The sequence below is a fragment of the Equus asinus genome, chromosome 26 (assembly GCF_041296235.1).
Source record: "Equus asinus isolate D_3611 breed Donkey chromosome 26, EquAss-T2T_v2, whole genome shotgun sequence".
Taxonomy (NCBI): Eukaryota; Metazoa; Chordata; class Mammalia; order Perissodactyla; family Equidae; genus Equus; species Equus asinus.
Window position 1 is genome coordinate 28,749,733 of NC_091815.1, and position 280,819 is coordinate 29,030,551.

General features: G+C 48.5%; 11 protein-coding genes and 3 long non-coding RNA genes across 33 annotated transcripts; 4 read left to right on the forward strand and 10 right to left on the reverse strand.

The window, feature by feature from the left end:
• Positions 1-22,873: 22,873 nt before the first annotated feature.
• Positions 22,874-87,468, reverse strand: LOC123281064 (uncharacterized). Of its 2 annotated transcripts, XR_011498688.1 has the most exons (9): positions 87,074-87,468; positions 83,226-83,309; positions 44,525-44,569; positions 42,777-42,926; positions 33,084-33,158; positions 26,554-26,598; positions 25,383-25,514; positions 25,034-25,183; positions 22,874-24,484 (listed from the first exon to the last, which is right to left on the reverse strand). It is a non-coding gene; the product is annotated as an uncharacterized lncRNA (long non-coding RNA). The 2 variants fall into 2 exon arrangements; XR_011498689.1 differs by lacking the exons at positions 42,777-42,926; positions 44,525-44,569 and having other exon boundaries at positions 87,074-87,224.
• An 11,021-nt stretch (positions 87,469-98,489) lies between these two features.
• On the reverse strand, positions 98,490-101,086 carry LOC123281067 (uncharacterized). Of its 2 annotated transcripts, none has more exons than XR_011498687.1 (3): positions 101,029-101,086; positions 99,460-99,583; positions 98,490-98,835 (listed from the first exon to the last, which is right to left on the reverse strand). It is a non-coding gene; the product is annotated as an uncharacterized lncRNA (long non-coding RNA). The 2 variants fall into 2 exon arrangements; XR_006520293.2 differs by lacking the exon at positions 101,029-101,086 and adding an exon at positions 100,599-100,997.
• Positions 101,087-114,400: 13,314 nt separating this feature from the next.
• LYPD3 (LY6/PLAUR domain containing 3) lies at positions 114,401-118,654 on the reverse strand. Its single transcript, XM_014868329.3, has 5 exons — positions 118,435-118,654; positions 117,692-117,823; positions 116,785-116,955; positions 116,317-116,478; positions 114,401-115,436 (listed from the first exon to the last, which is right to left on the reverse strand). The coding sequence occupies exons 1-5, from the start codon at positions 118,514-118,516 to the stop codon at positions 114,931-114,933; spliced, it is 1,053 nt and encodes a 350-aa protein (XP_014723815.3). The 5' UTR covers positions 118,517-118,654; the 3' UTR covers positions 114,401-114,930.
• A 4,507-nt stretch (positions 118,655-123,161) lies between these two features.
• Positions 123,162-144,582, reverse strand: PHLDB3 (pleckstrin homology like domain family B member 3). 2 transcript variants are annotated; one of them, XM_044758947.2, is made up of 16 exons: positions 144,252-144,582; positions 143,384-143,738; positions 142,363-142,545; positions 142,069-142,206; positions 139,402-139,530; positions 139,064-139,225; positions 137,975-138,085; positions 137,732-137,815; positions 137,038-137,148; positions 130,021-130,120; positions 129,778-129,868; positions 129,606-129,693; positions 128,800-128,856; positions 125,277-125,496; positions 124,555-124,640; positions 123,162-123,539 (listed from the first exon to the last, which is right to left on the reverse strand). In XM_044758947.2, the coding sequence occupies exons 1-16, from the start codon at positions 144,494-144,496 to the stop codon at positions 123,405-123,407; spliced, it is 2,295 nt and encodes a 764-aa protein (XP_044614882.2). In that variant the 5' UTR covers positions 144,497-144,582; the 3' UTR covers positions 123,162-123,404. The 2 variants fall into 2 exon arrangements, with proteins under 2 accessions (XP_044614882.2, XP_070355492.1); XM_070499391.1 differs by having other exon boundaries at positions 144,079-144,267.
• Positions 144,583-145,508: 926 nt separating this feature from the next.
• On the reverse strand, positions 145,509-160,487 carry ETHE1 (ETHE1 persulfide dioxygenase). 2 transcript variants are annotated; one of them, XM_044758984.2, is made up of 7 exons: positions 160,328-160,487; positions 159,765-159,909; positions 159,503-159,651; positions 149,048-149,177; positions 146,749-146,838; positions 146,234-146,350; positions 145,509-145,710 (listed from the first exon to the last, which is right to left on the reverse strand). In XM_044758984.2, exons 1-7 carry the CDS (start codon positions 160,406-160,408, stop codon positions 145,658-145,660), a joined length of 765 nt encoding a protein of 254 aa, XP_044614919.1. In that variant the 5' UTR covers positions 160,409-160,487; the 3' UTR covers positions 145,509-145,657. The 2 variants fall into 2 exon arrangements, with proteins under 2 accessions (XP_044614919.1, XP_070355493.1); XM_070499392.1 differs by lacking the exon at positions 159,503-159,651 and having other exon boundaries at positions 160,328-160,431.
• Positions 160,488-173,069: 12,582 nt separating this feature from the next.
• On the forward strand, positions 173,070-177,941 carry ZNF575 (zinc finger protein 575). Of its 4 annotated transcripts, none has more exons than XM_044758989.2 (4): positions 173,070-173,393; positions 174,083-174,192; positions 174,697-174,808; positions 175,292-177,941. In XM_044758989.2, exons 3-4 carry the CDS (start codon positions 174,727-174,729, stop codon positions 175,948-175,950), a joined length of 741 nt encoding a protein of 246 aa, XP_044614924.1. In that variant the 5' UTR covers positions 173,070-173,393; positions 174,083-174,192; positions 174,697-174,726; the 3' UTR covers positions 175,951-177,941. The 4 variants fall into 4 exon arrangements, with proteins under 4 accessions (XP_044614924.1, XP_044614923.1, XP_044614925.1 ...); XM_044758988.2 differs by lacking the exon at positions 173,070-173,393 and adding an exon at positions 173,647-173,838; XM_044758990.2 differs by lacking the exon at positions 173,070-173,393 and adding an exon at positions 173,702-173,838 and having other exon boundaries at positions 174,632-174,808.
• A 2,460-nt stretch (positions 177,942-180,401) lies between these two features.
• Positions 180,402-207,357, reverse strand: XRCC1 (X-ray repair cross complementing 1). Of its 3 annotated transcripts, none has more exons than XM_044758966.2 (17): positions 207,130-207,357; positions 206,605-206,697; positions 198,281-198,391; positions 189,509-189,667; positions 188,488-188,562; positions 188,287-188,392; positions 187,760-187,869; positions 187,574-187,685; positions 186,630-186,888; positions 186,223-186,339; positions 183,762-183,855; positions 183,464-183,596; positions 182,614-182,665; positions 182,380-182,519; positions 181,179-181,269; positions 180,731-180,806; positions 180,402-180,626 (listed from the first exon to the last, which is right to left on the reverse strand). In XM_044758966.2, exons 1-17 carry the CDS (start codon positions 207,178-207,180, stop codon positions 180,513-180,515), a joined length of 1,893 nt encoding a protein of 630 aa, XP_044614901.2. In that variant the 5' UTR covers positions 207,181-207,357; the 3' UTR covers positions 180,402-180,512. The 3 variants fall into 3 exon arrangements, with proteins under 3 accessions (XP_044614901.2, XP_044614902.2, XP_070354343.1); XM_044758967.2 differs by having other exon boundaries at positions 187,574-187,679; positions 207,130-207,321; XM_070498242.1 differs by lacking the exons at positions 198,281-198,391; positions 206,605-206,697; positions 207,130-207,357 and adding an exon at positions 190,012-190,142.
• Positions 188,270-191,009, forward strand: LOC123281068 (uncharacterized). Its single transcript, XR_006520294.2, has 3 exons — positions 188,270-188,407; positions 188,940-189,013; positions 189,919-191,009. It is a non-coding gene; the product is annotated as an uncharacterized lncRNA (long non-coding RNA).
• Positions 207,358-207,905: 548 nt separating the features above from the next.
• Positions 207,906-215,712, forward strand: PINLYP (phospholipase A2 inhibitor and LY6/PLAUR domain containing). 4 transcript variants are annotated; one of them, XM_070499493.1, is made up of 6 exons: positions 207,906-208,044; positions 208,387-208,520; positions 209,542-209,658; positions 211,373-211,525; positions 211,770-211,913; positions 212,098-215,712. In XM_070499493.1, exons 2-6 carry the CDS (start codon positions 208,463-208,465, stop codon positions 212,250-212,252), a joined length of 627 nt encoding a protein of 208 aa, XP_070355594.1. In that variant the 5' UTR covers positions 207,906-208,044; positions 208,387-208,462; the 3' UTR covers positions 212,253-215,712. The 4 variants fall into 4 exon arrangements, with proteins under 4 accessions (XP_070355594.1, XP_014723816.1, XP_044614928.1 ...); XM_014868330.3 differs by having other exon boundaries at positions 207,931-208,044; positions 211,770-211,979; positions 212,098-213,304; XM_044758993.2 differs by lacking the exon at positions 207,906-208,044 and adding an exon at positions 208,073-208,194.
• IRGQ (immunity related GTPase Q) lies at positions 214,335-221,695 on the reverse strand. The gene is made up of 3 exons (XM_044758968.2): positions 221,562-221,695; positions 220,731-221,262; positions 214,335-219,570 (listed from the first exon to the last, which is right to left on the reverse strand). Exons 2-3 carry the CDS (start codon positions 221,258-221,260, stop codon positions 218,235-218,237), a joined length of 1,866 nt encoding a protein of 621 aa, XP_044614903.2. The 5' UTR covers positions 221,261-221,262; positions 221,562-221,695; the 3' UTR covers positions 214,335-218,234.
• A 73-nt stretch (positions 221,696-221,768) lies between these two features.
• Positions 221,769-225,172, forward strand: ZNF576 (zinc finger protein 576). Of its 5 annotated transcripts, none has more exons than XM_014868285.3 (3): positions 221,769-221,903; positions 222,715-222,815; positions 224,444-225,172. In XM_014868285.3, exons 1-3 carry the CDS (start codon positions 221,842-221,844, stop codon positions 224,869-224,871), a joined length of 591 nt encoding a protein of 196 aa, XP_014723771.1. In that variant the 5' UTR covers positions 221,769-221,841; the 3' UTR covers positions 224,872-225,172. The 5 variants fall into 5 exon arrangements, 4 of the variants coding, with proteins under 4 accessions (XP_014723771.1, XP_070355595.1, XP_070355596.1 ...); XM_070499494.1 differs by having other exon boundaries at positions 221,774-222,224; XM_070499495.1 differs by lacking the exon at positions 221,769-221,903 and adding an exon at positions 222,416-222,555.
• Positions 225,173-231,797: 6,625 nt separating this feature from the next.
• On the reverse strand, positions 231,798-240,973 carry ZNF428 (zinc finger protein 428). 2 transcript variants are annotated; one of them, XM_044758995.2, is made up of 3 exons: positions 240,604-240,973; positions 237,696-237,889; positions 231,798-232,484 (listed from the first exon to the last, which is right to left on the reverse strand). In XM_044758995.2, the coding sequence occupies exons 2-3, from the start codon at positions 237,769-237,771 to the stop codon at positions 231,982-231,984; spliced, it is 579 nt and encodes a 192-aa protein (XP_044614930.1). In that variant the 5' UTR covers positions 237,772-237,889; positions 240,604-240,973; the 3' UTR covers positions 231,798-231,981. The 2 variants fall into 2 exon arrangements, with proteins under 2 accessions (XP_044614930.1, XP_070355598.1); XM_070499497.1 differs by lacking the exon at positions 240,604-240,973 and adding an exon at positions 240,239-240,524 and having other exon boundaries at positions 231,810-232,484.
• Positions 240,974-243,195: 2,222 nt separating this feature from the next.
• Positions 243,196-257,298, reverse strand: CADM4 (cell adhesion molecule 4). 2 transcript variants are annotated; one of them, XM_044758979.2, is made up of 9 exons: positions 257,141-257,298; positions 247,922-248,068; positions 247,410-247,562; positions 247,006-247,140; positions 246,460-246,624; positions 246,244-246,334; positions 245,698-245,870; positions 244,778-244,906; positions 243,196-244,227 (listed from the first exon to the last, which is right to left on the reverse strand). In XM_044758979.2, exons 1-9 carry the CDS (start codon positions 257,202-257,204, stop codon positions 244,118-244,120), a joined length of 1,167 nt encoding a protein of 388 aa, XP_044614914.1. In that variant the 5' UTR covers positions 257,205-257,298; the 3' UTR covers positions 243,196-244,117. The 2 variants fall into 2 exon arrangements, with proteins under 2 accessions (XP_044614914.1, XP_070355592.1); XM_070499491.1 differs by lacking the exon at positions 257,141-257,298 and adding an exon at positions 251,991-253,899.
• A 6,624-nt stretch (positions 257,299-263,922) lies between these two features.
• On the reverse strand, positions 263,923-278,037 carry PLAUR (plasminogen activator, urokinase receptor). Of its 2 annotated transcripts, none has more exons than XM_070498578.1 (7): positions 277,864-278,037; positions 276,162-276,272; positions 274,586-274,729; positions 268,860-269,012; positions 268,155-268,289; positions 266,387-266,533; positions 263,923-264,205 (listed from the first exon to the last, which is right to left on the reverse strand). In XM_070498578.1, the coding sequence occupies exons 1-7, from the start codon at positions 277,931-277,933 to the stop codon at positions 264,144-264,146; spliced, it is 822 nt and encodes a 273-aa protein (XP_070354679.1). In that variant the 5' UTR covers positions 277,934-278,037; the 3' UTR covers positions 263,923-264,143. The 2 variants fall into 2 exon arrangements, with proteins under 2 accessions (XP_070354679.1, XP_044614915.1); XM_044758980.2 differs by lacking the exon at positions 263,923-264,205 and adding an exon at positions 264,986-265,562 and having other exon boundaries at positions 277,864-278,032.
• Between the last annotated feature and the right edge of the window lie 2,782 nt (positions 278,038-280,819).

Consider the following 280,819-nt stretch of genomic DNA (forward strand, 5'->3'; position numbering starts at 1 on the left):
TCTTCACATAACACTTGATACCAGGGGAAACAAGGCAGCCCATCTGGTCCTCCAAAAGATTCCAGACCCTGAGGAAAATGGAAAGTGTAATTGCAAGTAGAGAGTGGACGAACTGGACAGACACGATCAGCACTCCTTATATTGGGAGTCAGAGACTATCTCCAAGAAGAAATAACATTTCACTTAACTCAGGAAAGAAAAATTATTTAAGACAGGGACCAGCTCTCCATACCCTCGGGGACCCTCCTCCCACCCTCACCCCAGTGGCCTCCACGCTACACCATCAATATTCAATCAAGCCCACAGAAAAGACAACTCTGATGTGTGTTGATGTTCCATCACCACATAGGGTCTGGAGGAGGAGAGGGCCAGGACATGAAGATCCTGTGTGATCAAGCTGGGCACACTGAGACCCTCTCATTGGAAAGATGGTTCCTTTCATGAAGGGAAAACAAAACAACAGCTGCAGGGAAAGTGATTTATTGATTCAATCCATGCACAGTGGGAACAAAGTGGAGTTTCAGGGAAAGGATTGCACCTGTGTTGCACAGAACATCACCTTCATGCTTGAGATTTCTTGATTTTCTTCACTTGGGTTTCAAAGGCTTGATCACATTCATGGCCATGGGTTAGATACACTGGAGAGCAATTTAACATGGTGTTTCTGTCAATGTTAAGGAGTTCTATTTATTTTTCCAGTCAGTCATATGAGTGCCAAGGTCTGTTTCTCTTTTCCTCTTTCTCCTTTCTATCTGCTCTTTCCCATCTCTACTCCTGCTTTCACATGCTTGCTCATAAGATTATATTGTACTGTCTCTTCCTCTCTCTCATCTTCTCTCCCCCTACCTGCTCTTGCTGGTGGTCTTCCCCAGATACTCGTCATTCCATTTTTAACCCTGAAACCTCTCTTTCTCCTTCCTTTTCTAACATTCCATCTTTTGCCTGTTACTCTCGTTGCAACTACTCTCCCCTTCCTTCTCTCTTTCCTCTCCTAACTTCTGGTCCTCAATCTTCCTCTTCCTTTCTACTTCCTCCTGCATCCTTTCTACCTCTTCCCATACTTCTACCTGTCTCCTCTTTCCTTCTCACTCCTCTCTGTGTCACCTTGCTCCATCTCTTTATCCAGCTCTATCTCATCCCTGATGATTCCCATGTTTTCTCATTCTCCCCAAGACACCTACCTTTTTATCACATGCAATATTTCCAAGCTCCATGAAGGTCATAGTCTGGAGTGACTGAGCACCAAGGAATGAGTAAAACACTCCCATCAGTTGTGCAAGTGTGGTATGTTCGGCCACGGTAGACAAAGGGGAAGAAACATTTGGCGTAGTCTGAAAGTACAAGGAATGGGTGAGAAAGTGCTTTATAGGAAAATGTTTTTGTGTCATCAAGAGACAGGGACATGAATGCAACCTGTTGGGAAAGACAAGTTAAAGCCTGAGACGTCCATCTAGTGAGCAAGTATGGAAGTACCCTCTTCAGCTGAGAAGCGACATGCTCATCACATGAGAAAAAGCTGCATACTCACCCTCGGCAGCACAATATTTCCATTTCCCAGAGTATTTTTCAGTTAAGGAACACCAACGGTAAAAGGAATCAGCCCTAGTGCAGTCGTAATGCGGTCTGCCTTGATAGATGAATGGGAAGACACATTTGTTATCTGCAAAAAGCAAAGACATTGTCTCCATCAGCTCTTCAGGGCATCATTAGCTCTGCAGTAACTCTGGCAATGTTTCTATAACAGCTAGTTCATCATCACCAAGGGCCTGCCATGTAGAAAGCCCTTTACTAAGCATCATGGATGTTAAGGTCAACGTGAAGTGATCTCTCCCCTCAGCGACAAGGAAAGGCTCTTTAACTTCCAGTGACATTTACCCAGAGTCATTTCCCATGGATATTGGAGCTCCAGGCAATGGACGAGCTTGCCAGACAACAGAGTAGCCTGATCTTGCATCATAAATTTTATCGCCTGTTATACTGTTGTGTTGAGATCTGTAGTTTCTGTTTTCCCACATTCAATACCAAAAGTCTAAAGAGATTCTATCTCTGTGAACACAGGCAATTTCTTCTTCTTGTCATTAATATTCTGCCTCACATCATATGGAAGCATGATTTTTGTCTGTGCCACAATCATGGCATATCTAAGATAGTTTCTCCTTCCTTTTCTAACATTCCATCTTTTGCATTTCGTGTGCACTGACTTAGCCATTTTAATGGATCGAAGATGAAAATTCCAGAAAGACAGAGGGCTTTGTGGTTATGTGGACCTGGCCAAGGCATCTTTAGACTTGATGAATTCTGTCAGCCTCATCAGTGGATTTCCTGGTCACAAATGTCAACTCTCCACAACTCACGTGCATATTTCTGTTGAAAACTATCTCCCTAACCAATCCTGCCTTATTCCTCTTGGACAAGCTCCCTTATTTGAGTGCCATCCCTTGGAATGAGACCCTATTTACCTTGGCGCATGGCACTAGCCCTGAAGCCCTGACCTGGGGTCAGATTCCAATCCTGCTCTCTATAGGCTGCTTAGCCTGGATGAGTAAACACCTCCATGGGGAGCCCCTTGTTTCTCAAGGACACCCTGGAGGTGTGTGCATTTGCGTCTCCAATTATTGAGAAGGTGAAGTTACCTCTTAAGTGTAAAATATGTCAGAAGAATCTCAATCACAGTTCCCTCCCCACACGTTAGTTGGATTTATTTGATTGTTATTTTGTTTCATTATTTTTCAAATAGATTACCTGGTTTCCTTGTAGATGAATGGTCAGTCGCAATTGGCTGCTGATCTGGAAAAAATTCACAGAGGAGACGGATGAAGATGAGACGAGAACAAAATTAAGGCACTCTGAATACATGCTATACTAGGCCCTGTTCTGCATATAGAACTTTCTCGTTTTCATACTAAAATTATATAATTATTTTATTGTGATGAGAACACATGAGATTTTCCCACTTAACAAATTTTTCAAAAAATATTGGCACCTCAGCTAACATCTGTTGCCAATTTTCTTCTTCCTTCTTCCTCTTCTTTTCCTCAAAGTCCCCCCATACATAGATGTATATTGTAGCTGTAGGTTCTTCTGGTTGTGCTTTGTGGGATGCCACCTCAGCATGGCCTGATGAGTCATGTCATGTCTGTGCCCAGGATCCAAACTGGCGAAACCCTGGGCCACTGAAGTGGAGCATGTGAACTTAACCACTTGGCCATGGGACTGATCTCCCACTTAACACAATTTTAAGTGTAAGTTCTAGTAATCTACTATACAATGTAGTGATGGCAATGAACAATACTGTATTTTTTTTCACATTTTGACATCCAAGTTTGTTCTAAATAGATACACTCTGGATGTGTGTACTAGAGGGCTAAACAGGACAGATGAGTAAGATTCTTACACTTTCTCACTGTTCTTATACTGCCACATCCGAATTACACCAAATAAACCATAAGATGTTACCTGAGATGACACTTTTCCTGTTATTCCAAACATTGAATTCTATTTACATCAAAAACTCTTCCTTTGAACAAATTAGCCAACCCTGTGTATAGGTTGCCCATGGCTGGGACATTGGATGGGATATTTAGGAATGAGGCAGCTGTCATGAGGGTTGATAACCAATAACATCGTGTGCTTTTGAGTGAGGTTGACTAGGTTTACATTTCAAATACTTGTTTGAAACTTAAATATAATGTAAAGGCCATAATAGTGTCTTGTCCTTGAGATATACTCAAGAATTGGCAGATATATTTCATGCCACCATTATATTATTATTCCATTGCACATCAACCCATCTGATGCAGGTTCTTCCACACCAATTTCAGCCCTTGCTCCCTCCCTCACCTCAATCCACATGGTCCAGTTGGAGAAAGATACAAGCGCCAACCAAAATCAGAAAGATTCCCAAACACGGTGCCATGGCAGCCTGCCTTGCTAGGACTGACAACATCAATAGGCCCTGCCTTTTTATCTACCCCCTTACACCTTACCCCACACCCCCTCCTTCTGATAAAAATCAAACTCACCAGGAGAGTGCTTGTGCATTCCTAAGCCTGAGAGCATGAAGTTCAAGTTTATCTCTCAGGTAGCATACACAGGACATTGGCTAGCCATATAATGTCTCTGAGGCTCAATAGTTTAAAATTCAGCAAAACTGTTTGTAAAATCCTTTTCAATTCTAGTGTTCCATGACCAGGTGAAGCTATGAGGGAGTGATGAAGAAGACCATTTTCTCTCATGGGTGTTCAACAGCATCCATCTCATTTCCTGACCACAGTCTCAGCATCAGGTGCAAAGCTCAACCAGCTTCCTGTAGGAGACTCAAAACAACCTGATGAGGCAGGCACACAAGTTTCCATTTGAAGGAGAAGGAAACTGAGGCTCATAGAACTCCTCAAGGCCACAGGGTGAGTTGGGGCAGAGCCGCTGTTAGACTCACCTTGCCTAGTGGGCATTTTCATAGTGAAAGTTTCCCTACCACACACCAAACTCAACCATATTGATCATCCTCAAACAGCTTCCCCATCCTGGTTCACAACTCAAGACAAATTGGAAACACAACCCATCTTCAGACAAGAGCAGAAAGGCCTGGAACTCTCCTCTACCCATTATGAAATATTTCCTTTGCTCTGAGCCTCAATTTTCTCACTTGCAAAATGCACATAACAATCCCTTCCTTACAGTGGAACGTGAGTCTTGCATACTGAGAACTCTAACCTGAGGTAGGGACTATGTATACAGTAGGTGCTCTTTCAACACCAGCTCATCATTGGTAGGACTCCATGGGTCCTTCTGTCTGTCCTCCATGCCTCCTTCTAACCTTCCAATTTAACCACACACTGTGTAGTGAGGAGAAGAGCATCTCCACTCTCACCTTAAAAAGTGTCACCTTTTTGAAGGTAACTGCCCAGGCCTAACCTTCAGTACCTCTGCTAGATGACTCCAGTTACCAACTCATTTTCCTTGCTACTTCAGCCATCACATAAACACATACCAATGGACATTTGCCAAAACAACAGCAACCTCCACAGGCAAACTCTAAGAGGCATCTATATCCCACAAGGTTGGGGGGCTGTTTGGGCCAAAAACAGAGCAGCAAACTAGCAACATTTTAAAAGAAAGATTTAGGGAACAAGATGGCCCAAATAGGACTTGATAACCAGCCACATATCCTGGGGATCTAGAGGTCTGTGCTAATGTGCAGGGCTGGGTGAGAGCAAAGAATGCCCTAGCTGTCTAATTATTCCAGGATGATTGTAAGTCTTGTGTCCACAAAAGTAAAACCTGGTGTGTAATTGTCCACTGCCTAAAGTTTAAATGTGTGTCCCAGTTCATACAAAGATCCACCAGCACATGGTGGAAGCCAAACTGACTCAAGATATTTCAAGACTACCTCTGACCAATCACTGGCTCACCACTAAGCTACGCTGAAACAGAGATGTATCCTCAGAAGCCAGATTTAAAGAGGAAAACAAGAACTTATAAAAGAACAACTGAGCAGGGACATCAGCAGTCTTGGTGGGGCAAGCAGACTCCACAGAATTAGTCCAGCCAAGGGACTAACCCAACAAATAAAAAGCTACATTAATAACCCTACATTAGGGAGTGAATCAAAATCCAGAGTGGTCACAATCTGCTATCTAAATGCCCTGTTTTTGACAAAAAGTTATTAGAGATGCAAAGAAACAGAAAAAATGTCCTCTACACAGGAAAAAAACCAATCACTAGGAGCTATCTCTGACCAGTGCAGATGGTGAACTTACCAGACAAAGACTCCAAGGCACATAGCATGTGTATGATCACAGAACGAAAAGAAGCCATGTTATGGAATTAAAAGAAAGTAGCCTGACACTGACTCATCAAATACAGAATACCAATAGAGAATTCAAAATTATTTTTTTAAAATGGACCAAATGGAAATTCTGGAGTTTACAAGTATAATAACAAACATTTAAAACTCACTAGAGGGGCTCCACAGCGTATTTGAGATGGCAAAATAATCAGTGAACTTGATGACAGATCAATACAAATTATCCAATCAGAAGAAAAGACAGAAAAGAATGAAGAAGAGAGCCTCAGAGCCTTATGCGACACCATCAGGTATAGCAACATATGCATAATGGGGTCACCAGAAGGAGAAGAGAGGAAAGGGCAGAGACGATAATAAGATCCATTTGAGGAGTACAGCCATCTTAATGTTAAGTCTCCTCATCCATGAACATGGGATGTCTTTCCATTGATTTAGGTCTTCTTGAATTTCTCTCTACAACATTTTGTACACTTCAATCACGTGGATTTTATGGCATGCAAACTTTACTTCAGCGAAGCTCTTTTAAATACGAAAGTAAAGTGAAGTTTCTTGGATGCTTACACTGGGTCCCTCGGCCTGGATCAATATTCAGTCAGCAGGAGAGATGGACACTGGGTTTTTCTCTTCCAGGGATTGAATGTTCTTGATACTCCTCAGAGAGTCCTAGACATCTCCCCATGATATAACCTATACAATTATTAGCCACCTGTGTCAACTTAACGAATTTTCACAATACTACTTTTCCATTGAACTAAGAGAATGAGGGTACACCTCCTCCTCTGATTACCAGAAAGCTGACATCCTACAGCCCCTGCATATTCACTCTGCTCTTGAGTGCCATACCCAGGTGGCCCTGAGGGGTGTCCGATGTCCTCCTCCCCCAGGCTGTGAACATATGAGACTTCTATACTGATGTCAATCTCATCTGTGCAGGTGTTATGTCTTTGGTCATCTTATCACATTTAAGGTGGGGTATCCCTCCCTAACCAATGGAGTGAATAGGAGGTGATCAGAAGAACACAGCCATTTCCCTCGTGATCCTACCAGTACCATCAAAATGTAAGGAGTGGAATCAATGTTTCACTTCTCTGGTAATTTGCAGACCTACATCCTCCTCCTAGTATGGGGAATCTCCCATGACTTTCACTGTTTCTGTTCTCATACCCCACACTGAAAAAGAAAAAAGAGAGGCTGATCTGGTGGTGCAGTGGTTAAGTTTGCATGTTTCACTTCGCTGGCCCAGGTTTCTCTGGGTGCTGATGTCCCCACTGCTTGGCAAGCCATGTTGTGGCAGCTTCCCACATATAAAGTAGAGGAAGATGGGCACGGATGTTAGTTCAGGGCCAGTCTTCCTCAGAAAACAGGAGGATTGGCAGCGGATGTTAGCTCAGGGCTAATCTTCCTCAAAGAAAAAAAAAAGGAAAAAGAAAAAAACTGCTTTCTCTCTCTTTCCTCTCTGTCCTCCCCCGCAACTCCATCTCTCTGTCTCTATTCATCAATTTCTCTCTCTCAGACCTAACACAAATTTCTCAGTGAATTCGTGATTCCAAAAAATACAGGAGATTATTTGTGACACTCAAAGGTGCTAGGAAAAGATTCACCAGGAATCTTGGCTTAACGGATTTTCTACCTATTTGATTTTTTTAGGAGGGAAATATAGTAGGAAATTTTTAGTGGGACATAAAAATATATGGGTTGCATGGGAGTTTCAAAACTGAATTATCAAAGTTCACTCCGTTTATTGTGGACTGTCCACGTTAGTCACTCTTATTATAGGTGGAATAAACTACTCCTAGAGAAAGAGTGATAAAGATAGAAGAGGAAAGAAGACTGCTCTTCCCATTTCCCATTTGCCATTCTCCCTTGTGGCCCTGACACATTCCTGTCTTCAAGGAGGAGCGATGTTTATTACTTATCACCCTGCCCTAACACAAGAAATGAGCTATCCTTATTCCTCATCATGCCTTGATCAATTATGTCACTGATACTTTCAATGGATATGATATCTGTTTCAGCTGATCATGGTCTCTGCTTGCACCACCTTTACTCCATTCTACTCAATGTCAACCACACTTACTTCTCCCAGGAACACACCCCTTGGCTATTTTCCCTAGTCCAGGAAACTAGTGGCTTCATAAAATAAAAGAGATGACCTAGAGGTTAGTGCTGGGGAATGAGAGAAGAGGAGGTGATAAGGAGGATGTTTGGAAGGATGGAGAGGAGAGGATAGGGAAAGGAAAGAGGAGGTGAGAGCAAGGAAGGTTGGGAGATGGAGAACAGTGGGGAGAGGAGGAGAGGGAGGCTAAGGGAAGAGTGGGGGAACAGGGGACAGAAACAGAAGAGCTGTAATATGAACTATGTGCCCAACACTGTGGTAAGAACTGTATCTCATATAGTCAGTCTCACCTCAGTCTTCGAGGAAGGACTGAAAATGTCACCATTTAACATTTAAGATAGAAGAACTTCAGAAAAAGTTAAACAATTTGCCCAGGATGCAACAGCTTAGAAAAGGTGGGGCTGAAAATCAGACCCAGGAGTATCAGACTCCAAATTCTAAATCCATATACACTGTGGAAACTTCACGATGGATTGAAGACATGTAGATGCTGAAAACTTAAGAATTAATGCTGTGTAGTGATAGGAATATTTGCTCCATACTCTATCTTGCCAATGAAATTATCTGTATGAGTCTCAGTTTTCCCTTCTATATATGGTAATGGACAACTTCTCTTACAAGATTTTGGTGGCAATTCTGTAAGTTCATGTTCCAGAAGATAGCACATAATATGATGCTCAATGAATAAACCTTTTCTTCTCCAATGGTGTAGATTTGGGTACACCTGAAGTCAAGCAGGCTTGGGATGGGTGGCAGAGAGCAAGTTATGGATCTGCAAGTCAGACAACAGGGGCCTGAAGTAAGGAAAAGAAGAGACATTTCCAAGACGATTTCCTCTGGTTCCGAGAATTCTAACCAGATCTAAGATAAAGTCATGCTTTTGAAATCAAGAAATATCAGCTAATAAAAGAACAAAGAGGCACAAAGGAGAATATACAGAGAAGGAAGCAATGAGCGTTTCAAGATATCTAATTCTACTAAGTTAGTGAAAAGCCTTTGATGTAGAGAAAGACAATGAACCAACAAGGAAATGCAGAGAAATATCCAGATTCAGATATGAGAGCTGGACAAAGAACACTGCCTTTGTTTCCAGAACACAGAAAAGCCACCCACACAAATTCTCTCACTTTACTTTCTTTTTTGAAAAAGAAATAACACTATTGGATTTTCTGCAAAAAAGTATATCTCATCACCAAAAAGATAATGGCACAACATATTAAAAGATCGATATACCATAACCAAGTTGAATTTTTTGAGGTACAGCAATGCGGGCTCAGAATTAGAAAACCTAACAATTATAGCAACAGATTAAATACAAATATCACACAAAAATCAGTACCACAGGAGAACATGATTCAATTGCCCCTTCCACCAGCCTGGGGAACTTGAAATTTGGAATTGCTGACTCCTGGACTGGGAAGTGATGTGGATAGTAGCTAACATTTATGGAACACTTCCCATGAGGTAAGCCTATGCTAAGAGCTTTGGAGGCATTTTCCACTTAAAACTCACAACCTTTAATTGCCCTGCTGTCCTTGAGCGAGATAATGTTTATTAATTTTTTTATGCAGAAGGAAATGAAGTTTCAGTGAGTTCATGTAACTTGGCCAAGGTCACACAGTGAAGAAGTAGACGAACTAGGAATGAAACCCAAGCTTTCATTTTTGTTTTGGTTTTTTAGCAGTAGAACCTTCATAAAAAACTAGAATCTATGTCAAAACCCTCTATATAAAATAAAGCAGCACTGTGTGTCATGGCGCTTAAGACAGTAAGAAAACACTGATAAATATAATTAAGAAGAATATCTTGACTTCCTTTACTAATTATACGTCTATCAAACAGTTAAGCTGTACCCCAGGGCTCAGAACAACACTTGGCTCTAGAAAGCATCGATAAATATTGCTGAGTGAAGAACTATATATATCATAAAGAATCCTATCAATGGTTTTTGAAATATATTTGATAAATTTTTTCTTCTATCACTGCTTTGTGATAAATTTTAAATAACTCTTCATTATTAAGAAAGACCCTTAAAGCAGAAACAAAATATTTTTTAACTTGCTATGCAACTTTTATCTTTCTTATGTTCTTTTCCAAATCAACAGTCAACATCATAATTAATGGGGAAACAAAAGAGATATTATTGTTAAAGCAAAAATCAACAAAAGGGTAAGTTCCTAAAACAAGGGCACCACCTTTAGGAAATTCGCCAGAACACAAGAAAGAAGCATAACACATAAACATTCAAAAGGAAGGTAAAATATTCAGGATACATTTTGTTAGTTGAGTTTTTAGCTTTTAACATTACGTTAACTTTGACATAATGTTCTTTTCAGAGGGGAGTGATTTCATCATCACTCTACCTCTTTTTCCTTCTAACTTCTATTTTTAATCTATTTTAAGGCTATCCTATCACACTTACCTATATTGTGTTTTCTAGTTGGCGATGAGCTCCTGGGGAGCAAAGGATGCTGGATTACTATCTGAGTATTCAGGGTTCAGTAGCAGGTGTCTGAGCCCTGGTAAAACAGCCAGTTGTTTCACCAGGAGCAAGTTCATTTGGGAAAAGCCAAAAAATTGCAATTTGGGTTGTGCATGTTATGGCAGACCACAGGCAAATCTAACAATCGAAAGAGTGGAATCTTATTATATAGGGAAAGAGGGGGAAAGTTTGAGGGGTTGTTTTGAACAAGAGTCCATTGGAGAAAAGCAAGAGTTCCAGGGTCTGATGGTTTCTCCTTGGCTGAGTTGCCGAGAGAGTGGATTTCTGTTTGGGATGCAAGGTCCATTTCTTCCTGCAATTGTCATTCTTTCCTGCTGATGACTTCTTTTTGTTGGAGTCTGTAACTGACAATCCTCGTGTAATTGACCTCCAGTAGTCCTGCATGGGAGCTCCCCTTTCTGGCCTCCTGACTGAACTTTAAGTGATGTTACCTTTTATTAATTTTCACACCAGGAAATTTATGCCTAATAAACAAAAGGATGAGTGCTATATTTGGGGGTTCTGGGGAGGCAACAAACACCATTCTTAAAGGTAAGAGATATTTTGAAAAACTCTAAAATCACAAACCTTTAAATTCTCAAGGTTTTTCTCAATAGCTAAACAATGTGTGAGGGATAGTTCTCACCTAAACCCCATCCCCGGGCTTGGGAGGCATCAGCCACCATTACATCCAATCATGGGGTGTATGTTTCCCACATAAGTTCATCTCAGAAATGGTGATCACTCCCATCAAAACTCTGCTCAGAGGCCGACCCTTTGGCCAAGTGGTTAATTTCACGCACTCTGATTTGGTGGCCCAGCATTTCACAGGTTCGGATCCCACACATGGACCTGGCACTGCTCATCAGGCCATGTTGAGGAGGCATCCACATAGCACAGTCAGAGGCACTCACAACTGGAAGATAAAACTATGGACTTGGGGTCTTCAGGGAGAAGAAGAAGAAGAAAAAAAAAAAGAAGATTGGCAACAGATGGTAGTTCAGGTGCTGATCTTTAAAAAACAAACTCTGCTTGCTCTCTGAGAATTCATCAAGTCTTCATGGGTTCTAAGTCATTTGCTATTTTCCCCCTAAATTTTTTAAGAGACCTTCTTTTTGAGAGAAGTGTCAGGGTCACAACAAAATTAAGGGGAGAAAAATTTCCCATCTATCCCCTACCCCCAAACACATAACCTCCCCCATTAACAACTTCCTGCACCAGAGTGGAACACATATTACTACTGATGAACCTACATTCACATATCGTTATCACCCGGAGTCCACAGTTTACATTAGGGTTCACTCCTGGTGTTGTATATTTTATGAGTTTGGACAAATGCATAATGACATATATCCATCCACTTAAATTTTAGTGGCCTGTCTCCTTTATATTCCTCTCTTCCAAAATTTGTATTATAAAATTTTCAAGCACACAGAAAAGTTTTGTTACTGTGCAAAGAGCTTGATCTACTCATTGCCTCAAGTCCAAGCCAATTAGTTGAGAGGCAAGATGATGGTAGAGAAAGGACTTTATTAGATGATGAGCTAGCTGATGGAAAGATGGTGGACTAGTGTCCCCAAAAAAACCATCTTAAGAAGGTACAGAATCTTGAAGCAGTTTTATAAGGCCAGCGGGCTATAAAGGAGGAGGTCATGAATGTTAGCCAACTGGCAACGCAGTCTGGGAGTCACGACACCAGACCTTCCACCTATCATTGATGATGTATACCAGTATAGAATATTTGTCCAAAGGTTGTTACATTCCTAAGGAACTCAGAAGGACAAAGTTATCTCCTTTCTGCACCTGGGAGGCATATAGGTAAACTGGGGTCATAAAACCTACAGAGCACGTGTGTTTTCCAGACAGTGGCCATTAATCAGCTGGACTATGTGCAGCCTTAAATGTGCTCTAGGGTGGGTGGGTTGTGAAACCAAGTTTACAGAGAGTTACAAGATGGCTTCCCTCAGGCCGAGTCTGGATTTGCCTATAACAATTCCCGACTGTCAGTTGTCTATTCCATAGTCTTGGGGAATTTGGGCAACATATCACATCTGGCTACTCACTGCTGTATCGGCAGTGAAGAGGCATCATCATGTGGAATAACTTGATGTGTTAGTGAAAAAAGTCTTTTCCTTCCCTTTTATTTAAGTGAGGTTGGCACATCAGCAATTGTGGTTTTTTTGTAGTTTGGGTTATGTGAGAGCAACCTTTGTTGATACAGCAAAGTATTAACTTTAGGAGAAGATACGTCCCTGGAAGAGTAGAAGCCTGGTTAACCCCAGCCTGAATAGACTGCCTAAGAAGGACCAGATGCCTGAAGGTATCCAGAAAAAGAGACCAGAAACCTAATCTGTGTCAAGGCTGAAAAGGGAGCTATCATGTTCTACAGTTTGTTGGAGTCACAGAGCATGTTCCCTGATTTTGTTAATGCTAGTTTCTACTTGTGAGGAGGTATTGATGTAAGAACAACAGGAGGTGTTGGCCACTACACAGACCCTTCCCTGTTCTATTAGTATATAATCTAGGGCAATTCTATTGTCTATAACTACTTTAGCTAAAGAGTTAAGGGACTTCTGTAAATTTGTGAGGCATTTGGCAGTCTCATTGGCTATAGTCATAAGAGTATGGGATAAATTTCACAGCACATGCTCATGGGCCACTACTCCCCACCATAGAAGCAGGGCATAACCAAAGAAATAGGTATCTCCATCAGATATCAGTTCTCGGTTTACCCAGGAAAATAATTTAAGGGAATTTGGCCATTGTTTGTCTTCGTTTGAGTCATGTACAGAGAAAGGAGTGATTAAATATTCTAATAGACGGGTACCTTCTATGTGCCAGCTATCAAGGCAATTATAGGTCCAGGGTTAGTGATTAGATCCGCAGACAAAGACATACCTTAAGAGGACACATAGAATATCAGTCATGTTGCTAAAATGTAGGCCTTCATTTTTAGGAATTTTATCTAGGATCCAGTCAAGCAAGGAGTCAGGGTAAGGCAGTGTCCAGGAGGAAAAATTTAATCTGCAAATTAGCAGAAAGCTGGGTGATCTTTGAAAGTACACTTGGTACTTTTCATTAAAATCTTGACATAATTTGGTGGACCTGTAGTTTGAAGACATTTTCATTCACCTTTCCCTGACCAGAGAGTAAGAGAAAGGAGGTGAGAAGTGAATGCCATTGAGCAAACAGGTAAGTTTAGTTGTCCATCAGCAAATGTCTGGTTCTTATGGTCATATGACCATTTATCTTTACATTTTTCCCTGAAAACCATTATAGGTTCCTTTGTGGGGGGGTTGTATAAAGAAACAGGGGACAGGAGATCCCCTGACAATTAATCTGACCCTATAGGTTATATCTGAAGGTTTTATATCATAGGTCACAGTAAAATTAGGTATACTTGAGAAAGTCGCTACTGGCATTACTATGGGGTCACCAGGATCATACACTGAGTAGGGCCTTGGATGACAGAACCAGCAGTCACTTACCTTGGTAGAAGAAGCTATATCTTGGGAAATGCATATCAAAGAGTTATCTCCCCATCCCATAGTGCCAGGTACAAAGACCAGTATGTATAGATAAAGTAGACTTATGAAATACATGTCTTAGATCCTTTATGGGCTCACATGCCCACGTTGGGGTTTGGTACAGATCTGGCACTTCTATCAGTGGGTCTTCATTTTTTTGGGTATAATGTATCCACAGCTTAAACCCAGTGAGTTTGACAGATGAGTGGGTGGTCAGTAGCACATCAAAAGGATCCATCCACTTGGTTGCCAGTTGATTTTCAGGTCCTTGTTCTCTCCAGGTCTTTAGTAGGACTCTCACTGGGATGGAAAGGGTTCAGGGACACATCAGACAGGTAAGTTGACTTGCTGGAAGCAAACTCATGAATATAGGTTAGCATAGAACTCAAAGATTTATCATAAGTTGTGATCATAATGTCTTTTAGGGTCTCAAGGGATCCTCCTGCAAAAGAAGTCTGAAATGGCCTGCTGTATAGAATTTCAAAGGGGCTTAACTTAAGCCTACTTCGGGGAGCCACTTTAATCCATAGCAGGGCAATGAGTAGTGCCTTATCCTACATTAATTGTACTTCCTTACGTATCTTTGCAGTGCTTCCCTTTAAAGCGTGGTTCAGAGCCAGCCCCAGTGGCCCAGTGGTTAAGTTCAGTGCACTCCATTTTGGCAGCCCAGGTTCAGTTCCCAGGTGCAGAACTATACTACTTGTCTATTAGTGGCCATGCTGTGACAGTGACTCACATACAAAAAGAGGAAGATTGGGGGCCAGCTCAGTGGCGTAGTGGTTAAGTTCATACACTCTGCTTCAGCAGTCTGGGGTTTGTGGGCTCAGATCCCAGGCATGGACCTACACACTGCTCATCAAGCCATGCTGTGGTGGTGTCCCATATACAAAATAAAGGGAGATTGGCACAGATGTTAGCTCAGTGACAATCTTCCTCACCAAAAAAACAAGAAGAGGAACATTGGCAGCAACAAATGTTAGTTCAGGGTGAATCTTCCTCAGCAAAAACAAAAAAAAATAAAAAGTAAAGTGTGGTTCATCTTTTCCATTTTCCAGCTGACTGAGGTCTCCACATTGAATGTAACATCCATTTGATGTTCAGTGCCTTAGATACTGTCATGGGACTTGAGAAATAAAGGCAGGTCCATTGTCACTCTATACAGTGTTAGGCATGCCAAATCTAGGAACAATTTATTTTAATAAAACACAAACTACTTCTGATGCTTTTTCAGTTCACATGGCGATGGCGTCTACCCACCCAGAGAAAGTGTCCACAAACACCAGCAAGTAATGGAAGTTTCCAATTATTCACGGCATTTGAGCAAAGTCCATTTGCCACTCTTCAGTAGGTCAGTCCCCTTTATGGTGGATTCCCATGCAAGGGGGTCCCGGAGCTGCCGTAGGCTTGTTTCTTGCACAAGTGGTGCAATTTTTAGTTACTTGTTGTATGGTCTTCTGTAAATTAAGTCCCATGATGTGCTTCTGGACCCAGTGTAAGGTAGCATCTCTTCCACAATGGGTGCTTTCATGTATGCATTTTAAAATTGGGTACAGAAGAGCCTCAGGAATTAAAACTGTTGCCCGAGCGTTACTTTTCCAGACTGTCAAATGCTTCGAGATGAAACCCCATTCTTTTGCCCAATTTAGGTCTTTTTCTGAGTATGCTGGCTGGTATCCAGGTAAATATACCTGGGGAAGCAAAGAGCCCATCATAGCAAGGGTCTTTGTTTTTGCTGCCCTTTTTGCTGCTTCATGAGCCAATCAATTTCCCTTAGTTATAGGCATTTCACCCTTTTGGTGGCCAGAGCAATGCATTACGGCCACCTGAGAGGGCTCATAGATTGCCTTCAATAATTGTAATATATCTGAAGCATGTTTAATTTCTTTATTGTTGATGGCTAGAAGCTCTCTTTCCCTCCAGACAGCTCTGTGGGTATGGACCACTGAAAATGCATACCAGAAATTTGTATCGATATTCACCCTCTTCCCTCTTGATAAGAGGAAAACTCTGGTCAGGGCAATGATCTCAGCCTTCTGGGATGAAGTCCCTAGGGATAATCCCTTGGCTTCTGTGGGTTAGTTTTTTTGTAAGGTTACAACTGCTTCCCCAGCTTGCCTCTTACCTTGGTCCATGAAGCTACTACCAACTGTGAAAAGCCCCAGTTCAGGTTCTTCTAATGACTGGTCCTTTAGAGCCGGCCAGTTAGAATAAACCATTCCTACCATCTGTAAGCAATCATGTTCTAAAGCTTGTGAGGTCTCACTGAGGAGCAAGGTGGCCAGGCTTACAGTTGAGATGACTTGTAAGCTGACATTTGGATTGTCAAAAACGATGGCTTGATATTTGACAATCCTTCCTGAGGTGAGCCAGTATCCCCCTTTCTGTTCCAGTAATGTGAGGACATGGTGGGGCATGTATACCATGGTAGGCTGACCTAGATTAAATTTTTCAGCCTTTTGAAGAATGTCAGGTGTGGCTGCTACTGCCTGGAGGCAAGGGGGCCATCCTTTCACCATTTGATCCAATTGTTAAAGAAATAGGCCACAGGCCTAAAGGTTGTTCCCAATTATTGAGTTAATACTCCTAGATTTATTCCATGTCTCATGCACATAGAGACTGAAGGGTTTGTCCAGGTTTGCCAATCCTAAGCCTGGAGCTGCGGTCAGCCTGGCCTTAATAGTATCAAATACTGGCTGGCATTCTTTAGTCCAGTCCAAAGGTTCTGACTCTAGACCCTTCAGAACCTCATACAGGGGCTATGAGCCCATAAATAGGAATCCAGATTTGACAGAAAATTGCCATTCCTGAGAAATCTCGCAGCTGTTGTTGAGTTTGGGGAGGACTTAAGCAGGCTATTGCCTTCTTTCGATCAGGCGATAATTCTCTTTGTCCCTTGGATATGCAAACCCCAACCATGTGACCTTTTGTTTACAAATCTGAGCCTTCTTTTGAGAGACCCTGTATCCGCATTCTGCCAAATAATTAAAAGTCTCACTTGTGTTGGTCAGACATTGTTTATCAGTGGGGCTTGCTATTAGCAAGCCATCCACGCATAGTAATAACAGTTCTTCCTGTAGTTTTAGATGACTTAAATCTCTAACCAATGCTTACCCAAATAAAGTGAGACAGTTCCTAAGCCCCTAGAGGACATTCCAACAACACTGTTGTGTCATCTGAGTGTCTGGGTCACACCATTCAAAGGCAAACAACTGTTGGGCCTCCTCAGCCAATAGTATGCAGAAAAATGCATCCTTTAGGTTCAACACTGAGAATCAACCATATTCTCCCGGTATATTTGTTAATATGGTGTAGGGGTTGGGCACCCACAGGGTGCAGTTCTTGAACCAACTCATTTATAAAGGCACGCAGATCTTGAACAAAGTGATATTCATTAGAATTTGGCTTCTTTACCAGGAGAATAGGGGTATTGTATGGAGACTGACAAGGTCTAATTAATCCTGCCTCTAAGAATTTTTTGAAAATAAGCTGCATTTCTCTCTGAGCTTCTTTTTTTTTCCAGCAGATATTGTTTTAGATTAGGCTTTATTTTTTTCCTCTTTTAAGAATGTTTGTGCTAGTTGGGCATTCTTTGCCTTCCCTGGGGTCCCATTTACCCATACATTGGGCCTTACCTCCTCATAGATTTCAGGTGGTAACAGTTCCAGTTCTGACTCTAGGATCCCCAGCAAGGCCATCTGCAAACTTAGGGACTGTTCTGGAGGAACGCATATTTCGGGTTGTCCTGGTGCAAAAGTGACTTGTATATTTAATTTACAGAGAAGGTTTCCACCCAGAAGTGGGATGGGGCATTCTGGCATGTATAGGAAACTGTGTTTCAGGGTCAGGTCCCCCACCTGACACTCTAAGGGCTGTAGAAATGAATAATCTTGGATTTCACCAAGGACTCCCATAACTGGGGTCAATTTTGACCTTTTTTTGTTAACTTAGCGTTTAGGACCAAATAGGTGGCACTGGTATCAACTAAAAAGTCAGTTTGTTCCCCACTGTCAGTTGTACCCAGAGCTCCTGTGGGGAAATCTGGATGGGATGATGTCCTAAGTTCAAAGGAACCTCTGGGCCCTTTCAGTCCTCATCAGAACATTCCCCTCTCTCCACCATCGGGGCAGTTTCCTTCCTCTTTCCGTCTACAATTTCTTTTTCTTTGTTAGGGCATTCCTTTTTCCAATGTCCTCTTTCCTTGCGATAAACACACTGGCTTTTTCCCAAAGGATGCCTACCTCCCATCAGTTGGCCTGGCTTTCCTCTCAGATGGCTCAGGTTCTGCCTGCCCAGAGTAGCAGCCAGGAAAGCAGCATCCCTCTTGATGTCTTCCTACTTCGATCCACACTCCCTGTTGTTTTACACCTTAAAGGCGATATCGACAAGCTGAGAGGGATTCATTCTTTGTGTGTGTGTGTGAGAGAGAGGAAGATTGGCCCTGAGCTAACATCTGTTGCCAATCTTCCTCTTTTTGCTTGAGGAAGACTGTCACTGAGCTAACGTCTGCACCAGTCTTCCTCTATTTTGTGTGGGATGCCTCCACAGCATGGTTTGATGAGTGGTGCTAGGTCTGCGCCCAGGATCCGAACCTGCAAACCCTGGGCCGCCAAAATGGAGCATGCAAACTCAACTACTATACCACCAGGCTAGCCCCTGAGCGGGATTCATTCTTAATGCCCCATCTAGTTTTTGTAATTTCTTCCTAATATCTGGAGCACTTTGTCCTATAAAAGTCATGTTAACCATTCTAAGGTTTTCAGGGACCTCTGGATCCGTATCCATATAGCGTGCATAGGCTTGGTAAATCCTTTCTAGGAATTCAGAGGGGTCTTCATCTGGTTTTTGTTGAATCTCCTGGACCTTGTTTAGGCTCTTTTTCTTAGGGAACCTGGTTCTCAGGCCTGTTAAGATACATCTCTTGTGATGTTCCAGTCTGATTCTCCCTGTGGCATCATTAGGGTCCCAGGCTTCCAGTTATTTGGACTGCTGTGTTAGCCTCAAGTGTACTGGCAGAGTCTGCTAGATGGAGCTGGTGAGATTCCTCTCTGGTTTTGTTTATTATCAATCTTTTTTCATCTCCCATTAGGAGCATATTCATTAAAATATGCATATCTGCCCACGATAAATGATAGGTGGCAAAGATAGAAGAGAACAATTCCGTCGTCCACAGGGGATCCTCCCAGTAGGGCAGATTATTATCTTTCCAGTTAAATAGATCAGAGATGGAGGAAGGGTTATGCATCCAGCAGAATCCAGCAGGCTGTCCTTGCACATTGAACCCTATGGGGTATTGCCATAATGAGAACTGCCCTGTTCCAGGGGAGCACCCTGACCAAATTGGGTTCCCTGTCTAGCATGGGAGGGTGAAACTCAGTCCATTGTTCATGGGTCCATTTCAGCCTTCCTCTCATAAGAGAGCAGAGCACCCACCTTAGTTACCAAGGACACCTTTGGAGGTGGTGACACTGAGTGGGCAGCTGCAAAGGCTGGTGCCTGTGCAACTGGGGGAGAATTAAGTGTCTGTGATACCATTACATCATCATCCTCTTTAACATCCTGTATAACAGATCCATTCTCTTCCTTCTCTTCTCTCTGTACCATGAGAAAATACTTCCCTTCTTTTTTCTCATCTTGGTACAGCAACATAGAAGCTTCTACATATGGGACTTCATCATTCTTTCCAGCTCTTTTACCAAACAATTCTAACTGTAAGATAGTATAATAATTCAGAGAGCCATTGAATGGCCAGTGCTCGGTGGATCCCAAAGAATATTGTGGCCATGCAGTATTACAGTAGAAAACCATCACTGTCTTAAACACAGGCTCATAACTATAATCAGACCATCTATTCTGAATATCTACCTTTTTAAATGTATTAAGACTTCATTTGTGACCTAATATATGGTGTGTCCTGGAAAATGTCCCATGTGCACTTGAAAAGAATGTGTATTCTTTTCTTGTTGTTGAATAGAGCATTCTAGATCTGTTATAAATTTGTTAGACCTGTCTGGTGTTAAGTACTCTGTTTTGTTACTTATCTTCTGGTTTGTTCTATCCATTATCATGAATGGGGTTTTGAAGTCTCCAGCTATTACTGTCTCTCTCTCCCTTCAATTCTGTCAGATTTTGTTTCATACATTTTGATGATCTGCCATTAGGTCCACAAATGTTTATAATTGTTATATCTCGTGGCTGTGTTGAAATTTTTATTAATAAATAATGTCCTTTTTGTCTCTTGCAAATGTTTTCTATTTAAAGTCTATTTTGTCTTATATCAGCCACCCCTGCTCCCTTTTCAGTACTATTTGAATATCTTTTCCCATCCTTTCTTTTCAACCTGTTTATCTTTGGATCTCAGGTGGGTCTCTTGTAGACAGCATATAGTTGAAGCCTGTGCTTTTATCTATGCTACCTTGCTCTGTCTTTCGGTTGGAGAGTTTAAGCCATTTACATCTAAAGTAATTACTGATAAGGAGGGACTTACTTCTGTTATTATGGTATTTGTTTTCTATATGCCTTATATTATTTTGTCCCTCATTTCCTGCATTACTATCCTCTCTTGTGTTTAGTTGATTTTTTGTAGTGAAATGTTTTGATTCCTTTTTCATTTCCTTTTGTATATATTCTATGGCTATTTGCTTTGTGGTTACCATAGGGGTTACATTTAACATCCTATAGGTATAAGACTGTAATTTGAATTTATACCAGGTTAACTTCAATAACATACCAAAATTCTGCTCCTTTACAGGCTCCATCCTCATGCCTTTAGATTGTTGATGTCACAAAATTACATCTTTATACATTGTATGTCCAAAAAAGTAATAATTATTTTAAGTGGACTAGTATCTTAAATTTGGTAGGAAACAAGGTTTGGGTTACAACCCAAAGTTACAGGAATACTAGCTTTTATGCTAAAAAATTGTTTCACTTTTCTTTAAATGTATTAGTCTCTTAAATCATGTAGGAAAGAAAGAGTGCAGTTACGAATCGTTGTTACAATAATACTACCTTTTATAATTGCCTGTATATTTACCTATATGGAAATCTTTATTTCACCATATGGCTTTGAGTTACTGTCTAGTGTCTCTTTGTTTCACATTGAAGGACTCCTGAGCATTTCTAGTATAGGGGTTTACCTTCATTGTTTTGGATGTGGACAGCCAAGTGCTCCAACACCATTTGTTGGCAAGTCTATGCTTTTGCCCATTGAATAGCCTTGGCCCACTTGTCAAAAGTCATTTGGCCATAAATATGAAGGTTTACTTATAGTATTTCAGTTCTGTTCCATGGACTTATGTCTCCCAAAGGTCAGAATCACTTCGTCTTCATTACTCTGGCTTTGAATAAAACTTTGAAGTTGGGAAGTGTGAGTCCTCCAATTTAGTTCTTTCATTTCAAGACTGTTTAGGCTACTCTGGGTCCCTTGAATTTCCATACAAATTTTAGGATCAGCTCATCAATTTCCACATGGAAGACAGCTGGAGTTTTGATAAGTATTGAATTGCATCTGGTGATCAATTTAGGAATACGGCCATCTTGACAATGTTAAGTCTTCCAACCAAGCAACATGGAATCTGTCCATTATTTAGACCTTCCTTAATTTCTTTCAATAACATTTTGTCATTTTTATGAGGAAAACTTTTATGCTTCTTCGGTTAAATTTTTCCTAAGTATTTTAGATATTATTGTAAATGGAATAGTTTTCTTCATATTGTTTTTGGATTCTTCACTGCCAATGTATAGAAACACAGTTGATTTTTAAATTGATTTTCTACCTTGCAACTTTGTATATGAATCACATTTTCTTATATCATTATATGCCACAATTTTTTTCATTGAAACCTGGACTTTTATATAATATATTGTCCCAACCCTAGACACTAATTACTACCTGCCCAGGGCTTACTGTAGTTGTTGTTTCTTTGTTTGTTTAGTGAATCGGCTGGACTATGTCAGTGATGTCTATTTTCTCTGCAGGGCACTTCTGTGGGCATACATAGTCACATTAGAAAACAATTGTTCTAGCCGCGCTGTCTGAGTGTCTTTTTCCCTGATCTCTCTGTTAAGCTGTCTGCCTCTATTGTTATCACATCCAGCTGTTAGGTTCCACTGATTTTTCTGGCTGATTATCCTATTGTTGTGAACAGTGCCCTGGGATGTAAATTGCTTCACAATCAGATCCTATTAAATTCAGGCAGGGGATGCTTCTGAGGCCAGGCTTTGACGTTTCTTCTGACCCCAGGAGGACTCCTCTTAGTTGCCTCTTTCCCTAGTTCTCTCTAGTTAAATCACTAGCCTAGGGTTTAGCTTCTTGATGGCATGGACCTACTAATCTCCTTTTCATTGCTTGCCCCCAAAATCTCCATCACTTATAAGAGTGCCCTTAGTCATGAACTCCCCCTCCCCACTCTGTGCCAAATGAAGTCACATTCTGTGGGAAGAACTTTGAAGCTCTGTGCTTTTTAGTATCTCTGAGCCACAGCTTGGGAGCTGGAGCCAAGGACGGAGGAGGGCTTCTCTCAGAATCTCACTCCTGCCTTACAAACAGGGCATTGGACAGGGGTGGTAGCCTCTGGCCTTTCTGTCTGCTTCTCCCAGCATGGAAAATCTTCATGGCAAGCAAGCTGGAGCAGGGGTGATGGTGATCCCAGTATTCTCAGCCTGCTCTCACTGGGCAGATCCTGGTTTTTATGACTCTCCATCACATGGAACTAAAATTACCCTCTGCAACATGGAGCTGACGGGCATGAGTTAGGCTGGCAGCCTGCTCCAGTGGTGGTGATGCTATAGTCCTTGAGGGGAGATGAAGGAAGAGGGAATCTGTCTTTTTGGCTGCACCTACTCAAAATGTTACTGCACAAAGATGGTGTTCTCCTACCTGGTACGCATAAGAAAGCCAATTATCACAGCATCAGCTTTTGGGGAAAAAAAAAACAGCTTTATTGCAACATCAATCTGCAAGGAGACAGGAGGCATATGCTCTCAGATCTGTCTCCCCAATCCTGGACTTGGGGGAAAATTTATGGGATGATGGGCAGGGTGGTCTGAAGTGTACAGATAGATGATTGGAGGTGAGGAGAAGTGAGGTAATTGACGATCTGTGCCAGCATAGTCAAGTTTCATGGCTCTTCATAGGATGCATGTTCACAAAATAGTGGTGTTAGTATGATCTGTGGGTGGAGTTTTCAGCCCTTTGACATAAAGAGGGTCATATTTCGGTCATTTTCACAGGCCCAATTGATGGGTTAGTAGTCTCAACTGGCCTGAACTGGACAAGGGAGAACTCTCAGATCCTGAAAAACAACTCTTAATTACTCTAATGATAATACGCGGTCAGTCAAACTCGTCCTAGAGGATCTTTGGTTACAAAATGCTACTTCTGTCACACAGAGCTGGGGGTGGGTGGTGGGCTGGGTGGGGATCATAGGGTAGTTCAGATCCCTCAGACTCTTGTTCTGACTGATACTTAGTATATTTTCTTGAATAAATGTGTCTCGATAATCTGTATTCAGAGTGACAAAAGATAGAAATTTGTCTTCCTTCTCTGGGACCATAACAGAAGATTTTCTAGGCCCCTTAAGGGTAGCCTTTATATTGACTTAGTTGTAAGTTCTAGTCTCAATTACTAACTCCAACATCACAGAGGCCATGAATGGTGACCTCCCTGAATGGTGACTAAAAGATCATCCCCATGTCCCACAGACACTATTCTATATCTCTCTGGGCTGCTCATGTACCCGAAGAAAGCTTAGACTCTGGCTTTGAGGCTCTTGTTTATTTCTGGCACCTGCGAATTTTACTCTATCTCATTCAAGCCCAGCTATTGATTGAAATATTAATTTTCTAGAATACCTTTTTTTTAAAAAAAAAAAAGGCAGTAAGCCTTTTGAAAATTGTCTGGGGGTCAAGGAGCTGCCAGGTTCTACATTTACTTGTTGATGCCAGGGCAGACAACACACTCCATCTGGCCCTCACAAAGATTCAAGTCCCCCAGGGAAGACAGATAGTTTAATTCCAAGTAGAGAGTGGATGAACTGGAAGAACATGATCAGGACTCCTAATATTGGGGAGTCTGAGACTATCTCTGGGAAGAAATAACATTTCACCTAAGGCAGGAAAGACAAATTGTTTATGGCGGGGACCAGCCCTCCATACCTTCTGGGACCCTCCTCCAACCTTCACCCCAATGGCCTCACCACCACACGTTCACCATTCAATCAAGTCCACAGAAAAGACAGTTCTGATGTGTGTCGATGTTCCATCAGAGTCTGGAGGAGGAGAGGGCCAGGACATGAAGATCCTGCGTGATCAACTTGGGCACGTTGAGACTCTCCCATTGGAAAGATAGTTCCTTTCATGAAAGGAAAACAAGATCACACCTGCAGAAAGAATGGTTTATTGATTCAATCCATGCACAGTGGGAACTTGGTGTACTGGCAGGCAAAGGATTTCATCTCCACTGTGCAGAGGATCACCTTCAGGCTTGAGATTTCTTGATTTCCTTCACTTAGGTTTCAAAGCCTTGATTGCAGCCATGGCCATGAGTAGACGAACTGTACAGTAATTTAACATGGCATTGATGATAAATCTCAATGAGTTCTGTTTATTTTTCCAAATAATGACATGAGTGAAAAGATCTGTTTCTCTTCTTCCCTCTCTCCTCTCTCTCCCTCTGCTCTTCCTCATTTATCCTGCTCTCACACTTGCTCAAAACACTATATTTTACTCTCTCTTCCCCTCTCTCCCCTTCTCTCCCCCTACCTTCTCTTGCCATTAATCCTCCTCAGATCCTCCTCCTTGCATTTCTTTACCCTGCAGACTCTCTTTCTTCTTTTCCTAACTCTTCTCTCACTATCTTTTGCATTTTGCCTTTTGTCTCTTACTCTCTTTCTGACTTCTCTCCCCTTTTTCCTCTCTCTCCTCTCCAAACCTCTGATCCTCACTCCTCATGCTCCTCCTGCATTCTTGCTACTTTGTCCCATCCCTCCACCTGCCTCCTATTCCCATTTCACTCCTTTCTGTCACCTTGCTCCATCTCTTTATGCAGCTTCATCCTTTCCCTTACCACACTCATCTTTTCTCATCCTCCCCTAGACACTTACCGTTTTCTTACTAGCAATATCTCCAAGCTCCATCACGGTCATAGTCAGCAGTGACTGAACACCAATAATTCCAAAGCAGACTCCCAGCAGTTGTGCATTTGTAAAATTTTTGGCCATTATAGATAAAGGGAAAGACACATTTGGCAAAGTCTGAAAAGTACAAGAAATGGGTGAGAAAGTGCTTCCTATAAAAATTTTTTTCACGTTATCAAGAGAAAGGGACATGAATGGACCATGTTCAGCAAGATGAGGTAATGCCTGAGGCTTCCATCTAGTGAGCAGTTATGCAAGTTTCCCCTTCAACTGGCAAGCCATGTGCTCCTCACATGAAGAAAAGCTGCATACTCACCTGTGTCAGTACAATATCTCCATCTCCCTGAATAAGATGTAGTCAGAGAGCACCAACTGTAAAGGGAACCATCCTTAGTGCAATCAAAATACCGTTTGCCTGAGTAGTCGAATGGGAAAACACACTGATTATCTGCAAAAATCAAAGACATTGTCTTCATCAGCTTTTCAGGGTATCATTATCTCTGCAGTAACTCTTGCAAAGTTTCTGTTCCAGCTAGCTCATCATCACCAAGGGCCTGCCATGTAGAAAGCCCTTTACTAAGCATCAGCGATGTCAAGGTTAGCATGATGTGGTCTCCATTCTCAGGGACTAGGAAAGGCTCTTTAACTACCAGTGACATTTACCCATAGGTATCTCCTATGGATATTGGAGCACCAGGCAACGGACGAGGTTTCCAGACAACACAGCAGCCTGATTTTGCATCATAATTTTTATCACCTGTTATTCTGTTGTGTCGAAAGCTGTACTTTCTGCTTTCCCACCTTCAACACCAAAAGTCTAAAGAGATTTTATCTCTGTGAACACAGGCAATTTCTTGTTCCTGTCATTAATATTCTGCCTCACACTAAGCCTGATTTTTATCTGTGCCACATTCATGGCACATCTAAGATTGTTTCAGTGTGCACTGACTTAGCCATTTTAATGCATTGAATATGAAAATCCCAGGAAGCCGGAGGGCTTTGTGGTTATGTGGACCTTGCCAAGCCATCTTTGGCCTGCTGAATTCCCTCAGCCTCATCAGCAGATTTACTGGCCACAAATATCAACTTTCCAAAACTCATATGCATATTTCTGTTTGAATATTATCTCCCCACCCAGTCCTGCCTTATGCCTCTTGGACACGCTCCCTTATTAGAAAGCCATCCCTTGCAATGAGGCCCTATTTACCTTGGCATATGGCACTAGCCCTGAAGCCCTGACCTGGGTTCAGATTCCAGTCCCACTATCCACAGGCTGCTTGGCCTTGATGAGTAAACACCTCTATGAAGGACTCCTTGTTCCTCACATACAGCCTGGAGATTTGTGCCCCTGCCTCCTCCTATTGCTGAGAGGGTGAAATTAGTTCTTGCATGTAAAATATTGCAGAAGAATCTCAACTACAGCTACCATCCCACACGTTAGTTTTATTTGATTGTCGTTTTGTTTCGTTATTTTCCAAATTGATTACCTGTTTTCATTTCAGCAAAATGGCAGGTCTCAATCAGGTGCCGAACTGGAAGCAATTCAGGAGTAGAGGAGATGGATAGAGAAGGAGAGAGTAAACAATTGAGGCAATCAGAATACATGCTATAGTAGGACCCACTCTGCATTTCTTTCTTTTTTTCCACACTAAAATTTTATAATTTTTTTATGGTGGTAAGAACACTGAACACGAGATCTTCCACTTAACATATTTTTAGGTGTAAGTCATAGTAATTTACTATACAATATACTGATGAAATTTAGCAGTACTGTGGAGCTTTTTCACATTCTAACATCCATGTTTGTTATAAACAGATACACTTTGGATCTGTGTACTAGGGAGCTAAACATAATAGATGAGAAAGAATCTTACACTTTCTCATTGCTATCATACTGACACACCACACTAGTCATAAGATGTTACCTGAGACTATGTCTTTCCTGTTAATCCAAACATTAAATCCTATTTACATCAAAAACTCTTCCTTTGAACAATATAGCCCAACTCCACACACCCCCTCACCTCCATCCACATGGTCCAGTTGTAGAAAGACAAAGGCACCAGCCCAAATCAGAAAGATTCCCAAATGCAGAGCCATGACAGCTTGCCTTGCTAAGACTAACAGCATCAACATCTGCTGCCTTTTTAAGTACCCTCTTATACCCCATGCCCCCTCACCTGATAAGAATCAACCTCACCAGGAGACAGCTTGTGCATTCCTAATCCTGAGAGCATGAAGTTCAAGTTTATCTCTCAGGTAGCATGCATAGGACATTGGCTAGTCGTATAATGTCCCTGAGCCTCAATAGTTTAAACTGCAGCAAAAATGTTTGTAATATCCTTTTCAGTTCCAGTGCCCCATGACCAGGCAAAGGATTGAGGGGCAGATGAAAAAGACCATTTTCTCTCATGGGTGTTCAACAGCATCCATCTCATTTCCTGACCACAGATTCAGCATCAGGCACAAGGCTCAACCAGATTCCTGTTGGAGACTCAAAGCAACCTGATGAGGCAGCCGTGCAAGTCTCTACTTGACGGAAGAGGAAACTGAGGCTCAGAGAACTCCTCAAGGAAACATGGTGAGTTGGGGCAGAACCGCTGTTGGACCCACCTCGCCTAGTGGACATTTTCAGTGTGGATGTTTTCCTGCCACGTGCCACACTTGACCATATTGATGGCCCCCAAACAGCTTCCCCATCCTGGCTCAAAGCTCAAGAAACACTGGAAACACAGCCCATTTTCCAGACAAGAGCAGAAGGGCCTGGAGCTCTCCTTTACTTGTTATGAAATGCTTCCCTGGCTCAGAACCTCAATTTTCTCACTTGCAAAATGCACGTAACAATCCATTCCTTACAGTTAGTTCTGTATACTGAGAACTTTAAGCTGGTGTGGGGACTACGTATACAGTAGGTGCTCTTTGAACACCAGCTCACCACTGGTGGGGATCCATGGGTCCTTCACTCTGTCCTCCATGCCTCCTTCTAACCCTCCAATTTAGCCACACACTGGGTAGTGAAAAGTAGAGTATCTCCACTCTCACCTTGAAAAGTGTCACCTTTTAGAAGGTAACTGCCCAGGCCTAACCTTCAGCACCTCTCCTAGATGACTCCATTTGCCAACTCATCTTCCTTGACGCTTCAGTCATCACAAAAACACATACCCATGGACACTGTCACAAACAAGAAGAACTTCCAGAGGCAAACTTTAAGAGGCGTCTGTATTCCACATGGTTGGGAGGCTCTTTGGGCAAAAAACAGAGCAGCAGACTAGCCACATTTTGAAGGGAGATCTAGGGAACAAGATGGCCCAAATAGGACTTGATAAGCAGCCACAAATCCTTGGGGATCTAGAAGTCTCTGCTCACGTGCAGGGCTAAAAGAGAGAAAAGATCGCCCTAGCTATCAACTTCTTCCTGGATAAATGTAAGGATTTGTGTCCACAAAAGTAAAACCTGGTGTGTAATTGTCCACTGCCTAAACTTTAAATGTGTGTCCCATTCATACAAAGATCCAGCACATGGTGGAAGCCGAACCAACTCAAGATATTTCAACACTATGTCTGACCCATCACTGGCTCACCACTAAGCTATGCTGAAACAGAGATGTCTCCTCAGAAGCCAGGTTTGAGAGGAAAACAAGAATTTACAAGAGAACAATGGAGCAGGGATATCAGCAGTCACAGCAGAGAAAGCAGATTCCACAGAATTAGTCCAGGCAAGGGACTAACCCAACAAATAAAGAGCAACATAAATAACGCTAGGTTAGAGAATGAATCACAATCCAGAGTGGTGACAATCTGTTTTCTAAATGCCCTGTTTTTGACAAAAAGTTATGAGATATGCAAAGAAACAGAAACAACGTCCTCTACACAGGAAAAAAAGCAATCAGTAGGAGCAATCTCTGACCACTGCAGATGGTGAACTTACCAGACAAAGACTCCAAAGCACATATGTGTATGATCAAAGAATGAAAAGAAGCCATGTTATGGAATAAAATAATGTAGGATGATATTGACCCATTGAATAGAGAATGCTCCACAGCACATTTGAGCTAGGAAAAGAATCAGTGAACTCAATGATGGATGAATAGAGATTATCCAATCAGAAGAAAAGACAGAAAAGAGTGAAGAAGAGAGCCTCAGAGCCTTCTGGGACACCATCAGGTCTAGCAACATATGCATAATGGGGGCACCAGAAAGAGAAGAGTGGAAAGGGCAGAGACAATACTAAGATCCGTTTGTGGAGTACTGCCATCTTAATAATGTTAAGTCTCCTCAACTATGAACATGGGATGTCTTTCCATTGATTTAGGTCTTCTTGAATTTCTCTCTACAAAGTTTTATACACTTCAAACACATGGAATTTACGACATGCAAATTTTACTTCAACGAAGCTCTTTTCTTTTTTTTATCGGATGTACACCATAATATATTTCGAATTCTGTGTAGATCACATCATGTTCACCACCCAAAAACTAATTATAGTCCATCCCCTCACATGTGAGCCTAATCACCCCTTTTGCCCTCCCCATCCCCCCTTCCCCCATGGTAACCACCAATCCAATCCCCAATGCTATGTGTTTTTCTGTTGTTGTTTTTATCTTCTATTTATAAGTGAGATCATACAGTATTTGACTTTGTCCCTCTGACTTATTTCACTCAGCAAAATACTTGCACCCCTACATTCATTGCAGCATTATACACAATAGCCAAGACTTGGAAGCAATCTAGGTGCCCATCAAGGGACGAATGGATAAAGAAGATGTGGTATTTATACACGATGGACTAGTACTCAGCCATAAGAAATGATGAAATCTGGCCATTTGTGACAACATGGATGGACCTTGAGGGTATTTTGCTGAGTGAAATGAAGCTCTTTTCAAAAACAGGAGTAAAGGGAAGTTTCTTGGATGCTTACACTGGGTCCCACAGCCTGGATCATTATTCAGTCAGCAGGAGAGATGGACACTGAGTTCTCTTGTCCAGTGATTGAATGTTCTGTATACTCATCAGAAAGTCCTAGACACCTCCCCAGGATATAACCTATACACTTATTAAGCACCTGCGTCATCTTCATAAATTTTCACGATGTGATTTTTCCATTGAACTAGAGAACAAGGGTACACCTCCTCCTCTGATTACCACAAAGCTTGCAACCTACAGACTCTGCTTACACACTCTGCTCTTGAGTGACACACCCAGGTGGCCCTGAGGGGTGTCCGATGTCCTCCTCCCCCAGGCTGTGAACATATGAGACTTCTATACTGATGTCAATCTCATCTGTGCAGGTGTTGTGTGTTTGAACATCTCCGCGCATTTAAGGTGGGGTATCCCTCCCTCATCAGTGGAGTAAACAGGAGGTAATCAGAACAACATGGCTATTTCCCTCATGATCCTACCAGTACCACCAAAGTGTAAGGAGTGGAATCAATGTTTCATTTCTGTGTTAACTTACAGACATCTATCTTCCTCCTAGTATGGGGAATCTGCTATGACTCTCACTGTTTCTGTTCTCATACCCCACACTGAAAAAAGAAAAAAGAAAAGAACTTCCTTCTCTCTCCTTCCTCTATGTCCTCCCCTCGTCTCCATCTCTGTCTTTATTTATCAATTTCTGTCTCTCAGACACGACACAAATTTCTCAGTGAGTGCACGATTCCACAAAACACAGGAGGTTATTTGTAACACTCAAAGACGCTAGGAAAGATTCACCGGACGTCTTGGTTTAATCGAGTTTCTACCTAGTTGGGTTTTTTTAGGAGGGGCATATGGTAGGAATTTTTTAGTGGGACATAAAAATATCATGGGTTGTATCTGAGATTCAAAACTGAATTATCAAAGTTCACTGTTTTTTATTGTGGGCTGTCCACACTAGTTACTCTTATTATAAGTGTGAAAAGCTACTCCTAGAGAGAGAGTGATAAAGATAGAAGATGAAAGAAGACTGCTTCTCCCATTTCCTTTTCACCATTTTCCCTTGTGGCTCTAACACGTTCCTGTCTTCAAAGAAGAGCCATGTTTGTTTGTTAATTCCATGCTAACACAAGAAATGAGCTACCCTTGTTGCTCACTTTGCCTTGAGTCAGTTATGTCACTGATATCTTCGGTGGACGTGGTATCTGTTTCAGCTGATCATGGTCTCTGCTTGCACCACCATTATTCCTTTCTACTCAATGTCAACCGCACTTAATTCTCCCAAGAAGACACCTCTTAGCTATTTCTCCTAGTCAAGGAACCTAGTGGCTTCATAAAGTCAAAGAGGTGACAAAGAGGTTAGTGATTAGGAATTGGAGAAGAGGAGGTGATGAGGAGGGTGTCGGAAAGGAGGGAGAGGAGAGGATAGGGAAGGGAAAGAGGAGGTGAGAGCAAGGTAGGCAGGTAGATAGAGAACAGGGGAAGGGGAGGAGGAGAGGGAAGCTAAGGGAAGAGGAAGGGATCAGGGGAGAGAAACAGAAGAGATGTAATATGAACGATGTGCCCGACACTGCGGTAAGAGCTGTACCTCATAGAATCTCACCTCAGTCCTAGAGGAAGGACTAAAAATATCACCCTTCTATACATAAGATTAAAAAAAACAGAAAATGTTAAATAATTTGCTCAGAATGCAACAGTTTATAAAAGGTGGGGCTGAAAAGAAGACCCAGGACTATCAGACTGTAAATCCTAAATCCATATACACTGTGGAGACTTCAGGATGGATTGAAGAAACAGGTGATAAAATTGAAGAGATAATGTGATGTAGTCATAAGAATATTTGTTCCAAACTCCATCTTGCCAATCAAATTGTCCTTTATGAGTCTCAGTTTCCCCTTCTAGGTAAAGTAACAGTCAACTTCCCTTGCAAGATTTTGGTGGGGATTCTATGAGTTCATACTCAGAAGGCAGGACATTGTCAGATGCTCAGTAAAGAAACCCTTTCTTCTCCAGTGGTGTTGACTTGGGTACACCTGAGGATAAGCAGGCTTGGGATGGGTGGCAGAGAGTGAGTTGTCAAACTTCAAGTCATAGGCCAGTGACCTGAAGTAAGGAAAAGGAAAGAGATATTTCCAAGGAGATTTCTTCTGATTCAGAGAATTCTAACCAGATCAAAGGTAAAGACTCACTTTTCAAATCAAGACATATCAGCTAATGGAAGAACAATGAGGCACAAAGGAGAATATGCAGAGAAGGAAGCAATGAGCATTTCAAGATATCTAATTCTGTTAAGTTAGTGAAAAGCCTTTGATGTAGAGAAAGACAATGAACCAAGAAGTAAAATGCAGAGAAATATCCAGATTCAGATATGAGAGCTGGACAAAGAACACTGCCTTTGTTTCCAGAATGGAGAAAAGCCACTCTCAAATTCTCTCATTTTACTTTCTTTTTTTTTTAAAGTAACCTATTGGATTTTCTGTATTAGTATTAACTCATCATAAATAGAGAATGCCACAATACATTAAAAGATTAATGTACTGTATCCAAGTGGAATTTTTCTAAGCAAAGCAACACAGGTTTAGAATTAGGAGATCTAACAATTACAGCAATAGCTTAAATACAAACATCACAGAAAATCAGTACCACAGGAGAACATGATTCAATTGCCCCTTCCACCAGCCTGGGGAAATTTTAATTTGGAATTGCTGACTCATGGACTGGGAAGCGATGTGGATAACAGCTAACATTTATGGAACGCTTCTCTTGAGGTGAGCATAGGCTAAGAGCTTTGGAGGCATTCTCCACTTAATACTCACAACATTTAATTCCTCTGCTATCCTTGGAGCAAGATATTGTTTATTAACTTTTTTACACAGAATGAAATGAGGGCTGAGAGAGTTCATGTAACTTGCCCAAGGTCACACAGTCAAGAAGTAGGTGAGCTCAGAAATGTTCCTTTTTGTTTTGTTTTTTTTAGCAGTAGAGCCCTTAAAAAAAAAAACTAGAATCTATGTGAAAATGCTCTATATAAAATAAAGCAGCACTGTGTGTGATGACTCTTAAGACAGTGAAAAACCACGGATAATTATGATTAAGAAACATACCTTGAACTCCTCCAATAAAAGTACCCCTGTCCAACAGTTATGCCAGGCCCCAGTGCTCAGAACAACACTTGACACCTAGAAAGCATTTAATAAATATTGCTGAGTGAAAAAAATATATATCACAAATAATCATCTCAATGGTTGTTAAAATATGTTTGATAAGTTTTTTCTTGTATCAATGCTATTTGATAAATTTTAAATAATTCCCTATTAATGAAGACCCTTAAAGCAGAAACAAACTATTTCTCTAACTTACTAAGAAAGTTGTATCTTTCTTAATATCTTTTCCAAACCAACAGCCAACATCAAAATTAATGGTGAAACACAAGAGATTTTATTATTAAAGTAAAAATCAACAAAAGATTGAGCTCCTAAAACAAGGGTAGCCACTTTTAGGAAATTTGGCATAGGTCACTAGGACAGAATGAAGACGCATAATACTTTTACATTCAAAAGGAAGGAAAATATTAAAAATAATTTTGTTAGTTGAGTTTTTAGCTTTTAACATTATGTTAATGTTAACATAATGTTCTGCTCAGAGGGAAGTGATTTCATCATCACTGTATCTCTTTTTCCTTCTATCTTTGATCTATCTTAAGTATATCTTTAATATACTTACCCATCTTGTTTTTACCAGTTGGCTATAAGCTCCTAGGGAGCAAAGAATGCTGGATTGCTCTCAGAACATTCATGGCTTGGTTGCAATTGTCATCCTTAAAAAAAACCCAGCCAGAAAAATAACCAAAACAAAAAGTAACAAATGTTGGAGCGGTTGTGGAGAAAAAGGAACCCTCATACACTGCTGGTGGGAATGGAAACTGGTGCAGCCACTATGGAAAGCAGTATGGAGATTTCTCAAAAAATTAAAAATAGAAATACCGTATGACCTAGCTATCCCACTACTGGGTATCTATCCAAAGAACTTGAATCAGCAATTCCAAAAGTCCTATGCACCCCTATGTTCATTGCAGCATTATTTACGACAGCCAAGATGTGGAAGCAACCTGAGTGCCCATCAAATGATGACTGGATAAAAAAGATATGGTATATATATACAATGGAATACTACTCAGCCATAAAAAAGACAAAATCATCCCATTCACAACAACATGGATGGACCTTGAGGGTATTATGTTAAGTGAAATAAGCCAGACAGAGAAAGACAGTCTCTGTATGACTCCACTCATAGGTTGTAGATAAACATGTAGACAAACAGAGCAGATTAGTGGTTACCAGGGGAAGGGGGGGTGGGCACAAAGGGTGAAGTGGTGCACCTACAACATGACTGACAAACAATAATGTACAACTGAAATTTCACAAGGTTGTAAACTATCATAATCTCAATAAAAAGTTTTTTTAAAAAAACAGCCAGTTATTTTACCAGCAAAACAAGTTTACTTAGGGATAGCCAAAGAATTGCAATTCCGGATGCGCATACTATGGTAGACCATAGGCAAATCCAACAATCAAAGGAGAGGAATGTTATTTTATAGTGAAAAAGGAGAAAATTGAGAGCGTTGTTTTGAAGAAACGTCCACGGGAGAAAAGCAAGAGTTCAGGTGGTGATGGTTTCCCTTTGGCTGAGTTGCTGGATTGTGATTCCTGTTTGGGATTCAATGTACGCTTCTTCCTGTAATTGATGTTCTTTCCTGTTGAGGACTTCTTTCTGTTGGGGTCTGTAACTGACTATTTTCCTGTAATTGACCTCCAGCAGTATTGCATGGGAGCTCCCCTTTCTGGCCTCCTGAGCTCATTTTAAGTGAGGTTACCTCTTATTAATTTTCACACAGGGAAATTTATGCCTAAAAACAAACAGATGACTTCTAAAGTTTTGGGTCCTGGGGAGGCATCGAATACTATTCTCGTAAGTATGAGACATTTTGACAAATTCTAAAAGCACAAACCTTTAAATTCTCAAGGTTTTTCTTTTCTGTAACTTCACAATGTGTGAGGGATGGTTGTCATCCCAAACCCCATCCACAGGCCTGGAGGGCATCAGTCACCGTGACATACAATCAGGGGGCGTATGTTTCTCACATGTGCTCATCTCAGAAACAGTGATTGTTCCCTCTAATCAAAACTCTGCTCTCTCTCTGAGAATTCATCAAGTCTGAAAGACTTCTAAACCATTTGCTATCTTTCCCCCTAAATTTTTTTAATAGGCTTTATTTTTTTAGAAAAGTGTTGGGTTCACAGCAAAACGAGGGGAAGGTACAGATTACCCTGGCCCTCCACAAGCATAGCCTCCCCCATTAACAACAGCCTGCACCACAGTGTAACATTTGTTCAACCGATGAACCTATATTGACACGGCATTATCACCCTGAGTTCGTAGTTTACGTAAGAGTTCACTCCTGGTGTTGTATATTCTATGGATTTGGTCAAATGTATAATGACATGTATCCATCCCCTTAAATTTTAGTGACCCTTCTCCTTTATATTCCCCTTTCTCCAAAATTTGTATTAGAAAATTTTTATACACATAGAAAAGTTTAAGGAATAGAACAAGACATATCCACACACTCTCCACCCAGATCCAACAATTGTTGACTCGGTCGTATTTGCTGCCTCTCTCTTCTTCCTCGCCACTTGTGTTTTTGTTGAACCTTTGAAAGTAAGTTTCAGACATCGTGACTTTTCACATCTAAACATTTCAACATGCATCTTCCAAAAATAAGTACAATCTTCTATGTAACCCCAAACAATTATCAGATATAAGAAAATTGAAATCTCTGGAAATTCAAATATCTGTATACGTGTTTCACTAAAATGAGTGTCTCACTTTCATCACTTTGGAAACAACATGGTTGTTACTTGCAATTAGTTTTCTGTCCCTGGTAACAGAAACCATTTCCAATAAACACTGTAAAAGTAAAACAGTAAGAGAGAGCAAAATTATCGTAATCATCAAACTGAAATAAAAGTTAACAATATTTCCAAAATATCATTGAATATCTATTCTTAAACATCCACAGTTGTTCTAAGAATATTTTTTGAAGCTTTTCTGTTTTTTAACCAATAAGTAATCTAGGTCCATGCACTGTATTTGGTTGTTATCTTTCTTTGGCTTCTTTCACTTAAAATAACACTCACAATTTTCCTCAGCAAGACTTACACAAGAGGGCACATTTTAGAGTGTCCCTACACACACACACACACACACACAGAGATTTAAGAGCACACTGGTGCCTCTATCACTCATGATCTGGCACTCAGCAATGGCACCGTGCAATCCATAATCCTAAACACCCACTCTTCTCTCTAACACCAGTCAGGCCTCAGAGAAATGCTTCTCCACAACCCTTGCCCCATATCCTTGAAACAAGCACTATAAAGCCCTGTGAGTCGCACCATTACCAAAGTCAGACATGAACACTCTGTCAAGCTTTGCAGAATGGGAAGGATTTGAGTGGCAGAAGCAGTTAGTTAAGAGAAAAGAAAAATTGCCTCTCAGAAAAAAGACCACCAAAGGTTATTACATAATGAAATATCACTTCCCAGCAGTGAAAAGTATTCTCTCTCTTTTTTTTTTTAATAGTCCAAATTGTGGTTCTAGGGGGATTCACAAATGAGTCCAATATTCGCAACGGTTGCTCAAGGCAGCTGTAGTGGGTTGAATAGTCTCCCCCTAAAATTCACGTCCACCCAGAACTTCAAAATGTGACGTTATTTGGAAAGAAGGTCTTTGCAGATGTAATCACTTCAGATAAGGTCATACTGGATTATGGTGGGCCCTAAATCCAACAACTACCATCTTTATAAGGAGAGGACACACGGAGACACACACACAGGAGAAAGCCATGTGAAAATGGAGGCAGAGATTGGCGTGATGAAGCTACAAGCCAAGGAATGCCAGGAGCGTTCTTTAATTTCTTCCAACAAAGTTGTGTGGCTTTCATCATACAAACCGTTCACCTCTTTGGTTAATTTAATTCCTAGGTATTTTATTATTTTCAATGCTATTATAAATTGAACTGTTTTTTAAATTTCCTTTTCAGATTGTTCATTGTTCATGTATAAAAAGGCAACCAATTTTTATGTGTTGACTTTGTATCCTGCTACTTTGATGAATTCATTTATTAGTTCTATCAGATTTTTTTGTGGAATCTTGAAAATTTTCCACATATAAGATCATGTCATCTGCAAACAGAGATAATTTTAACTTTTTCTTTCCAATTTGGATGCCTTTTGTTTCTTTTTTTTGCCTGTCTGCTCTGGCTAGAACTTACCTAGTACTGTACTGAACAGAAGCGGTGAAAGCGGACATCCTTGCCTTGTTCCTGAGCTTGAAGGAAACTCAGTCTTTCACCAGTGACTGTGATGTTCACTGTGGGTTTTTCAGATATGGCTTTTATTATGCTGCAGTAGTATCCCTCTATTCCTAGTTTGTCGGGTTTTATCACAAAATTTTTAACAAAATCGTTAAATGTTAAATTTTGTCAAATGCTTTTTCTGCATCAGCTGAGATGATCATACAGTTTTTTTCTTTCATTCTGTCAATGTGGTATATTACATGGATCATTTTTCTTTTTGTTAAACCATCCTTGAATTCCAGAAATTAATCCCAGTTGGTCATGGATCAATAATCCTTTTAGTATGCTGATGAGTTCTGTTTGCTAGCATTTTGTTGAAGATTTTTTTAATCAAAGTTCATAAGGGATATTGATCTGTAGTTTTCTTTTCTCGTAGTGTCTTTGTCTGGCTTTGGTATAAGGGGAATGTGGGCCACATAAAATAAGTTAAAATATACTTCCACTCTTCAAGTTTCTGAAACGTTTGAGAAGGATTGATATTGGTTCTTCTTTAAATATGTGGTAGAATTCACCAGTGAAGCCATCAGGTCCAGGGCTTTTCTTTATCAGGAGATTTTTTATTACTGATTCAAGCTCCTTACTAGTTATAGGTCTATTCAGATTTTCTATTTCTTCATGACTTAGTCTAGGTAGGTTTTGTGTTTCTAGGAACTTGTCCATTTCATCTACATTATCCAATTTATTGGTGTCCAATTGCTCATAGTACTCTCTTATAATCCTTTTTATTTCTGATGAATCGGTAGTCATGTCCCCACTTTCATTTCTGATTTTAGTAATTTGAGACTTCTCTCTTTTTTTCTTAGTCCTCCCAGCTAAAGTCTTGTCAACTTTGCTGATCTTTTCAAAGAAACAACTTTTCTTTCACTGATTTTCTCTATTGTTTTCTATTCTCTATTTCATTTGTCTCTGCTCTAATCTTTATTCTCTCCTTCCTTCCATTACCTTTGAGTTTACTCTGTTATTCTTTCTCTAGTTCCTTAAGTTTCAAAGTTAGATTGTTAATTGGAAATGTTTCCTTTTTTTTTTTTTTTTCCTGGTGAGGAAGATTGGCCCTGAGCTAACATCTGTGCCAATCTTCCCCTGTTTTGTATATGGGATGCTGCCACAGCATAGCTTGATGAGCAGTGTGTAGGTCTGTGCCCAGGATTCAAACCCACGGACTCCAGGCCCCTGAAGGAGAGTATGCAAACTTAACCACTATGCCACGAGGCCAGCCTCTCTTTCTTTTTTTTAATGTAGGCATTTATAACTATAAATTTCCCTTAGCACTTCTTCCTCTGTGTTCCATAAATTTTGGTATGTTGTGTTTTTGTATTCATTCATCTCTAAGTATTTTCTAATTTCCTTTGCAATTTCTTCTTTAATCCATTGCTTGTTTAAAACTGTGGTGTTTAATTTCCATAATTTGGGGATTTTTCAATTGTCCTTTTGTTATCAATTTCCAACTTCATCCTCTTGTGGTCAGAGAAGATACTCTGCATGATATCTATCTTTTTAAATGTATTGAGACTTCATTTGTGACCTGGTATATGGCCTGTCCTGGAAAATGTCCCATGTGCACTTGATAAGAATGTGTATTCTGCTGATGTTGGGTAGAGTGTTCTGGATCTGTTATAAATCTCCTACATATAGGTGGTTTATCGTGTTGTATAAGCCCTCTGTTTCCTTACTTATTTTCCATCTTCTTGTTCTATCCATTATCATGAGTCAGATATTGAAGTCTCCAACTATTACTGTCTCTCTCTCCCTCCAATTCTGTCAAGTTTTGCTTCACACATTTTGATGGTCAGCCATTGGGTCCACAAATGTTTATAATTACTATATCTTGTTGCTGTATTGAAACTTTTATTAATAAATAATATCTTTTGTTGTCTCATAAAGTTTTTTATTTAAAGTCTATTTTGTCTGGTATTAGCCATCCCTGCTTTCTTTTGGGTACTATTTGCATGAATATCTTTTCCCATCCTTTCTTTTCAACCTGTTTGTCTTTGGATCTCAAGTAAGTCTCTTGTAGACTGCATAAAATTGAATCCTGTGTTTTTATCCATTCTACCTTGCTTTGTCTATTTTTTTTTTTTTTTTGAGGAAGACTAGCCCTGAGCTAACATCTGCTGCCAATCCTCCTGTTATTGCTGAGGAAGACTGGCCCTGAGCTAACATCCATGCCCATCTTCCTCTACTTTATATGTGGGATGCCTGCCATAGCATGGCTTGCCAAGCAGTGCCATGTCCGCACCGGGGACCCAAACCAGCGAACCATGGGCCGCCAAAGTGGAACATGAGCACTTTAACTGCTGTGCCATCGGGCCGGCCCCTGCTCTGTCTTTTGATTGGAGGGTTTAAACTATTTACATCTAAAGTAATTACTAATAAGGAAGGACTTACTTCTGACATTGTGGTATTTGTTTTCTATATGCCCTATAGTTTTTTTTTGGCCCTCATTTCCTGCATTACTATCCTCTCTCGTGTTTAGGTGATTTTTTGTAGTGAAATGTTTCAACTCCTTTTTCATTTCCTTTTGTACATATTCTATAGCTATTTGCTTTGCAGTTATCATAGGGATTACATTTAGCGTCGCAAAAGTATAAGACTGTAATTTGAATTTATACCCTCTTAACTTCAATAACACACACAGTTCCAACCCCACACCTTTAGATTGTTGATGTCACAAAATTACATCTTTATACACTGTGTGCCAAAAAAAATGAATAATTATTTTAAATAGATTAATCTCTAAAATTAGGTAGAAAACAAAATTGGGAGTCACAACCCAAAATTACAGGAATACTAGCTTTTACACTAATAATTGTTTTCCTTTTCTTTAAATGTATTAGTCTCTTAAATCATATAGAAAACAAAGAGCGCAGTTATGAGTGATTGTTGCAATAATACTACCTTTTATCATTGCCTGTGTATTTACCTATATTGAGATCTTTATTTCTCCATATGGCTTCGAGTTACTGTCTGGTGTCTTTTTGTCTCGTCTCGCAGGCCTCCCTTGAGGAAATCTAATACAGGACTTCAAGTTCATTATTTTACATATGGATGACCAGTTGTCCCAGTACTACTTGTTGAAAAGTCTATTCTTCCTCCCATTGAATGGTCTTGGCGCCCTTGTCAAATATCATTTGACCATAAATATGAAGGTTTATTTCTAGTCTCTCAGTTCTATTCCATGGTCTTTCTGAAGGTCAGGACCACACTGTCTTGATTACTCTGGCTTTGCACTAAGCTTTAAATTGGAAAGTGTGAGTCTTCCAATTTTGTTCTTTCACTTCAAGACTGTTTAGGCTATTCTGAGTCCCTTGAACTTCCATACAAATTTTAGAATCAGCCTATCAATTTCTGCACAGAAGCCAGCTGGAGGTTTCATAAGGATTGAATGGCATCTGGCAATCAATTTAGGAGTATTGCCATCTTCACAATATTAAGTCTTTCAATTCATGAACAGGGGATCTTTCCATTAAGGCTTTCCTTAATTTCTTTCAATAATACTTTGTAATTATTGTGAGTATAATGATTATATTTCTTTGGTTAAATTATTCCTAAGTATTTTATTATTTTAGATATTATTGTAAACGGAATAATTTTCATCATTTTGTTTTTGGATTATTCATTGCCAATGAATAAAAATATAAATTATTTTTCAATTTATTATGTACCCTGCAACTTTAGGAGTCACACTTTCTTATATCCTCATATGCCTCATTTTTTTAAAGCTTTTTTGTTTTTGTTTTTGCTGAGAAAGATTTAACCTGAGCCAACATCTGTTGCCAATCTTCGTCTCTTTTTTTTCCTCCCAAAGCCCCACTACATAGCTGTATATTCTAGTTGTAGGTCCTTCTAGGTCTTCTGCGTGAGCCACTGACACAGCATGGCTATGGACAGGTGACTGGTATGGTTCCACATCCAGGAACAAAACCTGGGCCACTGAAGCAGAGTGAACCGAACTTTAACCACTAGGCCATCAGGGCAGACTCTGCCTCATTTTTGTTTGAAACCTGGAAATTTTAGATAATATATTCTCCCAACTCTGGACACTAAAGCTTAGGCTTTACCTTCAAGGTCCTTTTTAATTTCTGGCACATAGGAATTTAAATTTGACTCATTCAAGCCCAGCTATTGACTGAAATATTGTTTTTCTAGAATATCTGTTTTTTAAAAAACAGGGTAGTAGGTATTTAGAAAATTGTCTGAGGGCCAAGGAGGTGCCAGGTTCTGCACTTAGTACTTGATGCCAGGGCAAAGGACACAGTTCATCTTGTCATCCCGAAGATTCCAGTCCCCCAGGGAAAATAGGCAGATTAATTGCAAGTAGAGAGTGGATGAACTGGAAGAGCATGATCAGGACTCCTAATACTGGGGAGTCAGAGACTATCTCCAGGAAGAAATAACATTTCACCTAAGGTGAGAAAGGCAAATTGTTCATGGCAGGGACAAGCCCTCCATACCTTCTGAGACTCACCTCCCACCTTCACCCCAGTGGCCTCACCACTACACTGCCATTCAATCAAACTCACAGAAAAGACAGTTCTGATGTGTGTCGATATTCCATCAGGGTCTGGAGGAGGAGAGGGCCAGGACATGAAGATCCTGTGTGATCAACCTGGGCACACTGAGACCCTCCCATTGGAAAGATAGTTCCTTTCATGAAAGGAAAACAAGATCACACCTGCAGAAAGAATGGTTTATTGATTCAATCCATGCACAGTGGGAACTTGGTGTACTGGCAGGCAAGGGATTTCATCTCTGCCGTGCAGAGGATCACCTTCAGGTTTGAGATTTCTTGATTTCCTTCACTTAGGTTTCAAAGGTTTGATTGCATCCATGGCCATGAGTAGACGAACTGTACAGTAATTTAACATGGCATTGATGATAAATCTCAATGAGTTCTGTTTATTTTACCATATAATGACATGAGTGCAAAGGTCTGTTTCTCTTCTCCTCTTTCTCCTCTCTCTCTCTGCTCTTCCCCATTTCTCCTGCTCTCTCACACCTGCTCAAAAGGCTATATTGTACTCTCTCTTTCCCTCTCTCACTTCTCTCCCCCTACCTTCTCTTGCCACTAATCCTCCTCAGATCCTCCTCCTTGCATTTTTTTACCCTGCAAACTATCTTTCTTCTTCCTTTCCTAACTATCCTCTCACTATCTTTTGCATTTTGCCTTTTGTCTCTTACTCTCTTTCTGACTTTCTCCCCTTTCTCCTCTCCAAACCCCTGCTCCTCACTCTCCTCCTGCATCCTTTCTATCTCTTCCCATCCCTCCATCTGTCTCCTCTTTCCTTCTCACTCCTCTCTGTCACCTTGCTCCATCTCTTTATCCAGCTCTGTCTCTTCCCTACTCACGCCCATATTTTCTCATCCTCCCGCAGACACTTACCCTTTTGTTACTAGCAATATTTCCAACCTTTATCATCATCATAGTTAGGAGTGACTGAGCACCAACGTGTCCCAAGCAGACTCCCAGAAGTTGTGCAATTGTCAAATGTTTGACCACAATAGATAAAGGGAAACGTACATTGGGAAATGTCTGAAAAATACAAGGAATGGGTGAGAAAATGCTGAATAGAAAAAGTTTTTTCACATTATCAAGAGAAAGGGACATAAATGCAACATGTTGGGCAAGACAAGGTAAGACTGAGGTTTCCATCTAGGGTGCAATTATGGAAGTTTCCCCTTTAACTGGGAAGCCACGTGCTCTTCACCTGAGGAAAAGCAGCACAATATTTAAATCTCTCCAAATAATGTTTGGTTAGAGAACACCCAGGGCTTGTTGTTGCTGTTGTTTGTTCATTTGTTTAGTGATTTGGCTGGACTATTTCAGTGATATCTATTTTCTCTGCAGGGCACCTCCTTGGGCACACACACTTACCCTAGAAAGACAGTGGGTTTAGCAGGGCTGTCTGTCTGTCTTCCCCCATCTCTCTGGTAAGCTGTCTGCCTCTATAGTTATCTCACCCAGCTGTTAGGTTCCACTAATTTGCTGGCTGATTATTCTATTGTTTTTGACAGTGCCCTGGAACATAAATTGCTTCACAATCAGATCCTATTAAATTCAGACAGGGGTTGCTGTTTTCTTTTTTTTAAGATTGGCCCTGAACTAACATTTGTTGCCAATCTTCCTTTTTTTCTTCCTCTTCTCCTCAGTACATAGTTGCATGTTCTAGTTGTAGGTCCCTCTAGTTCTGTTATGTGGGACGCCACCTCAGCATGGTTTGATGAGTGGTGCTAGGTCCATGCTCAGGATCTGAACCAGTGAAACCCTGGGCTGCTGGAGCATGAACTTAACCACTCAGCCACGGGTCCAGCCCCTGACAGGGGTTGCTTCTGAGGTCCAGCTTTGAGGTTTCTTCTGACCCCAGGAGGACTCCTCTTAGTTGCCTCTTTCCCTAGTTCTCTCTAATTAAATCACTAGCCTAGGGTTTATCTTGTTGATGGCATGGACCTACTAATCTCCTTTTCATTGCTTACCCCGAAAATCTCTATTTTTTACAAGAGTGCCCTTAGTCGTGAACGTCCCCCTCCCCATTCTGTGCCAAATAAAGTCATGGCACATCTGAGATCGTCTCAGTGTGCACTGACTTAGCCATTTTAATGGATTGAAGATGAAAATCCCAGGAAGCCAGCGGGCTTTGTGGTTATGTGGACCTGGCCAAGGCATCTTTGGCCTGCTGAATTCTCTCAGCCTCATCAGCAGATTTACTGGCCACAAATCAACTTTCCAAAACTCACATGCATATTTCTGTTTGAATATTATCTCCACACCCAGTCCTGCCTTATGCCTCTTGGACAGGCTACCTTATTAGAACGTTATCCCTTGCAATGAGGCCCTATCTGCCTTGGCAAATGGCACCAGCCCTGAAACCCTGACCTGGGTTCAGATTCCAGTCCCGCTTTCTACAGTCTGCTTGGCCTTGATAAGTAAACTCTTCTATGGAGGGCCCCTTGTTCCTCACATACAGCCTGGGGATGTGTGCCCCTGCCTCCTCCTGTTGCTGAGAGGGCAAAACTAGCTCTTGCATGTAAAATATGTCAGAAGAATCTCAATCAATCACAGTTACCACCCCACACATGTTAAGTTATTTCATTTGATAGTTGTTTTGTTTCCTTATTTTCCAAATTGATTACCTGGCTTCACTTCAAGAACAGTGCAATTCCCAGATGTCTTCGTATCTGGAAGAAATTCGGAAGTAGATGAGATGGATGGAGGAGGAGCAAGAACAAAATTAAGGCAATCTGAATACATTCTATATTAGGACCTGCATCTCTAACTTTCTTTGCTTTTGGGGTGGTTTTTTTTTTTTTTTTTTTTTTTTGCTGTGGAAGATTGGCCCTGAGCTCACACCTGTTGCCAATCTTCCTCTTTTTGCTTGAGGAAGAGTGGCCCTGAACTAACATCTCTGCCCATCTTCTTCTACTTTTTATGTGGGATGCCTCCACAGCATGTCTTGATGAGTAGTGTTGATCTGTGCCCGGGATCCAAACCCATGAACCCAGGCCACCAAAGCAGAGTGCACTGAACTTAACCACTACACCCCTGGGCAGGCCCCTAACTCTCTTTGTTTTCACATTAAAATGTTATAATTTTTTTATTGTGGTAAGAACACTTAACACGATCTTCCCATTTAATACATTTTCAAGTGCAAGTTCTAGAGATCTACTATCCAATGCAGTGATGAGAATTAGCAATACTGTATATTCTTTCACATTTTGACATCCATGTTTGTTCTAAACAGATACACTCTGGATGTGTACTAGAGGGCTAAACAGCACAGATGAGTAAGAATCTTACACTTTCTCATTGCTATCATACTGGCACACGTGAATTCAAGGACAAAGCTGAGACTCTACACCACAATAATTGTAAGACATTCCCTGAGATTCCACCTCTCCTGCTATTCCAAACAGCAAATCCCATTTTCATAAAAAACTCTTCCTTTGATCAATATAGCTAACCCTGTGTATAGGCTGCCCAGATCTGGGACATTGGAATGGTTATTTAGGAATGCGACAGCTGTCATGAGGGTTGATAGCCAATAACACTGTGGGCTTTTGAGTCAGACTGACTAGCTTTACATTTCAAAGACTCGTTTGAAAATTAAATATAATGTAAAGCCCTTAATAGTGTCTGGTCCTTGGGACCTATGCAAGAATCGACAGATATATTTCTTGCTGCTATTATTATTATTCTATTACACATCAACCCATTTCTGCTGCAGATTCTTCTGCATCAATTCCAGCCAGTCTCCCCCCACCCCTCACCTCCATCCACATGGTCCAGTTGTAGAAAGACAAAGGCACCAGCCCAAATCAGAAAGATTCCCAAATGCAGCGCCATGACGGCTTCCTTGCTGGGACTGACAAATGTCAACAGCCACTGCCTTTTTATCTACCCCTTACACCTTACCCCACACCCCCTTGACCTGATAAGAATCAACCTCACCAGGAAAGTACTTGTGCGTTCCTAAGCCTGAGAGCATGACGTTCAAGTTTATCTCTCAGGTAGCATGCACAGGACATCGGCTAGCCATATAATATCCCTGAGCCTCAATAGTTTAAACTGCAGCAAAAATGTTTGTAAAATATTTTTCAGTTCCAGTGCCCCATGACCAGGAAAAGGAATGAGGGGCAGATGAAAAAGACCATTTTCTCTCACGGGTGTTCGACAGCGTCCATCCCATTTCCTGACCACAGTCTCAGCATCAGGCACAAGGCTCAACCAGATTCCTGTAGGAGCCTCAAGGTAACCTGACGAGGCAGCCGTGAAAGTCTCCACTTGAAGGAAGAAACTGAGGCTCAGAGAAATCCTCAAGGGAACAGGGTGTGTTGGGGCAGTGCCGCTGTTGGGCCTGCCTCACCTAGCGGACATTTTCAGTGTGGAAGTTTTCCTGCCATGTGCCACACTTGACCATATTGATGGTCCCCAAACAGCTTCCCTATCCTGGCTCAAAGCTCAAGAAACACTGTAAACACAGCCCATTTTCCAGACAAGACCAGAAAGGCCTGGAACTCTCCTTTACTCATTATGAAATACTAACCCCCTGATCTGAACTTCAATTTTCTCACTTGCAAAATGCACATAACAATCCCTTCCTTACAACACAATGTGAGTTCTATATATTAGGACCTTTAAGCTGGTGTGGGGACTCCACACACAATAGGTGCTCTGTGAACACCAGCTCACCATGGGTGGGAATCCATAGGTCATCAGCCCTCCAATTTAACCACACACTGCCTAGTGAGGAGTAGAGTATCTTAACTCTCACCTTGAAGAGTGTCACCTTTTTGAAGGTAACTCCCCAGGCCTAACTGCCAGCACACCTCTCCTAGATGACCTCCACTCCCAACTCATCTTCCTCACTGCTTCAGCAATCACAAAAACACACACCCATAGACATTGTCGAAAATAACAGCAACCTCCAGGGGCAAACTTTAAGAGGGATCCGTATCACAGCAAGGTTGTAGAGCTGGTTGGGCAAAACACAGAGCAGCAGACTAGCCATGTTCTACAGGGGATCTAGGGAACACGACGGCCCAAATAAGACTTGATAAGCAGCCACACATCCTTGGGGATCTAGAAGTCTGTGCTCATGTGCAGGGCTGTGTGAGAGCAAAGAGCGCCCTAGTTGTCTACTTGTTCCTGGCTGAGTGTAAGGCCTTGTGTCCACAAAAAGTAAACCCTGGGCATAATTTTCCATTGCTCAAACTTTAAATGTGTTGCCCAAATCATACAAAGATTCGCCAAAACATGGTGGAACTGAACTAACTCAAGATATTTCAACACTATGTCTGACCCATCACTGGCTCACCACTAAGCTATGCTGAAACAGAGATGTCTCCTCAGAAGCCAGGTGTAAAAAAGAAAAACAAGAACTTAGAAAGAACAGCTGCAACTCAAAACGGATTAAAGACTTGAATGTAAGACCTAAAACCATGAAACTTCTGGAAGAAAACATAGGCAGTGCACTCTTTGACATCGGTCTTAGCAGCATATTTTCAAGTACTGTGTCTGACGGGGCAAGAAAAACAAAAGAAAAAATAAACAAATGGGATTACATCAAACTAAAAAGCTTATGCACAGAAAAGGAAACCACTAACAAAATGAAAAGACAACCTGACAATTGGGAGAAGATATTTGCAAACCATATATCTGATAAGGAGTTATTATCCAAAATATACAAAGAACTAATACAGCTCAACAACAAAAACACCAACAACCCAATTTAAAAATGGGCAAAAGATATGAACAGACATTTCTCCAAGGATGATATATGGATGGGCAACAGGCACATGAAAATATGTTCAACATCATTAACTATCAGGGAAATGCAAATCAAAACTATAATGAGATATCACCTCCCTCCAGTCAGAATGGCTAGAATTAACAAGACAGGAAACAATAAGTGTTGGAGAGGATGTGGAGAAAAAGGAACCCTGTACCCTGCTGGTGGGAGTGCAAACTGGTGCAGCCACTATGGAAAACAGTATGGAGCTTCCTCAGAAAATTAAGAATCGATCTACCATATGATACAGCTATTCCACTGCTGGGTATTTATCCAAAGAACCTGAAAACGCAAAGGCAGAAAGATTCATGCACACCTATGTTCATTGCAGCATTATTCACAATAGCCAAGACTTGAAAGCAGCCTAGGTGCCCATCGAGGGATGAATGGATAAAGAAGATGTGGTATGTATACACAGTGGAATACTACTCAGCCATAAGAAACAATGAAATCTGGCCATTTGTGACAACATGGATGGATCTTGAGGGTATTATGCTAAGTGCAATAAGTCAGAGGGAGAAAGTCAAATACCATATGATCTCACTCATAAATAGAAAATAAAAACAACGACAAACAAACACATAGCAACAGAGATTGGATTGGTGGTTACCAGAGGGGAAGGGGGGAGGGTGAAAGGAGGGAATTAGGCATATGTCTGTGGTGATGGATTATAATTAGTCTTTAGGTGGTGAACATGATATAAGCTACAGAGAATTCGAAATATATTACAACGTACATCTGAAAGTTATATAATGTTATAATCCAATGTTACTGCAATAAAAAAATTTTACAAAAAAAAGAAAGAAAGGACAGCTGAATGGAAACATCAGCAGTTATGGCTGGGTATGTAGACTCCATAGAATTAGTCCAGGAAAGTGACTAAAGAAACAAGTGAACAGCTAGATAAATAACCCTGGTTTGGGAGTGAATCAAAATCCAGAGTGGTGACAATCTATTTTCAGAAATGTCCTATTTTTGACAAAAAGTTATGAGATATACAAAGAAAGAAAAATGGTCTCTAAACAGGAAAAAAGCAATCGGTAAGAGCTATCTCTGAGCGGTGCAGATGGTGGACTTACCAGACAAAGACCCCAAAGCATATATTACAAATATGCTGAAAGAACAAAAAGAAGCCATGTTATAGAATTAAAAGAAAGTACCATGTGGATTTCTGGGACGATGGCAGCATAGGAGGACTCTGAACTCACCTCCTCCCACAGACACAACAAATCTACAACTACATGTGGAACAATTTGCTCTGAGAGAGAAGTGGAAACTGGATAAAAAGAACCCCACAACAGGGGACAACCCTGGCAGGGGCAGAAGAAGTAGAAATACCTTTCTGCTGAGGGAAAAAAAATACATTCTAGCCACAGCACCTCACAGCCTAGAGCAATCTTAAGGTACAAAGCTTTTCCTAGAAGAGCAGGGGATCTGAACAGGACAGCTATGCCACCATAAGCAGCCTTAGAATTCAGCACAACCGAGATCAGTTTCATAATACCTGGTTTTACCAGATATTAAAACCAAGGGGGAGTATGACCAGAAAAACTATCAAACATAAGAGATTGAGGGGGCTGGCCCTGTGGCCAAGTGGTTAAGTTCGTGCGCTCCGCTGCAGACGGCCCAGTGTTTCGTTGGTTCTAATCCTGGGCGCGGACATGGCACTGCTTATCAAACCACGCTGAGGCAGCATCCCACATGCCACAACTAGAAGGACCCACAACAAAGAATATACAACTATGTACTGGGGGGCTTTGGGGAGAAAAAGGAGAAAATAAAATCTTTAAAAAAAAAAAACAAAACACAAGAGATTGAAAAGCCTGGTCTTAAAGGGCCCATGACAGATTCAGCCATTCTGGAAAAGAACGTATGATGACATTGACCCATAAAATAGAGAATACCAATAAAGAGTTAGAAATTATTTTTTTCAAAAGGACCAAGTGGAAATTCTTGAGTTTGAAAGTATAAAAACAAAAAACAAAAACCTCATGCGAGCAGATCCACAGTAGATTTTATCTAGCAAAAGAATCAGCAAATTTGATGATAGATCAATAGAGATTATCCAGTCTGAAAGAAAAAGAATGAAGAAAGTGAACACAGCCACATAGCCTTATGGGACACCATCAGGTATAGCAACATATGCATGATGGGATCACCAGAAGGAGAAGAGAGGAAAGGGCAGAGACAATAATAAGATCCATTTGGGGAGTAACGCCATCTTAACCACGTTAAGTCTCGTCATCCAAGAACATGGGATGTCTTTCACTTGATTTAAGTGTTCTTAAATTTCTCTCTACAATGCTTCGTACAGGTCAAAAAGGTGGATTTTAAGATATGCAAATTTTACTTCAGTGAAGCTCTTTTTAAAAACAAGAGTAAAGGGAAGTTTCTTGGATGCTTACACTGGGTCCCACAACCTGGATCATTATTCAGTCGGCAGGAGAGATGGACACTGAGTTTTTCTCTTCCAGGGATTGAATGTTCTTGATACTCATCAGAAAGCCCTAGACACCTCCCCAGGGATTAACCTATACACACATTAACCTCCTGCATCAACTTCATGTATTTCCATGGTTGGATTTTTCCATTGAACTAAGAGAACCAGGGGACACCTCCTCCTCTTATTAGCACAAAACCTGCCTCCTACAGACCCTGCTTATTCACTCTGCTCCTGAGTGCAACTGCTGGGGGACCCTGTGGGGTGTGCCAAGTCCTCCTCCCCCAGGCTGAGAAAATACGTGACTTCTATACTGCTGTCAATCTCATCTGTGCAGGTGTGGTGTGTTTGGTCATCTCCTTCCATTTAAGGTGGGTATCTCTCCCTCACCAATGGAGTGACTAGGAGGTGATCAGAACAACATGGCTATTTCCCTCGTGATCCTACCAGTACTACCGAGAGTAAGCAGTGACATCAACGGTCCGCTTCTCTGGTAACCTGCAGATCTCCACCCTCTTCCTAGTATGGGGAATCTGCTATGACTCTCACTGTTTCTGATCTCATACCCCACACTGGAAAAAGGGAGGGAAAGCCTGCTTTCTCTCTTCTTTCTCTCTCTGCTCCTTGCATCTCCACCTCTGTCTCTCTGTGTATCTACTTCTGTCTGTCTGACCTGACACAAATTTCTCAGTGAGTCCAGGCAACCGCATAATACAGGAGGTTATTTGTAACACTCAAAGATTCTAGGAAAACATTCACTTGGAATCCTGGCTTAATGGAGTTTCTACCTATTCAATTTTTTAAGGAGGGGAATATAGTAGGAATTTTCTGGTGGGATGCAAAATTTTATGGGGTTGTATGTGAGTTTCAGAACTGAATTATTGAAGTTCACTGTGTTTACTGTGGGCTTCCCACATTAGTTACTCTTATTCTAGGAGGAAAAGCTATTCCTACAGAAGAAAGTGATAAAGATGGAAGATGCAGTGCTACAAAGCTATCCAGACTTTTACCCCCATTTCCTTTCTGCCATTTTCCCTTGTGGCCCTAACAAGGATCCTCTCAAGGAAGAGCCATGTTTGTTTATTAATTATCACCAAACCTAACACAAGAAAGGAGCTATCCTTGTTTCTCGCCTTGCCTTGAGTCAATCATGTCATTGATACTTTCAGTAGATATGGCATCTCTTTCAGCTGATCATAGTCTCTCTCATTGTACCACCATTACACCACTCTACTCAAGGTCAACCACACTTAGCCCTCAGGAATGCACCTGGTAGCTACTTCTCCTAGTCAAGGAAGCTGGTGGCTTCATAAAATAAAAGAAGTGACAAGGGGGTTAGTGATGAAGAATGAGAAAAGAAAAGGAGGTGATGAGGAGCGTGAGAGGGAAGGGAAAGAGGAGGTGAAAGCAAGGAAGGCAGGGAGGTAGAGAACAGTTGGAAGAGGAAGAAGGGAGGGAAGCTGGAGGAACAGCAAAGGAAGAGTGGAGAGAAAGAAGAGCTTTAATATGAACTATGTGCCCGACACTGTGGTAAGAACTGTGCCTCATAGAGTCTCACCTGAGTCCTAGAGGAAAGACTAAAAATATCACCATTTTATATATAAGATAGCAAAAGCTCAGAAAAAGTTAAATAATTGGCCCAGGATGAAAAGCTTATGAAAGGTACGGCTGAAAATCAGACCCAGGAGTATCAGACTCCAAATCCTAAATATGTATATACTGTGCAGCCTTTAGGATGGATTAAAGACACGTAGATGCCAGACATTGAAGAGATAATGTGATGTCGTCAGAAGAATATCTGTTCCACTCTATCTTGCCAATGAAATTATCCTTTATGAATCTCAGTTTCCCCTTCTATACATGATAATGGTCAACTTCTCTTCCAAGATTTTGGTAGGGTATCTATGAGTTCATGTCCCAGAGGTAGTACATAGTCAAGTGCTCAGTAAAGAATCCTGTCTTCTCCAGTGGCGTTGATTTGGGTACAGCTGAGGTCAAGCAGGCTTGGGATGGGTGGCAGAGAGCAAGTTGTGGATCTCCAACTCAGACAACAGGGGCCTGAAGTAAGGAAAAGAAAAGAGACATTTCCAAGGAGATTTCTTCTGGTTCAGAGAACTCTAATCAGATCAAAAATAAAGACATGCTTTTGAAATAAGAAATAGCAGCTAATGAAAAAGCAAAGAGGCACAAAGGAGAATATGCAGAGAAGGAAGCAATGAGCATTTCAAGATATCTAATTCTGTTAAGTTACTGAGAAGCCTTTGACGTAAAGAAAGACAGTGAACCAAGAAGGAAAATGCAGAGAAATATCTAGATTCAGATATGAAGCTGGACAAAGAACACTTCCTTTGGTTCTAGAACAGAGAAAATTGACCCTCACAAATTCTGTTGTTTTACTTTCTTTCTTTAAAAAAAAAACCACCCTCTTGGATTTTCTGCATAAATATATATCTCATCACAAAAAAGAGAATGCCACAATATATTAAAAGATCAATATTCCCCATTCAAGTTATATTTTTCTAGGCAAAGCAATGGAAGCTCAGAGTTAGAAAACCTAACAATTAGAGCACCAGATTAAATACAAATATCACACAAAATCAGTAGCACAGAAGAACATGATTCAATTGCCCCTTCCACCAGCCTGGGGAACTTTTAATTTGGAATTGCTGGCTCATGGATCGAGAGGTGATGTGGTTAACAGCTAACATTAATGAAACACTTACCGTGAGGTGAGCATAAGCCAAGAGCTTTGGAGGCATTCTCCACTTAATACTCACAACATTTAATTCCCATGCTAGCCTTTGAGCCAGATACTGTTTATTAATTTTTCACATAGAAGGAAGTGAAGCCTCAGAGAGTTCACGTAACTTGCCCAAGGTCACACAGTGAAGCAGTAGATGAACTAGGAATGAAACCCAAGTTTTGATTTTTGTTTGGTTTTTTAGCGACGGAAGCTTTAAAAAAAACACAATCTATGTCACAACCCTTTACAACAAAGCAGCTCTGTGTGTGATGGCCCTTAAGACAGTGAGAAAACACTGATAATTATAATTAAGAAACATATCTTGAATCCTCTACTAAAAGTACCCCTACCAAATAAGTATGCTGTCCCCAGGGCTCAGAACACTTGGCTCTAGAAAGCATTCAATAAATACTGCTGAGTTAAGAAATATGTATATCACACATAATCATCTCAATAGTTTAAAAAATATATTTGATAAATATTTTTCTCATATCAATGCTATTTGATAAATTTTAACAACTCTTCATTGTTAATAAAGACCCTTATTTTTTAACAATACAGACCCTTAAAGAAACAAAATTTTTCTTTAAACTTGCTAAAAAAACTTTTATCTTTCTTAATATCTTTTCCAAATCAACAGCCAACATCATAATTAACAGTAAAACACAAGAGAGATTATTGTTAAAGCAAAAATCAACAAAAGATTAAGCTCCTAAAATAAGGGCACCACTTTTAGGAAATTTGCTATAATTCATTAGGGCAGAATAAAGAAACATAATACATAAACATTCAAAAGGAAGGTAAAATATTAAGGATACTTTTCGTCAGTTGAGTTTTTAGCTTTTGATATTATGTTAACTTTAGCATAATGTTATGCTCAGAGGAGAGTGATTTCATCACCGCTATACCTCTTTTTCCTTCTAACCTCTATTTTTAATCTAAAATATGTCTTTTTTTATTGATGTAACATTGGTTTACAACATTATATAAATTTCAGGTGTACACCATTATTTTTTTTTTTTAAGATTTTTATTTCTTCCTTTTTCTCCCCAAAGCCCCCCAGTACATAGTTGTATATTCTTCGTTGTGGGTCCTTCTAGTTGTGGTATGTGGGATGCTGCCTCAGCGTGGTTTGATAAGCAGTGCCATGTCCGCGGCCAGGATTCGAACCAACGAAACACTGGGCCGCCTGCAGCGGAGCGCGCGAACTTAACCACTCGGCCACGGGGCCAGCCCCCACACACCATTATATTTTGATCTCTGCATAGATCACATCATGTCCACCACCCAAAGACCAATTACAATCCATCACCACACACATGGGCCCGATCACCCACCTCGTCCTTCTCCTCCTCCCTTCCCCTCTGGTAACCATCAATCCAATCTCTGTCTCTATGTGTTTGTTTGCTGTTGTTTTTTTTATCTTCTATTTATGAGTGATATCATATATATTTGACTTTCTCCCTCTGACTTATTTCACTCAGCATAATACCCTCAAGGTCCATCCATGCTGTCACAAATCACCAGATTTCATTGTTTCTTATGGCTGAGTAGTATTCCAGTGTGTTTACTTACCACATATTCTTTATCCATTCATCCCTTGATGGTCACCTAGGTTGCTTCCAAGTCTTGGCTACTGTGAATAATACTGCAATGAACATAGGGGTGCATGTATCTTTATGCATTCGTGTTTTCATGTTATTTGGATAAATACCCAGGAGTAGAATAGTTAGATCTTATGGTAGATCTATTCTTAATTTTTTGAGGAATCTCTATCCTGTTTTCCATAGTGGCTGCACCAGTTTACACTCCCACCAGCAGTGTGTGAGGGTTCCCTTTTCTCCACATCCTCTCCAACACTGGTTGTTTCCTGTCTTGCTAATTATAGCCATTCTGACAGGAGTGAGATGATATCTCATTGTAGTTTTGGTTTGCATTTCCCTGGTAGTTAATGATGTTGAACATTTTTTCCTGTGCCTGTTGGCCATCTGTATCTCTTCTTTGGATAAATGTCTGTTCATTTCTTTTGCCCATTTTTTAATTGGGTTGTTGGTATTTTTGTTGTTGAGATGTATGAATTCTTTATATATTTCAGATATTAACCCCTTATCAGATATATGGTTTGCAAATATCTCCTCGCAATTGGTAGATTGTCTTTTCATTTCGTTGATGGTTTCCTTTGCTGTGCAGAAGCTTTTTAGTTTGATGTAGTCCCATTTGTTTATTTTTTCTATTGTTTCCCTTGCCAGGTCAGTCATGGTAATTGAAAAGGTGCTGCTAAGACCTATATTGAGGAGCATACTGCCTAAGTTTTCTTCTATAGTTTCATGGTTTCAGGTCTTACCATCAAGTCTTTAATCCATTTTAAGTTAATTTTTGTGTATGGTGTAAGATAATGGTCTACTGTCATTCTTTTGCATGTGGCTGTCCAGTTTCCCCAACATCATTTATTGAAGAGACTTTCTTTCTCCATTGTATGTTCTTAGCTCCCTTGTTGAAAATTAGCTGCCCATAGATGTGTGGGTTTATTTCCGGACTCTTGACCTGTTCCATTGTTCTGTGTGTCTGTTTTTGTGCCGGTACCATGCTGTTTTGGTAACTATAGCTTCGTAGCATACTTTGAAATCAGGGAGTGTGATATCTCCAGCTTCGTTCTTTCTTCTCGGGATTCCTTTGGCTATTCACAATCTTTTGTTGTTCCATATAAATTTTAGTATTCTTTGTTCTATTTCTGTGAAAACTGTCATTGGAACTTTGATAGAGATTGCACTGAATGTGTAAATTGCTTTAGGAAGTATGGACATTTTAACTATGTTAAGTCTTCCAATCCAAGAGCACAGAATATCTTTCCATTTCTTTCTGTCTTCAATTTCTTTCAACAATGTTTTATACTTTTCAGTGTATAGATCTTTCACCTCTTTGGTTAAGTTTATTCCTAGGTACTTCATTCTTTTTGTTGCAATTGTAAATGGGATTGTATTCTTTTTTCTTTTTTTTTAAGAAACTATATTCCTTTGTTTAATTTTTTTTTGGTGAGGAAGATTGGCCCTGGGCTAACATCTGTTGCCAATCTTGCTCTTTTTTTTCTCCCCGAAGCCCCAGTCCATAGTTGTATACCCTAGTTGTAGGTCATTCTATTTCTTCTATCTGGGACATCATCACAGCATGGCTTGATGAGTGGTGTGTAGGTCCATGCCCAGGATCCGAAACCACAAACCTCAGGCCGCTGAAGCAGAGTGCATGAACTTAGCCACTCAGCCATAGGGCCAGCTCTGGGATTGTATTCTTAATTTCTCTTTCTGCTACTTCGTTGTTAGTGTATAGAAATGCAACTGATTTTTGTATGTTGATTTTGTATCCTGCAACTTTACCATGTTCATTTAGTATTGCTAAAAGTTTTTCAGTGGATTCTTTAGGGTTTTCTATGTATAAAATCATGTAATCTGCAAATAGTGACAGTTTCACTTCTTCCTTTCCTATTTGGATCCCTTTTATTTCTTTTTCTTGCCTGATTGCTCTGGCTAAGACTTCCAATACTGTGTTAACTAAGAGTGGTGACAGTGGGCATCCTTGTCTGGTTCTTGTTCTTAGAGGGATAGCTTTAAGTTTTTCTCCATTGAGAATGATTTTAGCTGTGGGTTTGTCATATATGGACTTCAGCTGAGGTATTTTCCTTCTATACCCATTTTATTCAGAGTTTTTATCATAAATGGAGGCTATATCTTCTCAAATACTTTCTTTGCATCTGTTGACATGATCATGTGATTTTTATTCTTCATTTTGTTAATGTGGTGCATCATGTTGATTGATTTGCAGATGTTGAACCATCCCTGCATCCCTGGAATAAATCCCGCTTGATCATAGTGTATGATCTTTTTAATGTATTTTTGTATTTGATTTGCTAGTATTTTGTTGAGGATATTTGCATTGATGTTCACCAGTGATATTTGCCTGTAATTTTCTTTTTCTTGTGTTGTCCTTCTCCAGCTTTGGTATCATGGTAATGTTAGCTTCATAGAATGAGTTAGGAAGTTTCCCTTGCTCTTCAATTTTTTGGAATAGCTTGAGAAGGAGTGCTATTAGGTCTTCTATGAATGTTTGGTAGAATTCACCAGGGAAGCTATCTAGTCCTAAACTTTTGTTTTGGGGGAGGTTTTTGATTAGTTTCGATCTCCTTACAGGTGATTGGTCTATTCAAATTCTCTATTTCTTCTTGATTCAGTCTTGGAAGGTTGTATTAGTCTAAGAATTTATCCATTTCTTCTGGATTATCCGATTTGCGGGCATAAGCTTTTTGTAGTATTCTCTTATAATCTTTTGTATTTCTGAGGCATCTGTTGTAATTTCTCCTCTTTCATTTCTGGTTTTGTTTATTTGAACCTTCTCTCTTTTTTTCTTGGTGAGTCTAGCTAAAGGTTTGTCAATTTTGTTTGTCTTTTCAAAGAACCAACTCTTGGTTTCATTGATTTTTTTCTATTCTTTTTTTTCTTAGTCTCTATTTCATTTATTTCTGCTCTGATTTTTATTATTTCCTTCCTTCTACTGATTTTGGGCTTGTTTTTTCTTCTTTTTCTAGTTCCTTTAGGTGCACTGTTAGATTGTTTATTTGAGGTTTTTCTTATTTGTTGAGGTAGGCCTGAATTGCTATAAACTTCCCTCTTAGAATCACTTTTGCTCTATCCTATAAATTTTGGCATGTTGTATTTTCATTTTCATTTGTCTCCAGGTATTTTTTTATCTCTCCTTTGATTTCTTGTTGACTTTCTCTTGTGGCTTTTAGGATTCTCTCTTTATCTTTAATCCTTGACATTTTAATTATAATGTGTCTTGGTGTGGCCCTCTTTGGATTTATCATGTTTGGTGCTCTCTGTGCTTCCTGTACTTGAATGTCTGTTTCCTTCTTTAGGTTAGGAAAGTTTTCAGCTATTATTTCTTCAAATAGATTCTATGCCCCTTTGTCTCTCTCTTCTCCTTCTGGGACATCTATAATACAAAAATTAGTGCACTCGATGTTGTCCCAGAAGTCCCTTAGACTGTTCTCATTCTTTTTAATTCTTTTTTCTTTTATCTGTTCAGCTTGGGTGATGTCCTCTAGACTTTCATCTTGTTCACTGATCCAGTCTTCTGAATCATCTACTCAGCTGTTGAGTCCCTCTAGTGAATTTTTCATTTCCACTATTCTTCATTTCTGATTTTTTTATATTTCCCAATTCTTTGTTGAAGTCTTCACTTAGTTCATCCATTCTTCTCCCAAGATCAGTGATCGTCCTTATGACTTTTTGTTTGAACTCTTTGTTAGGTTGATTGTTTATCTCTGTTTCACTTAGTTCTTTTTCTGGGGTTTTGTCCTGTTCCCTTACTTGGAACATATTCTTTTGCTTCCACATTTTGCCTCTTTCTCTGTGCTTATATCTAGCTATTAGGTAGGTCAGCTATGGCTCCTGATCTTGGAGAGATAGCCTCATTTAAGAGATGCTTTATGAGGCCCAACAGGGTACTTCTCTCTCATCACCAGTTCCAAATGTTCCAGGGTGTTCCCTGTGTGGGCTGCATGTGTCTTTCTGTTGTGGCAGGGTTGCTCTTGCTGCAGGTACCCAGGGAGGTGAGGCTGTGCCCCTGGCCAGCTGGTTGTAATGCTCAGCTGTATGTGGCTGCTATGGACCCTTCAGTCACTTTGTTGGGCTTGGGGAGCCCCAGCACAGGTGGCCTCAAGGTCTATTACCACATTCCTGTTGCAGTTTTTCTGTTAAGTGAGTAGGCCCCCAGCGTGGCTGGTTGCTAGGCTCAGGGGCTTACAATGGCTGTAGGCCTCCAGCCTGCAAGGCTGTTGTCAGCTCTCTCAGGATTTCAGCTGGGTAGGGCTGGCCCCAGGCATGGGAGCTCCCAATTGTTTCAGGCTTTGGAAGGCTAGGCCAATCCCTTATATGGCTATTTGAGTAGCACAAGTTTTCTGCAGCTAGCAAGCCCCACCACCCACAGGGCCACACACACCATCAACACAGTCCTACCCCATGCCCATGCCCCAACCCCTGAAGCAGACCCAGTCACTGCAGTGCAGAGGTCCCACACACTCCACCAACTCTTTGTGCATGCCCTGCCCCTCAGAAGCTGACCCACTCATGGGTCTGCAGAGGATCCAGGCACCCAGCCTAGGCAGGCCCACAAGCTTCCCAAGGGCTTGCTGTTGGGTGTGGCCAGTACCTATGGGGGGCTGCCTGCTCTGGCTGATCTCTATTAAATAGGTGGTCTAGTGGGTGGGGCAGACCCTGGGCTAACAGGCCAGGGGAAGAACTCCAATGGCATCTGCCAGCATCTGTGTCAGCATGCCTGCATGAGGTCACAATAATGGCTGCTGCCAATGGTTCAGTCCCTAAAGAGGTCTCACCTCTGACAAAGATGCACCCAGAGCCTATCAGGTGAATCTCTTTTCACCAAAGGATTGTGCACCTTCTTCCTGGTGATTTTAGGTTGTTTTCTGAATTGAGTGAATTTGTGCAGGGCCTCCTTAAAAGCTGGCTTTTTTGCCCTTATGTCCAATCGCTTTTCTAGGGGTATTCCCCGTAGTTCTTAGTAGCCAGCAGAGCCAGATATTATGACACTTGTCTGAGTTGTTCTGAGTCCAAAAGATGCTTATAATGGTAAGGCTCCCCGACTCAGGTCCCCCACTCACCCAGGGAAGGCTGTTTACCTTAGGATTGGTCCCAGTGAGCCGTGAAGTGCCACAGATTGTGAAGGTGGCTTTTTTTCTCTCTAGAAAGGAATTACTGCCTCTTCCATTCAGTCAGGACTGTCCCTTGTGACAGGGGTTCTTTATATGAAGATTTCAGTTTCCTCTCAGGGGTAATTGTTCCAAGGGTAGTTGTAAATTTGTTGGGTCTGTGGGAGGAAGTGAGTTCAGAGTCTGCCTATGCTGCCATCTTGACACCAACTAAAGTATATCTTTAATAAACATACCTATCTTGTTTTTTGCTAGTTGGCTATAAGCTCTAGGGAGCAAAGAATCCTGGATTGCTACCTGGGTATCCAGGGGTCAATAGCTGGTGTCAACCTTAAACATAAAATAGCCAGTTATTCTACCAGCAAAACAAGTTTATTTGGGAAAAGCCAAAGAATTATAATTCCAGATGTGCCTGCTGTGGTAGACCATGGGCAAATCCAACAATCAAAGGAGAGGAATGTCACTTTATAGGGAAAAGGGAGAAAATTGGGAGGGTTGTTTTGAACAAAAGTTCATTGGAGAAAAGCAACAGTTCAGGGTGGAGGTGGTTTCTCAATGTCTGAGATGCTAGGTTAATGGATTTCTGTTTGGGATGCAAGGTCCATTTCTTCCTGTAATTGTCATTCTTTCCTGTTGAGGACTTCTTTCTGTTGGGGTCTGTGATTGACTACCTTCCTGTAATTGACCTCCAGTGGTACTGCATGGGAGCTCCACTTACTGGCCTCCTGACTCCATCTTAAATGAGGTTACTTTTATTATTTAATTTTCACACAGGGAACTTTACACCTAACAGACAAATTATGAGTGCTATATTTTAAGGTACAGGGGAGGCAACACACACCATTCTCATAGTGATGAGACATCTTGACAAATTCTAAAAACACAAACATTTAAATTCTCAAGATTTTTATTTTCTATAACTAAACCATGTATGAGGGATGGTTCTCACTCCAACCCCCATCCCCAGGCATGGGGGTGCATCTGTTACCAATAGACACAATCAGGGAATGTATGGTTCCCACACATGCTCATCTCAGAAATGGTGACTGTTCACTCCAGTCTAAACCCTGCTCACTCTGGGATCCATAAATACTCAAGAGTCCTAAACCATTGGCTATTTTTCCCTCTAAATTTTTTTAATAGACTTTATTTCTTAGAGAAGTGTTAGGTTCACAGCAAAATTAAGAGAAGACAAATGAAAATGAAAATACACATATCAACTCTTAAGGGATGCAGCAAAAAAGTTATAAGAGGGAAATTCATAGCAATACAGGCCCACCTCAACAAACAAGAAAAATCTTTAAAAAGTAATCTTAAACTACATCTAACAGAACTATAAAAAGAACTAACAAAGCCCAAAGTCAGCAGAATGAGGGAAATAATAAAAATTACAGCAGAAAAAAAATGAAATGGAAACAAAAAGAAATGGTAGAAAGGATCAATGAAACAAAGAGCTGGTTCTTTGAGAAGATAAACAAAATTGGGGCCAGCCCTGTGGTGGAGTGGTTAGGTTCACATGCTCTGCTTCAGCGGCCCAGGGTTCCACTGGTTCAGATCCTAGGTGCAGTCATGGCACTGCTCACTAGGCCATGCTGAGGTGGTGTCCCACATGCCACAACTAGAAGGACCCACAACTAAAATATAAAACTATGTACTGGGGAGATTTGGGGAGAAAAAGCAGGGGAAAAAAGATAAACAAAGTTGACAAACCCTTCGCCAGACTCACGAAGAAAAAAAGAGAGAAGACTCAAATAAATAAAATTTAAAATTAAAGAGGAGAAATTGCAATGGATACCCCAGAAATAGAAAGGATTATAGAATACTATGAAAAATTATATGCAAGCTAGTTGGCAAATAGGATAACCTAGAAGAAATGAATAAATTCTTAGAATCATACAACCTCCCAAAACTGAATCAAGAAGAAATAGAAAATCTGAACAAACCAAGCACAAGTTAAGAGGTCAAAACAGTAATCAAAAATCTCCCAAAACACAAAAGTCCAGGACCAGATGGCTTTTCTGGAGAATTCTACCAAACATTCAAAGATTTAATACCTATCCTTCTCAAATTATTCCAAAAAATTAAAGAAGATAGAATGCTTCCTAACTCACTCTATGAGGCCAATATTACCCTGATACCAAAATCAGGCAAAGACGGCATGAAGAAAGAAAATTGCAAGTCAATATCACTGATGAACACAGATACAAAATTCCTCAAGAAAATATTGGAAAAGCGAGTACAGCAATACATTAAAAGTCTCATACACCATGATCAAGTAGGATTTATACCAGGGATGCAGAGATGGTTCAATATCTGCAAGTCAATCAGTGTGACACACTACATTAACAAAATGAGAAATTAAAAATCACATGATCATTTCATAGATGCAGGAAAAACATTTGACAAGATCCAACATCCATTTATGATAAAAATGCTCACTAAAGTGGGTATAGAAAGAAAGTACCTAACATAATAAAGACCACATATGAAAAACCCACAGCCAACATCATACCCAATGGTGAAAAACTGAAAGTCATCCCTCTGAGAACAGGAACAAGACAAGGGTGCCCACTCTTGCCACTCCTATTCAACATAGTACTGGAGGTTTTGGCTAGAGCAATTAGGCAAGAAAAAGAAATAAAATTATCCAAATTGGAAAGTAAGAAGTGAAACCCTCACTGTTTGCAGATGACATGATCCTATACATAGACAACCCTAAAGAATCCACCAGAAAACTATTAGGAAAAATCAACAACTACAGCAAACTTGCAGCCTACAAAATCAACATACAAAAATCAGTTGCATTTTTATACACTAATAACAAACTAGGAGAAAGAGAATTCAAGAATACAATCCCATTTACAATCACAACACAAAGAATAAATTATCTAGTAATAAATTTAACCAAGGAGGTGAAAGACCTATACACTGAAAACTATAAGATATTATTGAAAGAAATTGAAGATAATGTAAAGAAATGGAAAGGTATTCCATGCTCATGGATTGAAAGAATAAACATAGTTAAAATGTCCATATTACCTAAAGCAATCTACAGATTCATTGCAATGCCAATCAGAACCCCAATGACATTCTTCACAGAAATAGAATAAAGAATCAGAAAATTTATATGGAAGAACAAAAAGACCTCAAAAAGCTAAAGCAATCCTGAGAAAAAACAACAAAGTTAGAGGCATCACAATCGCTGACTTCAAAATATACTACAAAGCTGCAGTATTCAAAACAGCATGGTACTGGCACAAAAACTGACACACAGAACAAAGGAACAAGATCAAAAGCCGAGAAATAAAACCACACACCTATGGACAGCTAATTTTCAACAAGAGGACCAAAAACATACAACAGAGAAAGGGAAGTTTCTTCAATAAATGGTGTTGGGAAAACTGGACAGCCACATGCAAAAGAATGAAAGTAGACCATTATCTTACGCCATACACAAAATTAACTCAGAATGGATTAAAGACTTGAAGGTAAGACATGAAACCATAAAACTCCTAGAAGAAAATATAGGCAGTACCCTCTTTGGCATCAGTCTTAGCAGCATATTTTCTAATACCATGTCTACTCGGGCATGGAAAACAAAAGAAATAATACACAAATGGGACTACATCAGACTAAACAGCTTCTGCAAGGCCAAGGAAACTAGGAACAAAACAAAAAGACAGGCCACAAACAGGGAGAAAATATTTGCAAACCACATATCTGACAAGAGGTTAATTTCCAAAATATATAAAGAACACAACCAACTCAATAACAGCAACAACAAAAAACCCAATCAAAACGTGGGCAGAGGATACGAACAGACATTTTTCCAAAGAAGATATACAGATGGCCAACAGGCACATGAAAAGATGTTCCACATCACTAATTACTAGGGAAATGCAAACCAAAACTACAATGAGATATCACCTTACACCTGTCAGAATGCCTATAATTAGCAAGATAAAAAATAACAGATGCTGGAGAGGATGTGGAGAAAAGGGAACCCTCATGCACTGCTGATGGGAATGCAAACTGGTGCAGCCACTATGGAAAACAGTACTGAGAGTTCTCAAAAAGTTAAAAATAGAAATACCATATAATCCAGCTATCCCTTTATTGGGTATTTTATCCAAAGAATTTGAAATCAACAATTCAAAGAGATTTATGCACCCCTATGTTCATTGCAGCACTATTCACAACAGCCAAGACATGGAACCACCCAAGTGCCCATTGACTGATGAATGGATAAAGAAGATGTGACATATGTATATATACAGTGGAATATTACTCAGCCATAAAAAGACAAAATCATCCCATTTGCAACAACATGGATGGACCTTCAGGGTATTATGTTAAATGAAATAAGCCAGACAGAGAAAGACAAACACCACATAATTTCACTCATATGTGGAAGATAAACAAATACATGGATAAAAGAACAGATTAGTGGTTACCAGAGGGGCAGGAGGTTGAGGGGTGAGCGAATGGGGTAAAGGGACACATATATATCGTGACGAATAAAAATTAAACTATTGGTGGTGAGCATGATGCAGTCTATATGAAAGCTGATAAATAATAATGTGAAGCTGATAAATAATAATGTTCACCTGAAATTACACAATGTTATAAACCACTAGGACTTCAATAAAATAATTTTTTAATTAGCCAGAAAAAATAAAAATAAAAACTCTCTAGAAGGTCCCCACAGCAGATTTGAGCTAGCAAAAGAATCAGTGAACTTAATGGTGGATCAACAGAAATTATCTTATCTGAGGAAAAGAGCCAGAAAATTATCTAATGAGAAGAACAGAAAGAAAAAGAATGAAGAAAAGAAAGAAAAAGAATGAAGAAAAGTGAACAGAGCCCCAGAGCCTTAGGGGACGCCATCAGGTACAGCAACATATGCATAATGGGAGCACCAGAAGGAGAAGAGACGAAAGGGCAGAGACAATAATAAGATCCATTTGGCGAGTACCGCCATCTTGACCATGTTAAGTCTCCTCATCCATGAACATGGGATGTCTTTCCATTGATTTAGGTCTTCTTAAATTTCTCTCTACAATGTTTTGTACATTTTGAACACGTGGATTTTATGGCATGCAAATATTACTTCAGTGAAGCTCTTTTTAAAAACAAGAGTAAAGGGAAGTTTCTTGGATGCTTACACTGGGTCCCACAGCCAGGATCATTATTCAATCAGCAGGAGAGATGGACACTGAGTTTTTCTCTTCCAGGGACTGATTGATTTTGATACTCATCAGAAAGTCCTAGACATCTTCCTAGGGATTAATCTATACACATATTAATCCCCTGTATCAACCTCATGAATTTTCATAGTTGGAATTTTCCCATCAAACTAAGAGAACCAGGGGACACCACCTTCTCTAATTACCACAAAGCCTGCCTCCTGCAACCTTTGGGGGTTTTTTGTTTTTGTTCTTATTTTGAGGAAGATTGGCCCTGAGCTAACATCTGTGCCAATCTTCCTCTATTTTATGTGGGACGCTGCCACAGTGTGCCTTGAAAAGTGGTGCTAGGTCTGCACCTGGGATCCAAATCTGTGAACTTCTGGCTGCTGAAGTGGAGCACACAAATTTAACCACTACGCCACTGGGCTGGCCCCTCAACCCTTGGTTTATGCAGTCATCCCCTGCAATCCCCAGGTGGCCCTGGGGGGTGTCCAATGTCCTCCTCCCCCATGCTGTGAATATATGAGACTTCTATACTGATGTCAATCTCATCTGTGCAGGTGCTGTATGTTCGGTCATCTCATTCCATTTAAGGTGGGGTATCCCTCCCTCACCAATGGAGTGAATATGAGGTGATCAGAACAACATGGCTATTTGCCTCATGATCCTACCAGTACTATCAAAGTGTAAGGAGTGGAATCAGTGCTCCGCTTCCCTGGTAATTTGCAGACTTCCACCCTTCTCTTAGTATGGGGAATCTGCTACAACCCTCTCTTTTTCTGTTCTCGTACCCACACTGAAAAAAGAATAAAGAAAAAAAAGCCTGCCTTCTCTTTCCTTTCTCTCTCTCGTACCCTCATCTCCATCTCTGTCTCTCTATGTATCTATTTCTGTCTCTCAGACATGGCAGAAATTTCTCAGTGAGTCCCGGCTTTCTCAAAATACCAGAGGTTATTTGTAATGCTCAAAGATTTTAGGAAAAGATTCACTGGATCTCTTGGCTTAATGGAGTTTCTACCTTTTTGATTTTTTAAGGAGGGGAATGTAGTAGGAATTTTTTAGTGGGATGTACAAATATTATGGGTTGTATGTGAGTTTCAAAACTAAATTATCAAAGTTCAATGTGATTATTGTGGGCTTTCTAGATTAGTTACTCTTATTACAGGAGTAAAAAGCTACTCCTAGAGAAGAAAGCAATAAAGTTAGGAGATGAAAGCTGCAAAGCTAATTCCAGAGTGTTAACCCTGCTTCCCCTCTGCCATTTTCCCTTGTGGCCCTGACACATTCTTGTCTTCAATTTTGTTTGTATGTTAATTATGACCCATGCTAACACAAGAAAGGAGCTACCCCTGTTGTTCACCTTTCTTTGAGTCAATTATGTCACTGATACTTTCAGTGGATGTGACATCTGTTCAACTGATCCTGGTCTCTCCCTTGCACCACCATTACTCCACTCTACTCAAGGTCAACCAGACTTAGTCCTCTCAAGAATGCACCTGGTAGCTACTTCTCCTAGTCAAGGAAGCTAGTGGCTTCATAAAATAAAAGTGACAAGGGGGTTAGTGACAAGGAATGAAAGAAGAAGAGTGGGTGTTTGGAAGGAGTGAGAGGAAAGGAGAAAAAAGGAGGTGAGAGCAAGGAAGGTGGGGAGATGGAGAACAGGAGGAAGAGGAAGAGAAGAGGGAAGCTGGAGGAACAGGAAGGGAACAGTGGAGAGAAAGAGAAGAGCTGTAATATGAACTATGTGCCCGACACTGTGGTAAGAACTGTGCCTCATAGAGTCTCACCTCAGTCCTAGTGGAAGGACTAAAAAATCAGCATTTTATACATAATATAGGGGGAAAACTCTGAAAAAGTTAAATAATTTGCCGAGGATGCAATAACTAATAAAAGGTGGGGCTGAAAATCAGACCTAGGAGTATCAGACTCCAAATCCTAAATCCATTTACCCTGTGCAGCCTACAGGATGGAGTGAAGACGTGAAGATGCTGAACACTGAAGAGATAATGCAGTGTAGTCATAAGAACGTTTGTTCAAAATTCAATCTTGCCAATAAAATTATCCTTTATGAGTCTCAGTTTTCCCTTCTATATTTGGTAATGGTCAACTTCTCTTGCAAGATTTTGGTGGAGATTCTGTAAGTTCATGTTCCAGAAGGTAGTACATAATATCATGCTCAATAAATAAACCTTTTCTTCTCCAGTGGTGTTGATTTGGCTACACCTGAGGTCAAGCAGGCTTGGGGTGGGTGACAGAGAGTGAGTTGTGAACCTTCAAGTCATGGGACAGCAACCCTAAGTAAGGAAAAGGAAAGGGACATTTCCAAGAAGATTTCTTCTGGTTCAGAGAACTCTAACCAGATCAAAGGTAAAGACATGCTTTTCAAATCAAGAAATGTCAGCTAATAAAAGAACAAAGAGGCACAAAGGAGAATATGCAGAGAAGGAAGCAACGAGCATTTCAAGATATCTAATTCTGTTAAGTTAGTGAAAAGCCTTTGATGTAGAGAAAGACAATGAACCAACAAGGAAAATGCAGAGAAATATCCAGATTCAGATATGAGAGCTGGACAAAGAACACTGCCTTTGTTTTTGTTTCCAGAAGAGAGAAAAGCCACCCTCACAAATTCTCTCATCTACTTTCATTTAAAAAAAAATGTCTATTGGATTTTCTGCATAAATAATTATATCATCACAAAAAAGAGAATGCCACAACATATTAAAAGATCAACACACCATAGCCAAATTGAATTTTTGGAGGCAAAGCAATGGGAGCTCAGAATTAGAAAACCTAACAATTATAGCAACAGATTAAATACAAACATCACACAAAATCAGTAGCACAGGAGAACATGATTCAATTGCCCCTCGCACCAGCCTGGGGAACTTTTAATTTGGAATTGCTGACTCATGGACTGAGAAGTGATGTGGATAGCAGCTAACATTTATGGAACACTTCCCATGAGGTGAGCATACGCTAAGAGCTTTGGAGGCATTCTCCACTTAATACTCATAACCTTTAATTCCCCTGCTATTCCTTGAGTGAGATATTGTTTATTAATTTTTTTTTACATAGGAGGAAGTGAAGCATCAGAGAGTTCATGTAACTTGCCCAAGGTCACACAGCGAAGAAGTAGGTGAGCTCGAAAGGAAACCCAAACTTTCATTTTTGCTTGGCTTTTTAGCAGTAGAACCCTTTTAAAAACCTAGAATGTATGTCAAAACTATCTATGAAAAATAAAGCAGCTCTGTGTGTGAGGTGCTTAAGACAGTGAGACAACACTCATAATTATAATTAAGAAAATATCTTGAATTCCTCTAATAAAAGTACATTATCAAACAGTTATGCCCAGCCCCAGTGCTCAGAATGACACCTGACACCTAGAAAAAATTCAATAAATATTACTAGGGAAAAGAATATATATCACAAATAATCATCTCTACAATTGTTAAAATATATTTGATAATTTTTTTCTTGTATCAATGCTATTTGATAAATTTTAAATAAGTCCTTATTAATAAGGACCCTTAAAGAAGAAAGAAAATATCAGGGGCCAGCCCTGTGGCTGAGTGCTTAAATTCACGTGCTCTGCTTTGGTGGTTCACCGGTCCAGATCCTGGGCGCAGACCTACATACCACTCACCAAGCCACGCTGTCATGTCATCCCACATAGAAGAACTAGAATAACTTACAACCAGGATGTACACAACCATGTACCGGGGCTTTGGGGACAAAAAAAAGAGGAAGATTGGCAACAAATGTTGGCTCAGGGCCAATCTTCCTCACCAAAAATAAAAAAGAAAGAAAATATTTCTTTAACTTGCTAAGAAAAATATACCTTTCCAAATATAGGTTTTCCAAATCAACATCCAACATCACAATTAATGGTGAAACATAGCAGATATTATTATTAAAGGAAAAATCAACAAACGCTTAAGCTCCTAAAACAAGGGCACCACCTTTAGGAAGTTTGGCATAAATCACTAGGACAGAATGGACCATTTTTTACAATTGATGAACCAACATTGACACATCACTACCACCCACAGTCCATAGTTTGCATTAGGGTTCAGCCCTGGTGTTGTATATTCTATGGGTTTGGAAAAATGTATAATGACATGTATCTATCCACTTAAATTTTAATGGTCTTTCTCCATTATATACTTCTTTCTCCGAAATTTGTATTAGACAATTTTCATACACAAAGAAAAGTTTAATGAAGAGAACAACACATACTCTCCACCCAGGTCCAACAATTGTTAACTCTTTGCCGTATTTACTTCCTCTCTCTTCCTCCACACCACTTGTGTTGCTGTGTAACTTTTTGAAAGTACATTTCAGACACCATGGCTTTTCACATCTAAACATTTCAACATGCATCTTCCAAGAATAAGGACAATCTTCTATGCAACCCCAAACAATTATCACATATAAGAAAATTAAAAGTCTCTGGAAATTCAAGTATCTATATACATGTTTAATTCATCTATATTCGTGTTTCATGCGTTTCACTTTCATCACTTTAGAAACAATATGGTTGTTACTTGCAATTAGCTTTCTACCCTCGGTAACAGAAACCATTTCCAATAAACACTGTAAAAATAAAAAGGCAAAAGAGGGCAAAATTATCATAATCATCAAATTTAAATGACACAGAGTTAACAATATTTCCATAATATCATTCAATATCTGTTCTTATTAAAATGTCCCCAGTTGCTCTCAGACTGTCTTTCGAAGTCTTTTGTTTTTTAACTGAAAAGTAATCTGGGTCCATGCACTGCATTTGGTTGTTATATCTCTTTGGCTTCATTCACTTAGAATAACAATCATAATTTTCTTGGGCAAGACTTAGACAAGAGGCCACACTTTAGAGTGTTCTACACATCACAAACATACACACCCACAATGATTTAAGAACACATTGGTGCCTCCATTACTCATGAGCTGGCACTCATCCATGGCACTGTGCAATCCACAGCCCTCGACACCCACTCTTGTGTCTAGCACCAGCCAGGCCTCAGAAAAACTTTTCTCCACAACCCTTGCCCTATGACCACAAAATATACAACAGAAAGCCCTGTGAGTCGCACCATTACCAAAGTCAGACATGAACACTCTGTCAAGCTTTGGAGAATGGGAAGATTTGAGTAGCAGAGCACTCCTGTAAGAAAAAAGAAATGTTTTACTCTCAGACAAAAGACCACCAAAGTAACTGCATAATGAAATATTAATTCCCAGCAGTGAAAAGCATTCTCTCTCTTTCTTCTTAGTAGTTCAAATTGTGAGGGATTCATAAACGAGTCCAATATTTGCAACAGTTGCTCAAGGTAGCTGTGGTGGGTTGAATAATGTCCCCCCAAAATTCACGTCCACTCAGAACTTCAAACTGTGACCTTACTTGAAATAGGATCTTTGTAGATCTAATCAGTTAAGATAAGGTCATACTGAATTAGGGTGGGCCCTAAATCCAATGTTTAGTGTCTTTATAAGGAGAGGACACACAGAGACACACACACAGAAGAAAGCCATGTGAAGATGGAGGCAGAGATTGGAGTGATGAAGCTACAAGCCAAGGAATGCCAGGAGCGTTCTTTAATTTCTTTCAACGTTTTGTAGTTTTCAGTGTACAAATCTTTCATCTCCATGGTTAGGTTAACTGCTAAGTATTATACTCTTTTGGAAGCTATTGTAAATAGAATTGTTTTTGTCATTTCTTTTTCAGATTGTTCATGATATGTAACCTGAAGCGAGTTCACTCACCCATTGCACAGCAAGCCAATCTCTGACACCAGGTGTAGTGGAAGTAGGATTTTATTATTGCACAGCGCTGAGCAAGGAGAAAGGGCAGCTAATGCTGAAATCCCAAACTCACTGAAAAACTAAAAGGAAGGGTTTTTATTTGGGGTTTTAGGTAGGGGAGGGGGAGCATATGTCCTTTCCCACCAGCCTGTCTTTGGCCTTGAGACTACTTGCAGAGAGGAGGGAGCTGGTGACCTTGCTGGTCAGCAGCTTTCCCACCAGCCTGTATCTCTTTGCAGGGAGGAGATAGTGAATCCAGGCGCTTGTCCTTGGCTGTGTCTGTCTCCATGGATGATAGTGGATTCTGGAGCCAGGAAGCCAGAGAGTAAGCAGGGAAAGAGTGTTTTGGTTTTAATTCCATATATGCTGGGTTTAATGTGGGGGAACCAATATCAGGGTTGGTATCATTCTTGTATACAAATATAATTGATTTTTGTGTGTTGACTTTGTATCCTGCTACTGTGATGAATTCATTTATTAGTTCTAAGAGCTTTTTTGTGTAATCTTGAGGGTTTTCTACAGATGAGATCATATCACCCGCAAACAGAGAGAATTTTACTTCTTCCTTTCTAATTTGGATGCCTTTTATTTCTTTTTCCTGCCTAATTGCTCTGGCTAGACCTTCCTTAGTACTATATTGAACAGAAGCAAAGAAAGCAGACATCCTGGCCTTGTTCCTGATCTGAGAGGAAAAGCTTTCAGTCTTTCACCATTGAGTATGATGATTACTGTGGGATTTTCAAATATGGCTTTTATTATCTTGAGGTAGTTTCTTTCTATTCCTAGTTTGTTGAGAGTTGTTTATCATGAAATTTTGAATGAAATCATGAAATGTTGAATTTTGTCAAATGCTTTTTCTGCATCATTTCAGATGATCATGTGTGTTTTTTTCTTTCATTCTGTGATGTGATAGATTACATCGATCAATTTTCGTATGTTGAACCATTCTTGCATTCCAGGAATAAATCCCTCTTGGTTGTGGTGTATAATCCTTTTAATATACTGATGACTTCTGTTTGCTAGCATTGTGTTGAAGATTTTTGCATCAACGTTCACAAGGAGTATCAGCCTGTGGCCTTCTTTTCTTGTAGTGTCTTGTCTGGTTTTGGTATCAAGGGAATGGTGGTTTCATAGAATGAGTTAGAAAGTATTTCCACCTCTTCAATATTTTGGAAAAGTCTGATAAGGTTTGGTATTAGATCTTCTCTAAAAATGTGGTAGAATTCACCAGTGAAGCCATCAGGTTCAGGGCTGTTCTTCCTTGGGAAGTTTTTGATTATTGATTCAATGTCCTTACTAGCTTTAGGTCTATCCAGATTTTTCTATTTCTTCATGATTTAATATTGGTAGGTCTTGTGTTTCTATATACTTGCCCATTTCACCTAGGTTGTCCAATTTGTTAGTGTCCAATTGTTCATCGTACTCTCTTATAATCCTTTGTATTTCTGGAGAATCAGTACTAATGTCCCCACTTTCACTTCCAATTTTAGTAATTTGTGTCTTCTCTCTTTTTTCTTAGCTCATTTAGCTAAAGGTTTGTCAATTTTGTTGATCTTTTCAAAGAAGCAACTTCTGATTCCATTGACTTTCTCTATTCTTTTTCTATTCTCTATTTCATTTATCCCTATCTAATCTTTATTCTTTCCTACTTTCTGTTAGCTTTGAGTTTACTCTGTTATTCTTTCTCTAGCTCCTTAAGTTTCAAAGTTAGATTGCTGATTGAAGATCTTTCTTGTTTTTAATGTAAGCATTTATAGCCATCAATTTCTCCCTTAACACTGCTTCTGCTGTGTTCCATAAATTTTGGTGTGTTGTCTTTTTGCTTTCATTCATCTCTAAGTATTTTCTACTTTCTCTTGCAATTTCTTCTTTGATCCATTGCTTGTTTAAAAGTGTGTTGTTCAGGGGCTGGCCCCGTGGCCGAGTGGTTAAGTTCGCGCGCTCCGCTGCAGGCGGCCCAGTGTTTCATTGGTTCGAATCCTGGGTGCGGACATGGCACTGCTCATCAGACCACGCTGAGGCAGCGTCCCACATGCCACAACCAGAAGGACCCACAATGAAGAATATACAACTATGTACTGGGGGGCTTTGGGGAGAAAAAGGAAAAAATAAAATCTTTAAAAAAAAAAAAAGTGTGTTGTTCAATTTCCATAATTCTGTGAATTTTCCAATTTCCCTTTTGTTCCTGATTTCTAACTTCATCCTGTTGTGGTTAGATAAGACACTTTGTATGATATCTATCTTTTTAAATGTATTGAGACTTCATTTGTGACCTAACATATGGTCTGTCCTGGAAAATGTCCCGTGTACACTTGAAAAGAATGTCCCACGTATATTCTGTTGTTGAGTAGAGAGTTCTGTATATATCTGTTAGATCTCATTGGTTTATTGAGTTTTTTAAGTCCTCTGTTTACTTACTTATCTTCTGTTTTGCTGTTCTATCCATTATCATGAGTGGGGTATTGAAGTCTCCGAATATTGCTATCATCTCTCCCTTCAGTTCTGCCTGATTTTGCTTCATACATTTTGATCGTCTGTCATTAGGTCCACAAATGTTTATAACTGTTATATCTTATTGCTGTATTGAAACTTCTATTAATAAATAATGTCCTTTTTTGTCTCATAATCTTTTTCAATTTAAGGTTTATTTTGTCTGATGTTAAGGCATCCCTGCTCTCTTTTGGGTACTGTTTGCATGAATATCTTTTTCCATCCTTTCCCCTTCAACCTGTTTGTGTCTTTGGATTTCAAGTGTGTCTCTTGTAGACAGTATATGGTTGAATCATTTGTTTTTATCCATTCTACCAATCTCTGTCTTTTGATTGGAGAGTTTAATCCATTTACATTTAAAGTAATTACTGATAAGGAGGGACACACTTCTGTCATTGTGATATTTGTGTTCTATAAGCTTTAAAGCTTTTTTGGCCCTCATTTCCTGCATTGTGGTCTTCTCTTGTGTTTTGTTGATTTTCTTTTTGTAGTGAAATTTTTAAATTCCCCTCTCATTTCCTTTTGTATAAATCTATGTCTCTTTTCTTTGTGGTTACCATGAGGATTACATTTAACATCCTAAAGTTACAAGGTTCTAATTTGAATATATACCAGCTTAACTTCTATACCATATAAACATTCTCCTCCTTTACAGCTCCATCCCCACCTCTTTATATTGCTGATGTCATAAATTACATTTTTATACATTGCATCCCAAAAAAACCTAACAATTATTTTAAATGAATTAGCCTCTTAAATTAGGTGGAAAACAAGATTTGGAGTTACAAACCAAAGTTACAGGAATACTAGCTTTTACACTAATAGTTGTTCTTCTCTTTAAATGTATTGATCCCTTAAATCATGTAGAAAACAAGGAGTGCAGTTACAAGTCATGGCTACAATGATACTACCTTTTATAACTGCCCATATGTTTATCTATATTGAGATCTTCATTTCTCCACACGGCTTCCAGTTAGCGTCTAGTGTCCCTTCATTTCACTGTGCAGGACTCCCTTGAGAATTTCTTACAGGGCAGACCTAGTGGTCATGAATTCCCTCAGTTTTTGTTTATCTGGGAATGTCTTAATTTTCTCTCACTTTTGAAAGCCAGTTTTGTTGGCTATAGGGTTGACAGTTTTTTTCTTTTAGCACTTTAATATATTAACAGGCACACTGTCTTCTGGACTCCAAGTTTCTGATGAGAAATCTGTTGAAGATATTATTGCGGACCCCCTGGATGTGACGATTGGCTTCTCTCTTGCTGCTGTGGAGATTCTCTGTCTCTGGCTTTTGAAAGTTTGATTGTACGTCTTGGTGTGGGTCTCAGAGTTCATCATACTCAGAGTTTATTGAGCATCTTGGATGTTTGCATTCATGTCTTTCATCAAATTTTGGAAGTTTTCAGTCATTATTTCTTCAAATATTATCACTGCTCCTTTCCCTCTTGTCTTTCTGGGACTTCCTTGGTGCACATGTTGGTTTGCTTGATGGTGTCCCACCAAACCCTTAGGCTCTGTTTATTTTTCTTCAATACTTTTTTTCTGTCTCAGACTCAATAATTTCTACTGTCATATATTCAAGTTGGTTGATCTCTTCTTCTGCCTGTTCATATCTGCCTTTGAATCCCTCTAATGAAATTTTCATTTCAGCAATTGTACTTTTCAGCTCCAGAATTTCTTTTCAGTTTCCTTCTAGGTTTTCCACCTTTTTATTGATATTTCCACTTTATTTACACATCGTTTTCTTTCCTTTCTCCACATCTTACTTTAGTTCTCTGAGTATCTTTTAGACAGTTGTTTTAAGGATTTTGTCCAGCATATCTGCCATTATGTCTTTTTCAGGGACACCTTCTGTTGATTTATTTATTTATTTTCAGTGGCCATACTTTCCTATTTCTTTGCATGCCTTGTGGTTTTTAGTGGAAAACTGGACATTTGAATCTAATAATATGGCAACTCTGGATATCAGATTCTCCCCTTTCCCCAGGGTTTGCTGGTTTTATTTGTATTTATTGTTTTGTTGTTGTTATTGTTGCTGTAGGCTGTCTGTGTGCTGAGGACCAGCCTGAGGTATAAACTTAAGGTCTTCTCAAGTCCTTTCTCAGACTTTCCCCGGACAGGCACAGTCACTTTTTAATTTTCCCCACATATATAGTTGTTTTTTTAACGTTTTGGTCTTTAACGTCTGGCTCCCAAAAGGGAAAAAAGTGAAAAGAAGGGGTGAAAAAAAGGCGCTAACCCTTCAAATTCCCTGGAAGCCACTTCAGCTGGAGGGAGAGGGACTTGCGACAAAGAGGGGAGGCACAGCAGCAATGGCTGCCCACCTCTTTCTCTGCACCTCTGTGACCAGAGGCAGCGATTAGTGATCAGAGCACAGATCCCCAATATTTTGGGGTACAGGGTCCTTATCACCCATGTTGGCTCCCACAAGATGCATGTAAGCTTCTCCAGGAACATACACACAGCTGTCTGCCACGTGGTAGCTACTTCTTAGCTGTGCTAAGAGCTGGAATTAACCACAATTTACTGTCCAAGCTTTCCCCTGGAAGTTTCAAGACTTCAACAGACTCCAGGGTTCCAAAATACTTATTTCAGACAGATTCTGCCAGTGCAATTGTTGTCAAGGTGGGGAGACAGATTCCTGGTGCTTCCTATTCTGCCATCTTCCTGTTGTTTGCCATATTTTTTAAGCTAAGTAGCTTGGATTGATAGTTCTAACTACTAAGTTAAAGGAAATTCATGGGACAAAGGAGCAAGTTAAATGACACCATGGGGATACAGTCAGCAAAATCCAGATGCGTCTTTACCAAAATTATTTTTAGAAAAAAAAGAGGGGAAGCCATAGTTTAAAAGAGACTTAAACACACAAAGTCAAGTGCAATGTGTGGCCCTCACTTGGATCCTGACTTGAAAAACCGGGGAAAATATTTTTATGAGACAAGCAAGGTTGTCTATTTAATTGGTTGGCTATTTAATCATATTAGGTATTTTAAATTCTATTAGATATGAGAACTGAGACTATGCATTTCAACATGACTTAACTGTCCCACGAAATTCTTGCCTAGGAGAATGTCTGTAAAACAGTAAAGAATGCATTTGCTCCAGGAAATTACTGCAAACCAATTTATCTAGGCAAAGAGCTTATTCACCTGGGCAAATAGCTCACCTATCAGACAATAGTTTTCTTACCAAGACTTACTTCAAGACCCCCATGTTATTGTGTTCACCAATGCCAAACTATTGTGTCATAATCCTTGCCCAATCCTAGCCAGTTACCTTCTTTGAAGAACCCACCTCAAATAGCCTTACTTAATTTTCCCCTTTGTGGCATTACTGAGACTCTGGTGGTCTTTGTAAGAAAGTCAATTGTTAACAGGTATAATAATAGTTTTGTGGCATGTTTATTTTAAAGGAAGGGGGGCCCAGCCCCGTGGCCACGTGGTTAAGTTCGCCCACTCTACTTCAGTGGCCCAGGGTTTCACTGATTCAGATCCTGGGCCCGGACATGGCACCATTCATCAGGCCATGCCACATAGCGCAACCAGAGGCGCTCACAACTAGGATATACAACTATGCACTGGGGGGCTTTGGGGAGAAGAAGAGAAAAAACAGAAAAAGAAGATTGGCAACAGATGTCCGCTCAGGTGCCAATCTTTAATAAATAAATAAATAAATAAATAAATAAAAAGAGGGAGCTTATCTTTTTGAAGAAATATACTAAAGGATTTACAAATTAAATGAACTAAAGTCTGAGATTTGCTTGAATATAAAGTTGATGCAAATAATCCATAATCAATCTGAAATCAAAACCGGGGTGAGTTTATTTTGAGCCAGGTCTGAGGACTATAGCCCGGGGCCAAGGGCATCAAAGAAGTGGGGTGTACAGGGTGGTTGTAAACCATCTTGGAACAAAGAGCATACATCACATATGATGGGACCTTCCCTTTTACTACTGTCATGAGGTGCTTAGCTCACACAGCAGGTAGGTGGTCAGCAGGTCAGTGGTCACGAGGTGAGCACAGCAGGTCGGTAATTAATCCTTAGTTTCCAGCAAGAGATGCTTATCCTTAAAGAAAGGCTGATGTGGCCAGCCCTGTGGCTGAGTGGTTAAGTTCATACACTCCACTTCTGCAGTCCAGGGTTTGCGGGTTTGCATCCTGGGCACAGACCTTCCTGAATGCAGACCTACACACTGCTCATCAAGCCATGCTGTGGGGTCATCCTACCTAGAAGAACTAGAATAACCCACAACTGGGATATACAACTATGTACTGAGACTTTGGGGAGGAAAAAAAAAGAAAGAAATGCCAATATTGGGGAGAAGCTACATCCCTATCTTTAAGGGCATCATTCTTGTCTTTGGGACATTGTAAATGTTTAAAGCAGATGTACAATGCATGCTCAACAGGCCACGTCAGGTCCTTTTGGAAAAACAAGGTCAGGCCCAATTAGTTTTACACCAAATGGCTTCCTCATATACTCCAATATATCCTATTGCTTTTCATTTATTTATCAATAATATGGGATGGAGAGTGGGTGGGGGCTTAGAAGAAATGAAATCGACCACAGGGTGATAATTCTTGAAGTTCGTTGGGAGCTACATCAGGTTTCTTATACTATTTTTGTCTATTTATGTATGCATTTGAAATAGTCTGTAATCAAAGAGGTTTTTTAAGTGTGTTACTCAGACTACAATAGTGACGTTATGCTTGATCTTCCTCTCTTCCTTTCCTACCCTAAATCCAATCTATTAGCATATCCCACCTTCAAAATTCTTCCAGAATCTGACCATTTCTCATTGCCTCCACTGCTACTTCCCCAGTCCAAGCCACCGCCCTTTCCCACCTTGATTATTGCAGAAGCCAACGGTCTCTATGCATCAACCTTTGCCCTCCCCCAGCATCACTCTATTCTCAAAACAGCAGCCAGAGTGATCCTTTTTAAAAATAAGTCTAAACCCTCTTCTCGAAATCCTGCAATGCCTCTCCATCTCAGTGAGAGTCAAAGTCACAGTTCTTATGATGGCCTCCAAGGTCCTACACTCTCTGTACCAACCCTTGATCTCTCTGACCTCATCTCCTAAGACACATCCCTTGGGTCACTCTACTCCAGCCCCACTGGCCTCCTTCCTATTCCACCAATGCACCAGGGACTCTCCCACCTCAGAACTTTTGCACCTGCTATTTCTTCTGTTCTGGGGAGCACTCTCACCTCCTTCAGTGTCCCCTTATCAATGAGACCTTCTCTGACCACCGTATTTATTTATTTTTTTACTTTTTGTTTTTATAGCAGTAACATTGGATTATAATATTATATAACTTTCAGATGTACGTCATAATATATTTCAAATTCTGTGTATATTACATCATGTTCACCATTCAAAGACTAACTATAATCCATCACCACACATGTGTTCCTAATCACCCCTTTCGTCCTCCTCCCTCGCCTGTTCCCCTCTGGTGACCACCAATCCAGTCTGTGTTGCTATGTGTTTGTTTGTCGTTGTTTTTATCTTCTACTTATGAGTGAGATCATATGGTATTTGACTTTCTCCCTCTGACTTAACTCACTTGGCATAATCCCATCAAGGTTCATCCAAGTTGTCACAAATGGCTGACTTTCATCATTTCTTATGGCTGAGTAGTATTCCAATGTGTATATATACCACATCTTCTTTATCCACTCGTCTCTTGATGGGTACCTAAGTTGCTTCCAAGTCTTGGCTATTGTGAATAAGGCTACGATGAACTTAGGGGTGCATGTATCTTTATGTATTTGTGTTTTCAGGTTCTTTGGATAAATACCCAGCAATGGAATAGCTGTATCATATGGTAGATCTATTCTTAATGTTCTGAGGAAACTCCATACTGTTTTCCATAGTGGCTGCACCAGTTTACATTCCCACCAGCAGTGTACGAGGGTTCCCTTCTCCCCACATCCTCTCCAACAATGGTTGTTTCCTCTCTTGTTAATTATAGCCATTCTGAGTGGAGTGAGGTGATATCTCATTGTAGTTTTGATTTGCATTTCCCTGATAGTTAAAGATGCTGAACATGTTTTCATGTACCTGTTGCCCATCCATATATCTTCTTTGGAGAAATATCTGTTCAGATCTTTTGCCCATCTTTTAATTGGGTTGTTGGTTTTTTTGTTGTTGAAACGTATGAGTTCTTTGTATATTTTGGATATTAACCCCTTATCCAATATATGGTTTGCAAATATCTCCTCACAATTGTTAGGTTGTCTTTTTGTTTTGTTAATGGTTTCCTTTGCTGTGCAGAAGCTTTTTAGTTTGAGGTAGTCCCATTTGTTTATTTTTTCTTTTGTTTCCCTTGCCTGGTCAGACGTGGTACTTGAAAATATACTGCTAAGACCGATGTCAAGGAGCGTGCTGCCTATGTTTTCTTCTAGAAGTTCCATGGTATCAGGTCTTACCATCAAGTCTTTAATCCATTTTGAGTTGATATTTGTGTATGGTGTAAGATAATGGTCTACTGTCATTCCTTTGCATGTGGCTGTCCAGTTTTCCCAACACCATTTATTGAAGAGACTTTCCTCTCTCCAGCGTATGATCTCAGCTCCCTTGTCAAAAATTAGCTGTCCATATATGTGTGGGCTTATTTCTGGGCTCTCAATTCTGTTCCATTGATCTGTGTGTCTATTTTTGTGCCAGTACCACGCTGTTTCAGTTACTATGGCTTCATAGCATATTTTGAAATCAGGGAGTGTGATACCTCCAGCTTTGTTCTTTTTCTTCAGGATTCCTTTGGCAATTCAGAGTCTTTTGTTGTTCCATATAAATTTTAGGATTCTTTGTTCTATTTCTGTGAAAAATGTTGTTGGAACTTTGATCAGGATTGCATTGAATCTATAGATTGCTTTAGGAAGTATGGACATTTTAACGATGTTAATTCTTCCAATCCAAGAGCACAGAATATCTTTCCATTTCTTTGTGTCTTCTTCAATTTGTTTCAACATTTTATAGTTTTCAGTATGCAGATCTTTCACCTCTTTGGTTAACTTTATTCCTATGTATTTTATTCTTTTTGTTGCAATTTTAAATGGGATTGTATTGTTAATTTCTCTTTCTGCTACTTCACTTTTAGTGTATAGAAATGCAACTGATTTTTGTATGTTGATTTTGTATCCTGCAACTTGACTGTATTCATTTATTGTTTCTAAAAGTTTTTTAGTGGATTGTTTAGGTTTTCTATGTATAAAATCATGTCGTCTGCAAATAGTGACAGTTTCACTTCTTCTTTTCCAGTTTGGATCTCTTATTCTTTTTCTTGCTTGATTGCTCTGGCTGGGACTTCCAATACTATGTTAAATAAGAGTGGTGAAAATGGGCCTCCTTGTCTGGTTCCTGTTCTTAGAGGGATAGCTTTCAGTTTTTCTCTATTGAGAATGATATTAGCTGTGGGTTTGTCATATATGGTCTTTATTATGTTGAGGTATTTTCCTTCTATACTCATTTTATTTAGAGTTTTTATCATAAATGGATGCTGAATCTTGTCAAACGCTTTCTCTGCATCTGTTGAGATGATCATGTGATTTTTATTCCTCATTTTGTTAATGTGGTGTATCACATTGATTGATTTGTGGGTGTTGAACCATCCCTGCACCCCTGGAATAAAACCCACTTGATCATGATGTATGATCTGTTTAATGTATTGTTGTATTTGATTTGCTGGTATTTTGTTGAGGATTTTTGCATCGATGTTCATCAGTGATATTGGCTGTAATTTTCTTTTTCGTGTGTTGTCCTTGTCTGGTTTTGGTATGAGGATAATATTGGCTTCGTAGAATGAGTTAGGAAGCCTCCCCTCCTCTTCAATTTTTTGGAACAGTTTGAGGATGATCACCCCGTTTAAAACTGCAACCATCTTCCCCAGCCCAAGCTCTTCCTCTCCCCCACCTTTTTTCTCCCCTTTGTACTTATTGCCATCACATACCATACTTGTTTTTAGTATTTATTGTCTCCCCACTTAGAAAACAAGCTCCACTGGAGCAGGGATTTCTGTCTGTCCTGTTCCCTGCCGTAGCCCCAGTGATTAGAACAGTGCCTGGAACAGAAAAGATGCTCAGTAAGTATTTATTCAATGACTGGTCACTAGTGTCTTCCACACGCTCTCCTCTGCCACTGCGCTATTCCTCCAGGGTTCATATTCAGGTATTAGGTCCAGATGGGATAATTAGGAAAGAAAGTCTTGATTTTTTTTTTAATTCTCCTAAGGGAAAAGAGGTAGGACCCTAGCACAGCAGTCTACAAGTGGTCTGTGGAAATGGTGCCCTCTGGACCAGAATTCTGTGACGCGTGCCTCTGGGGTGGTGCCCTTCTCCCCCCAGTGGACCCAGGCCTTTAGACAATGGCATCACCCATAAATGATCTAATGTGCTGGGAGGCTGGAAAAGATGTTTGATTTCCCTCCCTAGGAAGCCATGAAATGCAAACTAAAACAACAATAATTTATCTTGGCAGTTTTACAAACAAAGGAGAGAAATAGAAATGAGCAAACTGTTCAAGGTAGACTTTTTTTTTATTGAGTTATTGATAGGTTACAATCTTGTGAAATTTCAGTTGTACATTAATGTTTGTCAGTCATGTTGTAGCTGCACCACTTCACCCTTTGTGCCCACCCCCCACCCCACCTTTCCCCTGGTATCCACTAAACTGTTCTTAGTCCATAATTTTAAATTCCTCATATGAGTGGAGTCATACACAGATTATCCTTCTCTCGCTGGCTTATTTCACTTAACATAATTCTCTCAAGGTCCATCCATGTTATTGCAAATGGAATGATTTTGTTCTGTTTTGCAGCTGAGTAGTATTCCATTGTATATATGTACCACATCTTCTTTATCCATTCGTCTGTTGCTGGACACTTAGGTTGCTTCCACGTCTTGGCTATTGTAAACAGTGCTGCAACAAACATTGGGGTGCATAGGACTTTTGGGATTGCTGACTTCAAGCTCTTTGGATAAATACCCAGTAGTGGGATGGCTGGATCGTATGGTAGTTCTATTTTTAATTTTTTTGAGGAATCTTGTTCAAGGTAGACTTTTAATGCAGTGCTTGCTTTGCTGGGCACATCTCAAGACAAATGACTCAGATTTCTGACTTCTGAAATACCAGAAGAATTACATCACAGAATCAAAACTACCAGTATGCACTTTGGAAAAAATGTTTGGCAGTACCTACTATAAGACTACCAATATGGACGCCCCATGACCCAGCAATTCCACATGGGGGTGTACATCCAAGAAAAATGATGGCATCTACCCATAGACAAGAATGCTCACGGGAGCTCCATTCGTAACAACTCAAAACTGGAAACAGCCCAAATGTCCGTCAACAACAGACTTGGGTAAATAAATGTGGGATATTCATAAAAAAAAATGCTTCACAGCCATTTAAAAAAAAATAACAATACTGCTACATGCCACAACATGGTTGAATCTCATGACATAACATTCAATGAAAGAAGCCAGAGACAAAAGAATACATAATTGTACCATTCCTTTCACATAAATATTAGAAACAGGCAACTGTAACTCATGGTGAGAGAAATCAGAAAGCTGTTGCCTCTGGGTAGTACTGACTGGAAGGGGCACGAGGGAACCTTCTGGAAATACTAGAATGTTCTATATCTTGACCTAGGTGGTGGTGACATATATGTATATTCATTGAGCTGTACACTTCAGTTTTGTGCTCTAAGTTATACCCCAATAAAAAGTTAAATTCTTAAAAATTTTAAATAAATTCAGATTAAATGACTAGTATGGCAGTACTTTCAAGACATAAAATACCCGAATGCAGGACTACCCCAGGGGAGTGTACACCTGGAGAACGGGGCCAGGTGCTCAGATTCCTTCTCTCACCACAAGGTGGCTCTCTCCCCTCTTTCAAGTCTTTCCCAGTCCTCTGGGAAAACTCAGGCAAGACACTGGAGGAGGAGAGTCCTGTGCTCCTGAAAGGAAGAGCTTGGGTCTGGGGTGAGAATGCTGTGTAAATGACACCGCCCTCATTACAGAAGAGCATAGCCCTTGCAAGGCAAAGACTTGAATCCCGGCCCCGCCATTTCCCAGCTGTGTGACTTTGGGAAGGTTCCTTAACTTCTCTGTGCCTCAGTATCATTTGTACAGTGGAAATAATAATAGTACATACCTTGAGGGGTGGTTGGTGGGGGTGGTACTGTTGTTGCTGTTAGTGTGAAATGAGTTAATCCTCATGAAACTCTTAAAACATCACCTGGCACAGAAGAACTCAATGTCATTACCTGAATTAATATCAAGAGATGAAATCTCAGTAACCAATAGGGGGAGACGCGGCCTCCCACTTCTTCAAGGGCCAACTGGGTATTGGGAGGCTGGCTGAGCTAAAGATAAGAGATCCCTTTCTGGCTTCCATGTTCTTTGCCAGAACTTGATGGCCTGCTCACAGTGGCCACAGCCAGTGCTGGTCCACATCTGTGGACCAGTCTTTCTGTAGCTTTCAAAGTGTGTATCTCAATGCAGGAGATAGAATAATGACACTCCCCCTCCCCCCCCCCCCCCCCCCCCCGCCAGAGATTTCCACATCCTAATCCCCAGGACCTGTGAATATGTTCCCTTCCGTGGCAAAAAGGACCTTAGAGGTGTCATTAAGGATCTTGAGATGCGGCGATTATCCTAGATTATCAGGAAAGGTCCAATGTAATCACCTGGGTCCTTATAAGAGAGAGGCGGGAGGAAAGGAGTCAGAGAAGGAGAAGTGACAACAGAAGCAGAAGTCAGAGTGATGTGACTAGGAGCTGAGGAAAGCGGGCAGCCTCTGGAAGCTGGAAAAGGCAAGGAGCGGATACTCTCCTAGAACCTTCAATAAGAAACAGAGCCTTTGATTTTAGCCCTGTAAGACCTAGTTAAGATTTCTGACCTCCAGAACTATGAGATAACAAACTGTGCTGTTTTAAGCCACTAAATTTGTGGTGCCTGTTACAGGCGCAATTGGAAACTAATACACTCGATTTCAGGCAACGTCTGGGCAACTTGGCGATGTTCACAGTTGTACATCTTACTTTTCTTTCTTTATTTAAACAGGAAATGCAATCTCATGGTTCAAAATTCAGTAAGTATGTACAACCACATTGAAAACCTGTCTGTCAGAATTTAGCTGAACACGCACACGCCCTCGGACCCTGCACTTGCATTCCTGCCTCGATACTCAACAGAAACGCACAGGAATGTCTGCAAAGGACCTCTAAGGATTGCTCCTAGCGGCGCTATTTGTAATTGCCAAAAATTGGAAGCGATGCAAATGCCTGTCAACAGTAGAGAGGATAAATAAATGTGCTCATCATTTCACGCACAGCCACCTTGGGCCCGGAATCCTTCCATTTCTCAGTGCTCACAGCAGGAAGAGCGAGCATCAACAGACCTGGAAGAGTCACACACACACACACACACACACACACACACACACACACACACAAATAGTGACGGGATTTTCACACACTGAGGTATACAGGGCAACTATTCGAGTTCAAAACTGATTTGGCTTGAACTGGAAAGCCTGACTTATGGCCTATCAAACATACATTGTACATCTGCTTATCCATTAAAGAATACACTGCCTTAAGATAAGAATGCAGACTTCCCCTCCTACACCCTATCAGCAACGCCTCCACATTCGTCCCTGTCCCGACATCAGGGTCATGTTGACCTGCTAATTTGCAACTGAATATCTCTTTGAAATTTTGATGGAAATTTATCCTGGGTGTGTTTAACGTATGTTCTTTGTTCTAAAAAGATATGACTGTACTGAAACCCACACTTCTCCAGAAAGCCTACTAAGGCCTTCCCAGGTTATAATCCTCGCTCTGGCTCATAATAAACTCACCCCAATTTTGATTTATAGGTTGGTTATGGATTATTTGTGTGGACAATAGTTATAATTTCAATGTCAGTATCTATAGAGTGCTGACCAGCGCAGCAGGATTGAAGGACTCTCCACGTGTCAATTCATTTCATCCTCACAACAACACAAGGAGGTCAGTGCTTTTATTACCCCCATTTTACAGACGGGGACACTGAGGCACAGAAAGTCTAAATAAGAAGCAAAAGCGTGCTTGCTCGTGCAGAAGGAAGATTTGAACCCCAGCAGTCTGGTTCTACTGTGAGAGCGGGAGGTGCAGAAAGCCGGGAGTGGGATGCAGCCTGGGAGTGGCTGGGAAATGTGCAACCCTCAGGACCAGCTGCAAGAGGCCAGCTGCCTCAGTGCCCTGTCTGGAAGCACTATCTCTTTTTTTTTTTCTTTTTGCTAAGGAAGATTAGCCCTGAGCTAATATCCGTGCCCATCCACCTCTATTTTATATTTGGGACACCACCTCAGCATGGCTTGATAAGTGGTGTGTAGGTTCACGCCTGGATCCGAACCAGCAAACCCCAGTGCCAGCGAAGCTGAGCACATGAACTGGAAGCACTTTCTAATCCTCAGGCTGTCCCTACACATGGGCAGCCTTTCCAGGAGCTTGGTGGGCACAGGTTGGGGGTGTGAGGGTGTGGGGCTGATAACGCCCCTTCCAGCTCCAAGGTGGGTGATAGGACATTGATTCCTGGTGTGCGGACCTGAAATTGGCCACCCCAAGATATGTCTCTTTGGCATCAGGATTATTTGAGGCTGATTGCTTTTGATAAACTGGGACAGGGAAGGAGGCTCTGAGGAATGGAATTTGCCCTTTGTTAGGACACATTTACATTTATAAGGTAAATCTCTATCTGTAAAGGTGCCTCCCTCTCTGTACCAGGAAGAAGAAAGGACATGACCTTCTCTCTAGAAACTCTTAATCAATACCAAAGGCAAGGACTTAAATTTGCATTTTATTGTGCTAGTCTGGTAACCTCCTGTAACTGACTTCCCTCCCCCTCCCAACGTTGGCATTTCTTTAAGGATTAAGCATCTTTCCTTAGGGAAGGAACTGATTGCTGCGCTCACCTGTGGCCGCCCAGCTCCAAACAATCGACTTGCCTCCGGCTACGCCCTCTGAAACAGCAGACCCACTACTTGCTGTGTCCATCAAGTGCTGTGCCGACAGGGCAATCTTGTGACTATTGTGGGAGGGACATTTCAATCACATGTGAAACACCCTGTTTGGGGGTATATAAGCACTCTGTGCACCCCACTTCTTTGGTGCCCTTTCTTCCTTCAGGAAGAAAGGCCCCGGGCCATGGTTCCTCATAAAGCTTTGTTTAATTTTCTCTTGCTATTCTGTCTCATGTGAATTTAATTTGTTCTCCAGCCAGACAAACCCACATTTGGGAAGAGGAAACGTCTTCCTCCCGTACACTGGTCTGATAGTCAGTGCCAGCAAAGCCTGCAGGGCCGCAGTGATGGGCGTGGGGGGAGCCAGGAGTAACCTCAATATTGCAAAAGCCCACCACTGGATCCAGGTTCTTTATTCTCAACCAGAATCTCTCTGAATGGCCAGGAGATACTGGTTGTCTCTGACAGTGCAAAATAACCAATAACCATTCTAGAGATTAGAGAAATAAGCTGAGTTTTACTTGCGCCAGAGTGAGACTGATAACCCAGGAAGGCCTTAGAAAGCGCCCCAGGGGCTGGCCCCATGGCCGAGTGGTTAAGTTCGTGTGCTCTGCTGCAGCAGCCCAGGGTTTTGCTGGTTCGAGTCCTGGGCGTGGACATGCCACCGCTCATCAGGCCATGCTGAGGCGGCATCCCACACGCCACAACTAGAAGGACCCACAACTAAAAAAAAACACACACACACACACAACTATGTACCGGGGGGCTTTGGGGAGAAAAAGGAAAAATAAAATCTTTTAAAAAAAAAAAAAGGAAAGGAAAGAAAGCATCCCAGGGAAGCATGGTTTTCAGTCCAGCCTTATGTTTTTCTAGAACAAAGAGCATACATTCAACACACCCAGGGCGCCGGCCTGGTGGTGCAGGGTTAAGTTCGCACCTCCCATTTTGGCAACCCAGGGTTCACCAGTTCGGATCCTGGGCTCGGGCCTACTCACCGCTTGTCAAGCCATGCTGTGGTAGGCATCCCACACATAAAGTAGAGGAAGATGGGCACGGATGTTAGCTCAGGGCCAGTCTTCCTGAGCAAAAAGAGGAGGATTGGTGGCAGATGTTAGCTCAGGGTTAATCCTCCTCCTCAAAAAAAAAAACCAAAAAAATAAAAAAACCTAGGATACATTTTCAAAGTTTTAAAGAGGTATTTAGTTGCAAATTAGCAAGTCAACATGACCCTGAGGTCGGGAAAGGGACTGATGTGGAGGCGTTGCCAAAAGGGTGTTACCAATAGGGCGTAGGAGGGGAAGTCTGCATTCTTATCTTAAGAGAGTGCATTCTATAATGGATAAGCAGATGTACAATGTATGTTTGACAGGCCATAAGTCAGGCTTCTTTAGTTCAAGCCAAATACGTTTTGAACCCGAATAGTTACCCCATCTCTCTCCATATGTGGAACTCTCTTGGCATCTCCCTCTGCTTGGAGGCCAAGGACAAAAATAACTGAGTTCTGATGGGTAAAACACAGGGAAATTAACTAACACTCCAAATGCACGACACAGGGCAATAAATCTTCCAAATGTGGAAGATTGGGTTTGGGTTTGCCAGATTAACTGTAAAAACATGACTGCTGTGACAGAAGTGAGCCTCTCAAAGCCTGTGAGCCCTGAGGATAGGGAGGTTCCAGGAGACCAGAAACCAGGAAAACCCCACACCCACAGTTACTGTAAGAATGACAGCTACAGACAGACCAGTCCCTCCATCCTACATCCTGTGGCGCTGGAGAGATGGGAGCATGCCTGGATCCCTGCCTCAGGCCCCTGCACCAGGACAGCTGTCTCGAATCTGCTGGTGACAGCCCAGCCTCACTTCACCCAGGGAAATCCTAGAATCATCTGGGTCTGATTATTTTTACAAGCAGCAAAAGGCCTGGGAAACTGGCTTGTTCAAACCCCTCAATTTCCCTCATTTGTAAAATGGAAAGCCTCATTGTTCTGGTTTTAGAGAGCTGTTGTGATGATTAAGTGACTTCCATGTGTCACGTGCAGGGAACCAGCCTGGATTGCAGGTTTGTGAGGCCCGAAGCTTAGGCAAGAACTACAAGGAAAGATCTGTGTGTGTGTGTGTGTGTGTGTGTGTCTGAGGAAGATGGGCCCTGAGCTAACATCTGTTGCCAATCTTCCTCTTTTTGCTTGAGGAAGATTGTTGCTGAGCTAACATCTGTGCCAATCTTCCTCTATGTTACGAGGAATGCCACGACAGCATGGCTTGATGAGCAGCGCTAGGTTCACACCTGGGATCTGAACCTGTGAAGCCTGGGCCCCCGAAGCGGAGCCTGTGAACTTAACCACTACGCCACCAGGCAGGTCCCATAAAGTTTTTCTTTTTTTTTTTTTTGTGAGGAAGATCAGCCCTGAGCTAACATCTGCTGCTAATCCTCCTCTTTTTGCTAAGGAAGACTGGTCCTGAGCTAACATCCGTGCCCATCTTCCTCTACTTTCTAGGTGGGACGCCTGCCACAGCATGGCTTGCCAAGCAGTGCCATGACCGCACCCAGGATCGGAACCGGGGAATCCCAGGGTGCCGAGGTGGAAAGTGTGCACTTAACTGCTGTGCCACCAGGCCAGCCCCCTCAGTAAAGATTTTGAAGGGAACTCAAAATGATGCGGGGTCGGTGAGCCAAGAAGTCGAAAGAAAGAGTTCTTAGACTCTCAAGATCTGACAGTAGTGCTCTTTTATTTAGAGGATAGTGTGGAATAGCATGGGGACAGGACCCATGGGCAGTCAGAGCTTCTGCTGCCGCCGCTTCTGCTGCCCCCACTGGCATGGGGACAGGACCCATGGGCAGGCGGAGCTGGTGCGTGGGGACAGGACCCACGGGCAGTCAGAGCTCCTGCTGCTCCTGCATGGGGACAGGATCCATGGGCAGTCAGAGCTCCTGCTGCTGCCACTTCTGCTGCCCCCGCTGGCATGGGGACAGGACCCATGGGCAGGCAGAGCTGGTGCGTGGGGACAGGACCCACGGGCGGTCAGAGCTCCTGCTGCTGCCCCGAGTTGAGGGTTAGGACTAATTTTATAAGGCATGGGTACGTGACTTATTTTTACTGGAGAAAAGAAAAGATGATGTAAAAAGTCATTAAATGATTTCAGTGCAGATGGGGTCTGGTTATTGTGCGGTCATATAACTTTAGATACAAATCTAGCCATATAGATCGGCATGCAGGTGAGGATGCCCCGGGCTTCTCTCCCTGGGGCAGTCCTAATTCATACCATAAAAAAAGTCCACTGGGTCATATAGTTTGTCATGTAAGCCAGGTCACCTTGGGCTTCTCTAGCTGGGGCAGCCTTAATCCACATCAAAAAGATCTTGGGAGGCACAGAATCCTCATCTGCACCTTTATTGACAAAGCAATGCTCAATTGACTTAAAGGCAAAAATTAAGAAAAACATAGATCGATCGACGTATCATTGAAAGACAGGTCGATAGATCTAAATTAATCTATCTAGATTAAAAACCCCAAAAGAGCTAATGCAGTGGCTATGATCAAATACTGTCAGCATTCACTCATCAACCGGCAAATGGCGATGCTTCCCAAGCTCCCTGCCAGCCTCCTCTAGACAGCCACACCCAAAGAAGAAATGCAGACACAGTGGCTTCTTTGCTGAGCTGCCGTCTACCACTTTGTTCCCTTCCCAGCACAAACGCCGTCCACCCTGAGCCTAAGAGCTTCCTTCCAGGAAGTGACACATGGGAGCTCCCTGGGGTCCTCTCCCAAATGACCTCTCCTGTCAGCCAGCAGAGCCCAAGAACTTTGAGCTGGTGGGGACCATGGTAGACTGTACATCTGGCCCCGATTCTTCGTCCCTCCGTGTATCCGTCCGTGATCTTTCCCATGTAACTTCATAGTTACACGACTCTGGTTTGGCCGTGTGACTTGCTTTCACCAACAGAATGAGGTGGAAGTGACAGAGTGCCAGTTTCAAGCTGTCGACGGAAATAAAGAGTCTGGGTAAAGGTTAATTAAATGAGTCTATTTGATAATCAAGGGGAGGAATTCGAATCCTGGGAAACAGACCATCAGAGCAGGCTGATGGAACCGCTCCAGGGTGCGTGAGTGCAGGCGCAGCTCATCTCTCTTTCACAAAGCAGTGCACGTGCAGGGAAGAGCGAAAAAACTTACAACTAGATTTCACATATGTCCAAAAAGGGAGAGAGTACATCTGGGCTTTTCTCTAGATTATACTTGACGGTAACATAAACAAGAATTCCTTGGTGATACATCAAACAAGTTCAGAGCTGCTGACGTCATCTATGTGTGGAGGGAGGTGAGGACCAGGGTTGTTACTTATTCCCTTAATCTCCAAGAAATGCAGCTGTGGGTGTAGGAGCTCGGGACCCCTTTATCTCTTCCTGTTGCTGATTTCTCTAGTTGGTGGCTTCGGTCACAAGGTGTAGAGTTGCAGCATCATTTTGACACAGGCTGAAGATGGGCAGCAAGGCTGCTTCACAGCACATCGCAGATGTTATTGTATTGACTCAAAGCCGACGCAATTTGCTTGCTAGACTTGCCTATCAGACCAGGGAGAGGGGTCCCAAAATCTGTCCACAAAGCCTACGTTTTAATTGAGAGGCCTTGCAACATTTCCACCTGTACGTTCCACCTCGGTGAGAACAAGCCCGGGCTAGCCTATTGGAATATGATGGACACGTGGAGCAAACCAAGCCTCCCGGCCATCCCAGCCAAGAGCAGGCTAGATCGGCCGACCGCGGATCCCCAGACATCTGAGTAAGCACAGCGGGGCCCAGGAGAGCCAGCCCAGCCCAGCCCAGCCCAAACGGCCCACCACCAGCTCATGAGATAAATCAATGCTGTGAGTGTTGGCTTGTCACACAGAATTACAGGAGCAAAAGCTAAGTGATACCAGAAACCTACGGATCCCTGGTCAGATCTTTAAGCTGGAATGCTCGGTGTTGAATCCCATCTCTGTCATTTGCCAGCTGAGTGACTTAACCTTCCTGTGGCTTAACTTCCCCATCTGTAAAATGGGATGAGAGTAGTTCTAACCCCAAAAGGACTGTTTCATCATTCAGGAGGCTAATGTTTCTGGAGCTCTCCTGCTGCATGTAAAGAGTTGCTCTCAGGGAGCAGACAGTCAAGTGGGAGCAGATGCATAAAAAACAAATAGGTCTACAGCAGAACGTCAGGTGGACAGAACGGCTATGAAGAGAAGTAAAGCGGAGTAAATGGATGGAGGACCAGGGATGCAGGAGAGAAATGCTGCTTCTGATAAGGCAGCCAGGGAAGCCCACTCAGAAGAGATGAACTTCAACAGACCTGGGAATGAAGAGGGAGAGAAGTCATCCAAAGACGGAGAGGAAGAGCTCTCCCAGCAGAGGGGACAGCCAGTGCAAAGGCCCAGAGGCAGACATGAGGTTGGTGTGTACGAAGAGTGGAAAGAAAGCGGACTGAAGAAGACAGGGAGGAGAGTGGCAAGAGGTGATGGCTGAGAGGTGGCCAGTGATGGGATCAAAAGGAGCAAGGAGGTTGCATTTTTTCGTTGTGACAATTAAATGAGTCAATACGTGGAAAGAGCCCTGGACAGTGCCTGAATCAGAGTGAGTGTTCAGTAAGTGTCAGCTTCCACTTCACTGTCACAAAAGCAGTGTCTCCCTGTTCCAGGGTCCTAAGAGGAAATGCCTCATGGGATGGTTGCCCCTCCTGGAACTAAGCAGAAATAGATTCACTGGGGGAATCTTGACAGGGGGAACTTGCACTTTCAACTTGACCTGAGTCAGTATCATTTTAATTTCTACAGCAAGATTGAGTCCATGTGTTATTTGCACAATAAAGAAATAATAACATGAAACAACCCAAGTGCCCATCACTGGATGAATGGATAAACAAAATGTGGTATATCTATACAGTGGAATATTATGCAGCCATAAAAAGGAATACAGTGCCAATCCATGCCACAACACAGGTGAACTTTGAAAACATTATCCTACATGAAAGAAGCAAGTCACACAAGGTCACATAGTGTATGATTCCCTTTATATGAAATATCCAGAATAGACAAATCCATCAGGACGGAACGCAGATTGGTGGTTGTCAGGGGCTAGGGGAGGGAGGAAAGGAGAGTGCCTATTTAACAGATACGGAGTTTCCTTTCTAAGTGATGAAAATGTTCTGGAACTAGATAGAGGTGGTGATTGCAAAACATTGTGAAGGTACTAAATGCTACTGAGCTGTACACTTTACAACGGTTAATTTTATTTTATGTGAATTTCATTTCAATTTTTTAAAAAACACAAAAATAATTGGAAATAAAGTCTTCTGGGAAGAATCACTCCCATCCTTTGTAAACTGGCAGGAAGTGTAAAATCTTACCAGGTCCCTAAAACAGTCACTTCGAGATTCATGTTAATTCCTCCCAGAGACCATTTACAGGCAGAGAAAAAGCCAGGTGGACCTCAACCCACCTCTCAGGGGCTGGGTGCTCCCAGGTCCCCATGCGGTGCAGGAGGGAAAACGCCCTCCCTGCTCCACGGTCCCCTCAATGAGGGCAATGGCACATAGGTGGTTCAAATCCGTGTCTGCTCCGGAGCCAGATGGCCTAAGTGTGTACTGAAGCTCTGCTCCAAGCTGTGCCTCCTCAGGAAAGTGACTTCCCCTCTCAGAACCTCCGTTTTCCCATCTTAGAATGACCTCACGATAAGACCCTCTACTTCATAGAACGGATGTGAGGATTAAATGAGATGATTCATGGAAGGAAGAACGCCGTAAATTCGTTCCACAAATATTCCCAGAGCGCCTACTGTGTGCCAGGCATGTTCTAGGCTCAGGGGATACAACAGACGCAAACCTCCACCCTCAAGGATCTTACATTTAGTCGGGTGGGAGGGGGGCAGGTAATAGACAAAGTGAAGCAAATAGATAATGTGTTAGCTGTAGAAATGCGTTAAAAACAAATTAAGGGGGCCGGCCCCGTGGCCGAGTGGTTAAGTTCGCGCGCTCCGCTGCAGGCGGCCCAGGGTTTCGTCTGTTCGAATCCTGGGCGCCGACATGGCACCGCTCATCAAACCACGCTGAGGTGGCGTCCCACATGCTACAGCTAGAAGGACCCACAACTAAGAATATACAACTATGTACTGGGGGGCTTTGGGGAGAAAAAGGAAAAAAATAAAATCTTTAAAAAAAATTTTAAAAAAAAACAAATTAAGGAGGGAAAGATAAGAGCGTCAAGGGATATGTTGTGCGGGGGATAAGGGGGGTCTAAACAGGACCCGGGAAGACCTCACGGAGACTGTATCCTCTGACCCATGGCCTCAAGGAAGTGAGGATGCCATGAATGGAGCTAACGTTTCTAAATTGCTTAGAACTGTTCTTGGCACAAAGTAAGCCGTACAGACGTGCTGGTGACGCTGTTGTGGATAACGGTGTGGGCGGGCCTTCCAGGCAGAGGGAACAGCCAGTGCAAAGGCTCTGAGGAAGGAACCGGCCTTTGTGGTTGAGGATCACGAGGAGGCGCGCAGGGCTGGAGGGGAGCAGGCAAGCGGGCCAGGAGGGGAGGCCACGCATGCAGCAGGGGCCGGACCTGGAGGGCCTTGGGGACCCCGTAAGAGTGAGGGCCTTTCCCATAAGGGAGAAGGAAAGCCACTGGCGTGTTTCAAGAGTCGGCTGTTATTATTAGTAATAGTCTGGGTGCGCTGGTGCCCCTCTCTCCTTTCCTTCCAGGGCCAGAGTCCTCCTGTCCCCCAGGGCTGTGTCCTGCCCACTCCACTTCCTCCTCGCCACATCGTGCCATATTTCTTAACCTTTGATCAGATATTTCAGTATAATGCACATGCATTTCCAAAAATGGTAGTTTTCAGATATGGGGAATTGCATGCCTGAGAATTGACTTTCTTCTGAATTTTGATACCTGTTAGATTAAAACATGAGACTTCCATACAAATATGCTCTCAAACAAGTTATCCCAGTACATAGGAATGCCTGAAAGTCCATGATAACGCCACTGGGGGAAAAAAAGAAAAGAAAAAGCACTGGCTGAGAAGAAAGATGAAATTCTTAGAAAAAGGTAATTTAAACAGGAAATTTAAACAGGAGGGAAATGGGGAAGGGCTGGAGCCAGTCTGCCCAGAATTCAAATCCTGACTTTGCAACTCCCCATCTGAGGGGCCATGAGTGAGCTCCTCCATCCCTGGAAGGAGGCCGCCAAGGGGATCTGAGAAGGACAGAAGGCCTGTGTCCCAATACAGACAGAGACATTTGCATAATGTTTTTTCCAGAATTGGGTATTTCTGTCGTACCATCCCCACCTCAAATCCCCAGAATATAGGAAATAGCCATATTTAACGATGACTTATTTTTTAAACTAATAATAATATAAAGATGGAAGACTCCCAACTTTATTCCCTTCTATCTCCAAACCCATCTCCAAACCCACATTCCTCCTCGACCTCATTCCCAGAAGCTATTCCTGCACTGACCTCGCCCTGGCAATCATCTCGAATTTCATTCATTCCTTCTATTAGGGGCTTTCCAGGACTCTGGACGCTGAGGGCACAACGGCAGACAAAACAGAGTCAGACCCTGCCCCAGAACATCCCCTAATACGTACACAGGAGGCGCTCAATAAGATCTTTTAGAATGAATACAAATGGTCTCTTTTTGTGTTAAGTCCGTACTGGCAGAATAAAAAATGGGCAACCCTGTGTGTGACCCTCCAATTTCGCCTTTGGAATTGGCTGGTTCACAAGCTGTAAACTGGGTTACTGAGCACCCACCCAGGGCCAAGGTTCTTTCCTAAATGGGCCCGACCCATTTCCGCAGCCTCCCCGCCCGACTGCCTCCCACACAAAGCTGCACCCTCTTCCCAGAACAAGGCGGGGTCTCTCAGGCCTTTGCACGTGCTGCTTGTTCTTTAAGGCCGGGCTCCAGCGTCACCTCCTCCGAGAAGACATCCTGGAACCCAGGCAGAGTCCACTTGTCCTGGTCCCGGCGGCAGGATTTCTGTGAACGTTGCACCTGCAGAGCCGGGACGGGGGCCGATGCTAACTCAGCGGACAGTGCTCCTCCCGGCCGCCAGGGGGCGCCTCCAAAAACGCCCACCTGACCGCTTACAACCCTCTCAGGGGAGGGGCTCCCGGTTGCTCTAAGGTTAACAGTGAAGGCGCCTCTGGGTTCAAATCCTGGGTGGGCCACTTACTCATCCTGAAACTCTGAGCTAGTGACATCACCTCTCCAGGCCTGTGTTTCTGGGTAGGGTCGTCAGGTGGATTAAACAATTTCTATAAAGCGCTTGGAACAGTGTCAGATACTTAGGACATTCAGTACGCAGGGTCTCAGCAGGAAACAGCAAATTCAAACTGAGTGATGGGAGAGAGTATAATAAAGAGACTGTTTACAAGGGTGGAGGCAGAAGGTAGGGAGACCACAAAGGGTGGTGGTTCTCTCCAGGGCTAGAAAGATGGGAGTGAATTCACTCCCCCAGGACTGAAAGGCAGCCACAGAACCCAGATGTGTGTGAAGAGGACCTCCTCTCTCTTTTTTTTTTTAATTACTGTATTATTATTTATTTATTTATTTTTTTTTTTTTGGTGAGTAAGATTGGCCCTGAGCTAACATCTGTGCCAGTCTTCCTCTATCTTGTATGTGGGATTCATGGCTTGAGGAGTGATGTGTAGATTCACAACCAGGATCCGAACCCTCGAACCCCTGCCACTGAAGCACAGCCCGGGAACTTAACCACTACGCCACCAGGCCGGCCCCTGAAGAGGGCCTCCTGAAAAGAGCTGTGGCCTTGGGTGGAAAGACACAGGCAGCCCAGGCAACCCCCACATCAAGAAGGGAGCTGGAGAAATAAATTCCCTTCCCTCCAATCTCTTGCCAAGTGTCCCCATTGGCCAAAGGGAACAGGAAGCCAGAGGTCAAGAAAGCCCATAGTAGTCCATACTGATCAGCCTCCCAAGGGCTGATCATATTCCCAAGAGTATGGCTGGAAAGGTCTCCACCTTTCCAGATCAGAAGACATAAGAAAAAATATCCAGCATAGTATTGTTATTATTATCGATAGTATTATCTTATCATTAAATTCCTCTTCACGGTCTAAGAGGTCCTTCAAGGTCCGGCCCCCGTCTTTCCACTTCATTACTCCTACCAACCCTACTCCTCTCTGAAACCCAGAGATCGACTGGGAAACGGTGCCATGGAACCTTCTGGAGTGATGGTAAGGCTCTGATTTGTTATAGATTTGGCTGGCACAGGGCTCCACATTTATCATAACTCTCTAACAGTGCACTGAAGATGCGTGCATTTTAGCTGAAGATGCGTGCATTTCAGCTGAAGATGTGTGCATTTCGGTGTATGTAAACTTTACCTGAAAAGTAAAGACCAAATAAACAAGAATGAACTGTAAATAAATATTGAACTCTTGTTAATTTTGCACATGCAGGGGCTGGCCCCGTGGCCGAGTGGTTAAGTTCGCGCGCTCCGCTGCAGGCGGCCCAGTGTTTCGTTAGTTCGAATCCTGGGCGCGGACATGGCACTGCTCATCAAACCACGCTGAGGCAGCGTCCCACATGCCACAACTAGAAGGACCCACAACGAAGAATACACAACTATGTACCGGGGGGCTTTGGGGAGAAAAAGGAAAAAATAAAAAATCTTTAAAAAAAAAAAAAAAAATTTTGCACATGCAATAGCGTTAAGAGGGAAGTGTATTGGTGACGGCAACTTCGAAATGCATCAGGAAAACAACAGGCAGCGATGGATGGACAGAGGGATGGAAAGATGGGTGGATGTGTGATAAAGCAAGTAGAATAGAATGTTCGTTGTGGAAGCCAAGGGACGGGCACACGAGTGTTCACTGTCAAATTATTTCAACTTTTCTCTATGTTTGAAACTTTCCATTAAAAATGTTTGGGAAGGGTCGGCCTGGTGGCGCCACGGTTAAGTGCGCACGTTCCGTTTTGGCGGCCCGGGGTTCGCTGGTTCAGATCTCAGGTGTGGACATGGCACCACTTGGCAAGCCATGCTGTGGTAGGCGTCCCACATATAAAGTAGAGGAAGATGGGCACAGATGTTAGCTCAGGGCCAGTCTTCCTCAGCAAAGAGAGGAGGATTGGCAGCAGTTAGCTCAGGGCTAATCTTCCTCAAAAAAAAAAAAATTAATTAAATAAAATAAAAAATAAAAAAATAAAAATGTTTGGGAAAATGTAAAATAAAACTTGGTGAGGGTGTTGAGTCAGCAAAGAAATTTGGACTGAATTGGTCAGAGGAGCCAAGAAAAAAAGAATTTTCCTGGGACTTTCCATAGAAACCACAGCCATTTCCCTCCAGCATTCAGGAATGAATTATGCCAACAACAATCATGTCTCTGCTCTGGAGGAAGCCTATCAGTAGAAAAAATGCAGAGACAGCACCACCACTCCTCAGAATCCTGGGAGGAAGAGATCTGTTTAACATCTGAACTCGTTTATTATGCAGTCAACAAACTTTTTTTTTTTTTTAAGATTGGCCCTGAGCTAACATCTGTTGCCAATCCTTGTTTTTGTCTTCTTCTTCACTCCAAAGCCTCACTACATAGTTGTATATCCTAGTTGCAGGTCCTTCTAGTTCTTCTATGTGGGACACCACCTCAGCATGGCTTGATGAGTGGTGCTAGGTCCATGCCCAGGATCTGAGCTGGCGAAACTCCGGGCCACCAAAGCAGAGGGCATGAACTTAACCACTCAGCCACGGGGCCGGCCCCTCAACAAACATTAATTGAAACCCGTCTCTGTGCCTGGTCCTGAGCTGGGCAGTGCTGAAAACACAGCCGGGCCCTGCCCTCTGAGGCCTCAGGGACCAATGACAGACAAACTTGTTCCCCAGACAGAGATATTCCAGGGTGTCCGAGCAATTCTGGGCGAAGCCCAGGGCTGTGGGAGGCCCAAAGGAGGCACCGGATCCAGACTGGAGATCAGGGAGGGCTTCCTGCTGGAGAGGGTATCAGAGCTGAGCCTGGAAGAAGGAGACGGTGTCAGCCGGTAGAGAGAGAGGGCAGGACGAGGGAAAAGCATTCCAGGCAGAAGGAACAGCATGTGGAAAGGCCAGGAAGAGAGCAGAAGAGTATGATGCTTACAGTAAGCTGAAAGTTCAGCGCAACTGGAATACGAATGTAAACGAAGGGTGAGGAGAGGCTGAATATGAGTGTGAAGCCATCAGCATGATGCCGAAGGGCAGGGGTGGCCTCGTAAGCCACAGTAAAGCGTTTGCACCTCATCCCAACAGTGCTGGGGAGTCATGAAAGGGTTCTGGGCAGCAGCAGGACTTGGCCAGATTTGCAAAGGATTCCAAACACAGAGCAAGTGAAGGGGGTGGGGACGCGTCGGTCAGGATAGGCTAAGCTACGCTGCAGTGACAACCAACTCCAGAATTCAGTGGCTCAGAACAAGGAAGGTTTATTCCTGACTCATGTGACCGTGGTCACGGATCTACAAGGACTCTGTTCCACGTCATTTTCACTCTACGACCTTGGCTGACAAAAGCTCCACCATTTGGAAAGCTGGTGGTCAAGTCAACAAGTGCACAGAGAGTCACACACATCAGCTCAAACGCTTCCACCTGGAAGCGCCACTCACTTCTTAGACCACAGCAAGTCTCGTGGCTGTGTGGTTCTTCAGGGCATGGGAAACGGTGATCCTTCCATAAGCCCCAAGGTAGAAGGAAACTGGCTTTTGGGGTCCAGGAGCAATGGCCACCACAAGACGTGCACGTGGAAGCTGCGAGAACAAGACAGAGCAGGCAAGAGTTGAGCCCGAACTCAGGCATTATACAATTTTTATTTGTCAATTGTCAATTACACCTCAATAAAGCTGGAAATAAGACAATCAAGTGGCTGTTGGAACAAAAATAGGCTCTTGCAGGCGGCTTGTAGTAGCAGCTAAAATTCGTGTGCCCAGAACTTTCCTAAACCAGCACCATTGAATAGAAATATAACGCGAGCCACATATGTTATTTTAACTTTTCTGGTAACCACATTAGAAATCGCAAAAAGAAACAGGTGAGATTAATCATATTTTAACCCAACATAAGCAAAATACTATCATTTTAGGATGCGATCCATATAAAAATGATTAATGAAGTATTTTACATTCTTTTCTTTTTCACACTAAGTCTTCAAAATGCAGTGTGTGTTTTACATTCACGGCACATCTCGCTTCAGACCAGCCACATGTCAAGGGCTCAGTAGTCCCGGGTGGCCAGTGGCTGCCATATCGGACAGAGCAGATATGGACATATTAGCTAATTAATATGTCTTCACAACAACCCTATGAAGTAGGTAGTAGCATTGCTTCCATTTTATCGATGAGGAAACTGAGGCATGGAAAGACGAAGGGACTTACCAAAAGTCGCAGACTGGAGGAGGCGTGGGGCTTTGGACCCAAGCAATGGCGCCCCTGGCAAGTAGGACTGAGATGGGCTCCTCCACTGGCCACATGTTAGGCCACCCCCACTCTCAGCAGACGTCTGTCAGAGAGAGAATGATGATGATTCTTGAGAATCCTGAAGGAGAAACCCTCAGTGGGACCCAAGCAAGAGGGTGTGGGTGGGAATGAAGAGATGAGGGGAAGGATTGCCGAGAAGTTAGGAAAATCCCCTTGTGCCTCTGGCTGCAGATGTGGCTGCAAAAGCTACTGACACTTTTTATGGTCGGGTGAAACAGGAGATTGGAGAGTTCCTGGTGAAGTCCCAGCCCAGGAGGGATGGGGAAGGATGAGCTCTCTGTAAGGGCCTCTCTGGCGTACCAGCTCCAGAATGAGAACTCCAGTCTCTCATTTAATGACGCTCCCTTTCCAGATGGGGAAACTGAGGCTCAGAGAAGACACGTGACTTGCCCAAGATCACACAGGAAGGATGGAAAATTCTCCTCCCATCCCCATCCCATGGCCACCCAATTCCCTTTCCAGAGGCAAGGGTATTTATTGCCTTGTGGGTATTTCCTGAAATATGTTAGGCATATACAAGCATTCACACATAGATTTATTTTTTTCTACACAATGGGGGCACACTGTTCTCCATCTTAATTTTTTTTCACTTAACATTAGCTTCAGGATCTCTGCAGACTAATACAAAGAGATGTGCCTCATTTTTTTTTAAACGTCCAGAGAGCATCAAAGTGTCTGCATGTACCATAATTAATCCAGCCAGTCCTCTCTTAATAAACATTTAATTACTCCTAGTTTTTTGCCATCACAAACACTACTGAAATGAACATAATTTGGGCAGATCTCGCATCGGCCACATGAGTCCGTGCCCGTAGGATCAATCCCCAGGAGGAAAAGCGCCAAGTCGAAAGGGACGTGCATCTGTCATTTTGAAAAACATTGTGCTCCAGACTCCCTGCTCTACCCCTGGTGGACCGCCCACTTCTCCAAAGGGCTTCTTGTTCTCTCTGTGCTGTTGGAATGTTCTCTGGTGGGAAAGTATTCATCTACAACTTACGTAATTAAAATTAAATAAGCCCTTCGTTAAAGACACACACCTGGAAGGAGAGAAACCAGCAAGGCCAGTTCAGGCAGAGCCTCCCTTCCTGGCCCCCGTCACACGTGGTCCCCAACAAGCCCTGCGTGATGTTGAAATCGTTCCTCAAGCACAAACATGGACCTCAAAGACCAAAGGGTGGAAACGGCACAGGCACGAGGCGATGGCGTTTCCTCCTCTGCTGCTTTTCCCGTGACTAGATTTTCCTTCTTTTCACATTCTTCCTCCTTCCCCTCCTCGCTCTTCTTTCTCTAACCTCGGTTCTGGTGAGCACCAAACTGAAAACATTTTTAAGTTGTGTCCAGTTCAATAAAAGAACACAAATTAGGCAGAATCTGGCATTTTTAACAAGAAAGATATGAGGACAGGGAAGCAGCGCTAGGAGCTTAGAAGCAGAAAGTGGGAGAGCAAAACAAGAATCTATAACACACCGAGCTCTTCCTGTCCCTCCCTTCCTGAACACGCGCAGGTAGGTGTCTGGAGGCGGGGTTGGAAAGGGTGGCGCAGGGCCCAGGTGTCAGAGTCCAAGTGGGGTGGGCAGGGCATCCACCCCAGGGGCCAGGGGTGGGTCGTGGCAGCCATCAGAGATCAGTTACTTTCAGGAGGATGGAGTAAATAAGTTAATATATTGAGAACACTGGCAGCCAGATTCTCACCGATGGAGAGATGAACTCCAATGGTGCAAAGGGAGAAAACGAGAATGAATCTTGTAGTGTGGGGTTGGAATTGGGGATATCAGGGTAAACTCATGGCTTTCAATATAGAGAGAGAGAGATGTATAAATGAATACAGATATAAATACGTGTGTATTTATAAATACACATATACTCCCTACCGCTGTCCACTGAGGGAGCCTGGGTGCAGCAGGAGCCCACAGCAATGACCACACGTGGGCGCCGAATCTCGGTTTCTAAATGTCATTTTCCAGTGAAATATACCAGGGCTTCTTGGAGAAAAGGCTAATTGCAGGACTGGGACAAGGAGAGTACAAGGTGAGCCTGGTACACCTATGCCAGGAAGCAAAGAAATGCTCAGGGACCGGCACAGTAGCACGGTGGTTAGGTTCGCACACTGTGTTTTGGCGGCCTAGGGTTCACGGGTTCGAATCCCAGGCATGGACCTTCACACCACTCATCAAGCCATGCTGTGGCAGGTTCCACATACAAAAACAGAGGAAGATTGGCACAGATGTTGGCTCAGGGATAATCTTCCTCACCAAAAAAAAAGAAAAAATGAAAGAAAGAAATGCTCAAAGAATGACAGGGACAGGCCAAAAGGACACAGAAGCCAGCTCGAAGGGGCTCCCACAGGCCAAATTGGGGACAAGTTGAACATCAAAATAAACAATGATTGTATCAGATTGTAATCTGTCGACGCTATGAGTCATTCTGACGTGACGAAATAAATGAGTAAATTGAAAGTTTGATGAGGAATGGGTATTTACATAGCGCCAAAATATCTCCCCAGAAAACAGATTAATTACAATGGGGAAAAGAGTAACTTTACAGCAGAGAAACCTGGAAGACACAACCGCACCGAAGTGATCAGAGTTACATCCTGATGGACGTGAGACGATCCGAACACACTTGCGTGACACTCCCGCCGAAGACGCATAACCCGAATCTGATCACGAGAAGGTATCAGATGAATGAAATTAATGGACACCCTACCCCCCAAAAACCGGCCTGTAATGTTCACGATTGTCATTGAGGTCAAGGGAAGAATGAAGACTCTTCCTAGGCTGAAGGCAGCTGAAGAGACAGGACCACAGAACGCAGTGCAGGAGTCGAGATTGGAACCTTCGCTATCACGGCCGCTATGGGGAGAACGGGCGGAAACTGAATGGAGTCTGAGGATCAGACGGTAGTAAGTCATCAACGCTCATACATTTTATTTTTGAGGTAGTACTTTGGTTATGTAGGAGAAGGTCCTTGTTCGTAAGAAACACACACTAAACATCTGTAGGTGACAGGGTATAATATTGGCAACTCACTGTCTCCTGGTTTAGGAAAAATAATTTCTTGGTACTGTACTTGCAACTTTTCTGTAATTTTGAGGTCTTTCCAAATAAAAAAAATATGAAAGCAGTGCTTTTAAAACTTGTTTGAGTACATGGGGAGTAAGAAATATATTTGACATCAAGGCCAGGATGCAACATATTTTTGAAACTCAAAAGCGTCAAAAAACAAAACATATCCTGGCTTAAAAAGATAATATCAGGGGCTGGCCCCGTGGCTTAGTGGTTAAGTTTGGCAAGTTCCACTTCGGCAGCCCGGTTTCACAGGTTCGGATCCCAGGTGCAGACTTACATCACTTGTCAGCCGCGCTGTGGCAGTGACCCACATATAAAATAAAAGAAGATTGGCACAGATGTTAGCTCAGGGCCAATCTTCCTCAAGCAAAATAAAAGATAATATCAAATATGGTTTTATAAATTATTAATATAACCCAGAGAAATAAATCTCAAGAGCAACAGTGAAGAAACAACCCCCAAAAACACTGGTAGAGACTGACTGAATTGATTCCATGCCCTACAATTTTTGTCTGGTCTTTCACAAGAACATCCTAATAAGAGCAAACGCATATACAGGTTGTATGATGCCTCGGGCTCTGTTCTAAGTACTTTTCAGATATTGCTTAATCTTCACACCAATCTTTTGAGGAAGGTAATTAATTCCCATCTTAAAGTTGATGAAACTGAGGCCAAGAAGTTTAAGTAATTTGCCCAAGGTCACACAGCTAGGAAATGGTGGAGTCAGCTTAGAATTTTAGGCTGACTTCACAACACCCTGGCAAAGAGATTTTATTGTCCCTCATCTGACAGATTGGAGGACCAAGGCTCAGAGAAACCAAATGGCCAGGCCATGGCCATGCTGATTTTGAAAAGCAGAGACTAGCCCCCAAGAATAGTCTTGCATAGTCATGGAGAAATGTCAATGCTTAGCTCCCACATCAGGAACCACTATTTGTTCATGAAACTCAATTATGAGAAGACACCTCTCCGGTTTCACCCACACTGAGATTCTCCATCTAGGGTGTCGCTGTCCAAAAGAGTAGCCACTAGCCACACGTGGCTGTTTAAATTTAAGTCAATTCAAATTAAATAAAATTGAAATTTCAGTGTCTCACCATCTCCACTTCCAACATGTGCTCGTGGCTACCACAGTGCACAGCACAGGCTACAGGACATTTCCATCGTCACAGGAAGTTCTATCGGACAGGGTGGAATTGAGAAATCGCTTTGCAAGGGCTCGACAATTATTCTTTCTAAAGGGCAGCTGGGGTATCTGGATATTCTTTGATTAAATGACAAATGAAAGAGTACATTCTATATATAGCTTTGTTAAAAACCACATTTAACTGTGTTTTCATTCAAGTGGCATTATCAGAATTTTCATATAAACCAACATCAGGAAAAAAAAGCCTATTCACCCACAAACTTTAACTTGGGTTTCAATCCATGGTCTTGATACCTGATGGTACCTGTGAATGCTCACCTTGTAGATTTCTCATCCATTGGCTTGACACAGATCTTACCTCTGAATTTGGGACTCCGTGTCACTCAATGTATGTATCGCCCCGAAGAATTACAAGTGGAGAAAACAGAAAAAAATTTTCTGCAAATAACAGCAACTATCAATTCCTGAATGCTCTACCCAGCTAGGGCTGTTACAGACCTAATCTTCCTCACACTCAGGCTACCCACGAAAGCAGGTGTGACTATGCCCATTTTACAAATGGGACACGGTGGCTCACAGAAGTGAAGTCACCCACCCACATCCACGCAGGTAATAAATATAAAATATGAACTTGGATCTGTCCACCCCAAAGACACATCCGGCTTCTTCCTGTGAATGCATTTACCTAATCTAAAGCAAGCCGAGAGAGACACTGGTTCCAGCATGAAAATAATTCTGACTTGGCCCACTGGAAAGTTCATCACGATGTTTGTCAAAGCAATCAGGATTACAGGAGACTGACAACTGAATGTATGCTAATAATAGACAGGCAGAGATAGGGTGGAGCCCAGGAAAGAGTAACAGGTCTATGAGGGCAGATGAAAGGTTTTCTTAAAAAAATGAAAGATAAGAGTAGTGGGGGAGGAAATATCCAGCTGGCTAAATTCTTCCCCCATCTGTTGCCGGCATATTCTCTAAGCAGGCCCCAGAGCTCTCCATCACCCCCACTGCCATGTGGGTTGAAATCATATCTCTTCTCTGTCTTACCCACTAGTGCTGTGATCATGGAAATTTCTATATCAGCACCATCCATACCGTGGCCCCATGTGGCCATTTAAACAATGGCCATAAGTGGCTATTTCATCACTTGGAAATGTGACTGAGGAACTGAACTTGAAATTTTATTTAATTTTACCGAATTTAAACTGAAACGTGTATAGCCTCATGGGGCTATCGGCCACTATATGGAATAGTGCGGCATGAAACGGTGAGCGGCAGAAGGATCGGGCAGTGCCTTCCCCACGCCCACCTAACATGTAAACTAGTTGTTCTTCGTTTCTAGGGTCAGTTCCCTGGGTCCAATCCCAGCTCTGGGAAACCTTGAGGAAGTGATTCAATCGCGTCTGTACCTCAGTATGTGCATCTCTAAAATGGAGCATCCTAAGTGGGCCTCGCAAAATGTTGGAAGTCATTAACTCTAAGAGGATGTGCATTGTAGGACCTTTCCAGCTCGTCTGTAGGCATGAAATTTTCTTAATAAAAGTTGGAGGGGCCGGCCCCCTGGCCGAGTGGTTAAGTTCTCGCACTCTGCTTCTGTGACCCAGGGTTTCGCCAGTTCGAACCCTGGGCGCGGACATGGCACCGCTCATCAAGCCACACTGAGGTGGCATCCCACATGCCACAACTAGAAGGACCCACAACTAAAAGTACACAACTGTGTACCGAGGGGCTTTGGGAGAAAAAGGAAAAATAAAATCTTTAAAAAAAAAAGTTGGAAAACAAAATGCTAATACTACTTTCCAAGACTGCTCTGAGTTTTCGATGGTGCATGGAAGGAGCTTACCATAGAGCCTGGCACACAGAAACAATGGGTGCTTTAAAATACTGAACAAGCGTTTACCTGGCAAGTATCTACTCTTTACAGGGTATCAGAGGCATAAAAATAAAATAAAGAACAATACCTAGTGAGTACTTCCTACATGCCAGCTACTGTCCTGTTTTATATATATTAACTCATTTTAATCCCCACAACCACTCTAAGAGGTAGGTATGTTATTATTTACTTTTAGTATGGTATTATTATTGTCTCTGTTATTTTTTTCTTTTTTTTTTTTTTTGAGGAAGATTAGCCCTGAGGTAACATGTGCTGTCAATCCTCCTCTTTTTGCTGAGGAAGACTGGCCCTGAGCTAACATCCATGCCCATCTTCCTCTACTTTATATGTGGGATGCCACCACAGCATGGCTTGATAAGCAGTGAGTAGGTCCACACCTGGGATCCGAACTGGTGAACCCCGGGCCTGGCGAAGCAGAACATGCAAACATAACCACTGCACCGCCAAAACGGCCCTGACTGTTATTTTTTCTTTTTTAAATTTTTGACATAATTTCAGACTTATAGAAAAGTTGTGAAAGTGACACCAAGAATTCCTATAAACCCTTTAGTCAGGTTCCCCAGAGTTAATGGTTTACCACATTTATTATATCATTTCTTCTGTCCCCAGATAAATATTTTTTCCTGAACAGTTTGACTGTAAGTGGCAGACATGTGTCCCCTTTACCTCTAAATATACATCAGTGTGTATTTCTTAAAAACAAGGACCTTCTCTTACATAATCATAGTACATTTATATTCTAAATCAACAAATTGACATCAAACATAAATTATCTCATTTGTGGACTTTCTTGAGATTTTGTCAGTTGCTTCAGTAACGTCTTTGTAGCAAAAAAAGATCCTGGCTCACACCCTGCATTCACTTTTCTAGTCTCTTCAATCTCCTTTTACCTGGAACGGGGCCTCCGTCATTTGTCTTTCATGACATGGATATTTTTGAAAAGCAGAAGTCAGCTATTTCATAGAATGTCCCTCAGTTTGGGCTTATCGGATGTTTCCACATTAGATTTAGGTTGTGTGCATTTTATGCAAAACCGCGGAAGTCATGCTGTGTCCTTCCTCCGTGCACCCTAACAGGAGACCCGTGATGCCTGTCTGTCCCATTTCTAGCGATGCGAACTTTGATCACTTGGTTAAAGTGGTGGCTGCCAGGTTTTTCCTATTTATGTCACCATTTCCTCCTGTGTAACTAATAAGCATCTTGTGGGGAGAGAATTTGTGCCCATGTAAATATTCTCCTCCTCCTCAAACCTGAACCCACTAGTTTTAGCATCTACAGTATGTGCGTTTTTTCCGACGCCAACAAGCAGTTAGCTCAGTTCGGACACTATTTGACGCTATCTCCTGGGCAGATCCCACAGGGGAAGGGCTCAGTCCCACAAGACTGCCCCTCCCCACCCCCCACCTCGGTCACATCAGACGCCAATCACAAGTCAAGGTTGTCACCTGTGCTTCTCACCATCTGGCTATAGATTGGAGGTTCCAACAACCCCTTCCCTGGGTTCCGCTCATTTGCTGGAGCGGCTCACAGAACCCACAGAAACAGTTTACTTACTAGATTACTGGTTTACCATAAAAAGACGTAACTCAGGAGCAGCCAGATGGAAGAGAGGCATAGGGCAAAGGATGGGGAGGGGGCTTGGAGTGTCCACGCGCTCTTGAGCCACCACTCTCCCAGCGTCTCCCCGAGCTCACCCACCCCACAGCTCTCTGAACGGATCCTTTTGTGTTTTTATGGCGGCTTCATGGCATAGGCATGCTTGATTAAATCATTGGCCATTGGGCACTGATTCAACATCCAGCCTCTCTCCCCATCCCAGGAGCTCAGAGGGGTGGGGCTGAAGGCTCCAACCCTCTATACATTTGGTTGCTTCCCCTGGCAACCAGCGCCCATCCGTAGGGGCCTTCCAAAAGCCACCTCATTAACATCAATTCAAGTGTGGTTGAAAGGGGTTTGTTAGGAATATCAGGACACCTTTATCACTCTTAGCACTTAGGGAATTCCAGGGGTTTGAAGAGCTTCGGTGCCAGAAACCGGAAGAAAGACCAAATATATATTTCTTACAATAAATCACAATATCACAGCATCTATTATTGATTTTTGCCTGAATCAATTATTATGAGGGCTGCCAGATGATGTTCCGATTCTGTCATTCCTTCTACATTCTTTAGTTGACTTTTGACTATAACAAAGGGCTTTCCCTTCTTTATTTGCTGACTTATTTATTATCAGTATGTAACCACGGATTCTTGTTTATTCCGTGGGTTATACTCCTCTACTATCATCATTTAATTTCAGATGCTCAACTCGTCCCAGATTTGGTCACAGGAGCCTCTTTAAGATGTCTTCCTGTGTCCTTTTGACACATCCCCATCATTCTTTGAATATTTCCTTACTTTCTAGATCATCTCTGTTTTAAAGATGAAGAAAGTGGGGCACAAAGAAGTTGAACAGGGGCCAGCTTCATGGTGGAGTGGTTAAAGTTCCTCATGCTCCATTTCTGTGGCCCGGGGTCCCAGGTTCGGATCCCGGGTGCAGACCTACTCCACTCATCAGCCAAGCTGTGGAGCATCCCACATACAAAGTAAAGGAGGATTGGCACAGATGTTAGCTCAGGACTAATCTTCCTCAAGCAAAAAAAAACAATGAGGAAGATTGGCTAACGCTCAGGGTAAGTCTTCCTCACAAAAAAACAACAAAAAAAAAGAGGGCCAGCCCAGTGGCATAGTGGTTAAGTTTGTGTGCTCCAGCTGGGGTTCACTGGTTCGGATCCCAGACACAGACCTACAACAGTGCTCCTCAAGTCATGCTGTGGTGGCGTCCCACATACAAAATAGAACAAGACTGGCACAGATGTTAGCTCAGGGCCAATCTTCCTCACCAAAAAAAAGGAAAAGAAGAAGTTCAAGAACTTTCCCAAGTTACACTGATGGTAGCTGGCAGGACCAAGATTGGAACGCAGGCAGTGTGATTCAGAATCCAAGCTCTTAACCACACGACCATATCACCTCTTTACAGGGGCAAGAACTACGACTCCTTGTTCATGACCATATCCCCACCACTCAGCATGACGTGTGACCCATGGTGTGTGTTAAATAAAAACATGTTGAGGGGCCGGCCCCAGGGCGGAGTGGTTTCATTCGTGCGCTCTGCTTTGGCGGCCTGGGGTTTCACAGGTTCGAATCCTGGGGGCAGACATGACACCGTTCATCAAGCCATGCTGAGGTGGCGTCCCACATGTCACAACTAGAAGGACCCACAACTAAAAATATACAATTATGTACCAGGGTGTTTGGGGAGAAAAAGGAAAAACAAAATCTTCCAAAAAAAAAAAAACATGTGTTGAATGAGTGAATGAATGAACTGTCACATCCCCCAGGTCCTAATTTTCCTCCTTTCCAACCTTAAATTCCACTCTTCATCATTCTAATGGGTCTTTTGCATACTCTCTCAAGTCCCTGGCTTTGCCCTATTTGCAAGGCCATCTGTAAACATCCAACCTCAGACCCACTCAATGCCTGTACCCACATAAGTGACGGAAGCTGGAAAAAATCACACAGTCCTGATGAAAGGCTTCAATTCATGATTCCCACCCTCCAATGCGCCTTTAACTCCGCCTAGAAATCAGCCTAGACTTTCACGGTCCACTCACGTGCCTACTCACCTATTTCATAGCCTCTTAACTCTCCACAAAGCTCCTCCCGTTATCCCTCTGGATATCACACAAGTGAGACCCCACTCAACACAGCTAGTCTTCAGGGAAATGCTTTCAGACAACGAGCGGATACCACAACCCACCTACCAGAATGGGGAAAATTTAAAAGGCCCACTGACAACACTGTATGTTGATGAGAATGCGGAACAACTGGAATTCTTATTTATATTAAGACTGTAAAACAGTATAACCGATTTTGAAGAGGATGTGCTAGTTTCTTATTAAACTAAGTGTACACCAATCCCTTGACACAGCAATCCTACTCCTAAGTATTTATGCAAGTGAAATGAAAGCATATGTTCATAAAAATCAGTGTACGAGAATATCCATAGCAGCTTTAGTCATAATATCCCGGAAGAGGAAAGAGCACTGGTGTCCCTCAGTGGAAGAACGAGTAAACAAAGTGTGACACACCACATCAGCTGAGTGAAAGAAGCCTTACACAAAAGAATATAGACAGTGAATTTCCATTTATACAAAGTTCTAAAGCTTTAGATATTGAACACGTGAAATGTGGTTAGTGCAAAATGAAATGTAAAATACACATAAGACTCCAAAACCTTAGTATAAAAAAATCCAAAATATCTCATTAATAATGCTCTTGTATTGATTACATATTTAAATAATAATATTTGCATATATGGGGTTAAAATATATTATTAAAATTAATTGCAACTTTTTCATTTTTTAACGCGGATCCTAGGAAATTTTAAATTACATTTGTGTCTTACAATATATTTCTTTGAGCAACGCTGACCTCAAACTTAGAAATAAGACAAAAGCGGAACCACGTGTACTTCCAATATGTCACTGGAGCATTGTCTTAGAGACCCATTCAGGGATGATCTGATTCTTGGCAGGAATGCAGCTTTGTTTGTCTTACTATTTATTATTGAGTAGGGCTCAGATTCTACGATTTAGATATTAACTTGTAGAAGATTGATAAGTTGCAAATGATTTTTGTCTGGTAAAGATGCAAAGGATTTCTGGTGGAAATGATTTCTGTGCAGAAGAAAATACAACCCCAGACATTCAGATTTGATTGTCCTGGAGGACAAGAACTAATTTGTTGTTGTTTTTAATTCAATTTGGGGTTGCTTTTTTTTTTTTGGTGAGGAAGATTGGCCCTGAGCTAATGTCCGTGCCAATCTTCCTCTCTTTGGTATGTGGGGCACTGCCACAGCATGGCCTGAGGATGAGTGGTGTGTAGGTCTGAGCCCAGCATCAAATCAGCGAACCCTGGGCTGTCGAAGTGGAGCGTGTGAACTCAACCAGTATGCCACGGTGTTGGCCCAAAGAACTAGTTTTGAATCTCTCTTTGCAATCTGATTTCAGCACTCTTTCTTTCACTGACTAAATATACTTCCACCTTGCCTAAATGCTTGTGAGTCAACTTTACCATCTTGCTGATTCCCTATATTCTGAGCTCTTCCTATATGCCAGACACTGTACCTGACCCACATTATCAAGTTCAAGACTCATGAGTCCTAAAGGTAGGAACTATTATTATCCCCATTTAAGAGATGAGGAAACTGAGGCTTAGAGAGAATTCCCCAGCTCAACTTCAGCCTGAGTGGAACAGTAGTAGGGGTACCCGGCACAGAGTGGAAACAGAGCTGGGACTGAAATGGTTTATCTGACACAAGTCTGGCCCCTGAACCTCTATTCTACAGTGTTTGTTATGAGAAGAACTGTGTCCCACTAAAAAGATATGTTGACGTCCTAACCCCCAGGACCTGTGAATGTGACCTTATTTGGAAATAGGTTCTTTGCAGTTAAGATGAGGTCATTAGCGTGGCCAGTACCTAATATGACCGGGGTCCTTACAAGGAGGGGAAATTTGGACACAGACAGACAGGGGAAGTGCACTGCAACAGAGGAGACAGAGAGTGGAGTAATGTGTCCACAGGACAAGGAATGCCTGGGCCCACCAGAAGCTGGACAAAGCAAGGCAGGACCCTCCCCAGAGGCTCAAAGGGTGTTTGCCCCTACCAACACCTTTTTTTTTTTTTGAGGAAGATTAGCCCTGAGCTAACTGCTGCCAATCCTCCTCTTTTTGCTGAGGAAGACTGGCCCTGAGCTAACATCCATGCCCATCTTCCTCTACTTTATATGTGGGACGCCTACCACAGTATGGCTTGCCAAGCGGTGCCATGTCTGCACCCGGGATCTGAACTGGTGAACCCTGGGCCGCCGAAGCGGAACATGCACACTTAACCGCTGCACCACCGGGCCGGCCCGCTACCAACACCTTGAAGTCAGTCTTCTAGCCTCCAGAACTGAGACAATAAATGTCTGTTGTCTTACCACCAGTCTGTGGACTTCGTTACAGCAGCCCTAGGAAAATAATACGGTTTCTGAAATGGACAGTGCTGGGTGGTCACATAGTTGTGCAGGTGAGCAAGGTGTCACCCTCAATACAGGACCCACACCTGGAGGGCCTCTTCCCTGTGTCCCTCATCTGTGTGTACAAAATGCCCTACCCCACCTCTCACAGCACGCTGCCAGGACAGACTGTATCTCGGCCTCCCTCACCACACCGGGGGCTTCGAGAGGTGAAAGCCTTTGTCCCGGGCAGAAAGGATTACCCGGTGACCTTCCAGCACACCCTTCTGGGTTGTCTCCACCTTTCATTGTCTTAAAAAACTATGACACTAAACTGATAGGAACGCAGAAGATTCCTGCCTGGTGGAACACGGCTGATCATTTCCCTCTGGATAGTGACCAGTTTCACCTCCACTTATAAATTGATCTTACCCTTCCTGATCGCCTGTATGCATGTGTTCTCCAACTTCTCCTTTGAACTGGTTGTAACGTTTTACTGGTTTCCTTACTCCGGAACAAGCTAAATAAAATCATTGACGTGTTCATTTTATATCTGTGTGAAAGCCATGATTTTACCTTTTAAAAATACTACCCTTGGGCCAGCCCCAGAGGCCTAGTGGTTAAGTTCAGTGCGCTCTGCTTGGGTGGCCCAGGTTTGGTTCCCAGGTGTGGACCTACACTGCTCTGTTAGTGGCCATGCTGTGCTGGTGGCCCACATCCTCAAAAACAGAGGAAGATTGGCACAGATGTTGTTAGCTCAGGGCAAATCTTCCTCAGCAAAAAAAAGAAAAATATATCCATATATATTCCTTCAACATCTGCTTCAGCTCCACAACTGTGGCATCACCACTGACTTCAGGCCTCAGCAGGATGTGAGGTCTGAATCTGATGAACCGAAGTGCAGTTGCGGGTGAGGAGCTGGGGCAAGGGACAGATCGCGGGCCATCTGTGTTTTCATTAGCTTTGCCCAAAAGAGAGGGAAACTTGCTTTATCCTCCTGACAACTTGGAGAAAGGCACCCACGGGAGGCAGGCTCACACCCTCCCAGGGAAACTGGGAGACAGAAGTGCCATCTTTACGTTTCAAAGAGATGGTTCCCAGGTCCTTGAGAAAGACATTTCCCTGCTTGTAAAGGTGACAAGAGGCTTTTAAAGAGATTTACATCTATCTCAAAGGGGCAGAGAAGAAATTCGATGAGGACAAGTTTCCTGAAGTAAATGCTCTAAGAAAAGGGAGGTCTGGGGCCCCTGTGGTTAGGTCATCTGGATTCTGGAAGGGCTGGGGTGAGAGGAATGTCACGGATTTGAGGCAGGAAGAAGCCTGTCTAAAATTTAGTCAAGCTGAGGGGAAAGTTATGACCAGTTTGGTCATGCTCCGTAAAGCCCAGCTAGCTGCCTGGGTACAAAAATGGGCTCCACTGTTTATTAGCTGGGTGACCCGGGGCAAGTTTCTCAACCTCTCTGGGCCTGATTTCTTCATCTTATAAAATGCAGATGATAAATACTTACCTCATAGGATCCAAGTACAGCACTTACCTAGGACATAGTAAATGTATTACTTGCTGTGGCTTAGGTTACCTTATCATTCTGAGCCTCAGTTTCCCCAATCATCCCACCCGAGAATATATATGGAAAATTAAATGACATCATGGATGTAAACACCCTAAGTACCAGCTGGGCATCTGGTAAGACTCTTTGATGACTAACATTCCTGTAACTATAGTTACTACGACTGATGTTTCCCCTTGTACGGTGGCTCATTCTCTTATTAATTCTCTATTTTGTTACTCTAATCATTATTTATTATTGTTTTGTTATTATTACATCATATTACTCCCTATTAATAGTGATGTTGGGGGGCCGGCCCGGTGGTACAGCAGTTGAGTTTGCACATTCTGCTTCGGCGGCCCGGGGTTCACCAGTTCAGATCCCGGGTGCAGACACGGCACCACTTGGCAAGCCATGCTGTGGTAGGCGTCCCACGTATAAAGTAGAGAAAGATGGGCATGGGTGTTAGCTCAGGGCCAGTCTTCCTCAGCAAAAAAGAGGAGGATTGGCAGCAAATGTTAGCTCAGGGCTGATCTTCCTCAAAAAAAAAAAAAAAGTGATATTGGCACTATTACTATTACTATCTTACTGTTCCCCACATGTGGTCCCCTTCCATCAGGCAGTCCTGAAGCCTGCCAGCCTCTCTCATTCCCAAGCCAGGCTTTTCCTCCCTGGGGCCCCCAGGCCTTCGTCTGATTGGAGGAGTTGGAGTTGGGGCTCAGGCCCCAAGTCCCCAACACGAAGCAAAGACTGACAGTAGCACCCTCGAACCCTTCTGGACAAGTGGGATGCAACTGAATGATTCTTAAGAAACCAGGTAGTTGGCAAGGTGGGTGGGGCCCGGGTACCATGTAGAAACCCATTAAACAGAGCTCCCCTCTGCTCCCAAGCATTGCTGGAAGTCTCATTCACCCCTGTGACACTGCTTAATGGTTTCACCCGGTCTCCCCTTCACCAGTGGGCTCACCCACAAGCTGGCTAAAACCCCAGGAGATGACAGGAGTTCCAACACTGACTCTCTCCAGCGCTGTGACTCTGGATTGGAGCTTCTCCATCTGTTAAAGGTCTTCACATTCCTGACCTAGCTCAGCTTCAGGAGGTTGTTATAAGAAATGAGGCAGAAATGACTCCTTTGAAACACTATACAAAGTAATTAAACTTTTATTGAGGCCTTTACGTGCCAGAAACGGGCCACACAGAGGCACAAGGCACGGTCCCTGCCCAGGAGGAGCTCACAGTCTAGTAAGGAAGACAGACAGTCGCTGAAACGATTCCCACAAGGACGGGGGCAGGGGCAGCAGCCATCAGAGGGGGACCCATGATCCCGCCCCGCCTCCCCCTCAGTGCAGGTTGGCCAAGAGAAAGCAAACAGGAAGCTTATCATGTCCCTCCCACCTTCCCTGTGACAGCTCTGACTGCTCTCTGTCCTAGGCACCACGAGGCGAGCAGGGAGAGACAAAGATGAGGGGGAAACACGGGCTGCCCTCAAGAAGCTAGAATACCCTGGCAGGATATATACAACGGTACCTTTATTTCCCAAAGCCGCAAACCAGTGCAGCAGAAGCTGGGGCCACGGTGGGAGATTGGAAGAACAGGGGCTGGGCCAGCCCAGTCCAGTCCAGTGGTGGGAAAGGGAAGGAATGGGAAGAGAGGAGGTTTCCAGGTGGAGAAGCTCAGAGCAGGGTGCCAGCAGCCACAGCCAACAGAAGAGCCGCCAACCCCGCCGAGGGAGTGGCAGAGCCATTATCATGGGCCCCACCTTTTGTGGGGTACTGCTGCTTGTTACTACGGTCCTGGTGGCCAGCAGCACCTCCAGGCAAGCTAGATTCCTCCTCCTCCTCGGAGGTCTCAGGTTCTCCTTCCCGTGGAGGAGTCTGGCTGGCTCGGGCTGACGTGGGTTTGGCGGTAGAGGTGGTGGTGGTGGTGGTGGTGGTGGTTGGGGCTGGGGTGGAAGTGGTGACAGAGGTGGTTGGAGCCCGAGTGGTGGTCTTAGGAGCAGGCAGCAGGACAAGCGGCGGGAACTCAGGGGAGAAGTAGGTCTTATTGCGGAGGTCCGAGTTACAGCGGGAACCCTGGCAGCAGGAGCCGCTGAGCGTGAACCCTGGGCCTGTCACCCCATCCCGGGTACAGAACTCATCCTGGACGCAGCCCCGGACAGGCAAGGATACGGTCACATTAGCTGCAGGAGGGAGACACAGGTAGGTCCACGGTTGGAGGGAGGAGGGTAAGCGTAGGCAGAGTAAAACTTAGGGGCAAGACAAGAGCAAGAACCCCCAAAACAGGGGACAGAAGGGCTCTGTATTCATTAACCCAAAAGTCTCAATTCAGTCTCCACTTTGAGAAACACTGTCCCACTGTCTTTGGGGGTAAATGTGGACCACATTTCCCATAGTACTTTGTAAGGAAGTGTGTGTAGGCTGAACTACAAGTCCCACAATGCCTTGGAAGAAAAGTCTGGACAGGAATCAACACCTCTCCCGTAACCAGAGAGCAGAACAAACCTCTCCTACATCCCTCCTGTCATTTTCCCCCTCCCTCTCGCTCACAACCCACCCCCATTAAAATTAGTCTTAGAGTCAGAACTACATCTCCCAGAATACACCTGGCAGAAGATGGAGGTTGAAGAACTTCATCTCCCATGGTTCCCTGAGGCAGAGGCCAGAAGGATGAACTACAGCTCTCCCAAGCGCTTAGGTGGGGACTCTAACCCCTCGAGTTTTAAGGAGTCAGAACTAGATTGCCTGCAATGCCTGGACAGACGCTTGGAGGCTGAAATACATTTCTCATAGCACATCCTCCCATTCTGCACCTGGCAGGGCTCTATAAAAATGTATTTCCCCAAAAAACTCCAGGACAAAAGCATCCGTATCCCCACGCTATAGTGGGGATAGGACAGCACTTCTCATGATGCTCTAGGCCAAGACAAGAACTGAGGCCTACAGTTCCCAGAAGGCGTTGGAGCTGGGGGACCCCTTTGGGTAAAGGGCTGCCTACCGCTCATGAGGCCTCAGAAAGGCCACCACAACTCCTGCAGGCCCCGTGCTCCCGGGCTCGCTCACCTGCCGTCAAGGTGACGTTGCCGTCGAAACAGCCCTTGTAGACGCGGTCGCTGGCATTGTAGCAGCTCACTACGGGCGGCGCCTTACCCTGGCAGGCCTGGCGGCTCAGCCCCACGCAGCTGTAGCACTCGGCGCCATTGGGCTCGTATGCGCTCTCATTGCCTGCGAGGGGAGCGGGTAGGAGGGAGGCGGTCGAGGGGGTTTGGGAAGCAAAGCTTGCACCGGGTCCCTCCAGTCGGGGTCTCTGCCCCTCGACGGACGCTCAGCCCAGCCCCTAGCCCCGCCCACCAGGTTGCCCCGCCCACCAGCCATAACCCCGCCCCCCGCGTCCAACCACACGGCGCCAACAGCAAAGAAGCCCCGCCCACTGTCTCTTGGCCCCGCCCCCGCCCGGCCGAGTTCTCCCGCCTCCAGCCGCTCGGCCCGATGTGACTCCGCCCCTGAGCCTCGGGCCGCGCCCCCACCGACCTGCTGGGTTGAGCGCCCGCGAGGTGAGGTTGAGCTTGGCGTTGCAGCGGTCCTGGGCGCACTGCTGCAGCTGGATGAAGGCCAGAAGGCCGTGAAGGTCCAGCCCGCGGTCATTCTTGCCGGGGAGTCCCGAACCGCAGCCCCGCACTGCCACCGAGAATTGCCCGTGAACTGCGGAGAGGGGAGGGGGCGGGGTCAGAGGAGGCGCGGCCTCGAATAGACCAGTACCGGAGGATGGACAGGCCAGGGTCGGACAGGGCGGGGCCTCAGAAAGAGCAGATCGGAGGGGAAATGACAGATGGAGGGGCGGGACCTCAAAAAGCTGAGTCCCAGGGGCTTGCAGGCTGACAGAAGCTGGACAGAATCGAGGAGGGCCGTAAAGGGGCGGAACCTGTATCTGCAGAAAGCCACATCGAAAGGAGCTGAGACCGATCCAAAAAAAAGGCACAAGATCAGAGAGGAGTGGGGGCCTCAGATAGGGGCGGGGATCCACAGAGGGCGGGTCAGAAGGGCGGAGCCTCAGCCCGCGGAACCTAGGAGAAGACCTCTAGAGGGATCTCCATTACCAAGGGCCCGCCTGGAATAGGGGAGGCTGGGCTGGGGAGGAAAGGGTTCTAGAAGGGACAGAAGTGGGTAGGGCGGTGTCAGTGTGGAGCGGAAATGGACATGGTGTGCCCAGAGCCGGGCTCTTCCAGCTCACCCCACCCGTTTCACAACTCTCAGCCCCTCGGCCCTCTAATCCCCGATGGCGTGGTGGTGGTGAAGGGACCAGGCCAGGCTGAAAGGGAGTCCAAGCGCTGCATTGAAGGGTGTGGCCGTGGTCAGAGGGAGGAGCGGGACTACAAGGAGGCGGGGCCTGGCTGGAGGAGCTTCGAGGGGTACGCATGGACCAGGGGGCCCCACTCACTGGTCTCCACCGCCCCCACCGCCTCTGTGCAGACGTCCACGCCGGCCGGGCACTTCACCGTCTTCATCTTGTGCGGTGAGCATCCGTCATCTGCTTTCTGCACGCAGCTGTAGCACTCCAGGGCCTGCGCTCCTGGGGGTGCAGGGCCGAGTAGAAATGAGCGATCCCTGCTGAGGCCTCCTCCCCGCAAGGAGACAGAGTCCTTCCCACGACCTCGGTCCTATTGCACACTCCTTTTCCAGGACAGGAGTAAGGAAGACCTTTCCACAAATCGGGGGCCATGGGATACACTGTGTCCCTTTCCTTCAAGCCCCCTATGTCTGCAGTGAGAGCATCCTTCCCGCAGCCCCTTATGCCCGGTGAGGAGTCCCTGCCGTGGAGCCCGGGGGAATTGCTGCCATGACTAGGGGGGATACCTGCCCACAGTTCTCCGATCAGGATGGCAGAACTTTTCCCACAGTCAAGTCGGCTCAGTGAGGGATCTCTTCCCACAGCCCCGCTCTGCTAGGGATGGAAGAATTTCCCCACAGCCCCCCTGGGCAGGAATCCTTTCCACAGTCCCCTCTGCCTAGGATGGGCACTCTTCCTATGGCCCCCTCTGCTCAGGATGGAAGAACTTTTCCCCAGTCCCCTGTGCCCATGATGGAGATCCTTCCCGCAGCCCGCTCTGTAGAGGGAGGGGAGACCCTCCTCCCTAGAGCCCCCACTCTGCCCCCTCTGCCCTCTCCTGGCAGCAGACCAACCTTCTTGAAGTAGCAGCGGCAGTAGCAGCCAGCCCAGAGTCCAGATCACAGCCCGGGCGCCTGCTTTCTTGGCGGGGTCCATGGCTCGGTCCTGCTCCCTCGGCGTCCCCCCTGGTTGTGCCACCTCCCAACCCGGGCCCTCTTACCTGAGCCCAGGATGAGTAACCTGCCCCCAGGCACCCCTGGCCTTGCCCAACCAGGCCAAATCAGCGTCCGCCGTGGGGCGGGGCACCCACCCCTGGGTGCGTCACTCACAGCTGCCAAGGAGGGAAAGGGCGGGAGTCAAGGTTCCCCAGTGGCTCCCAGGAGAAAGTCTGTGTGTTTGGGAGGTAGAGGGGAGAATACTGAGGCTCACAGAGAGGGTCTACTCAACACTCAGCACTCAGTAAATATTTAATGAGCACCTGCCATGTGCTGGGCTGTGGTCTGGGTGATGGAGATTAAGACAGAACCAGAGCCTTACCACACAGAGCTCGTAGTCTGATGGGGGAGACAGATGTTAATCAAATAATCATACAGACTGCTATTTGCAAGGAGGACAGTGAAGAAGTGTGGGGAGCTACAAGGAGGTGTGGGGTCCAGAAGTGGCACTGATCAGTGAAGCTTCCCCAAGGATGTAAAGGGAGTTGTGATCTCAAAGACCTAGAGGTGGGAAGTAGCGTGGACCATTCAAACTCAGAGGGGAGAGCAGTGTGCCTGGAGCTCAGAGGGCAAGGGGAGAAACTGAGGCAGAAGAGCCAGGCAGGGGCTGGACTATTCAGGGTATTACAGGCCCTGAGGGGAGATGTGAATTAATTCTGAAAAAAGTAGAAAACCTTTGAGAGGCTCTAAATCAGCTGGGGGACATGATCAGATTTGCTTTTAAAAACAATCAATCTGGGAAATAAGGCAAATATCCATCAAGAAGTGAAGGGAGAAAGAAGGAGTGGTTCAGGAGTCCTGTGGAATACTACATAGCTATGAAAACGCACCAACTGCTGGTGATGGCAGCAACGTGGAGGAATGCCCCAAACTTTGTGTTGAGCCCAAGAAGCCTTAGACAAATAAAACATACTGCGCGGCTTCCTTTATATGAAGTTCTAGAACAAACTAATCAGTGGTGATAGATAGCAGAACAGGGGTTCCTCTGGGGAGGGCAATGCAATACAATACATCGTATACTACAGTACATTCTAATTGTAGTTACACGTGTGTGCCAATAATGTAAAGAATCGCCGAGCTGTAAACATAATGCACTTCACTCAGTGTACATTATACTTCAAAAAAGAAAGGAAAAATGTCACTCTGTGTAAAAAAGGAAAAGACTCTAGAAGAAGTGAGAGAGAAGGCCAGGAGACACTGAGGGGCTGGACAGTCTTCCAGGTAAGAAAGAAAAAAGCAGCCCCTGACGGCTGACACCACAGCGAGGCCGTGGTGTTCTGTTTCACGGAGACAATGTCACGGAACGCCAGCATCAGATGGGGCCACAGTGTAACTGGGATGGGGCGGGACACAATCAGGACCCTGTATTTCCATGTGTGAACACACAAACAAGAACACTTTACAAACCACAAATGACTGAGCATCCCCACGTCCCGGTTCATATAAGCAACTGCTTACATTACATTACATTACATTATATTATTTGTGTTATGTATTATATTATTATATGTTACAGCTCAGACCTTGCTTTGTTTCTCCTGGCTCATAGATAAGATTTCTCTCTGGCAGGAAAAATAGCGGCTGTGTTCATAAAGACATTATCTGCTCCCAGACCCCGTGGGGCACCCCCATTCGCCACAGTGACTAGCACCTCAGTCACTAGGTGAGGTCACTTGGCATCAGGCTGAGGCTCAGAGAGAGAAAGTGAATGACTCCTTGTGAGGTCATCCAGCAGTAGCCCCTGCCTCCCAGGTTGGAGTCCCAGCCCCACTTAGGGTTTGCTGGGTGACCCTGCGTAAGTGTCTTCACCTCTCTGAGTCTCTGAGGTGTCCGTTTTATAATCAAGGAAGGAGCGTCTTTCATGCTGGAGTGAGGCAGTGGGCAAAGTATCAAGGCTAGAAGCAGACAGACTGAAATTTTCATCCTGCCTCTGCCATCCTCTTGCTGGGTGACTTCAAACAAATTGATCTCCCTCTCTGAACTTCAACCGCCTCCTTTGCCAAATGAGTCTGAAAACCCCTATCTCCTGAGGGACGGAGGGAGGCAGGGTGACAATACTATTATTATTCTGTGCTCGGGAGCAGGAGGCCCCGGGGGCCCCAGCTGCGTGGGAGAGTTTCAGGGAGGAACCCCAACTGGCCAGACCGGAAGAACTAGCATCTCGGGAGGGAGTGGGACCCAGGGTGGGGAGTCTCCTCCTGCTCAGGCCTGCCCGGATTCTGGGCGCTGACCCTCGCCTGGCCCAGGACCAGAGAGCGGAGGGAGGTTTGAATGCGGGCCCTGTACTCAGGCCAGCTCCATGACTCTTCCCAGATCCTCTCTGCAGAGGTCGCTGCAAAGAGATTTAGAATCCGGTTCCGCAGACAGATGAACAGAGGGGTCCGGGCAGAGGCGGTCCCCGGCCCTGGAGGTCATGCCAGGGCCTCAGACAAGCTTGGGGCCATATCCACTGTGGGTTTCCTGTCCCCCGGGGCAGAGCAGGCTCTGAGCCCAGTGATGCTCCCAACCGGTCTCAGACCCACTCCCTCCGGGATGCACTGTCTGGGATGCGTCAGAGAAGGGGTGGGGGCAGGGGCAGGGCTGGCTACATAATTTGCAGGGCTCAGTGCAAAATGAGAATATGGGAACCTGGTTCAAAAGGCAGGAAAGAGTGCCGTGGAAGGTACTAAATGGAAAGAAAACACTCTTTTCCTTTCTCCCGCCATCTCTCTCAGCCCCTCACTGGGTTTAACGTCACATTCCCTTGGGCACAGGGACACTCAAGGTGTGAGCACAGACCCTCACAGGAGTCTAGAGACCCTGCCCACAACTAAAGCAGCCTCGTTGCTGGGTTTCCCTTCCATCAGCTGGGCACAGCCATGCCCCACCTGGAGATGCCATAAGGCACAAGCGCCTGACACCGAACTTCCCGTGGGCACCCAGGCTCTGCCAGGCTGGAGGGTGGCAGTGGTCACAGGGCACGGGCAAAGAGGGGAAGGCAGACAGAAGCTATCCCAGGGAGGTGGGAGGTGGCAGGCGGTGGGACCTTGTGTGAGCCGAGGCCCCAAGGCCCCAGCTCATGTCCCGTCAGACTTCACTTACAAAACACAGACGCAAATACAAAGTAAGAATTTCCAGACAGCAACCCCAGAGCACCAGACCCAAGAGGGCTCTTCTGAGCGGGAAGACCTGTCGACTACACTGGGCACACACCCGTGATGCCCGTGAAGCTGACCCCAGTCAGGGCCTAGTTTGCAAGGGGCTGGGGGCTGAATTGATCCAAGAATCCAGATGTCTCACGCCTGGAGGTGGAGGCCAAGGGACACTTGGGGCCCCTGAGGGCCTGGGGATTGGGGTGTTTGCAAGGCCAGGACTCAGGAGCACCACATCTGGATCCTCAAGGAATCCTGGGACAGGACATCCAGGTCCTGAGGAGACGGGGACCAGAGGGATTGAACGCCGAGTTCCAGAGAGGACTGAAGGGGGAAAGCCCTGTCTCCACAGTGACAGCCGGGAGTGGGCGGGGCTGTTGTGTGGAGTCCCAGAATAGGCACCTGACGCAGATTAGGGATCAAGGAGAGCTTCTTGAAGGAGGGGACACCTTGGGTGAGACCTTGAGGATGCAGAGTTCTGTCTGCCTCGTTCACCACTCTCCCCACTCCTCTGCTTCTTTTTCTCATCAATTTACTCAACCATCGGATGCACCCTCAATACCCACTTTGCACTAGGCCCTCTGCTGTGTGCCAGGGATCAGACAGTGATGGAAACAGCCCCGATCCCTGCCTCCTGGGGCTCCCATCCAGCAGGGAGATACACTCATCAGCAGTGATGGCCCAGAGTAGTCAAGGCCATGATGGGGGCAGCACAGGCAGAGTGATCAGGGCAGGGATGGGAAGCCCTGAGCAAGCATCTGACTCCGCCAGGAGAATCAGGGAGGGCTTCCTGGAGAAGGAAACATCTGAGCTATGACCTAAATGATGAGTAGGAGTTGGGTGGAGTGGGGAAAGGAAGAGTATGTACGAAGACTGAGGGGTGAAAGGGAAGCTTTTTTTCCGTGGAATGAAATGTGCCCTACGGTGCTGAGGACACGGCAGTGACCAGGACAGGCCTGGCTCCTCCCTCATGGAGCTCCCAGTCCATAAGGACACAGATCCATCACCAGTGATGACCCAGGGTGTTCAGGGCTAGGACAGGGGAGCTCTAAGGGGGTGGAGGTGCCTGACCCAGCAAGGAGAGTCAGGAAGGGCTTCCTGAAGGAGGCGACATCGCAACTAAGACCTGAAGAAGCAGGAGCCAGCTGGTTAGGGTAAGGCCACAGGGAATACATGTGCCAAGACCTGGAAGGCAGGAGCCTAGGAGTTCCCAGAAATTGCCAATAGCCAGGTCAAGTCAAAACGGGTGGAAACCCACAAACTAAAAAAACAAAATTGCCCAAGACTAAGGGCGCATGCGTCCCCATCTCCCTCCCCCAGCCTTGACCTTAGAGTCAAAGGCCTCCATTCCTAAGAGGGGAGAACTGGCTGTGGGACGCTTGGCTCTGAGGTCCCCATAACTCAGATTCCTGCCTGGCCCCAGACGCCTGGGCTGGAAACCACAGCAGCAACCACTGTTTTTCCTCCATGTTTAATTCGGTATCACAGGAGCACCAATAAATAGTTCCTTCCCGCCCCGTCAATCCTCCTCCCGGCCCAGGGCACGGCCCCAGGTGCTGGCTTCCCGTCACGGGAAGGCGCCTGCAGCCCAGAACCCCGCGGCTCAGGCCAGCCCGGCCGCAGCGCCCGCACAATTCCCGCGAGAGTTCCAAAGGGGCGGGGCCTCGCCGGGACGTCCCCCCAAGGGGGCGGGGCCTTTCAGGGGGCGTGGTTCTCGTCGGCTGCGGTCACGATGACGTCCATCCAGATGCGCATGGCCTCGGGGCTCGGCGCCACCATGTAGAAAAGGCGTTCGTAGGTTTTGACGCAGAACGTCAGGCGAGGGTTGGGGCTCTGGAACAAGTAGCGGAGTGGAGGTGGTTAAGACAACACGTGGGTTCGAATCCCAGCCTTGCTAATTACAGGCTGTGTGGCGTTGGATAAGTTACTTAGACTCTCTGAATCTGTTTCCTCATCTGTCTTCCTAAATAATGCCACCTATCTCGTTGGGTTATGAGGATTACATGAACTAACACAAGACGGGGCTTAGAATTTTAGGAGCAAGAGGAAGTTAAAAGGAGACGACAGGTCCTCTTGTCCCAGCCTACCTTCTCCTATATTAGAAATATGAGCATTCAAATTTCCCCTCCCCAAAATCTAGGTCCCCCTAGCGGAAAGCTGGTGTCTACAGTCCATTTATTGAGAACCTATTTGCCAATCCCAAATTAAGTAAATCCCTTACATCCATTATCTGTTCTTAACCTTCTCAACTCTGAGGAAATGGGTTGAAGTGGCCCATTCTGCAGGTGAGAAAACTGAGGCCGGCAAAGGGAAGTCATTTTCCTGAGGTCCCACAGCTGGGATTCCAACTTACTCTCTAAAAAGCCATAGTTGGCTGCTCTCCTTCTAAACACTGAGCCAGCTGCCAACATTTAAATTCCTGGCACCCCACTTTTATAAAGGTTCCAATTCCTGAGCTCTCTAGGGAAAAGCGTATGATGTGACACCATGGGGCGCATTCCCACTTGGCAGCTGTGGGCAGAAGCCGAGAAGGGATCGTCTCCTTTAGATGCTCCTGAGCCGCCAGGGTCCTCGCCCTGCTCTCTCCAGGCATTTATCCCCAGCGTGGCATCTGAGTTTGCCAAATTTTTGCTCTAAACATTTTGCTCCAAGAACAGTAACCGTGGCTGAGAGCCAGAGACTGAGCTCTTCATTTTTGGTCACTGCAGTGAAATGACCTGTTGGTCCCCCGTGCTGGATGGAGAACCCTGAGACTGGGGGCTGTGGGTGGCCTTTCCCGGGGACAAACCGCAGCTTGATGGCAGGGGCTCGGACCAGGAGGGCAGGGCGGCCCCCAGCGGGGCTTCACCTTGAAGGCGCAGCGTAAGTGGTCATAATAGACCTCCTCGATGGCTTGGAAGTAGATGACGCCTTTCAGCTTGGTCTCTTCCTTGTCTGACAGAGGGAGAGAGAAGGAAACAGAGTCAGTGAGAGGGGTCTGTCTGTGTGTCAGGGCAGGGGTCACTGGGCCCAGGCCCCAAGACTGGTGTTGGGGTGAGGAACATGGTGACGGAGTCTGAAGGCCCCAAAAGTACTGCGGTTGGGGGGTGAGTGAATGTTGATGGCACATGGGAGACGGGTGTGGAGACTGGACAAGACTGGGGAAGGAGGTCCGGGGACCTGGGATCCTCGGTCCTGGAGTTCCTTGGTCCCAGAGAAGGCAAGGGACTCAAGGAGAGGGTCAGAATAGGAGGAGGGGCCTGGACTTCTGGGTGTTGGGAGGGAGGATGGGGCTGGCGATGCAGCTTCAGACCCTCCTGAGGGCACCCAGGTACCCTCCTGGGTATCTTAGGAAGATGGGGTCTGCGAGCCAGAATTGTACAACACATCTGTTACCCAGGACGGCTGGGTTGCTCAAGGAGGAAGGGGCTGGGCATCTGGACTCTTGGGTCCTGGGAGAAGAGGGGGCTGGGGATCCAGACCCGTGGGCCTAAGGGGGAGGAGGGGCGGGACCCCTAGGTGTCCGGGGGGAAGGCCTCCGAGTGGACTCCTCCCGGGTCCTGGGGGCCCACGGCGGCCGGCCGGGCTCACCTGCGTAGTAGGCCAGGCGGCGGGCCTGGCGGTCAAAGCAGAACCAGCGCTTCCTCCAGGTCTTGATGCGGCCGCCCATCTTGACAAGGGGTCCGCGGCAGCAGCCCCCCGACACCCCCACGTGCGGGCAGTTTTCCGGGTTGTGGCCCCATCGTTCCAAGTGCTGCCGGAGATCCAAGACCCTGGGGCCTGGAGGGTGGGGTGGGGTCGTGGGTGGGGCCTGGGGGGTGGGGGGAGAGAAAGGGGCAGCTGACCACCTAGGGTCAGGAGGGGGTCCTGCCTCCTGGAGTCCCGGGGGGAGCCAGCAGGGCTCCTGTGCAAGGTCTGCCACAGCCTTTAAGCAGTAATATTAACAAGGGCGGTCACGATAATGACTCTGGCAGCTACATTTATAGGTTATGACACACTGCCCAGGGCCTTCCCAGCATCAACTCCGTGACTCCCCACGGCCACCCTTAGCACAGGGCTATTAGGAGCTTCATAAATAACCCACCTGAGGTCACAGAGAGCTTCTAGGTGGCAGAGCTGGGATGCGAACCCAGGTCTTCCTGACCCTAGAGCTCACCCTGAAACGCCAGAAGCATGTCAGAAAAGTGAGGGACCCATGGGCCACAGTCCCCAAAGTGGGACCCTCATATACGGCCTCTGTAAAACAGGGACTATATTTGGTCAAGCGACCAAAACATGAGAGCACTGTTTCCATTATTATTATTGTTGTTGATGTTATTGTTCTTGTGATGAAATTAGTGATTATTCTCTGTGCTGAGCACTTTATAGGTATAATCCCTCTGCCCCCTCAAACTCTCTTGGGGGGGTAAGTACACTATTAGCCCCATTTTACAGATGTGGAAACCAAGACTCAGAGAGGTTAAGTCACTAGGCCCAAGTCACACAGCCAGAGCTGACGGAGCCAGGACTCAGCGAGCAGAGCCGGTCATCTCAGGTGGCCACAAAGGGGAGAAGAATTAACACAGTGAAAGGTCTACTGTTCCGACGCCCAGCCTCATCATCCCTGTGCTTCCCACAGGACCCCTGCAAAGAGGGGTGTGATGGCCGTGGTCACACTGAGGCTCAGGGCGCAACACCTCAGGCTTCAGCACACAGACAGACCCCCCTGGGGATTGTGGGAAAATGCAGACTGGGATTCAGTCACTCGGCGGTGGGGGTGAGGCTCTGCACGCCTATCGCGCTCCCAGGGACGCGGATGCTGCGGGTCCACGGACCACACTCTGGGTTCAACTGAGAAAACCGAAGCAAGGCCAGAGCAAGCAGGGAGGAGAAAGAGATGAGGCTCCTTGGATGGAGGCGGGGAGAGCGAGGAGGAGGGGAATCAGGAAAAGCCGGGGGGATGCACAGGAGGGGAAGGGATGCTTAAAAAGGCCCCCAGTGGGGCCTGGAATCTTCTATAGGTCACCTCGCCAAATCCATATGGTAACACTATCACCACGTGTATGGAGGCTGCCACCATGTGTCCGGCATGGTGCCAAGCGATCACTTCGTTTCCTCTCCAAAACCCACGACTGTCCCCAGTTGACAGAGGGGGGAAACTGAGGCTTCTAGAAGGAAGTGACTCCCCAAGGTCACCCAGGGAGGATGTGGCAGAGCGGGGCTCCGATCTAGGAGAGCACAGATGAGCTTGGGACCCTCAGCTCTACCACTGCCCACCTGTGTCACATCCACAGAAGCCCTGCCCCTCTCGGGGCCTCAGTTTCCCTGTGCTGAAACCTGGGCTTCTCACAGCGCCCTCCTCACGGGGCGGTTTTAGGGCTGGGCTCACTGCTGCCCGGCTCGCCACCCCAGGATTCCCAGAGAAACGCCTGCTCCCCTGCACGAGAAGGCAGCTCGGGGTGTGAGCGGGGGTGGGGGGACAATGCAGACAGCAGGGGGGCTGTTTAATAAATGATGATGCCAGCAAGCAGGAGAGCTTCATTTTTAATGAGGCAGAGCTTATGCCTGACAACGGGAAGGCTCCACCACCCTTCCTGCTGTATTGCACAGCCCGGCTCTTATCAGCACCTGGCCTGCTAGGTGTTTCACTTATTGATGCTGCTTTTTGTCTCTCTGCTCTGGAAACATCAGCTTCCCTGAGCGCAGGGACTGTCACTTGGGTCCCTGCTGCCCCCCCAGGACCTCCCCCACAGCAGGCCCTCCATAAATACTGGTTGAGATGAATAAGGAAAGGACACACGGTGGAGAAACAAAAAACAGGTTGAGAACAATGTGCCCGTTAACGGGGAAATGAATTCACAAAGCATGGTTTGATCAGGGTATGTGGAAAAGCATAAAAAAGATTCAAAGGCCCCTCAACAGAAAACACCAGTGCCTCCAGAGGTGTGGTGGGGACACCTTTTTTTCTCTACGCTGTCATGTTCTTACGACAAACATATTCGTGCTATTCGCCTGGGTAAAAATAAAACTTTAATAAGGAACCGGCAGCTAAATCTAGAATGTGAGAAACTCGACATGATAAATGACTCGATTTTTTTCCACAAATAAGTGGCATTATTTTAAACAAGTGGAGGGGGAAGACTCTTAAAGATTAGAGATTTAAGAGACATTTTAATCAAATGCATTATGGGCGACTTGTTTGGATCCAGATTCAAATAACCAGCTATAAAAAGACATTTCGGAGGGGCCAGGCCTGTGGCATAGTGGTTAAGTTGGGTGCACTCTGCTTCAGTGGCCCAGGTTCACAGGTCTAGATCCCAGGCATGGATCTACACCACTCATCAGCCGTGCTGTGGCTGCGACCCACATATAAAGTGGAGGAAGACTGGCACAGATGTTAACTCAGGGCTAATCTTCTTCAAGCAAAAAAAGAGGAAGATTGGCAAGAGATGTTAGCTGGGGCTAATCTTCCTCAGCAAAAAAAAAAAAGAGAGAGAGAAAGACATTTGGAGATAATTAGGGAAATGTGAATATGGACCATGTGTTAGGATAATACAGAATTATTAATAATCTCATAAACTTATCTATTGGATGAAATGATAGAACATCTGGAGTTTGCTGTAGAATATTCTACTGTAGAGTGGCAAGTAGGCGAGGAATCAGTAAGTCAAAGTTGGCAAGTAAAACAAGAGTCAATCCTGACCATCACTGAAGCTGCTCGGGGTCCATGGGGGTTGATTAATCCGTTCTCTCTACCTTTGCCTACGCTTGAACATCTCTATAATAAAAAGGGTTTTATAGAAGAAACCAAAATAAATAAATACAACACAATTTTAAGTGACTTTTTTTAAAAGTCCCCAGCCTGTAGTTGCCTTCACTCTACTGTAACTGCTGACATCGTCACCCACTTACAGAAGAGGAAACTGAGGCAGAGAGAAGTAGAGCCTGTTACCCGAGGACAGACATGACCATAATGGGAACAGAAACTAGGTCTTTTGAGTTCCCCTTCCCTTGCCAAGCCCAGGACACTTTCCTGTGTCATTGGAGGAGAGAAAAGGGAGAGATGAGAAAGGACAGTGGCCAGGGGGCGAAACAGTGCAGAGACAGGTAGGGGTGAGGGCAGGGGGGCACTGACCATGATGGCAGGTATAGCAGGGCCTGAGGAACCTTCTGTGCTCTTTCTCATCCCCTCCTGTGGGTCAGGATGAAGGAGTCAATGAGGATGCTAACCAGTAAGAAGTGGGGAAAAATGTACTGGGTTCCTGAGTCTGAGGGAGGAGGGGCTGGGGGCCTGGACCCCTGGGTCTGAGGGAGGAGGGGCTGGGGGCCTGGACCCCTGGGTCTGAGGGAGGAGGGGCTGGGGGCCTGGACTCCTGGGTCTGAGGGAGGAGGGGCTGGGGGCCCGGACTCCCAAGTCTGAGGGAGGAGGGGCTGGGGCCTGGACTCCTGGGTCTGAGGGAGGAGGGGCTGGGGCCTGGACTCCCAGGTCTGAAGGAGAAGGGCTGGGGGCCTGGACCCCTGGGTCAGAGGGAGGAGGGGCTGTGGGCCTGGACCCCTGGGTCTGAGGTAGGGGCTGGGGGCCTGGACCCCTGGGTCTGAGGGAGGAGGGGCTGGGGGCCTGGACTCCTGGGTCTGAGGGAGGAGGGGCTGGGGCCTGGACTCCCAGGTCTGAAGGAGAAGGGCTGGGGGCCTGGACCCCTGGGTCAGAGGGAGGAGGGGCTGTGGGCCTGGACCCCTGGGTCTGAGGTAGGGGCTGGGGGCCTGGACCCCTGGGTCTGAGGGAGGAGGGGCTGGGGGCCTGGACCCCTGGGTCTGAGGGAGGAGGGGCTGGGGGCCTGGATTCCCGGGTCTGAGGGAGGAGGGGCTGGGGGCCTGGACTCCTGGGTCTGAGGGAGGAAGGGGCTGGATCTCCAGACCCTAAGGAGGAGGGTGGGGTCTCACCCTGGCCTTGAGCAGCCGCTCCCTCTCCGCCATGGCCTGCTGCAGGAGCCGCTCCATGCGGGCGATGTCTGGGTGGACGGCCCCACAGCTGGAAGAGGGAACAGAGACCACGGCAGTCACAGCCGGCCCGGCCTCTTCCCCCCATCCCCCCACTTTCCCTCTGACGTCTCACCTATTCCCGGGGCCACAGTTCAGCAGCTGATAGAGGGGGTGTCTCCGGGAGTCTGCGGCTGCTGGCGGGAGGGCCGAGGCCTCCAGGGGTCCTGGAGGAGAAAGGATGGGCCCAGGAGGCTGGGATTCTCCCTAGTCCAAACCCCTCCACCTCTCCCCACAACAGGCGTCTAGGTTCCTCCATCCTGCGCTGCAGGAAGGGTGGTGACGGGGGAGGAGGGTGGGCAGTGGGAGGGGTCCTCACCAGTACAATGGAAGGACAGAGGTCGGGGGGATCCCCTCTGGCTTGCCCTGTCTCCCCTCTTCCGGGGCAGGCTTCCAGTCCTCTGGAGGCCGATGGAGCCCTGAAAACACACAAGGCCCGTGCACACAGGATAGGATGCTCAGTGTCAACCGTGAGTCGGAGGTCTGCCAAGTAACACCATCGTCTAACTGGCGCCGATCAAAAAGCTACTGTAAACGTGATGCTGAGTGAAAGGAGCCATCACAAAGGACCACACAGTGTCCCGTCAGAACGGGCAAGTCCACAGAGCAGGAACTTAAGTGCTCGCCAGGGGCTGGGGCCAGAGAGGGATGAGGGGTGACAGCTAAAGGGTGCAGGGTTTCTTCTGGGGGTGATGAGTATGCTCCAAAATTGACGGAGATGGGCTGCACAACTCTGTGCATACACTAAAACCCACCGAACTGTGCACTTTCAATGGGCGAATTGTGTGGTATGTGAATTACATCTTGATAGTGAACTGAAGGTATGTGAATTACATCTCGATAAAACTGTGAAAAAACCAACCAACCAACCCGCGTTGGTAGGGATGTGGGAAACCCAGATGCTTTCCCACACACTGCGGGGTCGGCAGGGGGGTTCAATGGGAACAACCTAAATGGAGGCCAACTTGGCTTTTTTTTTTCCATGACAAATACATCAACTTTTGAGCCCTGATTCCACTTCTAGGACTGGATCCTATGGATACACTCATACATGTGCAAAATAGCCTGAGTTCAAGGTCATCTCCCGCAAAGCCGCGAGACCACCTAAGTGCTCATCAGCATGGGGCGGTAAATAAACCAGGGATTGTCCGCACCCAGAGAACTCCGCAGCATATAAAAAGGAGAAGGACGCTCTTTTCTTTATATCCAGATAGAAACTAATCTCAAGATGAAAGCAAGCACAGAACAGTGTAAAGAATATACATAATGCACAAAAAGAGGGGGAAGGATACACAGGACCGACTGTGTCACCGCAGAAGATCCCCAGGAAGACATGCAAAATGGGGAACCCTGGCCACCCCGGGAAACAGCGGCGGGAGAGTCGTTTCTCTGAATGTACCCCGGCGCACTTTGAACCTTGAATGAGGGGAATGTTAGCTTTTAAAAAAAAAATAAATCTGACGCCTAAACTCAACCTGTGTTCCTGCACCAGAAAAATTTTTTTTGTTTCTCTAGAAAAAACATTAGTGGGACAACTGACAAAACATAATAAGATCTGTGGATGTTAACAGTATGGTCTCGATGTTAGTTTCCTGAATTTGATCACCGGACTGTGGTTATGTAAGAGAACAGCCTTGACCTTGGGTAATAAATGTAGAAGTATTTAGGGGTAAAGGGGAGTCATGCTCCAGAAAAGAATCATAAATTGAGTGTGTGTGTGTGCGCGCGCACAGAGAGAGAAAGAATAATAAAGCAAATGTCACATGTGGTAAAATGCTAATTACAGAATCTGGGTGACAGGTACACAGGAATTCTTTCTACTATTTCTGTGATTTTTCATGTCTTAAATTATTTCAAAATTAAAAAATTACCAAAAACTGAAAATAAACTTATTTGAGAGTAATAAATAAAGATATAAAAACTGAAATCATTTTTTTAAAGAAAAAACAGCAACAGCTCTGCATGGATAATAAAGAATAATGAAAATAATAAGTTGCAGGATTTGAGTACCAAGAAGGATACTCATGGCTATAGATCATAACTCATCAAACATATTTAATCCGTGAGTTCATAATAGTAAAGGAAAAATCAAGTTGGCTACCTTGAGAGGATGCAAGAGAACCAACTCTTAAAATTTTTAAAAATTTTTTTTTGCTGGGGCTGGCCCCGTGGCCGAGTGGTTGAGTTCGCGCGCTCCGCTGCAGGCGGCCCAGTGTTTCGTCGGTTCGAATCCTGGGCACGGACATGGCACTGCTCGTCAGACCACGCTGAGGCAGCGTCCCACATGCCACAACTAGAGGAACCCACAACGAAGAATGCGCAACTATGTACCGGGGGGCTTTGGGGAGAAAAAGGAAAAAATAAAATCTTTAAAAAAAAAAAAAAAAAAAATTTTTTTTGCTGAGGAAGACTGGCCCTGAGCTAACATCCATGCCCATCTTCCTCTACTTTATATGTGGGACTCCTGCCACAGCATGGCTTGCCAAGTGGTGCATAGGTCCACAGCCAGGATCCGAACCGGCAAATCCCAGGCCGCCAAAGCGGATCGTGCAAACTTAAACACTGTGCCACCAGGCCAGCACCCAACCAACTCTTAATTTTGAAGACGGGTGAATAAAGTGAAACCATCCAGCATTCTTCCTGCCTTTCCTACAAAAACCATACCCCTGGGTAACCAAATATTAAAGGAAGACAAGTCTGTCTCTCTTTTTTCTTTTTTTTTGAGGAAGATTAGCCCTGAGCTAACAGCTGCTGCCAATTCTCCTCTTTTTGCTGAGGAAGACTGGCCCTGAGCTAACATCCGTGCCCATCTTCCTCTACTTTATATGTGGGACGCCTACCACAGCATGGCTTGCCAAGTGGTGCCATATCCGCACACAGGATCTGGGCTGGCGAACGGTGGGCCGCCGAAGCGGAACATGAGCAGTAAAGAGAGCAAGGGGACAGTTCCCCCCACGGTCGCAGTCAGCAAACCATGCCTGGGAAACTCTACAGAACAGCCATTTGGTTTCTTCACCAAATAAATCGCAAGGGGACAAAAAAAGAAATGGAGGGGGGATCTATGGATTAAAGGAAACTTAAAAGAGAGATCCACCAAAAAGTATGACAAAACTATAGTGTTTAGCGATAGACACCTAATGGACAGAACTTTAAAGAAATGTAAGACAGATACTACCAGAAATGTGGTTATTGTAAGGAGGCAGCTGAGGGTTGTCATTGAGGGGGCAAGCAGTGGCCTTCTGGAGTGGCTGCCACTTGTATCCCCTGACACAGGTGGCAGTTACTGAGTGTTCTTATATAATAATTAAGCTGTGTGTGTGTTTGATGGGATTTTCTATATGTGTGTTATTTTTCATAATAAGGTTTGGTATTTTTTTGGTGAGGAAGATTGGTCCTGAGCTAACATCTGTGCCAATCTTCCTCTATTTTGTATGTGGGACCCTGCCACAGTATAGCCTGATGAGTGGTGTGTAGGTCCGCACCCGGGATCTGAACCCTCGAACTCCAGGCCGCCAAAGTGGAGCATGTGAACTTAACCACTATGCCACCGGGCGACACCCTATAATAAAGTTTTTAAAAACAGTAACAGCTGGGGCTGGCCCGGTGGTACCGCGGTTAAGTGAGCACATTCTGCTTTGGCGGCCCGGGGTTTGCCGGTTCAGATCCTGGGTTTGGACGTGGCACCGCTTGTCAAGCCATTCTGTGGCAGGCGTCCCATATAAAGTAGAGGAAGATGGGCACGGATGTTAGCTCAGGGCCAGTCTTCCTCAGAAAAAAAGAGGAGGATTGGCAGATGTTAGCTCAGGGCTGATCTTCCTCGGAAAAAAACAAAAAACAAACAAAATAAAAACAGTAACAGCCAACATGTATCAAGTGCTCCTTATGTGCCCAACAGCGTACCTGGAACTCTGCAGAGCCACCTAAGCTTCTAAAAGCCCTGGGAGTCAGGATGGTTCGCGCCCCTTGACAGAGAGGAAGGCCAGTCCTGAGTTCCTCTGCACTCTCTCCTTCCTTCAACCCATATTCCCAGCACTTTCTGGCTGAGAGAACTCAGAATCTTGGCACTGAGGAAACAGGTGAGTAAGATGGACCCAGGCCTTGTCTGCATGCCATTGACGCTGTAGGAACTGAACAAGCCATCACACAGAGTGTGTCATCAGAAATGCTGTGAGTGAAAAGAATAGGGTGTTATAAAAGAGGACCTTCCAGACGCTGACCCTAAGGCCCAAAGGATAAGAGTTGACCAGAGAAGACTGAGAGGAAGTGTTCTAGGTGGGAGGATCAGCAAGTGCAAAGGTCCTGAGGCAGGAACAAGGAAGGGATATTGGCAGGTCAGCACTCCTGCAGCTGCACAGAGTGAGTATGGGGAGAGTGGTGAGAGGTGGGCAGGGGCCAGATCATGTAGAGACTTGTGGGCCACGGTGAGGAGGCTCGGGGGCCCGCTGAAGGCTTCTGGTGGGGAGGACTGAGGACGAGGGATGAAGACGGAGACATCAGGGAGGAGGTGGGTATAAGATCACAAGAACCAGAGTTGAGGGTTGGAGTGGGTGGAAGAAGGATAATACATATAATAATACTAGTCATTGTAATTATAATCAGAGTAACAGCAGCCCACCGACTGTGTGTCAGGCACCCACTAAGCACTTTAAAGCATTTAAATGCATGCTGTTATTATTCCCATTTTGCAGCTAAGTAAAGTGAGGCACAGAGACGTGTCTAGGTTCAGCCAGCTAGGCTGTGGCAGAACAGGTATTTGATCCCAAGCAGTCAGTACTCTTCGCCATCCCGTGATGCGGGAAGTCAGGGGTGAAATTGAGAAGGGGTGAATAGGCCTCAGAGGAGAGAGAGGAGGGGCAAGGAGGAGTAACGGGTTCATTCACGCACTCATGCATCCACTTGTTCATGCTGCTCTGGCTGAGTCAATAATACTCCCTGGTTCTCACATGCTCTGAGGTCCCCAGTGCTCCCTCTGGAGGAGTGCTAAGCAGGGTGCCCACTCGGATTCTGACGGGTTCCTGGGGACCCTCATCTCCCAAAAGGCACAGGCTGGGGAGGCAGGCAGACTTGGCTCCTGCCTAGCTCTGCCCCTTACTGCGTGTGACTTTGCGATCATTGCCCTTCTCAGGCTGGATTCCCCTCAGTGAAGGGAGGACCGTCCCGCCGCCCTGCACACCTGGTGCCAGGGGGAGAGGAGATCCACGTCGGTGGGGACAGGGGCCCCCGGGCCTTAGAAGACCCGTGTCCACAGGAGCCAATAACTCAGGCAATGACTCCACAGGAATGGACACGGCTGCCCCACCAAGGATTTACAGATCTGTGATTGACTTATAAGGGTCACCTTCACTGTAGGTCATGTTGCCTGGCAACACAGCTGGCGCCCCACCTTATCAGGCTTCCGCGGAACCAGCTAGAAAGTTACAGATCTGCTAACCGTTTACTCAGACAATAACAGGACCCACTTCTGCAGGTTCTTCTGAGTGAAAAATGGAATGATAGATTATTTATACACACACATACATATTATACATATAATCTCAGGAACATATATATATTAGGTTGAACCATCTCAAAATGTCAATATTTGACTGTTTCTCACCTTCAAAGAATAGCAATTCCATATGGTTCGAAATGACAAAATGGGCTTCGAGCAGACCCTAGTCTACTTTAAGCTCTCAAAAATGATTATTTTATTATTATATATTATTATAATAATATATAATAATATAATAGTATATATTATAATAATAAATAATATATTATATTAATATATTAAATAAATATATATTTATATATTTTATATATAAATATATTTTTATATTTATATTTATATATTATACTTACATAATATATAAATATATATTATAAATAAATATATAAATAAAATAATATAATTATAATATAATATAATAATATATTAAATAATAAATAATATATTGCATATGATACAATATAATCGACGACTATATGTTATAACAGACAATATAATTAATTAGACAATAATTAATGTTACTGTTCTTGAGTGTACAAAGACACACATGCACACACAGGGGTATTCGTGACAGCATTGCTTAAACTGTAAAAGCCTCAAGTCACAATCACCACGTGCAGAGGAGGGCGGGCTCAATGCCCTACGTAGAACCATGTGCCACGTGGACGCCCAGAGTGGGGAGACCATAGGCTCTGAACACAGAGTCCCGGGTTCAAATCCCGGTTCTGCCACATAAATAATTAGTAAATGTATTAATTAAGTAACGTCACCTCTGCCTCAGTTTCTTTCCCTATAAAATGGAGATAAGAACCTAGCTGGGAGAGTTGCTGCAGAGACGGAATGAGTGAATCCGTGTGAAGCATTTAAGCAGCGCCGGGCACACTACCAGGACTCAGCGGATATTAGCTGTCACTATTACTGTTATTGTTTATATTGTTATTATTACAGAGTCATTAAAAATGATGAAGCAGGGCTGACCCTGTGGTCAAGTGCTTAAGTTCTCGCGCTCTGCTTCGGCAGCCCAGGGTTTCAAGGGTTCGGATCCTGGGTGTGGACTTAGTGCCGCTCATCAGGCCACGCTGAGGCGGCATCCCACGTGCCACAACTAGAAGGACCTACAACTAGAATATACAACTATGTACCGGGTGGCTTTGAGGAGAAAAAAAAAAAAAGAAGATTGACAACAGATGTGAGCTCAGGGCCAATCTTTAAAAAACAAATGACGAAGCAGCTCTCAATATATCAATAGAAAACAGTCTCCATAAGAGAGTGTTAAGTTAGAAAATAAAAGCAACTAGTTAATATACACACTTTTGAAAAAGACATTTACAGGCTGTCACAAAAGCCACCAATCTAAGCGCTCCCCCCAAACCCACACAACTGAAACAAAATCTTCTTCCTCTGATCGTCCCTCCCACCTCATGCAGGGCCTCTGACACTGTCTACTCTGTTGCATTTTAAGAAGTTAGTAACGACCCATTCATGGAATGTTTTCACCCATTAATAAGGTGGGGCACCCAGTTTCAAGATGATTTGGAAGGCAGGACCCTGGGGAGGGGCTGCGGGGGAGCTGGGGGTGGGGGGTAGAATTTCTTATCAATCCGCCCCGTTGGGTCACTTTTAAAATTCCCTCTTGGGAGCATAAGTTCCCACTTTGCCAGGGGAGGAGTGGGGTGTGAGTCAGAAGAAAGAAAAATAACAATAAAGCTGGAGGCTGATAAAAATAAAAATCCCCTTTGATCATCTTTCCCTGTCCCCCATGCCCCATGCAGAGGAAGCCACAGTGGAAGTTCTGCAGACGCAGTGACCAGACGGACAGGTGGGGAAACAGAGGCAGTGGGGGGGCACCTGCAGGGAGCTGTGAACCGAGAGGAGGCAGGAAGAGGCGGCGGTGGCAGTGTGGGTGGTGGGGTCCTGGAGCACCAGCAACCGGCGGTCTGTCTTCTGGGTGAACAGGAGCTGTGCGAGGGGTGGAGGCTAATGGGAGCTGGAAGGATCTCATGGGACCCACCAGTTCCCGGATGCTCGGGCCCATGCCTCTAAGGCCAGCTCATTTCTCAGATGGAAAAATGAAGGCCCAAGGTCACAAGAGCTGGAACATGGTCTTAGTGAGAAGGGCTGTGGGCAGACTGCTGGCTCCCTGAGGAGGAGGGGCTGGGCCAGGATTCCTGGTCCCAAGGGTAAAAGGGATTAGGGGCTGGGAATCTTGGATCTCAGGGGAGGAGGGGCTGGGGGATGGACCCTGGGTCTGAGGGAGGAGAGGCTGGGGGATGGACTCCTGGGTCTGAGGGAGGAGGGGCTGGAGGCCTGGACTCCTGGATCTGAGGGAGGAGGGGCTGGGGCCTGGACCCCTGGGTCTGAGGGAGGAGGGGCTGGGGGCCTGGACCCCTGGGTCTGAGGGAGGAGGGGCTGGGGGATGGACCCTGGGTCTGAGGGAGGAGGGGCTGGGGGCCTGGACTCCTGGTCTGAGGGAGGAGGGGCTGGGGGCCTGGACTCCTGGTCTGAGGGAGGAGGCACTGACAGGCACACGAAATCCCCGTACCTTAGTGAGGGCCTGGTTGGGCTCAGAGAAGTCCCCACCCGGGATTCCCTGAAGGTGATTCAGCTCGAGCAGTCGGCTCCGTTCCTAGGGGAGGGCAAGACATCGCCGGTGACCACACCTCAGAGTCAGGACAGCCATCCCAGCATCTTTCCGTGATGCCAGGAGACACCTGGGGACAGGAAGGGACGGGATGCCGCAGGCGGCAGTGAGGACAGGCGGCCAGGTCTCGCACGGGCAGCTTACCTGCGTCAGGGCCTGAAGGGCCTCCTCCTTCTTCCGGCTCAGCCCCCGGCTCTCAGCGGCCATCTGCTCCCCCAGCGACTTGAGCTGCTCCTCCAAGACCTGGATCCGGCGCTGCAGGGCACCCCCAGAGCCCCGGTTACTCAGGCTCCCGGGGTCCCCAGCTGGCTCCCACAGAACCAGGTCCTCCTTGAGAGCCTGGGGTGTGCTCCACCCCAGAACAGAGACCCTGGGATCTGGGTGCCTGGGAAGGGCTGGGGGACTCAGAGTCAAGCTCCCTGGTAGCTTCTTCCCTCTTGGGACCTAGATGAGACCTGGGGTGGGCTGGAGGGGATGGAAGATCAGACACACAGACAGAGACCGAGGGAGACAGAGACCCAGAGAGAGTCGTCGAGAAGAGAGAGTGAGAGAAAGGGACAGACGGAGAGACAAACCAGAACAGATACAGAAAACAAGGACCAAGACAGACGCCAAGAGACAGAGAAAGGAGACAAGAAAGAAACAGAACAGAGACAGACAGAAGCTGTGTGCGACAGAGGAAGGGGAAAGAGAGAGAGACAGGAAAAGATCCAGAAACACGTAGGGAAAGGAGACCCATATCAGAACGGTCTAATCCAAAACTCTGTGTTAAATACAGTCAGATGTGTCGCCTTTTCCAGCAGGACTTGTCAGACCCTCTAATGTGAAGCTCCCAGAAGGACTGGTGGAAGTGTCCTTTGGGACGAGGGTTGAGAGGCACAGAGTGTAGTGGAGAAGACTGAGCAGGTTCAGATCCCAGCTCTGTCCTTCCCAAACGAGGTGACCTTGGACAAGATCATTTGAGCACCTTGACCTTCAGTTTATTCATTTACAAAAGGGAAAAAATACGACTTGCCTCGTAGGATGGTTGTAAGGATTCAATGAGCAAATACTCATGAAACCTTTAAGACCATGCCTGGCACATAGTCATTGCTCGATAAATGTCAGCGGTGTTGTTACTGCTCTGAAGAACATGACACAGGTAGGAAATGAGGACAGAGACAGGGTCACATACGGAGTGGAGGAGACAGAGGGGAACAGCGAGGGAGGCAGGGCCAGGCCGGCCTGACTCACCCTGTGCTGCGCCACGCTGGCCTGAAGTTCCCGGGCCTCGGGGTCCAGCGCCCGGGCCCCGGGGCTGTCCCGGTCGCCCTCCTCCCGCCGGCTCTCCCGCTCCAGTTGCTGGAACTCCAGGTCCTCGTAGGCACGCTGGGCCACGTCCAGCTGCTCCCTCATCTGTGGGTGGGAACCCCAAAGGGCTGGAGGCCTGGAGTCAGGGGTCCTGAGGGGTAGGGGTCTCGGGGCCTGAACTCTTAGGTGGGGGAGGAGGGGACTGAGGGCCTGGGCGTCTGGGTCCTGGGAGAGGAGTGGCCTGGACAGCAGGTCCCTGAGCGAGTCCGGGGGGCCCCCACCTCCTGCACCCCCTGCATAAGCCGCTCCCGCTGGTCCTCTGGCTGTGACTCGAGCTGTCCCTGGGCCTCCTGGAGTTTCCGGCGCAGACCCTCCACACGAGCCCGCTCCTGGCTCAGCCGCCTCTGCTCCTGAAAGGACAGCCAGCCTCTGAGCACAGAAAGGGAAACAGAGGCCCCAAGGGCCAGGGCAGCCGGCTCACAGACCTCTGCCTGGGGTGTTGGCTCCAGGAGGGCAGGGACCCCGTCTGTCTCAGTCACTCTTGTACAGGCCTGTCCCAGAGTAGGCGCCAAGTAAATGGTTGTTTAAGAAATGAATGAAAGAATGAATGCAAAACGTATCCATGCTGGGTGATTGAGACTGGGGCCCAGAGCAGGGTCGGACCCAGGCCCTACGCTCCAGGTGGGGACACAGCCAGTTACAGCCTGGGACAATCAGGACAGTGAAACACAGAGACTACAGGAACCCTGAAGGGGGAGCAGTTTCTACTGGGGTAATCCAAGGCTTCCTGGATGGGAGGATTTGAAGGTGAGCCTCAAAAATCAGGGAGCATTCAGACCTGGGGACAAAGAGGGAGCTGGAAGGGCATTTTGGACTGAGGGAACAGCATGTCACAAATGCACCATGAAGTTGAAAAGTACAGGAAGTTTAGAGGGCAAACTCAGGTCAGAGAAGAAGATGTGGTGGAGGGAAGACATGGGGAGCTGGTAGGAGACAGCAGTGGAAAGGCGGGTACCACACAGCTCACATCGGGTTTCGTCAACCAGGCGGAGGAGCCCCTATCCTGGGGCAATGGGGAGCCAAGGAAGGATTGAAAGGCTAGAGTAGGATCTGGGTGTGGAACGATTCCTCTGGGAGATGGATTCAAGGGGGTGAGACCAGCTCTTTCATGAGTCCTCCAAACAATGAGGATGAGACCTAAACTGGGTCTGGGCAGCGAGGACGCAAAGGAGACGGACCAGAGAGAGAGGTTCAGGGAGCAGAGACAGGACATGTTGACTGACAGGCTTGGGGTCAGTGAGAGGGAGGTGTGAGGAGAAGGGCCAGGATGGCGGCCTGGTGACCAAAGGGACAGTGAGATAGAGACAATGTGGAAAAGGGAGTTGCTGAGGTCAGTTTTCTATCCAAAATACAATGATAAGGTGAATGATAAGGGGTCAGATGGAAGAGGGGCTGTGAGATGGACTCCTGGGTCTGAGGGAGGAGAGGCTGGGGGCCTGGACTCCTGGGTCTGAGGGAGGAGGGGCTGGGGCCTGGACCCCTGGGTCTGAGGGAGGAGGGGCTGGGGGCCTGGACTCCTGGGTCTGAGGGAGGAGGGGCTGGGGGCCTGGACCCCTGGGTCTGAGGGAGGAGGGGCTGGGGGCCTGGACTCCTGGGTCTGAGGGAGGAGGGGCTGGGGGCCTGGACTCCTGGGTCTGAGGGAGGAGGGGCTGGGGGCCTGGACCCCTGGGTCTGAGGGAGGAGGGACTGGGGGCCTGGACCCCTGGGTCCTTGGGGAGGAAGGAGCATCTAGGACCCAGTATCCTAGGAAGCAGCACACACAGGTCTAGATTTCAGGAGGGAATCAGGGTTGGGAGAAATATAGGTTCTCTGAGCGTCAGTGAAGACCCGGACCCAGCCACAGGAAATTGCCATGTACATGATAAAGGCAAAGAAAAAGACTGATAGAATTACAGCGCCCATTTTCCAACCTATAATGATAACCAATCCAAGCAATGACCACCGAGAGATCTTAAAGCTTTAGGTAAACGATTCTTATGAAGGGATCAGAGCGAGCTCGCTGAGGTCTGGACAGCCAGAGAGGATTTCCCCCGACTCGGCGTGCGGGAAGTACTAACGCGCATCTGAGTCTGATCCAGCCTCGACATGCAACCAACACCTGCTCGCACAAGAGGAACACAGTAAAGGACATCACAGGCACACAGCCAGCCCCTCCTTGACTGAGAAACAGAAGACTTGGTTTCTCCAACAAATCGTATGGGGAGCAAACCATACAGTGAGCAGGAACCATCAAGGTGAAACAAGACATACGAGACATTTCAACCAATTACAACACACTCGCCTTTTGGGGGCCTGATTCAAACAGCCAGTGGCTAACTGGCCTTTTTGAGACAATCTAGGAAACATGAAAACCAACTGGAAATGAGACGACATGAAGAACTTAATTTTTAAGGGGTGATGATGATATCGTGATAATCTTTTTAAAAAGGAGTTCTTATCTATAAGATAAGAACTAAAGGATTTACAGGCAAGATGATGTCTGGGACTGGCTTTTAAAATTAGGGACCTAGGCACAGGGAAGCAAATTGAGGGATATGAAAAAAGAACAGAAGATTAATCACAGCTGAAGCTGGTGAGCACCCCACACCGCAGCCCCCTGACTATTCTATTTTCGTTGGTTTGACGTTTTTCACAACATGACATTTAAAGAGCAAAGAGAGATTGACAAAGGAAGAGGCCCCGGTGAGTCAGGCCCCAGAATCATGGTGGGGAGAGAGGGGGAAAACAAGGAGAGGCATCTACCACACACACCCCTCCCCGCCCCCACCCAAGTATCCATATTTGGGGAATGGGGTCACCCCATGGGCCCAGGTCCCAGGAGCACCACCAGGAAAATCCATCCGACAAGGAAGGAAACTGATGATGAAGACCACGCAGGCCAAACGGACCTGTTCCCGCTGCTCCTGGGCGCCCTGCTCCGTGTCCACCTGCTGCCCGAGCAGGTCCCGGAGCTTGTCCTCCTCCCGCCGAGCGGCCACTCGCTCCCCAGCCAGCTCGCCCCGCAGCAGGGCCACTTCCACCTCCATCTGCGGAGAGAATGCGAGGGCTGGTGCCCAGAGGCCTGGGTCCAAGGACGGAGGGGGCTGGGGGCTGAGACTCCTGGGTCTGAGGGCGTCCTGGGAGCCTGGCCTTGCAGGTGCCCAGGAGTTGGGGCCAGACTTCCCCAAGGTCCGCAGCCTCACCTCGATCCTCAGCTCCTTCCTCTGGCGCTGTAGCTCCTTCACTCTTTGCTCCATCAGGGCCACGCGAGTCAGTGCCTCCAGCTGCTGCGCTCGAAGCCGCCGCGCCGCCCCTCGCACCCCTTCCCAAGACTGGGAGGATGCGGGGGGCGTGGCCGGGAGCTGCACGGGAGGCGGAGCCTCCGCCTGAGGTTGAAGAGGGCGTGGTCAAGTGGAGAGGCCTCGCCCCCCCGGAGTCACCAAGTAGGTCTGTTCCCCACCACACACGCCCCTCAGGGGCTCTGAGTCGGCCTGACTCAACCACCGCGCTCTTATACTCAGTTGGGGGAGGGTGCAGGTCCGGGGCCACCCGGCCCCAGGAGCAGGCCCAGGGGCTCGCCGTCCAGGGAAGCATAAGAAACCCATTCAAGGAAGGCTTTTTTCTCCATCCAGGTCCCCTTCTCTGGGCATCCCGTCCTCCTAGGCCCTGGACCTCTCGCTCTCTCTCCCGAATCTCTCTGAGTCTTGCCTCCTGTTTCCCTGGACTTGGTCCCTCCAGCCCAGTATCTGTCTTCTGTCTCTGCATCGCTAGGTCTCTCTCCCCCTCGGAGTGTCGCCCTCTCTCAAGGTCTCTCTGTCTCTGTTTCTGTCTCTCTGAGCATCTCTGCCCTTTGTTTCTGCGTTTCTGTCTGCGTCGCTATTCCCATCTCTCTGAGTCCCCGTCTCTCGATCTCTCTCTCTCTCTGGTCTTTCTGTGTCTCTGTCTCTTTTGGGTCTCTTTGGGTCTTTGTCTCTCAGTCTCCCTGTCTCCGGGTCTCTGTCTATCAGGGGGTATAGAGGTCTCTCGATGTCTCTGCTTCTCACTCTGAGTCTCTCTGGCTCCGTCTCTGACTCTCAGGAGTCTCCATATCTCTGAGGCTCTCTTTCTGTCTCCGGGTCTCTGTCTGTCTGGTCTCTCTATACCTGTCTCTCTGTGTCTGTCATCCGCTCGGGTCTGAGTGTGTCTCTGGGTTCCCCCGTGGCCCTCGCCCTCCAGGTCCCTCACCGCGTCGCGGCTGCTCTCCGTGCTGCTGCCTTCTCCCACTTCTTCCTCTTCCTCTGCCTGCTGCTCGGCTCCTCGGCCGCTCGGACGCTCCGCCGGGGCCTCGGGCGCCTCCTGCTCGCGGGGGTCCTCGGGGTGCTCCCGGGACTGGGCAGCCCCTTGGGGCCGGACCTCCGCGTCGCATTCCAGGACCGACGGCGGCTGGGTCCACTTTTCGGGGCTGCTCGGCGTCCCCATGGCCGCTCGGTGCTCCTGCGGAGTGGGCGGGGCCCGAGGCTCCGGGGGCGTGGCCTGGCGGCGAGGGGCGGGGCCCGAGGCCAGAGCGCGCACCCGACGGCTCTGCTCCAGGAGGCGGGGCCTAAGGGTTCAAAGGCTGGAGCTGAGCATCCCGGGGGCGTGACCTGGAGTTCCTAGGGGCGGGGTTCGGGGGGGGCTCCTAGGGCGCCACGCCCCCGGAGGCGGGACCGGAATTTGAGTCCCGGGTCCTAGCCCGCCCCCTACCGGCCTCTTCCTGCTATCCAGGTGTCCAGCCCTGTACGCTCCCGGCAGCCCCGCGCAACCCTTGGACCACCTTGGAGCGACCCCGTCTCCTTCTCCCTCGGGGACTCAGGAGTCCCAGCTCCCGCCCCCTCCTCCCCGGGGCCAGGTAGTCTTGGCTCCGACCCCAATGTAAGGGAGCAGCGCCCATGCCATCTCACCCAGGGGTCCGGGAATCGGGGCTCCTAGTCTCCCCGTCTCTGGACGAACCAGGGGTCTGAGTCCTCTGCTCCTCCCGGGAGCGAGATTCCCGAACTCCCGCCTCCTCCTCTCCCGCAGACCCAGGCGGCCGAATCTCCGGCCCCCGCCGCCCCGGCAGCCCCGGCCCCCTCACCGGCTCCGGCGCGCTCCTCTGCGCTCTGGGCGCCGCAGTGTCTGCCTACGAGACAGGTGGCTGGGGAAGAGGGAGGAGAGACAGGCTGCTCGGTCCCCCTCCCCAGCAGCCCGGAAGTGGAGGGGGGGACAACAGGTCCAACAGCTCCCAAGGGAGGAGGGAGCGACCAGCTTGCCCCACCCGTGGCGGCCGCGGCCGGCCGTGGCAGGCGGCCCCACCAGCACCACCCTCGGGAAACCCAGCATCACGACCCCCCTCTGCCTCCAGCTTCGCAATTCCTGCCCCCTGGAGGGCCAGGCGTTCTGATCACCTATGTATCAGCGCCTCCCTAATGCCCAGACCCTGGGAATCCTGAAAGGAAGAGGGGAACAGAAATAGGGGCCTCTCCCCTCTAATAAGCCCTTTAGAAGGGCCCCGACCGGTTTGGGGAGCTGGGCAAGGGGAGGGGGTGCCCTGAGCTGAGTCAGAGACCCACCCAGAGACAGGGGGAAGTGTGGCCCCCCCACTTTGCTACGGGGTGAAGGGCAGAGGTTAAAGGTCTCAGCCAGACCCTTTCCTCCTCTCTGGGCAAAAACAGGAAAATAACTAGCATGTGAGAAGGGACTATTGGATGTTAGGAGCTGTGCTAAACACTTTATACACGTTAATTTAATTTTGTCCTCACAGCGCACGAGAAAGGGATTTCCATCTCCATTTTATAGTTGGGGAAACTGAAGCTGATGGGGGAAAGTGTGCCCAAAGTCTATACATGTTGTTAACGTTAACTCCAGATTTGTTCTCTGGAAAATCCATGTTCTTAATCATTAGGCATTCCGTCACGCCAAGCCAGGAAGTGCCTGGAAGATCATCCCAAATGACAGTAACAATAATAATTAACACGGATGGGAAGTGCACCCTGCAGGGAGTGTGCCAAACAACTCATACGTATGGACTCTCTGATCGCCCCAACACCCTGTGATTAGTGTTATTACTGGCATTTTACAGATGAGGAAACTGAGGCCTGGAGAAGGGAAGTACCTCATCCTGGGTCTTGCAGGGGCAAGTGGCTCAAAGTCAAGATGGAGTTCTAACCCAAGGAGCTGAGAAGCCCTGCGCCAGATAGCTGTTGGCTTCTGATCTTATGAGTCAGAAAATCTCCTCCTTCCGGGCTCCCTGGACCTTCACCCTGCCCCACTCCCTGGCCTCTGCAGCGACCCAAACTAACCACCTCAGCCCAGAAACCCAACTGGTTCCCCCAGGAAACGGAGAGAAGGCAGATTCAGAGCAAAACAAAAAAAGATTTTTATTTAAGAAGTTCGAGGGGCTGGTGAGGGAGGGGAAGAGGAGAGAGACTGCCGTGATGACACCTCTCCCCACCCCCCTCCTAGTGCATTCTTAACGGATCTGAGCACCTGACAGAGACCTGGTCACGAAGGGGCTGTCTGGATCCCACAGCGCAAGTTCGCTGGGACAGCAAAGTCTGAAAGGGAGAAGCCAAGGGTGAAGCTAAGGGGCCAGGCAGAGCCTCCAGGCTGGGGACCCAGAAATCTTAAGAGCCCTTCTCTTTGGGGAAACTAGAATTCTGACCCTGAGGCCCCTCCTCCCTCAGACTCAGCGGTCCAGGCCCCCAGCCCCTCCTCCCTCAGACCTTGAGTCCAGGCCCCAGCCCCTCCTCCCTCAGACCCAGGAGTCCAGGCCCCAGCCCCTCCTCCCTCAGACCCAGGAGTCCAGGCCCCCAGCCCCTCCTCCCTCAGACCCAGGAGTCCAGGCCCCCAGCCCCTCCTCCCTCAGACCCAGGAGTCCAGGCCCCCAGCCCCTCCTCCCTCAGACCCTGGAGTCCAGGCCCCCAGCCCCTCCTCCCTCAGACCCAGGAGTCCAGGCCCCAGCCCCTCCTCCCTCAGACCTTGACTCCAGGCCCCCAGCCCCTCCTCCCTCAGACCCAGGAGTCCAGGCCCCAGCCCCTCCTCCCTCAGACCCAGGAGTCCAGGTCCCCAACTGCTCACCTATTTGCTGAGGCTTGGGCAAGTTCAGGTTGTCCATGACCTTGACAAACTCTTCACAGCTGAGGGTAAGCCTAGGGTTCAGAGTCCGCTCCTCCTCCACAGTGGACACTGTGAGCCCTAGTGGCCAAGGGAGGGGGAGCAATGTTGACGGGTCCAGTGTCTCAGGCCTCCCAGAACTACATTTCCCAGGAAGCCTCAGGATGCCTCTCCTGACTGGGACTCACAGGCTCTTCCCAATATGTTCCTGAGACCTCTTTCCCTCCTCAACAGGCCCTATGGGAAATGTAGTTTCCCACAGTTCCCTACGCTCTTTAGTGAAGTCCCAGGAAAACTCATGCCCTCTGCAATTCTACGAGTCGTAGTTTCTACAGCCACACTCAGTACACCTAAAAGCACTTGATCTGTTTGGCCAGAGCACTCTGGGAATGGTAGTCTCCACGCCCCATGAGGATTATAGCAGTTGGGTGCTCCTTCTAAAACAGTTAAGCCCCACTCCTCCTCCAGGAAGTCGTCACCGTGGTAATCATGAGCAGGGTAGATCAGACAGTCTCCTGGAAGTGTGAAGATCTTTTCGTGAACCGAGTGGTACAAGGTCTTAGCACAGCCTGGGGACGGAAAGCTCAGAGGTCAGTGTGGATCAAGGGGAGGAGAGAAGCCCCCTAACCCCTTCCCTCAGGAAAAGGGTGGGAGGATACACTCACTGTTGGCTAAAGCCTCTCCCTCATTTCCTGCCAGTACCCCACTGTCTAGGTAGAGAAGGAGAGGGAAGGGCATTCTGGGCAGGTGGAACAGCAAATACAAAGAACTGGGAACAGTGAGAAATTCAGCATGGCTGTAAATAAGGTTGGAAAGAGACCCTGAAGCACCAAGGAGCTGTGCCCTCACTCTGGGCAGGGAAGCAGGACTAGAAGGTGAGAAACTGAAGACACAAGGCCAAGGAGGAGAATGGAGCCGTGGTGCCGACCAGAAGCTCTGAGTCCTGAGCTGGAGCAGGGGTAAACCTCTCTGGAATGTTCTTCAACCTTTCACTTCAGCCTAAATCCTTCCATTTCATGACTGTGTTAGGGAATGGATAAAGGGGAGGTTAGGAGCCGCAGAGAGAAAAAGACAGAGACCAAGATGGAGAGAGAATGAGACACGGAAGAGGAAGCCAGAGGCAGCCTGGGGATCTGGTTACCCACGGCCGGCTCATTGTGGTTCCATCCTTCCTCTCTCATCCAGCCCTCACTCTCCTCCCGCAAGGCAACTACGTCCTTCCCATCTAGTGCCAACCCCACATTCACACACACACACTCAAAGGGCAGCTACGCCCTGAGATTCTGAAACCAAACTTCCTTCCCACAGCGAAACTCTGGAATCTAACCGCCCCCAGCAGCTAAACCCCGAATGTAACACTCCCCACATGCAATTAAACCACTGAATCTAGCAACTTCCTAGCAGCTAAACTCCCCAATCCTCCACATCCTCCCTCTGCCACACCTCCAGCAGCTAACCCCCTTACGGGCTTTTAAAATAGGTCCACGAGGGGCTGGCCCCGTGGCCGAGTGGTTAAGTTCGCACGCTCCGCTGCAGGCGGCCCAGTGTTTCGTTGGTTCGAATCCTGGGTGCGGACATGGCACTGCTCATCAAGCCACGCTGAGGCAGCATCCCACATGCCACCACTAGAAGGACCCACAACGAAGAATATACAACTATGTACTGGGGGGCTTTGGGGAGAGTAAAGGAAAAATAAAATCTTAAATAAATAAATTAATTAAATTAAATTAAATAGGTCCACGAACTCTGTGACACTGTTCTCTTCAAAATGTGACTCTTAATTCCCCTCACTCAGACTTAGTGGTCTGGACTAAGTGACTTGCATCTAATAAACAGGATATTACAGAAATGACGGAGTTTAACTTCTGAGACTAGGTCATTTCAAAAAATGTTAGCGCTCTATCAGTAGGTCTCTCTCTCTCTCTCTGATCATTCCTTCTAGGAGGATCCAGCTGCCACGTTGTGAAGACACTCGAGCAGCCCCATGGAGAGGTCCACGGGACGAGGAACTGAAGCTCCTGACAGCAACCAGCACCAGCTTGCCAGCCATGCGGGGGGGCCGCCTTGGAAGCAGACCCTGCAGCCCCAGTCAAGCATTCAGATGACTGCAGCCCAGGACAGCAGCTTGAGAGAGCCTGAGCAATCTCATGAGAGACCCTGAGCAAGAACCAGCCGGCTAAGCTGCTCCCAGAATCCTGACTCTCAGAAACGGTGTGATATAATAAATGCTAATCATAGTTTTTTTCTTTCTTTTTTTTTTTTTTTTGAGGAAGATTAGCCCTGAGCTAACATCTGCCGCCAATCCTCCTCTTTTTGCTGAGGAAGACTGGCCCTGAGCTAACATCCGTGTCCATCTTCCTCTACTTTATATGTGGGATACCTACCACAGCGTGGCTAAGCAGCACCATGTCTGCATCCGGGCTCTGAACTGGTGAACCCCGGGCCGCCGACGCAGAATGTGCACACTTAACCACTGCACCACCAGCCAGCCCCTAATCATTGTTTTAAGTCACTAAGTTCTGGGGTAATTTGTTTCATAGTAATAGATAATTAACACACCCCTGAACCTAACTGTCCCCTAACCCCTCAATCTACCTGTCCCTCATCAGCTCACCCCTGAATGAACTCTCCTCCAACTCCAGCAGGTAAACTTCTTCAATCTACTCCTGACCGCCTAAAAGTCTAACACGCATTCATTAATTCTTGCAACTGCTACCTAAGACCCTGGCACGCACATAAGTATACTAAGATCTCGGGCTGGGGAAAGGGGCCTGTGACCTTGCTGGAAGTCCGTCCGCCCACACCCCCGGATGAGCAGGGCATCTCCAGTGAAGGCCATGCTGTGGTCATTCAGGACGAAGGTGACACAGCCTGGGGTATGGCCGGGGCTGGCCCGGGTCTCCAAGGCCTGGCAGAGAGAGAGAGACAGACAGTCACCAACAAAACAATGGCTCTGCCCTCATGGGGCAATTGTTCCCAGAAGAGCCCACCCCAGGGTCACATCTAGATTATCTTTTTTTTTTTTTAAACGTTCCTATTTTTGTTTTTTAAGATTTTATTTTTTTCCTTTTTCTCCCCAAAGCACCCGGGTACATAGTTGTATATTCTTGGTTGTGGGTCCTTCTAGTTGTGGCGTGTGGGACACTGCCTCAGCATGGTTTGATGAGCAGTGGCATGTCCGCGCCCAGGATTCGAACCAACGAAACACTGGGCCGCCTGCAGCGGAGCGCTGGAACTTAACCACTCAGCCAGGGGGCCAGCCCCTTCATATTTTTTTTTTTAAGATTTTATTTTTTCCTTAGATTATCTTTTTTTGATTAAAAAAATTAAGTTAGATTCCCAGAATGAAACCTCCCACCAGAGTAAACTCCCAATGAATTAAAAACTTAAAGCAAGAAAATAAAATCGTAAAACTGTGATGACAACAAAAATACAAATGAATATGTGATCTCTGGTTAGAGAAGAATGTTCAAATGCGATCCCAAAAGTCACACACTATTAAGTAAAAGATCAGTGGTTTGACTTTAAATAAATTTGAAGTTTCTGAATGGCAACAACATCATGAACAAAATTGAAAGGGAACCAAAAGGGCCAACCCCCGTGGCCTAGTGGTTAGGTTTGGTGTGCTCTGTTTCAGCAGCCCATGTTTGCAGGTTCACATCCTGGGCGCAGACCTACATCACTTGTCAGCCATGCTGTGGCGGCGACCCACATATAAAATAGAGGAAGATTGGCACAGATGTAAGCTCAGGTCTAATCTTCCTCAGCAAAAAAAAAAAAAAAAAAAAGTATTATAAACTGTGACTAGCCGTAATATATAAACAGCTCCTAAGCATCAATAAGAATCCTCAAAAGAAAAATGGGCAAAAGGAAAAAATAAGCAATTCATGGAAGAGCAAATACACAGTCAAAAAACATGTGAAAAGATGTTTAAGCTCCCTGAAAAAGAAAGAAGAGAGAGATTTAAATTTAAAAACCCTTATTTTTTACCCACCAGATTGGCAACTGTCAGAACTGCTTAGGATGTTTGAAGCAAGCCCCTACATTTCCTGGGATGTGGGTGCAGCTCAGCATTGCCATTTTAGAGCAGCTTAGCAGTGTCTATCAACATCTCAAATGTGCACACTGTCTGGCTCCTCAAAGCCGCTTCTGAGACTCTGCCATTACGAATCCCGGACACACTGTGCAAAGCTGCCCACCCAGGGTCCTTGTTATCTAAATCCCCACACCCAGTTCCGGGAAGCAACTATCAGAAGACATTAACCTAATGATCTAACAACCACCTACAAGATTAGTTCCCACTCACACATGACTCCTCCCTTCTTCATAGAGGCCCCTCCCACTAATCAGCATCCTTGTCCAGGTCAGTCATCTGCTGATTACTGAAGGACACCATGTGCAGACCCTGTTCCCACACCCCATATCCATTCTGCCCTTCCCCGCCCACAGGTCTCCAGTTTGGTTTGGGGCATCAGAGTGCTCAGCCAAGCATTTCCCCAGCCTCCCTGGCACCTTGGGTGGTCTCTGACACAGTTCTCTGGCCAATGAGATGTCAGTCAGTCTCCTGAGGATTTCTGGGAAAACTTTTCCTGATAAAAAGGACTGGCACCTCCTCTTTCCACTTTATGTGGTTCTGAGCACAAGGTGTGATGGCTGCAGCTGTAGCAGCCACTTTGCAACCATGAAGGAAAAGCCAAGAAAATCCCACAAATGAGAGTGCTGCCGAATCAAAAAGAGTAACTGCCATCTTCCAAATTTCTTGTTATAGGGGGAAATTAAACTCCTATTTATTTAAGCTAGTGTATGAGGTTTTCCACTTACTTCCAGCCAAACACCCTCCTAATTCATATACAATAGCATATCTGTGCAATGCAAAACAAGTGCAAAGCAAAATCAGAAATCTTGCAGAATCATGTGGGAAAAATCACACCCCTCAAAAATTAGCATTACCTTTTGGTGGTAGGAGGGGTGATCTTTCACTTTTTATTTTGTATACTCTCTGATTTTTTCTCTCTTTTTTTGAGGAAGATTAGCCCTGAGCTAACATCTGTGCCCATCTTCCTCTATTTTATATGTGGGACGCCTGCCACAGCATAGCTTGATAAGCAGTGTACAGATCTGTGCCCAGGATCTGGACCCGCGAACCCCAGGCCACTGAAGCAGAGCACCCAAACTTAACCGCTAATCCACCAGGCCAGCCCCATGATTTTTTTTTAAACAAAAAGCACCAATGTCTTTTTAACTGAAAATATGGACGGATATTCAGGACTAATGCTGAAAATATTTAACTGCAGTTATAGCGTGGGTAGCAGCCAACCAGCAGGACACCAGCTGTCAACAACAGGTGCAGTTAGACAGAGTACATATGTGGTACCTAGATGCAGGATACAGCTAAGTATACATATACGACATATATGTGTGTATGTCTATAAACTGCACAAAATTTTCATATCAGTTGAACAAAATCCTGCTTGCCACATGGATCGAGATTTCCTAGGCCCTTGGTGACGGAGCCGGTGTCACAAGTGGCTTTGCTGACCATCAGCCTCCCTGTTTATCTGACTTTTCCCTTCTCTGGAATATCTAGAATCCATCCCCCCTCTCTCCAACCCCACAACCCTGCCCATCTCGGGCCTCATCCTCTCGTGCTTGGACCAACCACCGGCCTCCTTCCTGGCCTGCCAGCCTCCAATCCATCCACCCATGACCCCGAGGGGATGTCCTACTGCCCAGATCTAGACCTGCCCTGCTCTGTTCAAAACTCTTCCTTTGCTCCCATTGTCCCCAGGGCAGAGTTCTCGCTCCTCGGCCTGATTTTTGAAACACTCCAGCTCTGGTGCCTGCCCACCTTTCCAGCCCGATGTCCTATAACATCCTCCTTTCCCCAACACGCCCAGTTACTATGAACCCCGGGGTTGTTTCCAGAAAGCACCAGGCTTTTCCACACCTCTTTGCCCATGCAGTTCCCTGTGCCAGGGACGCCATTCCCGCTTCTGCCATCAATCAGGTCTACTCCTTCTCGAAGAGCCCTGAACCTGACTGATCCCTTCTCCTGTGCCAGGCGCTCTTCCAAGTGCTTGACATGACTGACTTCACTCAGCCCACACACATCCTTATGAGGTACGTGCCATTCCTGTCCCCATTCAACACATGAGGAAACTGAGGCACGGAATGAGAAGGAGAATGAACAAACTATAAACCATACATGACAATATAGATGAATCTCACAGCCATAAGGATGAGCAAAAAAAGTGGGCTATGCGCAAGAGTGGAGTGGCGTGGAATGGAACAGAACGGAAAGGAAAGGAATGCAGTGAGATATCTCAGAGCTCCTGAGACACAGTAATGGTGAATGGTATTTCATGAAGCTGAGGTTTCAGTCCTGAATCCAGATGTAAAAGACTGACCTCTTGGCGAGGGCGCATGGACTAGTGGTGCAGAACAGTCTCTGGAGCCAGATGACAGGGATTTAAATTTGGCTCTGCTATTACTCGCTATGTGACCTTAGACAAGTTACTTCACCTCTCTGGGCTTCTCTGCTGATTTGTACAATGAGGATAATAATCGTGCCCACCTCACAGGACTATTATAAAGATTAAACTATTTCATGTATGTAACAGCACTTTAAAAAATGCCCCTGGGGAAATGCAAATCAAAACTACAATAAGATATCACCTTACACCCGTTAGAATGACAAAAATATCTAAAACTAATAGCAACAAATGTTGGAGAGGTTGAGGAGAAAAAGGAACCATCAAACACCGCTGGTGGGAATGCAAACTGGTGCAGCCACTATGGAAAGCAGTATGGAGATTCCTCAAAAAACTAAAAATAGAACTACCATACGATCCAGCCATCCCACTACTGGGTATTTATCCAAAGAGCCTGAAGTCAGCAATCCCAAAAGTCCTATGCACCCCAATGTTTATTGCAGCACTGTTTACAATAGCCAAGACGTGGAAGCAACCTAAGTGCCCATCAACAGATGAGTGGATAAAGAAGATGTGGTACATATATACAATGGAATACTACTCAGCTGCAAAACAGAACAAAATCATTCCATTTGCAATAACGTGGATGGACCTTGAGAGAATTATGTTAAGTGAAATAAGCCAGCGAGAGAAAGATAATCTGTGTATGACTCCACTCACATGAGGAATTTAAAACTATGGACCAAGAACAGTTTAGTGGATACCAGGGGAAAGGTGGGGTGGGGGGTGGGCACAAAGGGTGAAGTGATGCACCTACAACATGACTGACAAACATTAATGTACAATTGAAATTTCACAAGATTGTAACCTATCAATAACTCAATAAAAAAAAAAAAAATGCCCCTGGGGCCAGCCCAGTGGCCTAGTAGTTGAGTTCACATGCTCCACTTGGGTCGCCCAGGTTCACTGGTTCAGATCCTGAGCGTGGACCTACACCACTCATCAGCCATGCTGCGGTGGTGACCCACATACAAAATAGAGGAAGACTGGCACAGATGTTAGCTCAAGGTGAATCTTCCTCAGCAAAAAAAATAAAATAAAATAAAGCCCAGGGCACAATAATTGCTATGTAAGAAAAATAATAGGAATGTTTTAAAATTCAAAAAACACTGATCTAGTGGAACTACAAGGCCTCCTGGGTTCAAATCCTGGTTCAGCCACTTTCTCAGTATAATTTTTGGGCAGGTCACTTTCCCTCTTCTGCACTTCCTTCTCTGTGAAAGGAGAAAAATAATTCTGATCTCACTATGCGGTTATGAAGGTTGAATGAGATCTACCTGTCAGTGAGGACATAGCGGAGGCCGAAGGGTCAGATCAGCCATAGATGGGTTTTGTTTGGACTGCTCCGTAGTTATTATAAATCTGAATTTGTTGACTACCCTTAAAAAGTGGAAGATTTCTCAAATTACATATATTTGCAGCTTCTATTTTAAAAAAAGGAGGAGGAGGAGGAGGCCTGGCAGTAGACAGACTACATTCCTAAACATGAATAATCAACTTGAATTGCACAGTGGGTGTCCGCCATAAATGGGGCACCCACCCTAACATTTACCACAGCCTCCACCACTCCCTGCTGCCTGGCAGCGATATTTGTTTCTGAAAATCCTGTGAGATAAATGCTGAGAAAATGCAATGACAGAGCTTAGCACACTGCCTGGTGAGAAGCAATCACTCTATGTTTGTTAACTATTGTTAAATTATTATTCTCATTAACCAACACAAAAATATCTACAATCTACTTCAGTTGAGAGCAAAGAGAAGTTTTAGATCAAGTTAAATGACAACAGGAGGAAACAGACACATCCAGAATGCAGACGTTCTACAAGACAACAGGCTGGTGGCTTCAAAAGTCAATGTCATGGGGCAGAAAGGGTACAAAGCTGCTCTATTTCAAGAGACTAAACAGACAGAACAGCAAAGGCCATGTGTGAACCTCAACTGCATCCCAGTTCCCAAAAGCAGCCGTGAAAATGATTCCTGGGCAACTGGAGAAATTTGAACATGGGCTGGATTTAAGAATTATTGTGTACTTTGTTAGGTGTGACAAAGATTTTGTAAAGGAATGGGGCTCAAAGTGTAGTTGAGGGAACCCTGGGAGTCTGCAAGATCGAAACTACTTTCATAATAGTATGAAGAGGCCTTTTGCCCTTTCTCTTGCTCATTCTCCCATGACAGTGCAGTGGAGTTTTCCAGAAGCTCCATGACTTGTGATGACATCATTCCTCTGACAGGTGATGGAATGTGTACTAGTGTGTTCTTGTGTTTTTAAAAAGTCTTAGTTTTAACTTCTAATACAGTAAGTATTTTTTGGCATATCTGAATAGTTACAGTTTGGGTTTTTTTTTAAAGATTGGCACCTGAGCTAACATCTGTTGCCAAGCTTTTTTTTTTCCTTCTTCTCCCGGAAGTCCCCCAGTACATAGCTGTATATTCTAGTTCTTCTAGGTGGGACCCCGCCTCAGCATGGCCTGACAAGCGATGCCAGATCCGTGCCCAGGATCCGAACCAGTGAACCCAGGCCATGAAAGCTGAGCCCCGGAACTTCACCACTCAGCCATGGGCCGGCCCAGTTTTTTTTGTTTTTTGTTTTTTTCTTACTGAGATACAACCGACATATAACTAATACAGTAAATATTGATAGATAGCACCCACATAAACAAAAGCTTCTTGGGGCCCTCCAAAATTTTTTTAAGACCAAAAAGTTTGAGTTTGAGAACCGCTGATACAGGAAAACATCTTTATTCTCAGAAGTCTTTAGAAGTGAAATATCCTCAATTTAGCTTTTGACGGCTGAGGGAGGAAAAAAAGTGAGAAAGAAATAAGGCAAATGTAAAAATGTCAGCAGCTCGTGCACATCAGGTGAAGGGCATGAGGATGTTAATGGCACTATTAATTCGATTTATTATAGATTTGAAAATATTAAAAATAAAAGGGGGCGGGAAACCTAACATCCTGACTTCAGGCAGCCTGAACCGTTCCTGAAACTTGTTGAGTGATCTTTTCAACCTATTCATTCTCCCCTTCCACGACGCATCAAATACCAGAGACAGCTGCACAGCTGTTACTCCGTTTCCTGCGGCAGCGAAATTAGCGTCCGGAAACTAATCCATCAGCTAAATGCAACACACAGGCGATCAGCGCATGCGCGCAGCTCACTCGCCTTGCGGTTCCCACGGCCCATACTGCCCCCTGCTGGCAGGTAAGCTCTCAGCTCCTCTTCCCTTTGGTCCCCAAGTTTGTTTCGCTTCCTTATTCAAAAGTCCTTAATCCTGATATAACCATCCACAGTTTCTATACCTTTTAAAGTCGAAAACCTATAACGTAGCTTTCCATTGTAGCTAAATATTCTGAACCTCCACCAGCTACACTTTCTTCCTTTCTTTTGTGAAAAAAAAAAAATTAAAATTATTTGCTCTGTTTAGGGGACAGTGTACCGATATCTATAACCTGAAGCATCAAAAAATAAGATGGAGTGATGGATGGATAGAGGTGTATGCTGCAGAGTTTTCTTTCAACTTTTCTGTATGCTTGAAAATTTTCACAACATGTTGGGGGAGAAAAGACATTCCACAGTTCAAATATTCAATTCCACATAGGAGGAAGCACTGAATACCTCACATGGCCACCTGAGGATCACCTGTGAGCTTTTAAAAGCTACGGATTCCCTGTGTCTGCCCTGAACAGTTAAATCTGAATCGCTAAAGTGTGTGGGGGAGAGGAGCGATCAATATCTTGAACAGCACCTCTCTCGACCAACATATTTAAGAGAAGGCTTTCTGCCGCCCATCCCAGGAGCTAAAATGTTCAAGTCTCAAACAGTGCTTATTAAAACAGAAAATTCCTTCTACAAGGAAACCGTCAAATTTGGCCCACTGTGAACGTACAATGTACAACTAGTTCAAAAACTCGTTCGGCAGTTTCTACCGAAGTTAAACCTATGTCAACTCAATGATTCAGCAAGTCCACGTCTTGGAAACGAGGGTAATGTCCACCAAGAGATTCGTACACGAATCTTCATAGCAGCATCATTCATAATTGCCAAAAACTGGAATCGGTTTTCAAAAAGAGAATGGATACATTGTCACAAATTCACACAATGACATGCTCTCCATCCCAGCTTGGTAAACTATGGCCAGTGCCCCCGATTTGGCCTGCCGCCTGCTTTTGTAAGGCCTGAGAGCTAAGAATGGTTTTTACACTTTTTCACAGTTTTTCAAAAAATCAAAATAAGAATGCTATTTCAAGATACGTGAAAATTATTGAAATTAAAACTTCAGTGGCCATAAATGAAGTTTTATCGGAGCCCAGCCATGCTTATTCATTTGTGCATTGTATACAGCTGCTTTCACACCGACTGGAGAATTGAGTAACTACGCAGAGCCCATATGGCCTGCAAAACAGAAAATATTTACTATCTGGTCCCTTGCAAAAAAAGTTTGCCAACCCCTGCGAAGTAGCAATGGAAGGAAAGAACTGTAAATATATACAATGTTATATAGAGCGAAAGAAGCCAGACACAAAGAGTACACATTGTATGCTTCTTGTTTACAAGTTCCAGAACAGGCAGAACCAACCTATGATCAAATGAGTCAGAAGAATGGTCCCGTAGCAGGGGCATCAATGACCGGGAAGAGGAACAAGGAAGGCTTCTGGGGTGATGGGCATGTTCTGGATCCGGATCTGGGCGGTAGAGACTCAAGTGGACACATGTAAAAATCTACCGAGCTGCTTCTGTACAATATGTGCACTTTGTACCATATAATATGCATGTTACAATTCAGTTTTTAAAAGTGGGAAGATGAAAATGAGAGAAAGAAAAAAAACGTGCCCATCTCCAAAGGTGTATAGAGAACTCAAAAGAAAACTAAACAAAACACTAAGTAATCATAGAGACAGACAGTAACAAGCATTGGCAAGAAGGTGGAAGAAGTGGAACCCTCGTACACTGCTGGGGGGAACGTAAAATGGTGCAGCCACTCTGGAGATCGGTTTGGCAGTTCCTCAAAATGTTAAACAGAGAGTTATCATATGATCCAGCCATTCCATCCTAGATACACACCCAAGAGAAATGAAAACATCCACCCACAGAGAAACTTAGACATGACATTCACAGCAGCATTATTGCTAATAGCCAAAAAGTGGAAACAACTCAAATGTCTATCAACTGATGAATGAATAAATAAAATGTAGTACATCCATATAATGGAATATTCTTCAGCAATAAAAAGAAATGAAACATTAATCCATGCTACCACAGAGATGAACCTTGAAAACCTTATGGTCGGTGACAGAAGCCAGTCACAAAAGACCACACACTGTATGATTCCATTTCTATGACATGTCCAGAATAGGAAAATCTACAGATACAGAAAGTACATTAGTGGTTGCCTAAGGCTGTAGGGTGACAGGGGAGTGGGAGGGCTGGGGTGGCGACTAAGGGGTAAGGCATTTCTTTTTGGACTGATGAAAATATTCTGAAATTAATTGTGGTGATGGATGCACAACTCAGTAGATATGCTAAGTCACTGAATTGTACACTTTAAACAAGTGAATTGGATGGTTTGTGAATGGTACCAATAAAGCTGTTTAAAAAAACAAACAGGGAAGCTAAATATGCCACAGCTAAACCCTTCAACATGCATTCACTGAAAACATCACTCATTCACTTTAACTAAGGGCTCATCCTGACACAAAACTCCAAGTATTTCTAGTTCTTCTAAAGCTTCTCAACCCAAGAAATGCTTGTCAGCAGTGACGATTATGTATGGTGTACATGAATGTACAATGCCTTTTTTTACCTGTTTCCAGAAAAAGGCTTAAAATAAAGAGGCTGGAACTATTGTAGCTAAACCCTCTGATCCCACACACAGCCGTCGTTTCCGCTAAACGCTCTGACTCACAGAAACTGTTCCCATTTAGCAAAACTCTAAGCTGGAGGCCGAGTCCTCACCGGTCACCTGACATTCTGTCCCCAAAGTGAGCCAAACTCTCTGCATCTTTAGCAACTCTGATCAGAATAAAACCCTGCCAGCTGTTTCCTGTCCCTCTGAGGGCACCTCCTCCTGGCACCCTCCCCACCACTGCCTCCCCACCACTCCATATTGCCCTGGGTTGAAATTCTGGCCAGAAACCTACTGATTTGCCTTTGGCAAAGAAAGGAGAGGAAGTAGGAACATTCAGACCAGACCGTGTGAAGCAATAGCAGGGTTGGGACTAGGGTGAGGTAACAGGAGCCTAGGGCACAACATTTAAGGTGGCGCCCCCTCAAAGATGCTGGCCTCGCCCTTGCAGGACCCTGAGAGTGAGCGCCTCCTTAAATGGTGCACCATAGGTGCTGGCTGGCCTCACCCTAGTCCTGGCCTCAGGCAACAGGATGCTCCATCCCGCACACTGGCTCTCAGAAGACACGGCTGGGTCTCCCCCTCAGCCCTGGCCCGGGAATTCCAGCCCCCAGTCAACTTTGCCCGAGATGCCAGGCCAAAGGAGCTGCCCCAAAGCAGTAGCAAACTCCATAAATGCTGTTGACTTAAGGGGCTCGGCCAGACACACCTACCCTGAGCCCCAGTGCCCCACCTGGGTTTATAGAACCCTCCTCCCAGAGGTAGAAACTCAGGAATCAGGAACACAGCTCTGAGGCCCCTCTTACCCCAGGACTCAGGAGCCCAGGCCCCCAGCCCCCTCTTCCCTTAAAGTCCAAGAAGTCCAGGCCACCACCCTCTCAGGGACCCAGCATCCAACTCACAAAGCGCCCGAAGTGGATGGAGTCTCCATCCTCAATGTGCAAGTCAGCCTGGGCCCCACTAAGGCGGGAGATGACAGACTGGCAGCCGGGGAGTAGGGACCGGAGCACCCCCGAGCCCGTAATGTGGTCCGCGTGGCAGTGGGTATTCACTGGGAGAGAGAGGAGGGCCAAGTCCAGGAGGGCACAGAGAGGACGCAGGATGCCCAGCCCCCACCCCCCTGCCCCACCTCCCTCAGGCCCAGGAGTTCGCCCCCAGACAGACCGGCATACAGCAGCCGCAGCCCCAGTTCCTCGACCAGCTTGGCGTCCCGAGCAGCTGTCTCCAGAACCGGGTCGATCAGAATGGCCTCTCGGGACTCTCTGTCCCCCAGGAGGTACGTGTAGGTGCAGCTCTTGGGCTCAAACATCTGGGAAGGGGGTGGGGGACGAGTGAGTGTCACTGGGGACCCAGGAGTCCAGGCCTCCATTCGATTCTCTTTCTGAGATCCAGAAGCAGAAACCCCAACCCCTTCCTTTCCCCCGGAGTCAGGAGTCTGAGGCCCCAGCCCCTTACTCCGTCTGAATCAATGAGTCTCAACTTTCAAACACCCCCAAATCAGAGTCGCCAGCACCCTCTTCTGTAAAGGACCCAGGAGCCCGGCCCCATGCCTAGCAGCTCCCAGATCTCTCCCTTCCAAGGACCCAAGAGTCCATCTCCAAGCTCCTTTCTGCGAAGACCCAGGCGTCGAGGCCCCGGGATGCCTCCCGCATTAAGGACCCAGGAGTTCCGCCGCCGTCGCCGCCCGGGACCCAGCAATCCCGCTCCCCGGTCCAGCCACCGCGCACCTGCCGGAGGAGGAGCGGGGCTCCAGAGCCGCTGTGCTGGCTGAGCTGCCGCCCGGCGACCGTCAGCAGCCGCCCGGCCATCGCGCCCGCGTCCGGGTCCCGACTGAGCGGAAGCCCAGCGCCCGCCGCGGCCGGTGCAGCGGGCCGACCGGGGAGGGGCGGGGCCCGCCTTAAAGGGGCCGCAAGCGCCCAGAGCCGACGGCGAGGCCGGCTGAGCGGGGCTGGGGCGGTGGGAAGACTTCAGACACCGACAAGTCAGCGAGGAACAGGGAGACCCTCAAAGGGTGAGGGAGAGACGCTGGGAGAAGCACAGACAGGCAGACAAGTAGAAACCCCACAAGGGGCCCCAATACACCCTGGAGCCCTTTTATAGGAAAAGCAAGTGGTCGGATTCTCCTTGTTAAAGAGAAAACAACGTTTGGTTCAATGTCACTAGTCTTGAGGGACTGTTGGGGGGGTACCGGGCTCCCAGAACAACATTTGATCTCATTAAAGTTTACCCAAAGATGGCTAAGTGTTTTATCAGAAATCTTTTTCTTCCCAGGAAGAAATCTTTTTTTTTTTAAGATTTTTTTAATTTTTTTCCTTTTTCTCCCCAAAGCCCCCCGGTACATAGTGTATATTCTTCGTTGTGGGTCCTTCTAGTTGTGGCATGTGGGACACTGCCTCAGCGTGGTTTGATGAGCCGTGCCATGTCCGCGCCCACGATTCGAACCAACGAAACACTGGGCCGCCTGCAGCGGAGCGCGCGAACTTAACCACTCGGCAACGGGGCCAGCCCCAAGAAATCATTTTTTAAAAGCAATTTTGGGGGCCAGCCCGGTGGCGCAGTGGTTAAGTGCGCATGTTCCGCTTCGGTGGCCCGGGGTTCCCCAATTAGGATCCCGGGTGCGGACATGGCACCGCTTGGCACGCCATGCTGTGGTAGGCATCCCACGTATAAAGTAGAGGAAGATGGGCAGGGATGTTAGCTCAGGGCCAGTCTTCCTTGACAAAAAGATGAGAATTGGCAGCAGATGTTAGCTCAGGGCTAATCTTCCTCAAAAAAAAAAAAAAAAAACCTAATTTTGCATTGTATCTTGCAAAATCAGGTTGGCGCGATTGTCTGGCGTCTGTTGGAACTGAACCTCTGAAAACGGCTTCAGTCCATTTGCACAGAGGACCTAGAGTTGAGAAACTTGTCTAAAGTCATAGACTGTCAGAAAGCTGGCTCTCTGGAATTACACCAGAAATGAGAATAGGACACCCACTCTTGTCAATCAGTCACTTTGTCACCAAGAAGCAGCCTTGATGTCCACCCCAGGTGCAGGGCTTCTCAGGAGGGGCTGCCAGCGACAGCATCCCACATTTATCTCAAGTCTGGAGCTTCCAGGGAACGGCCCTGCATGGCATTCTCGGACCAGGCCCTACAGAAGTCCCTTTCCGTGAGGCCTACTTTACCTTTAACCAATCAAACGCTGTTTCATTTAAATTTTATGTAAATACCACCTTTCCTAAAAATCCTATAATAACTCTTCTCTCCCCCTGTGTTTGGGGAGACAGTCCATGCTCCCTCTGCGGTCCCCCCTCCTTAGCCACCGCAAGTCCGTAAAACCCAACTTTGCCAGACTCCTAGTGTATTTCTGGCGCTCTCTATCAGGGAAGAGACTCCAAGAGCCACTCAGAGACGAGGGAGATGCTCAGAGACTGGAAAGAGGCACTCAGAGATACCAAAGAGAAAGACCTGGAAAGACTTTCAGAGACACGTGGGGAGATGTTGAGGCGAAATGAGATGTTGTGATGAGAAAACAGCAAATTTGAGTTGCTGTCTAAGCATTTTACAGTGTGGCCCTGCTCACATCCAGAGTCTGGACAGTGAGATAAGGACCTGAGCTTGGAATTCCACCACCAGTTCCCGCTTTGCTTTTTTCCCAGGGCACCTTTTCAAGTAACCACTGAGAGTTGAGCCTGTGAAAAGTTAGTGACCTCCGCCCCAACCACCTTATAAGAAATGGGTGCTTGCTACCCTGCTCTCTGTCTCCTGCCACTTATGACCTGGGGCACTGGACCGCCCTTCCCCCTGGCTCCCTGTGCTCCGGCTCCCATGTTTCCGGTATCTGAAAGTAATAAATCTCATGACTCTACTTCCATCGTGTGCGTGTACTGAAACTATGCCTTCAATCAAAACGACCCCAGGTTTTCACTTCCCCAAGGTGGGAGCTCGCATGCTGAGGGAGCTGCCTGCCGACCCCATGTGGGCCGCCTGTGCCTCCTCACTCAGCAGGTCATAATCTGCCGTAGGGCCTGGGCCTTGCTTGCTCAGCAGAAAGCCCCAGGCCCATTGCAACCATGTGTCCTTCTGGCTCCCTGCTGGGCAGGCAGAGCAGCTAGTGGAATTTGCAACGATCCGGGCCTGGCCAGCCTGGATCCTCCCTTATCCCTCGTGAAGAACATCACGTCTTACAGGGACACAGAGCCCCTCCACGTGAGCTACTGTTCCTGGGAACCCTGGTCGTACCAAGGACAGCCCTTTGGCCAGCATGCAGCCTTTGTTCCTCTGCCTACTTAAGCAAGCTTCTCTTATGGGGTGGTAGCGGGTGCACACTTCCGTCCAGCCAGCCACCACCGGACACTCTCCCTGTAAGTCAGTCCCAATAAACCTATATGTCGCATTCGCAGTCTCCACGTCGTTTCTTCAGTCTCTCGGTATGATACCCTGCCGCCCTAGCCCAGCTGGGCTTGCAGCCTTACATCTGCAGATTCTTAATTTAATACACCAGCTACGGGCCCCCGATACAGATGTCCATCAAAGAAATCTGGTCACAAAGACACACTGGGAGATTCTCGAAGATTATGAAAGATGGGAAGAGATGTTGAGACGTGAGAGCAAGAGAGATGCGCAGAAAGGGGGAGAGACTCTCTCAAACCTGGGAGACACCCAGAGAGGAGAGAAATGGGCAGACAGAAAAGCTCCAAGTCAAGGAGAGAATCTGTCACCTACACCTCACGCAGAGGTCTCCTGCCTGCTTGGCCCACGCTGGGCAAAGTTGGCGACCCAAAGGTGAATCCTCAGTCTGGTTGGTGGGGGACAATGGGGCGGACATCAGGGCTGAAAGGAGGGGAGGTGCAGGGAATGCCAGGAGCCCAGGGGAGGGAGGAACCAGGAAAACGGGGACTCTCAGGCACTGTTTACTCTGAGGGTCCCCCAAATCAGACGTCTTCCCGCTGGGACCCATTCCCATTGTTTTTGCAGGATCGCTAGACGGGTTACCTGGAACGCTCTCTGGGGTTTTTGTAGGGTCAGCTGTGAGATGTCCTCAGAGATAGAAACCTCAGCATCATCTTTCCCGGCTGTGTGACCTCAGGCTCAAAACTTACCCTCTTCTGGGCTTTGGTTTCTTACCTGTAAAATGATGTTGAGAACAGTTCTATCCTCAATATGAAGATCCAGTGAGTTCACACATGTGACGAGTTGGGGCGACCACCTGGCACAGAACAAGCTGTCGATGGGAGCTGGCTACCATTATTTCATCACCATCCTGGACTCCTTCCTCCTCTCACCACCTCCTCCCAAATCATCACTGGGCCCTGATGAGCTGACCTCTCCCATCCGGCCACTTTTCCAACAGACAACTTCCCCAAGGTGGGAGGCAACAGGCAGCAAAGCATAAATGCAAATTACGTGGATTCCAGGACCAGGCTGCAGGGGTTCAAATCCAGGCCCTGCTACTTCCTGGCTGTGTGACCTTGGATAAGTGACCTCCTCACTCTGTGCCTCATTTTCCTCTTCTATACAACAGGAATAATAGTAACGCCACCTCTTAAAAGCTTGCTGTCAGGATTAAATGCGTGCATACAGATAAAGCACTCAGGACAGCTTCTGGTATATAATAAGTGCTAAATAAAAGGTGGTACTTAGTATTATAATATATAACAGCTGCCTCATTGGGCTTCTGGCTTCCACTCTGCCTCCGTACAATCTACTTTCCATGTAGCAACCAGAGTGACCCTTTTAAAAGGTCCATAGAAAAGAGACTGAAGAGTCACAGCAAACAAAAGCAACGTGTGGTTCTTGTGTAGATCCTGATTCAAACAGACCCAGAGTAATAAAAAGAAACTTATAGGAAGTGATGTCTGGCATACAGCTTCAAAATCCTTTGGGAGGAGTGGGTGGGGGGAAGGGAACAACACTGGCCACGACTGGGTAATTGTTTTGTCTTTTTTTCCAAAGATTTTATTTTTCCTTTTTCTCCCAAAGGCCCCCGGTACATAGTTGTGTATTTTTAGTTGTGGGTCCTTCTAGTTGTGGCATGTGGGATGCCACCTCAGTGTGGCTTGATGAGTGGTGCCATGTCCGTGCCCAGGATTTGAACCGGTGAAACCCTGGGCCGCCAAAACCAAGCACGCAAACTTAACCACTCGGCCACGGGGCCGGCCCCTGGGTAATTATTGATGCTGGCCAATTCTACCATTAATGCAGAGAACGATTCTATTATTCTCTCGACTTTTCTGTATGTTTGAAATAAAATACAACATTGTGCTTGGAAAAGAAAAAAAAGATGTACACGGACCATTGGGGAAATTTGAACACTGATGAGCTGTGTGATAACATGAAGAAATGAGTCTAAATTTGGAAACGTGTGATAATGATACGCTGGTTGTGTTCAAAAGAGAGAAAGAGAAACCTTATTTTTTTAGAGACACAGACTGAAGTGTTTCTGGATGAAATATCTGGAATTTGCTTCAAAATAATTCAAGGAGGGGTGTTGGGGGATGATGAAGCAAGATTGGCCATGTTGCACCCGGGTAATGGGTCTACAGGGGTTAGTTATAATCTTCCCCCTCCCTCTCCTTTTGTGTATGTTTGAATTTTCCCATAACCTAAGAAATAGTAAAAAAAAAAAGAAAAGAAAAAAAAGACTACATGAAAACTTATCACTTCACATCACTTCCTGTGTGTGAAACCTTCCCTGGGTTTCCCACTCAGCGTCAGCCTCTTTCCAACTCCCTGACCTCAAGTTCTGCATTCTTCCCATCCTTCTATCCTCCCATCACCGGGGCTTCTGGCTGTTAATTTTTCCAAGCATTTATTTCACACAAATTTATTGAACACCTTATTCTGTGCTAAGCTCTGTTCTGGATGCTGGGGACAGAGGCATGAAGAAGATAGACAAGTGGTCCATCTTAACAGAGGATGCATTCTAGAAGACACGTGTACAGGGTTAAGTGCATACAAGAGGGATGAGACGACAGTCATGGAGGGAAGGGGGCTCCATGAGCTCGGGTGGGCAGGGGAGGCCTCCTGCAGTGGTAATATTTGAGGGCGGAATCAGGAAAACAAATTGATGGAGGAAGGACATTGGGGACAGAGGGAAAAGCTAGTGCAAAGGCCCTGAGGTAGGATTGACTACAGCATGTACAAGAACTGGAAGGAAGGTCAGGGAATCTCGAACATGGCATGACACAAGAGGAGAGATCCCTAAACACAGCATGCTCATTCCCACTTTGAAATCTGTGCATTTGCCATTCCTGGGACAACCGTGACCCCATGATGGCCTAGTTCAAGGCACAATAAAAACAAAAACCAATACTGATAACATTTATTAAGCACTGTAGGCACTGCTCTAAACACTTTCCATTGATTATTGAATTTAATCCTAACAACGTTCCATTTTATAGATTAGGACAATGAGGCCCAGAAAGGTGAAGTGACTTGCCCAAGGTCACAGAGCTAGAAAATGGCAGAGCCAAGATTCCAAACCGGTTACCCAGACAGTCTGGCTCCAAAGCCTAAAAGAACCCCGCCACATAACTCCTACGACTCCCAGGGCTTGCCAGACCTGGCAGGTTGTCAGGGTGAACGCCACCCATGCTGCGGATTTTTATGGGCACTGTAGGAGGGCAACCTCCTTGAGAGTTTCCAGGGTGTAATCTGAAACGGCCTCTCCCCCTTCCACAGAGGGCAGGGAGAGACCCAAGGAAAAGGCAGACAACTCCATATGGGTAGGTGGCCGGTTTAATAAGCGAGGGAACTTACTTACGAGGTTCATCTTGGGCAGCCACAAGATGCGTAATTCTCCGCACCTGCACGCCAGAATCTTAAAAGTTTATATGGAGGCCTTACCTGGGTTCAGTCACGCACCCAGTCCAGATTGGGTCATCACCACGTTACTATTTAAAGGCTGAATTCTTGGAGCAGCTACTGGGAACCAGGAAGGCAAGTGGAATGCACAGTCCAAGGACAGGGGAGGGATGAGGAGCCTCCAATGGCCCCAGTCCAGCTCGTGGGTCAAGTGGCAGTCACGTCATCCTGATGACCTCCTCCAACACTCCAGCTCTTACAATCTCACACCCCCCATCTTCCACAACGGGCCCTGAGCCATCAGCAAAGGACTTCACTAGCATAGATGTGGCTCCTTTGGAGAGTACCTGGCCGCACTGGGGGCAGATGCCAGAGCAACAGTCCAGGCACATGCAAGAGATAACACAGATTAAGACAATGATTCCCAAAGTGAGTGACAACTTTTTCCACCAAGATCCCCGGGATCCGAACCATTGATTTATTAAAGTCCCTTAGGCCGGGGGTCAGATCACTCAGGGCATTCGCTTGTGACTTCATGTGATTTAATAAAGATTGTTACCGGCCCTGATCTCGCTTCCCCTACATTAAACCCAGCATATATGGGGTTAAAACCAAAAGCACCCATCCCCTTTCCCTCTTGAGTTACATTCATATGTAAATATCAGTTTCTTTAACCTTTGTATCCCTGAGCTTCACAACCAAATAGAAGTTACAGCTTGTTAAAGCCCAGGTGGCCTCTCCCAGAGCTCACACTAAAGTTTTGGTTAATTATAGGCCCTTGAAGTTTATTGCAGGGAAACTGATGTCCAGAGACTATCAAGAAACAGAAGCTTCCTAGGTCCCAACTCCTTGACTTTCTGGTGCCAGAATCCACCATCCAACACAGAGGGAGACAACCAAGAATGCTCACCTGCAGATTCCCTTATCTTGCCATCCCCCTTCCTACCAGCAGCCTCACAAGGCCAAACGCAGGCTGGTGGGAAGGTGTCAACCAGCAAGGTCACATGCTCCCCCTCCCCTACCTAAAACCCCAAATAAAATCTCCTACCTTTTTCCCCTTCCAGGAGGTGGATTTGAGTTGGAGCTCCCATCTCCTCGTCTGGCCACCTTTCAATAGTAATAAAAGCCCCTTTCCTTGCCATAAGCCCGGTGATCCAGTTTTGTATTTTTTGGCCCCTTTTGTGTGGTGGGTAAAAGGACCCTCATTTGTGTTTGGTAACAAGATGACACATTAGCAGACTCATCGGATACAAATGTATAACATTCTGTTTGGATAATGGCGCAGGTGCCTCCTTGCAAGGCAGTAATAATGTCCAAGGCCATCCTATTTTGGAGGACAGCTTTTCTCACTAGAGACTTTTCAGTGTTCAGTAAGGACAGGCTTTGTAGGCTGTCACTTAAGGCTTGCTGGGTGAATTTAGTAAGGGCTATAACGTCCTCCAGGCCAAGGGAAGGAACAAAGATGGCGGCCAAATCATGCCCACCTGGCCTTGAGGAGAGGGAGGTTGGCAGCCTTAGGAACTTGACCTGGTTGTGCAAACCATACATGCCGGCTAGGGGAGGCAGCCCTGTCAGGCGTGAGAAGATGGACTGGGGGTAGGATATGGCCCCCACCATCCCCCTCTCTCAATGCTGCATGTCCCATTTGTGGTAGAATGTGTTTCCACGGGCCTGGCTTGCAGTAGGACAAGGGGATCCCAGGCGAGACTGAGTAGTTTCCCCTCACCCAGGCATGCCAAGTAACTCACTCATCCTGGTGGGATGTCCCATTGCAAATTCCAGTAGATAATGCCTCTCCCAGGCATGATGGGGCTTGGTGTTCTCCTCAGCATAGCATGTGGATCCATGGTGAGAGTTGGGGCAATGGCCATTTCCTGTGATTTCCAAACCTTTACCCCGTTGGATGTCTCAGCAAGGGTCCCCAGTCTGGCATACAGGGCAACATATGGTCAATCATTCAAATGTATTAACCTACTGTATCAGTAATTTATTCTGTTTTCATATTCCATTTTTCCTTTCTAGCAACTGTGCTGCTTGCAGGTTATAGGGGAGATGGAACCTCCATCAATGTCATGTTCTTTTGCCCAGTCTTGCACATCATGACCTGTGAAGTGTGGCCATTGATCACTAGTTGATGAGAGCATCTGTACATGGTACTCAGTTTCTCTAATTCCCCCATGGAGGCGGCCTGGTTTGCACAACGACAAGGGAAATCTTGGGTTAAACCAGACTCGGGGTCCTCACAAACTAAGGCCTATTTAGAACCCTCACTCACAGGGAGGAGCCACCAGAACCAATCTGCCAATCCCTCACCACTTGGGAACTCCAGTGGATGGCCCTAGATTCCTTTGGCAGTTGCCTTGGGCATTGTTTAGAACACACAGGACATGCTGTGACTTCATTAACCAAGGCACTGTGTTTCAAGGGCAATCTGGCATCCTTGGCAATACGCCGTTCCACCCAGGGAACTGTGGTGGCTGCTCTTTCTGTGCGCCCAAACCGCTCCATCCACTGAAGGGTTGGTTGCTAGGGCTTATATCTGGGTTAGGGATCAGCTTCCTGATTGACAGGTGGTGTCAGCGCCATGTGAGCCGGGACACAGAAGACCGCGAGGGTTGCCTCAGGCTCTTGTAGGTGAACCCACATGTTCCTCCACGCATCTTGAGCCCACAAGGCCTTACTCACAATTGTCCACCCCTCGGCTTCCCATTGTCCATGCCATAGGGTTAATCCCTTTAGAAGAGCCCACTGTCAGTATAAAGAGTTAACAGCCAGGGCTCATGAGTGATAACCAGCGAGACAGTTGAGTTCAGTCCACTGGCTGCTGCCGTTTGTTCCTGTTTCCATCCAGACGGTGTCAGTGTTGGGCTGAATACCGACCGCAGTCCTTGTGGGCAGGTAGCCTGGACTGGAGCCATCTGTATACCAGGCGTCAGTGGGAATTTCCCCGGCTCCCTCTCTACAGGCCTCAGGGGCTGCTACAGGAACAGAGGCGGGGGGGGGTCACTTGAAGTATCTACATACTTTACAGGGCCTAGGAGCACTGCATTTCCAGAGACGGCGGGCCAATGGACAGGGTGCTCCCCTGCTGTAAACAGGCATGCCACTTCGTCAACGTAGGGGTTTGAGCCCTGGCAGGGGTGGGTCAATGAAACATCTTCTCAACCCCCCCTTGATAGGGAGGGAAGTTCTTATCATGAAATGCTGTTCCTTCCGGAGAGGCTCTAGCTGGAGGAGCGATCGCTAGGATCTGTTTCTCTGTGGGAGGGGTATGTTGGGTTTCTGTCCCCTTCCAGAGCGGACACCAAAATCCTAGGACGCTCTCTCCTTCTCTTGTCTCTGCCACAGTGCCCGACCCAATCTTCGGGAGTCACAGCCACATCTAACTCAAATGGTAGCCCTGCTGGGGAGATGCCCAGAGCTTTAATCTGCTTCACTAGCATCTTTGTCTTCGGGGGCTGCTCTGATCCCCAGTCCCACACATGCCCGCTCCTTACCAGGCAGTATAAGGGACGGAGGCACTGTGCCGGGGGGGAATGAAAGTCCCCCAAGCCGCCCACATCCCTACAAAGGCTTGTCCCTCTTTCACCTTCTTAGCGGTTGGATAGGTTTGCCCCTTCTCAATCACAGCTTCTGGGAACAACGCGCATCTCACCTGACCAAACGACTCCCAAAAACTTTACAGAGGTGCCTGGGCCTTGAGTTTTCTGTGGGTTCACCCACCGCTCATCCTCTCCCTCGCCGATGTTCCAGCAAGGCCTGCAGTGCCCTGCAGCACAGGCCGGGCTTCACTTGTTAATATTATATCATCAACGCAATGGGCCCATTTCACTGATGTGGGGAAGGAGAACAGGGACGGGTCTCAGGCTACCATCCCACGACATACGGTGGGGCTGTGCAGGGAGCCTTGGGGAAGCACTTGGAAGGTCCATTGTTGCTCCTCCCGAGTGAAGGCAAACTGAACTCATGACTCAGCAGCCAGGGGTATACTGAAAAAAAGCATTTGCTAAGTCCAGCATGGCATGGTATACTCCTAGGACCGTGGCCAAGACATCTAAGATGGCGGCAATGTTGGGCACAGCCGCATGGATGGGAGGCATTACCTTGTTCAATTCTCTGTAGTCCATGGTCATCTGCCCTGAGCCATCTGGCTTTTCTACCGGCCGTACCTGGCTGCTGAAAACACTATGAGCAGGGTGTTCAATACCCACTCGGTGTGGCTCTTGGGTAGTTTCTCCTCTCCTCCTATGCCCCCCTGGGCAATTTATATGTGTGACAGTTACCACTCTTCATGGGGGCGGTAGGCTTACTGGTTCCCCATGGCGTTTCCCCTCAGCACTGATTCGATTAATCTAACTGGGAGGCAGAAACCACCGATAGAGGTTTGCTGAGTTGGACCTTGTAGGTTAGCAATGCCCAATATGTTCTCTGGTATTAGAGAGATAAAAACCTCATTTACTCGGAGGGGGTAGGGGGAATGACGACATCCAACTTGCAGGGTCCAAAGGACCTGCCTGACTATCACCGTTTGCCCCCCATAGCCATTGATGGTGGGGGGGCAGGGCAGGAAACTTTTGAGGGTTACCATATATTCGAGAACGTTCAGCTCCACTATCCACCAGAGCTGTCAGCTTGTATTTCTAGAGGACCAGTGAATAGTGAGCTCAGCATGAGGCCGTCGATCGCCCCCAGTGGCCCTCACCTGGAGGCCATCTTGGCCTGCATCCTACACCTGGGCCACGGGAGGCACCCACCCCAAATAGGACTCTATCCCTGTAGGCCTCTGCTGGAGCAGGCGGGGCCTCAGGGATGGCAGGGGCAGGTGGGCCAGGTCTGAACTGTTGTTCAGGTTTTACGGCTTGCCTCAGGCCAACCAGCATGGTGTTGGGTTGCTGGTCTGTCTGTTCATGTGGGGTCCTGGCAGCACAAGGTCAAACCACATTTGCCTCCGGGTTACTTTCACGGGACCATTTCCAGCAACTGGGATAGCTCCTTGGCTTTTTGAGCTCCCTGTCCCGGGTTTTTCCCACAGCCTGTACCCATTTCCGGGATTTGTCAGTTTCCACCAGATCAGCAATGGACTGCCCAACATCATAAACATCTTGTCCCACAACTGGACTCGCATGGGTATCAGCGTCCCATACCAACTGTGGGGGACAGACTGGAGTGTCTTGGCTTTCATTCCTGTAGTGAATGTGGCCCCAGCAGAGCCTTCAAAGACAGGGTCGTGGATGGCCTGTCTCATTCCCAACTCCCTAAAAACTTGTACCTCTTCTATAGATTTCCAGTATCCCACATACCCAAGGAGATCCCCTTTCTTGGGCCACGCCTCCCTGCAGGCTAGAATAATCCGGTCTGTAAGAGAGTGAGTCCCTTGAACCCCTGAGGCCATGCAGGTGCTACCAGAGGGCAGGTGTGTGGTGATGTTGCTCATTTTCTCTGTCTCCAGACCTGTCAGGGAGATGCCGTCTCCCCTCCTATCCCAGAGCGGCCCTAACCACGCCTGGACACTTGCCGGGCCTTTTGCTGGATCTGGGCAGCTACATCTCAAAGCTCTGAGTGAGCATACTCTCACATCATGAGTGTCTCCTCAATTAGGGGCTGCCTTTGTATGAGGGGCCCGACAGCACAGGACCTTTCGTCCGTTTCCTCATCAATCACCACAATATCCTCTTCTTCACTGTCATCGCTTTCCCAGGGGTTCCAGCTCTTAGTGTCCCAATCAGGCCTCGTCGCAGCGCTCGGACCTCACTCTGTGGCATCTCGTGCCCTCCTACCCTGTCTGCCAGCCCCAAAGCTAGTAGACTGGTGGACCAACCGTGTATCCTTCTCTAACTTCAGCTCTTCTTCCAACTCTCTGACTCCAACTTCAGCCTCTAGTTGGGCATTGGTGGCCAGACAAACTGCCCGCAGCAGAGGTTAGCCCACTGCAGCAGTGTGCTACGCGCAATTCCTCAAACAAGCACATTAGACCAGCTGGCATTCTTGGGGCATCCCCATACTCACACAGCGATCCACAAGCATCTAACATACAGGCCACCCCTCCCCACTTAGAGCTCAAAAGCCGGCTTGGGATTCCCACCGAGGATGCTTCTTTTCCGACATCCATTTCTTTGGTCTCCTGGCCGGCTCACCAATTTTTGGTTCGAAACCTCCTCAGGGAGCTTCTCTGGGTGTAATCTGAAATTGATCCCCCTACTTGGAAGGCAGGGAGAGACCCAAGAAAGAGGCAGACCACTCCAGATTGGTGGGTGGCAGGTTTAATAAGCAAGGGAACTGACCTGAAGCTCACCTTGGGCAGCTGCAAGACGCAGAGATCTCCACACCCACCCGCCAAGTCTTAAAAGTGTATATAGAGGCCTTAACTGGGTTCAGTCCAGGACCCAGTCCAGACAGACATCACCACATCGCTATCTCAAGACTGTATCCTTGGGGCTGCTTCTGGGAGCAGGGAAGGCAAGCAGAATGCACAGTCCAAGGACAGGGGACGGGTGAGGAACCTCCAATTGCCCGGGCCCAGCTCAAGGGTCAACCTGCAGTCACTTCCTCTTGACGACCTCCTCCTACGGGTACCTCATGGTCATTCTGTGCTGGGTGGGAAAGTGAACCGTCACTGCCCAGGGAAAGGTGCCAAGCATGCCACCCAGGGCTTGGCACCAGGAGCTCCAGCCCTCCGGGGGTGGGGGTGGGGGAACAAGGGCCTGGTCCCCTCAGGACTCCCCCTCCTGCCAGGGCCTTCGCATTGGGGTAGGAGAGGCTGAGAATCTTGAATCACCCAATAGCGAAGGGTGCTGGGGCGCTATGCAAATAACGGGCCTTTTGTTGGGCGACAGCTGGCTCTAAGCCCGGCGTCCCGCCTCCGCCCTCTCTCAAAGAAATGGCCAGACTTTTTTGCAAACGCCTTGAGGGGTGAAATGGGCAGCTGGCTCTTGAAACTGACTTCGGAGCCGCAACTCAGGCCGCCAGTGGAATTCTCTAAAAGAAGAGGGACATAGAAAAGAGAAGGTGCATATGCCGGGCACTGTCTCGATGATCTCTAAGCGAAGTTTCCCCGTGTTAGGGCCTGCACGTGCTTGACTCCAGTCAGCCACCGTAGGCCCCACGAGCCGCTGAACATTTTTCCCCCGTTCTTCGGCCCATAGCTTGGCGCTTGCTCACCACCTTCCCTGCCTTGCGCACTCACCCCCTCCTTCCATTCCTTCTCCCCTGCAGCAGCCTCCGCGGGCTGCGAGAGCGCATGCGTACTGACGCCCCCACGGGCCCGGCGTGGGAGGAGGGGATGGAAATAAGGCTGGGCCTGGCAGCTCGCGCGCGCTCCCGCCCCTCCCCTCCCACCGCTGGGCGCGCGCCGGGCGGTGCAGCTCCGCCAGGTCCGAGGGCAGCGCCGCAGCTGCAGTGGCCGCCGCGGGAGGGGCTCGGAGCCCCGCCCCCGGGGAGGGGCCGCCCGCAGGTGAGCGAGGCAGGGGTCCGGGCCCAGACCGGTGGGTCTTCGAGAAGTGGACTGGGGACAGCACGCCAGGACCTGCTGAAGAGGGGTTGATTGGGGTCCTGATGCATAGGTTCCGGAGGGGCTGCACTGGTGCCTGGGCCTTGGGAGGGTGCATTGAGGCCTGGACCCTTGGGACCCCGAGGGAGAAGTCCATTAGAGGTCTCTGATTCGCAACACACGCCACGTTCCTTCTGTCTTCCTCCAGGTCTCCCGTCTAGCCCTCACGGCCCCAGCCTCATGCCGGGGATGAAACTTAGCGACAAGAAGGAAGCAGTTGACGCGGCGTCAGTGGACTGAGACCAACCCAAGAGCCGGGTAAAGCTACCTTTCCGTGTGAAATCCCGCCCACTGAGCTCACAGGCCCCTCCTCCGGGACAGCGTTGGACAAGGCCCGCCCACTCCGCTCGAAGGCCCCGCCCCTGGGCCTGGGTTGCTAAGCAACCGACTTTGGGTCCTATTTGTATACGTCCGCCCACTCCTGTCCTGGGTTCCCCGGCCGCGTGGTTATGGTGCGGGAGTTTCTGCCAGCTCGGCGCTCAGAACGGCCGCTGAGCTTAAGTTGTAGAGGCTCCGCCAAGTCAGCTAGAAGGATCCAAGTCTGGGTCTAAGTTGCAAAAGGAGCTGCTTCTTGGTCAGATTTGTATAAGCCCCGCCCATGGTGCTCTAAGCTCCGCCTTCTCTCAAGCCCGCCCTCGCCTTAGGACGCCAGGCTTAAGTAGACCCCGCTCCGAATCAGACTGACCCCTGATTTTAGGTACTCCAGCCCCAGCCCCATCAGGCTGATAATCACCGGCGGCGTGGCCCCCTTCCCCGTCCTAGGCCCTCCTTCTAGGTTCCTGGGCCAGCAAGATGCTGGAGCGAGATGCAGAGTCCGCGGCCGGGGACACCGATCCTCGTCCCGCTGGTAAGGAACCAGTGACCAAGGGAGGAGGTAAGAGCGGCGCCACCTGTGGGTGGGTAGGGGGCATTCTCCAGGAATTGGGGCTAAAAGAATCACATTTTGAGGGGATCTCGGTGAAAGTTTTAAGGCTCTGGGTGATGACCTTTTGGGGTCCCCAAAACACGGCGTTCTGGGAAACCCACTTGGTTATCTTTGGGGATTCTCAGTGATGATTTATAGGGCTCAGAAAATTACAGGAGGGACGGGGGGACGACATGCGGGATTTTAGGGTGATTACTTGGGAAGATGCTAGAAGCAGACACCTTAGTGGCTTTGGGGTTCCAGTTAGGTAACCCTTTGGACCCCTTTAGGATGATGCATGGGGGGAGTGGGGAGTAGGAACATGTCACTTGGGAATCTCAGTATGACCCTTGAGGTGTCCACGTACACTCGAATATATCAAGCTTGCGGGCGGGGGCTGGCCTAGACTCAGGGCGTTGCTTCCTGGAGCCCACCAGCTCTCCTGTCCCCTAGCTCCCCACCAGGGCCCGCCGCAGACGCCCAGCCAGTCGGTTCCAGGGCCCGCTCTGTCCGCGGGGGCGCCTTCCCGACCCCGCCGGCGGCCCCCGCCCCAGCGCCCGCACCGCTGCCCCGACTGCGACAAGGCCTTCTCGTACCCGTCCAAGCTGGCCACGCACCGGCTGGCACACGGCGGCGCCCGCCCGCACCCGTGCCCCGACTGCCCCAAGGCCTTCTCCTACCCCTCCAAGCTGGCGGCCCACCGCCTCACGCACAGCGGCGCACGCCCGCACCCGTGTCCGCACTGCCCGAAGGCCTTCGGCCACCGCTCCAAGCTGGCCGCCCACCTCTGGACCCACGCGCCCGCCCGCCCCTACCCGTGCCCCGACTGCCCCAAGTCCTTCTGCTACCCCTCCAAGCTGGCGGCCCACCGCCACACGCACCATGCCACCGACGCCCGCCCCTACCCTTGCCCGCACTGCCCCAAGGCTTTTTCATTCCCTTCCAAACTGGCTGCCCATCGCCTCTGTCACGACCCCCCCACCGCGCCGGGCAGCCAGCCTGCGGCCCGGCATCACTGCTCCAGCTGCGGCCAGGCGTTTGGCCAAAAACGCCTCCTGCTCCTTCATCAACGCAGCCACCCCGCGGCTGAGAGCCAGGGGGAGCCAGAGTGAGCCCTCCCCTGGGCTCCCTGGCCCCCTCTGCCGCCAGCCCCGTCAATACAGAGGCGGTGTTTCTAAGCCAGGCTGTATGGGCTTGCTGCTCCCAGACGGCTGGCTGGCAGGGAGGTTGGCCCCTCATCCTGGGCTCAAGCTTAGAAGCTGGAGGAACTCTTTGCTCACCTGCTTGGGGGAGGGGAAGGCATCACCCAGAGAGAGTTAGCACTGGGCCCCAAACCATGAACCTGGAGGTATGGTTTGGGAGCCCTGGCTCTGGTTTTCCTTTCTTATGGCAAAGGTAAAAAGACGGCCCCTACAGCGGGCTCGTGAGGAGGGTGGGGAACAGGCCCTCTCCATATTGTTGTGAGTTTAAATGAGCGCCTCCACTCTGGCCATTGCCTGTATCTATAAAAAATTGAAAATGCACACACGCTCATGACAGCTCTTCCACTTCCAAGAATTGATCCTGTAGATAAACTCGAGTACATGAAACAGGCACGAGAGGCAGGATGTTCACTGCCGCGGGATGGTTGGGGCCAATGATGGGAACCAACCAGGTGCCCATAGATAGGGGAGTGGCTGATGAATCAGAACACAGCCACAGAATGGAGTATGTAGCTGGAGGGAAAAAAGGCAGCTCTGTATGTACTCATGGAAAGATTCACGAGATATACTAAAGGATAAAAGCAAGAACAAATGTGGTACTACCAATAGTATGAAAACATTGTGAAGCCCAAGCTTTGGAGGCGGTCCTGACCCACTACTTAGGAACAGAGGGGCTTGGACAAGCTGTCACTTCTCTGGCCCCAGAGGCCTTATCTATAAAATGGGAGTGTTGAAGGCCTCCATTAGGGCACAAGCCCCCTCTCGGGCAAAGTCAGTTCCCCTCTTGGAGCCTGTTTCTCCTGCTATGAAATAAGGATGGTCGAGCTAACAGTGGACTGCTCATCATTCTCCAGACACGAATTAAGCACCTACTGTGTGCTGGGCCCTGCACAGGGCATCAGGAACGCAGCAGTGAACAAGACAGACCTGGTCTAGGGAAGGAAGTGGACACGAATCAAGTAGAGGCAAAAAAATAAGTAAGGAAGTCAAGTCTGTTTTGAAGAATAAGGGGAACCTTGCCCCCCTCCCCCCACCAGATACCAAGAATTATTACAAAGCTGTAGTGATGACACCTGTGGTTTTGACTTGGGGACAGGCCAGTGGAAGAGATCTGAGAGCTCAGAAACAGACCTGTGCTTATAGGAGGTCCTGACATGTGACAGTCCCCATGTGTAGATCAGAGATTGGCAAACAACCTCTGTAAAGGGCCAGACAGTATATATTTTTACGTTTTGCAGGCTACACTGTCTGCTACAACTACCCAACTCTGCCATTGTAGCACGAAAGCAGCCGTACACATTGATACATAAATGAATGAGTGTGGCGGTGTTCCAATAAAACTTTATTTACAAAAACAGTAGGTGGCCTGGATTTTGCCTCTGGGCTATAGTCTGCCGACCCCTGCTGTAGACGAGTGGGGAATGGATAGGCTGATCTGTGAGTAAGCTGAGAGATATGGAAAAAATTAAATGGGACCCTGTGGTAGGCAGAATAATGGTCCCCCACAGATATCCACATCCTAACCCCCAGAACCTGTATGTTAGCTTCCACATGGCAGAAAGAACTTTGTAGATGTGATTAAGGGTCTTATCTTGAGAGGAGATTGTTCTGATTGTTCGAGTGGGCCCAATGTCATCACAAGGGTCTTCATACTGGGAAGAGGAAAGTGAAAGAGTCACAGGAGATGTGACAATGGAAGCAGAGATTGGAGTGCTGCAGGGCCAAGAGTCAAGGAAGGGCAGTCTCTCGAGATTATAAAAGGCTAGGAAATGGATTCTCCTCTGGAGCCCCCAAAAGAAACACAGCCTTGCTAATAACACCATGATTTTAGCCCACAAAGATTGATTTTGGACTGCTGACCTCCAGAACAGAAGAAAATAAAGTCGTATTGTTTAAAGCTACTAAGCTTGTGGTAATTTGTCACAGCAGCAATAGGAAACTAATACAGACCCCTACCTCACATCATACACAAAAACAAATTTCTGATGATTTAAGATCTAAATTTGAGAAGCAAAACTCTAAAACATTTAGATGGAAATAAAGGAGAATATCTTAGTCATCTCAGAGGTAGAGAAAGTATCCTTAAGATACAAAAAGTGCAAATTGTAGAGGAAAAGACTGGTAAATCTGACCATAAACTAATCAAGTTACAACTATGACAGACATGCAGTATTGTAAGAGTGTATACCTGGCACATCCTGTTATATGGAGGTTAGGGAAGACCTTTTTGAGGAGGTGATGTTTGAGCTGAGATCTGAAAGGTGTGGAAGATGGACTGAGAGGTACTTTGTGGAAGTACCCAGGGTAAGGGGGGGAAGCCAGCAGGCAGATGGAAATTAGCAGGCTGCTGGACTGCAGGCTGCTCAGCAAGGCCTTGGGGAGGGCCGGGGGAGGGTAAGGATTCCAGTCTCTCCTCCAAACCCAGCAGTATGGCTGGTATCCATGTTTATATATAGAGCTGTCTTGGAAACTTTCTTCCAAAGCAACCACACCACGGTCAAAGTTTCAAGGGCACGAACTCATTCGAGAGGTGTTGATCCGGTCCAACCTTACCATGTGCAAATGGGGAAACTGAGGCCAGGAGCGATGGGATTTGCCCGCAACCAAACAGTGGGACAGTGCTGAGTCAGGGTGGATCCCGAGGCCCTGCTGCTCCTTGCACATGCCTCAGGGCCTTTGCACTTGCTTCTGCTCTACCTGGAATGGTTCCCCCAGATGCTCCCTTACTTCTCCCGGGTCTCTGCAGAGGGGTAAGGCCTGTGAGAGGCCTTCCCCGATGACCCAACTGAACTACCCCGCCCTGCCCCCTCACTCTGCTCACCGTGTGACACTGCCCTGCTCTATCTGTCTCACGCCATTGAGCACTGCCCAGCGCTGCATGACACACTCACCGTCTCTCCCCCAGCAGAAGGTCAGCCCCATCAGAGCGGTGACTCACATCTCACATGTGGTGGGTGGCCTCTCAAAGATGTCCACATCCTAATCCCTGGAACCTATGGATAGGTTACGTGGCAAAGGAGAAGTGAGGTGACATCAGGAATTCAGGTGGCTAATTGGCTGACCTTAAAACGGGGAGATGACCTCAGATTATGCAGGTGGGCTCAGTGTAACCACCAGGACCTTTAACCGTGGGAGAATGAGACAAAAGGCTCAGTGTCAGAGTGACACAGCGTGAGGAAGACCCGACTGACCACTGCTGCCTTTGAACGTGGAAGGGGAATGGAATGTGGATTGTGGAAAAGACAAGAAAGCACACTGTCCCCTAGAGCCCCCGGAAGGAACACGGCCCAGCCGACACCTTGATTTTTGGCCCAGGAGGCCCATTTCAGACTTCTACTCTCCAGACCTGGAAGATCATAAATTTCTGTTGTTTTAAGACACTAAGTTTGGGGTAAGCTGTAACCCAGCTCTGCCCGTGCCCTTTGCCTTGCTCAAAGCCCTTTCTGACCCCCGCCCCCAGGATAACGTCTAGGCTTCTCGGCCTGGCATTCACAGCCCTCCAGGACAGCCCTGTCCTTTGTTTTTCTACAGTGATGGCAATGTTCCCTCTGTGCTGTCTAGTACAGCAGCCACTGAGCACTTGAAATGTGGTCAGTGTGACTGAGGAAGTGAGTTCTTTATTTCACTATAGTGAAATTTGAATAGCCACCTGTCCAGTGGCTCCTGCATTGGACAGCACAACTGCAAGGGCTATGTCCACCTTTCCAGCCACCTCGGCCCTAAAGCCTCTTCATCAAAGGTGGCAATGCTCTCTCAACTGCCCCAGGCACTGGGTTGGCCCCAGCTCCCGGCCTTTGCCCACGCCATGGCCCTGCCTTGAACACCATCCTGCTTCTGCCCTGATTCTCCAACACCCAGCTCAGTTCCCACTGGAAGTGTGGTGGAGCCTTGAAGGGGGTACAGCATTTGGGTGGGTTGATTCAAATGCCCCTTCCCCCCAGTGAACCTCCCAAGTGAGGTGATGTCAAACCACGCTGGCAGCAGTTATACAGGCCTTCTGAAACGCTCAGAGGAAGGGAGATGTCCCTGGCCTGGGGGGATGAGACTTCAGGAGAGGCACACTTCCTGAGCATCCCAGCCTCTAGCCCAGGACCCACGGGGACAGCCACACGCACGAATGGGCTGAGGGTCAGAACCAGCCAAGGCGGGGCGCTGAGTGTCAGATGCCCAGTTCCCTGCCACCTGCCACCATAGGGCTGAGGGGCCAGGGAGAGGTAGCAAAGAGCTCCTTCCCCACCAGACGCCTGAGAGGGGGCCCCTCATTCTCTCCAGGACCCCAGGACAGGAGTCTTAAGGCAGCCCAGAGACCTGGCGCTCAGAGGGGAAGCAAAAACCAAACATAAGACAGAAAACCACGGGCCTTCTGGAGGTTCTGGGAGAGTCCCAAGTGAGAGGGACAGCTGCTCCAAACCAAGTCACCTTTATTAAACGCATCCTGTGTGTGTGTGTGCACATGTGCGCAAACACATACTTCAGGCCTGGGGCACCACCCCATAGAGCTGGTGGGGAAGTAACTTCTGCTTCTCGTTGCAGCTGTAGATCCAGCGGGGGCGGACGAACACCAGGGAGGGGTTGTCCATCAAGGCCTGCAGCGTGGGGTGGGGTGCATATGGGGACCCGTTGAGCGAGGGGCGTTGGAGGGGAGGCATGGGGGGTTGGGTCCCCCTTTCCCTGCCCCTCTGGGACTCACCTCCTCAAAACTGGGGTCCCAATCCTGTGCCGTGATCACAAACTGGACTCGGTCGCTCATATAGTCCTCAAGCTCCCTGGTGGGAAAAGAAAAGAGGCAGAGAATTGGCGTCCCCTCTTCTAGCATCCTGCTCCCGAGTGATTCTCAAAGGCTATCCTCTCCATCCCCACTGTGTCCCCAAAGGCTGCCTGTGGACCCCCATCCTCCCACGTGCCAGTCTTGCCCAGTCACAACACCGATAGCTCCCTCATCCCTAATCCTTCAGGTGGGGAGCCTCACTTTGAGCAGGGAAAACTGAGGCGAAGCCGTGCATCCGTGGCTGCCCTGTGCCCATCCTGCAGGGTAGGCCCCTGCTCCATCCTCCCATTGCCTTCCTTCCCACAGCCTCCCACCCCCTCCCCTGGACTCAGCATCCCCTCCCCACCGCTGCCCACCCCTGGAGACTGACCCATTGAAGGCAGTGACATAGCGTCTGAGCTTCCGCCGCTCATCCCCAGGGAACTCCCCATACAGGAAGAAGTGCTTGCCCTGGAAGAAGTCTGCAGGGGAAACGGTGCAAGAGCCAAGTGTGAGACCCCTGGAGTTCCGGACACCAGCTGGAGCCACAGAACCCTTGGAGGCAAGACAGGAGGGCCAGTGCAGTGGCTGCACAGGGGCGTTCACACACACCCAGCAGGGTGACAGTGGTGGTTCTCGGCCAGGCCCATCAGAGCCTTCTGGGAGATTTTTCCCCCCTTTCTTTGCTTTAATGGTAAAAGACACAATTACTATTATTGCAACATATTTCTTACACAAATCTGCAAATTTTTTCTTAAATCACAGGTGGGCTGGAGCCCCTTCATTAGCTGGGCCTGGGGTAGGAACTTCAGAGCCTGCCCCTTCTTCCCGGGCTGGCTCAGGCCTTCTCAACCAGTGCTTTCTCTGGCTTTCTTCCTTCTCTCTCTTTTGACATGACTTTCCAGGCCATCAATTTGCTGATGCCACTTATGGGGTTTTGGAGGATCAAGGGACTTCACTGCCCATCACCCATGAGGAACCAGGGGAAAATGGCTTCTTCCAGTGGCCGCTGAACCTGGCCTCCACTCAGACCCCGTGACTGCCTCCATCTGCGACCAGCAGTGGCTCTGACTCCGGCCCCCATCCCACGCCCCCTGCATCCATGTCTGGGATGACAAACAACAATGCCACCACCACCTAGGTCCCAACAGAGATCACTGCCCAGTCACCTGTGTGCCCGGGCCCCACCCCACACCCACAAAACTGAACCTGGGGGTGGGCTCTGAGCATCTGCAGATTCTAAAAGCCCCCCAGGTGATCGGAGGCCTAGGGAGGGCGAAGCCCTGATGCAGGGCCAGTGAGGCAGGGCCATTCACAGTGGAGTGGAAAGGCAAGCTGGCACTGGACTGTGACAGGGGCAGTCACAGCAGGAAATCAGGAAGGGGACAGAGAGGAAAGTCATAAGAGGATGCCAAAGGGAAGGGAATAGGCCTAAGAGAGCAAAGAGGTGGCAAAGGCAGGTAGTGGGGTTCTGGGGCATCGGGGGACACAAGTCACAGGGGACAGCAGAGATCCCAAGGCTGCTGGGCTTAAGTTACAGCCAAGAACTGAGGGACAAATCCCTCTTCCAGAGGGAGGGAGGGATTTCCTACCTGGGAGTTCAGGAATGGGCAGGTCAGGAGACTCTGAGGGACCCTCGTTGTCTGTGTTCTCATCCGTGGATACTGCATATGGGTCCTCACCGTTCTCCCCCTGGCCAGGCGGCTGCTTTTGATCCCGCTGCTCAGCCACCCTGGAGGAGCCAAGAGGGGTTGGGGAAGAGCATGCAGACCAGATCCCCCTCCACCCAAGGCCAGGGCCACCCTGACCCCCAACCCCCACCCTACCTTCTCAGCTCATCCTCAGTATCCCCAGAATCATCCGCCCCATTGTCCTGGCCTGCGAGCGGAAGTTTAGTCAACGGGAGGGGCCGCCTTGTCTCCTGGGAAAACTGGTAAACCCCCCTCCCAGTCTCACACCCTAGCACAGAAGGAGGCATCCCAACCCCCAGCCTCAATTGCCCTCCAGATCCAGTTACAGAGCCTCTGCCTCCTCTTCCCCCACATCCAGTGTCTGGGATCCAGCCCCTTCTCCCTCAGACTCAGGAGTCTAGGGCCCCAGCCCCTCCTTCCTCAGACCCAGGGGTCCAGGCCCCGAGCCCCTCTTCCCTCAGAGGCAAGAGTCCATTCTCCAGCCCCTCCTCCCTCAGACCCAGGAGGCCAGGCTCCCAGCCCCTCCTCCCTCAGACCCAGGGGTCCAGGCCCCCAGCCCCTCCTCCCTCAGACCCAGGGGTCCAGGCCCCAGCCCCTACTCCCACAGACCCAGGAGTCCAGGCCCCCAGCCCCTCCTCCCTCAGACCCAGGGGTCCAGGCCTCCAGCCACTCCTCCCTCAGAACCAGAGGTCTGGGCCCCCAGCCCCTCCTCCCTCAGACCCAGGGGTCCCAGCCTCCAGCCCCTCCTTCCTCAGACCCATGGGTCAAGGCCCCCAGCCCCACCTCCCTCAGACTCAGGAGTCCAGGCCCCAGCCCCTCCTCCCACAGATCCAGGGATCCGGGCCCCCAGCCCCTCCTCCCTCAGACCTAGGAGTCCTGGCCCTCAGCCCCCTCCTCCCTCAGACCCAGGAGTCCAGGCCTCCAGCCCCATCTCCCTCAGACCCAGGGGTCTAGGCCCCCAGCCCCTCCTCCCTCCGGCTCTGACCTGACTGCTCCCCATCAGTGTCGGTATCTTCCTGGGGCCCCCGTGAGGCTGGTTTGGTTTCTTCTGGGGCTGCAGGTCTCTTGGGTGAGCTGGGTCCTGCTGCCTGAGGGGGCTTGGTTTTGGTCTGGGGGCGCTGGGGAGGGAGGGTGGGTCAGTAAGAAGGGAAGGAACAGCGTGGGTGTGAGTGTGTTTGGGGTGTGTGCCCGAAGCAGGCAGGAGTGGAGGGTTTGGGGTACCACAACAGACCCACGTCCTCCTCCCACCACACCCTCCCACCCCCAGGCAGGGGGCATCAGACCTTTCGAGGAAGCTTGGGGGCTTCATCCCCGCTGCTGCCGCTGTGAGAGGCCCCCTCGTCCTCGCTGCTGGAGCCGGGCCCTGCCATGAGGTACCTAGGGGAGGAATCGGCCTCAGACAAAGAGCATATCGTGGCCTGTGGGGGAGGTAGGGAGGGTGCTCAGGAAGCAAGAGCCACTAGCATTTACTAAATATTCAGGGTCACGATCGTGGCCGCTCTCCCAGCCTGCCCCTCCTCCCAGCTCCGGAAGGGCCCCAGTGACCCTCAGCCACCCCAGCCACCCCACCCACACCAGGGACCTGAGACTCCCTGCCTTCCCCTCCCTCTTGGGGAAGAAATGCCCCATTGCAGAAAGGAAAAAAAATCAAATAATTTTCCCCTTTCAGAATTAAAGTCACTTTTTCATTAGGGGAATGTGTACCAATTAAGGGAAAATTCTCAAAAGCAAATACATTTGTAAATATGTTGACACTATATTCATGGTTCCTTAAGCCGCTGACACTCCGGGAAAAGAATTCTCCTGGTTCCAATAATAACAGCAGCAGCTAACACTTACATGTGACTTCCTATGAGCCAGGCACTGTTCTGAACATGTACAACAAACGGAGTCACTGAGTCCTGGGGTAGGTACTATTTTCAGCCCCATTTTACAGATGAGGAGACTAAGGCCCAGAGAGATTAATCAAGTGGCCCCTAATCACAGGGCAGCAGTATGCGGCAGAAGCAAATGAACAAGTTGGCTCCCCTCTCATGGTGCGCACGTTAAGACCCTTCTGAGCATCGGAGGGTTGTTTCAAAGCTGTTGAAACGCTCTTCAGGGAAGTCACACTCGCTGTAAAATGGTGGCTCATGGGAAACTCAGAGGATGTAAGTGGAGCCGCTGATTGAGGAATCAGTGGTAGGTTTACTAAGCTTGTTCTTGAAAATGCTTTGAATTAGAAGATTTTCAAAGTCTCAATTTGTGATTCTTGTGAGGAGAGCCATCCCCCGGCGTCGTCCTTCTATCGTCAATTTTTAAAAATATAAAGTGCTTTCCGAATTTTTTTTTTGTCGAAACCCAGTGGCAAATCCAACACTGTTTGTCTAGTTGCCTTTTCTTCCTTGCACACTTTCACCTCCCAGGCAGACAGTGATCCGAACCCAGTTCCTCTGTCCTTAAAGAAATCCCCATCCTATCCCTCCTTCCACACCCAAGGCCCCAGCCCCCTCTGGGGTCCCCACTTGAAGCCTCCCCTTGACCCTCCACCCCTCACAGCAGAGCCTGGCCCTGCTCCCCTCAAACCTTCTGTGGCTTCCCACTGCTCACAGAAGAAACCCCCTGGAGCCAGATGAGTTTCAGAATTTTGAATTTTTCAGACTTGACAGAGGTAAGCGGCAGGCGTATAGATTGTTACATAACACCCCTGAGTGGAGTATAAGGGAGTGCCCCGTAAATCCAATCCATTAATATTTCTGTAATAAATATGCTGATGCACTTAATGGGATAAATAAAGTCCATAAACAGCCCCACATCAGTTCAGGATGATCGTCCAGCCAAATGAGTTTGTGGTAAACCTAGAAAAGCACTTTTGCTTCCAGAGATGTCTGGATTCCCACATGACAGATGAGGGGTCTCTGGAGCTGGACGGAGTGCAGTTCTCAGCTGACCCCACCCGCCTCCCTGACTCCAACTCTCCCCAACTCAGACTGTCTCTGAAATATGCCAGGCACAGGCCCAGTTCTGAACACACTCAGGTCTTGTCTTCTCTCACAGTTCAAGTCTCCCCTCCAATCCATAGGCCTCGGATCTGACCCTGCCCTCAGCTCAAAAGCCTTCCGTGGCTCCTGCTGCCCCCAGCTTCGTTTTCCTGCCACTTCCCGCTCCCACTGCAAGCTGAGCCCCACCTGCCACTCCTCGGGGCACACACCAGGCTGAGCCAACCTCAGCTCCTCCACCCAGCATGCTTTCTGCCTCTCTTCGGCTTGGAAAACCTCCCGTCCTGGAAGACGGCCCACTCCCTGTGGTCTCCCCTTGGGCCTTCCTCCATACTGTTTTATAACAAGTCTGGTCCCCTCATCAAAGTCAGAGGCCTTCAAGGGCAGGACCTGACATCCGGGGGCCCAGCATCGTGCAGCCCAGCCTGGGACCAAGCAGGAGCTTCAGGGGCTTGCTTTGAATGAATCTAAACAGGCCCCAACACTCCATTCTCCCGCCTGAACCTCTGTGCATGCTGTGTGAACAGCCTGCAAAGTTCTTTTCCTCCTCCACTGAGCAGACTTCCCAGAGCCCCCGGAAGGGCCCCCCTCCTCTCAGAAGTCAGCTGACTCTGGGCTGGGCTGCAGCGTCCTCTACCGGCAGGCCCCAGTCTGATTTCTCTCCAGATTCCGGCACTGCCCAGCATGGGGATGAGGGGCAGGTTTGGTGTGTGTATGTGTGTGCGTGTGTACACATGTCTACCACACGCGTGCAGTGAGGCCTCACCTCCGGGAGGGCAGCCGCCGACGCATGCGGTGACAGTCCAGCACCCATTCCTTCCGCACGATGCGGCCTCCGAGGCCTAGGACCTGGCTGTACTTGGGGGTGTTGGCAAAGGCACAGCTATGGGGGAGCAGAATGGAGGGTGTCGGTCAGCTGTGATCTAAGGGGTGAAGGGGAAAGAGGAAGACAAGGGAGACAGAGCGAGGGAGAAAGAGACATGAGTGAGAGATAAAGAGACAGATACGGGACAAAGAAACAAGACACAGGGAGACTAAGGGAAAGATAGAAGAATCAGAGAGAAAAAGAGGCAGAGGATAAGAGAGCTGAAGAGACAAGGAGGGAGAGAGAAAGCAAGATGGAGGAGACGGAGGAGAAGCAGTGGGGAGCACGGGAGGAGGGCCCAGGCCTACATGAGGTGGGTGCTGTCTGGGGTCCAGTCCGGCCGATACTTGGCCCCCAGCTCTAGGGCCTTGTCCCGGAGCTCCGAGCGGAAGGGGTTCTGGAAGCCACTCAGCACCACCACCACACCCTGAAGGATCTTCCCCAGCTCCTGTGGGCCAGCTCGGGGTCCCCTGGGCTCGCTGCCTTCTCCTCGGGGATTCCCTGGCACTGCCCCCCGTGCTGCAGCAGGGACTGGGGCGGTGGCTGGGGATCGAGTGGGAGCTGGCACTGGAGAAGCCAAAGAGTAGATTCAGTCAGCACTACTGCAACAAAACCCCAGCCCTCCTCCCTCAGACCCAGGGGTCCATGCCCCAGCCCCTCCTCCCTCAGACCCAGAAGTCCATCCCCCAGCCCCTCCTCCCTCAGACCTTGAGCCCAGGCCCCAGCCCCTCCTCCCTCAGACCCAGGGGTCCATCCCCCAGCCCCTCCTCCCTCAGACCCAGAAGTCCATCCCCCAGCCCCTCCTCCCTCAGACCTTGAGCCCAGGCCCCAGCCCCTCCTCCCTCAGACCCAGGGGTCCATCCCCCAGCCCCTCCTCCCTCAGACCTAGGAGTCCATCCCCCAGCCCCTCCTCCCTCAGACCTTGAGCCCAGGCCCCAGCCCCTCCTCCCTCAGACCCAGAAGTCCATCCCCCAGCCCCTCCTCCCTCAGACCTTGAGTCCAGGCCCCCAGCCCCTCCTCCCTCAGACCTTGAGCCCAGGCCCCAGCCCCTCCTCCCTCAGACCCAGGAGTCCATCCCCCAGCCCCTCCTCCCTCAGACCTTGAGCCCAGGCCCCAGCCCCTCCTCCCTCAGACCCAGGAGTCCATCCCCCAGCCCCTCCTCCCTCAGACCTTGAGTCCAGGCCCCCAGCGCCTCCTCCCCTAGGACATAGAGCACAGGACCCTATTGGAACAAGGAATACAGTTTGCTCACATTTGGGTCTCTTGAGGGCGGGTGGTGAGGGCTGGGCTGATGGTTTGCTGGGGGTCTTTTTTTCTTCTTGGTTCAAATCCAACTTCCTCTTCCCTTTGGGGGACTCCTGAGGCTGGGCAGAGGGATAAGTTGAGCCTTCTAGCCTCTCTCCTCCTCCTCCACCCCACCAGGGTCTGATGATCTTACCTTGGAGGTGCTGCCTACTGCCCTGGAGACTGGAGACACTGAGGAGGCGGCACTGGAGGCCTGTAGTGTAGCAGCTGCATAACTGGGTCCTGCTGGGTCACTGGCTGTGGCTACAGAGGAACAAAGTTGATCCAGGATGAGAGAGATAGGCCCTCAGACCCATCAGCTCCTATCCATGGGACAGAGTGTTGTTCCCAAAATCCTGCAGTGACCCTGGAGTCTGGGCCCCCAGCCCCTCCTCCCTCAGACCCTGGAGTCCGGGCCCCCAGGCCCTCCTCCCTCAGACCCAGGAGTCCGGGCCCCCAGCCCCTCCTCCCTCAGACCCAGGAGTCCGGGCCCCCAGCCCCTCCTCCCTCAGACCCAGGAGTCCGGGCCCCCAGCCCCTCCTCCCTCAGACGCTGGAGTCCAGGCCCTTAGCCCCTCCTCCCTCAGACCCAGAAGTCCGGGCTCCCAGCCCCTCCTCCCTCAGACCCAGGAGTCTAGGCCCCAGCCCTATACTCACTCAGGACTCAATGTTCTGCACTCACCTGTGGAAGTCTTATTGTTCCGGCTGAAGAAGAGGGCTCCAGGTCTCAGGGAGGTGGCGCCCTCATCCTCCTCCTTCACGCGGAACTGGCCAAGCTTGGTCACCTTCTAAGGTCCCGCAAGGTCAGTGCAGTGAGGGGGCTGTGAGCAGGCAGGGGTGAAGAGGTAGGGAGAAGGCTCTGGGGGTGGCAGGTCGAGCTTACCTGGGGTGAGGGCTCTGCCTCATCTTTGTCTGGGGGACTGTGAAACCGTACGAAACTCAGGCCATAGGGAGAGTCCTGGGAAAGGAGGGCTGGGAGTCAGGGAGTCTGGCCAAGGACAAAGGCCTGCTCCCCAAGCCCCTTTCACTTAGGGAAACCCCTTTCTGGCTCTTTCCCTCTTATGGACACACATGTCTACGGAGGTGTCCAGATGACAGTGACGATTCTACTAACATCAAGCTGTTATTGAGCCCTAACTCTGGCTCGGGCTCGGCACTAAGCCCTTCCTGTGCATTAGCTCCTCCAGTCTCACAGCAACAGGCAAAGGCTGCTGGGTGTCCAAGCGCATCCATCCCGCGTGCTCCAATTCCTGCCTGTGGAATGGCGGGGGGCGGGGATGCCATGTGCCTCTTTTGGAACACAGAAATGCTCCAGGTTCTTTCCCCCTCCAATAGCTGGATGCAGAGCCATGAGATGGAAGCCAGGGTCCCTGGATGACCGGCTGAACACTCCCAGGGCAGTTCCATGGGTAAGAAGTATACTTCTATCGTGTGTTGTCATGACATACTCAGTGTCACTGTTACCATAGCTTAGCATCCCTAACTTACGCCAACCCTATAAGGATCTGTAAACTGAGGCCAGAAAGGTTAAGTCACCAGCCCAAGGTCACACAGCTGAGAAGTGGTACAGCCAGGTTTTGAACCCAGTCACCTGACTCCAGATCTCGTGATGTTAATTCCCAGGCCCACTCTACCAGACCCCCTAACAAGTCAGCTGCCCCTCCTCCACTTCCCCTCAGAGGTCCTGCAGTTCACCCTCCCTGTACTCCCTCCAGGAAACAACGCCTCCCATTATGGAGGGATCTCAAACCCACTTCGGGGACGGCAGGACCCAGCTTCCTCACAGTCCCATGGGGAGACCAGCTTCCCCATCCTCCCAGCCCTCTGCAACTCAACACTGGCCCCTCAGCTCTCTCCTTGCCCAGGACCAAGGACCCCACGCCCCTAGCTCGCACCCTAGGTACCTTGCTATAGGGCTGGCTGCAAACAATTTTGACGCGGTCCCAGCGCTTCTCGGCAGCTGCCCGGACCAACTTGTCAGGCCCGAAAATGCGAACGCGGTTGGGGTTTGAGCCACTGCGGCTCTCGGAAGGCGACATGAAAGATGAGGTGACCAGAAGGACCTGGGAGAAGGCACAGTGAATGAGAACCGGGGCTGGCTGGTTTAAATGACACCCCCTAGGGGCTGGGAAGGGAGCAGGGGGCCTGAGTGAGGGCCAGGTAGTCGCCAGATCCAGCTCGCGCTGCGATGTGCCTCAAGGTCTCTAGACTCTTCTCTTGTTTCTGGGCCTCTAGCCAGTCCTCCCCTGACACAGGCCCCAGAGGGAGCCCTCTACTTCCAGATCTGATCGATCCTTTCTCAATTCTTCCAAAGAGTCTCCCTTATCTGGCCAAATGGTGGGCTACACGGCCTCAGGAACCCTCCCAGCAGAGAATATTCACAACGACAGACGCAATGGTCCAACACCTTTGGGAAAAGCACGGCTGAGTCAGCAGAAAGGCCAGGGGCATTATCGGAGGTCATCGGAGGTCGGAACTGAGAGCACAGGATCCAAAGAGGCAGGGAGCTGCACCAGCGGCTGACTGAGTGTCTGTCGGCTAAAGCACCCCCTCGGATGCTCAGCTCTGGGTTGCCGGGCAGGGACGCTTCAGCTTCTCCTTGTCAGGCTCTGCCAACAGGGGGCGCGGGAGAGGCTGCAAGGCTGGAAGAGGGAGGGCTCTGCTCCTCCTCCCCCTGCTCCTCCTCCCCGACCCGTGAGCAGCACCACCGGGCGCCTGTGCTCCTGCAGAGGCTCCTTCTCCCGGCGGCAGATGAATCCTGTTTGGAGCTTCCCAACTCTTGCAGAACCGGCCTCACTGCACCTCCTTGGGGGCCACCAGCGCCAGCCGCCGAGGGCCCCCTCCTCAGGATCTGAGTTTCAGCTCTCTGGACCCCACCTCCAAGCTTCCAAACAGCTGAGTTTCAATAATTCCAACCCCTTCCTTTTGTTCCCCCACCCCCGGGGTGGTAGCTGCTCCCTGCAGTTCCTTCTTCATCGTGCCTTAGTCTCCTGGCCCCCTCAGTTCAGTAGAGTCGCCCCGCGTCCGTGGGCTCGGCATCCGCAGATTCAACCATGCCCGGATCAGAAGGCCTATGATGGGTGCGTCTGCACTGAACACGTAGACTTTTTTTTTCTTGTCGTTATTCCCTAAACAATATGGCATAACAACTTACATAGCATTTACACTGCATGAGTTATTATAAGTAATCTAGAGATGATTTAATGTATACAGGAGAATGTGTATAGCTTATTTGCAAATACTATGCCCACTTTATATAAGGGACTTGAGTATCCACGGGGGTCCTAGAACCAATCCTTGGCAGATACGCAGGGGCAGCTGTACCTAGTTACTAATTCTTTATGTTAAATTCTCTCCATTAAAATAACTGGTGTGGTGTCAGTCTCCTGGTGGGACCCTGGCTGATACAGTGTGTGGCAATGATATTGGTGTTTGCCCTGGTGGCACAGAGCTTGATTTTAAAGGACCCTAGGTGGTGGTGGCAGGGGAAACAGAAGACAAAGCCTGGGCTCCAAGCAAGAAAGAAGAGCATCTCAGAGACTATCACCAAATCATGCAGAGCTGGGCCCCCTCCATGGGCAACACCCTCCATGGGTAAAATGGGAAAATGTGCCTTGTGGAGAGTCATGAGGAGGCCCGAGCTCTGGAGGACAGCAGAGAAAAGATGAAAAATTCTCTCTGGAGAATTCCTAAGGATTTGGAGCAAAAATTCATACTAGCTAACTGCATAGAAAAACTCAAGCGGAACATCTTAAATGGTCCCATGTACACAGTATCACCTGACATCAGGGCGAATCTTCTCTGGAGGAATGTACTTCAAAGCAAGTCCTCAAAGATCCCCCAGAGACACAGTCCCAAAGGACAGACGTTAACAATTAGAAATACACACACACACCCCATGAGGCAGGAGGAAACAGCCATGACTCGGGGTCAGCAGAAACCACAAACTGCAGACTCAGACCCACAGAGGCTGCATAATATTGAAATTATTGAACATACAATATAAAAGTAAGTATGTTTAATAGTTTAAAGAGATAAATGAAGATACTGACAGTATGATGGAACAAATGACAATCAAAACTGACCAGGCCATTTTGAAAAACAGTGGAATAGCTGTACATCCAACACTTTAAGGGATGAATCATGATTGTCTAAAAACTCAATTCCCTCTGCCAATGGCCGGTCCAAGGATGTGCACGTGAGCCGGTTCTGGCCAATGTGATTTTAAGAGGAAGACTGCTAGGGCTTCTGAAAAGGATTTTCCTTCCTCATTAAAGAGAAACACAGGATGGAAGAGAGCCACTGAATTTCTGCCATTCCATTTCTTCCAATTCCTGCACTGGATGCTACTAAGTGATGGATGGAGCAGCAGCAATCATCCTGTAACCACGAGGGCAAGTCCAAAAGAATCAAGCGATGCCAACCAACCACACTGACTTTGTTAGGCTGCCAGATCCACTCTGGGTCTGCCTAATGCCAGACTTCCCTCCCAAAGAAACAATAAATATTCTTATGCAGTAAGCCAATTTTAGTTGGGTATATCTCTTACTTAGTCTCCTTTCCAACAGACATGCTGTGAAATTTGTGAAATTAGAAAACAAAAGCCTTTTGCTGAGAAAACCAGAACATAACTACATGTCTCTTTGTGCTCAGCTCTGATTATGAAAAAGAAACGACAAAGAAAATTATACAGAAGGGAAGCCATTTCCCTGGCCTTGACTATACTTGTTTATAAAAGGCCTGATTGAGCTGACAAGGGAGCTGACAGGGGAGGTGAATTTATCACCTAGTGACTAAAATGAAGGGGCAACACAAACTCTGGCGGCAGCTGCTCCCTATATAAGAGGTAGATTTCCTCTGAATACACTCTCCTCCCATTCATCAGAAAAAGAAAATAACTCTAGGTATCAGTCTGTCTTATTACCTAACACTGTCTTTACGGTCCCAGGATTAAGCCTTTATTCTCTAGGCCGTGTTAACCTCGAAAGCTTACGTATCTCCTTTGTAGAATTTGGAGGGGAGAAACAAGAACGTGTTGATTTTGTATAAAATGGTATTAGTTATCCCAATATGTGCCTTACGCTTGATTTGTATAGGTGACATCAACGTCGACCAGCCCTGCTCCATCCTTTTTCCTTTTCTTTCTTGGCTCTTCCAGCCCTATCTAGTTTCTGGGTGGAAGTCAAACATTATAAGCCCCAAAGTCTTTAATTCAGTCTTGGCTGGAAATTGTAACAAAAACCCGAGGCTCCAGCAGAAGTTTAATTAAAAACCTTGAACAAACGGGAGACTAACGGCATAGGCATTTTCAGACTTGGTAAAGACAAAGCCCTGAGCAGGCCGTTCCATCTTGCTAGATAGATAAAGGGGTGAATAATAAACCGGATATAATAAAATGTTAGCTAAGAACGCACTTATTCTGCTTTCATCTCTATAAAGTAGAATTTTGATCTGCTTGCTAAGAACAGCAAACTTTTTTTTTTTATAGTCCAAAGACTACTGACTTTGTTAAAGCAATTAAAGAAAGAGGCCATTACAGTGAGTGACTCTAGTGCCTTGGTGACCTATGTAAACAAACCAAAATCTAAGCCAGAGTCAGGGCACTCGAATCCAAGAAAATGAAATGCAAGAACAATTCATCATATACAACCAACTGAAGTTCCCCAATCTGAGAAAACGCAATGCAAGAACAACTGTCATAATAGCCAAACAGAACCAGCCCTGATGGCCTAGTGGTTAAAGTTGGGTGCTCACTGCTTCAGCGACCTGGGTTCCCCTGGGTGGAGAACCGCACCATCCGTCTGTCAACTGCCATGATGTGGCAGCGGCTCACACAGAAGAACTAGAACGACTTACAACTAGAATACACAACCATGCACTGGGGCCTTGGGGAGGAAAAAAAAGGGGAAGATTGGCAACAGATGTTAGCTCAGGGCCAATCTTTCCCTGCAAAAAAATAAAAATTAAAAAAATAGATGAATAACTAGATTTTCCCAAATAAGGTAACCACTTAAGCTACAGCCAATTAAATAATTGCTTTGCTTTGCTTCCGTGTCTTCTCCATAAAAACCTCTGCTCTGGCACGCCCACAGGGCATCCCTAACCATTTTCAGCTTGGGCTGCCTGAGTTGAATCATTTGCTCAAGTAAACTCTTTAAAATTTAATGTGCCTCAGTTTACCTTTTTACCACTTATATAACCTTGAGACTAAGAATGTTGAAGGCAAACCTCATTTGTTAAAATGTACCTTGTAGAGCAGAAAAAGCACTTGATAAAACTCAACACAGATTCATGGAGAAAAGCTCTCAACAAAGCAGGTTTAGAAAAGAACATCCTCAACTGACAAAGGACACCTATAAACAAACCTCCAGCTGACATCACATTCAATGGTGAAAGGCTCACCACTTTCCCCTAAGATCAGGAACCAGAGAAGGATGCTTGCCCTCACACTTCTGTTCCACATGGTACTAGACATACCAGTCAGTGTGATAAGATGAGAAAAAGGAAACAAGGCATAAAGATTAGAAAGAAAGAAAACTGTCCTTATGCACAGACAATATGATTGTCTATGTAGAAAATCCCCAGAGAGCTACACAAATCCCAAGGGACTCTCCTACGAGAATTAATAAGTAAATTTAACAAGGTCACAAGATACGAGATCAATATACAAAAATCAACCGTACCTTTATTATGCTATCAACAACTGGAAAAGGAAATTTAAAAAAAATCATTACGATAGCATCAATAATTTAGGCAAGAATCAATAATGGATGCTATAACTAGTGAGAACAAGTTTGAGGAGTAACAAGATATTTACATAGTCTCCAAGTATTTCCCCACATGATACTTGTGAATTACAAAAGGCAAAACAGTACTTTCAGAGCAGAGAACCCTGGCCCACACCACCTAACAAAATGATCCAGGCTAACACCAGTGATGAAGCAAGTCAGAGGCATGTGCCTCATGATCTGATGCACCAAGAACACAACATCGCTTCTGCAGTATTCTGGCCAAAGGTGTATAACATAAATTAATCATGAGGAACCGTCAGACATTTTGTACCATGAGTGACATTTTACGAAATCACTGACCGCTACTCTTCCAAAATGACAACAGCATGAAATACCAAGAAAGTCGCAAGAACTGTACCCACTGAAAGGAAACCAAGGAGATGCGGCAAATCAATGCAATGCATGATTCTGAATTTTCTTTTGCTATAAAGAACATTATTGGGACAACGAAGGAAATCTGAATAAGCTCTGAGATCAGAAGACAGAGTACCATGTCAATGTTAATTTCCTAATTTTGATAATTGTACTGGGGTTAGGTAAGAAAATGTCTCCGTTTTTTGGAAATATCCAGTGGAGTCAGTAGGGATGAAGGGACATCATGTATGCAACTTACCTCCAGTTCATTAAAAAATATGTACATATATGTTACCATTCGGGGAATGTGAGTGAAGAGTATATGGGAATCCTTTGTACTATTTATGCAACTTTTCTGTAGGTCTGAAATAAAGTTATTGACAAGCTGGTTTTGTAATTTATATGGAAATAAATGCAAAGGATCTAGAATAGCCAAGAGAATCTTGACAACCAAAGTCGGAAGTTCAACACAATCTATCAATATTTATTATCAATATTTAAAAAAAATTCTTTTAAGATTTTGGATTTTTTAGGAAGATTAGCCCTGAGCTAACATCTGTTGCCAATCTTTCTCTTTTTTTTTTCTTTTCTCCACAAAGCCCCAGTACATAGTTGTATATTCTAGTTGTAGGTCCTTCCGGTTGTGCTACGTGGGACACCGCCTCAGTATGGCCTGACGAGCGCTGCTAGGTCAGCACCCAGGATCCGAATTGGCAAACCCCAACTGAAGTGGAGCTCGAGAACTTAACCACTCAGCCACGGGGCCGGCCCATACTATCAATGTTCATTACTAAGACAGTGTGGTATTGGCATAAAGATAAACATGCATATCAGTGGAATGAAATAGAGAGTACAAAAATAAACCTCCATATATGTGGTCAATTAATTTTCAACAAAAGAACCAAACAATTCAATGGGAAAAGAAAAGTCTTTAAAAAACAAGTATTTTCAAAGAACATAAAAAACAAAAGGGAAAAAAATGAACCTCATCTGCTACTTCACATAATATGCAAAAATTCATTTGTGATGGATCAGAGATCTAAAGGTAAAAGTTAAAAATATAAAGCTTCTAGAAGAAGACACAGGAGATGGTGGTAGACAGAATAACGGCCCTCCAAAGACGTCTACATCTTGATCCCTAGAACCTGTGAATACGGCAAAAGGGACTTTGAGATTAAGTTAAGGATGTTAAATTGGGAGATTACCCTGCATTATCCAGGTGGGCCCAGTGTAATCACGAGGGTCTTTATAAGAAAGAGAGAGGCGGGAGAGTCAGAGTCAGAGGAAAGACGGTGGAAGCAGATGTTAGAGTAATGTGATGGCTGGCTTTGAAGATGGAGGAAGGGCCACAAGCCTAGACCCACAGGTGGCCTCTAGAAGCTGGGGTAGGTAAGGAAATGGATTCTCCCCCGGAGCCTCAGGAAGGAACCCAGCCCTGCCGACACCATGATTTTAGGCCAGAGACTGATTTTGGACTCCTGACCTCCAGAACTGTAAGACAGTAAATCTGTATTGTTTTTAGCAGGAATTTGCATCTGCAGTAATTTGTTACAACAGCAATAAGAAACTAATACAGGGACTACCATCATTACTTTGGGACAGGCAAATATTTCTTATAGGACACAAAAGGCACTAAGTATTTGTGAAAAAACCTTGATAGATTGGACTTCATCAGCTTCTGCTCATCAAGAGTCCTGCCCAGTGGCATAGTGGTTAAGTTCCTGTGCTTCGCTTCAGCAGCCCGGGTTCACGGGTTGGGATCCCTGGCGTGAACCTAAACACTACTCATCAAGCCATGCTGTGGCAGCATCCCACATACAGAAAATAGAGAGGAACATTGGTACAGATGTTGGCTCAGCAACAATCTTCCTCAAGCAAAAAGAGGAAGATTAGCAACAGATGTTAGCTCAGGGCCAATCTTCATCACCAAAAAACCAAAACAAAACAAAAAACAAACAAACAAGCCAAAAAGAGCACTGTTTAAGATAATCAAAAGGCAAGTCATAGACTGGGGGAAAAATATGCAACAAACATATCTGGGGAAAAAAACTCTGAAAAAAATACATGTTCATGCCCATGACAAAAAGACAAACAACCCAATAAAAAATAAGCAAAAGACTCGAACAGACACTTCATAAAATAAGATACATGAATGGCCAATAAGTACATGAAAGGTTACATGACGTTCTAACCTTTACTTGTCAAGAAAATGCAAATTAAAGCCATAATAAAATACCACTATGTGCCATTTCAACGGCTGGGGTTTAAAATATTAAAAAGACTGGCAACACCAAGTAAAGGTAATGATATGGAGCCCTAGAACTCTCATATACTGCTGAAGGGAATATGAAATGGTCCAACCACTTTGGAAAACTGTCAATTTCCAATAAGGTTAAAACATATGTCTACCCCAAGACCTCGAAATTCCACTCTTAGATATTTACCCCAAAGAGATCTCCATAAGAAGCTTGTACAAGAATGTTCACAGCAGCTTTATTCGTAATAGTCAAAAAGTGGCAACAGCCCAGATGGCCATCAACAAGAGAACAGATCAACAAACTGGTCTGTGCTTACAGTGGAGCACGACTCAGCACAAAGGGGAACAGCCCCTGACGTATTCACTGCATGGAATCTCAAAGTGAAAGATGCCAGCCACAAAAAAGAGCACAGACTGTAAAACTCCATTGATATGAAATTCTAGGACCAGCCAAACTAGTCTGTGGGGACAGAGGAGAGATGTTGCCTGAGCTGGGGGAGGGAGGAGTGACCGCAAAGGGTCAGGAGGGAACCGTCAGGGAAGCTGGAGTGCTCCATGTCTGCATCTGGGGACAGGGACACAGGTGGATACATTTGTCAAAACTCTGACCTGTGCATTGTTTTGAATGTAAAACATTGGCTCAGTTAAAAACAACTTCTCATCGCAAGAAAAAAACACATCTTGCCGGGGCTGGCAGTGGCCACGTGGTTAAGTTCACGCGCTCTGCTTTGGCGGCCCAGGGTTTCATCGGTTCGGATTCTGGGCATGGACATGGCACCACTCGTCAAGCCACGCTGGGGTGGCGTCCCACATGCCACAACTAGAAGGGCCCACAACTAAAAATATACAACTAGGTACCAGGGGGGCTTTGGGGAGAAAAAGGAAAAAAAACACACCTTGCAGAAACTGGTTTGATCACTTAAAATTGTAAACTCTCTTTGTCACAGTAGGTTTATTTTCTACCCAAAAACATTTCACTGATTAACCAGCTGGATAACTATGATCTTACCAGTCCAGCTCTAACGAATTCAGCCAGTAAAAAAGCACGATGCCGACTTTTTTTAATATTCATAGTAGAGCAAAAGGCATTCCCTCTTGTAAACGTTTGTTGCAAACAGTGACTAACAGAGGCATTCCAAACTGACGTGTGACTCATCCCCGACCCATCCTCGACCCGGCCTGACACCCAGGAGGCCCCCGGGGGCGCCTGGGGCCTGGATCAACGTGGAGCCTATCTCGGATCAGCGTGGGGCCCATCTCAGGGCCCGGCTTACCTCGTAGTCTTGCTCCCCGGCCCCTCCGGCCGAGCTGCCCACCAGCACCTCCACGAAGGCCGAGCCATCATTCCCGATGTCCAGGCTGTGTATCTGCTCCTCCTTCTCCAGCTGCGGGAGAGAGGAAGGCCACTGTCAGGGCCTGCTCTGCCCCTGGGTTTGCTGTGGGACCTCAGGGGTGGGAGGACCCCCATCGGGGCCGCCGTATCTCCTTGTAAGGTCAACTCTGTGACAGTGGGGGCCGGGCCTGAGTGGTACCGCTGTGTCCCCTGCACACAGCACAAGGTGTGGCACAGAGTTGCAGCTCGAAAAGCGTTCCCTGAATGAATGCATAAAACCCCTCCAGACTCTGCCGGACCAGCTCGGACCGGCTTATGACGTGCTGCCGTGGAGCACTCCTCGGGAGCACTTGCCAGAGTCATGACTTTATTCAAATAATCATATAGACAGATGGCACACCTGTCCTCCCTCCCCATCACACAGGACTCCATGGAAGCTCCCTGAGGGTAGGGGCCTGGTCTGGTTTTGCTCACCATCGACTCCTGGGTTTGAATTCCAGCTCTGCCACACACTAGCTATATGGCCTTGCCAGCTAACCTCGTGGGGCCTCAGTTTCCTCATCTGTAAAATGGGGACGATCACCAGATCTGATTACCCACATGAATACTGTGGCCACAGGGCCAGGCATGTGGCAGGCACTCTACTGCTGTCAGTCAGGGGCACTGTTAGTCAATGCTCGATAACTACTCGTGGAAAGAAGGAAAGAGCCACCTGCAGGTGGCCTCCCCCCAGGACCTGCCATTCCCTTCTGACACTTAGGGCACAGAAAGCCGTGCAGGGGCAGAAGGCAGTTAGGAACAGCTGAGGCAAGTCTCCCACTTCCCCTGTTGGGGCTTTTATTCAGATCCTAGAATGACAAGTTATTACAACCCTCCAAGGTACCCAGTCCACCACCGACGCTGCCCCGGCCCTGGGACCACATAATGTCCCCATTACGTGCCTGCTCACCTCCCAGTCAGGAGGCCGCGAGACACGGCCTGCACACTGCTACAAACAGGAGCACCCCCAGGTGGGAGGAAGGAGCCTGGGCTTGGGGTGAGGCAAGGCTAGGCTCAGATCCAGCCCTGCCACTTCCAAACTGTGCAACCCTGGGTAAGGTACAACCTCTCTGAGCGGCAGCCTCCTCAGTGTGAAAAGGGAGGGTTGTCATCATAAGCCTCCTTCTGCAGGGGGCTGACACAACGGTAACAACCACAGCAACAACTGCAGCTTGCATCAAAGTGCTCACGATGTGCCAGACGAGTCACATGTGCGTCGGAGTCGTCTCTCCTCGCAACAGCTCTGCGAGGCAGGGCTATTATTATCTCCATTTCACACATGAACGCACGGAGGCAGGAAGCGGTTATGCAACGTCCCCGGGTCACACAGCTGGTGAGCACGGAGCTGGGATGGGAGCCCAGGCAGGCTGCCAGAGCCCAGGTGTGCTGCAGAAAGAGGCAGTGCTGAGGGGAGGCTCTTCTCAAGGCTGTGCTGAGCTGGCCTCCTGGGGACTCCCCTGCCTCCACCACTGCTCCCAGCTCTGAGCCCTGGGCTGGTGTGTGGTGGTGCCCAGTCTGACCTCTCAGCCTCCTGCCACACTGATCGCTCCCCTCCAGCCATGCTGGCCTTCCTTCTTTCCCAAGAATAAGCCAGCTCCTTCCCACTTCAGGGCCTTTGCACCTGCCATCCCCCTACCTAGATCAGTCTTCCCCCAAACCTTCACAGGGCTGCTCCTTCGATCACTCAGGTCTGTGCTCAGTTGTCACCTCTTCAGACCAACCACAGTAGCCTCCCTCACCTCCTCCCAGGTGCTAATCTTGGTCCCTAACCCTGCTTTATTTTCCTTCATTGTCACCACTGGATATTATACAGTTACAGGTGTTATTTGTCTTTGTCTAGCGTCTGTCTCCCCCACTAGACTTCCAAGCGCCATGAGCGCAGGGACAACATTTGGGTCATTCCCTACTGTAGCCCCAACGCCAAGAACAGTGTCCAGTCCTCCCAGGGCTGCTTGCTTACTGCTGTGTGATCCTGGAGCAAATGGTTTCAATTCACTCCTTGGGCCTCAGTTTCCTAACCTGTAAAATGGCGTAAGTAACAACTTCTACCTCATCGAGTTGGGAAGATTCAAATGGGGAATGCACACAAAGGCCCTGGAACAGAGCCCGCCACAGAGCAATGTGCCCCAAGTGGCAGCTGATACTATTATCCCAGAAGGCCTTCAATACTCTCCGCAGTGATGGACACAGATGGACGGGAAGCCCCAGTAACCGTCTGACAAAGGAACAAACGCCCCCTGGGTTGTAACTCTGGCTCTGTGCTCCCTGACCAGTGGCGTTGGCGAGTCACTCGTCTCAGTGTCCCCATCCATCACAAAGGGCTAACATTTTCAGATTCTTTGTGCCAGGCACTTGATGCCCTAGTTTCCTACTGCTGCTGTAACAAACACCACAAGCTCAGCGGCTAAAAACAACACCCCTTACAGATCCGGAGGTCAGGAGGCTGACATTTGGTCTCACTGGGCTAAAATCAAGGTGTCGACTGGGCTGCGTTCCTTCTGGAGGTTCTAGGGGAGAAGCTGTTTCCTTGCCTTGTTTCCAGCTTCTAGAGGCCACCTGCATTCCTTGGCTCATGGTCCCTTCCTCCCTCTTCAAAGCCAGCAATGACATCACCACGACCTCTGCTTCCATCGTCACATCTCCTCCTCCGACTCTGACTCCTGCCTCCCTCTTTCCCTTACAAGGACCTTTGAGATTACATTGGGCCCACCTGGGTCAGCCAGGATAACCTCACTGTCTCAAGACCCTTCATCACATCCACAAAGTCCCTTTTGCCATGTAAGGGACCATATTCACAAGTTCTGAGCACTAAGATGTGGACATTTTTTAGGGGCCATTATTCTGTCTACCACACTTGGCTAAGCTCTTCCTGGGCCAGACGTCACTGAACCCTCACAACCACCTTAGGAGGGTCTGTTACCCTCCTGGTTTTACAGATGAGGAAACTGAGGCTCAGACAGGTTAATAAACAGCTCACACATCATACAAAGCAAATGACTGGCAGAGAAATTTGGACCAATTGCCTGACTATAGACTAAAACCCTTTCTCAACTCCCCTATTTCAATCCTTGAGGTATAAATTCAACATCTTTACCTCTCCCACAATATAAGCACAAGGCCCCACCTTTGCCTTGTATATACAGTAGCCCCCGCGGGGGGTACATCCCAAGACCCTCAGTGGATGTCTGACACCATGGATAGTACCAAACCCTATATATGTTTTCCTTTATATCCATACAAAGGATAAAAAGTCTAATTTATAAATTAGGCACAGTAAGATATTAACAACAATAACTAATAATAAAATAGAACAATCACAACAATATACTGCAATAAAAACTACCGTAGATCTTAGCAACTCAGCACACAATTTTTTTCTTTCCTTATTAAGTTGAGAACTTTCGTCTTTTCACTTAAAGGAAGCACTTCATGGCTTCTCTTTGGCATATCTGAGTTGCCAGCATTACTACTCCTGTGCTTTGGGGCCATTATTGAGTAAAACAAGGGTGACTTGAACACAAGCACTGCGATACCATGACAGCCGATCTGATACCCAAGACAGCCACTAAGTGACTGATGGGCGAAGAGCATATACAGTGTGGATACACTGGACAAAGGAACGATTCACATCCAGGATGGGATGGAGTGGACAGCGCAAGATTTCATCACGCTACTCAGAACAGCGTGAAATTTAAAACTTATGAATGGTTTATTTCCAGAATTTTCCATTTAACATTTTCAGACTGCAGTTGGCCATGGGTAACTGAAACCGAGGAAAGTGAAGCCTCGGGTAAGGGAGGACAATTGTAGTATCCATATCTTAAATGACTGATTCGTAGTGCCTATATAACTACTTCTACTTTAAACACATATATATGTTCCCTTGTATCTCTTCTCTTGGATAAATAAAAAATTTCTGATAAAAACATTTATACATGGAAACAACCCAAATGTCCACCAACTTATGAATGGATACACACTGTATGGTATACACACCCATATGACGGAACAGTATTCAGCGGTAAAAAGGAATGAAGTACTGATGCATGGTATAGCACGGAGGCACCTCAAAAACATCACGCTAACCTTTAAGCCAGACACAAAAGTCCAGACATTGTATGATCCTATTTATATGAAATGTCCAGAACAGGCAAATCCACAGACAAAAAGTAGACGAGTAGTTGCCAGGGGCGACCTGGGAAGAGAGGAATAAGGAGGGACTGCTTAATGGTTATGGGGTGTCTTTTTGGGGTAATGAAAATGTTCTGAATTGAATAGTGCTGATGATCACAGAACATTATCAATATACTAAAAACCACGGAACTGTACCCTTTAAATGGTTAATACGGTGAATTTTATCTCAAAAAAGAAGTGAGTGTTCTGTAAACGTCAGCTGTGAAGAGAAGGGCTTAGGCACAAGATGACTATCATCTGTGGCCCGGGTCTGTGTGCACCTTTCTCAGGAAGACACGGTTCATGACAGCGAAACAAACGGGACTCGGAAGGCTAGCAAAGTTCCTGGGAGACATCTTGTTACAAAATTGTTCCACATCCACGAAAGGCAGTATGACACACCGTTTCAAAGAATAAGGAAGAACTTTATGCAATGACAGTGGATCAGTAAGATATATTGTTATTTGAAAAGAAGCAAAGGGAGGAATAGTGTGTATACTATGTACTTTAAAAGGAGTGGTGAGGGGGATGGATATGCTTATATGTGTACAGAGTGACCCGGGAGGGCCACCCGAGAAACCACTAACAGTGCCTGACTCAGGAGAGAAGAACTGGGTAGCAGGAGTCGGAGGAGGGAGCAGGAGAGGATGGGGGCAGGTGGAAGGGGATATTCTTTGTGCCTTTCGAATTTTGCACCCTATGCATGTAATACCCATTCAAAAAGTAAAGTCAATAAAACAATGTTTTTTTCCCACAATGGAATACTATAGAAATAGAATGAACCAACAACACCAATGAAACTAACATGATGTTGAGTGACAGCAGCCAGACACAAAAGCATATTCTGCATGATTCCATTTACATAAAATTCAAAACCAGGCAAAACGAATCTATGCTGTTAAAAATCAGGATCGTGGTTACCCTTGTGGGGGTAGTGCCAGGGGGCGCCAGGAGGCTGGGCATGTTCCGTTACTTGATCTGGGTGTGGGGTCCATAGGTTACAGCTGGTGAGGATTCACTGAACCGTGCTCTTTGCTGTACACACGTCACATGTCAAAAGAAGGTAAAAACAAATTTAAAACACCACGATGGCAGACTGAGTGATTAGAAAACCACCGAAAAATAAAAACAAAACATTTGTCACCGTGCTGTTGAACGTTTCTTCTAAAGAACACACCTCCAGTGGGGCACCAGAGTTACACCTGGACCACGTCCCAGCCCTCCCCTCCGGCCCAGGAGCGGTTGGCAAAGAGGCTGGAACTCCCCTCCTGGGAGCAGGTGACAAGTTGGCGACAGAGCCTCCTGTGGCTAGCACAAACAAAAAAGGTGTGTGGGGCTGTCACAAGTAGAGGGCTGAACCCTATATAGTAACATCCGGATGTGGTGTAATATTGTTTGCAGGAGAAAATACAGGGTAGCAGGAAAACCCACAGATTAGTCTACATGTCTTGGGGTCTGGAAATTCCTGCCTTATCACTTGCTTGAAAAGAACCAAAATTAGCATTCGGTGAGTCTGGAGTCACCCTGCATATTGGCCAGCGCCAAATGCAACGATGTTTTCCAAAGGGTCTCTAACGTCGGATAAATTAACAATGGCTGCGATGCTGTCTGCTCTTGCACTTGCCCCCTGCAGTTTCTTCTCAGCACAGAAGCCAGAGGATTCCACAAGAACCTGTCAGAGTCTGTTCCTCCTCTGCTCAGCGCCCTTCCGTGGCTCCCATCTGGTCCAGAGTAAAAGCCTAAGTCTTTACAATGGTTTTCAGGCCCTAAGTGTGTTGGGGGCCCTCCACCGCCACCCCATTATGTCACCTCCTACCTCTCTCCCCCTGGCTGACTCCACGCCACCCACACTGGCCTCCCTGCTGTTCCTCCAGCACGCCAGGCACCAGCTCGTCCTGGAGTCTGTGTTTCTGCCCCAGGTATCTGCATAGCTCACTCTGCAAAAATGTCACTTTGAGGAGGCCTTCTTAGATCCCTATTTAAATAAAAACCTCTTGTCACTGCCTGCTCCCCCAGCTGAGGCATTCCCCATTCCTCTTGCCTGTTTAATTTTCCTCCACAGCACTCATCATCTGACGTATGTTACTTACCAATTTGTCAGTCCTTCCCTACTACACGAAAGCTCCACAGCACGGACATACTTTTGTCCGTCTGTCCACTGCTATATCACCCCAGTGCCCAAAACAGTGCTTGGCCGATAGAAGGCACCTCATAAATAATTATTCAATGAATGAATCTATCCACTCCTGAGTCTACAGGTCCTGTCCCTGTGCTGACAATTTCCACGCCTCTGTCTCCAGCTTCACGTCTGAGCCCTCACTGCCTCCTGGATGCTGCCCCTTGGATGTCCAAAAGTCACGTCAAACCCGGACACCCCAACCTAATGTGTCAGCTGCAATGTCTCCCTCAGGCTCCCAGGCCAGAGCATGCTGTGTCTTGTTCCCGGCCTCTCTGGCTCCCTCTCTCCATGTGCTGTCTCTTCTGCCTCTGATGTCTCTGTTCCCACTGCAGCGGGGGTACAGAATGGAATGTGATTTTCCTGAGGTTACCCGATCATAAGAGAGCCCAGCAGAATCATCACTCGGTAATAAAAACATGAATCCCTCCCTTTACACAAACACTCACATGTTGACAGAGCACTTGTGCAGACATTATGTCACCGGATTTTCACAACAGCCCTGGGCTTAGACCTCCTTATTCCCAATGGACAGATAGGAAAACAGGTTCAGAGAAATCAAACAATTTGCCTGAGGTCACAGAGTGAGTAAGAGGGAGAGCTGGGGACTTGAATCCAGGTCCCAAGACTAAATCGTCAGCAACCTTATATCCCCAGTTTGCAAAATTGGCTCTAGGCAAGTTGCATAACCTCTCTGGGCCTCAGTTTCCTCATCTGTAAAATGGGGATAATAACAGACTGTGGGTCACGGGGTTTTTATGAGGATTCAATGAGTGAATCCACGTGAGGTGTTTAGAATGGTGACTGGCAGTTGTGACGCTGAATAAATGTTAGTTCTCCTTACTATTGCCACGTTAGGGACCTAGGAGATGTTTAAAGTCCTAAAATCATTCAGAAAATCTTGTAGGTCTGAGTATTTTTCTTCGGAAGAGAATCCTCAGCTTCTCTCTAATTCTCAAAGGCTCTGTGACTCAAAACTTTTTCAGAACCACAGGGCAAGAGAGAGACCAAGATGATGTTCAGCACACGCATGTAAGCCTGGCCCCCCAACGTCCCTCCCCAAACAGCCCTACGTTCAGAAATAAGGAATACGGCCAAAATCAAGAAAGCCAATGTATGAACACAAAGCAGTGTGACAGAGTGGTTAAGAGCACCAACAATGGGTTCAGGTCTCAGCACCGACATTTATTAATGGCAATAACTTGTGAAGAGTGAGATCACGCAGGCAGGACACCCAGGCCGGCACCTGGCAAAGAGCAGATGCTTAAAACACACTTAGCTCTCTTTTCCCACCGGTTGCTTATCCCTGACAGGAACAGCCTGTCTGGAATTCTGTACCCATCCCCGGTCAAACCACCCTTTCCTCTTTGCTTCCCTCCACCTTCACAGGGCTGTGGGGCAGATTTAGTGAGACCATGGACAAAAGCACTCAGAAAGAGCCTGGCCAGCATGCCAGAAATGGTAGCTTAGACTGGCCACGCCACTTCTCCCCTCCCGATGCTTGTTTCCCCGTCTTTAAAATGAGGTTGACTGGCTCAGACAATCTTCCGAGACACCCTCCAGCCCAGAGCTCAATGACTTTAGAAGGCAGGATAGATGGCAATGATTCACCCTTTCCAGCGGAGGAAACGAGGTCCAGAAAGTAGAAGCAACCTGGGGCCACACACTGGTTCCTATGGTCACCCTTGGCCCAGGCCTTGGATCACCTTTCTCCTCTGCTAAGGGGCACAGTGATCAGACTCCCAGTTTCCAGGTAAGGAAGCTGAGGCTCACAAGGGAAAGTGCCTCAACTCACTGCCAGTTGGCTCAAGAGCAGGGTCTGGGCCCTGGGTCCCCAGACTCCTATTAAGAAGATGGAGAGTGGGGAACAGGATCACCTGGAGCACCACAGAGATGGTCTTCTCGCCGGCCTTGGCTGCCCGCCATTTCCGGTAAGTGTCCGCCTTGAGCAGGTTTTCTGCACAGTGAGTCTGGAGATAAGAGTGGGAACGGGAAAGTTAGGGTACAGAGATGAGGGCTAGGGCCCCAGCCCTCAGATTATTCCTCGGAGTCCTCCCAAGTCCCCTGAGACCCCCCCCCACATTTAAGTTTCCCCGTTAATGCCCCCCCCCCCCCCCCCCCCCCCCGCCTTGAGTCTCCTACAGCATCTTGCCCTGGAAGGTCGCCTCTGGGCTCTCCAAGGAAGCTCCCCTATTCCTCCTTTTCTCTCCGGAAGTCCCACAGACGCCCAGATGTCCCTCTACTCCATATCTCCTCCAGAATTCCCTAGAGCCCCCTGGAAATTCCCCCGTGACCCTTCTCAGACTTCCATGAAGTTCCCTTTTACGCTCCAAAACTTCTTATAGAGCGCCCCCGCAAGAATTCCCTTACGTCATCCAACCTCCCCCACGCCAGTCCCTCACCGAGTCCTGGCTACTGCAGGACACCACATGGCGGAGGCGGATCTCCGGCATGTCAACGTCGTGGGCTCCGCCAGGACCGAAGGATGAAGTAGGGTCGGGGTTTGGGGGGCGGGGAGCCGCCGCTCCCTGCGCGGGCTTAAGTGCGCAAGCGCGCGAGGCTTGGGCCTTTCAAACCGCGGCGCGCCCGCGCTCGCGTCGACACCGCGCAGGCCCAGTCGCGCCTCTCCGGAGCAAGGCGCCGAGTCCCCTAGCAACCGGCGTTTCCTCTAGCCCCGCCTCTCATTGGCCCCGCCACTCTCTAGCCCCGCTCCCGGTGACGTAAACACCCTGCTTTCTGGGCGCCTAGCAACAGGAGCGGCCCCCCACGATTGGGCCCTAGAAAAAATTCGCCATTCTCATTGGACGACGTAGTCACCGCCCAAACCGAAGCCTAGAAAGCAAGAGGACAGCAAACCTGAGTCTTTTCTCTGGGATCCTGGAACCTATGGCAATAGGACCCCCTCCACCGGTTCCTGCGGCTACACTCTTCCCCGCTACCCCACAACCTCACTCACACGAAAAAACCCTCTGATCTCTCTCAGGGTTATGCCTGAGGCCAAGAGAGAGTGGGTCAAAGACCTAAATAAAACACAAAGCATGCTCCCAAACCAGACACACACACCCAGTCTAGAGTGCTTCCACCCATGCCTCAGTTTCCCAATGTGACCTGTGGGCATCTGTCTCCTACTACGCCCCGCCCCTGCCCGTTGACAGGCACCCCTCTGTTCGGTCTCCGTGAGACCCAGGGATGCAGCCCCAGGCGGGGTCCAGCACAAACACAGAAGAGGGAGTATGAAGCCAAGAACCCGGAGAAGGAAAGGGAGACGAGGCTCTGGGCCCCCGCAGAACGAGCCCGGACGTGCTGGGCGCTCCCAGGTAGGGCCCCACCCACGCTGGGCGCTTTCTTGGGAAGAGACAAGGGACGGGATCTCAGTCCTTGCAGCTGCTCTACACCTACAAGAAATCAAGTTACCTGACTCTGACCTTGGGCGTCAGGCCAGGAAAAAAAGGAGGGGCGGTGAGAATGTGAGAAAACTGGAAAGTGACCTTCTGGGTCCTGATGGAAGAGAGGGCTGGAGGCCCAGACTCCTGGGGTCCCTATGGAAGAGGGGTTGAGCACAAGAGGCCTACGTCCCTTTCAGATTCTGGTTCCACTTCCCAAACCCAGAGCCGCAGAGGCCTGCCCTGAGATCTTACCTCAGCTGTTTCTCACCCCAGGGTGAAGGTGGGTCCAGACCCGCCCCTCCTTAGCTTCCTATAAGGGCTGGGACCCGGGACAACAGGTTCTCACACCATGAAGCCCTCTACCTTCCTCCTGGCCTCCGCGCTGCTCTGCACCCTGCTGGGTCTCGGTAAGTGACTGGGGGCCTGGACTCCTGGACCCTCAGGAAAGAGAGGACTAGGAGAGAGCATTCAGCAAGGTCCTCAAGGGGAAAAGAGGAGGTGTCGTGGGAATTCAGATTCATGGCGAAGGCAGAGGCTCAAGGAAGAGAAAGCCTGGGGCCCCAGAAGAGGACTAGCTCAAAAGGACTAGCCCCATCACTTGATGGGGTCCCTGAGAAAGGAGGGGACTCAGGGCCTCTGAATTCTCTGTCCTCCATGCAGGGTCTCAAAATAAGACATCTGAATTCTAGAAAATCCTAAGAGAGCGTGACTCGAAAGGGAAATCTTAAAAAAAAAAAAAACAAAAAAAAACGGAGATGAGGAGAGATTTCCTTTCTCCTTGGACTTTGGGGAGTTCAGGCCCCCGCAGACGCTCCTCCCTTAGAAGCAGGAATTCGAGCAAGCCCCACTTTCCCCAGGACCCAGGTGTCTGGGCCCCCAGTTGCCTCCTCTCTCAGGACCAAGGAGTACATGCCCTCAGCCCTCCTGGTCCTCGCTCTCCCGTCTTGATCTGGGATGCGCACCCCAGCCTCAGGTACCCCTGCCTGAGCTCCTACTGTCTACGAGAGCTGTGTGCGGTATCTACAAGGCGGAGGGCCCCACGTCCAAGAACCAGCTGGACATGAAGCTTCACAAAAGTCCACGGAAACTTCGCCAGGACCACTCCCTGTCCCTGAGCTTTCTCAGAGGACCTTAGCGTCCAAAGTCCCCAGCCTTGTAATTAGGTAAACAGGCTTCCTGGCGGAGTCGCTTCCCGCCCCTGGAAGCAGCTTTGCTGGCATCACCACCTCGTCCCTGTCAGAGCTCGGGACAGTCTCCTGGACAGCGGTCAATGCCCGCCCATGAACAGTCAGGGAGACACCCGTCCCTCTTCCGTCAGGACCCAAAAGCCAGGCCCCCCTGCCCCCATCTCCCTCTGGACTCTGCAGTCAATGTTGTGGTCCCCAGACCACACTACCCATGCGTTCAGCCCCGCCCTCTTCACTGCAGGGTGCCCGCTAAGCTGTGAGATGTGCAGGGGCTCCGGGCCCACGTGCAGCGGAAAAATCAAGACTTGCGAGGCGGGCAAGGATGCCTGCGTGATCGTCGTGGGGGAGTCCAGCACAAGTAGGTCCTCGCGGCATGGCGCCAGACCCTGGGAGGGGGCGCGCCCTCAGGGTGGAAGATACCACCACGCGGAGCGGGGGGGGGGGGGGGGGGGGGGGTCGTCACGGTCCCGTGGTGGGCGGGCACAGTAGAGAGAAAGACTACCTGGAGGAGGATGGAGGGAAGTGAATTTAATGGGAAGACAGATACCATTGTTGTCAGGGATTTCAGAAAACGAGACCCTCCGAAAGAGAAGATGGGAGGGCAGATATGGAGACTTTCTTAGGCGGGAGGGGTGAGGGAAGGACACGGGGGAACAGAGAAATAGAGGGGAAGAATCTAATAGGCATAGAGGAAGGGGAGCGGGGCAGAGGGGAGGAAGAGACTGGGGTAGGCTGGGAGGAATGTGATCAGGTTGACCACTCTGGGCGGGCAGGAGGAATCCACCACAGGTGGAAGCGTGGGTAGTGCGGGCTGGAAGGAACCATTCCTGACAGGAGGAGGAGAGATGATATTGGGGTAGGGGGAGACACATAGAAGGGAGCACAGCAGACAGGAGAGGGAAGATAATCCCAAAGTATGGAGAAGTATGGAGCAAGCCATCGTAAAGAGTAGAGACGGGGCAGGGGGAGGCCGGTGAGTAAAATGGGAGAAGAGGGGCATAACTTAAATGGAAGAGATCATCCCAGACCCGAGAAAGGATGACGGGGAAGGGGAGCAATGGAAGAGACCACGGGGTTGGAGGTGTTCATTCGAAGCTGAAGGAGACCATTAGTCACAGGAGGAGAGATGATGGGGCATGGCGCCGGGAAGAAGGCTGTGACAGGAGATGAAGGGAAACCTTGAGTGTAAGGAGAAAACATCCCGACAGGAGAGGGTGTGTAAGGAAGGTGGGATAGAAGATTGCACGCAGCCCTGCTCACCTAGCAAGCTTTGGCAGGTAGGGGAAGCACCTGAAAAGCTTGAAGAGACCACCCAGACATAGAGAAGGGAGATACGGACCCTGGGCCCAGGAGGAGAGGAAGGTGGGAAAAGACCACCCTTCAGTGGGGTGAAGAGGAGGACACCCTTAGACTGGGTTGGAAGAGACCACCACAGTGAGGTGGAGACTGGAAGAGACCCTTCAGGCAAGACCTAGAAGTAGCCTAGGAGGGTAGCAAGAGACCATCGGTGGGAGGTCTAGGGAGTGACCATGGGGAAATCTGGAAGAGACCACTTTAGATAGAGAGGGTTATGGGTGTTGCAGGGTGGGGGGTGAGGGTGGCATCCCAGAGTTTGTTGGAAGGGACTTCCAAGATGCAGGGACGACAAAAGTCGGGAAGGCTGGAAGAGACCATTTCACACAGGCATGGGGGCAGCCATAGGAAGCCTGAAAAAGACCGCGGGGCACTGGACCCTTCGAGGATGGCAGTGGGGTGCGGTGGGGCGGGGCGGAAGGGACCACGACAGGCAGGCACGTGGTTTTGGCCATGGGGAGCTGCAAGAGACCATCAAAGGCTTACTGGGGGCTATGGCAACAGCGGGGGGGGGGGGGAGGGGAAGGTATCGAAGAATCCACTCCAGACCGTACCCCAGGGAGATAAGGGAGCGTGGTTGAGGGGTTGGAAGAGACCACCCTAGACAGTCGCAGGGTGGGGGAGGTATAGGGTTGGGAGAGACCCTGAGGCCAGGGTGGAAGCCAGGGTGGGGCCAGCCAGCGCCACCGAGCCCTTCCCTCCTGTCCCCCATCCTGCAGAGGGCCGCCACTCAGTGAACACCTACAAGGGCTGCATGAAGTTCAGCGACTGCTATTCAGGCTTCGTATCAACCACCATGGGCTCCCAGGACTACATGGTGTCCTACACGTACTGCTGCCAGAGCGAAGGCTGCAACCAAGGTTCCGTGCCCCGTAAGTGCCAGCTCAGCCCGGCATGGGGAGTCCCTTCCAGCCCGCCCCAAGAGCCCACTGTGTGCGCTGTCACTTGCCACTGACCCATGCTGTAACACTGGGCAAGCATTTTGCTCACTCTGAGCCTCAGTTTCCTCGCCTGTGAAATGCAGTGTCCATTAGCAACCGCTGTTCCCCAGGCTGTTGCGAGCTTGGGGAAGGGTCTAAAGGACCCTGTCACCTTACACTGCCCCTTCATCCTCAGCACCCCAGAACAATCGTACTGAGAACGGCCTCCAGTGTCCCGCCTGCGTCGTACCCTTCCAGGAGACATGCCCGGGGACCCAGGCAGCCCGCTGCGTTGGCCAGGAAACCCACTGCGTCTACTTTGCTGGCAACGTGCAGGCTGGTGAGGGACACCTAGATCTCTGGAGGAGAGGACAGGGGCCCCAGCACTGGAGGCTAATACTTCCAGGTTCTAGAGGGGATGGTGGCTCCTGGGAACTGGGCGAGGAGGTGGCAGGGGCCAAGGCTCCTGGGTCATAGGAAGGAGGGGTTGGAAGCCCTGACTCCAGCCTGAACCCCCCTCTTAGGTATCATCAATACCAAATTTGCCACTCGGGGCTGTGCTACAGAGAGTGCCTGCTACGCCAAGGAGGGGGCCGAGGTGCCCTCAGCCTCCTATCTCTACTTCCTCCGCCGAGCAGACTGCCTTCCAGCACCCCTGCCCCCTGGCAGGGCTGAGTGAAGAAGTGAGGAAAATGTGGCTTGAGGTCCCCATTAGTCCTCGGCCTACAGCTCCCCATGTGCCTATAAATTAAACAGGTTAATAAAGCAAGCCTGGGTCCTTGTGAGGGGATGCATTCTGGGGAAGTAGGATGTAGAAAGCAGGGGTCCCAACCCTTGGCAACCCCTTCTTTGCAAGGAAGAGAGGGAAGACCCAACCTTTTACTAAAGGATTACTCTCAGCTGGGCCCCTGTGCTCTTTTTTCCATGCTGTACCTCATTTCAGAATCACAACTCTATGTAGTTGACATTATTATCCCCATTTTACTGATGAACAAACTGAGGCACAGATGGTGGTGTTCACTTGTCTTGGGTCAAACTGCTAGGGAGGGTCAGACTCCTGAGTCCACGATCACCTCTCCTAACAACCTCTCCCTCTTTTTCCCTCTGTTTTCACATCTGCAAAATGTGGATATTAAGTTATAATCTCAGAGGGTTGTTTTAAGAGTCAAATGAAAGAAAAACAAAAAAGCAATTAGTGCAGTTCTAGAGACAATATGTCTGAGTAAATAATAATCATCATAATAGCTGCCACTTACTGGATGGCCATTAGTTGGCAGGTGCTAAACATCGTCACCAATCAAGACAGACTAGATTATGCTACGGTAACAAAGCCCCTAATCTCAGTGGTTTAAAACGACAAAGTTGCATTAGTCAGCTAATGCTGCAGTAACACTGTGTAACAAACCATCCCCAAACTGAGACTTGTAACAACAAGCATTTTTCCTTCTAGGGGTTTGTGGGCGGGTCTGCTTCTGGCTGTTTATTGGCTGGTTTGGCTCCAGTTTGGGAAGAGGATTCCAGTTCTCCATGGGGTTCCACAATCTTCTGCGATCAGTGGCTCCTGGCTAATGTTCTTCTCATGAGAGATCACAGGAGCACAGAGGCCAACTGTATTTAAGGCCCCTGATGAAGTCAGGTGTGCTAACATTCCATAACAGACAGAGCAGCCACACTTGAACGCTGCCAATTTTTGTGCACAGGGAAGTCTCACATAGGTGATTAAACGCTGCTACCCAGAAGTGACTTGACACAACTCATTGGATGGGACCACTCACACGGCCCCACCAAAGCACACGGGGCCCAGGACATGCAATCCTGCCCTGACATGGACATGTTTCATAAACAGCACAAATGGCCACCATGACCTCCGAGGGGCTGTTTTTCATTTTATCTTCACAACAACTCCATGTGATCAGCACTATTATTATCACAGGTTTTCAGAAGAATCGGAGGCTCAGAGAAGGGATGTCACATTGGAGTTGCACAGTGAAAAAGTGGCAGAGATTGAGATTTGAGATTTATTGGGTCATGTTGAGGGGGAGAAAGATACCACATCACAGAGAGAGGGGACACGCCTGTCCTAGTTATCATTTAGCTCAGGATTCTACAGGTTGGCAATTTGGTCTGGGATTAGCTGGGTAGTTCTCCTGGTCCCTGCTGGGTTCAGCTCTCTGTCCATTAGGCAGCTCTGTTTCAGAGGGTTGGCTGGCTGTGGGTTGGGGCATCACGGCCAACTGGGCCACATCTCTTATTACTCAGCAGGTTAGCCAGGACTTCTTGACATGGCAGTGGTGGCAGGGGCCCCAAGGGCAGCTAGAGAGGAAGCCCCAAGGCACGGGCACTTTCCAAGCCTCTGCATCATGTTTGTTCTTGTCCCAGTGGCCCAGCAAATCACATGGCCAAGTCTGGAGTTAGGATGAGAAGGCACTATCCAAGGACGTGGCTACAGAGAAGCTGAACAAATTGGTGGCATCAATGGGCCAAGCTGGTTCCAGAGCTAAGATGCTTTACCATCACAAGCCCGCAAGGTCTAAACAGTCCCTGGTCCATGCCCCCTCCCAGGGTGGAAAAACTCAGAGTCCCTCAATTCCAGCCCAAGGAGTCTTTCCTGTATAGACCCCCATCATCCTTCCTCTCCCACAACCCAAGAGTCCCCACCGTTGGCCGCTCCTCCCTCAGACCCAGGAGTCCAGGCTTCCAGCTCCAGTCGAATCCCAAGTATCTTTTTTTCCTTTCAAATCCCCAAAGAACAGACACACAATGGGATTTCTACTCATTTTTATTCACTCCTCCAGGAAGCACCACAGGCCAACCACACCCTTGATTTGCCCTTCATGGTTCCCCACTCCAGTGGACACAAGTCCCTCCATCATTATCCAGAAGTGTACGAAACTCAGCTAAGGTGATGAGACTGTCTCATCTACTTGAGTTTTTTGTGTCTATTCTGCTTCTAGCGATGGCAATGCTAAGATTCATCATACACTTCTTTGAATTCTTGCCTTCGAGGGTCTTCCAGCCTTGAGGTGCCACATATTCACACCCTGATGGCAGACAGCGGTCAGTGCACAAGGGAGTCTTAGTCTTTTCTGCTTGGATGCTCCCAGAGACAGATGCCTCACTGGCAACTTTATGCTTCCACAAAGCCTAAAATTCAATCCCACTGAAAGTCACGATTTAAAAGGCAACCACCCCAAAAAGTAGACATGACACCCAAGAGTGCTGGCCTATAACTACATAAACACAATCAGCACTCCCCAATGGACAGAGCCATGCAAACAAAAGTGGGTCTTGCTTTCTCAGATACCACCTCTGGCACGATCGCCATTGGCGTGAGGGCAGAGACGTCACGCAGGACCAAACCAGAGATGGCGTCAAAGTAGCAGAAAAAGAGGAGGGCACTCTGTGAGCAAAGGCATGCAGGTGAGACAGAAGGTGCCCAGACTAGAGTCGCCTGAGTGCTGCCAGGGGCTGAGGGCATGTGGGCAAGGGCAAGGAGGCTAACCTTTGAGCTCCCAGTGCACCAGCCTTCTCAGGAGGGGTTCCAGCATGCTGACGTGTGAGGGGGAATGCATGTATATTTGCACACACACCATGTTCTCACAATTACCCTGTGAGGTAGATGCCATCTGCGGAGTGCCTCACCCAAGGTCACTCCCAAGGTCAGTAGAAGGACTGTGTGAGGCTAGAGCTGTGCTAATAGGATTTCCTGTGACAATGGAAATGTTCTAGGTCTGTGCTGTCCAGTGCTATAGCCACTCACCACTTTTGGCTCCTGAGCCCTTGAAATGTGGCTAGTGCAACTGGGAAAGTGCATTTTAAATTTTACTTTTAATTAGCTTAAAAATTGATACTCATCTCAGTTATTGGAAAACTATTCAATATAATTGGGACAACTTGGGTATATGAATCTCCTTCTCCAAATATGAATTTTAGGAAATCTAAATAGAGGTCAAGTATTTCTGATGAAAATTTACCATCTGAATTGCGATGGGCTGTAAGTATAAAATACACACCAGATTTCAAAGACTTAGCATCAAAGAATGCAACATATCTCATTAACACTTCTCTACATTGATGACATGTTCAAATGATAATATTTCGGATATATTGGGTTAAGTAAAACATATGATAATTCGTTTCACCTGTTTCCTTTTACTTTTTTAATGTGGCTACAAGAAAATTTAAAATCACATACGTGGCTTGCATTCTGTTTCGACTGGACAGTGCCGCTCGGTGGCTCTCCCGCTCTGGCACGCTTGATGGGAAGGCCTGAAGGCTAGATTGAGGAGAGGGGAGACGGTGCTGTACTGAGTATCACAGATCCAGATGAACAACATTACCCTAAGGCTGCAAGAGCTCGGGGGCCAATGCTGGAGCCATTCGGTACAGAGCAATGGGCCTCTCGCCTTTGATGGGACAAATTGGGCCACTGGTGGGAATTCAAGCTGGAGACGGGGGTACCATCCCTCAAATGTCTGCCCCTCAGATTGGTGACCCTGGTCTTCAGCTGTTGGAGGAAAGAGGATCTTGGATACACGTGTGGTTCTCATCCAGCCCTTTCATTTCACAGATGGGAAAATAAGGCACTGGTCCAAGTCACCCAGAGTGACAGTGGCAAAGCTGTGCTTGCTTCCCAGGTCAGACAAGGGCTTTCTCTCCCATGAGAGGTTTGTTTCTCCCCATCTCGCTTCTTTCCCCTGTCTGGTGGCAAGAGGCTGGCAATCTACATTTCAGACCTGGTTCTGCCATTGACAAATGAATTAAAATACTATTTAATAAGCACCTGTTGTGCTTATTAAGCACTTATCAAGCACTATTCTAGGTGCTGGGGGTACAGCAGGGAACAAGACAGGCAAGGGATAATAACTGATAAACAAATAAATAAATAAATAAGGTGATTTTCTATAGTAATAATTGCTATCAGGAAAATTAACCGACTGAGATGAATGATGGGGTGTGTGAGCTACTTCAGTAAAAGCGGTGGGGAAGACCTCTCTGAGGGGACAGTTGAGCTGAGACCTAACTGACAGGACAGAGCCAGGCATTCTAGGCAAAAAGAACAGCAAGTGCAAAGGCCCTGAGGCAGGACCCAAGATGGCACAGTCAAGCATCAGAAGGAAGATCTGTCAAGCTGGTTGGAGGATGAGGTGGGGCAGAGAATGAGAACAGGCAGAGGCCAGACCACACAGGGCCTTGCTGTGTGCTGCTGGATCTAGAGCCCGCCCTCTCCTGGCTTTGCTCTCCGCATCTATCATAAAAGAGATTCTACTGGATGGCCCCTCAGGTCCCCGCTTTCTGTTTTTGACATTGAAGAATTCCGTGACCTGTGGCTTCTCCTCTGCATGTAGCTGGCAGCCTAGAACATTCCAAGCACTGTGGTTTCTGTCTTTGCCTCACTCATGGCACATTCCCACGGTCTGGAACACTGCCCTGATGTTCTGTGGGTGCTGGGTACTCCAAGGTGGGGCCTCTTAGGGATACCTGAGGTAGCCAACACAGAAACGTCTGAATTAGGGCAGCAATATGGCTGCTCTTCCAGAAAGGGTTAAGGTTTAATGACAGAAGAAACCAAGACCAAAAAAAAGATAGAAACCCCTAAAGGAGAGAGTGACAGAGGAACAGAATCCCCAGAGAGCCGGTGAATTGCTCAGCACCTACAAAATGGGGTAGTCATATCCCCTCCGGGGCAAACTCAGAGAGAGAGAGGCAGTTGCCAGGATCCACATCCCTTAGGGGTGTGTGGGAGATTCCTCCGAGGTATGGCTTCCTCCCCTTCCATACCCAGGCCTCATTCCTGGTCTCTGGCTTTCCCCAGAGCCCACCACACCCCTCTTGCCTCCTCCCCTCATTTTTGTGGGACCATCCTCCCCACAACAGCTGGGAAAGGAGTCTGGGTCACCAGGCACCCCCCAAGAAGCAAATATTAGACCAAGAGGGACCAACTGGTCTCCAGCTCTGTTCCCTCCTCTAGATGTAGCCCTCCCACCACCTAGGAATTAGGAACCAAGGTCCACAGCCCTCCTGAGAGCCAGGAGTCTGAGACCCCAGAGACCACCCCTCCCCCCAGTGACGATTCAAAGCCCCCTGCCTCTTGAGGAACTGGCCATTTGAGGTACAGGCCATTTTCCCCAAGAAACCTAGACTCTATATCCCTTTGTGACTCAGAAGCCCAAGAGTCCCAGCTCCCTGGGGTACTCAGACCCCGTTCTCCACACTGGGATCCCCAGTGTGATGGAGACGCCCCTTCATCAGGAATCAGAGCTGCCACTCCCTCTCCCCATGGAAGACTAGACCTCCAATAGCCCCAGTTTCTACTCCCTTGGAGACGAAGATATCCCCCTTCTAGGAGTCCACCCCTCAACTCCCTCAGGATACAAGTCTGGGCATCATGCTCCGTGGTCCCCAGACAAATCTGGAGTCTGTCCCCAGACTCTATTCCCCTTCAGGACCCAGGAATCCAGGTAACTGAAAGTCACACATCCCAACCAGTAGTCAGAGCCCTCTTCCCCCTCGAGCATCCAGAACTCCGCGTGGTGGCCCCCCGCTGTTATCTCAGAGGCCCAGACGTCCCATGCCAGAGTCTGGACCCTCAGCCCCCCTCCCTCTAACCAGGACTTGGAGCCCCCGGCGCCCCCAGAAGCCCCGGCTTTCGTCCCACTCCTCAGTGCGCGGGCGCATGGGGCGCCAGCACGGCCTCGGCGTCGGCCAGCATCTCGTCGAGTGCCTGCAGCAGGACGCCGTGCGCCGCGCGGTAGCCCAGGCCGCCGGTGGCCGCCGCGCCGCCCGCGGGCCACAGGAAGGAGAGCGCGCCCAGCGCCGCGCCCCCAGCCGTGCCCTCGCCCGCCCAGGCGCCCAGCCTCGCCTCCACTTCGGCGCGCGTCACCGGCCCGGGGAAGCGCGTGCGCGCGGCCAGCTCCCCGGGTGCCAGGCCCAGCGCGCGCTCGCGTCGTGCCAGCGCCGACGGTTCGAGCCCCAGCGCCCGCCGCCACTCCGCCAGCTGACCCCGCAGCAGCGCCACGTCGCACGCCCAGCCTAGCCCCGGGATGGGCGCCGCCGCCGCCGCCAGGCTAGCCAGCAGCGCCGGCCGCCACGCCCCGGCCCGCAGCGCCGCCGCCTTGGTTCGGGCCGCGCCGGGAGACGCGGGCGGCAGCGCCAGCAGCAGCGCCCCCGCCTGCGCCGGAGGCAGCGCGCGCCGCAGCCACGCGCAGAGCCCGGGGAGACCGCCCGGGCGCAGCGGGAACACCGGCGGCGGCGCTTCCTCCAGCACCTCCCACGTCTCGTCCTCCGGGCTCAAGGCGGCCGCCCGCTCCGAGTCCCCACCGCCCGATTTCTTCACGCCGACGACAACCTCCTGCGAACTCTCGCGGCCTGCTTTCTCTGACCCTTCCCCGCTGCCTGCTTTCTGCGATCCAGGGCCAAGTTTCTCTCCTCCCTCACTACTTGCATTCTCCAACCCCCCTCCGCCTGCGTTCTCTAAGCTCTGGCCGCTGGGCTTCTCCGCCTGTTCCTCCTCTTCCAGAGACTCTGGATCCTCGCCCTCGCCGTCTGTTCGCACGCAGACCAGCGGCACATCTGGTAGCACCAAGGGCCGGACCTGGGCCCAGTCCTTCTCCGTGGGGGCCCCAGAGGTGACAAGGATGAGGGCGTCGTAGTGGGTTGGGTGGGGGGCGGCCACAGTGCCTGCAGAGCCCAGAGGAACGGTCCAGAACACGACATTGGGGCGCTCTGGGGCCGGGTAAGGCGTGGGCTCCGCGGGCGCCGTAGCAGGCACCGCACCTGGGTCGCCGGCATCCAAACCGAGGAGCATGTCCAGCACAAGGCCCACGTCAGTTGTGCCGGCCACCGCCAGGTCCAGCCGTGCACTGCCCAGTCGCTCCAGGCCCGCGCGAACCCACGACAGCACGGCCTCCAGGCCACCCGTCTCGAAGGCCTCGCGCACAGCCTCCAGCTCTGCTGCGCCCAGCACCTCGAAGCCATCCTGAGCCGGTGGCAGGAGCCTGCGGGGACAGGGAGGGATGGGGTCAAGGGCAGAAGAGGGGCTGGACTGGGTTACGACGACAAGGGCAGAGCTTTCCGAAAAATCCCCGAGGTAGGCAGGAGCAGGAAAGGGAGGAGGCAGAGTGACGGCACAGCAAACAGAAACCAGGACTTTTAAAGCAGGGATTGGGGGGGAGGGGAGTTGATAAAAATGGGAACCCTGCTCAGACTTCTCGCGGATACAGCCTTTGGGGCGGGGCTTTTCCGAGGGACCTGCAGGGTTAAGAAAAGGCTGTGCTGAGCGGGGCAAAACTCGCAGGGGGTGGGGCTGGGAGCAAAGACACAATCCCGACTGTACCGTAGACTAACCGAAAGTCGACATGGGAGAGGTCACGAAGGGCGCTCCTTCCTGAGACTAGGGCGAGGAGAGGAGTAAGGACCGGTGAGGGGAGAAGCCTATCTACTAGTCCTTACCAAGGGGCTATGGCTAAGGAGAAAAGATGAGCAGTGGACCTGGAGGGGAGGCTGCCTCTCTCTGAGCCTCATTTTTGACATCTACAAAACGAGGCAGCTCCCGGTAGGGGGAGAGAATTCAGGAGGTAGTCAGCAAGTGGGCACAGAAGTGAGAAGGGGTTAGAGAAAGGAGGTGGAGGAGGGCGCCCAGAAATAACAAAGCTCACTGAGGGCACGGTTGCTTGAGAACCAAGCTGATGGAAGGAGGGACGGAGAAGACTCGAAAGCCTTCGGGTAAAATTTTCACGGGGATCACAAGCTTGTGTGATGACACTGAGCCTTCCTTCAAGCTTTCGCCTCGGGGCAGTATTTGGGCAATAGGTCCCCGCCTCCCTTCGAATTCTGGCTAGGGAAGGGCGCTTGTGATCTCGCAGAAGGCAGGAACTGGATGACGGCTTGGGATCTTCAGCAGACCCTTGGCTGAGGCTGGGCTTAGATGACAGAAAAGGGTCAAACTTGTGGGTGGAACCTCTCTGACCTCAAAACCTGCCCAGAGGGGCAGGAGCGACCTGGATGAGGGAGCAGGGCCTCAGGCAGATATCTGGATAAGGCTGGCCCCAAACTCACTGGGGGAGGGGTCTCGCGGATCTCAAAGAGCCCGTTAGGGGTGTGAGGTCTAGACTAAAGGCCCAGGCCTCCCCAACCCACCCAGAGAATCTGCGCTCACCTCTGCAGCGCCTCCGCCTGGCTCCGCAGCGCCGCCCGCAGGCGCTCGAGCTCCTCGCAGCCGTCTCTGCCGCCGCAGTCAGCCGGCAGCACGAAGAGAGCCGCGGCTCCCAACCCCGCGCTGGCCAGCAGGGCCGCGGTCTGATCCCGGGCCTGGGCTTCATTCTGGGAGTCCCCCGGACGGAGGTTCCGCACAGCCAGCAGCGGGGTCCCTCGGGCCAGGGCGGCCCGCGCTGCCTCGGCCAGCGCGGGGGCCAGGGGCTCCCCATTCCCCTCGGGGCCGGGCAGCACCAGTACCAGCACGTCGGCCTCGGCCGCCCAGGGCCCCGGCGCTGCAGGTGGGCAGCTCAGCTCGCCCAGGAAGAGGCCTGGGCCCGCAGCTCGCAGGCTGGGGATCCCGGAGTCCGGCCGGCCGTCGGGGATTTCGACCATCTCCACATCTTTGTCGCACAGCGCTGCGATCAGAGGGGACTTTCCCGAGCCCGGAGGCCCCAGGAACAAGGCGGTCACGTCACCCCGCGGCGGAGGCATGGCTGGAAAGCAAGGGGTGGGGAAGACTCGGGTCAGCGAGCCCCCAGCCTTCATCTTTTCTAGTCGCCTCAGCCTTCAGTCTTCCACCCTGTTCCCTTCTTCCAGTCTCGGGCGTCACTCCCAGGGACCTACAAATCTGGCGCCCAGACCCTATTCCCCAGGGACCCAGGATCCTTTCCGCTCGCTTTGTGGATGTGTTTCTCTTTCTGCTTCGAAAACTCAGAAATTCGGCCTCCAGCCCCCTCCTCCCTCAGGGGTACAGATGTTTTCACCCTCCCCTCCTCCCTCCCAAATCACTAACCGAGCCAACAGGCGGCACACCGGAGAGCGCGGCGACGGCGGCCGGTCAGCCGCTGAGAAGCCCCGCCCCTGGGGTCAGGCGGACGGAGGCCGAAGAGGGCAGAGCGCGGGGATTTGGGGATGTCCAGGCACGTTCCGGGGACTCTAACTTGACGTCACTCCTCTTAGGAAGGGGTGTGTTCTGGGAGCGTGATCTCGGGGACACAGCCCTTCGCGGCGCCTGCGCAGAACGGCCGAAGCGTGCTCGCTCTCCAGCTCCGGCTGCCGCAGAGCCTAAAACAATGAGGGAGCCAAAGCGCCTGCGCGCCAGGAGCGCCGAGCCACACCTGCGCGAGCAGCTTAGGTCTGTACGGCACGGGTGGCTTGCAACGTCATCATAACGCGTCCCAGTACAGAGAAGGACCCCTCCCGTTATTTTTGAGGACCGGGCTGGCCCGACTGCCTCATTGCCGGATGGCAACCCAGGATCTCGGTTCCGAGAAGCTCATCAGGCGAAAGGGCGTGAAAACCACCTGGACTTTGAGACTCGGTGGGACCTACCTGGCTTCCCTCCGGGTGGTGGCGCTGTGACGAGCGACTGACAGGCGCCACGAAAGACACCCGTGTGCTGTCTGGAGAAAAAGCAGAGGCCTGGGCTACGCGCCTCGGGAGGAGGGAGCCGAGGGCAGTGCTTGGGGCAGCGGGACACAGCGGCTGAGAGCGCGCGTGGGAGGCGGGGGTTGTGGGTGGGACAGGAGTTACGGGATGTCAGGGAAGGATGTCTCCCGGGTGGGGGCGGGCTAAAGCGTGGGTAACACTACCTGCCTCAAAACACGTGGGAGAGACGGGAATGAGGCTGGTGTCAAAGATCAAGGGTCCCGCGCTCTGAGTGCTGGGAGTTAGTTTGATGTAGGTCATAGGTCTCACAGAGGTGACAAGGCTCTAAGGGGAGTCACAAACCTGGGGAGTCGAATCTTTAGGGAGGGTTGAAGCTTCTCTGGAGGGAGCTCCATCAGGTTAGAGTTCAAGGAGATGGTATCTCGTGGGGGTCCAAGGCTGGCAAGGAGAACCTCTGTGTCAAAGGTCATAGGATTAGCGGGCCCTCTATGGCTGGTGACAGTCGAGCGACTTCCGTTGATTTACTATTCTATCATGCATTCTCCTCTCTTGACCAGAGGGGTACCAGTCACCATGGAGGACCCGCACTCTGAAGAGCTCATGGAGCAGCAGGATTCGTCCAAGGAGAGGAGTCCTGGCAGTCCAAGAGGCGACATCTGTGAGTACTGCTGGCCAGAGGAGGGTGGGGTGCAGAAGCTGATGTGAAGATTTCAATAGCATTTCAACGTCCAAGGCGTCGCAGGGACTTGCCTGTTGGGGAGCTGCCCTACCAGGAGGTGCCACTCCCCACCGTCACCCTCATTATGCTCAGATGTACCCACTCTGTCCACGTAAGCATGAGTGGGATGCATTTCAGAGGGACAGAGTGGCATCCGGAGAGGCTTCGGGAGATATGGCTGGGAAAGGGCAGAGATCGTGAGAGGAGCCCTGAGGTTCCAGTCCCAACTCTGCCCCAGACTTTCCAGTGTGACTTGGGCCTCAGTTTCCCTATCTGTCAAAAGGGGTTGCTATTGCTCATCTCACAGGGCTGTTAAGGGGATTATCAGCAAAAAAAGGGGAAAGCTTGATGTTAATGAAGGTTGCTAGTTTGACCTATAATAATAGCAACAGCTTCTACTGAATGCTTATTATGTGCTAGACGCCTTCTAAGAGCTTAACATTCATTATCCCATTCAGTCCTCCTAACAGACTCTGTGAAATGGGTTATCACTTTCAGAAGAGGGAACTGTGGCAAACAGAAGTTAAGTATTTGTAACAATTGGAGCCAGTGTCAACGCCCTCCAGCCAGAGACCACCAGGAACACACCCGCAGTTGAACAAGTTGGGTTTATTGCTCATTGCACTGAGGAAGAACACACACGATGGGGCACTGTGGGGCATCTCAGTAACAGAGGGTTAGGAAGGACTTAGAGGACTTGGGCTTGTGGTAGGTGATTTGGGGAGGGGTCAAGGAAGAGGGATTTTGCTCTGGATTGGCTGCTGCCAGGAAGCAGCGGTAGTTGCATGGTTGGTATCTTAATCTCTAGAAGGAGGGCAGAACCAAGCAAAGTGCAAACTGTGGTAAAGCAGCAGCAGGCACTCCTATTAGCCAGGATGGGGGGCGTTTGGACAACATTCACAGTTGTGTCTGTGTTCAGACGTGATTATGGCATGGTCCTGTTGTCTTGATTCATCTCAGTCATGGTGTGGCCTGCTCCGATGATGTTCCGTGAAACTGTTTATGTTCAACAGGAGAACACAGAGGCCAGCTCCCGGCTGTCCTGCTGCTTTTCTTTCTCCATAGTAATAATTGCAAACCATTGTGTAGCACTGTTTTAAGCACTTTATATATATAAGAAAATTCATTCATTTACTCCTTCCTACAACCCTATGAGGTAGATACTGAGATGGTTATTACCCCATTTTCCAGATGAGGAAACTGTTGGACTTGCCCAGGAAGTAGGAGAGCTGGACTCCTCAATTCCAGGCAGCCTGGGCCCAGGGGCTGTGCTCTAATCACAGGACTCTGTCGGAAGGGCAGACTCCCTGGGTTCCAGTCTGGACTCCAACATTTTCATTTCCTGGCATCATGACTGTGGGCAAGTTGCCTAACCTTGTTGAGCCTCAGTCTGCTCATCCATAAAAAGGTCCAATAGGAGTCTGCCTGTACTGCTTGCTGTCCAGCCCTGGCATAGAACCTGGCACGTAGTGAGCACTGAATGTTCATTGTTGGCATGATTCCGGGGCTTGGGAGAGGTTCCTGGAGACTCCTGCTGGCCTCCCCCGACCTCTCCCCACGTCCCTCAGGCCACCTGGGGGCCCCACAGTGCACCCGCTGCCTCATCACCTTCGCCGATTCCAAGTTCCAGGAGCGTCACATGAAGCGGGAGCACCCAGCGGACTTCGTGGCCCAGAAGCTGCAGGGGGCCCTCTTCGTCTGCTTCACCTGTGCCCGCTCCTTCCCCTCCTCCAAGGCCCTGATCACCCACCAGCGCAGCCATGGTCCAGCCACCAGGCCCTCCCCACCGGCTGCGCCGACGACTAGCCAGCCCACCTTCCCCTGTCCTGACTGTGGCAAGACCTTTGGGCTGGCCGCTTCCCTGAGGCGGCACCGCCAGGCGCACGAGGCCAGCACCCCTCCTGGCCCCTTCGCCTGCACTGAGTGTGGCCAGGACTTTGCCCAGGAAGCTGGGCTGCATCAACACTACATCTGGCATGCCCGGGGGGAGCTCTGAGTGCAGCTTCAGCCCTCCCCAGGGCAGTGGGGGCTCTGGCTGGTAGGACCCTCCTCTGATATGGGCTGGGAGCCTTGGAGGGATTTGCTCCCCTCCCTGGAAAGGCAAAGGGCTCCTGAGAAATAGGACCCACGAGATGCTTATTTAGAGCTTCAGTCTTTGGAGGACACAAAGGCTTTCAGGGAAACAGTGTAATCAGACAATAGTGAGATCTTTTGTTTAAAAAAAGAATGAGCAAGATAGGGAAAATTGTTATTTGTATGTCCCTCATTCCCAATTAAATATTTTGAAATCACAACTAGCTGCAGATTGTGTAATCACCTTTATTTCTTCCCAGATGGATGCCATGGGCTATAGGAGCAAATTGCCCTGGATTGGTGCCTGAATGGGGACAGGGAAGGTGAGGTGTTGCTGGCCTGTAATGCCAGCAGATGGGTTCCAGATGTGGAGCAACTTGGGCCTTTGGGGATGGGGCTGCAAAGTTGGGAGCTGTCCTCTGAGTCATGTGGGGGTTGCAATTCCAGTTCTTGTCCCCCCGCCCCCGCCCGCCAGCCTTTCCCACTCAAGGAGGGGCCATGGCAGTGGATGGGTTTGCCGCCACTGCTCCCCGCCCCAGATAATTTATTGCCCATTTAGATAAGTTTATGTACCGTTCTGGCCATGGGATATTTTTTATATGCGTAGGAAAGATGGCATGAATAAACTAACAGAAATAGTATCTGAAAACAGAACAGGTCTATATTAAAATGTCTAAACAAGGAACTCAGGCTTTTGAGCAGGACTTCCCAGAGAACATAAGAAGGGCACGGGGAGGGGGAGCTCAGGGCAGAGCTGGCCTGGCCCTGTGGGGAAACTGGTTTGGAATCAAACAGAGATACCTTCTGTTTCCTGTTGTATGTGGCCAACACTGGAAGATTTCCCATTCAGATCCTATTTTCAGCTCTTGAAAGGCCCAGGCGGGCCAGTTTTACTCCCTTGCATTACCTGCCCTAACCCTAGAGACAGTGGTTGATGCCCTGCATACAATAACCATAGACTCTATTTGAACTGAGGGATTTTTTAAAATTTATTTTTATTAAAAAAAATTTTTTTTAGGGGCCGGCCTGGTGGCGCAGTGGTTAAGTTTGCACGTTCTGCTTTGGAGGCCCGGGATTCGCTGGTTCAGATCCCGGGTGTGGACATGGCACCACTTGTGAAGCCATGCTGTGGCAGCCATCCCACATATAAAGTAGAGGAAGATGGGCACGGATGTTAGCTCAGGGTCAGGCTTCCTCAGCAAAAAGAGGAGGATTGGTGGCAGATGTTAGCTCAGGGCTAATCTTCCTCAAAAAAAAAAAAAAATTTTTTTTAAAAGATTGGCACCTGAGCTAACATCTGTTGCCAATCTTCTTTATTTCTTCTCCCCAAAGACCCCCACTACATAGTTGTATATTCTAGTTGTAGGTCCTTCTGGTTGTGCTATGTGGGATGCCGCCTCAGCATGGCTTGATGAGCAGTGCCACATCCACACCCAGAATCTGAACCGGTGAAACCCTGGGCCGCGGAAGCAGAGCACACGAACTTAACCACTCAGCCACGGGGCTGGCCCCTGAGGGGTGTTTTTAAAGCCCACAGGTGAGATGGATGTGGCAGAGACTGATAGCTGTTTCCCTTTTTTTAGCTAGGCACATGGTGGCTACAACGACTACATTTCCCAGAGCCCCTTGCAGCTAGATGTGGCCATGAGACTGAGTTCCAGCCAAATTCCTGGGTAGAGTCCTCAAGCTTCAGAAAGGGACATGCCTTTCCTCCACCTTCCTGCCTGGAATGTGGACACGGTATCTAGCCATTTGGACCATGACAGCAACACGTGTGATGGCAGAGCAATAAGAGCAGGAACCTGGGTCCCTGGTGGACATGATGGAGCAAAGCCATCAATCATATCAGCCCCAGAACATCCACTTCCACACTGTCTTGTAAGAGAGAAATAAACCTCTGTCTCATTTAAGCCACCATAGTTTTGGGTCTCCGTCACATGCAGCGGAACTTACAGCCTAAGGCAAAGGTCAGCACACTAGGGCCGTATCCAGCCTGTCTCCTGGTTTTGCAAATAGTTTTACTGCAACACAGTCACGCTTGTTCATTTATGTATTGTCTGTGGCTGCGCACAGAACAGCAGACTTGAGTAGTTCCAACAGAGACCGTATGGCCCACAAAGCCTAAAATAGTTACCATCTGGCCCTTTACGGTAAAAGTTTGCTGACCCCTCGTCTAACTTTAGACATACAACCTACTCTCAGCCTGGAAGCAGGGATTCCCGCCTGGAAATACCACCTCTAGCAGGAGTCTAGCAGGAGTAGTGTGTGTGTGGGAGGGGGGTGGGCGGGGTGTAGGATTTGGGGCAGGGATCTAACCTGGATCTCTTTGCTGGGGTGATTTATGGGGAAACTGGTTTGGAAGAGGTTGGCCAACAAGTTTTTCCAAGATACCAGCTTCACCAAAGCCACATATTTCCTCTGGCACCTGGTGAAAGCCCAGAAGTTTCTGAGCCAGATGTTTCACACCACTCCCGCAGGGGCCCCACCAAACCCAAACCTAAGGATCTAATCCCACATCCTCCCCCAAGGTACACAGCAGCCCGCCCGAGTACAGCTGTGGCTTCCTGTTCTCTCTGCACTCTCCAGATTTCACAGATTCCCAAGACTTTAAATAGCATCACTGGTGACTTCCAAATCTTTATCTTCAGCCCAAACCCCAGACCTCCCCACGAGACACAGCCACTTGGATGATGAATGGGAATCTCAAACTTAAAATGGGTCACCGTGACTCCTGCAGCCCCCTACCCCACCACAACCACCATTGCCTTGGTAAACTGTGCAGTCTACTTCTAAATTCCTGAGCAGACTACTTCTCACCCCAGCCCTCCTCTCCTAACTGTTCCCCCTGCTACCACCACTGCCCCTCTCCAGTCTCTACTACAGACCACCCCCTGTGTGGATGTAAATCAGCTTACATCCCTCCTCCTTTAACACCCTCCACTGGCATCCCATAAATAAGGTCCAAAGACCTTATCCAGGCCCGCAAGACTCCACAGTGACTGGGTCCCAGCCCACTAAGAACCTCAACTCCCTCCCTGCTCTGTCTTCTTCACAACACTCCCGCCACACAGGCCAGGCTGGCTTCTGCCTCAGGGCCTTTGTACTCACTGTTCCCTCTGCCTGGAATACTCTTACCCAGAACTTTGCAAGGCTGTCTCAACACGTGCCACCTCCTCCAAGAGGCCTTCCTCGACCTGCTTGGCGAACGTAGCACCTCCAACCTTTACCCTGACTGAATTTCTTCCTAGCACTCTTCAACACGTGGAATTACCCAACTTTTGTTTATATCATTATCCGTGTCCTTACGCTGGAATGCAAGCTCCCGAGGGCGTGTCCCGTCTCCCTCACTGCTTCATCCCCAGCACCTGGGACAGCGCTTACCATGAGGCTCAAAAAATACCCTTAGTGTCTGTCAGCCTCCAGCCCTTCCTGCTCTGTGATGCTGGCCTTTCCACATTATGCTTCCCCGACCCCCTTGAGAGCTGGCTTCCTTAAGTTCTGCCCATGAGAGGTGTGGGCAGAGGGCAGGCAGGAAGACTCACCTTGCTTTGGGCTCCGGCTAGCAGCCCTCCAGCAGCAGCTCGGGCTCTAGTACTGCTCTGTTCTCCCAGCAGAAGGCACCAGGTCCCTCTTGAGGTCTGGGCACCAGCTGTGTGGCACCCTGTCACTGGTCCCTGCTCCAGCCGCGTGCAGCCTGCCCTCCGAGCTCCTATGGGTTCTGGTAATCTTTTTGTATCCCAGTCCTGGAGGTGGGAGCTTCTTGTACACACTGATTTCTCGGTTACCTCTCTTTTCCACCTTTGAGCTTTCAGCCTTCTAACAGCGGTGTGACCAATTCCCTGTACAAAATCCTCTCTGTGGGATTCCCAGCTTGGCTTCCACATCCTGATGGGGCCCTAAGGAACCGAATGGGCCCACTGGGAGCAGAGCAGGTCTCCTGGTTCCCGGTCGCTCGTGATCCTTGGGAGTTTTTGCTGATGAAAGGCTAATTCTCTCCATCTGTGCTGAGAAAGCCCTGTCTTAGGGCAGAAGGGGGCTCAGGCATGCTGCCCCAGGAAATCAAATCCATCCATGTTGTCTGAATGACCTTCTGCTTTGACAATTCTGAGATTCAGTGAGGGTAAGCTAGAGTGGTTTTGAAAGTCTCAGTTCAAGGTGGGGGATAAATGGCAGGTTCTGAGATTCTGAGCTTCTAGGATGAAAAGTGTGGGTTTTCAAAGATGCTCTGGTCTAAGATACTGTAACAGGTATCAAAATGCAAATACTCTTTGGGGCCACGTAGGTACCATAAATCAGTGAAGCAAGCAGGGTGTGTGGGGTCCAGATCCAAGACGGTGGGGACTGGGCACGTGGGACAGAATGGCCCATTAACAGGATGGCTCTGTACAGCAAACTACCGCCCCATGGGATTGTGGGTTCAGCAATCGAGATCTCACAATTTTTTAAGAGAAGCCAGAAATCTCCATTTTTATGTGGAATCTGTCCATTTTTAAAGGCTGGTAACCAACATGGTTAAAACACCTCAGTAACACTGTGGAGACCAAATACACTCCTCCAAGTCAGATGGTGGCTGTGGACCACAGACTCCTATTTCTGGTGGGTGGCTCAGTGGCTAAGAATGTGCACCCTGCATCCACTTGTCTGGAATCAAACCTGGGCTCTGCTTCTGTGTGACCTCTAGTGGATAATTCAACCTCTCTGTGCCCCAGTGGTAGCAGTTCTAAAGTGGCCATGATAATAGCTCCTGTGCCTCTAAGGATTATGATGAGGACAACTCAGAGGAAAAGCCAAAGCCAGTATAATGGCCTATGTGACCTGGCCCTCCCACCTGTCTTCCCCTTGCCTTCCTCAGCAACAGCCTTGTGGCCCCGTGTGCTCTTTCACAAACATCCTAAGCAGACTCCCGCCTCAGGGCCTTTGCACTTGCTGTTCCCACAGACAGCCACATGGCTCACTCCTTTCCCTGCTCTAGATCTCGGCTCTGATGTCACCTTCTCAGTGAAGCCTTCCTGACCACCCTATTTGTAACTGCTTCACACACACACACACAAGCTTCCCCACCCACCTTCCGTCTTCCTCCCCAGCACTTATTACCTCCTAACATTCTACACATTTGACGTAAATATCTAATTACGGATCTGTCTGTCTCCCCATTACAATGTGACCTCCACAAAGGCAGGGAGTCTTGTTCACTGTGTTTACTGCTCTATTCCCAGCTCCCAGAACAGGGCCTTCCTCTCGAAGGTGCTCAGTAAATCGTTGTTGAATGAATGAGTAAATAAATAACAGTCCCTACCTCATAAGGATCCGATGCGACTGTCCATATAAAGTGCTTGGCCCAGGGCCTGGTCCACTGCGAGCGCTGACTTAATGATGCCATTACGGTAACTCAGGTTCTATTCTCGAAGATTCTTAGTTGCCAAGCTTCTATGAGTTAACACACGTAAAGCGCCTTAGAACAGGGCTTGGCACACGGTAAATACCCAATAAATGGTAACTAGCATTATAATTAGGCTTCTATTTTCAAAGGAGCTTCGGTGCCAAACTTCTGTGAGTTAGTATTTCCCATGTCAGAATGAGAGCCAAAGTTTCAGCAAGGCTGTAATGAGCTAGCCCTCTGCTCCCCTCTGACCTCATCCCTCCAGCCCTGCCCTCCCTCCCTCTCTCTGCTCCAGCCACTCTGGCCTTCCTGACAGGCAGGCAGGCTCCTGCCTCCTCCCACCTAGAAGGTTCTTCCCACCGATGTGCATGGCTCCCTCCCTCCCTCCTTCAGGTCTTGGCTTAGTGCTGTCACCTCCTCAGGGAGGAGCACACTATGTAAAACCGCAAACCCCATTCCAGAACTGTTCACAGCCTTTACCCCATGCAGCATCTGCTACACGTTACTGGTTTACTGTCCGTCCCCACCAGTGGCCCCTTCCCACCCCCATGGAAGCTCCCTGAGGACAAGGATTTTATTTTATCCACTGGTGTCTTTGCAACGCTTAGCACCCAGCAGGTCCTCAAAAGCTATCTGTTAACTGAATTAATGGATCCCAGTCCCTACCTCACAGTTATTCTGAGGACCTGATGATCTCATGCAAATAAAATGCAGCACGCTGTAAGTACTGGGAAGATGGCAGCTGTAATTATAATTAAGATTCTATTTTTGTAAGTTCCTAGATGCACAGCTTCTATGAGTCAATATATAAAGCTCTTGGACTGGCACTTGGCACCCAGGAGGTGGCCCAGGAAGCATAGCTGTGACTATAATTAAAGTCCTCTTTGTGAAGGTTCTTGGATGACGAGGGAGAGGCAGAGAGCACTAGCTGTCCTCCACAAACTCTTTTCTGCTTTCTGGGCACTTGGCTGACCACCTTTCCCAGACTCCCTTGCAGGGAGCCGTGGCCGTGTGACTAAACTCTCGTTAAGGAAGGTAAATGGAAGCAGTTCCGTGCCACCTCTGATCAGGGCTGGTGAGGGAACATGTGTACCTCTCCAGGCTCCCTTTCCTCTTCCGTCAGCAGGACCCAGGCCAAGGCCACTGAGCCATGACCACGTGGATGACCACAGGCTTAAGGGATGGCCTGCACCCCAAATCACCATATGGAGAAGGGTTACCCGCCAAGCTGAAACACCCACCCTGGACTATTACGTGAGTGAGAAATGAAACTCTGTCATCTTTGAGCCTGTACATGATGGGGTCTATGAGCAAATACGTGGAAACCACGCTGAACACAAGCACTTAATGTTAATTATCTCAGCAACAGCCATCCTAAGGCTCCCCCAAGGAGCCCAGGTGGATGGTGGGATAAACGCCCAGGCGCATGCCTCACCCGCTCCAGTGTACACACATACGGACACCAAACACACACTGGACCGACACACACAGAATTCGGCTTTTATTCTGGCCTCCACACAGCTACTGCTAAGACGACACAGATCGGCGGTACCCCTTCCCCGCCCGCCCCCCCCCCCCGAGCGCCGACCACCCCGATTTCCTCAGCCCCCTCCTCCCTCTGCCCCCCACCAAGCTGCCTGCGTGGGGCTCTGCCTACACCTCCCCCCGGGCATGCAGCATGAAGTGCCCATGCAGCTCCCCGAGGCTGGCGAAGGAATCCTCGCACTCCGTGCAGTGGTAGGTGCCCTCCTCCTCCTCCTCTTCCTCCTCCTCCTCCCTCCCGGCTGGTCGGCCCTCCCCAGCCCGAGGCGGCTCCTCCTCTTCCTCCCCGAGGGCCCTGCCTTCAGGGGCTGGCGCTTCCTGGGGGGCTGTAGCGGGGCAGCAGAGGCGGCAAGGTGGGGCGCCTGGTGGGGCCTCCCCAAGGGGTGAGCGGCCACAGAGCTGGCAGGGCTGGGCTGGGGGGCCCGGGGGCTGGGCTGCACGGGGGGCCCGGCGGGACGGACCGCCCCGGCCCCCGCCCAGGCGCTGCTTCACCTTGTAGCCAGGATCATATTCAGGGTCATCAGTGGTCTCCTCTTCCTCCTCCTCCTCATCTTCTTCCTCTTCGGAGTCCGGCTCTGAGAGAGTGTATTCTGAGTCAGAGGAATGCTCGGGGCCTGGAGCCGGGGAGGGAAAGAGAGTGACATCAGAGGACAGAGGGCGGTGCCCTCCCAGTATGGAGGCCACAGTATGGAGAGGGTCGCCTGGGCACGCCCTGCCCTTCCCCACAGACGCATCCCCGTCGCATGGAATAGGTGCCTGGCACACAGTAGGTGCCCAGAATCCAGGTGTCAAGGAAACAAATGTCTTGCAAGACCTGCCTCTTAGGGGTTTAATGAGGACCAAGTAGGAGCAGGAATAATAAAAACAACAGAAGCATCACTGCTGTTCTTATATATTAACTCACCTAATCCTTACAACAACACTTTGAGGGAGGTACTATTATGCCTAAGTGACAAATGGGGAAACTGAGGCATAGAGAGATTAGGCAGCTCAATCGTTTCCAGTTACACGGCTCTAACAGGGAAAGCTCAAAGTGGGTGACGGCCTATGCTAGATCACTGTGGGGAGATGGACAAACATTTCAACATGTGAACAGGTATGTCAGCAAATTAAAACACATACATATATATGCACTTTGACAGATGTGGGTTTTTTTTTTGGAGGAAGATTAGCCCTGAGCTAACATCCGCTGCCAATCCTCTTTTTTTTTTTTTTTTTTTTTTTTTTGCCTAGGAAGAGTGGCCCTGAGCTAACAACCACACCCACCTTCCTCTACTTTATATGTGGGACGCTTGCCACAGCATGGCCTGCTAAGTGGTGCTCAGGTTCACGCCCAGGATCCGAACTGGCGAACCCCAGCCCCTGAATGGAGCGTGCAAACTTAACCACTACACCACCAGCCGGCCCCATTACATGTGGTTTTATATATACATGTAAATATCTAGTTAAGTGAGTTAAAATACTTATTTATAAATATAAATATATTACTGTGATTTCATGGGTATGAACAACATGCCTAGGAGAATTTTGGGTTACAAAAAGGAAAAAAAATTGAAGTTGATGTACAGGAAAAGAGTGACAGCAGCAGTGGGTATGGGGTGCGTACAGGGGCACTGGTTGGCGATGGGGGAGTCTCCATGACAGTGGCAGAGTGGGAAACACCAGCTTCTTCAGGCAAGGTGGCAGAAGCCTGCCAAAGCACCTCCTAGGACCGTGACGGCCTTGCCCTGCGTCCATCCCGCCCCCGTCCTCAGTTTCCCTGGGCAGCCCAGAGGGATCCCGTTAAAACTGGGCCAGCCACGCCAGGCTCCTCACTGCCCCTCAACACCCCAGCCACGCACCCACCTCAGGGCCTTCGCCACCCTTTCTGCAGGCAGGAGGGCTCGCTCCCTGCCCTCTGCCACGTCTCTGCTCAAGTGTCACCTTCTCAGTGACACCCTAGGCACCCCGTCTCACGAGCAGTCCCTCCCTAGCACTCCGTATGCCCCTAACTGTTTCAGTTTCCCTTCAATTTATCATATACAACATCTCCTTGTGTGTTTCCTGCCCGTCCCTGAAAGCAGGGACTCTGGCTCATGGCTGCGTCCCTAGCATCTAGAACAATTTCTGAGTCTGGTGTTCAATCTGACTAACCTCTTCTAAGGCTTTCGGCCATGCTGTTCCCTCTGCTGAGACCCTTTCGCCCTCGATTTTCCCATCATCCTTGAGGACCCAACAGGAGGCCTCCCTCCGGGGTGAGGCCATCCCAGATCTCCTCAGCCCAGGGAGCCAGTCACTTCCTTTTGCCCTCCGCCTGTCGCAGCCTGAAGCCGTCAGGGCTGTGCCCGTCCATAGTCTTTTCCCACCAGACCAGGGGCAGGCCTGGTGTGACTCATTGCTGGGTCCCCGGCATCACCCAGCCCAGAAGAAGAGATTAGAAATGTTTGCTGAATGTCTCTTACTTGTTCCTGTCTCTGTCTTGCTTTCTCTCTGCCATTTAATAAATGTTTCCTGAGGCCTTGGCGTGGGCTGGTCCCTCTGCCAGAAACACTGTTCCCCACTCTTTCCACCTAATGACCTCCTACTCATCCTTCAGGACCCAGCACAGGCTCCATCCTCTATGAAGTCACCCCTGGTCCCCCTGGCCCGGCACCTCCCCTTGTGGCAGTCCTAGAGGCTGTAGCCATCTGTGCCCCAGTATGTCTCTCCCATCAGACTGGGACCCCCTCAAGGACCGGTCTGACTCATCTTGGGGTCCCCAACACTACCCAGCACAGGACATATGGGTCGAATGAACAAGGGTGGCCCCAAGGCCCTCATCTCCCTCCTCCAGGCCCTTGCCTCTGCTCTTCTCCCACCTGGGGCACCTTTTCCTTCTCTACTAGCAAACTCCTGCTCCCCTTTAAGGCCCACGTCACCACCTCTGTGAGGTCCTCCCTGACTCCCCAGGTGGTTGGTATCTCTCTCCTCTGGGCTTCCCCTGCCCCTGCCCCCTACACATCCTGACCAGCTGGGCAGTCACTGTCAGGGTCTGGAGACTCCTGGAAGGCAGGCCCTAAGTCTGACCCATCTCTGTGTTCCCAGAGACGCTGAGTATGAGTCAGCCTCAGGAAACCTTTGCTGAATGGCTGCAAAACACAGAGGAAATATCTCTGGCCGTGGGCTGGAGCCCCATCCCTCTTTATCCTCCAACCTTTGACTTCACGCACCCACCCTCCAGGGTCTTCAATGCCCACTATGACTTCACGCAGTTGGCCTGTGAAAGGCAGTAAGGTCATTGTCCACAGCGACCAGGTCTTTCATGCACACCATGACTTCTAGGAGCACAAGCCCTCTTGTGCCCACCATGCCTTCTCCACCTACAAGATCCTCCAAGCCCAGCATGTCTCCGGAGTCCACTGGACTCTCCATGCCCACAGCGTCTCCCAAGCCTCCCGCCTCCTTGAAGACCACCAAATCAGCAGTGCCCCACAGCTCCTCAGTGCCCACCAAGCCACTGACAGCCCCCAACTTGCTCATGAGCCCGAGCAGTTCCAAGTCTACCAAAGGGACAGGTACAAAGCCAACCCCTTCTAACCAGCCCAGCAGCAGGTCCCAAGCCCGCAGCAGAGCAAGAACATCCAGCAAGGCCAGCACCGACACCAGGGCCAGCACCGACACCAGGGCCAGCACCGACACCAGAGCCAGCAAATCTAGCAAGGCCAATAGGGTAAGACACCACCAGCGGAGGGGAACACACAGCCGTGGCAGAACTCCTGGCAGAAGGGGAAGCCGTGGCTCCAAGAGGTCACCCAGCAGGGCCAGCACTCCCAGGAGGATGAGAACTCATCGTGCCAGACCAGGTATGCCCAGCAGGATGAGAACTCCTACTTCCCAGCAAAAACAGAGTCGGGGGAAGAGTAACAGCCAGTCTAGAAGCAACAACCAGGAAAGGAGTGAGAGCCAGCCTAGAAATATGAGCAGAGAGAGGAATCACAGCCCACCAGGAGCCTCAGGTATGGAGAAGAGTTCCAGGCTGGCAAAGAGTAGAACAAAGAGTTACAGCTCCACTAGAACTCCCTTCAAGGAGAAACGCTCCAGCCAGTCTCCATCCTCATCGAGGAGAGTGAAGAGTTACAGTCAGATGATCACCCCTAGCAGGGAACGGAGTTCCAACCCACCTGAAGTGTCTAGCAGAGTCAAGAGTGACAACCAGGGTAGTGCCTCCCGCAAGACCCGAAGTCACAGTCAGTCCAGCATCCCCAGCAGGACCCGAAGTCACAGCCGGTCTAGCGCCCCCACCAGGACCCGAAGTCACAGACGGTCTAGCGCCCCCACCAGGACCCGAAGTCACAGCCGGTCTAGCGCCCCCACCAGGACCCGAAGTCACAGCCGGTCTAGCGCCCCCACCAGGACCCGAAGTCACAGCCGGTCTAGCGCCCCCACCAGGACCCGAAGTCACAGCCGGTCTAGCGCCCCCACCAGGACCCGAAGTCACAGCCGGTCTAGCGCCCCCACCAGGACCCGAAGTCACAGCCGGTCTAGCGCCCCCACCAGGAACCGAAGTCACAGCCGGTCTAGCGCCCCCACCAGGAACCGAAGTCACAGCCGGTCTAGCGCCCCCACCAGGAACCGAAGTCACAGCCGGTCTAGCGCCCCCACCAGGACCCGAAGTCACAGCCGGTCTAGCGCCCCCACCAGGACCCGAAGTCACAGCCAGTCTAGCGCCCCCACCAGGACCCGAAGTCACAGCTGGTCTAGTACCTCCAGCAGGACCCACAGTCACAGCTGGTCTAGCACCCCCACGAGGACCCGAAGTCACAGCCGGTCTAGAACGCCCAGCAGGACCCGAAGTCACAGCCGGTCTAGAACGCCTCAAAGGGCAAGAAGTCGCAGTCAGAAGAGGGCTCATAGCAGGATGAGAAGTCACAGTTGGAAGAGAAATCATAGTAGGGCAAGAAGTCTTACCCGGAAGGGAAGTCCTAGCCAGATGAGAAAACATAGCCAGTCTAGAAACTGCAGCAAAGGGAAAAATTATAACCAATCTAGAACCCCCAGAAGAGACGAAGGTCACAGCCAGTCAAGGGGCCCCAGCAAGGAGAGAGATCAGAGCCCATCTAGAACTCCCAGCAGGGAGAAAGACTGTAGTCAATCTGGAACCTACAGCAAGGAAAGAGATCACAGCCGATCTAGAACTCCCAGAAAAGAGCACTATCACAACCAATCTAGAACCTCCAGCAAGGAAAGAGATCACAACCGATCTAGAACTCCCAGAAAAGAGAGAGATCACAACCGATCTAGAACCTCCAGCAAGGAAAGAGATCACAGCCGATCTAGAACTCCCAGAAAAGAGAGAGATCACAGCAGATCTACAACCTCCAGCAAGGAAAGAGATCATAGCCAATCTAGAACTCCCAGAAGAGAGCGCTATCACATCGAATCTAGAATCTCCAGCAAGGAAAGAGATCACAACCGATCTAGAACTCCCAGAAGAGAGAGAGATCACAACCGATCTAGAAACTCCAGCAAGGAAAGCAAGAACAGCCAACCTACAACTCCCAGAAAAGAGGGGCCCCACAGCCAATCTAGAATCTCCAGAAAAGAGAGGCATCACAGACAACCTAGAATCTCTAGCAAGAGAGACCACAGCCGATCTAGAACTCCCAGCAAGGAGAGCAATCCCAGCCAATCTCCAACCCCCAGAAGTTTCAACCGGAAGGGATCCCCTAGCAGGGCAGAGAGTCCCGATCAGAATAAAATACCCAGCGAGACAAGAAGCCACTCCCCATCAAGATTTCTTAGTGGAGCCCCAATCCCAGGCCAGGATGATATTCAAGCCAACACCACCACCTCTAAGGCTGCCTCACCTGGAGAGAGGTCCTCATCATCTTCTTCCAAGCTGGCGTAGCCCCCAGTCTCAGCTGGCTCACGGGTCTCTGTCATGGCCAGGGGAGGGGACAGGAGACAGGAGCAGAGCAGCAGCTGGGCAGCGTCCCTCCCTGGCCAGCTCTCCACAGCCACAAGTTCTCTAATGCAGGATGTTGGCAGGTAGAGAGGGATGCTGGAAAGGGGAATGAAAGGCCTGTGGTGACTCAATAAATTTCTACATAGCATCTGCCTCCCCAGGCCCAGCTGTGTGCTCAGTATTGGAGACAAGGCAAAGAAGGCCCCAGCTCTGTCCCTGACTGCCTACAGGGCCTTGGCTGCAGGCCCCGCCCCTCTGTAGGCCTTAATTTCCCCATCTGGGCAACAAAGCTGTCTGTGGTTCTTATTCACTGGAGTGAAGAAGGGTAACATTCCAAACATTTAACAGCGGGTCCTAGCATGGGTTCAGTCAGAACCAGAGCGGAACATGGTCCTAGGCCAGACATTAACCCTTCACTTGCTGGACTGTAGGAAAGTCTGGGGCTGGGGGTAGGGATTACCTTGTGTACCAGTTATATACCAATCAATCTAGAAGAATTTCAATATTTAAATGACTGGTAATGCCTGCACTAGTTTGTGAATGTCAGCCCTAGTTCTGTATCAATTTATACCTTGGCAAGATGCTGTCTAGGTTTCAATCCTAAATTGAGCCTGTCTCCTTCTCAGTTACAAGGAGAGCTTCCAGGGCTTAACTCATGTACTCCTCATAACCATGCTGAGACAGATTCTTATCTCCTTAGTACAGATGAGGAAACTGAGGCACAAAGACGATTAACAAGTAGCCCAAGTTCACACCAACTGGTAGCTAGGTAGGTGAACTGGGATTTGAAGCCATGTCATAAGAAAGCTACTTTTCTTAAAAAGATCCCTTGGCTGAAAAGATTTTTTTTTAAAGATTGGCCCTGAGCTAACAACTGTTGCCAGTCTTCTTTTTTTTTCCTTCCTCTCAAAGCCCCCCAGTACATAGTTGTATATTCTAGTTGTGAGTGCCTCTGGTTGTGCTCTGCGGGACACTGCCTCAGCATGGCCTGATGAGCGGTGCCATGTCTGTGCCCAGGATCCGAACAGGCAAAACCCTAGGCCGCTGAAGAGGAGCGCACAAACTTAACCACGCGGCCACGGGGCCGGCCTCTGAAAAGATTTTTTGAAGATTCAGTAGGCTCATTCATATAAACTGCTGGTATGTATTGGGTACTCCATTAACAGTGGCTGTTACTCCCCCCACCCCCAACCCTCTATAAATGCCATTCCAGACTTCTCACCTCTCCCTGCGCACACCAGGGATTTTCACATTTGTGGGTCTTAGCAAATCCTGCTGTTGCTTTCTAGAATGTCCTCCTTTCCTCTTGTCTGCCTAGAGAACTCCTACTCACCCTCCAAAGCCCACCTCAAGCACGAGAACCTCTGTATTTCTTCCCAACCCCAATACCACCTCTGCCTCTTCCAAGAAGCCTTCTCTGACTCCTCTCCTTCCTTTCCCTCTCCACCAATAGCTCCCTACACACACACACACACACACACACACACACACAAACACACACACAGAGCGCTTCTTTTGTCTCCCACTGCACTCCCGGACAGTAAAGAGCCAGGCAAGGCAAGTCAGTGAAGGGGCTGGCAGCCTGAGCTGCACCTCTTATACATCAAGGCCTGTGCTGGGCACTGGGCATACAATGGTGGAAAGTACACCATCCCTTCAAAGCTTGGAGGTCAAGTTTAATGCTGGGGACTAAAGAGAAAAAGATTAGGACCGAAGCCTGGAGGAGGCCGGGGCATGGGAGGGCTGGCATCAAGGGTGGGGAGCTTTCTAAAGACACCTGGATCTGGGCTTTCTGGAGAGAGAAGATTCCTAATTGGCAGAAGAGAGTTCTCAAAATATCCTATTGCCTGTTCGGCCCCATTTGATTTGGAAATCCTACTTCACACTTGAATAAGCTTGCCAGATTTAGTAAATAAAAACAGACAACGCCCAGTTAAATTGGACATTTCTTAAAGATTGCTTATCTGAAATTCAACTTAACCGGGCATTCTATGTTTTAACTGGCAACCCTACACCACGGGCAATCAGAACTTCCCATGAGATTACAAGGAGACATGGCTCACCAATCCAGCCTACCCTTCCCCAAACCCCCAACACACAAGGGCCCTTGCAGCGTATTCCAGATGTCAGGTGGAGACAATTCATTGGTGCACAACTCCCATTCCTACAACGACTATGGCAGCCAGACTGGCTCCCACGATCTTACAGGGGCATAAACGGGGCTCCCTCACTACCATAAGGAAAACACAGTGCCCAAGACTCCACAATGTCCTAAGCCTATAGCGACCAACACCCAGGATGCCCTGCGCGAACATAATAGGCACTCATTTCGACAATGCTAGAGCGAGGAGGCCAAAGCAAAACCTTATATGGAACAATAAGGACCAGTCCCCACAATGCTCTGCGACAATTCTTCCCAGGATGCCTCGGGCCTATAATGACCACCTTCCAGGATGCTCCGCGTTGAAGCACTCCAAGCTTCGAGGATGCTCAGCGGAAGGTGTGTGACAAAAGGGACCGGCTCCCCACAAGGAGCAGAGACAATCCTTCCCCCAGGCATCAGGCTCATAACGACTAGCAGACCGACTCCCACAATGCTTTAGGGCGCGGCGTCCTGTCTTCCCAGGATGCCCAGGGCTGCACGGTGCCGCGCGGGGGAAGAAAAGGGAGCCCGGGTCTCGCCCTCAGGCCATCACGGCCCAAGCCCGAGGCCCGCTCCTCGGTGGCGGGAACCGTCACTCCCGTCATGCAGCGGTGCCGTAGCGCCCGCTTCCCAGCATGCCCCGCGAGCCTCCATCCCGGACACTCACCGGCGCCCACGGGCCCCGCTCCGGCTCGGCGGCGGCGGCTGCACGCCCGGGCTCTGCGCCTGCGCTGCAAGCGGAGTAGGAGGGAGAGCGAGGGGCGTGCAGAGCCTAGGGCGCTTGCGCGGAGAGATGGACCATTCCTCTCGCACAGTGGGAAGAGGGGCTCTCCGAGTCGGGCTGTCGACGAGGTCCCGCGCAGGGGGTTCCCGGCTGTGCCCCTCGCCGTCCCGGTTGACTTGGTACGGTCCGCAGCCCGACGGACCCAGCCACTGCAAGCCTGGCGCGTGCGTGAGCCAGCAGGAACGCGCTTTATAGAAAACGGCATGCGCTGGGGGTGGGGGGCGCCAGCTCGGCCACTGTCCTGGACCTGACGCCTGCTCATTTGCATAATCTTAGCGCGGGACAATAGGAGGCCTGGGGTGCTGAAAGGGCTGATTTGCATATTCCCGGGAGAGGCCGCACTTCGGAGCGCAGTGATTAGCATATGTGGGGTGGGGGGCGCCTGAGCCAGGCGCGTGCGCACGGAGACTGCGGACTAGCGCGAAGCGAGGAGCCTTGTCTCAGTCAGGATAGGTTTGCATCCCCAGAGCGGGCACGAGGGCTAGGACCATTACTAAGCCTCCATCCCCCGAACCAGGATAAATATTTACTGCTCTCCTATGTGTCAGGCCCTGTGCTAGTGGGAATTATGGTTTCCTCAGTGAACAAGACCTACACAGCCCCTCTCCTCATGTCGCCCCAGTCAGAGGAAGGAGATCCACACGTAATCAGAACCACAAGCCAGAGTGGTCAGACTTGGGATGAGTGGAGCACAGGAAGCTATGGGAGCCAGAGGAGGCGCCTGCCCCAGCCTGGAAAGGCTTCCTGGAGATGATCTTTAAGCCAAGGATGAATAGAAGCCAACTAGAAAGGGAGTCTTTTTGGCAGAAGGAACAGCAAGGGCAAAGGCCTAGAGGCAAAAAAAAAAAAAAAAGTGCGAGGTTTGATTGAGGAAGTGAAAGCAGTGTGGTATGCCTGGAATAGAGGGGAGAGGCTCCTACAGGTGATGTTAAGAGCTCAGACTTCATGCTGAGAGTATAGAAAGCTATTGCAGCATCCCAGGCTTCCTGGAAGTGATTTACCTTCCAGCTTAAAACTTGCTAATGATATCCCATTATACTTAGAATACTTAGAAAAATCTCAAACTCTTTACCATGGCCCAGGGGCTATCCACAGGGTCTGGCCCAGCTGATCTCTGCCTCACCCACCTCTCCTCTAGACCTCCTGTCTAGCTCCACTTCCCCTCAAACACGCCAATCTCTTTACCATCTCAGGCCCTGCCCATGCTATTCCTTTTGCCTGTAAATGCTTGTTCCTCTGATCTTCCTTGTGCGCTCATTCATATCTTGGCACAGATGTCAGTCTGACAGGCTTTTGGGATCTTCCTAAGATAGCACCTCCAGATTTGCTTTAGGGAAGTGAGCGAGGTTGTGGATAAAGCAGGATTGGGCATGAGTTGATAGTTGTTGAAGCTGGGGTGAAGGGTGCATGGGGCTTCATCATCCTCTTCTGTCTACACTATGTTTCAAGTTTTCCATAGTAAATTAAAAGAAAATGGTACCCTACAGCCCCTTACTCTGCATTTTACCTTAATAGTAGTTATGGCAATCTGAAGTTAAGCTTTTTGGCTTCCTTGCTGTAGTCTGTTTTCCTCATGAAAGCTTTGTGAGGGTAAGCATGGAGTCACCCTTTTTCACTTTGGGGCCTCAGTGCCTAGAACAGGATCAAGTTCCAGATTAGCACTCAACTGTCTGGAACACCTAACATTTGCCTGTTCTGTTTACCATGGCATCACCTTTGAGCAGCACCTGGCACAAAGTAAGAGGTCAATGTATTTTATTTTATTTTATTTTTTGAGGAAGATTAGCCCTGAGCTAATATCAGCTGCCAATCCTTCTCTTTTTGCTGAGGAAGACTAGCCCTGAGCTGACATCTGTGCCCATCTTCCTCTACTTTATATGTGGGACGGCTGCCACAGCATAGTTTGGCAAGCGGTGCCATGTCCGCACCCAGGATCCCAACCCGAGAACCCCGGGCTGCTGAAGCGGAACGTGTGAACTTAACCATTGTGCCACCTGGCCGGCCCCGAGGTCAATGTATTTTTGAATTGAAAATTAGAATCACTCATCTAAAATTTAGATGAATGAATGAGGAGCCTGGAATGCTAGGCTAAGGAGCTCTGACTTGATCTAGAGGTGATGGGGGCTAGGGAAAGGCTTTGAGCAGGGCGGGGACGGGTTTGGCAGGATGAGCTGTGAGTAACTGAAAGCTTCTCTGGAGAGTGCGGCTAAGCCAGGGGAAGGGTCAAGGTCATTGGTTGGGGATAGGGTAGCTCGGAGTCTATTGAAGAGACAAAACTCGTGACTTTTGGCCAGGAAACACCCCGGTTTCTTAGAAGGGTGGAGGTATCCTTGGAGAGGTAAGTACCCTCTCCTGGCCTAGACTGTCCACCAGCAACCATCCCACTCCTCTCCCTCCCCCCTCCCTTAGGGCCATCCCCCTCCCAACACAGTGCAGCTCTGGGCAGAGGGACAGACACACAGCCACCCCAAACACTTGTTCTCTCCTCAGTTTAATGGTGGTTAGTGGGATTGCCAAACCCCCTCCCCGTTCCCCTCCCGGCCCCATACAAAATGTGTTTGCTTTTTTTTTTAAACAAGAAAAAGGGGCAAAAGCTAGGAATGGGGGGGGGGCACAATCTGATATTTTCATACAGATTTTTGATTTTTTTTAATATATTATATATAAAACCATAGAGACCAACCCACCCACCCAAACTCCTTTCCCCCTCCCCGGGGGGCCTGGAGGAGAGATGGGGAAGGCCCCCCCAGGAGTGGGTGGACAGAGACAAAAATGGGTGGGACTGATGTAGGGGGAGGGGGAGAAGGGAAGGGGAGCCCAGGAACTGGGGGGGGGAGGGGAATTGGAGAAAAGGGTCGGGGCTGTCTCCCTCACCGCTCCCATCAAAGTTATGACACAAAGACACAGAATCCCTGTTTCCACGCCCTCCCCCCACCCTTGCCCCCACCGTGCAAACATGGCTTTGCAAAGAGGTGCCCAGAGCTCTGTGGAACTCCTACAATGGCTGGCATGGGGTCTGGGACCCCCAAAGAAATCTGCATTCCCCTTCCCTGCCCACCCTGCCCTTCCCAGAATCTGATCCCCTCCCACAAGACCTGGTTCTGCAGCCTAGGGGCCCTGGCCTTCCCCCAGTTATTTTCCCCCAACCCAATCCCTACCACCCTCCCTGGACTTGGGGGGTCTGGACCTTTGGGCCCTACCCCCTGGGGGACCCAGACCTCTGGGCCGTTGCTTCTGGCCCTTGCAGAGCCTCAGGCTTCTGACACCCCCATCCCTGCCCAAGTGTCTGAGGTGTTAGTGGTGGGGGAAGCCCACCATCCCAGACTCTGGTAAATGTCTTTGCAGCTGGCAGTGGGGTGGACCCCAGCCCAGGCCCACGCCTAGGGTGGAGGTGGGGTCAGATGAAGAATTCTTCTTTCCTCTTGTGTCCGTCACTGCCATTGAGAAAGGCTTCTCTTGCTTCTCCCTGCTCATCCAGGCCACTGGCCTCATGGGTCAGATAGGAGCCTGAGAGATGACACATCCCCAGGTGACATGTATGTGGACCCAGAAGTTGGAGAGAGATATAGGAGGAGAGGGAGACAGACGAGACATACCAGACGAAGGAAGAGGGAGAAACGGAACAGACCGGGAGAAGGAATCAAGTCCAGGGAAGGGCAGAACAGGGGCAGGGAAAGACGTAAAGCAGAATTAGGAAGACTCCTAAAGTTCATGCAAAGATCAACCCCTATCCGTTCTCTTGGTGGAATCCCCTTGCTCCGCTCCCGACGAATCCAGCAATTAGGAAGGTAAATTGTTTTATTCAAACCCGTGGCCTTAATTCAACTTGAACTTTTCACCCCTTTTACAGTCCTGGGCCGAAAGACCCGCCCATTTGGAAATCTTGGCTTTAGGTCCCGCTGGGTTTCAAATCCTGGATCTAGGCTCCGCCCCCTTGTTATCCCGGCTCTACGCCCGCCCTCAATTGAATCCAGGCTCTAGGCCCCGCCCCCTTCCGAATCTCACGACCAACCACACCCCTCGCTAAATTTGGACCCTCAGATCCCGCCCCACTCACCCTTCTGCCGTACCGAGCACCAGACCATGCCCACCAGCACACAGATGATCAGAAACACCAGTAGCGCCAGGATGCCGCCCACGATGGCGTAGGGCACCGACGTCTGAGCCTCTACCACCGCACCGGGGTCTGCCAGAGGGACAGGGCGCAAGACCAGGTCATCAGAGGACGGTCCCAGCCTGGCCATCGCCGCCAACCTCTTAAACCACTGCGCACACCCCATCTAACCGCTCCCTTTTATGTGCCACGCCCCTCGAAAATCACTGACACCTCGTGGTCCCTTCTCTTGGCACCACTCTCCTGATGCTTCACTTTCTAAAGGAATGCGTGTTGGTTTGTACACGGCCCGACCTGGCCCCTGAATCATTTTGCTAATATGCACCCTGCCTCCTTTTCCCACCCTCCAGAGAAGAGAAAAAGCACACCTCTTTTCTTTTCACTGTTTCTTGGCCACGGAACCTCAAGTCCAAGTCCCTTCCCATCTCGTCTGAAATGCTCCAGGCATTTAAAATGCTGGGCTAGGGCCCAACCACTTCCAAAATTCCTGCCCCACCGTCATAGGAGCTAAACACATCACACTTATTTTGTGCTAGGGGCCATTCCAACTGCTTTATATATTTAGCTCATATAATCTTCACGACAACCCTATGAGGTAGGTGCTATGTTTGTTTCCACTTTACGGATGAGGAAACTAAGACATAAACTAAGTTACCCGCAATAGAATGCTGCAGAACCGAATCTGAACTATAAGAACTCTGTTGACTGTTGACCCCCAATCATTCTTTGCACAGGCCCCACCCTCAAAGGCCCGGCAGGCCTGGGACCATCCAATCCAGCCCGCCCATTCGTGAGGCCCCGCCCCCTGGAGGCCCCGCCCCTGCCTTACGCCCCGCCCCCAGGCCCGCTGCAGCCTCCCTCACCATAGACCACGAGCACATAGAGCGCCCTCGCGTGGCCGTGCTTGTTCGACGTCTCGCAGGTGTAGGTGCCATTATCCGCTGAGACCAGGCCGGGCAGCGTCAGCGTTTCCCCGACCGCCTCGGCCCGCTCCGGCAAAGACTCATTCCCGCGATTCCAGCGGATCTGGTTTGGCCTGGGCGGGGGTAGAGTATAATGAGAGTTAGAGACGCAGGTATCAGCGCCCAATTCTGACTTCTCAGAAATCTAGACATGCAGCATCTCCAAATAAGAGAATCCCTGCTAACCCTTTCCTGCCTAGAAGACCAACAGTCCTGGGCTCAGATTCCATCCATCATCAGGATATCAGGAATCCTAGACCCCGCCCCCCCCCAGCCCCTTCCACCCTCAGAATGCAGGAGTCTGGACCTCACAGCCTCTTTCCTCGGGATCTAGGAGTCAGAGACCCCAGATCCCTCCTCTCTCAGGACTCGGGCCCCAGCCCTCTCTTTCCTGAGACACAGGTGTCCAGATCGCCAGTCCTGTTCTCTTCGGGCCCCAGAGCTCACCTGGGGTTCCCCGTTACAGCACACGTCAGCACCAGCGTGTCTCCCTCCCTCACCACAGCTTGGGAGGCATGGATCCGGGCCGTGGGGGAGTCTGTGGGCAAACGTGAGATGGGAGAGTGGTTGTCCGGGTCATCACGCCGGGCTGGAGCCTTCCGGGGGGTAGGCGGCTGGCGTTGGGACCCTCCTCCCTCGGGTCCCGGCCCGCCGGGCACTTACACTGCACGTCGAGCACGTACTGCGTCTGCTTGCTGTGGCCGGAGGGCAGCGCCTGGTTCTGCGCCTCGCAGATGACGATACCGCCGTCGTCCTTGCGGTCCACGCGAAACCGCACTGTGCTCGCCACGCTCCAGACCTTGCCATTTTCCTGGCCGCTGCTCACTCCTGCCACGCCCCGCCGGGATACTGTCAGGCTCCGCCCACCGAGGAGTGCCCACTCCCCCGCAGCCAATCCCAAAGCAAGCTATTTGCCAAGCCCCGCCCCTTGCCCTCCAAACCACGCCCCTCCCCGAACCCAGCCCACCACCGCACCTGCCTCTTCCCAAAGCCCCTCCCCCTCTCACTCCCACGCCCTCTCGTCTATCAATCCGTTCAATGGCTGTATTTGGAGCGGCTAGGGTCTGCCGGAACCTGTGTGCTCTTCTCCAAGCCCCGCCCACATACAAATCAGCCCCGCCCAAGCCCCTCCCCCGGAACGCCACCTCCTCTCGGGCCCCGCCCCCTCCGGCACCTCCCCCATCCACCCCACCGCAACCTCAGTAGCACCTTTCAGCTCCTTGCGGTCCCGGTACCAGCGCAGGGTGGCAGCCGGGCGGGATCGCGGCACGAGGCAGCTGAGCTCCACCTCGCCGCCCTCCACCGCCTGCTCCCGGACCTCCACCACCGGATTCTCGGGGGCCACTGCCGCAGGGAGAAAGGGGGTAAGGGAGGTGTCAGGGGAGGCACCGAGATGCGCTCAAAGCCACCAGGCTGCGGGATCCCAGGGACCAAAGGGAACAAGGGTCCCAGGTGACAGGGTCAAGTAAGGGGTCAGAGGTCATGAAGACAGGCCATATTTACTGGGGCCAGATGTCCAGGAAGCTAAAAACTGCCAGGGTCAGGTCTCAGGATAAGGGATAAGCAGAGGAGAAAGGAGGAGGGGCTGGGTCCGAGGAGGGGGAGGTTGTTACCCAGTACAGTGAGCGTGGCAATCTGGTGGTGGGTATCCTCCGTGTAGAGCTGGCAGAAATAGCCCCCCTCGTCCTCCAGGCGGGCATCTGAGAGCCGGATCCGCACCCGGCGCGGGGAGAACTCCTCAAGCTGGAAACGCTCGTCCTTCAAGGCTAGAGAGAGTGAATCGGAAGGAGTGAACTTGGGGAATCCTGGCTTCAGGGGTCCCACCCTTCCTCCAGGAGCTTAGAGTCCAGCCCTCCGCCTTTTTTCTCCAGTCATATCTGTGTGTCTACGGCGCCCACCTAGTTACTCCCTTGGAGACTCATAATGAATCAGGCCCTCACGCCCACAGGACTAGGAGTCCAGACTCCAAACGCTTCCTCCCTTGGACCCAGGAGTCCAGACCCCCAGCCCTTCCTCCCTCAGACCCAGGGGTCCCAGCCCCCAGCCCCTCCTCCCTCAGACCCAGGGGTCCAGGCTCCCAGCCCTCTCCTCCCTCAAGACTCAGAATTCGGACGCCAGTACTCACCTCGGGTGCCGTTGAAGAAGAGGGTCTGCCGGGCTGGGTTCTGAATGACAACTATGGACCCATCGTACTGGTGCAGACGGCAGGTTATCTCGGCCACCCCACCCTCGGCCACTGTCACATTCTCCGTTTGTACTTCCTGTCCTGCCCCTGCACCAGTAGACAGAAGAAGGAGACTCACTGAGGGCTGCAATTCAATCTTTTCTCTCTCCCTCTGTGCCTCTCCCACCCAAACCTCCCATCCCCCTCCTTCCCCTCTCATTCAGCTCATGATACCCAACAGTTCCTGCGGGCTGGAGCCTGGGAGACGAAGGGAACCTGTTCCCTGCTCCTGAGGAGCTGCAGTCAAGATCCAGCAGTGTGTGCTCTAATGCGGGCAGCACAGGGCACACTGGGAGCCCAGAGGAAAGGGAGACTAAGACTACCTAGGGAGATGGGTGATCAGAGAAGGTTCTGGAAGAAAGGTCCACTGGATCCTGATCTCAGAGTGAGCAGAAGTTCACCAGGTGTGGAAAACTGCTCTCTGTCTGCCAAGCCCCATCTTTCACACCTGGCACCTGTTGCAGCTTCTCTGCAGAGATCGCCACAGTAGCCTTCCCATCCCTGTCCATGCCCTTTGTAAGCTGACTTCCCTGCTCCTCCCATCAAGGAGGCACTCTGACCTGCGAATCTGGGCAGGCCTTGGGACTTCCTTTGGACGAACAGAATTTGATAGAAGTGATATTGTGAGTTCTGGAGCCCAGGCCTTAAGAAGCCTCGTGGCTCCTGCTGCCCTGAGACTGTCAGGTACAGATGTCAGGACTAGTAGCTTCCTTGAGGATGAGAGACCACGGAGGGAAGCCCCACCAACAGTCAGCCCCCACTGCCAACAGCCATGTGAGTGAGGCTGTCCTGGACCCTCCAGCCCCCACCACCAGTCACATGGGTGAGGCCATCCTGGACCCTCCAGCCCCCGTTACACCACCAGGTAACTGCAGCCACTTGAGTGACCCCAGCTGAGACCAAGAGATCCAGTCCAAACTGCTGCCCCCAGAGCCACGAGCAAATGACTCGACTGTTGTTTGAAGCCACTACGTTTTGGAGGGTCTGTGACACCACTAAAGTTAACTGGTTCAACACATGAATAGATCCATTTCCTAGGTTCCCTTGTACTGCGGTGGGGCCACGTGACTGCTTTCTGCCCAAGGGGATGTAGGTGGAAGAGAGAAACACCTCTTCCAGCCTGGCTCATCTCACTCACAATCAAGCTGGCTGGAGAGGACTTTAAAGGGCCTAAAGGAGGACAGGACCACAAGCTGGAAGGAACCCGGGGCCTGCACAGGACTGTGACGTGAGCAAGAAATAACAGTTTTTGGTTAAGCCATGGAGGTTTCAGCGCTGTTGTTAACAGCAGTTACCCTACCCTGATTAATCCATCAGAGGAACAAGATAGGGGATTACTGAGGGGGTGTTTCCAGCAGAGGGAACACAAAGCTCAGAGCTGAGACTGATCAGCATCAGCATCACCATCATCACTGTCGCAGGCATCTTCAAAATAACAATAACCACAGCAGCTACGGTTAATTAGACACTTGCTGTGCCAGGCTCTGTGCTAAGGGCATCACCTATATATTTTCCATTTAATCATCACCCTACTAGAATAAGGTAGCACTATTAACAATCCCCAGGTTTCTTCCAGTTCCCATTTTACAGATGAGAGAATCGGTCCAGAGAGAGGAAATGACTTGCCCAAGGTCACAGCCCGAGAGTGGCCAAGTCGGGCTCGGCACCGAGACCTCTCCGATTCCACGGCCTGCATCCACATCCACTCCTGGCTATCTGGGGGAAAAGCATCCAGCCTTGGGGAGGGGGTGTGGGACGTGCTAGCGAAGGGCCTCAAGGTAAGTTTTCAGGGGCTGGGCGCCCCGAGATGAGTCAGATGAGGCCCCTGTCATGGAAGGCCTTCAAGATTTATGGGGGAGGTAGGGGCCGGCTCCGTGGCTGAGTGGTTAAGTTCACGCTCTCCACTGCGCCGGCCCAGGGTTTGCATCCTGGGCGTGGACATGGCACCGCTCCTCAGGCCACGTTGAGGCGGTGTCCCACATCCCACAACTAGGGGGACCTGCAACTAAGATATACAACTGTGTACAGGGGGGGTTTGGGGAGATAAAGCAGAAAAAAAAAAAAAAAAACAGATTGGCAAGAGATGTTAGTCCAGGTGCCAATCCTTAAAGAAAAAAGAAGAATGGCAACAGTTGTTAGCCCAGGTGCCAATCCTTAAAAAAAAAAAAAGATTTATGGGGAGGTAGACATAAACACTGTAATATCCCATCAAAGGCGTTATGTTTCCTGTAAGAGGGATAGGTGACCTGAATTGGGGGCTGAAGAGTGGAAAAGATTAATTCTGGAGGATGGAGGCAGACAGCTATCTTCCTACCCTGCATCCATTCTTCCCTTTCTCCTTAGTAAAAGAACCCTGATTGTATGTTGTGGTTTCCCCGTGTCCCGCATAAAGAGATATTTCCCAGATTTCCTTGCAGCTAAGTGAGGCCATGTAATAAAGTTTTGTCCAATTGGATATAAGAAAAAGTGTCATGTGGTAATTTCGGGAGGACTTCCTAAAGAAAGAGGACAAGTCTTTTGTTCCCACCAGGTCACCTTTATGCTGCCTGGAACTCGGATGTGATGCCTGGAGTTCTTGCAGCCATATTGGACCACGAGGACAGTGGCAGTAGGGATGGTGGAACAAAGAGCTGGAAGGTGCCTGAGTCTCTGGTGATGATGTAGAGCTCCCATAAAAACCCTAGATGCCTACTTCTGGACTTCTTTTATGTTTGAATATAGTGCTTTGTGTATTTAAGTCACTATTCAGGGGTTATCTAGCACCTCTCGGAATATCAAGCTTAAAATGTCCAATCCTTGCCCCACATATTTTCCTCCCTATGTTTTCTCAATCTCAGTAAATCTCACAACCATCCACCTAGTTGCTCAGGCCAAAAACCTAGAAATCATCCAAGTTCTCACCCTTTCCTTCCCCTCTAACATCCATTCCATCAATAAGATGTATCCATTCTACCTCCAAAACAGATCCCAAATCTCATCACCTTTGTCCACCTCTTCTACCATCACCCTAGTCCAATGACACCATCTCTGCCTGGACCTTCAAGAACTGCTCAAGGGTCTCCCTGCTTCTGTGCTTGCCTCCCCTGGGCCATTCTCCACACAGCAGCCAGACGGAGTTTTCAAAAAGGTAAATCAGGTCAAGTTACCTCTCTGCTTAAAACCCTCCAAAGGCTGCCTGATACACTGAGAACAAAATCTAGACTCCTAGTCAAGGCGCTATGTGGCCGGGCCCCTCTCTGAGCACGGTTCCAACCACTACTCAGTTCACTGCAGGCTCAGGGCCTTGATGTCCCTCAGCCGTACTGTGCTTGATCCCACCTCAGGGCCTTTGCACTTGCTCTTCCCTCTGCTTGGAACATTCTTCGCCCTCAATCATCTCTGGGCTGCCTTCTGTTCTCATTCAGGTCTCTGCTCATATCAACACATCCTCAGACTTTCTCTCGCTCCTCGTCCCTTCACCTTCAGACTTTCTATGTCATCACCGTTGTTTTATTTCCTCTGTGAAAACTTCTCTGACATTATTTTATTAATTTGCTTCCTTGTTTATTGTCTGTTTGCCCCCATCCCTAGTATATACACCCCGTGAAGACGAGGATGTAAGCCATTGGGTTTCCTGCCGCACCCTGAGTGCCTAGAAGTGTGTCCGGCACTTGACAAATGTCTGGGGAGACTGATGAATGAACTGTGTGTGTCAGGCAGGATTTCGTTACAGCCTCACAACGACTTTGTGACATCATTATTCTCATCTTAAACATCTGGGTTGATCCCAGCTGGACCACTTGCCTGCTGTGTGACCTTGGGCAAGTGGCTTAACCTTTCTGAACCTCAGATGCCCCGTCTGTAAAATGAGGATGCCAGTGCCTGCCTCGTGGGGATCAGCCCAGTGCCGAAAGCTCAGGGAGCCCTCTCTGCAGAGCTTCTGTCATTTCAACATCAGGAAACATGCCCATGCACATGGAAACTGGCCTACCTGCACATCTGGCGCTTTTAAAAAACATCTTGAAGCTTATCCGTGGATCCTGGACCTCAGGGCTAGCCCAATGCTAGCCCCCCATTTTACAGATGTGGAGAATGAGGCTCAGGAGTCCCAGGCAAGTCAGTGGCAGAAACTCAACATCTCCTGGGAGCCATCAGGACCTCTGGATCTGCTCCCCCACATTTATCCCCTGCTCTCTGCTTGAGGGTGCACATGGGGTGAGGGTGGGGGGGCTTTTGTCTTATTCCCTCCCCCTCCTGAGGAGTCAGTAACCAACAGTGTGTGTGCCTGGAATATTAATGTCTCAGGAGCTTTTGTTTCGGGGTTGGGGGGTGGTGAGGCGGGACTTCCTGGTCAGAGAGGGGCTGAGCTTTGGGACTGGGGCACTGGCCCTTTAAACTGTGTTGACAGCCTGGAGTCATGGGGATGGTGCCTGGAAAAAGGGACTGGGGAGGGTTTGGGAAGGAGCTGCTGAGCAGGTGATGTGTAGAGACCCAGAATCCAGCACTCTCCTCCCTCAGACCCAGGAATCCGGCCCCCAACTGCCTCCTCTCCCAGGATCCAGGAGTCCAGGCTCCTAGCTGGCGCCCTCCTTCCCCAGGACCCAGGAGGCTGGGTTCTCAGCATCCTCCTCCCTCAGACCCCAAAGTCCCGAGCCCCCAGCCTTCTCCCGCCTCAAACTCAGGAGTCTGGGCCTCCAGCCCCCTCCTCCTTCAGGACCCAGGAGCCAGGGGCCCAGAGTACACAGCTGGTGGATGTTTCCACGGAGACTAAGGGGGGTGGGGGAGCACTTCCTGGGTCCTGAGTCAGCGAATACCCAAGGGAGTCTCAAGGTCACGGTTCCGGGAAGGTCACAGCCACCCCATTTACATCTGCTTCCCAGGGGGCTTGTGGCATCATGCCTCCTTCCCCCACTTCCTCCCCTAAGGACGTGGTACATCCCTGCGCCCTGATCAAACCCCCCCTCTGCCCCCCATCAATGGCGGAGTCCGAACATCCTCGCACAAAGCATCAATTCTTCCCCAGCTCAGCCTTGTGAAGGCGCCTGTATTCGCAGGACCTAGGCGTCAGGGTCCCAGCCCCTCCTCCCTCGGAAACCTGGAGTGGGACCCCAGCCCCTTCCTCTCTCAAGACTCAGAAGTCTGTACCCCCAACTCTCCCTCCCTCAAGATCTAGGAGTACAGATCCCAAGCTTCCTTCTCCCTCAGGATCCAGGAGTCTAGGACCCCAGCCCCCTGCTCCCTCTGACACACGTCCAGGACCCCTAGTCCTCTCCTATCTCAGATTCAGGAGTCTAGGACCCCAGCCCCTCCTCCCTCAGACCCAGGAGTGCAGGTCCCCAGCCCCTCCTCCCTCAGACCCAGGGGTCCAGGCCCCCAGTCCCTCCTCCCTCAGACCCAGGGGTCAGTCTAGGCCCCCAGCCCCTCCTCCCTCAGACCCAGGAGTCCAGGCCCCCAGCCCCTCCTCCCTCACACCCAGGAGTCCAGGTCCTTGGCCCTCTTCTCTCCTGCAAACTTTTGACTCCAGGTCCACACTCCTCAACCCCCAGAACCACAGTCCTGCCCTCCCCCAGCCCTCTGTCCCCCTCTCTCTGGGGACCCAAGCATCAGGTGGGGGCGTAGGGGTGAGTCAGCAGCCTCACACACAAAGTCCCCGCTGTGGCCCCCGCGTTCCTGGGATATTCGGAACTCCCTGGATTCTGGGCCTCAGGCCCAGCCAGGGGGTGGGGGAGTCCTCCGGAGGTTCCCCCTGGGTGTGGGGTCAGGGAAGGAATTCCTGCTCCGGGAAGGGTACGGGCCTGCACTGAGTGCACGCTGTCCTACCCTCCACCCTCAGGGCCCTGTTCACCAGGTCCCAGAGGAGCCCAGGCTCTGCCGCTGTCCCCTTGCCCCAATGGGTGCCCGTGGAGGAGCCTTGCAACCTGGTTCCCGAGGACCTACGGATCTGGCGTCTGCACAGGCAGGAACCAGTGGGTGCTTGGGTCCTGGTGCCACAGGCCATTGGGCGCTGGCGAGTCTGACTGTCTCCAAGCACCCCCAACCCCACCCAGAGAGAGAAAGCTGCCTTTGTGTTCCCCAAGACGGGGACAGGCCAGGCTCGCACGACATTAACCCACCCCAGGCCCCAGCCCTGCTGCATCTAAGGTCTTGGAATCCATGGCGGAACCTGACCTCCGCTCTGGGGACTCAAGCCCCCGGCTCCTGGGTGGGTGGGGGTCAGTGAGAGAAACCTCCTAAGACCTGTACCCTGGGGTGACTCACACTGGGGGGAAGCTCCCCTATTCTCAGAGTAGCCGGGCAGAACTTCAGCAGGAGAAAGTGAGTCACTTGGGAGGGAAACATTATTCGGGATCCACACCTCCCCCTCCGCCAGGCCCCCCAACTCTTAACAGCCTCTCTCTCTTTTCTTCGGATCTGGATATCTGTTTCCTCGGCTCCTTTCTGTTCCATCCAATTCCTGGCCTGCGGGTCTCGGTTTCTGCCTGTGTGCGTCTCTGGGCAGGCAACCCATCTCTCTCTCTTTCTCACTCCCTCTCGCCTACCCACCCTGGACCCTTCTTTCTTTCTTTTCATAAACCTCCTCATCTTCTTCTGGTATTCTTGGCAGATGAGTGAGCCAGGAAAGAGAGAACGCATTTTCAAAAGGGCACAAATGGACCCCATCGTCCATCCCCACTCCTGCTGGCTGGGCCAGGTGAGAGAGGATGGGGGTGACTAAGAGGGAAAGGTGGGGACCATGGAGACCCCTAAAATCTGGTGGCCAAGGCCATTCAGAAATGTCCAAAGAAGAGGAAAGCAGGCAGGGCCCTCTGAGGCCATGTACTCCGGCTTCCTACCCCATGCCTTACAGAAGGAGAAAGCAAGGCACAGAGAGGGATAGGGGTTGACACAAAATTACACCGGAGAGGCCTGGTCCCTCATTCCCAGTGCAGAGTGCTTCCCATGACACCTAGCTCTCTCCCAACTTATAAAGCCCCACGCCATTTAATTCCAAGGAAGTTTACAGAAGTGATTAGAGTACCAGGAAGCAGTGACTTTAAAACCAAACAAGCGACACGCCTGCTGAGCTACCTCCCAGAAAGGATGGAGAAAAGATTCTTGAACTGGGCAGGTGGCCGTCTTAGACTATATTCTGATTCTGAGACTCCAAAGTCCTACAAATCTACGCTGTCAAGATTCTAGATGTCAGAGGTGTCAAGATTCAGGATCTCCAGGAGGTCAAGGTTTCAGAATTTTAAAGATGTCAAGAGGCTAGAAGGCTAACGCCATCGAGGTTCTAGAATTTTAAAGGGGTCAAGAGTCTAAAGACTTTGGGATTCTAGAATCTGAAAGATGTCAACATTCTAAAATACCCTCAGGCTCTTTATTTACTGAATTCCCTGGTTCTAGGGTTCCATGAGCCTGGTTTTTAGGGCCTAAAAAATAAAGAAGGAAAAATAAAATTGAATGGAAATGTGGCTAAAGTTCTAAAGTGTTCATCTGGGAAATTGTGCCACGTCTGCCGCAAAGAAAAGAAGTCATGATGAAAGTTCTGAGGTGATGGCAGAAGACGATAGAAGAGAGCAAGGTGGAGGGTGGGGGGTCAGCTTTGCCCCTCGCCTTGTCCCAAGGAGACAGGGGCTCTGCCTCCAGCCATGGGGTGGGGAAGGTGTGACTGCACCCCGCTTGCCAGAAAGCCCTTCAGAGTTCCCAGCTGGAGTTCTTTTTCTTTCAGGTCACTGAGTTCAACATCCTCATCTACAGAAAGGGAAACAGAAGCCCAGGGAGAGGGTGCTTGCCATTGGCTGCTGTGGTAAACGGCAAGAGCCAGGATTTAAAGCCGGGCAGGCCCCCAGCCCAGTGCCATCTGGTTACACGGCTCCCCCAAATCTACAGAATGCCCGGCCCTCCCACTTCTGCCCAGCCACCTCCCAATCATCCGTTTCTCCCAAGAGTGGCTTTCCCCACCAGGGACGGGGTGACCTGGGGCAGGTTTCAGGCACACACAGTGTGAGAGTGTGTGTGTGTGGCTGACATTTCCTGACCTTGTCCCCAGTCTCAGGGTCACCCTATCTTGGAGGTCTCCAGCTTTTTGCAGTGTGGGAGCAGCGTGTGTGGACGGCTCCCTGGCTGTTCTGGAGGGGGCTTCCGTGTCAGTCATGGCCTGGGCGTGGGAATGGGTGAGGAGGGGCTGCACTGGGCAGGCATTTGCTGAATCCACGTGTGTGCCCACACGCTGAGGTTCCGCACACACTTCCCCGCACACATACACCAATCCATTTCCCTCCAGGGCCCTTTAGGATGCCCTGCCTGACTCGATTCCTCGCCAGGGGCGCAGAGTGATAGAGAGATGGAAGAAGGAAGGATGGGGATGGGGGATCCCAGGATGGAGGCGGTAAGGGTAAGGGGGGGCAGACAGACAGGGGACAGGGAGACAGTGGGACGGGGGGGGGATGAGGGAGACAGGTGACAGAGGGGGCTAGAGAAACAGGCGTGACAGAAAGACAGGGGACAGAGAGACAAGGGGATGAGACAGATGGGGAACAGAGAAGCAAGGGTGACAGCGAGACAGAGGGGGAACCGGGGCAGAGAGGGAGGGCGCAATATAGAGGGACAGAGAAGGGGGAACAGAGAGGACGATGGAGGGACAGAGTGACCCAGTAAAAAGGGACAGAGGCCAAGGGACAGAGGTGGGGGACAAAGACAGGATAGAGAGGTGGGGGACAGGGAGGCAAGGAGAAAGGGGGACAGACAGAGGGAGGGACAGGACTTCGAGACTGAGGGACAGAGGACAAGGGTAGGGGGACAAGGAGAGACACTGAGGGACACAGAGGCAGGCGGACAGAGGGACGCAGAGAGCGGACAGAAGGACAGCAGGACCGGCCTGGAGAAGGCGGGCTCGGGAGGGGGGTGGTCTCCGGCCCTTTGTCCCCGCCGGGATCCGGCCTGCGCGGGGTGGGGGGGCTGCGGCACGGCGGCCGGGGCCCGCGCCCCCTCCCCCTCGCGGCTCCCGGCGCCGGCCCGCGCTGCGCTTTGTCCCGGGGAGGGGGCCCGGCCCGGCCCCGCGCGCATTGTTCGGCCTCTGCGGCGCCGCGGCGGCCGGGCTGTCACCGCGGCGCGCCCCCCGCCCCGGCCCGGCCGTCCGGCCCCGGCCCCCGACCCTACCTGGCCCCGCCGCGGCCGCCCACAGCAGCAGCAGCGGCCACTGGAAGCGCCGGGCCCGGCCCATGGTGCCGCCGCCGCCGCCGCCGCCGCTTGCTCCCGGCCCGGCACCTGCACCGCCCGCGCCGCCAGCCCCGCCCCCGGCCCCGCCCCTTGCCCGCCCGAGGGGCGGGGCGCTGAGGTGGGGCGGGGCCGGGAGGCGGGGCCGGCGCGGGGAGGCGGGGTCGGGGGCCCAGAGGGACCCGAGATTAGGCGGGCGAGGGCTGCGGGGGGAGAGGCGGGAGAGGCGGGGGCTGTGGGCGAGCGTGCTGGGTGACGGCAGAGGTTGTGGGTGCCGTGCGAAGAAGTGAGAGTGTGCAGGTGTGTGTGAAGGCAAGAACACTGTGAAAGCGTGAGTGTGAGAGTGAGTGTGTGGTGTGAGAGGGGAGTGTGTGAGGGTGTTGATGGAAGGCTATGAAGAGGTGCGGGTGTCGCGGGAGGGTAAGGGTGTGAGGGACAGGTAACTGTGTCAGGGGGTGGGTGTGTGTGCGGGTGTGTGCAGGGGAGAGTGTTGGGTAAGGGTGTGAGCATGGAGGGAGGGGGGTGTCCCGTGGGAAAGGTGAGTGTGAGGGTGAGAGTGTCATGTGAGCTGCTGTGAGCTGAGCCACCTTGAGAGGGAGGGCAGCAGCCGCGTGTCTGGGCAGGTCCAGGCTCTCCAGGGCAGGGCAGGGCAGGGCAGGGCTGAGATGGGGTCAGGTCCCACCCTCCCTCCTGGCCTGACCTGGAAACGCTGGGTTTCTGCATCATTCTGTGGGAGAGAGGGGCTCCTGTGGACGCCTCCCGGGCCCTGTGGTCCAGCTTCCCCACCTCACTCCCCTACTCTTCATGCCTCGGTCTCTCTTTGTGTCCCTGTCTCTCTATATGCTGTTCCCACTTCCCTCCCATCGCTGGTGCTGACTCACCCTTCAAGACTTGGGTCCCTTCTCCCTCCTGGGAAGTGGGTCTCCCTGAGCCCACTTCTGTGGGACCTTGTAGCCTGGTGCAGGGTTATCACCTTTGGGACGCAGGAAGAGTAGTACCATGGAAGGTAGGAGACCTCAACCTTTCCCATGACTGTGACAATCAGGTAAACTGAGATATACCAACTATGAAAATCCTTGCTCTTTATCTCCATCACCACCAAAAAATTCTACATCCAGGTCCACCAAGGGACTTTAGTCTATCATCCCAACGCCCTGTCTGTCCTCATGCCCAGTTCCCAACATCCTCTCTGTCCTCAGTATCAAATCTTCCATCAACCTCTGTATTCCCAGGACCACGACTCCCAGCATCCTCTCTGTCCTCGGGACCCAGACTCTTATCAACTCCTCTATCCCCAGCTCCATGGCTCCTAGCATCCTCTCTGTCTTCAGGACCGAAGCTCCCATCAACTTCTGTGTCGCCAGAACCACAGCTCTGAGTGACTCCTTTCCTTTTCAATTCTCAGTTTACCCTTCTGTAAACTGAGGAAAGAGGTGATCAGGCTGGGTAACCTCTAATCCTTCCAGGGCTCACAGTCTGTGTGTTAGGATAGGTGGGAGAGAGGTGTCCAATCTGCATTTGAGACACTGGGTTAGGGGCTAACTAATGGTGGTCTTTCTCCCAGGAACCTATAAATTCCCTTGCTCATGGCTCTAACCAATGTCTCCTGCTCCAGCTGCAGGACACCCTGGGAGATGTTGGTTGGATTCTTATCTGCCTTCTTTGGGTCCCACCATTTCTTCCATCTTGGGACATCACGAGAGAGGTGGTCCCATCCACATCCTACTCCGGAGTACCTTATCCTTTAGGAGTTTCATGCAAGTGACAGCAAATCTCACTCATTGCCTTAAGAGAATTGTTTCATATTTAAAAAGTCTTGGGCATGGCTGGCTTTGGGATAGTCTGTCTATCTCTCTGTCCTAAGGATAGATGGCCTCCCTCATGTTGCAAAACGGCTGGCAAATTCCCTTGGGGCCACACTTTTCCTTCACATTTGGAGAGGAGCAGAGAGAAAGACAGAAAGAGCCAGACTGAGGGAAACTGAGAGGAGGAAAGAGAAGAGAGGGACTTTAACAAGCTCCCTCAGCTGAGTGGGGAAATATTTTTCCCCAGAAGCCCCCCAGAAACCTTCCATTGTGTCTTATTGGTCCAGAGGAGGCCAGCTGCCTATCACTGAACCAATATCAATGGCCAGGGCATGAGATTATGTTGTCTAAATTAGACTTGGACCACAGGCTCCCACCATCCCCGAGTCAGAGGAGAAATCAGCTTTCTGAAACAGACATGATATTGGGGAGACAGCTGCTGTGCCTGCTGTGTGGGGAGGGGTGGGGTGGGGGGAGGGAGTGGGCTGCACACCAAGAGTTGACCATTCTTGACTTTTTGGTCTTGGGATGGTGAGGACTTTGCTAGTTGTTTTCTCAGTATCATTCTGTGAGATAATAGAAATACATATTTGGTCTCTGTCCCCGGTTCCTGACACAGGGCTCCTGAAACCCTTGTAATTTCCTGGGTGATAGGAGTGTCTTTTGTTCTAATGAGGTGACTCTGGGTGGGTTCCTGGATGACTCCTGGAGGAGAGCTGGTCACCAGAAAGACCAAGCCATGATTAGAAGCTTGGCCTTTTCAGCCCCACCCCCCGTTCTCCTGAGAAGGGAGAAGGGCTGGCCGTGGAGTTAATGATACATCGTGCCTGCGTGAGGAAGCCTTCATAAAATCGCAGTGGTACCGGGTTCAGGGAGCTTCTGGGTTGTGAGCGTGTGCAGGTGCTGGGAGAGTGATGTACCCAGAAAGGGAGTGGAAGCTCGGGCCCCTGCCCACATACCTTGCCCTATGCATCCCTCCCATCTGGATGTTCACCCGGATCCTTTGTCATATCCTTTTATAATAAACCAATAAACGTACATTCCTGTCTTCCTGAGTTCTGTGAGCCACTCTAGCAAATTAATTGAACTTGCAGAGGGGTCACGGGAACCCCTGATTTACAGCTGATCAGGCAGAAGGACAGGTGACAACCTGAACTTGGTGACTGTCATCTGAAGTGGGGAGTGGTCTTGTGGGACTGAGCCCTTCACCTGTGGAATTTGACGCTTTCTCCAGGTAGATAGGGGCAGAATTGAGTTAAATTGTAGAACACCCAGTTGGTGTCACAGAGAATTGCTTGGTGTGGGAAACCCCTCTACACACACATTTGGTGACCAGAAGTGTTGTGAGTGTGGTAGTAGTGTGAAAGGTAAGGAGACACACAGGAGAAAAATATAGTATGGAAGAACTAGGTTTTTCCCTGTACAGGAGGAAGATTGGGTATTTTTTTTCTAACACACATTTCCTCTCCCTTTGTTCCTGCCTAAGAGAACCCTGATTTTGTTCAGGCATCCACCTTTCTTTAATAGTCAGATGATGTGCAGGAAGCCCAGCAGTGGGGTCTGAGTATACTTTGCCAAATAATGTGGTTCCATGGCCCCTTCCAGTAACTGCTGTAGGCATGGGTGTATGAAACAAGTCTGGTGAATAAAAAGTAAGTGCAAGTCAGTCTGGAAGTTTTGGGATAAGCTTTCTTTGTTTTAAAAAAGAGACCCAAGAAGAGATGGCCCTTTGTTATGGCCTGTGAATGTGGGTGTGATGCCTGGAACTGCAGCGGCCATCTTGAGGCCATGAGGTGGACAAGCCTGAATGGATCCTTTAGGACATAGTGGAAACATTGAATTAGTCAACTCAGGAACTGCCCTAACTCATGATCTCTCGTTCTGTGAGATAATCAATTTCCTCTTTGTTTCAACCATTTTGAGTTGGGTATTCTCTTGCTCACAGCCCTGGCCACCATATTGCCTGTGATTTGCATAGACTACATGGAGGCAGCCCTGCTTGCAGATTAAAGCACTCTAAGTGATAGTTTTCTTTTTCAGTTGCTCCCCCGTCCTCGTGGGAGGATCTCTTTCACACAGGTTATTTCCCCACCTCTGGCTGAGTGGGCTGCATACCGCAAGAACTGCAGGAGTAATGGATGCCTGTTTACAACCTGAACAACTGTATGTGGTGGCTTTTATGTGAACTTCCCTGGCTATAGCAGAGGGGGCCATAGGCAGAGCCCTGACCCAATCTGGACCCCGTCAGAATCTGTCCGTTAAAATTTTAGAACAAGGGGACACAAGTAATTCTTGGTGAAGAGGATCAAGGCTGCCCCAAGGAGAGAAGCCCAAGGTGACCTGCTCTACATACCGATCTATATCATCCTCCGGGCAGCAGAGGACGTCCTGACCTGATCGGATCTGATTCTTATCTATAACTATAGGACCACCCAATAACCAGACCCCACCTACGTTGATACCATTTTAATGACTTTTTAACATAATCTTTCCTCTGTCTTTTAAAGAGATAACTCACATACCTGTGCCTTAAATTTAGCCCTACTCTCAACCCATTGCAGCTCTTCACTGCCCCTGGATCCTGTCCCCACGCCTGTGGCTCTTACTGCCTGTGGGTCCTGTCCCCAAGCCTGCAGCTCTTCACTGCCCATAGGCCCTGTCCCCATGCCTGCAGCTCTTACTGCTCGTGTGTCCTGTCCCCACGCCTGTGGCTCTTACTGCCTGTGGGTCCTGTCCCCATGCCTGCAGCTCTTCACTGCCCATGGGTCCTGTCCCCATGCTACTCCATGCTATTCTCTGAATAAAAGAGCACTACTGCGAGACCTTGAGAGTCCAAGAAATCTTTCTTTCTTTCCTCGGCTTGCTGAGCCCGCATCACTTGGTGCTTGACATTTCGAGGGCAGATTTGGTTACTCTGTGTGAAGCAGAAGAAGGTAGTCTGTGGAGAGACAGAGAGATAAAGTGGAAGACCACGAGGGAAACCATGCACTCAGGGAGAGACAGACAGACAGCCAGATTTTGCAAAAGGGAGACAACCTTGATTTCATACAGCTTTTCAATTCTGTTTCTTGTCCCTGGTGAGGCCCGGAGACCTAGCTCCTGCTTGGATCCTAAACTTCCAATAATGTTGTCATTTTTGCTTGAGTCAGCTGAAACAGATTTTATTTCTTGCAACCAAGATCCCTGAACAAAAACTTGAGAGCCATTAAGGATGAGGTCCTGATCACAAGCTCTGGTGAAGAACATTATGAGAAATTTATCCCTAGCCTCAATTTCTTTTCTTTTCTTTTCTTTTGGAATCATACATTGTGTACTCTTTATCTATTTATTTATTTTGAGGAAGATTAGCCCTGAGCTAACATCTGCTGCCAATCCTCCTGTTTTTGCTGAGGAAGACTGGCCCTGAGCTAACATCCATGCCCATCTTCCTCTACTTTATATGTGGGACGTCTGCCACAGTATGGCTTGCCAAGTGGTGTCATGTCCGCACCTGGGATCCAAACTGGTGAACCCCAGGCCATCGAAGCGGAATGTGCGAACTTAACCTCTGTGCCACCGGGCTGGCTACTTCCTAGCCTCAATTTCTGCTGTAGGGCATCATGGGACATGCATTTCTATCCTCTGATCCCCACTGTAGGGCATCATGGGAGATGTAATCCTAGCCTCCCACCTCTGCCATAGAGTCTCCTGGGAGATGCAGTCCTAGCCTCAATTCCTGCTGTGAGGCATCATGGGAATTTATTCCCAGCCTCCAATCTCTGCTGTAGGGAATCATGGGTAAGGTGAAGCCATCCTTAATTTTAGTCAGAGGGCATCTCAGAAAACATCACCTTAGTTTCATCTCTGCTGTCGGGCATTGTGGTAGAGATAGTCCTAGCCCAGTTTTGGTTGTAAGATGTAGTCTTTTTTTCCTCCCCTCCCTCCTTTCTTGCTTCAACACCTGCCTTGCCCCAGGACTATTCGAGGTCCTAAGAATACAGTAGTGAGCAAATAAAAGACCTTGCCCTTGATGGAGGTTAGAGTGGCGAGAGTTAGCAAAAAAAAAGACTGTTCCCGTTAACCATTGCAGCGTAACAAAATGCCCCCAAACTCAGTGATGTGAAAACACAGCCATTGCATCTTATGATTCTGTGGGTCAGGAATTTGAGCAAGATACAACGGGATCAGTGCGTATCTACTCCACAATGGACAGGGGCCGGAACAGGCTGGCTTGAATAGCTGGAGATGGATGCGATGATTCATCCAGGGCGATATATCTGAAACCTTGGTTCTGACTGTTGGCTGGTGGTGTGGGTAAATCGTGTCCCCTCAAAATATACGGTGAAGTCCTAACCCCCAGGATCTCTGAATGTGGGCTTATTGGGAAATAGGGTCTTTGCTGATGTGAGTAAGCTGAGGTCATACTGGATTAGGGTGGGCCCCCATAGCCAATGGCTGTGTCCTTCTAAGGAGAGAAAGAGGTTCAGAGATGCATAGCCACAGTCACAGAGAAGAAGGCCACGTGGCGACAGAGGCAGAGATGAGAGTGATGCAGCCTTTTTTTTTTTTCTTTTTGAGGAAGATTAGCCCTGAGCTAACTACTGCCAATCCTCCTCTTTTTGTTGAGGAAGACTGGCCCTGAGCTAACATCCATGCCCATCTTCCTCTACTTTATACATGGGACGCCTACCACAGCATGGCTTTTGCCAAGCGGTGCCATGTCCACACCCGGGATCCGAACCGGCCAACCCTGGGCCACTGAGAAGTGGAACGTGCGAACTTAACCACTCTGCCACCGGGTCAGCCCCTGATGCAGCCTTAAGCCAAGGAGCACCAAGGATTGTCAGCAACCCCTAGAAACCAGGAAGGATTCCTCCCCAGAGACATTTCGGACTTGTAGCATCCAGGGCTCTGAGAGAATACATTTTTATTGGGGAAGGCCCCTAGTTGGTAAGTTTGTAGTAATTTATTACGTCAGCCCTACGAAACGAAAACAGCTGGCTTGCCTAGTTCTCCTGCGCATGACATCTGCTGGGGTGGCAATGTCCAGAGCAGGTCCCACTTGTCCGGCACCTGGGCTGAGATGGCTGGAACGTCTGGGGCTCTCTCTCCATATGGCATCCGTTCCTGAGTAGCTTGGGGGACCTCAGAGCATGGCAGTCTCAGTACAGGAGGACTTTTCCATGGCAGCTGGCATCCTCAGGGCCAGACAGTTGCCAAAAGCCTGTTCCAAAAGAACATGGCACAGCGTAACTTCCACCACGTTCTATTGGTCAGAGAAGTCACAGAGCCACTCACGTTCAAGAGGTGGGGACACACCCCACCTCTTTAAGCTACCACCATGACAGTTGGTGATATGTGACTTGAGGAGGTCCTAAAAAAGAAACCCTGTCCCTCACCTGCCCCCAAATACCATGGAAGCTGTCCCATCTTTTTCTTCATTAGCCGTAGGGCCTCATGGAGAGTGAAATTTTGTCTCTATGGGTTTCCCTCAGCGAACCATGAGAAACATGAATTCTTCAATGTTGAGCTCCAAGCGTGCCAATGAAACGGTAGTTCTGTCTTTTCCCCCATCAGTCTGAGGGCATCCTAGAGAATACGGCCCAGCCTTTATCTCCTGCCCCAGAGCATCAGGGGAAATGTAGTCCTGTCCTTATTCCTCACTGCGGTGCATGAAGGGAGTTCTGGCCATCGCGTTATCTCCTATTCATCTCCTGTCTCAGAATCCCTCAGGAAATGTAGACATGCCTTCCTAGAACAACAAAGTGGTCTTGACATTTGGAGTTTGGGAGAAGAGACTGGAAGGTTCGTGCTTGGGTGAGAAAGTTGGAAGGTTGCATTTGGAGCCCAGAAATAGACGTGGAGGCAGCTTAGGGTGAAAGCCCATGTGGGACTGCTCCCAAGGCTGGGACCTTGAATGCCTGGCTCCTACAATGTGACCCCTAATTCCAGAAGCCCGTGGAAAGGTGCCCCCATTCACCATCCCAAAGACAGACACTATGGAGAAGAGTAGATCTGGCCTTGTTCAGTGGTACAAAAATCTTTATTCAAGTATAAAATATTAAATAAAACAAATATTCAAATATTAATTAATAATAACAACAGCGGCAATAACATTAATAAAAAGAGCTCTCTCACTGGCCTGCAGCCTTTCTCCAACTTTTCTCCCCTGGTTCTCACAACTCTGCGAGATAGGTGTTTTGACAGCTGGAAAAACTGAGGCCCAGAGAGGGCAGCACACTGGCCTGAAGTCACACAGCAAGTCTGCAGGGCTGGGAGCTGAGGGAAGGGCAAGGGGGGCCCTTGGATCCAGCCAAGGCAGGGGGAGTGTGGAGTTCAGGTCCAGAGGAGAGTGCCTCCCCAGAGTCTGGCAGTCATAAGCAGGGTGACAGTGAGGCTGAAGTAGGCAGGGCCAGGCCGAGGGGCACCCCCGATGTGGGACTTGAATGCGTAGTTAGAGCCATTTCCGGGATGGCACGAGACGTTGACATCGGTCAGCCTGAAGGCCTCAGCCACGGGGAGGCTGTGGCACCATGAGGGAGTTGCACAGCCTCTTGCTGTGTAGCTTGAGTTCCCCCGGCCTGCGGAGAGAGAAAACTGGATGAGACTCCCAGCTCTTGGCCCTGGGCCTGGAGTTCTCACTGGGTGACACGCCCCCTTGTGGTGGGTTACACTTGGAGCAAGTAGTAGTTCTAAGCGTGGTCCAGGGATCCCTGGAGGTCCCTCAGACCCTTCCAGGGGATCTGTGAGGTCAAAATTAATCTCATAATAATGCTAAAATATCATTTGGCCTTTTAGCTTTCATAAGTGTACAATGGGGTTTTCCAGAAACCCCAGGACCAAGTTATGTTGCATCACACTGGATGCAGAAGCCGACATGAGGATCCAGCTGTCTTTTATTAAACCAGACATTAAAGAGATTTGCAGAGTTGTAGAACAATGCCCATCTTCTCATTAAATTTTTTCATTTTGGAAAATGTCATTTTTTTTCCCGTAAAAATATCTTCACACGTCACAAGTTTTTAATTGTTATTTTTAAATGGATTAATAACATATCTTCAAAATTTTTTCAGCTTTAATTTCTAATGCAGTAAATATCTACAGATATAACTGACATAGACAGCAACTTTTAAGAGCATGAAGGAATTCTGAGACCAGAAATTTTGAGAACCCACGGGAATAGAGAGACTTCCCCAGGATGTCACAGAATAGAAACCAGTGATGCCCATAGGAAGTCCCACCCACTTATTGGAAGTCCCAAAAATATCCATTTCCTAGTGAACAAGTCCTAATTCCTTAGGACACTTTGCACCCTCATGAAGGAAGTCCAGCTTAGCTGGCAGTCAACCTCTTGCAAACCCCAGCCGCCCATAAGCACCTCTCCCAGCCTCCTGAAGGGCCTCACCTTTAGTGCCTGTGGCTTCCAGACATCGGTTCATGGGGCCTCGGCAGGCGATGAGGGAAGTGTCTTCAGAGGAACACCCGTGAGTGCTGTTCCCCTCACAGCTGTAACACTGGAGGCCGTTCAGCGGCAGGTTTTGCAGCTCCAGCACTTGGGAGAAGACAAGAAACCGGGGAAATTAGCACGAAGGGGTGGGGGGGGAGGGGATGGGGGGTGTCCTCTTTCCTTGCATTACCTCCAGGACTCCCAACTCTCAGCCTGAGATGTCATGGAGCCACCTTGTGGTCAGGCATTGGAACGGCACTCTCTTTTTGGGGGTTCTGTGGGGCCTGGGAGAGAAACGCCAGCTTCTGGCTCCCCATGAGCCCCCAGCCGACCAGGCACTGGGTAAGCAGCTGTGTAAGACGAAACAGGCCCTACCCTCACAGAACTTACCATTTAAAGCTATGCTGTGCGATCTGGTAGCCAGTAAGCCACATGTGGTTGTTGACATTTATGTTGAAATTAATCAATATTAAATAAAATTCAAAATTCAGTTCACGTTTCAAGGGCTCAATAGCCATATGTGGCAGTGGCTACCATATTGAACAGGACAGACATGGAACATTTCCATCAGTGTGGAAAGTTCTGTTGGGCAGTACTGGTTTATAGAGACAGAATAACACATAGGATCTAGATTCTATTGGAGGGGAGGGACAGGGAAAGTGTCCTTGAGGACGATACTTTAATGCTGAGCCCTAAGGAATGAGAAGTAGCCAGCCAGGTGAACTTTTAGGGGACACGTGTTCCTGGTGAAGGGTACTGCTGTTGAGGCTGGATGGTTGGAGGCAGTTGTAGAAAGAAACTGAATGAAGAAACTAAGGCAGACGGGTGCTGGATTACACAGGGCATAGTAGGGCCTTTGGATTTTATTCTAAGAGCATGCGGAAGTTGTCAAAGTGCCTAAGGAACGAGAGTGACATGATCTGATTTACATTTTTAAGAAATGGCTCCCGCTGCTGCAGTGAACGTTGGCCTTAGGGTGACAGGAGGTGAAGCAGGGGGACCCTCCAGAGGGTGATCCTGCAACAATCTAGGCGAGAGGTCATGGTGGCTCGGACCAGCGTGGGGGCAGAGGAGGCGGGAGCAGTGGAAGGATTCAAGAGGATGTAGGAAGCATAAAGCATGGGTCTTGGTGAAGGTTTTGTGGAAATTGGTAAGAGAAACCTAAGTAACTGGAGCGGGGAAGGTCTTCAGGGGGAGCTCCCACGCCCTATCACACGTGTCAGTTACACCAACCGGGAAGAGACGGTCAGCTGCATCTTCCTCCAGAAGTAAAACTTTACCATTGAAGGAAGATTTCTCTCCCCACCCAGCAACAGCCCAGCCAATGAGAAACGCCACAGCTCAGCCAATGAGAAGCTGTCGCTGCCCTGAACTGTTACTTTCCCCCAATGGACTTTCCTTTAGGACAGTCCCTCCCTACTCCCCCTTTTTCTCTATAAAAGCAGCTCCCCTCCTTCATCTGCTGGATTTGCCTAGGCTTTGCCCTCCACACACATCCTGAGTTGTAACTCTTTTGGCTACTCCCAAATAAACTCATTTTGATGCTTTTCAAGTTAATAGTTTCATAACCTCATTGAAGTCTCACAAAATCCTTCTTTGAGGAAGGGCTTGATCTGTCCCTTTTGCAGAGGAAGAAACAGAGACCTAGAGAGGAGGGGTTTGCCTGTGAGCCAGTGCACCTCCCCGCCCTGATCCCGGGCCTCACGCTGGGTCCCCTGCCCCTTACCTGGGCCCTCATTGCATCTGGTGGTGTTGCAGCACCGCAGGAAGTGGAAGGTGTGGTTGTTGTGGAAGCCGGTGGGGCCTGGGCAGCCAGGAAGGGTGCCGCAGCCGCGGGTGTAGCGCTCATCGCCCGGACCCTCTGTGGCGGGCAGAGGAGAGAGGTCAGATTGTTGATGAGAGGCTGAGACTGGGGTTTGCCCACCACGGCAGTCACCTGACCATTCTCTGCTTCATTATAAGACCCTCATTTTATTTAGGGCAGCCATATATCTAGCCAAAGGATATTTCACATTTTGCAGCCTCCGTAGGGATAGTCGTGGGACTAAATTCTAGCCAATGTGATATGAGTAGAAAGGTTTTATGGGACTTCCAGAAAGGAGAACCCTTACAAAAGGGGAGGTGCCCCTTTTTTTTGCCTCATCTTTTCCCCTTCCTCTTTCCCAGAACTTGGACATGAGCCCTGGAGCTCTGGCAGCCATCTTGGACTATGAGGCAATCTTGAGAATGATAGAAATGAGACGGCATCTGGGTTTCTAGTGACTGTGGAACTGTCCTAGTGACCCTGGACTTCCTATCACTGAACTTTTTCTGTGTGTGAGAACTAACTTTCTACCTTGCTTAAATCACTGCTATTTTGAGGTCATTGTTAAGTGCAACCTTGGGGAGAAGCAAAGGAGGGAGGAGGAATTCCTGGCAGGTTGGGGCTCACCTTCCAGGTTCTGGTGGGTGACCACCTCCACGCACTGTTCTCCAGGGTTACGGCATTGCAGGCTCTTGTCCCAGCCTCTCTCACAGCTCAGGTCTGATGAGGCGCAGGAAGAACATTCGAGGTATCGGCTTCGGGGAAATATGGAAGCCCGGCCTGTTTGGGGAGGGGCAAGAGGGCGAGACTCCTTGGGGAGAGTCCTGGAGATCCAGCTCCCTTGAGGACTCAACATCAATTCCTCCTTCTCCCAGCCTTCAGCCAACCATCAAGCCCTGGCCATTCTGGATCTTTCTGGAATCCATCTTTGCCTTTCCAGCTCCATGACCAAGTCCAGCTTAGATCTCCTTTAATACCAGCTTCCTCCCTGGCCTTCTAGTTTACATTCTTGTCCCACCGCCCCCCCCCCCCCACCAGTGCATCCCCATAGGGCCATAGAAGGATGTTTCCCATACTCAAATCTGACCCTGCTTCTCCTCTGCTCAAAACCCCAGCATGGCTCCCCACTGCCCTTAGAATAAACTCCAAGATCCTCAGCATGGCATTCAAGGCCCATCAAAGACTGGGTCCTGGTCACCTCTCCTGCCTCATCTCCCTCCACCAGCCCCTCAGACTCTCCTCCACACTACTTCCCACAGTCCCCGAAGATACATGCTGACTGGGTCTGGGCCTTTTCATGTGCTGTTGCCTTTGCCTAGAGCATTTTCCCTTGCACCCACTTTCCCTATCTCCTACTCATTCTTCAGGCATCATCTTCTCCAATTTCACCTCCTCCAAGAAGCCCCTCCAGACCTCCCAGGCTGGATCAGGTACCCCTTTTGGGCTCCCCAATCCCACTGCTACTCACTCTGGGTTGTCCCTGCCTGGTGACAGGTCTGTTTCCTTCATGGGACTCTGAGCCCCAGGAGGGTAGGGTCAGCATTGTCTTGGTCACTACTGTGTCTCAACGCCACCCAGCACAGAGTCAGGGCCAGAGAAGATATTCAATCAATATTTACTAAATGAATGAATGAATGAACAACTGCATGAAACCTTTCTTTTGTTCCCTGTGGCAGCCAATCTCCAAGACAGCCCCCAATGATCCCTGCTTCCTAGTATTCATGCCCTTGTGTAGTCCTTTCCCATAAAGAATAGGGATGACCTGAGCCAGCCCTGATGATCTAGTGGTTGAAGTTTGGCCTGCTCTGCTTAGGTGCCCCGGGGTTCCGTTCCCGGGCTCAGAACCACACCACTCGTCTGTCAGTAGCCATGCTGTGGCAGTGGCCCACATAGAAGAACTAGAAGGACCTACAACTAGAATACACAACAATGTACTGGGGCTTTGGGAGGAAAAAAAAGAATAGGGTTGACCTGTGTAGCCAATAGGGTATTGTGGAAATATCGGTGTGTAACTTCTATGCTAGAGTGGAAAAGACATTGCAACTTCTTCCTGGCTCTGTCTTGAATCACTTGCTCTGCAGGGAGCCACCTGCTGTGTTGTAAGGACATTCAAGCAGCCTCCATGGCGAGCTTTGTATGGCGAGGAACTGAGGCCTTTGCAAAGGCCATGGAGTGGATCCTCCATGTGAGTGAAGTTATCTTGGAAGCTTTCAGCTGACTGCAGTCCAGGTGTCATCTTGACGCAACCTCATGAAAGAGCCAGAACCACCTAGCTAAGCCACTCCTGGATTCTTGACCCTCAGGAATGTCACGAAATAACGCATACTTATTTTTGTTTTAAGTTTTGGGGCACTCTGTAAGGCAGCAATAGCTAATTAATAACAACCCAATTGTGTCAGGGGTCGAAGCCTCGCTTGATTGATCTGTGTCAACTTTGCCTCTCACAGGGACCTTCCAGGCCAAGCCAAGTGGAGGAGTTACTTTTCTCTGGATTCATCAGAGTCACTCACTGCTCTGCCCAGGCCTTGGCTCACACCATTCCCAAGCCTGGCACGCCCTCCTCTTCCTGACCCCAGATACCTGAGTCGAGTTTGGGCCAAGTCTTAGAGAAGTGAGAGGCTGTCCCGCCAAGGCTCTCAAACTGGCAGGCCAGTTGCTGTAATTAGGTGAATCATATTACATCAAAAGCCAAATCTTCAGCCACAAAGGAAAATAACTAAAAGACCTACAACCCATGACTTCACACATGAACTTCCATGAAAATGAAAACATGAATTGGCATCATTGCCAAGATAGCTGTCTCTTACCACCCATGGGTCTCCTTTGTGGACTCTTCTTCTTATGTCGCTCTTCTTCTTCTTCTTTTTTTTTTTTTGAGGAAGATTAGCCCTGAGCTAACATCTGCTGCCAACCCTCCTCTTTTTGCCAAGGAAGACTGGCCCTGAGCTAACATCCGTGCCCATCTTCCTCCACTTTATATGTGGGAAGCCTACCACAGCATGGCTTGCCAAGCGGTGCCATGTCCACACCCAGGATCCGAACCGGCGAACCCCAGGCCGCTGAAGTGGAACATGCACACTTTACCACTGCACCACCAGGCCAGCCCCTGTTTCTGATTTCTATTAAGCACATCTGTTGAGTTCTTAATTTCAGTCATCGTACTACATTTCCTGTTTGACTCATTTTAAAAATGGATTCCAGATCTCTGCTAACATTTTTCCTTTCCTCTACTTTCTTGAATACATTAATCATAGCTGTTTTAAAGTTCCCTGTCTAATTACCCAAGTATCTGAATCATTATGAGTTTGTTTCTATTGTTGGATTTTTCTCTTGGCTTCCAGTCAATCGGTCTTTTTAATTTTCTTCAGGATACCTTGTAAATTTTGATTAGATGCCAGACATTATAGATGAAAATTTGTAAAGCCTCTAAATGATGTTATTTCTTCCAAAGAGGGTTAAGTTTTCTTCCTGAAGGCCAGATGTAGGGATTTTTAGGGCTAGTCTATTTCAGTTCTGCCCTTCCTCCTAGGGTGTGGTCTTAGAGGAAAGCTTGAGGGGGTCCAGACTTCTCTCCAACTTGGCAACTTCAGCCTCCCCAGCATCATATGCCCGCTGGAATCCTTGCTCAATTCTGTAGCTTCCCAGATACTATTTTCTGCTGAGCTTCTTGGCGTCTCACCCTACGCATGTACAGCTTGCCAATGACTTGAAGGAAATCTGTAGATGTGGGGACTCCCTTTTCTGTGGTTCCATGCATTCCAGGATCTCACCTCTCATTTTCCAGACACTCTGGCAGCCCCAGACGCCAACCTCTCTCTTCCCAGTCTAGCGATGATCTCTTTCTATTTTGGCTCTATTTCCTTTTCGCAACAGTGAACTGGAAAGTGCACTCGAGAAAAAAGCCAGCTTGTCTGTGGGACTCCACTCTTGTGCTTCCCTTATTTCGAAGACTGTAGCACTCAAGTTCCTCTCTTCATTTGTTCCTCTCCAGTAACTTCAAATGATTGTTTACAATTTGTCCAGCTTTTATAGCGGCCATTGGCAGGGGGGCTAGTCTGATACAAGCGACTCCACCGTGGCAAGAACTGCAAATCCACCTCCCACATCTAACCCATCACTAAGTCCTGCTCATCGACGTGCTAACCAGCTCTCAAATCCATCCACTTCTCTCCATCTGCAGGCTGACACTCTGGTCCAACCACCATCTTCTTCATCTGGACAACCTCACCCACCTCCGAGTTGGTCTCCCTTCCTCCACTCTCGCTTCCATCCAATCTCTCTTCCACTCTGAAGTTACAATAATTTGCTAAAAATACAAATCTGATCGTGACACTCTCTGCTTAAAACCCTTTCATGACTTCCCACTGTTCCCTGGATAAAGTCTATACTCCTCACCCCAGCCCAGAAGACCCTGAGTAATATGATCCTACCAATTGCACCAGCTCATCTCGCCCCACTTTTCCCTTCCTCCAGCCATACTACTTTCATTCACCCCTGGGCCTTTGTATCTGTTGCTCCCTCTGTCTGGAAAACCCTTTCCACTGTCTTTTTAAGTCTGACTCCTACTCATCCCTCAAGATCCAGCTTAGCTGCCACTTCCTGTGGGAAACCTTCCCAGACCTGAGTCAAGTTTCCCCTCTAGGGTCTCACAGCCCCACTCTTCACTCTCCCAGCCCTGATCGCTCTGGCCTCTGTTTCCTCCATCTCTGCCCTGACCATTCTAGACTGGGCCTCCCCATTACACCTCGGAGCCCCCTGGTCTCTGTTTCCCCTCTCATGGTCCTGACCCTCTGTGCTCCCCCATCCTGGCTCTGACTGATCTGGGCAATGACGGTCCGGCGATGGGTCTGTCACCTCCCCACTGGACTCCACGGGGGCAGGGTCCAAGGCTGTCCTGGTCACTGCTGTGTCCCAGTATCACGTAAGTACAGGATGTGGTTTAACCAACTATTCTAGTCACCACAAGCAGGGTAAGATGGCATAGAAATGGGGCTGATATAGGCATATGAGTTATTAAATTACTGAATTGACTCCCTGGTGGACCTCTGACCCCTCCCAACTCTCCCTATAGAACCCTCACATCCCCAAGATCCGTCCGCTAAAGAGGTAACGCCAGGCCCAGCAGGGGCCTCCAGAGGTCTGTTCTGATTGATCAATGCCTTCAGCACTGATCGATAGTGTTAAATATTTTGAATTTTATCTCTTATTGGAAGCATTAATTAGACTCAGTTATTAGCGCTTTCCTTAAGCACATCTAACAGAGAAAGGAAGCCAGCATCCTCTCTCTTGTCACTTCCTTGAAAATAAGCATCTGATTCAGTTCCCGCCAACAGATGAATGAGGTCAGGATGGATGACGATCAGGCAGAATCAGGAGGGGTGAAGAACCAGAAAAACCCAGTGCGAACGCAGGCACTCTGCTTCCTGACGTCATCGTGACGAGACCAGCCTGAACCAGTTTCCTTCCTCACCAGAAAGAGGAATCTCTGCCCGATCATGCAACATGGGTCCATTCCTTCCCCACCCTTCATCTCTGGGGGGAACTCAGGGAATAGGAGTCTTTCTAAGTCTTTTTCTTAAAATGACCAGATCCTAAAGCCGTGAAACTCAACCAAAGGGCTTATGGAAGTGTCTTCACATTCTTTTTCACTGCCCAACTCAAGAACCGTCTCTTCTAGAACTTCCCAAGCCCACTGCAGCCTGTCTGGTCCCCTCCTCTTTTGTCTTCCCTTAAGAACTTTGAGTCTCTGGTGTCTCTGATCTTTGTATCTTGGTCCCTTACCACCTATTGCCTGAACCACCTCCTACCCCATGGGAAAAATGAGATGGCAAAGCATCAGCAAGATTCCTCCTCTAGCTCTCAAGCAGGTGTATGCGAGTGTAGCTTCTCAAGGGCAGGCGTTGCATCTTATACATAACAACCATACAACTTATACATAACAACCAATATAAAAACAAACACACGTACGGGATGGAATAGGGTTAGGGATGGGGATGAGCTTGTAGTTCGGGGCGGGACTGGGGACAGTTTGAGGTAAGATGGGGTTGATTTGGGCGTGGTTTATAGATGTGTTCCGAATGAGGATGGGTTTGAGTTGGAGGGTGTTGGGGGTAAATGAAGTTGGGGATAGGATTGGAGGTGAGGCTGAGTTGGGGCTGGGGATGAGGATGGGGCGGGGCTGGAGATGTGTTTGGGATAAGAAAGGGTTTGAGTTGGGGTAGGTCCCGGGATAAGGTATGGAGTTGGGGTTGGCACGGCATAGGACTGGGGATAAAACTGGGATGATGATGATGATGATGAGGGTGAGTTGAGGATGGTCTGGGGTTGGGCATGGCGAGGGCTGCCCTACTCACCACGGTGGGGCTTGTTGCACAAGTCTGAGCCACACACGGTCTCTGTGAGGGTGATGACCTGCATGCCTATTCGATAGCTCATGGTCCTGTTGGTCTTCTCGGGGTGGGTGCAGCCTCTCTCCACCACCTCCAGCTCCTCGCCTCCTGTGAGGAATGGTTCTTGGTCACTCCAGAGGCTCCCCTGGGCCCAACCAGCCTCTAACGTTCTTGATCTTAAGCTCACCCACTCCCAGGCTGATCCCTGCCTTCCCTCTTGTTTGGGTCCAACTATCTTTTCTAAAATTATCCTCCCTTCCCCCATCTGTCCTCACAAGGAGCCTACTCTCTCTTAGTGACAACACCATCACTGGGACCTTCTGGATCCATGTACCCCCTCCCTCCCGGATTAGTGATTTTAGCAGGAAGATGACTCTGATAGGAATTTTTAAAGGAAAATTCTTCAAGTTTACCAAAAAGTATAATAGAATGATATAACAAGTACCGTGTATTCATCACCCAACTTTATAAAATATTAGCATTTAGCTATATTTGTTTCAGATGTTTTTCTAAACTAAATTGAAAAGATACAGTTAAAACCTCCTGCTCACCGCCCCTCCCCCGCCCCACCTAATCTTACTCCCCTTATACAACGTCCAAAGGGAAACACTGGTGTAGGTAATTCCCACACTATGTATGCATAACAATATACACCATTGTTTATTTGTATATTTATTGTATATTGTATATTTATTAGTGATCGTATATTGTTATACACTATTTATTTTAAAAGATATCATTCTCCGCAACCTGCTTTTTTTCTCTCAACCTTATGTTTTTGAGATGTATCCACGTTAATGCCTGCAACTCTAGCTCCTTCATTTAAACTGCTGTGGAACATTCCATCCCGATTACACCATAATGTTTCTCCTCTGCTGAAGACTGACTTTAGGTTGTTTCCAATTTGCCATATCACAAATATTACCGCTAAGAACATTCTTATACATGTGTTCCCGGGCACATGTGACCAAAGTCCTTTGGGGTTTCTGTATTCCTAGGAGTTGAACTGCTGTCTGCAGGGTATGCTAATCTTTTTTTTTTTTTTGAGGAAGATTAGCCCTGAGCTAACATCTGCTGCCAACCCTCCTCTTTTTGCCAAGGAAGACTGGCCCTGAGCTAACATCCATGCCCATCTTCCTCTACTTTATACATGGGACGCCTACCACAGCATGGCTTTTGCCAAGCGGTGCCATGTCTGCAGCCAGGATCCAACCGGTGAACCCCGGCCGCCAAGAAGCGGAAAGTGCAAACTTAACCGCTGCGCCACCGGCCTGGCCCCATGGGTATGCTAATCTTTATCCGCACTAGATATTGCCGAATCACTCTGTCCGTTGGGTGCACCAATTTGCCCCCTAAAAGCAGGGTCTGCAGCTCCACATTCTCATTGACCCCAGGATAGTCAGATTTTTAAGCGCTTGTCCATCTGGTGGCCTCGAACCAGGGTCTCCTGGTCTTTTTCACTTGGATTTCCCTGATTACTGGTGAGATAAGGTTCCTTGGTCCCTCCATTTTCCTGTCGCGCTGGAGCTGGGGAGCTCACCTTCCCATATGCGCAGGACCGTGGTCCTGCAGAGGTTCTGGCGGAGGGCACACTCTTCCACCTGGCATTTCCCGGTCTTCTCACACTGCATGCACCGCAGGCCCCAGGAGGCTGGGGGGAGAGGGAGGAGAGAAGAGGAGAGGTGGTTATCGCTCCGTGCCAGGATCCCCCTCTGGCCCCCTCATGTTCCAATACTAGGACCAAGTCTCCAGGCCCCGTGCCCTCAGGTTCGTGCTCCACGTTCTGCCAGCCCCCGGGTTCCACGCTGGTCTATCTCTAGCCCCACGTTCTATCTCCGCCCACCAGTCCTTTCCTGAAGTCTTGCCCTCGCTCGTCTTGCCTTCAATTCTGTCCGCGCCGCGCCTATCCTCAAAGTCCTAGCCCACCCCCTCTGTCGATCCCACCTTGGTCCGGAAACCCACACCGCCCGCCCGCGGTCTATTCCGCCTGCAAGCTCTCCTTTATCCTCCCTGACTCCAGTGGATCTTTACGTTCTGCCCCGGACCCCAGTGCCCCCCAACTAACTGTCTCCCACAGGTTCTACCCCCTCCGCAGCATCTCCCCAGCGTCCTCTCCCCGCGCATCAGTCCATTCGAAGTTCTAAGCCCGCCCTCCAGTGGGCGGGTGCTGTAACCCGGACTGCTGCAGACCCTCCCCGATGTTCTAGCCCCTCCCGCCAACTCTTCCTAGAGGCTCTAGCCCCGCCTGCCACATCTTTCCCGAGGTTCTAGCCCCGCCCACTAGCCCTCCCTGAGGTTCTCTCCCCGCCCACCTCGCCGCTCTAGCCCCGCCCACCAGCCCCTCCTCTCCGCTCTAGCCCCGCCCACCAGCTCCTCCCCGAGGCCATTGCTCCACCCACTGGCCCCGCCCACGGCCTGGCCCCGCCCCCAGGCTCCCTGGCAGTCCCTGCCCCGCCGCGAGTTCATAGTCCTGCAGGGCCATTACTCACCCCGGCCTCCAGCGGTCCGCAGAGCTTTCCGGGTTATTCATTGCCGAACCACCTCCCAACCCCAGCCCCCGCTCTCGCCCCACCCTGACTCAGTTCCTTCTCAGTTTCCTCTCGTTTCCCTACCCTTTCCCTACATTCTCCGGAAAAATGAGGTGAGAGGGTTACGGCTAGTGGGTAGTGAAAGGGAAGGGTCCTCTGGGGACGAGCCCTGGGTCCCCAGCCCCTGGCTCTGCCATGCTTTGCCTGATTCTCTTTCCAACTTGTGTAAAATGAGGCGCTGTCCTCCTGTCTTTCAAGCGGGAGAAGGGGGAATCCGACAGACTGGAGGGACGCCCTCGCGGGGTCAGAATCCCACTTCTTCAAGGACTGGCTGTGTGACCTCGGACCAGTTACTTAGCTTCTCTGTGCCTCAGTTTCCTTCTCTGTGAAAGGGGGTTAAAATAGTCCTGCCCACCCAGTTTGAAATTGCAAGAAGGAGCTTAGAAAAGCGCTGGGAATAAAGAGCGCACTCTCTAAAGGGGAACTGTTGTCAAATGCTTTCGCTCAGCTAATATTTCCTGAGCATCTACCGTGTGCCAGCTGCTGTGCCGCGTGGGGCTGGAGAGAGCAGGAGGATTACTATCGGAGCCAGGGAGCTGGGGACCGAGCCTTCCTCCTGCACCTCATCAGCCTCTGAGCCCCCCTCCGCTGCCCTGCCCGTTTCCTGGTCAGCAGACCCGCTTCCCGGCGCAGGTCCGGGCGCCCAACCCTTACCTGGAATGTAGGTCTGAACCAGCAGAAGCAGCAGCAGCAGCAGCAGCGGCGGCGGCAGCGGGCGGCCCATGTCTGCAGCGCTCCTGTCCGAGGCCTCCCTGACCCTCTCAGGCTGGCCCGGGGAAGGAGACAGTTTTGTGGCCCCGGGGGCTCCTCCCAGAGGGTTTGCGAAAGAGCGAGTCACCCTCAGACGCGTGGGCGCCTCCCCCGCCTCCCCCGCCTCCCCCACGTCACCTCCCTGCTCCAAAACTTCCTTTACCTGGGCGTGGCCAGCCGGGAGGAGGGGGCTCGCTCCGCTCTGACTCAACGTGGCTGTGGTCACAGCTCTTGTCCCCAGACTGCTGGGGTCCCAACTCCAGTTTTCTCTCTTCCTGCTCTGGGACCCCAGCCCTCCGATGAAAACTCCTCCCAATGGGAAATTCGTGGCTGATTGTTAGAGAATGTTAGGGTTATTGTTAGTTTTGTTCGGAGGGATAAGGGGATTGTGGTTAGGTGGGAAAGTGTCTATCATCCAGAGATGCACGCTGAAATATTTGGGGGTGAAATCATTTAGGATCTCTAACTTGCCTTAAAACGCACCAGCCAAAAAGCTGTTATGACGATGGTTTTGTAGTTCTGTGGAAAAAATCATTATTTTTTACAGATGCTCACTGAAATATTTAGAAGAGAATGTCCCTGATGTCTGCATTTACTTGAAAATGCTTTAGGAAAAAAGAAAGGCAAAAGAGCAAAGTATTTGTATTAATTATATCAAGGTAGCTTAGATATATGCCATTCTGTTTTCTTTTCTATGTGTTTGTAAAGGTTCCTAATAAGTTTTTTTAAAAAGTCAAATCAAATGCAAAAGATAAGATACTCTCTCCATCTCAGGATACTTCTCGCCAATCAGAGCAAATGCCGGTGACAGGCCCGAGACAGTCGCTGGCCCACAGGGAGGGCTCAACAAATTCCCTCAACATTTACAGAAGACCTAACTTGTCTCGGGCACTGGTCCAGGAGCTGGGGACACACAGGAAAGTAAAGAAAGTCCCTGACCTTGTGACTGTGGGGAGTAAATATGTTTTATCCAATAAATTGCTGTCAGGCAGTGATAAGTAAAATGGAGAAAAACAAACCTGGCAGGAGGTACGAGGGTCCAGGCAAGGCGTGGTCGGTTTTAGGTGAGGAGATCCAGGAAGGCTTCCCTGAGCGGGCAGCTTCTGAGAAGGGGCTGAATGTGGGGAGGGAAGAAGTTGGGTAGATGGTCTGGGAAGAGTTTCAGGAAGAGGAAACAGCCAGTGCAAAGGCCCTGGGGTGGGAACTTACCTGAAGAGATCTAGGAACAGCAGAGAGGCCAGTGTGACTGGAACAGAATTGGGAAGGGAGAGAGTAGTAGGCAATGAGTAAGTGGCAGCTGCCTCTACCGTTATAATAATGATTACACTGTTATTATTCTTGTTAATTCATTGACACCTTAGGCTGGTAATTTTAAAATAAGGTAAGAAAGGTCCCAAAGAAATTCGCTCTCCTAAGAGGCAGTATAGCCTAGTGATTAAGAGTGTGGGGACTGGCACCCGACTGTGAGGGTTAGAATTCCAGTGACACACCAGCTGTGTGGCTTTGGACAGGTGACTTAACCTTCCTGTGCCTCACGTTCCTTGTCTGGAAAGCAGAGCTACCAAGTGCCTCCCTCCCACGGCTGGTGTGCTAAGAACACAGAAGAATGCACCCAAGGGGCTTGCCACAGTGCCTGGCTCATAGTTAAGTGCTCAATAAAAAACGGTAACTGCCATCGTCATTGTTGTCACGCCCAACTCTAGACTCTGGCCCTGGTTTCGTGGGGTGGGGAGGGAGGCTGGGACATGTGATGAGTCTGAGGTCAGCAGTTGTCATGCTGTCGACTAGGTCACTCTGGGCCAACACGTAGCCTCTTTTCAAGCCTCAGTTTCCTCAGGCGAAAATGGGGCCCTTCTCGGGGTTGGAAGGAGCCATTAATGCATCTGAGATGGGGAAATAAACAGTTCAGCCACTTGTTTCTGAGTGACCCTGGGCAGGTGGCTTCACTCCGATGGTCCTTCCTTTTCCCAGCTGTGAGGGGGTCTGGGTCTGTGGGGGATGGGAGGCATCTCTCAGGGAAAGGAAAGCTCCGGTTTGGGGGTCACTCGGAGCTGTATTGTCTGCGGCTGCCACTTCCTGGCAAGATGACCTCACTCTGGGCCACAGTTTCCTCTTTTATTTAAAGAAGGAGCCCACTCGTTCCCACCTCAGACTGCTCTGGTCTCTATAAATCTCTGTCCCTGTCTTTTTCTTTCTTTCTTTCTTTTTTTCCTTTGGTGAGGAAGATTGGTACTGAGCTAACATCTGTGCCCACCTTCCTCTGTTTTGTATGTGGGATGCCGCCACAGCATGGCTTGATGAACCATGTGTAGGTCCGTGCCCAGGATCCGAACCCACAAACCCCAGGCCGCTGAAGCGAAGCACACAGACTCAACCACTACGCCACCGGGCTGACCTCCCTGTCTTTTCCTATCTTTCTGTTTTGTCCTTTTTCTTTGTCCTTGTCTCTTTGTCTCTCTCCATCCCTCCCTGCACGCTCTCTGTACCTCTCTCTCTTTCTATGTCTCTCCTTCTTTTTTCCTATCTCTTTCTCTCTCTCTATCTCTGCTTCTCTCTTTTCTCTCTGTCTCTGACTTGTTCTCTCTGTCTCTCCCTCATGTGACACATACCTGTGAGGTCCAGTTACGAGTCACGGGGGCGGGGCAGGCAGGGGGCTGGGCCAGTGCACAACCCCAGAAATGCGGCAGGAATGTCAGCTCCTTCCTCCCCCTGTGACTCACCTGGGCCTCGCCCGGCTGCTGCCTGCCTGCTGAGTCCTGGCTGAGGCCACAGGTTTCGGGGGCTTCCCCGGGCTGACGAGAGGAGAGTTTTGTGCAGAGACAAAGTGGGAGAGAGATTGAGAGAGACAGAGACACAGAGA

Bases quoted from the DNA above. Each gene is read 5' to 3' on its own strand.
- PHLDB3 (XM_044758947.2), bottom strand. From the start codon at position 144,496: ATGCTGGGTTTCCCGAGGGTGGTGCTGGTGGGGCCGCCTGCCACGGCC. The intron at 139,531-142,068 runs GTCCGTTTGGCC...CTGTCCTTTCAG, and splicing joins CCCAGGAGCAGCGGGAACAG to GAGCAGAGGCGGCTGAGCCA. The intron at 137,149-137,731 runs GTACGGGGATTT...CCCCTCGCACAG, and splicing joins CCAACCAGGCCCTCACTAAG to CTCCTGTTCACCCAGAAGAC.
- XRCC1 (XM_044758966.2), bottom strand. From the start codon at position 207,180: ATGCCGGAGATCCGCCTCCGCCATGTGGTGTCCTGCAGTAGCCAGGAC. The intron at 206,698-207,129 runs GTGAGGGACTGG...TCTTATCTCCAG, and splicing joins CCTGCAGTAGCCAGGACTCG to ACTCACTGTGCAGAAAACCT. The intron at 186,340-186,629 runs GTAGGCCTGGGC...GCTCCCCCATAG, and splicing joins CCAGACAGCACCCACCTCAT to CTGTGCCTTTGCCAACACCC.
- PINLYP (XM_014868330.3), top strand. From the start codon at position 208,463: ATGAAGCCCTCTACCTTCCTCCTGGCCTCCGCGCTGCTCTGCACCCTG. The intron at 209,659-211,372 runs GTAGGTCCTCGC...CCCATCCTGCAG, and splicing joins CGTGGGGGAGTCCAGCACAA to AGGGCCGCCACTCAGTGAAC. The intron at 211,980-212,097 runs GTTCTAGAGGGG...CCCCCCTCTTAG, and splicing joins CTGGAGGCTAATACTTCCAG to GTATCATCAATACCAAATTT.
- PLAUR (XM_044758980.2), bottom strand. From the start codon at position 277,933: ATGGGCCGCCCGCTGCCGCCGCCGCTGCTGCTGCTGCTGCTGCTTCTG. The intron at 274,730-276,161 runs GTGAGCTCCCCA...CATTCCTCACAG, and splicing joins GGTCCTGCGCATATGGGAAG to GAGGCGAGGAGCTGGAGGTG. The intron at 269,013-274,585 runs GTGAGTAGGGCA...CTCCCCAAACAG, and splicing joins GTGCAACAAGCCCCACCGTG to GCCGGGCTTCCATATTTCCC.
- CADM4 (XM_044758979.2), bottom strand. From the start codon at position 257,204: ATGGGCCGGGCCCGGCGCTTCCAGTGGCCGCTGCTGCTGCTGTGGGCG. The intron at 247,141-247,409 runs GTAACAACCTCC...TCCCTGCGGCAG, and splicing joins TGCCACGCTCACTGTACTGG to TGGCCCCCGAGAATCCGGTG. The intron at 245,871-246,243 runs GTGAGCTCTGGG...ACCCCCGCCCAG, and splicing joins GCTGTAACGGGGAACCCCAG to GCCAAACCAGATCCGCTGGA.
- ZNF428 (XM_044758995.2), bottom strand. From the start codon at position 237,771: ATGACAGAGACCCGTGAGCCAGCTGAGACTGGGGGCTACGCCAGCTTG. The intron at 232,485-237,695 runs GTGAGGCAGCCT...CCCCGGCTCCAG, and splicing joins TGATGAGGACCTCTCTCCAG to GCCCCGAGCATTCCTCTGAC.
- LYPD3 (XM_014868329.3), bottom strand. From the start codon at position 118,516: ATGGACCCCGCCAAGAAAGCAGGCGCCCGGGCTGTGATCTGGACTCTG. The intron at 117,824-118,434 runs GTTGGTCTGCTG...CTGCACCCCCAG, and splicing joins GCCGCTGCTACTTCAAGAAG to GAGCGCAGGCCCTGGAGTGC. The intron at 115,437-116,316 runs GTGAGCGAGCCC...TCCCTCCTGCAG, and splicing joins CAACGTCACCTTGACGGCAG to CTAATGTGACCGTATCCTTG.
- IRGQ (XM_044758968.2), bottom strand. From the start codon at position 221,260: ATGCCTCCGCCGCGGGGTGACGTGACCGCCTTGTTCCTGGGGCCTCCG. The intron at 219,571-220,730 runs GTGAGCGCAGAT...CTGTCCCCGCAG, and splicing joins CAGGCGGAGGCGCTGCAGAG to GCTCCTGCCACCGGCTCAGG.
- ZNF575 (XM_044758989.2), top strand. From the start codon at position 174,727: ATGCTGGAGCGAGATGCAGAGTCCGCGGCCGGGGACACCGATCCTCGT. The intron at 174,809-175,291 runs GTAAGAGCGGCG...CCTGTCCCCTAG, and splicing joins ACCAGTGACCAAGGGAGGAG to CTCCCCACCAGGGCCCGCCG.
- ZNF576 (XM_014868284.3), top strand. From the start codon at position 222,572: ATGGTATCTCGTGGGGGTCCAAGGCTGGCAAGGAGAACCTCTGTGTCA. The intron at 222,816-224,443 runs GTGAGTACTGCT...CACGTCCCTCAG, and splicing joins CAGTCCAAGAGGCGACATCT to GCCACCTGGGGGCCCCACAG.
- ETHE1 (XM_044758984.2), bottom strand. From the start codon at position 160,408: ATGGCCGGGCGGCTGCTGACGGTCGCCGGGCGGCAGCTCAGCCAGCAC. The intron at 159,910-160,327 runs GTGCGCGGTGGC...CCCCCTTCCCAG, and splicing joins CCCCGCTCCTCCTCCGGCAG to ATGTTTGAGCCCAAGAGCTG. The intron at 145,711-146,233 runs GTGAGCAGTTGG...TCTCCCTTTCAG, and splicing joins GCCCAAGCCTCAGCAAATAG to ACTTTGCTGTCCCAGCGAAC.